This window comes from Ctenopharyngodon idella, chromosome 19, assembly GCF_019924925.1.
Source record: "Ctenopharyngodon idella isolate HZGC_01 chromosome 19, HZGC01, whole genome shotgun sequence".
Lineage (NCBI taxonomy): Eukaryota > Metazoa > Chordata > Actinopteri > Cypriniformes > Xenocyprididae > Ctenopharyngodon > Ctenopharyngodon idella.
Window position 1 is genome coordinate 17,477,879 of NC_067238.1, and position 269,622 is coordinate 17,747,500.

Below are 269,622 nucleotides of genomic sequence, written 5' to 3' on the forward strand. Positions count from 1 at the left end.
GTGCCTTTCCAAATCATGTCCAATCAACTGAATTTACCACAGGTGGACTCCAAGCAAGTTGTAGAAACATCTCAAGGATGATCAGTGGAAACAGGATGCACCTGAGCTCAATTTTGAGTGTCATGGCAAAGGCTGTGAATACTTATGTACATATGATTTTTTTTGTTTTGTTTTCTATTTTTAATACATTTGCAAAGATTCATTTAATTTTAATTAATTTAATCCATTTTGGAATAAGGTTGTAACATAACAAAATGCAGGAAAAAGTGAAGTGCTGTGAATACTTTCCAGATGCACTGTACAAGAAATTGACCCTTAAATGGTAATTTGTGTTTACTGATATGTTTTTGACAAGTGCTGTTAATTTTTTCAATGTGTTGCTTTGTGGCCTATATAACAGGTAGGCTACTTGCAATGAACAAAATAGTACATAGGCCTAATAATCTATATAATATAATATGCTATGTAACACCTTGTTGTACAGCCTGTTTGCACATTCTTCTCTTGTACATTCCTGTTCATCTAAATATTTACTATGTTTACAGTATACTGTCCTGTACATTTTATTTTATTTTTTTTCCCATACTGCTACTATCTATTTGTCCTTCTCTATATTTATTTATTAATTTTCTTTTGTGTTTGTATTCTTATAATAATTACACTGTCTGTGGAGCGGACCTGATTTACATTTCACTGCTGGTTGTATATTCTCTATATAACTGTGTATGTGACAAATAAAAATCTTGAATCTATAATATTCCCATGAGTTGATTTCTGCAAGCATAAATCCATCATTATTAATGAGCTCTAAGATGTAAAGACGTCTGTCCTGTTCTGCTTTGTGTTTCTGTATTGTCCTTTTCACATAATTTCACAGCTCACAGGTTTCAAAGTCTGCAGCGTGGTTGGAATTCTGTATAGGCCTATACCATTTCTTACTGTATTGTTCACCGATCCCGTGCAGGAATGTGACGTTTTGTATGTTGCACTGAATGGTTGCTGCTGTGGTTACCAGGAAGAAACATGCATAAATGCATTTCGGCTCCGTCTACTGGCATACAGCGACATTTTTTGTTTTGTTTTAAGAGTTATAAAAAATGTCAAAAGTCGTATTAGTGTTGTTGATCTATGATTTTATTCACTGCCCCGCGAAATCCTGGTAACAACAGTGACAAATATCTTGATATAATGTCATATGTAAACTTGATTGGGCATCTATGTATTTATACATCCGATGTACACTCTATTTCCCAATATCCAACGTGAAGAGGACTGATGAGAGAGCGGGAGCAAGAGAGTTTGAACAAGGTTTGCAGCCTTCTTATTTCTGCTTTAACATTTAAACTAGAATGCTGGTTCTAGTTTTTACCTTTTTTATTAGTCATTACTTGACTAAAGCAGACCATTAATGAAATTTTATAATGTAAAATTGTTTCCTATTATTTATTATTATTACAATTTATTATTTAGGCATTAGCTAAATTTAATGTGCTTTACTAATTTGTGGCATTGTTAACACCACTGTATGAAAGAGATGATAATTAACTGATAACTTAAAAATATTCGTTAATCACATGTAGGCATATTCATTGTAATGTAGGCCTAATCACAACGGTTACCTTCATATATCATCTCTGAGTGCAAAACTGCTCTAGAACTAAAAATACTTTACTAAAATAATAAATATGTAAATGATATACACTTGTTAATGTGTGTTTATTCTTGTTTGCAGTTTTTAATAGGCCTATTTAAGCGCCTATTAAAATTAATTAAGCACACTCAAATGTTGATCAATGCTCTTCTCAGTGCCAACAGTGGCAAAACTCTTGAATATGACTCAAATTCATTTACGTTTTGACATTTATAATTGTAATATCTTCGTAACGCCTTCGTCACACTTCCTCAAATTTATTTATCTTTATTATCATATTTTTTCACAATATGGAACCATAATGTTGAATTTTCAAGATTATTACTGTACTTATAAAAATAGGTGAGGTATTAGTATCTTGTGTCTCTCATAGCTGCACTTTGTGTAAACTGGTTGAGCTGGAATGTTCTCTCAAATACACACAGGTTTTTTTCTTGCTGCCAGCAATTAAAAGTGAAAATAGATTGTGTTTTACCTGCAACATTTTACATCTGAGTTCAACATTCTTTAAATCAGTAAAACTAGCCAAAAACTCTTTTTTTTAGCTGTTTATCATGAATTTATTTGCTCTTAGAAGTCTTGAACATTTCAATCAAGGTGAGTTTTCTGAGGTGAGGTGCTTGAAAGTGACTTCAGCATTAACCTAGTAGCTATAAAATACTAACTTAATGAAGTAGACAACAAAACATCATAATCTTATTATCTTAATTGTATTTTTGTTAGTGTTTTGTTGTTGTTGGTTTGTGTCAAAATGTGATCAAAATGTTATGTGTAAGCTGTTGTTACAAACTTGTTCACCAAACATACTTTATATGACACATTTTCACAGCGTTGCAGAAACCGAATCTCGTTTTTATCACACGCCCTTAGTTTTACAAAACCTTATCACATCTGACGTGCCCTAACCATAAAATTTCTATCACATATATTATATGTGACAGAAATTTATAACTTATATAACTTTTCTTGAAGTTGCAGTTTGGTAATGATAATTAAAACTGTTTGTCATGTTTTGGTTATATGGTTAGGCCTATGATTTCTATAAATGGTAAAGTTGCACTGTTCTGTAAAGAATTTTAAATTCTTTTCATATGTCAGTGTGACTCATCAGTCTTACTCATGCAGCTTAATGAAGAATAAATGAATCATGGAGGACACACAAACATTCAGCGATGGAGATTTTTCTCCAGGATGCAGGTATATCAAAATCCTTGCGATCATGATGTTATAGAAAATGCATTGTATGTCACATAATGGGGCATTCTGGGTGTTTGCAATGGATGTTAAGGTGTTCTAAATGTTTTCTCATATTCTTGTGCTGAGATATATTTAGGACTCTGAGGGTGTCTATACACTGGGTGACATTTTCCTTATGCAATGTCAACAATCTTCAAAGTTTATCTACTTTTAAAATCTCTATTCTGCTATCACTGTTCTATTAATGTCAATGTCACAGATCAAACCCACCGGAGTCTAGCTGTGTGTCCATGAAGAGTGACCGGTCTATGGACAACATAATAAAATTTAAGGGAAAATACACAACTGATCTGAGGTACAACATTACTGTCTTGATAGACAGATAGATAGACAATCAGAGTCTCCATTGGAGTTTTTTTTATTTTTTTTTTTATACATAAAATCAATTGTATACATTCTTAACTCTATTCTGTTATCTCTATTCTAATGTTTATATTCTATTGCAGTCGATTCCACAGGGAGAGATCAAACTCACCAGAGCCCAGCTGTGTGTCCATGAAGAGTGACCAGTCTATGGTCAACATAATAAAATTTAAGGGAAAACACACATCAACTGATCTGAGGTACAACATTTCTGTCTATCTAGATAGATAGATAGATAGATAGATACTCTATGTGAGGTTCCCTTTCAGTCGGTCACGTTCGACGTACGTCAGTAGTGACCGACGAATTGGGATATCGCTAGAGAGCCCTATCAGCTTCGAGTGAACTACAACAGGCCAATGGAGTTGGCGTGCGATATTTGCATAATGCGCACCGCCCCCGCCAGGTGGTATAAATAGGGGAGCAGATGCAATCGCACTCTGTCTTTCGCTTCGGAGCCATCTAGTGTGTTTCCAGCTTTCAGACTTCAGTGAATTCTTCAAGCCAAAAAAAAAAGGAAAATTTCTTTTTCTTGTGTTGGTGCAACGGCACTCCAGCGAGGTCGCGAGCTTCCGAGGAGCCTGAGCTTAAAGCTCTCAACTGCTGTTTTTACAGCATTCAATTTCCATTTCCCAGCATTGTGGTCTGTTGCGATTTGGGCCGGTTCCTCCGTTGTGTTCGGGGAGTGGTGTACCCGAACACATCGTGACACTCCCTGTGTGCTTCAGCACAAGAGAGCTGAATTTTTCCCCTCCTAAAAGAGCTTCACAGACGAACCCTGCGTCTTTTTCAAGATGTCATTTCGTCTGTGCGTTACTGGATGCGGTCGTTCATTGGTCCCCGCTGACGGCCACAATCGCTGCATCACGTGCCTGGGCGTTCAGCACGCTGAAGCAGCTTTTGTGGATAGTTCATGTTCTCACTGTGGGAACATGACTATTGCAGTGTTGAGATCGAGACTCTCGTTCCTTGGTTCTCAGGGAGCGGGGGTCCCCTCCCCTATGCCCCGTGCCGCCGTTTTCTCTGGCTTCGGCCGGGGTGACGGTGCGCCGGCGTGTAGGCAGGGTGATCTGAGGATCACGGTCAGGGCTTCCCCGCCGAGCTCCGCTCCGCGGGCCCCTGTCCCCTCTACCTCACTGCAACCGGTGGTGTTACCGATTGAGCGTGCTGGTCCCTCTACGGAGCGACCAGCCGTTTCTTTCGGAGCACCGGCGGATGACTGCATGTCGATCGCGGCATCGGAAGGTGAGCCAGAGTCCTCGGGAGATGAAGACTCGGCTGCGTTACCTCCCTCCGGGACCGTAGCGTTGTCCGAGCCTGATCCTGAGTTGACGGCTATGCTTTCCCGGGCTGCCGAGAAGGTCGGGCTCGTCTGGAACCCTCCACCGTGTCCCGAACCTTCTCGGCTCGATGATTGGTACCTCGGGGCGGCCCGCGCTGGTCCCCAGCGCCCCGCCCCGATGCCATTCTTCCCGGAGGTGCATGATGAGGTGACCAGGTCCTGGCGGACGCCCTATAGCGTTCGTGCGAGACCTGGTCCCTCGTCCGCCTTCACCAACCTGGATGGCGGGGAGGCTAGGGGATATACGCGGATTCCCCCAGTCGAGAGGTCTGTTGCGATGCAACTGTGTCCAACGGCCTCTGGCTGGCGCGGTGAGCCGCGTCTCCCATCCCGGGCCTGTAAATTCTCGTCAGGCTTGACAGAGAAAGCTTACAGAGCCTGCGGACAGGCTGCCTCTGCCTTGCATGCCATGGCCCTTTTGCAAGTTCATCAGGCAAAAGCGTTGATGGAAATGCCCCAGGGAGGTCTTGACCAGCAGCTGCTTGGGGAGCTGCGTGCCGCCACGGACCTCGCCCTCCGGGCGACTAAGGTGACGGCACGTTCTGTTGGTCAGGCGATGGCCACGCTTGTGGTCCAGCAACGCCACCTTTGGCTGACCCTTGCTGATATGAGGGATACCGACAAATATCGGTTCCTGGACTCCCCCATATCACAGGTCGGCCTTTTCGGCGACGCGGTAGAGAGCTTCGCCCAGCAGTTCTCTGCCGCCCAGAAGCAGGCTGAGGCTATCAAACACGTCCTGCCCCGGCGGTCCGCTGCTGCCTCCACCCCGCCGCCGGCAGCACAGCCTCAGCCCGCTCGTCGCCGAGGGCGCCCGCCTGCGTCGTCCTCCGCCCCTGCTAAGTTGGCAAAGCAGCAGCCTACACCAGCCAAACAGCAGGGTGCCGGTCGCGGACGCGGCGCCCAGCCCGCTCAGGCCAAGCCAGGTGGCAAGAGGTCGAGGAAGACGCGACCCTGAGACGGGCGACCTGGAGGGGAAGGTTCCTGCTCTTCGGGAGAGGACTCCATCGTCTCTCCCACCCCCGGAGGAGGGCCGGGGGGAATTTGTGAAATTGTCTGTCCTGCCGCTGGCTCTCCGGAGTCCAGCGGTACCCACTTCATCACAAAAAGAGCAGTTTCCCAATCCTCCAGGTCACAAGAGACTGTGGCTGTCAGCGCGCGAGGCTCCGCCTTGCCACTCGCAGCCCACTCTCACTTCGCCAGCAGGTCCCAGTGTGATGGTCGAGGCCGCCCCCCAGCCGTCTCCCATTCACACTGTCACCTCGCAGAGTCTGACCCCACTTCGGGCCGCTGCGCCGTCCGAGTCGGGTTCCAGCACTCTGCTTCGCTGCCCCACCCCCGGTGCGTCTGTGGTGCCTTTGGTCCCGCTGGCTCGGTGTCTGGAAGCCTGGATAGCGCTCCCCAGCCCGTCCCGCTGGCTCATTCGCACTATCAGACTCGGCTATGCGATTCAGTTCGCCCGGCGTCCCCCGGTCTTCAGGGGTGTCCACTACACTCAGGTGTCCCTGGACAATGCACCTGTTCTCCGGGCGGAGATTGCTGTCCTCCTGGCGAAGGATGCAATCGAGCCGGTCCCTCCAGCCGATATGAAGTCAGGGTTCTACAGCCCCTACTTCATTGTACCAAAGAAGGGCGGTGGGCTACGGCCAATCCTGGATCTGCGTGTCCTGAACCGGTCCCTTCACAGGCTGCCGTTCAAGATGCTTACGCAGAAGCGCATTTTCGAATGCGTCCGTCCCCAGGATTGGTTTGCAGCGATCGACCTGAAGGACGCGTACTTTCATGTCTCGATTCTGCCTCGTCACAGACCCTTCCTACGGTTTGCGTTCGAGGGTCGGGCATATCAGTACAAAGTCCTACCCTTCGGGCTGGCCCTGTCGCCCCGCGTCTTCACGAAGGTTGCGGAGGCGGCCATTGTTCCGCTCAAGGAACAGGGCGTTCGCATCCTCAACTACCTCGACGACTGGCTCATCCTGGCCAGCTCGCGGGAGCAGTTGTGCGAACACAGGGACATGGTGTTAGCTCACCTCAGTCGGTTGGGTCTTCGGGTCAACTGGGACAAGAGCAAACTCTCCCCCGGGCAGAGGATCTCTTATCTCGGTATGGAACTGGATTCGGTCGCCCGGACTGCGCGCCTCACCGAGGAGCGCGTCCAGTCAGTGTTGACCTGCCTGAGTACGCTCAAGCGCAGGACAGCGGCCCCACTGAAACTCTTTCAGAGGCTCCTGGGGCATATGGCATCCGCAGCCGCAGTCACGCCGCTCGGATTGCTTCATATGAGGCAGCTTCAACACTGGCTCCGCGGCCGGATCCCGAGATGGGCGTGGCAGCGCGGTACGTTCCGTGTTCCCGTGACACCGAACTGCCGTCGCACCCTCACCAAGTGGTGGGACCCTTCGTTCCTGCGGGCTGGAGTTCCCCTCGAACAAGTGTCCAGGCATGCTGTGGTCCACACAGATGCCTCTGCCACAGGGTGGGGGGCCACGTACAACGGGCATGCAGCGTCGGGTCTGTGGACGGGGCCCCAACTGCATTGGCATATCAATTGCCTCGAGTTGCTAGCAGTACGTCTTGCACTGGGCCGCTTCCAGGAGCTGTTGACAGACAAGCACGTACTGGTCCGCTCGGACAGCACTGCGGCCGTTGCGTACATCAACCATCAGGGTGGTCTACGCTCCCGCCGTATGTCGCAACTCGCCCGCCATCTCTTGCTATGGAGTCAGAAGCATCTGAGGTCGCTTCGTGCCATTCACGTCCCAGGCGTGCTCAACCGTGCAGCCGACGAGCTCTCACGGCAGCCTCCGCTTCCGGGCGAATGGCGGCTCCATCCCCAGGTGGTCCAGCTGATCTGGCAGCGCTTCGGCGAGGCACAGATAGATCTGTTCGCCTCCCCGGAGACTGCCCACTGCCAGTTGTTCTATTCCCTGACCGGCGGCACGCTCGGCACGGATGCCCTGGCAATCAGCTGGCCCCAGGGCCTACGCAAATATGCGTTTCCCCCAGTGAGCCTTCTCGCACAGCTCCTGTGCAAAGTCAGGGAGGACGAGGAGCAGGTCTTGTTAGTGGCTCCATATTGGCCCACTCGGACCTGGTTCTCGGACCTCACGCTCCTCGCGACAGCACCTCCCTGGCCCATTCCTCTGAGGAAGGACCTCCTGACTCAGAGACGGGGCACCCTCTGGCACCCGCGTCCCGACCTGTGGAAACTCCATGTGTGGTCCCTGGACGGGACGCGGAGGTTCTGAGTGATCTCCCGCAAGCGGTCGCAGACACCATCACTTCCGCTAGAGCTCCTTCTACGAGGAACCTCTATGCGCTGAAGTGGAACCTATTCGTCGAATGGTGTTCCTCTCAACCAGAGCGAGAGGACCCCCGATCATGTTCGGTCAGAACCGTGCTTTCCTTTCTGCAAGAGGGCCTGGAGCGAAGGCTGTCTCCCTCCACCCTCAAGGTGTATGTTGCCGCTATCGCCGCACATCACTATGCAGTTGATGGTAAATCGCTAGGGAAGCACGATCTGATCGTCAGGTTCTTGAGGGGGGCGAGGAGACTGAATCCTCCCCAGCCCCCCTCTGTACCCTCTTGGGATCTGACCCTGGTTCTTACATCTCTCCGGGGTCGTCCCTTCGAGCCTTTGCAATCAGTCGAGTTAAAAGTACTGTCCCTAAAGACCGTCCTCCTGGTTGCATTGGCCTCGCTCAAGAGGGTAGGGGACCTGCACGCATTTTCGGTTGACGAATCGTGCCTGGAATTCGGGCCCGGTGACTCTCACGTTATCCTGAGACCCCGGCCTGGATATGTGCCCAAGGTTCCTACCACTCCCTTTCGAGATCAGGTAGTGAACCTGCAAGCGCTGCCTTCGGAGGAGGCAGACCCAGCCCTAGCTTTGCTCTGTCCCGTCCGCGCGCTGCGCCTGTACGTGGACAGAACGCGAAGCTTCAGGACCTCAGATCAGCTCTTTGTCTGTTACGGAGGCCAGCAGAAGGGAAAGGCTGTCTCCAAGCAGAGGATGGCCCACTGGATAGTGGACGCCATCGCCCTGGCGTACGAGTCCCAGGGCGTGCCTTGCCCGTTCAGGTTGAGAGCCCACTCCACCAGAGGAGTGGCCTCTTCCTGGGCGCTGGCGCACGGCGCCTCGCTGACAGATATCTGTAGAGCTGCGGGCTGGGCGACACCTAACACGTTCGCTAGATTCTATAGCCTTCGTGTAGAACCGGTATCTTCCCGTGTACTCGCTTCCACCAGCCGGTAGACGCGAAGAGCCCGTTCTAGTGTCGGCTTGCAATGCCACTCCCGCCCCCTGGGCCGGATACGTGCATCCTTTTTACTCCAGTCGAGTTCCCCGCTTGGCGAACCCTGTCGAGTTCCTCCGCCTCCCCCTTCGGCTCGGACATTGCGGAGTGTCTGATGCCAGGCCAAACCTCCGTCACCGACGTTGACGTTTGGCTGGGTTCCACATGTCGTGACCCCTCCACGTGAGCGGTCCCATGTGTGTATTTGTCCACGGTCAACTCCCTACGGCGAGCCCGTGTCTTTCCCTAGCAGAGCCAGCTCTGCTGTCACCTGTCAGATGAGTCTCCCCCCTACCCAGGTGGAGCCATCCCAGGGACTCCATATGCGTACTGCCCACGGCCAGTCCATATGTGTACTCTCCACGTAAATTCCTCCCCTACGGGTGGGTAGTGGTCTCCGCAGCGTCCCCTACGGGTTCGCTTCCCCAGTGTAGTCTAGTTTACTTAGTGGGTATATCGGAACAGCAGTAGACTCTCTCGGCGTAAGCTCGCCCCCTTCCCCGTCCCACTGGTGCGCCGGGTGGCTAGAGCTTGCGCTGGGCACTGGAAGGGGTTCATACTGTGGCGCTTTATTTGGGATCCCAATTCGTCGGTCACTACTGACGTACGTCGAACGTGACCGACTGAAAGGGAACGTCTCGGTTACGTATGTAACCCTCGTTCCCTGAAGGAGGGAACGGAGACGTACGTCCCGTCGCCACAGTTGCTGTACCCTCGCTGTAGTGCGGACTAGATTGTCTCCTCAGCGAAAAACAGAGTGCGATTGCATCTGCTCCCCTATTTATACCACCTGGCGGGGGCGGTGCGCATTATGCAAATATCGCACGCCAACTCCATTGGCCTGTTGTAGTTCACTCGAAGCTGATAGGGCTCTCTAGCGATATCCCAATTCGTCGGTCACTACTGACGTACGTCTCCGTTCCCTCCTTCAGGGAACGAGGGTTACATACGTAACCGAGACGTTTGTCTACGTGCCAAATCAACCAAATTAATTCTTGTCTGTATTCTGTTCTCTATTCAAATGTGTCTGTTAATGTGAATACCACAGGGAGAGATCAAGCTCACCAGAGCCCAGCTGTGTGTCCATGAAGAGTGACCAGTCTATAGACAACCTAATAACATTTAAGGGAAAACACACATCAACTGATCTGAGGTACAACATTTCTGTCTAGATAGATAGATAGACAATCAAAGTCTCCATGGGAGTTTTTTTTTAACGTAAAATCAGTTGTATACATTCTTAACTCTAATCTGTTATCTCTATTTTAATGTTTATATTCTATTTCAATCGATTCCACAGGAAGAGATCAAACTCACCAGAGCCCAGCTGTGTGTCCATGAAGAGTGACCAGTCTATGGTCAACATAATAAAATTTAAGGGAAAACACACATCAATTGATCTGAGGTACAACATTTCTGTCTATCTAGATAGATAGATAGATAGATAGATACTCTATGTGAGGTTTGTCTACGTGCCAAATCAACCAAATTAATTCTTGTCTGTATTCTGTTCTCTATTCAAATGTGTCTGTTAATGTGAATACCACAGGGAGAGATCAAGCTCACCAGAGCCCAGCTGTGTGTCCATGAAGAGTGACCAGTCTATTGACAACATAATAACATTTAAGGGAAAACACACATCAACTGATCTGAGGTACAACATTTCTGTCTAGATAGATAGATAGACAATCAGAGTCTCCATGGGAGTTTTTTTTTAACGTAAAATCAGTTGTATACATTCTTAACTCTAATCTGTTATCTCTATTTTAATGTTTATATTCTATTTCAATCGATTCCACAGGAAGAGATCAAACTCACCAGAGCCCAGCTGTGTGTCCATGAAGAGTGACCAGTCTATGGTCAACATAATAAAATTTAAAGGAAAACACACATCAACTAACCTGAGGTACAACATTTCTGTTTATAATAGGTGTGTTCGACTTCATGTAGTGCTGCAAAGACTGATTGGGGTCTGACTTTAAGCAGTGCCTCTTGGTTAGATATTTTGACATGAGACGCTGCAGACGGCATGTCACTAAGACGAATGCCTTCAAAGTACAACGAGAGCGATTAGAGGGCAGATAGTAGGGTCAGCCATCAGAGCTTTTTCCAGAGCTTCTGCACAAGCTCTGATTACAGCACAGTTGTTTCATGCATGAAATCAATCATGAAACAATCATAAAATAGCTGTGTTGTAAACACTTAGCGTTTTCCCTTAAGGCATCTTTACACAGCAAAGGCGGCACAGAAACCAAATCTGAAGCGGGAAAAAAACACACGAAAATTTACACAGACTGTTTAATGCTGCTCTGATGCAGCATAAATGCATTTACACAGAAACTGAAATCTTTTAGCTGGAACAATCACTACAAAGAAATTATGAATTATTACACCGGGTACATCACCACAGGATTAAAAGAGGGTGAAAGTTTTTTCAAAGAGCCAGAAGGTCACTTTGGAGCAGGCACAACAAACAAACATTGATGCTAGCCTTAGCATTTCAGGCAGGACAGCAGATATCACCAGTCCATCTTGTGTGGGTGAAATAGAAATGTAGCAGCGCGTTGATCTGCCTGTCTATTCAAAAGAAGATTACAAATGGAGACTTCACAATGTGAGTACAAGACTCTTTTACTTCACTGTCTTTTGTTGGTAGACACTTTTTGATGTGCCTAAAACAATATTAAGCGAGGTCTATATGTTTTGCTTCCCGCTTCTTGATTCACACGCGGCCTGAGCTGACAGGCGTGCTTTTGGTTGTCATGACAATGTGCGGCACAAGCTTGCATTCATTTACACTGAACCAAAACCATATTGGAATCGCCTTTGATACTAGGGGCTGAGGTAGGTCAGATCTGGCATACTTTAGGAATGCTTTCATGCAGCATTGCGTCTTTACACAGAACAGGTTTGGGAAGCAGTGGATAGACAAACTACATGGATAGACAATTCACATAGAAAATCATACTATCCTTGTAAAATCAACTAAATTAATTCTTGTCTCTCTTTTGTTGTCTCTGTTTGGTTATAGTCAATTGCGCAGGCAGAGCTTAAACCCACTGGAGCCCAGCTGTGTGTCCATGAAGAGCGACTTGTCTATGGACTACATAATAACAGAGGGAAGACACACATCAACTAATCTGAGGTACAGTGTTTCTATCTTGACAATCAAAATTTGAATTTTAGATTCATGCTTTGGGCCACTGATACTGAAACTTGTTCAAAAGTAACTTCTTGTTTCTTAAAGCACTTTCTTAAAGCACTCTCAAACTCAACATTCCGAATCTCACTGTCAGTATGGCTTGTAGAGGTGGTTAAAAAAAAATTATGTGGTAAAAAAGATTTTTCAATGCATCATGATCTTCATTTTAACAATCTTATATCAATATCAATTCTAAAATCATGAGACTGTTTTAGTCTTAGCTTTTTTCAGTTGATGCATGAGTAAAACCACCAAACAGTGATTAGTGTTTCCATTATTAAATGCTGTTTTGATAAAAGTGTCAGCTTTCAAATTCTGTGAACTTTTTATCAAAATTCAGACAATAAATGTAGTTTTGATGCTTTGATGTGGCATGAGAGATTGCTTTGTCTGATTGAATTAAATGGCAATGTGAACTGATCATCTCTTCCTCTTCTCCACCAGTTTTAGCACCAAAACATGTTAATTAATATAAATGAAGATTAGAAAGTATGGGTTTAAGCTCTGCCTATGAAATCTGTAACAATGCTAGTAGATAGAGCTCTAATGGCTTGTGTAAATGGCCAAATAACAGCCGTGCTGATATTAACACCAACACCACTGTTGCTTGTATGATTTTGTATAATTATTTATTTAACCATTGTTAATTTATTTTACAATATTTTTTCTCTCTTTAATTAATGCTGTATTCTATTATTTTATTCTTTCAGTCATTACTCTCAATTGATCAAAAGCGGATTCAAATCAAATCTATTGAAGAAGTTTCAGTGTCTGTATGAAGGAACAGTGAAGCAGGGAAACCCAACACTCCTAAATGAGATCTACACAGAGCTCTACATCACAGAGAGTGAAAGTGGAGAGATCAATAATGAGCATGAGGTGAGACAGATTGAGACACAATCCAGGAAACCAGCAATAGAGGACACACCAATTAAATGCAATGACATCTTTAGACCTTTACCTGGACAAGACAAACCCATCAGAACTGTGCTGACAAAGGGAGTCGCTGGCATTGGAAAAACAGTTTCTGTGCAGAAGTTCATTGTGGACTGGGCTGAAGAGAAAGAGAATCAGGACATCCAGCTCATATTTCCACTTCCTTTCAGAGAGCTCAACTTGATGAAGGACAAAACACTCAGTCTTTCAGATCTTCTTCATGTCTTTTTCCCTGAAATCAAAGAAATGAAACCATTAAGTGATGAATATAAAGTGTTGTTCATCTTTGATGGTCTGGATGAGTGTCGTCTGTCTCTGAACTTTAAGAGAAAAGTAAAACTGTGTAATGTATCTAAATCAGCCTCAGTGGATGTGCTGCTGACGAACCTCATTGAGGGGAGTTTTCTTCCCTCTGCTCTCATCTGGATCACCTCCAGACCAGCAGCAGCTGATCTCGTCCCCTCCGAGTGTGTCCATCGAGTGACAGAGGTAAGAGGCTTCAATGAGCCACAGAAGGAGGAATACTTCAGGAAGAGAATCAGTGCTCAGAGTCTGGCCAATACAATCATCACACACCTGAAGTCATCAAGGAGCCTCTACATCATGTGCCACATCCCAGTGTTCTGCTGGATCTCAGCCACTGTTCTAGAGAAGATTTTGAGTGAAGCAGAGAGTGGAGAGATTCCCAAGACTCTCACTCAAATGTACACACACTTCCTGATCATTCAGACCAACATCAAACATGAAAAGGACTATGAGAAGAAAGTGAAAGATGAAAACATGATTGTTAAACTGGGAAAACTTGCTTTTCAGCAGATAGTGAAAGGCAACCTGATCTTCTATGAAGAAGACCTGAGAGAGTGTGGCATTGATGTGACAGAAGCATCAGTGTACTCAGGATTGTGCACTCAGATCTTCAAGGAGGAGTTTGGCTTGTATCAAGGGAAAGTCTTCTGCTTTGTTCATCTGAGCATTCAGGAACATCTAGCAGCTTTATATGCTCATCTCTCTTTTAAAATCAAGAACAGAAATGTGTTTGACCAAACCAAACATTTTTTCTCTAAATATTTTAACCGGAAGAAATATGCGTCATTATCTGAGCTGCATCAGAGAGCTGTGACTGGGGCTTTCCAGAGTAAGAATGGACATCTGGACCTTTTCCTGCGTTTTCTTCTGGGTCTCTCATTGGAGTCCAATCAGACTCTCTTACAAGAACTACTGACACAGACAGGAAGCTGCTCCTACAACAAAGAGGAAACAGTTGAGTACATCAAACAGAAGATCAGGGAGAATCACTCTCCAGAGAGATCCATCAATCTGTTCCACTGTCTGAATGAACTGGGTGATGATTCATTGATGCAGGAAATCCAATATTATATGAAATCTGGGAAAATAGGAGAAACCAAACTTGCCTCTTCACAGTGGTCAGCTCTGGTTTATGTGTTGCTGACATCAGAGCAGAAGATGGATGTTTTTGATCTAAATCAGTTTACTGGAGCACAAAATACAGCAAATGAAGTTCTTCAGAAGCTGCTGCCTGTGGTTAAAGAATCCAGATCAGTTCAGTAAGTCACACTGAAAATAATTACTACTCTGATAAAACATGATCACATGTATGATTTTAGCATGTGCTTTTTTACTAAAGCAACAATAGGGGGTATTTCCATTACTGGCAGCAGGTGCGGATTATCTCTGGCAAAGACCTCGGGGCCAACAAAGCACCTAGAAGGTTTTTCTTAACATTTTGCGTTTTCAGGCCATGTGAGTTCCTGAACATGATGGATGATGGGATACATTTAGCTTCAAATACTGCTCTGAAACAGTATTAGAGTCATTGTGGATTTAGTGCATTAAGGGCACTGAGCTTTGGCATTGATCAGACCTCGGACAGCGCTCTCAAGTGGCCAAGACCACAAGTGCAATATTGGGACAGGCCCTTATTTTATTCGAGGACCCCAGATTGTTTTGTCAAGGTAATGACATCTTTATGTCATGGTCACATGATGTGAAGTTGAGGCCTTGAGATTCTATGTTGAAGGAACAACATCCCTGTCTCGTGCATGAGTTTAATGCATAAACAATCCTACGTGACCTGGGATAATCAGAAATTAAGATTATTAATAAATTATAATTTTTTTATTTTAAATTAAGAATGACATAGACACTGCAGCATTAATACATTGCTATATTATTTTATATTACAATATATTGTATTATATTCTGTATAGTTAGGCTGACTCTGGCCCTTGTTTAAATGATTTTCTTCACATATTTTCTAAACAGTTTTCTGCCTAAATAAAAACTCTTGCAAGTGAAGAAATTAAGTAGTAAAATTATAATACATATAAAATATATTTTTTATTGTAAAGTGCAGCTGCAATACAATAGTAATATATTTATGTCTTAGAAATATCATTATTATATAATAAGAACTGTCGGGCTTGAGGAATCTCAGAGTTTCATTTGAAAAAGCTTTGAATATGGTTAAAAATAAATGAACTTAGATATTCAAATTTTAAACCTCTAATGTGGCAAATCAAAGTTAGAAATTACAGTATCATGACAACACTAGTGTATCATCTGCAAACTGATGAAACAGGATAGATATGTATATAGAGAGAGATAGTTTTATTCATTAAATATGGCAAATAATGACCCCGGACACTGATGCAAAGTGGAGACCGACTGTACATTATCCTGCTTATTACACAAATACTTACTGAATAAATGATAAATGCACATGATACATTGATTTAGATATAAATTATCTCATTAAATGAGAAAAAAATATAAGATAAACTGGTAAAACTTTACAAGGTTTCATGGTAACACTATTTTACAGTGTCCTTGTTACACGTTACATGTAGTTACTGTAGTAATAACTATAAATGATGCATAATTTCATGCAACTGACACTAAACCAAACCCCAACCCTAAACCTAACTCTATAATGTGTACATGTGGTTAATTATTATTACACAGTACTTAAATTCATATTTACACTGTAACACGGACAGCTTTAAATAAAGTGCAACCGGTTTCATTTGTGAACAGTAAATGTATTAACTAACATGAACTGTTACAGTATTTATTAATCTTTGTTAATGTTAGGTAATAAAAATAAAGTCATTCATTGTTTGTTCATGTTAGTTCACAGTGCATGAACTAATGTTACCAAGTACAACTTTTGATTTTAATAATCTATTAGTAAATGTTGAAATTAACTTTAATGAAGATTAATAAATGTTGTAGTATTGTTCATTCTTAGTTCATGTTAACTAAATTAGTTAACTAATGTTAACTAATGAAACCTTATTGTAAAGTGTTACCGATAAATTTAGCACAGCTATGTGGGAAATCTGTAGCCTGGATCAACTGTCAATAAAAAAATATATATTAATAATATACAAATACTAATCAACATTTACAATATATGCTGAATCATACCTTACAGAAGTTTTTCAATACATGTCTTTTCCCTGTATTTTTTATATACAGATGTGTTGAAGATTTTTGGGGTACTCACAAAAAAATTAAAAGATTCTGATATTTTAATTATATTGAAATGAACCTCCTCAAGCACCATGTAGAAGCAGGTTTCACCATAGACTGGACCTGTTAATCGTGTCATGGATTGTCTCTCTTTCAGATTGTAAGTTCCTGCTTATCTGAGGTGTCGATCCTGAACTGAGAGAATGAAGAGTGTCCTTTTTCTCTACAGGTTGATTAATTGTGGTGTGACAGATGAAGGTTGTGCTGGTCTGGTGTCAGCTCTGAGATCAAACCCCTCACACCTGAGAGAACTGGATCTGTCATTAAATAATCTAGGAGACACCAGAGTGAATCTGCTTTCTGATGGACTGAAGGATGCACACTGTAAACTGGAGATACTGAGGTAAATTATCTCCCTGAGAGTCACAAACACTGGAGCTCACAAAGAAACAGTTTATAGTTGTAGCAGTTCTAACATGGATGTAGGATCCATCATTAGTTTTTTATCCATCTGTAGAGAGAAAGCATTATTACAGATAAAGTATATATTATACAATTTATTTACAATTTACAATTAATATTTAAATGATATTGAATAATATTGAACCCACTCAAGCCAATACTATAATCCTGCAATACCATAGTTTGTGACAGCACCAGCTAGAAAACCTTAATCCACCAGAAGAGACGGATTAAAACCTGAAACAAGCAGGTGCAAAAACTAGACCATCAGAAATTATTCAATTTTATTATCTTTTCATTAAACGTACGAGGGCCCATGGCCATTTTAAACTTGAATTTGCCCTCCTCTCATCCAGGTCAGCCTGTGCCAGCCCGTGCCACCCCCTCCGCCCCCTGGCTATCTGATGTTCTCCATGAGCATCGTTCAAAACTCAGGGCTACAGAGAGGGTGTGGCACAAATCTAAAGACCCTACTGACCTTAGATTTCATCAGTCACTCCTCTCTTCTTTCTCTGCTAATGTCTTCACTGCTAAAATGACATGCAGCCACAACAAAATTAACAATTCTTCTGACTCTTCTGACTCACTCTAAACCCAGCATTTCTTTAAAAAAAAAAAAAAAAAACTATAGGCCGATATCCCTTACAAAATAGTTTATCTCTGCACTGAAAAATAAGGTATTTTGTTGTCCTGCAAGATGTAAGCAGTGTCCTGGGTTTCAATTTTGTCAATATCATTATTCCTTCCCTGAAATAACAGTACCACAATAAGAATATAATAAAACAACTGTGATTGGCATTTGAAAAATACATTTGTGCACCCATCATGTTCTAGCTAGAGTGGGTAAAATAACCAACTATCGCATTCTTAAGGCACACCAGATGAGCAGCATCACGCCGTATACATTCTCTTGTCACTTTGTGGTTCACAATATTGTTAAGTTTAAAGACATTATGAAATTAAGATATTGTTTGTACTGTACATTGTTTTGATTGTGTTGTACAATTAAATACAATCATTGCTAACCTCAGTCACTGAACATTTGGGCTTACATTAACTGAATTAATTGAGAATCTCATTTGAAAATCCAATATTATCAGCAATAAATGTTAATATTCAAATAATACTTAACATGTACAATATTTTCTGATTCATATCTCACAGAAGTTTTTCAGTATTTGTTTTTTTTTCTTTGTTTTCATATATAGATGTGTTAAGGATTTTTTTGTAGTCACATAAAAAATTAAGATTTTGATATTTTAATTATATCGAAATAAAGGCCCTCAAGCACCATGTAGACGTTGGTCTGCACATTAGACTGGACCTGTTAATCATGCAGTGGATTAAGTCTTTCTTTCTGATAATGAAGTCCGTGCTTATCTGAGCTTCTGAACTGAGAGACTGAAGAGTGTCATTGTTCTCTACAGATTGAGTGATTGTGGAGTCACAGATCAATGTTGTTTTGCTCTGGCTTCAGCTCTGAGATCAAACCCCTCACACCTGAGACAACTGGATCTGTCATGGAATAAAGTAGGAGATTCAGGAGTGAATCTGCTCTGTGATGAACTGAAGGATCCTCGCTGTAAACTGGAGATACTGAGGTAAATCATCTCTCTGAAGGTCTTGCACACTGGTACTCACAAAGAAATACATATAATTCATAATTATAGCTGTTCTGACATGGATGTAGGATCATATGTAGAGTTTTATCTACGTATTAGGCAGTGTTAATTTCGTTGAAAATTTTGTTTTGAATGACTAAAACTATGACTAAAATCTACTCTAATTTTCGTCAACGAATAAAAACAAGATGAAAATGATAGAGAGGGACGATTTGGGAAGATATCCAGTCAGGACTGCTGTCCTGCGTAGAAGATGCTCACATTTGAAGTGCAATTAACACAGAATCTGTTTTACCCTTCATAATTTGGCTAGTGTTACATTATATTATCACGGTCTTATTCAGAAGAAAAATCAGAATCAGAAAGAGCTTTATTGCCAGGTATGTTTACACATACTAGGAATTTGTTTTAGTGACAGAAGCTCCACAGTGCAACAGAGTGACAGCGACAAGACAAGACACAGATAATAAAAGAATAGAAGAATAATATACAAATATACAAGATAGACAAAGTGCAAAAAAGCAAAAAACAATATATAATATAGACAATTTGTATGTACAGTTATGGTGTGTGCAAATTTGAAATATAAATAAGTATGTGTAAATAATGTATAATAGTGTTGTGTGTTCCGTGTTTGTCAAGTGTTCATGAGATGGATTGCCTGAGGGAAGAAACTAACTCCTGTGTCTGGTCGTTCTGGTGCTCAGAGCTCTGTAGCATCGACCAGATGGCAACAGTTCAAAGAAGGAGTGTGCTGGATGTGAGGGGTCCAGAGTGATTTTCTTTTCCCTTTTTCTCACTCTGGATAAGTACAGTTCTTGGAGAGTGGGGAGGGTTGTACCAATGATTCGCTCAGCAGACTGGACTACCCTCTGTAGTCTTCTGAGGTCAGATTTGGTAGCTGAGCTGAACCAGACAGATATAGAAGTGCAGAGGATGGATTCAATGATGGCAGAGTAAAACTGTTTCAGCAGCTCCTGTGGTAGGTTGAACTTCCTCAGCTGGTGAAGGAAGTACAACCTCTGCTGTGGTTGTCCCACTTCAGGTCCTGGAAGATTGTGGTGCCCAGGAACCTGAATGACTCCACTGCAGTCACAGTGCTGTTCATGATGGTGAGTGGGGGGAGAGCAGGGGAGTTTCTCCTGAAGTCCACAATCATCTCCACTGTCTTGAGCGTGTTGAGCTCCAGGTTGTTAAGACTGCACCAGACAGCCAGCTGTTCAACCTCCAGTCTGTAAGCAGATTTGTCACCATCCTGGATGAGGCCGATCAGTGTGGTGTCATCTGCAAACTTCAGGAGCTTGACAGAGGGGTCTTTAGAGATGTAGTCAATGGTGTATAGGGAGAAGAGCAGTGGGGAGAGAACACAGCCCTGAGGGGCGCCGGTGCTGATGGTGCGGGTGCTGGATGAGAATTTTCCCAGCCTCACTAGCTGCTGCCTGTCTGTCAGGAAGCTGGTGATCCACTGACAGACAGAGGTGGGCACGGAGAGCTAAGTTAATTTGGGCTGGAGGAGTGATGGGATGATGGTGTTAAAAGCAGAGCTGAAGTCCACAAACAGGATCCTCACATAAGTCCCTGGTCTGTCCAGATGCTGCAGAACATAATGCAGTCCCATATTGACTGTATCATTCACAGACCTGTTTGCTTGGTACAAACTGCAGGGGGTCCAGTAAGGGTCCAGTGATGTCCTTCAGATGTCTTTCAAATGATTTCATGGCCACAGACGTTAGAGCCACAGGTCTGTAGTCATTAAGTCCAGTAATTTGGGGTTTCTTTGGGATGGGGATGATGGTGGAGCGTCAGTGCAGGTTTTCAGACAGGCTGGTGAAATGCTCTTCTCTTGTTCTTTCTGAAGACCTGGTGCACGTCATCTTCACTGAACTGAATTGCAGGTGTGGGGGAGACAGGGGTTACAGGAGGTGTGAATAGTGTTTTTTCAAACCTGCAATAAAACTTGTTCAGATCGTCTGCCAGTTGTTGATTCTCCACAGAGTTGGGGGATGGTGTCTTGTAATTGGTGATGCACACAAATGCTTTTAAACCATTCAAGCACCATAAAACAAACAAAAAAGCGCTGTCTCTGAATGTTATGTCTGTATGACACACACACACACAACTCATGTGCACAGAAAGACGCGTGCCAGTATCAGGTTCTTTTTCGCACCTGAACAAACAATAACACACAGAATTATGCTAAAATGCCAGTTTTGTCAAATATACTCATAAGAGCAGTCTTAAATGAGTTAAATAATGTCTCAAATGAACTTAGAGTTGTGAGAAAATGAGGTGCACATCAGATCTGCATCATGTTCGGCAGCGGTAAGTCTTAAAGTCACAGTAGCCTAATAAACCAGTTGCTTTGATGTCTGTCATTAATGTTAATCAAAGAACAAAGGTAACAGAAAATTGTAGCTTTTTTATTTATTATAATGGGTTTATGTGAGGATTGTTTTAAGTTTACTTAAATTAAAAGTTGTTTTTTAAAGCATAATAAATGTTGGAATTGATAGCTTTCAGTAATGTTGTAGTCAAGACCACCTAAACTGAGACCAAGTCGAGACCGAGTCAAGACCAAGACCATACCAGCACTCCTCAAATTCATCTAAAAGATGAATAATTACAATTAGAATAATAAGACACTATATAGAGCTGTTACCATTCAATTAAAATCACTAATAACAAAATTCATCTTTACACTGCAGAGATCTGAATTGGTATAATTACAAATGCATAAATAATGTTGAGACGAATGTTTTAAAAATAAAACTTTGTTCATTGAACATTTGTAAAAAATCAATATTATAAAACGTTTGCAATTGTGCTCATATTTGTGAAAACAACCCTCTTTCTTGTCATATTGCTTAATTATATCATATGTTATAATATGAATATCAAGATCTTATACAAGTACTTTTTTTGCAATCATATCTTGAATTTTGTGGGCATTTGTATGAATTTTGGTGACATTTTTGACACAATCCCTTGTTGATTTCTGACCCAGCACAACAGTAACAAAATGAAATTAGAAATAAGTTATTGATTGCATTTGAAGCAGGAAGTTTTACATTCAATCAAATTATTGATGTTAACAAATAAATCAGACAATGCAACAGCAATTTAGCAATATCCCCGCAGTTGTGGTCTTGACCGGTCTTAAAAAATAAAATCCAGAGTCCTTTTAGTTTGAGACCAAGACAAGACCGAGACCAAAAGCGGCCGAGACCAAGACAAGACCAAGACCTTCAAACAACACCAAAAGACAAGACCGAGACCAGTCTCGAGTACTACAACATTAGCTTTCAGTTATACTGTAATGTTGAATTTCAATAATTAATGTTTAAAAAAATCAATTTCATAGAGACATCAATATCAGTACATCAGTGATACTGGCCTTCATTTATAAAAAGATACCATTAAACAAATATTTAAAATAAACTGTCTTTAAGTTGTTTCAACATTAATTAGAAGAGTAACTGTGAATTTATTACAGTATAAAAATATTAAAACGTTTTTATTGCGGTTATTCGCGATTAACTACAGAAAAAAATTGATTAATTAGTTGTTGTTTTTTTTAAAAAATCAATTAACAGCACTAATATATGTATATGTTTCGTTCACATTAAAGGTACATTAAAGGTGCAGCAGGTGATCTGGGAAATGCTAATGTTAGCCTGCTAGCATTGAACACATATGATCCCACCCTCCCTGTAAATCGCTGTTCAAAGCCACGCCTCCTCCAAAACACATGAACGCGCAAACACACACACAGCTGCTCTTGGCAAAGCATCACAAGAGACGGTAGTTATGGTAGTTTTGGCGTGAACGCAGCATAAACTTGTTTCTTTGATTCGGTAGGAACCATAAAAGGCGGCTGCTGTTTGTTTGCAGTGCTCTGTGACTGAGGTCTGTCTGTATAAACTCTGCATAGCATGAAATCTGAGGAAATCATTGCATGTCTGTGTCAACATGGTGCACGAGGGTATGTAAAAACATACGTTGGCAGGCAGGTAGGACATCCTACTGTTTCATTCGGACCGAAAATAATGATTGGTTTTACAATTTTAGGGTCCTACGACTTCCACAGATGATATTTATTTATAAAAAATACATTTAGAGCTTTTAACATAGTCATTGCTATCAGGATATGAGGATACTTTCTACCAGTATAACAAAAATATTTCTGTAGAGAGTCACCTATTGCACCTTTAATTCTCAGGCTACACAAAATGAGGAGGAAATATGACAATCAAACTCAAAGTGCAATGAAATGAGAAATATGAGATAAAACTAGCACAGCTGTATAGGAAATATGTAGCCTGAATCAATGGTAAAGTTACTACACAATGAATGATTAACGTACAATGTTTTCTGATTCATATCTTACAGAAGTTTTTCAATACATGTTTTTTTCATATTAATCAGATATGCTGAGAATTTTGCAGTACTCATAAAAATATTAAAGGATTACTTAAAAAAAAAAAAAAAAAGATTTTGAAATGAAGCCCCTCACAAGCCCCTAGAAGTGGGTCTCACCTTAGACTGGACCTGTTAATTATCCCGTGGATTAAGGGTGCGTTCAGACTTGTAGTTCGGTTCGTTTGGTTCATTTGGTCTGGACCAAAAAAGAAAAAGAAAAAATTTTGTCCTGTTCCGATTAGTGTTCAGATTGGCAATTTTATCACTAAACCAAAAGATACCGAACCTAAAGGCATAGGGATACATTCACAATCTGATTGGTAGGATTTTGTGACGTATTGCCTATTTTGAGACGGAACTTGTCGAACATCCGAAACAATGCTGTGTGCTGAGGTAAATGCGCTGGTTGTGTGTGCGTAGTCTGCATATGATGGTATTTTGGCCAGCTGGGAACTCGTGAAGAGCTTATAAAATGTGAAAACAGCGGCAGGAATCCATCCATCACACACACAAATAATCTGCTGCGTGGAGACGCGTGTCTGATGCCTGTGATGGGCAAACTCGCGACTATGACGAGAGAAAACCGATATGCGTGAGGATTCTGTCTTTTTTAGGGTCTCATCTTCCTGTTTTTGGTTCGTTTACATGTCTTTGGTCCGTGTTGCATTCATATATCATTTGAACCGCACCAGAGTTTGTTGGAAGCGGACCGAGACCCATCTTTTCAGCGGTCTCGGTCCGCTTGTTTGGTGTGCACCAGGGTTCGGATGGCAGCGTTCACACATGCTCAAATGAATAATCTAACAGAGCAATCGCACCAGGGTTCGTTTTAATCGAACCAAACATGACAAGTGTGAATGCACCCTAAGTCTCTCTTTCTGATTGTGAAGTTCCTGCTTATCTGTGCTGGAGATCCTGAAGTGAGACACTGAAGAGTGTCATTGTTCTCTACAGGTTGAGTGATTGTGGTGTCAGAGATGCTGGTTGTGCTGCTCTGGCTTCAGCTCTGAGATCAAACCCCTCACACCTGAAAGAACTGAATCTGACTGACAATAAACTAGGAGACTCAGGAGTGAATCTGCTCTCTGATGGACTGAAGGATCCCCACTGTAAACTGGAGATACTGTGGTAAATCTTCTCTCTGAGAGTCACACACACACTGGTCATCACAAATAAATATTCACAAATAGTTATTGCAGTTCTGACATGGATGTAGGATAATCTGAAGAGATTTATCCACATGTCAGGAAATGAATCAAGTGTAAAAAGGAGAACAAAACACAACACAGGTGAGTCTCGTTATTCCTTAAAGATCTTGTGAAGGTGATCATAAGCTGTTTTGCAAACACTTGTGGTTTGTGAGTTTGCTGTTGAACATGGTTCCTCAGTTCCAGATGGTTACTGGCCTTCAGAGACGAGGAGTCTCTGTATGGGTGAATAGCATTATCTCTGTTTTATCTAAAAATTTGAGTTGTGTATCATTTGCAAACCAAATTGTAAAATTGGAGACTAACTGTACATTATCCTGCTTGTTACACGGCTGCTCATCAAATAAATGAGTATCACACCCAATTTCTGCCGGTTCACATCAGTGCTGTGTTTGCACAGGCCGACTGAAAATGTAACAACAATTTCATTGGTCGTTATTTTCAGCAGTGCCTCTGTTTTAGACTACTACTGATTTTATTCATACATTTCTGCTCTGAAAGCAATATTACAGATATATTACACATTACACAATATATACATACATTCAATTCTTTATGCGGGATGCACATTTTCCAAACATAGGAGGACGGTAAAACACTCATTAATACACATATTAACTTGGCTGTAGATCCTGAACTGTAAAAAAACTATTGTAGTTTTAACTGTAAAAAAAAAAAAAAAAAAAAAAAATTTAAATTACATTTAAAACTTATGCATGTTTAACTAAATTAATAACTAAATTAAACTTAATTAATTAAGTAACTAAATAAATGTTTATTCCATTATTTTAGTGTCATATAGTTGTCATGATGGTGTTTTGTATTTGTGTGCATGACACTGTGCACCTTCTACATATTTCTATATATTTATCTCAACTTGTGGAAAAGCTACTTGTGATTAACTTTGATTCATCACATGTTTTCATATGCTAAATTGCAATTATAAATTGTAAAATGTACAGGTCGTTCTGTAAATGTTTATATTTTAACTGTATTTTTTACAGAATTATTTTGGCAACCACAGCTGAGATTTTCTGGATTTTTTTTACACTGCTGAACTGAGAGACTAGAAAGTGTCATTGTTCTCTACAGGTTGTTTAATTGTGGTGTCACAGATGAAGGTTGTGCTGCTCTGGCTTTAGCTTTGAGATCAAACCCCTCACACCTGAGACAAATGGATCTGTCTAGAAATAAAGTAGGAGCTTCAGGAGTGAATCTGCTGTCTGATGGACTGAAGGATCATCACTGTAAATTGGAAATACTGAGGTAAATCATCTCTCTGAGAGTCACAAACACACTAATACTCACAAAAATATTCACAAATAAATGTAGTTCCAAACGTAGGTTCGGGAGGAGCCTAAACATTCAGTCCTGTCAATCATCATTATGAGCGTATGTAAGCAGCAGTCACTGTGTCATCCCAGTGACAATTCTTCCAGCATCGCTCCTCCTCCCCATCTCCTCTTATATTTCTCTTATTCTCCCTCTGCACAGTACTGTTATAGGTGGGTTTAGCTCAGAGCTCGAGCCTAGCCGAGCCTCGTGTTCGAGCCTCCTCGGAGTTCCAGGTGGTGGTTATTGGCCTTCAGAGACAAGGAGTCTAGATATGGCTGAATAGAGTTTCTCTGTCATTTCTGTAAATCGTACCATGGATTAAGTCTCTCTTTCTAATTGTGAAGTCCCTGCTTATCTTAGCTGTAGATCTTGAACTAAGAGACTGAAGAGTGTCATTTTTCTCTACAGGTTGAGTTATTGTGGAGTCACAGAGGAAAGTTGTGCTTCTCTGGCTTCAGCTCTGAGATCAAACCCCTCACATCTGAGAGAACTAAATCTGTCCGGAAATAATCTAAAATACTCCGATGTGAAGCTGCTCTCTAATCTTAATGATGATCCACATTATAAACTGGAGATGCTTCTGTGAGTAGTGATTAAAAATCATTGTATTTGAATCGGTTGATACTAATTGTTATTAAGCAGAGTTTTATAATGAAGACCATATTTAAGTTTTAACCAACTGGTGCATTAATTATTAATATGCAAAAAGGAGGGGAAAATATATATATATATATGTATTATTTCAAAACAAGAATATAATAATTCCTAATCTTTTTTCTCCTAAAAGTATGCTTTTAAGAGAATTCTGCATTTGCCATTTTTAACAGAAGATAAACAGGTATCACCATTTTTGTGTCATGAAAATGGATAAGAATCAAAGGTCAAACCCTGAATGGTTAAAAGGGCTTTTACAGGTTTAGTTGACTCCATGTTAGGGATGGTAAGATTCACAGATTCGCATCGGTGCATCTTCATAAAAGTTAACGATGCGACGCATCGATTTAAAAAAGTGTGCATCGGATACAAGAGAGTCCTGAGAGTCACATAGAATATAGATTAACATGGCACTACAAAGGCCTGTTTTTGAAAGGGCCATGCATTAGAAGTCAGAAGGCACTTAAGTGAATTTATGATTTGCTGTCTGTCTGAACCAAAGAAATAAAAGCGAAATATCTGTAACACGTTTAGAGCCCTATGATAACCACGATGCAGAAAACATGGACAGAATCGCGGAATCCATTCTTAAAAATGGAATTTATTGTATAATGCACAATGTCATGTAATTTGTCAAATTTGGGATGAATAAATTAAAAGTAGGTGGGTACACTTAAATCAAATTGCGATATGGATTAGTGTCTGTGAATATTAAACCACAAGAAGACTATTGGAATATAAATCCTGCATGTTTCTGTGTAAATGAATGGTGCAGGTGCTGGAATACGTTTACTACACATACTGAAGCACGATATGAACACCAACTTCATCTCCAGAGCTGCTCTGAGAGTCACCTCATGAGCATTTTACCGTTTAATTTGAAAAAAATAAATAAATAAATAAAATACACAGCACAGAATTTCTGGGGAAAAAAAATCATAGGGCCCTATTATTGTAAACAAATAAAAAAAATTAAACCGAATTTGAGAAAAAATTAAATGATTTCATAGGACCCTACATATTGAATAGCTTGTTTGCAATCACGTGATTCTGATGATGCATATCTCATTAAAAGACTTGGATTGAACCTGCTCGCTCTGTGTAACACTTAAGGTGAATGTTTCCAAAACTTATACTAAGGAAAATTACACTTATGGTGCTTTATGCAACCAGGCACAGACATCATTCTACTCCAGAAAACAAATGAAAGCAGGATCTGGTTCTAAACCTGGTAAACACACCTGATTCAAATAATCAGCTCATTAGTAGAGACTTAAAGACCTGAAATGGGTGTGTCAGACAAAGGAGGCATGCAAAATGTAAGACATGCAAAATAGCATCATATTTTTTTCCATTGCATCGTATTGCATTGAATCGCATTCGCACAAATCAGATCGTACTGCATCGTTATAGGGGTGAATCGCATTGCATCGGTAGCTGCTTCATATGTATCTTTAGTGTATCGTTTCGCTGGCTATGCATCTAGATTTGTATTGCATCGGCCTCAGTTATAGAGATGCACATCCTTACTCCATGTATTACTGGGTTATTTTAATATCTCTCACTATAGTGCAAATAGTTTGTTCTTTTAATGTGGAACATGTATTAAAGTTGCACACATTTGACTATCTGTTTTACTTTCAGGTTTTAGATGTTAGTCTGACTTCTCTGGATTAGCTGATGGTCTTCTGCACAGACCCCTATGGCTAGCTTTGGCTCCATACTGGCATTATGAATCCGATCTTCAAGCAAAAGGAACTGGATGAATATTTGAATGCTACCGATCCCGATCTTAATTGTGATGCAGCCTGAATCATACTGACACAGTGTTTATTTGTTGGCCAGAGGAGAACTGGTCCCACAACTGAGCCTGGTTTCTCCCAAGGTTTTTTCTCCATTCAGTCACCTGATGGAGTTTGGGTTCCTTGCCACTGTCACCTCTGGCCTGCTTAGTTGGGGACACTTAATATTCCACAATGTTATTGATTTGACTGCATTGACACCGTTGGATGAGAACTGAGCTAAGCTGGTCGATGACATCATTTACATTTTTTTCACCTTTTTTTATAGGTGAAATTAACTAATTTAATAATTGCCAATCTTTACAACAGAACTGAATCAACACTGAATTGACTTCAGCTAAACAACAGTTGAAATGTATAATTTTCCTGTTATCACTCTAAAGTAGTGATGGGAAGTTCAGATCATTTTACAGACTCTGATCTTTGAATCTTGTTCATCAAAATTAGTAAATCTTTTTTCAAGTCATTTCGTTCATCTCAGCAGAATATAATTAAAATATTACATGTTAAAAGCCAAATTCCCCAGCGCATCTACATATGCAACGTCATTCACATTTCGAATAAGAAAACACAGAAATCACCTAAACATACACACAATAGCAATCAAAACCCCTTCATAAAAGCTCCCAGTTAGTATTTAAAAGATGTGATTTTAACATGACACCATTGCTCAACTGATCAAAAAAGACATAAACGCACTCCGTCCGAGGTGCAGGTCAAGAGAGATAAATCTAAATATACATAAAATTTGACTGCACACTCACTTGCAGAAAGTTTTTATTGACCAACGTTTCGGCACAAAGCCTTTGTCAAGGTAACTGGCCTGTCTCTGCATGTGTCTACCACAAAGACTTTAAGAAACATTCACTAACACATACCTGCTGTCATCTGTGTCTGTGGAAATCATCTCATCTTCTGCTCCTGCAGGTATATTGATGAATGGTTTGAGGTCAACAGGTTGTGTCCAGAACACAGAATAACATTAAAACAGGTCAGATGTTAGATCTTTACGCTAATAGAGTGGTTTCACATTACTTACAAATCACTTGTATTTGTTGTAAAAAAAAAAAAAAAAAAAAAAAAAATTATATGACATATAAACTAAAAGTTTCAGGGGTTATTTTACACAGTACCATATTCATACCCTATTCCACACAAAACTTTTTTTTTAACTTGCAGATATTTCCAGTAAAGAAGAGGAAGAGCGGCATAAGGGCACAGCACATATTTTCTTCAGGATCGGACTATCTTGTACACAGTAGACCATGAATCCATCACCATCTGAAACCCATATGTACCTAAAGCCTGCTGTACCAAATCTAAATGAAAGCATCTGTATACTTTCTGTTAACAGACCCTCATGTCCGGAAACATCGAGGATTCGTGATCAATAACCACAAGATGGAATACATTTTCTCCAACAGGACTTTCTGTTGACCTGAAGGAAAAGTTTTGGTTTATAGGAAAGACATACATAAAAAAAAAAATCACTGACAGTGTTAGCAAAAAGAAGAACATGGGAAAAAAAGTGCTAATGTTCTATAAACTTTTTAAAATGGCATTTAAAAGAGACACACCTCTGATTATTTGTTTATTGACAGAAGGTTTTTCCAGATTATTCTGACAGGTGGTGTTATTTTTTTTCTCCCAATGTTCTGCTGTGTGTACTGTATATGAGATACAACTGACAAACAAAATAATGGACACTACAGTACTCTAGAGTAAATCCATCTATATGAGTTAAAAGGCCACAAGTGGTTCTCAACCTTTTTGACTTGAAGGCCGCCCATTGTTTAACAATATTCTAAGTCCCCCCATATTTCCACTTGTACTTTTGCTGTAATTATGAAAATGCTGCTTGTTTTCAAACTTTTTAGTAACAGAAACTGGGATATATTTATCCACAATTCACATTGTGACTCCAGAATATTCAAGATTCTGATTAGGCATGTTCTTAAATAAAAATTCATTTGTATTTTGTGCATCTAAATAATTTTTTTTTTAGTATAGTTACAGAATATTAAGTCATCCTTTGGCAGTTTCCTGAGGCCCCAGGCAGAAATCAGGCAGTTTCCTGATTATTGATCAAAACTAGTGAGGTACTAGTCTCTTTTAACAGTTCATTGTGTTTGGACTTTGTTTTCTGTTTTCACCAGCACCCTACCTGAGTTAGCTCATTAATTTGTCACCATGGTTTCTAATTTGATTAGTTAATGTTTATATTTTCATCAGTTGCCTAAATAGTTCTCTTTGTTTTCTCCCAGTATATATCTGCCTGAATTTCAGTCTTCTGTTGTTGGTTCTCTTAAATGCTAACTCTAAGTTTGGTTATGTAAGTCTTCTGGAAAAATGTAATTTTATGTCAAATGTCAATCTTCTTCATCGCGCTTTTCACACACCACGCTTAGCAAAGCGTGATATCTTTTGCTCTCATAACCAAACTGTTTATGAACTGGATGTGCTGGATATTTGTCTTCAAACGGGTTTGGCAACTTTGCTAGCAGAAGTGAAAACATTTTCAGAGTTTTATTGTGTGTCGTTTTACACCAGGATGTAATAAGATTCTTTAAATAATAATAATAATATTAATGAAGTTTTTTTATAGTACATATTATAGAATCTTTCTAGCTGCCAATGCAGGAATTTAGGTGGTTAAAAACAATGGGAAACCTTGAACATGGAACCTGTTGTAAACTACAGTAACATTTTGATCAAGGTGAGTAAGCATTAGTCAGGTGAGCCGCATTTGAGTGACTTCCTCATTAACTTAGGTAACTATTATATACTTTCTTGAAGTATGAAAAATAAAAAATAAACATGAAGTACTTAAAGAAACATACATTTCTTGATCTTATATCTTTTTGTTCGACACATAAATAATTTTTGTCTATGCATAAATTACAATTTTAATAATTGTTTGGGTAAGACCCTTTTAATTTCCCCGATGTTCTGAAAACCACAACTAAAAATGAATGTAATATGTAACAAACAAACAAAAAATGATGTTTACATATTTAGATTACAAAAAAAAAAGTCTGGGAGACAATGTGTTGTAATATTTTTTACTTTAAAGAGTCTGGTATGTTGTTGTTGTTTTTTTTGTTTTTTGTTTTCATTTTCTTTTTTTGCCTTATGTCTCAAACTTATAAATGATGTAATTTTTGTTTCAATTATATATCCATTTACTGTATATTTATATTCATTCATATATTCAGTTATATATACATTGTCAAGTACACACGTCAGGATCCTTTCATGTACTGCATGTTATGGAATGACAATAAACTACTACTACTACTACTACTACTAATAGAAACCAAAAACATAAACATGAGTTTTAATTTTGTACATACATTTATTTTGTTTATCATATTTACTGAAATATGATTTTAGAAAATCACTTATAAGAAAAAAACACCCCCATTTAACATTTATTAATTTCATTTTAAGCATTTTGATTAAACGTTTAAATAAAAGGTTTACCAAATAATTTTCTTTTCTTTTATTAACCAGCAAACAAGTTGGGAAAATATTCAAGTAAATTGTTATTACAAAAAATATTTTAATACTTTTGTATGTTGTCTGAATCAGTGTTTCTGACTCATCAGACTTACCCGTGCAGCTCCATGAAGACTGAATAAAGAATGGAGACCACACAAACATTCAGCGATGGAGATTTTTCTCCAGGATGCAGGTACGTCAAAGTCTTCATAAGGAAATGTGAGTTGTTGTCACACATATTCTTGTGCTGAGATATAATTAAGACCATGAGTGTTTTACAATAGCCGCTTTTCCACTATCGGGCCAGTGCGAGCCAGCGACTTGTAGCACCGAACCCAAAATCACGCTGCATTACCACCGTCGGGCCAGAAGCTCTGCAGCGCTTCACTAAAACCCGCCCGTAACACGCCTCTCTGGAACAACGTCACACAAACCCGTCATTTCACAAACAAATGGAAGTTTTATCAGAAAAATAATCAGAAAGAAATCACTGGAAACTAGCGAGATCGTAAAGTGAACATGATAAAAGCAGGCGTTTGTTGGCATTTTGTTGTTTACTTAAAGATTTAAAAACCCAAGCATCGATGTTTTACCAAACAAATTGATCATAATGAATTAATTTGTGTCAAGATTAAACATTAGTCACAAAAATAAAGTGGTATTTACTGTTATTTCACAAAAGAAAGAGGACACACGCACTTATTCAGTCGCGTCTGTTTCTGTTTACTTGTAGTCATGAGACAGTATGTTTACATTACATTTACAAAGAATGATCATTTCTACAAATTTTCCACCAAAAATATGACCTGAGGAGCTTTAGCACTCTCTCCAGTGACAGTCCCAACAGTTATATTTTCAGTCTGAGAAACAGAGGAATCCCAAAAAACTGGAGTTGCTTTATTTTATGAAATATGCGGAGCTAAATATGGATATCAGACAGTCCGTTAAGAGATGAGACGTGCTAACAGATAAAATAAATACATGATTGTGATAGCCTACATATATGGCCCTGGCACGCACTAGCACACCCGCTTTAGGCCCGACAGTGGAAACGCGGCTATTGGATCTATTTACACTGCCTTATTAAAAGAGCCCAGATCTATCAATAAATAAATGGACAGATGCTTGACATGATTCTTGTGCAATGTCATCACTCTTCAACATTTCTGAAGCTCTTCTCCATGTACATGTAAAATTCATTATACTGTGCATGGTATGAATTCTTGTCTCTATTGTATTAAACTAAATTTCCCAGTCAGAGATCGAACCCACCGGAGCCCAGCTGTGTGTCCATGAAGAGTGACAAGTCTATAAAAAAGCCAGTAAAATTTAAGAAAACACACAAATCAACTGATCTGAGGTACAACAGACAGATAAAGTCTCTATGTCAGGTTTATGTACATGTAAAATATAATATATTAATTCTTGTCTCTATTTTGTTGTCTCTATTCTATTCAATTTAAAGTCACAGTCAGAGATCAAACTCACCGGAGCCCAGCTGTGTGTCCATTAAGAGTGAAAACTCTATAAAAGTGCCACTAAAATTTGAGGGAAGACACACATCCACTAATCTGAGGTACAACATTTTTGTTAGACAGAAAGACAACTGGTACAAAATGCATGCAGGGCTGAATTTGGCAAATATCCACTTATCAAAATGCTGAAATGGCCATTTAAAAAATTCAGTGACCCCCACTTATACTATTATAAAGTCTTGCAATAGAAAGGGCCCAATCATACACCCAACCCAATGCAACGCCAGGTACAACGCAAGTGTTTTTTGCTAGTTTCAGCCCGATGCAGTTATCATTTTCACATCCAGTGGCCACGCTGTTATATAGCAAATGCACTCGCTCCCATCTGTTCACCAATGGGCGTGCTGATCTGAAAATGAGGTGTGTTCAGGCGCATTGTTGGCGTGTTGCTATTTTAAGGCAACTGAAAACGACTGCGCCATTGACCAACTGAAACCTGGTCTAAAGTCTACTTTTTGTTGTTATTTAAAGGGTGCGTTAGTAATATGCACATATAGGCGGGTGCACAACACTCGTACATTCTGCTTGTCACACACACAGGGATGCGCAGCAGCACACAAACATACCAAATATTAAAAATAAAAGGATTACAATGTAAAAGATTATTATTGTGTACATAAAGATAAAAATGCCTACATGTCATAATGAATAGTCATTGCATGTATCAGAATTACTTATTTGCAGTATAGACAAATGAAATTGGCTAATTATTTGACCACTACATACACACATGTATTTAAACTAGTGCTGTCAATCGATTAAAAAAATTAACTAAAAATTAATTAATCGTGATTAATCGCAATTAAAAACACTTAAGTTTTTATATGTTTTTAATATATTTTATAATGTAATAATTTCACAGTTAATCTCTAAATTAAAACAACATAAAGAAACAACATAAAGGCACTATATTTTAAATACTTGTTTAATGGCATCTTTTTATGAATGAAGGCCAGTATCACTGATACTAATACAGCTAATAAACCCCCAATTTTAAACATGAATTATAGCCATTCAACATTACAGTTTAATTGAAAGCTATACCTTTTATTTTTTTTTATTTTTTATTTTTTAACATTTATTAGGCTTCAAAAATATAACAACTTTAATTTAAGAACAATCCTCACATGAACCCATAATAAATGTCATATTTACCTTTGCCCTTCCTACCTGTCTAACAGATAGAAAATATACAGAAATGGAATAAAGTTATCAAACAGTCTGCACTGCATGATTTATAGCCTAAATTTAATATAGATTAATCATTATTAAAGCTACAAAAGTTCTTTAGTCAAGAGCAGTGAGTAATTTCCTCTGTTACCTTTGTTCTTTCATTATCTTCAATGACTTTGGTTGCTGTAATTTTAAGAGCTGCCGCTGCTGCACATGACGTGGATCTCACACACGTCCCACTTTCTCACATCTCTTTACTTTCGTTTAAGACTTTAACTCATTTAAGGCTGCTCTTATGAGGATACTCAACAAAACGGACATTTTGGCATTATTGTGTGTGTTATTGTTAGTTCAAGTGTGACAGAGAACTCGATTCTGGCACGCCGTCCTTCTGTGTGTCGTGTGTGTGACAAGACATTCACAGACAGCGCGTTCTCTTTTTCTCTTTTGGCGCGCTTAAATGGTTTAAAAGCATTTGCATGAATAAGAGCATGATCATATATTGTAAAGCTAGCCAAAGGATGACAGAAAAAATGGATGCCACGTTAATTGCGTTAAATATTTTTAATGCGTTAAACTGGAAAAAATTAATCGTATGCGTTTAAGCGTTAACGTTGACAGCACTAATTTAAACTGAATCGTCAGGTTGAGGATGTCTGTATTCCGCCATGTAAATAGCAATCCGCCATGGTGCAAGCACACCTGGCTTTTAAAGGGAATGGGAGATGAGACTCTGATTGGTTTATTCCATGTTACGCTTAAAACACACCCATGACTCATTAAGAGACTAAGTACAACCCTTTTGGACCATGCGCCGACCATTTTTTCCATCGTTAAACTAGCTAAAGTGGATTTGGACATGCCCTAAGTGCACCTGTGCCATACACTTCAGACCATGCACTTAGATCAGGTTCCTTCTCACAGCTGATCCAGAGCTTCAGTCCTGACGTTTCACTGATGTTTAACTAACATACACTGACCTTTATCATACTGATAATCTGGACCAGAACAATACTGTCAAACTGAATAGATTCAACCAAAGACAACAACAGATTAAAGATCAATGGTAAAAAAGACATGGATTGATTCTCTGTTAGAGGTTTATCTACAGGTAAATAAAACAAAAAAAATATATTTTTTAAATCTCTTTACAATTAAATTAAATTCCACAGGCAGAGATCAAACCCACCGGAGTCCAGCTGTGTGTCTATGAAGAGAGCCTGGTCTATGGAAGAGCCAACTGATCTCAGGTACAACTTTTCAGTCTAGACGGACTCACTCAAATTCTGAATGTGAATGAGGTTCAATCATTTGTTGTTTATTTAACTTTTGTATAAAAGCGACATCACGCTCTCATTATATAATTCTGTAGGTCTGAATATCAGCACAGCTCATGTAAATGAATCACAGCCATGCTAATATTCCAACCAACAGCATGATTAAAGTGTGATATTATTTATGCATTTTATCACAAACCACTATAATTTGTTGTAATCTATTGTTTTAATCTTTCATTTGTGACTCTCAACTGATCCAAAGTAGATTGAAATCAAATCTTCTGAAGAAGTTTCAGTGTCTGTATGAAGGAACAGCAAAGCAGGGAAACCCAACACTCCTGAATGAGATCTACACAGAGCTCTACATCACAGAGAGTGAAAGTGGAGAGATCAATAAAGAGCATGAGGTGAAACAGATTGAATCACAATCCAGGAGAGCAGCAACACAGGACATGCCAATCAAATGCAATGACATCTTTAGACCTTTACCTGGACAAGGCAAACCCATCAGAACTGTGCTGACAAAGGGAGTCGCTGGCATTGGAAAAACAGTCTCTGTGCAGAAGTTTGTTGTGGACTGGGCTGAAGGGAAAGAGAATCAGGACATCCAGCTCATATTTCCACTTCCTTTCAGAGAGCTCAACTTGATAAAGGACAAAACACTCAGTCTTTCAAATCTTCTTTCTGTCTTTTTCCCTAAAATCAAAGAAATGGAAATATCCAGTAATGAACATAAAGTCTTGTTCATCTTTGATGGTCTGGATGAGTGTCATCTATCTCTGAATTTTAATGTGAAACTGTGTAATATATCTGAAACAGCCTCAGTAGATGTGCTGCTGACGAATCTCATTGCAGGGAATCTGCTTCCCTCTGCTCTCATCTGGATCACCTCCAGACCAGCAGCAGCTGATCTCATCCCCTCTGAGTGTGTCCATCGAGTGACAGAGGTAAGAGGCTTCAATGAGCCACAGAAGGAGGAATACTTCAGAAAGAGAATCATTGATCAGAGTCTGGCCAATACAATCATCACACACCTGAAGTCATCAAGGAGCCTCTACATCATGTGCCACATCCCAGTGTTCTGCTGGATCTCAGCCACTGTTCTAGAGAAGATGTTGAGTGAAGCAGAGAGTGGAGAGATTCCCAAGACTCTCACTCAAATGTACACACACTTCCTGATCATTCAGACCAATATCAAACATGAGAAGGACTATGAGAAGACAGTGAAGGATGAAGACATGATTCTCAAACTAGGGAAACTGGCTTTTAAGCAGCTTTTAAAAGGCAACCTGATCTTCTATGAAGAAGACCTGAGAGAGTGTGACATTGATGTGACAGAAGCATCAGTGTACTCAGGATTGTGCACTCAGATCTTCAGAGAGGAATTTGGCTTGTATCAGTGGAAAGTCTACTGCTTTGTTCATCTGAGCATCCAGGAACATCTAGCAGCTCTATACACACATCTCTCCCTTACAAACAACTGCATAAATGTGTACTGGGTGTCATTTAATCCATTATCTGGCCTGCATCAGAGAGCTGTGGATGAGGCTTTACAGAGTAAGAATGGACATCTAGATCTTTTCCTGCGTTTCCTTCTGGGTCTCTCATTGGAGTCCAATCAGACTCTTTTACAAGAACTACTGACACAAACAGAAAGCTACTCCTACAGCAAAGAGGAAACAGTTGAATACATCAAACAGAAGATCAGGGAGAATCCCTCTCCAGAGAGATCCATCAATCTGTTCCACTGTCTGAATGAACTGGGTGATGATTCACTGATGCAGGAGATCCAAGATTATCTGAGATCTGGAGAAATAGGAAAAACCAAACTCTCCTCTTCACAGTGGTCAGCTCTGGTTTATGTGTTGCTGACACCAGAAAAGGGTATGGATGATTTTCATCTAAAAAAGTTTATTGGAGCACAAAATACAGCAGATGAAGTTCTTCAGAAGTTGCTGCCTGTGGTTAAAGAATCCAAATCACTTCAGTAAGTCTCACTGACAACAATCACTACACTGACAAAACGTGATCACATTTATGATTTTAGCATGTGCTTCCTAAATCAACAAAAGGGGGATATTTTCACCAATTTCCATTATTGGCAACAGGGGCAGATTATCACTGGCAAAAGCCCCTGGGCCAATAAAGCACCTGGAAGGTCTTTTTTAACATTTTCCGATTTCAGGCCATGTAAGTTCCTGAATGTGATGAATGATGAGATACGCTTAGCCACAAATACTGCACTGAAGCAGTATTAGAGTCATTGTGGATCTAGGGCCCTATTTTAACGATCTAAGCGCATGGTCTGAAGCGTATGGCGCAAGTGCACTTAAGGTATGTCCGAATCCTCTTTTGCTAGTTTAACAATGGGGAAAATGGTCCAAAAGGGTTGTACCTAGTCTCTTAATGAGTCATCGGTGTGTTTTGGGCGTAACATGCAATAAACCAATCAGAGTCTCATCTCCCATTCCCTTTAAAAGCCAGTTGCACTTGCATCATGGCGGATTTGCTATTTACATCATGGAATTTGCAAGCGGAAAGACTCAACGCTTCTCCAGAGAGGAATCCTTTTATTTTTAATATTTAAAAATGTTTTTGTGCTGTAGGGCTGGAATATTCGAATAATCGAATATTCGTTCGGTGGGTTGGTATTCGATTTTCAATTGTGGGATTTGATTATTCATTTTTTGTTTTTGTTTTTCCCGCACAACTGGCGCCCCCCTTGCAAAACGGTTCTCATTTGTGCCTGAATATTACACTATAAAATCTGGCGAAATACAATACTCTTTTTTACAATTATCTTATATAGCCTAGCCATTTTTAATAGGATGGACAGTTAAAGGAACCCAACCTTGTTATACTTAAATATATTTGCTTCTTCTTATCCTACTAATGTGTTCACTGCAACTGGAGTATTCTCTGTCTGAAGCGCACAACTGCATGAGCTTGTATTTTGGGTTAAGCTGCGTTGCTTTGACATTGTGGAAAACAGTACATAGGAAACAAAATGTATTAGCCTTTTTACCCGTTATTATCAATCTAAACGAATCTACTGTGAAATATAGGAGCTTGTTAAAACTCAAACGTGAGATTTTACTGGGGCGGCGTGTTCTTTATTTATTACAGTTTGTTCATTTATTCTTCGTTCTTCTATTATTTAAATAGCCTACTCTTAACTGTGTCAGAAATTACTGTGCTGCTAATTTCTGATTTGGGAGTGATTTGTTTGTTAGAAAAATGTTAGGCTATCTTATTATAAGTATTTCTCTTAACAGACATGTGTTTTGTATCACTAGTGCAGTGTCCGTTCTAAGAACATATAAGCCCTGCTCACGTGAGGCGCCACTTTCAGCTAGTTTATTTCGCTGTTCTGTAGTTTATTAAAAGTTTATTAATCCTGAATGTGTTGCTTGTCCATATTGCGCCAAACGCGATACTGCTCTCCCTTGGGTCCACAGCAACACACCCGCCACGTGTGAAGTTGATTGGATGAATGGTTCTCGACATAATCAAAATGCAAACAGACAGACAGACACACAGAGATTCCTGCTGTAACGTGTTGTGTACAGAGCAAATAGGGATAGCTCACTTGACTTAAGTTATTGATACCAGACAGACTTCATGGAGGCAATTGACATTTCACAACTGGCGCATTATTCCCCATGAAACTCATGTAACTGTCCGTCGCAAATGTTATGCCGTCCACAGCGTTACTTAATACAGAAAATAACTTTAAATGAACAACAGAAAAACAGAAATAACCCGCATACACACAGTGCTCGAGTCACACATACAATGCAGACAGTTCAACAGGGAGCACGCAACTCTTAAAGAGGCCACACCATATTTCTACTCGTTGCACTGCCTTTATTAGAGAGAAGAATATGTTCAGCCCCCTCCCTCCAAAGCTTTGAATATTCTGTGTTGATTACTACCGAAGGTTCGAAGCTCAAAAAATGGTATTCGGACCAGCCCTGATGTGCTGCTGCGCATCCCCTGTGTGTGTAACAAGCAGAGTGACTCAGACAGTGGCACAGTCATTTTCAGTTGCCTCAAAATAGCAACGTGCCAACAATGCACCTGAACACACCTCATTTTCAGACCAGCACGCCCATAAGCGAACAGATGGGCACGAGTGCATTTGCTATTTAAACAACATGGCACTGTATGATAAGGCCCTTAGTGTGCATTATGAGCACTGAGCTTTGCTATTTTTTCAGACCTGGGACAGTCTTCCCGCTCACTTCATGTTTTGTTCATGTACTCTCAAGTGGCCACACTGATAGTCTCTGAAGAGAGACTGATAAAGTCATACAGAAAATGATTACTTCAAGTTATTGCTGCTAAAGGTGGATCTACAGGCATTTGAATCATTTTATTTTCCAAATTAAGACTTGCCAAGCACTAGATGATTTTTTTATTATGTCCCAATATGGAAAACCATGGAATTCAATAGGATGTCCTAACTTTTTCACATGACTGTATAAGGTAAGTCTAGCACATCTATGTGGGAAATCTGTAGTCTGGATCAACTGTGAATAAAAAATATATAATATTCCAATGTGAATCAAAATTTACAATATACAAAAATGCTGAATCATATCTTACAGAAGTTTTTCAGTACATGTTTTTTCTCTGTATGTTTTCATATACAGATGTGTCACTTAGTCACTTTCTGATATTTTAATTATATTGAAATGAAACTCCTCAAGCAACATGTAGAAGCGTGTCTCACCTTAGACTGGAACTGTTAATCAAGTGTCGTGCATTGTCTCTATTTCTGATTGTGAAGTTTCTGCTTATCTGAGCTGTATATCCTCAAATAAGAGACTGAAGAGTGTCATTGTTCTCTACAGGTTGAGTGATTGTGGTGTCACAGATGAAGGTTGTACTGCTCTGGCTTCAGCTCTGAGATCAAACCCTTCACACCTGCGAGAACTGGATCTGTCTGGAAATAAACTAGGAGACTCAGGAGTGAAGCTGCTCTCTGATGGACTGAAAGATCCTCACTGTAAACTGGAAAGACTGAGGTAAATCATTACTCTGAGAGTCACACACACTGGTACATGATGTAAAAGATTCTGACATTTATTGTGGTTTATTTTGAAATGAACCTCCTTAAGCCAATAGTACAATCCTGCAGTAGTGGAGGCTGCAATTCTAGGTCCACATTTCTAGCACCCTATTTTTCACCTAGACAATTATACTCCATCAGAGGAGACCTGATTAAAAACCTGAAACAAACAGGTGGAAAGACTAGACCCTCTTTCCATCTAATGTAAATCAATATTTACATAGTCTAATAGTAGTAAATTTGTCTCTCTTCCACTGAAATTTGTCTCAAAATCACATCTGCTGTCCTGCAACAAAACAATAATAAGATGGTCACTCTATTCCTTAGTTCCAGATAGTTATTGGCCTTCAGAGAAGTCTAGATATGGCTGAATAGCATTTCTCTGTCCATCCAGATATCAAATATCTGTGTTTTATTTGAAAAATCGATTTGTGGATCACTTGCAAACTAATGTGGAAAAGTGGAGTCTGACTGTACATTATCGTGATTGTTACACAGCTGCTTATCAAATAAATCAAGAGTGTCAAACCCAATTTCTACTGGCTCACATCAGTGCTGTGTTTACACTTTAAAATGCAATCAGACCCTGAACTGTAAATAATGATTGTAATTTTAACTGTAAAAGACTGTAAAAATGCTACTGTTAAAACCTATTTATGTTATGTTTTTGGAAGTAAAAATGATAAACCATCTTATAATTTACAGTAAAAAGCAATTAACTGACATTTCCAGAATTCTCTGTGTGGTTCTTTACATTGATGGTTTTTAATTTTAATACTGTTTCATCTTAGTCATATCAGTTATCTACATTAGGGTGTTATGTTACATCTTATGTTGGTAAATTAATGTTTATTGCAATATTTTACTGTCTTAGTTACCATGATTTGTATTTGTGTTCATGACACTGTGCACCTTCTATATATACAGTATATTAGTATTTATCTCAACTTGTGGAAAAGCTACTTGTGATGAACTTTGATTCATCATATGCTTTCTCTTCACCCGAGTGTTATTATTGTGCTTGTCAATACATGTTAAAGGTACAAAACAGAATTTAGTAGCAGTGCCTTTTTTGTAAATTACAATTTTAAAATTTACAGTTTGTTCTGTAAATTGTTACTTCAACAGAATTATTCTGGCAACCGCAGCTGACAGTTTTCTCTGTAAAAACGAAAGGATTTTTACAGTGCTGAACTGAGAGACTGAACAGTGTCATTGTTCTCTACAGGTTGAGTGATTGTGGTGTCAGAGATGAAGCAGCCGTGCTGCTCTGGCTTCAGCTCTGAGATCAAACCCCTCACACCTGAAAGAACTGGATCTATCATGGAATAAACTAGGAGTGTCAGGAGCCACTAAAAAGGGTAAAACATGATGATCTTGCAAGCTTTTTAAACTTCTCATGACCATCTTTCCTAGAATTGATCACGTTCTATTGTATTTATTGTGGTACATTTTAACTATCTTGTTAAAGAATTTATAATCTATTAAGGGAATAGATTTAAAAAAAGAGAGAAAAAGTTAACATTGCTCTAAGCATGCAATGAGGAGCCATCAATGGTCTAGCTTTAATTATTTCCTTATTGTAACAAATACTATGGTTAAACAATTACAAGAACTACTTTTTCATAAGGCCAAGTACAAGTTAGAATCATGGATCTTCTTGAATTATTGACTAAACATTAGTTTTCCTCATGTGTAAAATGTGTTCTGCTAATATGACAGATATGCCCATTAGGAAACACCTGGCTGTATTCCAAGAATTAACATGTTCAGTTGTATAAGAAGTTATTTCAGCGAATATTAAAATAGAACTGCATGTTCAGGTATCAATGTTTTAAAAAAACTCCATGTCTATGGTAACATCCTCAAAACAAAAAGTTTTTTAACCCTTTTAACCATTAAGAAAAGGGATGAGTGAATATTATTATAATTTCTAGGTAGCCATCCAAAACATTCAGGGGACAAATGTATTTAAAATGTTTGTGACCTGTTCAATTCAGTATGCACCACATATGCAAATTCCTAGACAATGTGTCTTTAATTTGGCCAAAATCAAACTGGTAATTTTCTCCAAGCAAAGATTCTGTTGAATGAACATGTTTGTGCCACACACGCAATTCATAAATGTTGTTCACTGACCTTTCATGTGTCTGCCTGATAATTAAGAAAATATTGTTTGGAGGAAACATGAAATAGGCCTGTTTAATGTTAGCATATTATGTAATTATATAATATTTTATATTTAAATACATCTGAAAAGTCATTGAAAGTTTAAAAAAAAAAAAAAATCCTTCCCATATAGAGTCCCCCCAGTGAATCTCAGCCATTTCCAGCCCTGCTTACAGGCTACACAAAATGTGGTGGAAATATGACAGAATCAAACTCAAATTGCAATAAAATGATCTCACTGGAATATCTTATTAAATGAGAAGAAATATGAGATAAAACTAGCACAGCTATATAGAAAATCTGTAGCCTGAGTCAATTGTCAACAAAAAAATGTTAATATACAATAAATTATTAACATGTACAATATTTTCTGATTCATATCTTACAAAAGTTTTTCAGTATGTTTTTTTTAGTATTTTTCTCATTCAGATGTGTTGAAGGTTTTGCGGGATTTCATATAAAAATCTAAAGATTACCATTCTTTTAATGATATTGAAATGAACCCCCTGAAGCACAATGTAAAAGCGGGTCTCACCGTAAACTGGACTTGTTAATCGTGCCATTGATTAAGTCTCTCTTTCTGATTGTGAAGTTTATGCTTATCTGAGCTGTAGATCCTGAACTGAGAGACTGAAGTCATGGAATGAACTAGGAGCATCAGGAGTGAATCTGCTCTCTGATGGACTAAAGGATCCTCACTGTAAACTGGAGATACTGAGGTAAATCATCTCTCTGAAAATCACACACACACTTGTACTCACAAAGAAATTCAAACAAAGAAGGACGAAGAAGTCTGGAGTCTCTCTCCCTGTCCCAGGTCTGTGGGACGCTTATATCCCATCTCTCCTCCAATCGCTAGAAACAGAAACAGGTGTTCATTTTTTTCTTTTAAGATTTATTTTTGGCATTTTTGCCTTTATTAAATATAGGATAGTAGGCAAAGTAGGTGAGAGAGGGGTGGGGGGGATTAAGAAAGGTCCACGAGCCAGGACTCGAACTCGGGTCACCTGAAGCACAACGGCGCTATTTGTTGGTGCTGCCCACGAGGCTATTGGCGCTGACAGAAACAGGTGTTAGTTTTCATGTACTTGTCCTCCTTATCCCCGCTCGTCTCCAGACCCGTTCTCCTGCGCATTACCACGCCCCCCTTGCCACAGAAGTATTCACAGATAGTTTATAGTTATAGCAGTTCTGACATGGATGTAGGATCATCTGTAGAGTTTTAGCCGTTTGTCAGGAAATTTACCAAGTGCAAAAAGGAGAGACAAATCACTGTTATAAAAACACCACACACACAATACAGGTGAGTCTCATTATTCCTTTGAGATGTTGTGAAAGTGATAATAAGCTGTTTTGCAAACATGTGGTTTGCTGTTGAACATGGTTCATCGGTTCCAGACCATTCCAGATACAATGAATTATTAACATGTACAATATTTTCTGATTCATATCTTACAAAAGTTTTTCAGTATTTTTTCTCATTTAGATTTTGTGTAACTCGCATAAAAAATCTAAAGATTAACATTTTTTAAAGATATCGAAATTAACCCCCTGAAGCACCATGTAGAATTAGTCTCTCTTTCTGATTGTGAAGTTCCTGTTTATCTGAGCTGTAGATCCTGAACTGAGAGACTGAAGAGTGTCATTGTTCTCTACAGATTGAGGGACTGTGGTGTCACAGATGAAGGTTGTGCTGCTCTGGCTTCAGCTCTGAGATCAAACCCCTCACACCTGAGAGAACTGGATCTGTCATTGAATAAACTAGGAGTGTCAGGAGTGAATCTGCTCTCTGATGGACTGAAGGATCCTCACTGTAAACTGGAGATACTGTGGTAAATCATCTCTCTGAGAGTCACACACACACACACACACACACACACAGATACTCACAAAGAAATATTCACAAATAGTTTATAGCTGTAGCAGTTCTGACATGGATGTAGGATCATCTGTAGTTTTATCCATGTCAGGAAATGTACCAAGTATAAATGGAGAGCCAAATCTCTAAAAAAAAGTCTCACACACAACACAGGTGAGTCTCATTTCTTAGAGATGTTGTGAAGCTGATAAGCTGGACCTGTTAATCATGTTGTGGATTAAGTCTCTTTCTGATTGTGAAGTCCCTGTTTATCTGAGCTATAGATCTTGAACTGAGAGACTGAAGAATGTCATTGTTCTCTACAGGTTGAGTGATTGTCGTGTCACAGATGCAGGTTGTGCTGCTCTGGCTTCAGCTCTGAGATCAAACCCCTCACACCTGAGACATCTGAATCTGTCATGGAATAAACTAGGAGAACCAGCTCTGAATCAGCTCTCCGATCTGCAGGGTGATCCACATTATGAACTGAAGACGTTTCTGTGAGTAGGGATGATTAAAAATGGTCACATTTTAATTGGTTGCTAATTATTGATATTAAGCAGAGTTTTATGATGAAAAACATGTTTGAGTTTTAACCCAGTAGTGCATTATTGATGTGCCAAATGTTTAGTTTTATTTCAAAACAAGAATATAATAATTTCCTATAATTTCCTCCTTTTCTCCCAAAGTGATGTATTTTGGGAGAATTCAGCACTTTAGTTATCATAAAAAACAATCCGACACAAAGAGTATTATTATGGATAAGAGTCAAAGGTCAAAACCTGAATAGTTAAAATGGCTTTTTCAGATATATCTACTGTAGTTGACACCATGTATCACAGGGTATCTCTCACTAATAGTGCATATAGTTTGTTTTAGTTGTTCTAAAGTGGATGATGCGGTAATTTTACACACATTTGACTGTCTGTGTTTTACCTACATGTTTTAGATATTAGCCTGACCTTCTCTGGATCAGCTGATGGTGAATAAAGAGCCACTACAGACACATCACAATCAACAGACACAAACTCATAGTGATCCTCACACATGGATGTGTTTGTGTAACTTTAATGATCCAATCCTTGATCCAAAGTCAAACAAAGAAACCTTTTGTTTCTTTTGACATTTGTACTGGTACCACATTTTACATAATAATATCATTTGTAACAATCTGTGTATCTTCTGTTCAAACCATATTACAATAGAGTTCAACCTAACACAAAGGTTAAAAACGTGTATTTATTCTTAATGTACTTGATCAGTAAGGTAAAAAATACACAATTTCCTGCAGGTCATTTCTTGATGTCTGTAATCTGATCCAATATGGAAGTGCCGCTGTAGTTGTTTGTCTCCAGAGCCAGAAGCTTCTGTATGTAGTTTTGAGGCAAGCTGTTCTGTTGAGCCCCTAAACACACAACCTAGATGAAGAATGAGATGAGATAAACAGTCAGTGTGAATAAGAGACTCTTCATTGACACTTTTCGTGATACAGTATGCAACTAGACAGTCATCAATTAAAAGACAACTATATTGAGAACATCTGAAGCACTTGTTAATATTTGATCAAAGATGTGGGTTGTTCACTTTGCGCTCTTTAATTAAACTTTATGCTTTGGTTTGGTCATTCAGGCTCACGATATGCAATAAAATGTACCTTTTTATACTGTGGTGAAGGTGGACAGGGTCTGAAATTGTTCATCTTGTACGTCCGACAGAGAAGCGGCTCCTCTTTTGTTTCCACTTTGACCTCTAATGGGCTGTACACACCTTCATGAACCTGTTCCTGTCTGAAACATGTGAAGATACGAAATACATGCCTAAATGCAGATATTTTAGTTCCTGTGTTCCTGTGTAAAATCTGCATTTGCCTATATGTGTTCATCTGATTAAGCAGACGATGGAAGCAGATATCATGGCTTTTTTAACCAGTGTACCAGGGCCGTCGCCAGAACAAACAGAATGGGGGGGCATTTCACTTTCATAGAGGGGCACACATTTTTATGATCCGAGAAACAGACTCACCAAAACAATATTTATTATTAATGAAATACACTATATTAACACCAAAACACAAGATAGTCCATCCAAATTTGACCAAACTACACCTAAAACTAGAGAATGACTCTGATTTTAATACATTTGGTGTAAATGGGGATCGATAGTGGATAATAATGTAGGCCTTGCGCTGTTGAGGCTCGTGCAGCTCATCTCGAGCAGAAATCGAAACAAATGAGAACAGCACACACAAAGAAACTCAGTTAACATGTGGTAAAAATTCAAAATGTGGAGTTTTTATATTTATAACATATGATACAGTTAAGCAACATCACACGACCGAGAGTGCTGTCCTCCCGATTACGTTACCAAATGCGACACTGATTTCACGTTAAATAAACAAATAGTTAATATTAAGTCACTTACATAAGACGAAATGTTGACTGTTTTTGTTCTATTTCAGCAGCGAAAACAGTTCCAAACAAAGATCACAACAGAACCACAGCACACGTACCTCACAGCAACACTCAGCCATCTTTCTTCACTGAATGATTCAGCGTTTTGAACGAATCGGCTGAATCAAAGATTCAATGACCCATTCATAAACAACTGCCTCATTCTTGAATGAATCGGCCATTTGAACGTATCGTTTGAATGAATGACTCAATGACTCAATCATTAAGGTGGTCAAATGCCGCCACCTACTGGCATTTTAGTTTCATGTTTAAAAGTCATTTTCTCCCCAAAATTTCTTAATTGTATTTTTAAAAAAAATATTTAAAACAATCTCTTATTTAAAGCAGCTGTCATTTATTAGTGTCACTGATTTGATTTGATTGATAATAGCCCTGTGTGTCTAATTATTCTAATTGAATTTAATGATCAAATAAAAAAATTAAAATGAAAGATGCAGCACACATTTAATAAGGTTAGGGGGGAAATACCCTTTATAAAGGTTAAAAAAAAAAGTCTTTGGGGTAAATATCACAAAAATGCAGATTTAAATGAGATGAGATACTGCTTCAGAATAAGTTATATTTACACCACACACAAAAAAACGTCCTGCATTTGTAGCATATTGATGTGCAACAAAGACTTGTAGGCTACTCACCATTAAAATAGTTGGAGGTGATGGGTCTCAAGCGATAGTCAATTATAAATATAGCCTAATTATGTTTCAAGTTCCGTTTTGTGTAATAATGCGTTAACTATGAATTTTCTAATCATAGGCGGAGGGTGAACCAACTCCAGGGTAAAGAGATGCGATTCCCATTTAAAAACACATTTAAATAGATTTCCTTGAAATAGTTTTAAGTTACTTGCCACTGCACAACCTACATATCCAAACATAAACACTGCTGATAATTTATTTGTTAATAAAGCGTCTACGTTCACAAACCACTGTTAATTTTAACAGATGCGGGATTTGGCAGAAAGCGCACAAAGGGCGCTCCCTAAATCTCACTCATTTTAGTTCATCGCAATCTCAGATAATGTGTTATTTAACCGTTGTAGAGATAGTGTTCCTGTGAGATAAATGCTGCTGAAGACATTTCGTTATGGAATACGTGAATGGCCAAATCCACAGAAATAAGGTTTTTGCTCTCAATCGTAAATTTGCTGAATGACCATAAGATTAGGGTGGCACGTTGTGTCATCTGGGGGGGTACTGCCCCCTAATGCCCCCCCTTGGCGACGGACCTGCAGTGTACTACAGTAGTCAACATTTGAAGTGGATCAAAACCTTTCATCAAAGTTGTCCTAAAACCTTTTTCTTAGGACAACTTAGTTCTTAGGACAACTTTGATGAACTTCGATTTTTTTGATCCACTTCAAATGTTGACTACTGTATTTTATCATAACAAAAGTACTAAACAGTTATCTTTTCTACTATATGTTTATAGGACATAATGTACAGTAAACCAGCATGATGCACAGCTACTTACAAAATAAATAAATGGACATGAAATACTGATCTGAATTTTTTTTTTTTTTTTCTGTGGAAAGGGTGCAGTATCCAATACAATACTGATCATAATACGAAAAGTTATGATCTTTAAAGATGAAAGAGTGGTTTTGGGAGACATCACAATCCTAGGTGATCTCACCGGTCTAAACTGGGCAGGTTTTGGTTGTCTATCCTCCACACGACCCCCCACACCTCGTCTCCTTCACTCTCCTGTATCGTGGCGACTCCACCGTGCCAAGCACAGTCAGTGCAGTCACCCCAAAGACCGAAATTCAGCCTGTAGTCCTGAAAAACAGTACATGCCTTATCAGACAATGATATATACCACAATACTGTATGATTAACATGTGTGGGTACCATGTTATGTGTACAATGTATTTCAAGGTACTTCAAACATCATGATGTATTATGATACTTTTTTGTTTGTGATTACAACACACGTTATTTACAGTATGTTTAAAGAGCCATTCGTTTTTAAAGACAAAAATACTTCAAATAAAATTTAATATGTAATAAATTAAAATTAGATTAAAATAAAGAAAAAACTAGATGTAAATAAATAATATATCTAACAGTACAGTGCTATGACGGATAGAAAAATGTAATTAATGTAACAGAAACTAAATAATTTCCAAATAATATATACACAACTTTTTTTACAGTAAAAAATTTGATCTTTGTACAAGAAACTATATAGATTCCTTTAAAGCAAAAAAAAAAAAAGCCCACAAATTTACCATGGTAAAGATTGTTTCAGAATGCCATTTTCTTACAAAACCTTTCTTTTTTATTTTAGTTATTTTTATGACAGTGGTGGCAATGCAATTTCTCCACAAATTTTACCGCAGTTAACTCACTAGTAACCTGGTACCATGGTAAATTTAAGGTAGACCAGACTTCTAACATCTATAAGTTTGTCGTTCTATGTGCTTATGTCCATTCATTAACTGAATATTATGGTAATTATTCATCAAATAATGTGTTTGTTTACCTGTATCCTGCCGACGGAGTGAAAGACAGCTGATGGGTTTTTCAGTTGCAGTCTCTCTTTCAGTAAATTACTGCCATAAGCAAAATACAGAAAACAACCTCTGGATGCCATTTTCACCAGCGCCGTGCTTTAAGAAAACACGTCAGGTTGAAACACAGAATCGCTTTCAAAAACAAACCCTGAGGGTTTTTATAACCTTCGCTCTGGAATCGTTCTCGTGAGTCGACTCTTTAGAATGAATGACTCGGCAACTTTCACAAGAAAACGGTGAGGTAGGAACGATTTAGTTCACAACATTTGAAAAGAAAAAAATACAATTAATGATAGTTAACAAATAATTAGCATTTTGATCAACACGCAAAAAGATCTTAATCGACCTCGATTTCCTAGCCAGGAGAACTGACCCCTGCGGCGTCACGACCACAACTTTCAAAATAGAAGTCCCGCTCACTAGCGCGCTGAAATTAGTGTAAAAGTGACGTTTAGGCAATGTTGGGGTACTTTAACATTTCTTTGTCTTAAAATTATCGTCACTTTTGACTTTTTGTTCCCACAAATTTTTATTATAATAAAGTTTCAGGACGTTTCCAGTCATTTTGGGTCAACAATAATAAACGCAACAATAATAAACGACACTGCATTTTTGATACCCAGAAGTGTCTTAGCTATAGAAATTATATTATTAAAATTCCATTGTATTTCCAGTAAATACACTGAATAAACCAAAGAGAAAACTCAATTAGGTATTGTTCAAACTCACTTTTTTTTATATAATAATAATAATAATAATAATAATAATAAGGCCAACACTATTACATGTTAATACTGAACATTCTTCAGCACACAACTAGACAAGTTCAATAGAGCAGTTTATTGATATGTAGAAAAATAACCAGAAACATCACTGCCTTATATTATCACAAACAGTTCAGCAGCATTTAAACAAAAGACTCAAAACAGCTTTCAAAAGAAATGAATTTAATGTACAAAATGCAAACAAGTCAGAATCAAAATATTCTCAAAATAAAGAACAAAAAAATGCTGTACAAAGCCCACTAATGTACTTAAGAGATTCATCTCCTCGGCCCGCCGCGGCCACGTCCTCTTCCTCTGCCACGACCCCGTCCTCTTCCTCGACCGCGGCCAGCAACTGCAAGAAAGGCAAGGAAAACAATTATACATTTTCACAGACAATCAGTCAATGCCCAAGTTTCATAGTCATCAGTTTAGATGATATTTTCCGTAACTCACCAGCCTCTCTCTTCTTTGACTTGACTTTAGGCTCGATGTCGACCAGCAGCGTGTCCAGAGGAAGACTGTCGGGCAGGATGAAATAGCGGATGTTGTTGCCACGGATACTGAGAGACTCCAGCTGAGTGGGTTCTCTGTTTTTGAGGGTCATCTTCACAGCTTTGAGGTGAGTGTTCATACTGACATCCACACCTGTTCATAGGATTCAAAGAAAAAGTATAAAGCCATCGTTCAACTTAAAGTGTTCACACAAAAATGAAAATTACTCGTCCTCAAGCCATCCTAGGTGTATATGACTATCTTCTTTCAGACGAACACAATCAGAGTTATATTAAATAATATTCACGCTCTTCCCAGCTTTTTAATGGCATTGAATAGTGTCCGAGTTTTTGAAGCTCCAAAAAGTGCATCCATCCATCATAAAAGTAATCCATATGACTTCAGGGGTTAATAAAGGACTTCTGACGGCTTGTTTACACTGCACACGTCTGCGGCGCATTACATCTCCGGCGAGGTTTTGTTCTGTCCTCTACACGGCGTCAACTCACACCAGGAGCATTTCAGAAGCGAAGCGGCTGGATTCGTAAGACCACGAGATTTGCCTGTCTGATGTTGTTTTCCTTGGTTTTTTTGTGTTTTTAATGGCTAAATGGTTATATTTTGTCTAGTTTAATTGTGTTTATTGCCATGCCATACTTTATTTTGCTGTAGCCTACAAACAAAGTTAATACACTTAAAAGTCCAGTTATGGACAACAAGAACAAAAAAATTTCAAGTTTTTAAACTTCGAATCTCTTGTCGTCAGTTTCTGGCCTCCTAGTGATGTGAAATATGAGCAGGAGTTTACACAGGGTGATTATTATGACTTTATTTTGTGTTTGAACTGCACGGCTGGTGTAAACAAGCATCGACTAGAGTGGCCGCGATCTACTCCGTTGGCCACGTCGGAGCCGTAACACGCCGCAGACGTGTGCAGTGTAAATCCAGCTTGAAGCGCGTCGAGTTTTGGCAGAAGAGTGACCTCTGACCTAACGTATGACGTAGCTCCTCTTCTCTTATATCGAAATCCTCAATTTTTCTTTAAAACTTCTCATTTTAGACTTCTAATTCTTGACCGGTGTTTTGTTTTGCTCTATCCTGCGTTTCCACGTTCGTCAATTCTCACCTAAGCTCACGCTATGCCTACGTCAGAGGTCTCCAAACTCGGTTCTGGAGGGCCACTTTCCTGCAGAGTTTAGCTCCAACACACCTGTTTGAAAGTTTCTTGTATGCCAAGTGAGACGTTGATTAGCTGGTTCAGGTGTGCTTAATTGGGGTTGGAGCTAAACTTTGCAGGACAGCGGCCCTCCAGGGCCGAGTTTGGAGATCTCTGGCCTACATCGGTTCGGAGTTCACTCCAGAACTTGACTCGTGTACAGCAGTTGTCGGAAGCCAGTGATTATAGTTTATAAGGTTTCAATATGGATACTTTTCTTACAACAATGCATTGCTTCAGAAGGCCTTTATTAACCCCATGGAGCCGTATGGATTATTTTTATGATGAATGGACATGCTTTTTGGATTTTCAAAAACTCTGGCTCTATTCAATGCCAATACAAAGCTTGGAAAAGCCAGAATATTTTCTTTTAATATAATTTGTGTTCGGCTGAAAGAAGATAGTCATTTACACCAAGGATGAGTAAATTATGGGATAATTTTAATTTTTGGGTGAACTATCCATTTAAGAATTCCACTTAAACTTGAAGCAGATACACCAGTGTAAAAATTCATACTTCTCTCACTTATTAGCACTACTTTGAATCATATTTACCTGTAATGGTGCCATGGACCTGTGTGCCATTCTTCAGCTCAATGGTGACTGTTTCATGGCTCAGTTTCATCAAAAACCTGCAGGATCAATCATAAACAATGACTAAAATACTCATCACAACAACAAACAGACCTTACAACTGTACAGATCACATTTAAAGCATTTTCAGACTTGTTTTTGTTGTAGTGAATTTGATTGCTAGAAATAGAAATATGAAATTGTACTTTAAACCTCTCCACTTTGTCTTAATTATATAATATTTGCCTAATAACATAAAATATGTATTTTGCATATTGCATCTCTAGCAACAATAAAGTTACTGGCATTTAAAAGTGGTTGCTTCTGTTGCTGCATTTGTTAGATTTAAGGCCCAGCATCTACAAACTAATCTTCCAAATGCATAATTTCATAAATCTAAGGATAATCCCACGAACTATTAATTAATCAAACAGCTGCATTTAAAACACGGCAGTAATAAGATAGAAACTCAAACAAACAAACACACATTCATTCATTCCCGCCCGTTGAAGCTAACAGCTAACCAACTGCTACATCAAATCTGACTCCATCCATTAAATTATATTACATGTCGCTGCAGATACTTTGTGCATATTGATTATATGAGACCTATAGAGGTTTATTACCTGACGAGTTTCATGCTGGCGGTGGACTTTGAGAGTAAATCCTCCACCAAAGTGAGAAAAAATTGTAGCGCAAAACGACAGAAAAGCGTCGGAAGCTACTGGAGCTATGAGAGGAATCACTTCCTGTGCGAAACGGAAGCAGAATCATCGACGCAAGTGTTGCCACTACACACCCAAAATCATTCACATAATAGAAGATACAAATAAAATATTTAGTTATATGTATCTTTAATCTTAAATAAAACTTATGCGAATAACATTAATTTAAACTGTGTCTTTTATATATTTTTATTTTTATAACACATTTAAAAGTCTTTATATGAACGGCTGGATTATGGACCTACAAATACGTGTCACAATAAATGGCTTTTAAAGGTTTTAAAGAACTTGCTTTTTTTTTAAAATTTGGCCAAAACATTTAATATTCAAATCTGGCAACCCTGTAACAGGAAGTGAATCCCGGAAGTGAGCACTCATTGAAACATCACGTCAAAAGTGAATCGAGGGATAAATTAAAGAAATTAAACGCGCGCGCTTTATCATGAGGAATCACCGATGACTTTACACGGGATTTCTGAGGATGCTGGAGTGGAAACCGGATCAAATATCAGAATAACACACTGAAGATGTTATAAACGATACTGATGTGTAGATTTAGAGTGACGTGTGTTAGTGGCTGTGCATCAGGACTGATTGACAGCTGATCTCATCCTGTTCTTCATCTTTATCTTCCGCATCAAGCGTCCAAACAGCATGTTGAACAGCAGCATTTGCTCTCGTCTGTCCGCTGAAGCTGTGTGCTGTCATTGATGCACTCATGATGTTTCCTAAAACCTCGTTCACGAGCCTCATCGTCGGGGTCTTCCTCCTGTATGTGCTGCACACATGTTGGGTCATGTATGGGATAGTTTACACTAAACCTTGTGAAAAACCCAAAACCGACAACTGTATCTCACCTTACCTGGCCGGAAATCCTCGACTGCAGGTAAGACTGTCAAGTGCTGCTGTCATATTTGAGTGTTTACAACTTCTCTTTTAAAAAATTCACGTGAAACCAGGCCTGAGCAGGTCTTTATGGATGGACACATTGGCACATAAAAAAGAAGATTATTAATAATTAATTTAAATATAAATAATATTAAATGTGAGGAAGGGATTTTGAATCTTTTAGATGCCACACAGACCCCCAAAGATGATCATCTTCATTGCGAGGGCCCCTTTTTAAAAATTTTATTTATATAGTTTCTTGTATAAAAACTAAATTTATACTATGAAAAACTAATATTATAAATATGTCTAAAATATTATTTGGAAAATATTTAGTTTCTATTAAGTTACTTATTAATTTTTTTTCTGCTCATTATAGCACTGCACTGTTAGATGTTCTTTGTTTAATTATTTATTTATTTATTTATTATCAATTTCAATAATCAATACAATAATGCAATTTTTATTTGATTTATTTCTTTTCATCTCATTTTTATCTAATTTGTACTTATTTACCTGTTTATATATTTCAATATAATTTTTATTCAACTATTTATTTTTAAATGTATTTATATATTATATAATGTTTTATTTGATTTTAATCCAATTTTTATTTGTTTATCTATTTATTTTAATCTAATTCTTATTTATTTTATTTTAACCCTATTTTTTTATTAATTTATTTATTTTAATCAATTTTATTTTTCTTACTCAAATTTTTCTTTATTTTAATCTTTTTATTTCTTTTTTAGATTTTGTAAACTGTTTTTCTCTAAACATGTCCTGGACCCCAGTTAGAAATCCCCAGGATTAGCAGACATGTACAATCAACATTATACAGTACAAAATATATTTCAGTAAACAATGGGAATATATAAGAACATGTGCAATAACAGTGATATTTTGGATGTGTTTTATCAGCTCAGCATCTACACTGCATTGAGACCGAATGCTGATGGAGGACACAGTCTGATCCACAGAGAGGAAGAGTTTGATGTGAACACCAGGTTTGAGAGGTAAAGGCGACGGGGTCTAGTAGACATAATAACTCATCATATCACTGTTTCTCTGCATTCTTGTCCTGTAGGACTTCATTAGTGTGTGTTTTAGTCAACTACTGCATACCAAAGTTTCTTTCTCACAGTTGTACTTCTGTCTTTTTAAGGTTAATTAATGTGTCTTTGCCGAAAAAGACACGCAAAAATGGAACACTGTACGCTATGGTGTTTCTGCACCAGGCTGGAGTCACGCCATGGCAGGATCCGCACCAGGTCCATTTAGTCACGCAACTGACCACATACATGCTGCCAAAACCTCCGGAGATCAGCCTGATCACGGGACAGGATGACCCGCAGGTGAGCTGATGCCCATTTCCTGCACCTGAACAAAGAGTTTTGTTTCCATGCGTCTGTTTACATTATATAAATGAATCCAATTGCTATACAGAAACCGGATCAGCAAAAGCAGAGCAGCGACTCCGAGCTGGACCGGCCCGTTTCTCACTGGCGTTCCCGTCTGACCCTGAACGTGGTGTCCGAGAACTTCCAGTTTGACAGAGAGGCCCTGCCTGGAGACGTGCACCGCTACATGAGAGTGTGAGTCTGTCATGGTCCTTTGTGTTATGACTTAAAGATAAAACAATCAGAGTATCCATTTACATTTAGTGCAAAGAGCCCGTCTTGTTGGCAGAGGCTATTTACACTAACTCCGCCCACTGACGTCTGTTTGGGCCAGACAAAATTACTGAAGACGGTGGATTATCAACAGTAGCAATAGTGTAGGGGTAAGGCACGTGACAGAATTTTTTGACACAATTTGACCTGAGTTCGAATAAGCTTTTTCCATAACGTATCAGATTGGAAAGGCATTTATTTTCAATAAAAATTAAGAAAATATTCAAAAAGTGTAAATAAAGTGTCTAATGTGTGTTTAATAATAAAGTGTTTATCAGGTAGGGTTAGGTGTAGGGAGGGCTTTATTGTCCCAATAAGGCAGCATCCATTTAATAATTTTAATAAATATAATCATTTACACTCTGTTATTATTGCATACCTGCAAATAGTATCTGCCACTACTTACAAGTAGAAATAGCATAACTACTATTTACACTTATTCCAAAGAAAATATTGCTATTTTTACATAGTGTAAATATAATCTATTTCTATTTTCACTTAGTGTAAATAGCCGCTGCCAAAAACAATATGCACTGAGATGAGTTGGCATGTGTTACAGTGATTTTATCACATTAAAAACATATAAAGTAATTAATGTCAAGTCAAATTTATTGGTATAGCACTTTTTACAATACACATTGTTCTAAAACTGTCATGATGTCAATGTTTATAATATCCTAATACCTTCATGCCTTATAGTCGCATTGAGCAGATTAGAGCTGGGTTATATATTTAAATTTTGCGACTATACAAGCAATTTTTATATAGTATATTGCACTCTATATGAGTAATATACTGTATTAATGTGAATAAAGTTGGACATACTATAATATATATTCAACACTATATAGAGAGCTGGGTGATATTATAGCGACCAAATAAAAAAAAAAACAGGAGTTAGAGATTTGCTGTATAGTATATTGTTAAATGTAAGTGCACTGTATGTATGTGGATAAAGTTTAATATTATATATATCGAACTTTGTATACAGAACTGTGCGATAATACTGTTTTTCAGACGATGTAAACATTCACACAGCTATCTTATACTGTGATATAAGAATTTGGTCATCTTGTTCGCCTCTAATTCACAATTACCTTTTTGTCCTGCAGTTATCAGAACGGCAAGAAGATGATTTACCTGCCGCTGCTGTTTGTAGATGAGCTCAGTAACAGAGTGAAGGATTTAATGGTACCGCACCTTTAATTCTCTACATTCCAGCTGTTTTCTTGCCGCTCCTGTAGTGAAGGTGCACACTGAGTGATGATGTGTTTACTGCAGGAAATCAACAGCAGCACCACCGAACTGCCTCTGACCATCTCGTACGACTCCATCGCTCTGGGGAAACTGCGCTTCTGGATCCATATGCAGGACGCCGTTTATTCACTTCAACAGTTTGGTAAGAATCTGCTGACTCGTGGGTAATTAAAGCAATAAGCCATTTGAGGCTGTGTTAAAGCGAATTTATCACGGTTAAGGTTTTGATGTGAAATTGAGTGCCTCGATGATTTAAGAAAATGTATTTTAATAAATGTTTTCAAACATAAAAATAAAAAATATTACCTGATTGATTGCATGGCCTTAAGTTTATTACTTAAAGATCTGAAACAGGAATATCGAATGTAATAAATCAAATGTATTAATAATTATTATACATTTAGATAAATTATATGACCATCAAGTCATATAGTTTATTTATCTGACTGATAAACACTTTTCCACATTAATATTGAAAATAAAAGTAACATGGATATATTTCTTTGGACTTTAGGCTTCACTGAAAAGGATGCGGATGAAATCAAGGGAATATTTGTGGACACAAACTTGTATTTCCTCGCTCTCACCTTCTTTGTAGCCGCCTTTCATGTAAGTTGATGTGTTTTACACTGAGATGCATCATATTGTCTGAATCATGTTCATACTGCTGAGTCTGAGCGGGTTTATGTTTCACCGCATTCAAACATTGCTGTGTTTTTGTCCAGCTTTTGTTTGACTTTCTGGCGTTCAAAAATGACATCAGTTTCTGGAAACACAAGAAGAGCATGGTTGGGATGTCGAGCAAAGCAGGTCTGTGAACAATAACCCTCCTTCACACCACTGATTTACATGCCTGTAATACATGCAAAGTATTGTTGAGGAAGTGAAAGTTTTTGTGGTATTGAAAATGTTCAAATGAGCGACCATTTCATAAACGAAACAAAATGCAATAACATTTTACAAGATATTTAAATTTGTACAAAATTCTTTTATATTTCTGTTATCGTAAAATATAAATTTAAGTGGTTAAATTGTCCTGAAGTATGTATTTTATACATAACTATAAATAAATTGTATATATATATATATATACAATATTAATAAAAAAATAAACATTATGTAATATTTCTATTATTTTATTAATATAATAATATATATTAAATTGTCCTCAAAGTATATTTATAAAATAAAAATATATATTTATAAAAATAAAAATATAAATTAAATAATTGTTAAACATATATTAATATAAAATGATGTAATATTAATATGTATTAATTTATCTTCAAAGTATATACAGTTTCATAATTTTTTTTAATTGTTCCATTTTATTTTTATGTATAAATGTGTGTGGTAATCACTTATCACCCGATCACTCAGTGAATTTGTTTCTTTATATCGTATAGTTGGATGTGGTTTAGTGTGAGTTTTGATGTTGATGTGTGTGTGTCTCAGTGCTGTGGAGATGTTTCAGCACCATCGTGATCTTCCTGTATCTGCTGGATGAGCAGACGAGTCTCCTGGTTCTGATTCCCGCTGGAATTGGCTCTCTGATCGAGGTACAGTCAGATCGCACTCGTGTTTTTTGTTCTTTCTGTGCAGATTCTTTCTGGACATAATGGACATACACATACAGCTCTTGTGTTTGTATATTTTAAGGTCTTTGTGCTTGTTTTATTTCAGGTGTGGAAAGTGAAAAAGGCTTTTAAAATCCACGTCATATGGAGAGGCTTGACTCCCACATTCCTGGTAAACCTTTATTGTTTCTTTTCTTTAGTGCTCTGAATCAAAGTTAACACTGATTATTCTCTAACTGTGAATTGTTCCCTGATCTATCCTTCAGTTTGGGAAATTGGACGAATCTGAGAAACGAACAGAACATTATGACACACTGGTGAGAACAAGCTTCATCCAGAATTCAGCCGTATGACTATGTTTTGATATATCTGAATATCGCAGTTGTTACATTTCAATATTGTTTCTCCGAGCAGGCGATGAAGTATCTGTCCTATCTGCTGTATCCTCTGTGTGTCGGCGGGGCGGTTTACGCTCTCGTGTTTGTCAAGTACAAAAGGTGACGAGTCACATGAACATATTCATGGCCTGATTTGCTGAAAATGTTATTTCAGGTGTTTAACATGCACAAATGATTAATATTTGATGTGTTTCCACAGCTGGTACTCATGGATTATAAACAGTTTAGTCAATGGTAAGTGTCATTTTGTATTTTTTTCTGACTGATTTAATCATTTAGAAACATTATTGATGGAAATGTAATTGATCATTGTTGTCATTCAGGAGTGTACGCCTTTGGATTCCTCTTCATGCTGCCTCAACTCTTTGTAAATTACAAGGTTTGTTGAGTGTATTCAGAAACATGATATGATGTTTGATGCATGTTTGAGTTTGTAATCAATGCATTTGTTTTCACAGCTGAAATCAGTCGCTCATCTGCCCTGGAAAGCCTTTATGTACAAGGTGAGAGACAATCATTCATCGTTTTATGATGCCGTTTGCATTAATAATGCATGATATATCAGAGACAGTATTTGTTTTGACAGATATTAGTGCTTTTAAAGTTTTAAACCCCCTCAAAATATATATATATATTTATTTATTTTGTTATTTTAATTATTTATCATTTTTAACAATGAACTCTTTTTCTAAGCAACCAGTATAAAAACTGCCGGTGTGAAAACTGACAGAAAAAATATAACAATGTAACAACTCTCCATATTTTTATGTTATTGTACATTATTTTAAAGTATTTTATTTTTTAATAAAACAACATAAAAACAGCTGAACAAAATGCAATTTTATAATTAATCATAATTTATAAAAAAAAAATCATGATACTGAGTTCACATTGCTTTCATTGTTTTTCTGTTATCTTGTGAAATTTAAATTTAAGTGGTTAAATTGTCCTCATACATTTATAAATTATGTATGTGTGTGTATATATATATATATATATAATTCAAATACAGTTTCAGATAAAATCTATCAATTTAATAAAACAATTTATATTAGTTTTCAGGATTAATACATTAATTATTGACTAAAAATTGAAGATCATTGCTTGTCTGAAGGTTTGTGTTTCATTAATTGAGGCCTAGTTTTCTTATAATTTTTACACTTGTTTTTCTCACCAGGCTTTCAATACGTTTATCGACGACGTGTTTGCGTTCATCATCACCATGCCCACGTCACATCGGCTGGCGTGTTTCAGAGATGACGTGGTGTTCCTCGTATACCTGTATCAGAGATGGTGAGGACCCTCTTCCTCAGTCTGACCTTGATGTTGAACTGATTTTAAACTCGATGTTGATGTTTTTCAGGCTCTATCCAGTGGACAAAACCAGAGTGAACGAGTACGGCGTGTCTTACGATGAAAAGCCCAAAGGAAAATCCCATAAAGACTGACATCGACACGACAGAACAGCTCAGCACTATCATGAGATCAGCCATCGGATTCAGAAACAAAGGACATCACTGCACTTGTCTATTTGGGCTCAGTTTGCTCCGCTAAACAGAGGATTTTGACCTTCTACTCACTGTCGGAGCATCTGTCACAGTTCAAATGGTTGCTGTATGTTGAGTTATAGGATAAGAAGAAAAACCATGAAAAGCTTGGTGTAAATTTACAGAATGTATTTTGATGGGACCTTTAATTCAGTCTCAAATAGTGTTTTGAAATTAAGACCATATCACAAGGGTGCCAAAAGACCAGAGTTTCAGATTAATTATCTGTTTTGTTCTGAATATGAATTCATTTTAGTAACATGACTGTTATTTGTGTGTTTGGAGAGAATGATGGATGTTTGATTTGTGTTGCATTCCATTAAAAGTGTTTCTGTGGTTAAAACTGTTTAATTACAGAGACTTTATTAAACATTCTATGCCTTCCACTGTCTTCATACTTGCATGTCGTTTTTTTATGCTAATTTTTGACAGTGCAGCAGTTGCTGACCTATTATTACCTACTGAACCACCATTGATATGTTTATGAAATTAAGTTTATTTATAAATATAAACAGATACATGAAATCTACAAAAAACAAAACAAAACAAAACATGATTTTACCATGTTTCTAGATGGTATACTTTGAAGTACCATGTTTATTTAGAAATATAAATATATTAATACATTTAATGTAATATATATATTTTTTATTTAATATATTATGTTTATTTATGAATATTATTAGGTTTATTTATAAATATAAAGAGATACATTAAAAAAAATCTAACGTAAAAGTATTATGTCTTTCTAGATGGTATACTTTGAATAACCATGTACATTTTATTTACATGTAAATAAATTAAAAAAAAAAAACATTTTTATTTAATGTTTAACTTTTTATATTTCCCCTGTTATATTTACTTTAATTTTATAACTAATAAATACAACGCTCTCATTACCACGCAGATGTCAAAAATAACTGACAAAACAGACAGGCCAATCACATTCTGTTCTCTGCGCTTGTCCCGCCCACTGAAGTGACGCATAAGGCTATATAAGTCATCGCCCCGCCCCTTTTCGGCCCTTTCCGTTCACTGACATCGCTGTGTTTGAGGTGCTCGGTTCTTCGCACGAAGCTAAGGCCTTTGAATCCGGCGACTAGCACCGTCAAATTTAGGCATCCACGTCTGAAACAGTAACCTGCTGAAAGAACAATGGCATCTGTGTCCGAGCTGGCCTGTATTTACTCCGCTCTCATCCTCCACGATGATGAAGTTACAGTCACGGTGAGTGAGGGGTTTGAGCCGGCGGCGCGACACGAACATCCGGGACACTGACACTATGTGTGTACATATGACACTCATAAATGTTAGTGATTTTAAGAGATTTACGTTTCTGTATATGCTGTTTTTTTCTGCACATGTTCAGTGTGTTATTAGAACCTAAATAGTGTGTTTTCATGTTTGAAAACAACAGTTTGAACGCGTTGTGGGAAAGTAGTAACGTACAGAGACGCGCGCGCGTTTTCTGTTTTAATATTTACCACTTTTTAACACTGTTATTCAGGAAAACAAGTGCTTTACTCTTAAAATTTGCGATTGGTAATCATACAATAGAGTATTACCTCTTGATATCATTCCTGTACTTTACCATGCTAATCACAGTTCTACTATAGTAAGTGGTATGACCACTGATCAAATACTTAGTGATTACTAAATTTATATCATGGTATTTACACTTTACTCTAGGAAGAATACCATTGTATCACATCACGGTATCCTGGTACTACCATGTGTTTAGCATTTTGACAGTACCATGGTATTAGCATCTCACGCCATCACTGTACCCTTATACTGCATCCAAATCAAACTGATGTTAATGTTCTCTGGTTGTGTTTTGCAGGAGGACAAGCTCATCGCTCTGATCAAAGCCGCCGGTGTGACCATTGAGCCCTTCTGGCCTGGTCTCTTCGCTAAGGTGGGTTATTTCCCAGCCATTGCATCCCTAAGATCCTTTCTGATGGTGATGGAAACGGTTACATGTGGATGTTTGGGAAACATTGTCTACCATTATGTAGAAGTCAAATTCAAGTACAGAAGATCTTAGTGTCTTAATTCAAGTATTGCAACTTGATTGAGCGTTAATGTTTAAGTACTGCCTCTGTTGGAATGTAAGTCTGATGTCATTTCCTGTGCTCAGGCTCTGGCCAGCATTGACATCGGCAGTCTGATCTGTAACGTTGGTGCTGGTGGTGGAGCCGCTCCGGCCGCCGCCGTTGCTGCTGCTCCTGCAGGTGGAGACGCTCCAGGTAACGACACGGTTCAGATGCTTCAACACGTGCATTTGATTTCATTCAGACTCTCACCTTGTCTTCTGTTTGCATTACAGCCAAGGAGGAAGAGAAGAAAGAGGAGAAGAAAGAAGAGTCCGAGGAGTCTGATGACGACATGGGCTTCGGTCTTTTCGACTAAAGCAGTTCTTTTAATAAAAAAAATTGAAACTGTCAGTGCTGTTTGTCATTGCTGGTCTGGGGTTTAGTTCTAGTTAATCGAAGTATTCACTAATTTAAGTCACTTAGTTTTGTTCATGAAACAGTAAAAGCTGTGGTGTTTTTAATATAAAGTTAAGGCATTTTTTGGGTGAAAATGGAAAATATGCTTTTTTTTTTGTTGTGTGAAGTACTTTATAGGGGACAAATGTGCTTACATTAGCCTGAAGTCTAAAAGTTTTTACATATGATTGTGCAACATTTTCAGTATTTTTTTTTTTTTTAAAGTTTGGTGTTTTAGATGTTATGCAAGTAATACCACTTAAAAAGATTTAGAATTTAAAGTAAGTAATCTCAATTATACACTAGTGATAGTCAGAAATCAAGAGACTAATTATGATTATAGTGTCCAGCACCTTACCATTTTTCTTACATAGTGCAAATGGGTGGTTGATTATTTCACTTTTTTTACTCCGTGTGTAATGTTGCTGTTTAAGCTTAACATCTGCAAAGTTACGACGCTCAAAGTTCAGCGCAAAGGGAGATATTTTCTTTTACATAAATCTGTTTAAGGACTACAACGAGCTTCTTACCAGATTGGTGACATCACAAACCCTAAAATTTACATAAACCCCGCCCCCAAGAACACAAAAAATGTTGGTGAGGCCATGTTGGGCTGCTTTAGAGAAGAGGAAGAGTTGTAGAGTATTGTTGACATGCCGTCATTTTACACCGGACTGCTTCACAAACGAGGGTCAATTCAATGCTGGATTTGCCCAAAAGATTAACATGACGGCACATGCTAGTCGATGAGTTGAATCAGCTCCACAGCAACTACATAAATTTATCCACTAACCATTCAGAAACGTCCAGTTTCATTCTAAAAGTTGTAACTTCTTCCTGAGTCTCTCCATCAGTGTCGACTCCAGGTTTGAACAATGTAAGGCTGTGTGAGATCGTCCAGCGTTGTTGTTGTTGTTCCTCTTCTGGAAAGGGGGCTGGGAGCAGCAGCTCATTTGCATTTAAAGGGACACACACAAAAACGGCGTGTTTTTGCTCACACCCAAATAGGGGCAAATTTGACAAGCTATAATAAATGATCTGTGGGGTATTTTGAGCTGAAACTTCACAGACACATTCTGGGGACACCAGAGACTTACATTACATCTTGTAAAAGGGGCATTATAGGTCCCCTTTAAAAAATCTAAAAAAAATTTTTTAGTTCTTTAATAAGCCCATATTTCATAATATTTCATTTGCATCAAAAAGTTCTCTAATTTACCAGATGATTTTATTTAAAGCATGTTCAAGATTTTTTGGTTTCAGACAATCATTTTCATTTTCAAACATGACTCAAATTTTTCTTTAATTTTCTCATTTATATAGTAAATTCAACAACTATGAACTGAAATAAACTGAATTTTAAAAACCCAATCATTACCAGCTCAAACTTTTATTACGAAACCAAAAAAGTGAACTCAAAAGGAATAATAAGAGTCCAGCAGAAATAAGACCAAGACACATACAGCTAAAGATAATGATAACATTTTATTAGTTAAAAGATCTGTACAGTTGCTTCTTCCTGAGAATAATTTATATCAATGACAAAATGGATTTCACGATTGTTCTGTACACAAAAGTAACTAGTTCAAACTCAAAGGGGTCGTTTCAACCCTAGTGTGTGGTAAAAAACAACAACATGATTTTACAGAATAAAAGTTTCTTGAAATGAAATCAGAAGGCAGCTTTGATTATATCATTTTACCAATATGTGCTTCAAGTGACTGATATGTGACTATATTCGCTTCGGCCCCTGACGTAATATTATGCTCAGGTCAGGGTGACTTGATTTTCCCTCTTTGTCAAGCAGTTTCATACAATAGCTGTGATTTCTTTAAAAATCTGTTAAAAATGACTGTGGTTTGGCTTTAGAGTCGTGGCGAGTTCTGTACATGAGAGCGTTTCAGCCGTCGAACCCCTGAGTTTCTCAGAGGATGTTGTTGAAGCACAAGCCCTCGATGCAACTCGATCACTGAAGTTTGAGATCAGCATATCCATAATACAAAATCACGTGTTGATAAGCCTTTGGATTATTGGAGAAGCTCGAGCGTGACCTCAGCTCAGAGTTCAACGGGTTCCAGTTGCAGGTTTGAGTAAGACGACAAAGACGAACTTCATTTCTGGATACAAAATAAAATAAACATGACGCTTATAAAACAAAATATGTTTGAAATATCCTCTCCTGGTGAAGAATCTCTCTTAAAAAGGTTTACGTAGCATCTGTTTTGTAATGTTTAAAGTTGTTTTTTGGCCTCCTGTGGTGACGCGTCCCTCCGTAATGATCCAGCCATCCTGGAGAAACTAGTGCGGCCGGTTGTGAGCCAGCATCTTCAGCCGCGCCTGGTCGATGACGTCCAGCAGGTTCTTGGCGTCGACGGCGAGCGCGTGAGCCGCGGTCAGCATCTGCTTCTTGTAGTCCTGCTGCAGGCTGGTCAACATGTACTGCTGCGCCAGACGCATCTTACTGATGAGCTCCGCCAGGTCAGAGTTCAGCAGCTTCTGAGCCATCTCGATCTGACAGGACAGAGAGAGGTGTGTTCAGTGCAATAATAGTTTAGTGCTTCGTATCAGTGCTCTGACGAAACTGTGCTCCTAATCGAATTGTTGTCAGCAAAAGAGAAGCTTTAAGGGCTCTCTGTGGTTTTCTGCCAAAATAAAAGCTTCGTGGTTTAATATTTGAAAATTAACTAATTAAAGGGATAGTTCACCCAAAAATTTAGTATATATTTTTTTTCCATACAATGGAAGTCAATGGGGCCCATAAACTGTTAATGATGATTATTATTATTATTTTTATTTGTTTTTTTTATTTTATAGTCATTTTGGATGTATAATCAGACAATTTTTGAACAAAATTTGCAGACCTTCAAACAAGTGCAGCAAACCATTTTTTTAGTCGCACTTTAAATGACACACACACACACACACACACACAAAAACCAGAAACATCACAAGTAGTTTATTTTGAGTATTGAGATTATATTAGTATATATATATATATATATATATATATATATATATATATATATATATATAGACACAAACATATATATAATTAATTAGGTTTAAACTGAAAATTATTTTAAATTTTATTTATTATTATTAATATTTTAAATAGCATGCTAAAATGTATCTTTTTTAGTAAATTTGAGACTTTTAAAATGTTTTAATTGACATGTTTATGATTTAATTAATTATAAGTAATATAATTATAAATTATATATAAATGAAATGATCAGAATAAAATTGGAATCATTATTATAATTGATAATTCACAATAAATATATACTGCAAAAATAGTATGTATTGCTGCAACCAATGAATATTTTTATAACAATAATGACAGAATTTTCAGCTGATTAATGAAAAGCAAATAATTCAATGGTTATTGCAACAAAAATAAATAAATTATAGTTGGCCCTATTAGTACAGTAAAACACTATTCTGTAAAAAGATTTATTAGAATAAAATAATAATAATAAAAACTGTATGATCTAAATAAAAACTGGCCAATCAAGAGAGGTTATGTAAAGCAGTGTGCTGATGTGGTCTCACCTCTCTGTGTGTGCTGGCCGGTAACACTGGGATCGTCTCGTCCACCGTCGCTAGTAACGTCCTGAGGGCCAGTCCAACATCCTGTGAGGAAACACCAGAGGAACTCGTCAAACACACTTCAGACAAGCTGTCATGTGATTATCCCAGCATTCCCATGTTCCTGACCTTCACCATAGGGACGTACTCCTCCGGGGGAGCCGGCTGGATCCGACTGGACATCTCAATGACGGCCTTCACCAGCCCCGTCACGTTCTCGTACACTTTATCGTTGGAGCGGTCCAGGTTTGCTGTAGGAGGTGGACTGATCTCCTGAGGCTGGATCTGAGAATAAACACACAACACTGGATTATGACATGGAAAATCAGAGTCTGTGTGCTGCAGCACTTGATTTAAACAGCAGGGGGCAGTAGCTGCTCGACATGATCTACTGAACCACAGAAGAAACAAGGGCTGTGTCCGAAATCACCCCTATACCCCTTAAATAAGGCACTATTTGAGGGGACAGCCATTTGTAGTGGTGTCCGAAACCATAGTGGATGTTTTCGAGTGCACTCAAAGCACCACAATAACGAGTGTACAACTGATGTGCACGGCTAGAGAAAACCCATAATGCACTGAGAGTCATGCTGAATGAATTCCCTCTTCTCGTCAGAAAATGGCGCCTGCAGCTGAATCAACCATCCAAATATATATTTCCAAAATTTGGGTTCAGCGTAATATCATACAGGTATAAATTTCATTTTTAATTGATTATTATATGGTTTAATTAAGGTTTACACAAGCTAGTTCCCATGACAGAGTTCAAGATAAATCTTTTCATTACTACTGGAGCTGCCAGTTTGCTAAGTTTCAAATGATTATTAAACAGCAAGCACTAACTATGCAAAAGCAGCAGCCCTTCTGACACACTCAGTGTCTGATTTCACTCACTCATGTTCATTCACTGCTTCAAGTGAACTACATTAGAGGGCTAATGTAGGGAATAGTGAATGAGGGTATAGGGGGCGATTTCAAACACAGCTCTGGTTTCCCAAACATTTAGACCAGTGAATTTCCTTGACTTTTTCAAGATTTCCCCTAAAATTTTATAAAGACAGTCAATGTGATTTATAAATGAAATGATCAAAATAAAATTGGAATTTTATGAAGACATTATTATAATTAATAAATTTTATCATTGTCATTGTGAACAATTAAAACAGATTTTTCAACAGAAACATATATATTTACATTACTGTATATAAAAACAACCACTGTTGACTTTAAACAGATGAGTGTGAGAACAGCGGCCACTAGTGGTCATACAGTGAATAACACACACACACACACACACACACACACACACACACACACACACACACACACACACACACACGCTGCGTCTCATTTTGGAGGCTGCGTCCTCCGAGGCTGCATACATCATCAAGGGTGTCTTATTTAAGAAAAGTAACCAGAATAAAATTAACAGTTATTCCTTGTGAGGTGTAAAATCCTGTCATTTCTTTCTTACTTTGCAATCAAACAGTTAATAAATGAGACCTTGATGACATATGCAGCCTTTGGAGGATGAAGCCTTCGAAATAAGATGCAGTTACACACACAGACACACACAGATGTGACACTGACACACACACACACACACAGACACACACACACACACACACACACACAGGTCTTACCCTCCAGGGCTACATGCAACAGTGCATCATAAAGCAGGTGAGCGGGTGTGGGGGGGAGGAAGCGGGATGCAGGAAAACAGAACAAATCGTTATTAATGTGAAACAAACAAACAAATCAAAACAAATAAAGTCATGCAGCTTCAAGTACAGAGGAGGTGTCACGACTGAGGTGTGTGATGGGAAACGGCCGTTTGACTACAGATGTTTCCAATGTTAAATTACATCCAAAAGAAACATGAACGGAGGTCTCGGGATTTGTTAGTTCAGCTTCTCTGTGGACTTTTGATACTGTTGAATTTTCAAAGCATTAGGATTCGCACAAGAATCTGCCTCAAAGAAAAAAAGCACAAAAATACTTCTTACAAAAAAATTAAATAAATAAACATGGATATATCCCAGCTAGCAGGGAACACACTTTAGAAAATGTTTTTGCAAGGTTCTCTCAAAGTTGAGCAAACGTTCTTCCAGTAACATTAACAGAACGTTCATTCAGAGTTATCTGGTCTTTGATAATGTTCTCAAAACTTTGGCACAAACATGTTATTCATACAGCGTTCATGGAACGTTTTTTTCCTGAAACATTTTAATTGCATGTTCATCTAATGTTTTTGGATTGTTACTATGTGTTTCAGAAAATAACGTTCCAATAATGTTTGCAAAATGGAATGTTCCCTTAATGTTCCATTAGCCAAAACATATATTTTAAAAAAGTTTAATAAACTGGACGTTTTGAACATTTAGAATGGGAACTCAATGGAAACATTAGCAAAACATTCTTAGAACACATCTCTGTTTGCTGGATTGATGGAACTTTATATGGGTGGAAGATCAACTAGGAATATTTCATGATATTTAAACTGTTCAGTAAAGGTTTGCAGACAGGTGTGTGAAACACACTAAATGATCTTCTCTCTTGATCATCTGAAAAATATATTCTTCAGTGTTTTCTGGAACATTTAACCCAGCTGAATATTCAAAGGCTTCTCATGAGAATCCAGTGGAAGCTTAAGAAAACAGGAAAACCAAAAAATAGAAGCAAAGCTGACCTCTTATATAAGAGCCACGAGAAAAATAAATACGTTACCCAAAAAATTCTTGCCGCAATTGAGTGTGTGTGTGTGGCGTGTTGTGACCCCTGTGTGTGTGTGTGTATGTGTGTGAGATAGAGAGAGAGATAGAGTGTGAATAAATGTTAAAAATATATTTTCATTTAGTTAAACTTGATGAACCAAAACTTTAACTAAAATGAAAACAGAAAATATAAAAATAAATTTAATTGAAAATATGAATAAAACTATATTAGTATATATAATACAATACTAAATGAAGCCAGCTGTGACGTGCAGGAGAGGGTCAGAAAACAGGATGGATGTGGATTTTTCCTACAAGCGATAGTTTTATTCGCTGAACTTCTGGTGCACTACTGAGTGAGTGTTTGTGCCCTTTTCTTTGAGGTTTGGCTGTAATATCATCTATGTTTTGCAGCTCAGATCCACTCGACCGTGTTCTGCTGACGCAGATCAACTCTATGCGAACTCTGTCTGGGTGTCTGTGCGGGAAACTCAAGCGTTTGTGGAGTTTAATGTTCGTGAGAGCGACATGCAAAACAAAACAGCCAATCAGCATGCCGCACACATCTCAGCATTCACCTCTGATAGATGTTAATGCAATATCATGCCTGGTTAATTTAAGTTCACTTTGTAGGAAGTACCTTGACGCCCTCGTTGTAACTGTCCACTGGGTTCAGGTTGGTCAGGTGACTCGGAGCGCCGGGACGGGGCGGTTTCTTTGGAGGAGCCACATGATCTGTTGGACACAGAATTGATCAGCGTTATAATATGCAAATAATATTCTGGGCTACAATTTGCATATTAGTAAATTAAAAACAATTCTGATTGGATGAGACACAATCAAAGCCGATGATGAATGCACAGCATTCAGTATTAATGCAGCTAAATAAAATATTGCCTGACAATTGCAAACCTCTTAAGAACTATAATTCTATAGACTCATTAAAAATAATTATGGAAATTTAATAAAAAAATTTAATTAAAAGTCTTAAAAGAGCCAATTGCTTTCTTTCTTTCAGGACAGTTTTAGCGTTTTTATTTTGACATTAACAGACACCGTAAACAAATACCTAAATGTAAGTACTGTGATTTTAATCACTCTATTAAAGTTTTTTTGCTTTATTTTATAAGTTTTAAATGTATCAAATTTACATAAATATTAAATTGATTATTTATCACAAACTTACCACAAAAACATTACCGTTAAGCGTAAAAAGTACCTTGTAGCACTGTTTTGCAAACTGTGCTACAAGATTTTCCATTATAATGTAATAAAAATATAAATAATAATAATTATTATTATTAATTAAAACAAATAAAAATGAATAATAATAAAAATATTTTTACATTATTTTTTTATATTTATAATATATTTATGGAAATGGTGGAAATGGCAAATGAGCTAATGAGTGGTCCCCTGCTGCCATCTACTGGTTATAGTGGTAATTTCATGTAATTTTCATGTTAAAAGTGTTTGTTTTCCACCAGGTGACAGAAATCCTCCACTAAAGTATGATACATTTTCCATGTTATCTCCATGAATGAAAATGATAAATGTAGATCTTCTTTAAAGTTAATTTTACTGAAAAAATGTGGTTAAAAAATTAGTTTAAAACGTTACATGTGTTGAAAAAATATTTAAAAAAATATATTTTACCTACATGTTGCCAATCTAGACAATTACAGTAATATAAAGTTTGTCTATATTCTTAATGAATATTAGCTGGTTATTTAAAATTACTTCAATATTCAGGGTTTTACTTGATAGGTAGTGTAGAACCTACTGTGTTGTTCATGCCTACCCTAGTATACAAACAATATTACATTTTTTTTTTTCTTTTTAAATCATACCCTTATTGGGGGCTGAGCGCCCCTAATACTGAAATCCTAGAATCGCCCCTGGGACTCAGTAAATCTAAAAGGGAATTTCATTGGCTGTGTTCATACCTGCTTTACCAACTGGCTGGTAAACGTGTTGCTTCCCCATCTGAAAGAAAACACAATCACAGACAAGCGTTTAAAAACGCACATTGGTTTTCCTGCTGCCCACCGGGGCCCTGTGGAATTGTGGGTAGTTTGTGGGAAAGCCAGGCATATTTCAGGACCTTAGAGGCCAAATCCAAAAATGAGTTTAACCCAACTAATCTGAGCAAACACATCATCTCCACAGCCTCTCGTCTGCATCTGTTCGGATCTTCTGTAATTATGGCCAATAAACGAGGCTTGTTTGTGGCGCTCTTACGAGATGACGCCTGTTTTTCACTCATTAAATGTCAGAGATGATGATGGCACTGGGATTCCCGCCTGTGACCACAGAAAAGCACCCATGATACCCCTTTAATTTACCCTCCTTCTGTTATTTCTCCTCCCAGGGTTTCAGATTCCTCTGTTTCAGCTCCCCGGTAAATTAATTCCTTTCAAATGTGTTCAGGAACGAGTTCAGGAATTGCACTTTTCATCTGTTTGGAAGATTTTGGCTGAGTGTGATCGGTATTACTGGCTGCGATTTTTAACAGGAAGTGAGAAACAGATTGTGTCCTCACTACGCCACTGTAAACGTCTACGTCCCTCTGGGAAGAAACAAAAACAAGCAGGAAATTATGGGAACTCACCGGGGTCTGGAGAGCGCCATCCTCCCGGTCGATACTGCCCCTCGAGTTCCTTGACTCCGGCTTCTAGACAAACACAATCCATTATTCAAAGACATGGAAAATCATGCTTCACACTCAAGAAAAGAATTTATCAAGTATTTATGAGATAAACTTCCATCTGATTATGTCATCATCAGGTTCCCACATCACATGACTGATTTTCAGTGACTTTTCCAGTCATTTGTGATTATTAGATTTAAAATCATACATAAAACAACAATAACAACAATTAAAATACAATTGGAAATAGTGCTGTCAAGACGATTAATCAAGATTAATCGCTTCTAACATCAAAGTTGGTAAATATATTTGTGCATACACATACACACACGTACAAACGTTTATGTTAGATTAAATTAATCACGATTAATCGATTTGACAGCACTAATTTAAATATTTACATTTGTTAAAAGTTTTAAAATTAATTGACAATTATTTACATTATTTTTTATTTTAAAAAAGTAAAATAATAAATAAATAAATAAATAATTAATTAAAAATATTTAATAAGATCACTTTATTTCTTATTATCATGCTTGTATTAAGATTATATTAATTTCCATGACTTTCCATGAATTTTTAAATATTTAATGTTCTTAATTTAAAAACTTCTTTCTTATTTTCAGTTCTGACAGATCTCAAAAGAACAACAAACTTCACAACTTGTTAAAGCACAAACTAAAGATTTCACCAAATGATGCAGTGAGTTTCTGCTCCATCTAGAAAAGCTCAACAGCTGGAAGAACACAAAGAACCTCTCAACCCAATAACATCCCTCACTATGGAAGTTTAGTTACCGGCTTTCCGAAACAGAACTTGAAGAGATGCATCCTCTGAGCGGAGCGTCCGAGGGATCGTGAGTGTGCTACGGCAAGGAAAGAGCGCTTCGTGTGCGTTTCCATGTGAGATGCCTTCAGTTTCCTTCTGAGGACTGACTGCACAAAACTCTCTGCTCTCTTTCTCTCTCTCTCTCTCTCTGGTTTTTCTCTCTCAGACACACGTCTTTTCTTCTCGCTCTGTCCTCTCTTTCACATCCCACGCTTTCCTTTCCCCCCACTGCTTTTACACAAACAGAAAAAGCTTGAGGTATGTGCTGCTGAATATTGATAAACACTCGACCGAGGGTCTGATCTCAATGACTATTTTTAAATGAAAGTAATATGCAGTATGCAAATGCGTATGGATGGAAAACCCAGATGACCTTCTAACTGCACTGAATACTGTATCCTACAATGCATTGCGCTTGGCTTGACTTTCCATTTCTGGTGCAGTGAATGAACCGTGAATGAACCATGAATACTATCAGTCACATTTTATTTTTGCTTCTGGCTTTTTAACTTTCTTTTGCTGTTATTTAATCAGGCTGCTAGGGAGGGGGATAGGACTTTTCATGCAAAATTCAAGTAAAAATGCACTGTATTTTACTTATTTATTTCCTCAGATGATAATTGGACATTAACTTACTCAAAACAGGGATGAACTTGCATGAGGTGGATAATATCAACTACTTTGAAACAGCTTCGAATGTGACTTTAGAGTCTGAACTGTTTTAAAATATGTATTACATTGGTTTGAACTTTCACTAATTTCAGACAGATTCATTCATTTGTTATGAATCACCTGATCTTTTGATTTGCGTCCATCAAGTTCCCAATTAAAGAGGAAATAATCAAATGAGATAAAGCACCTTTCATCTGTACAGTATTTCATTGACAACTGGAGGATTAAAAACATTTATATTCAGTAAAATGCATTGATTCAGCTGTACTTGAAATTATCAAATAAGGTCACAGAATAATTGAACAGAATTGACTTAATAATGCCACCATATAACCATATAATCACTGAAATTATAACAGAAATGACTGAATTCGTGACTGATCAATTTTATGATGCAGATGCTGTTTTTCTCTTTATTACTGTAAAGCTGTTTTGAAGCAATTTGTATTGTAAAAAGCTCTATATACATAAACTTGTACTATCAAAAATAGGCATTAGTACATGATTATTTTAATATATTTAAATTAAATAACCAGTAAAAATAATTATATTGTAATATAATGCAGTGAACTAGAGTTCATTCCAGACACTCTCTGATTCTTTCCTTATGAGAAAAGTTTTTAATTTTTTCCTTAAAGAATGAGAAGATGCCAGCGCTCAGAGAGCTTTACGATTCTCAGGAAGGCATGAACCACACGGGTTTCCACCGATTCACCACAATCCTCTGCTGCCAAATGAAACGATCACTTATGACACGCGTGACACTGCCGCCCAAGTTTCCACTGGACGGAGAGCGATATTACAGTTAAATCTCTCCTGACAACAATCTTCAAATCTAAAGTTTCAGCCTGCGGCGAAAGTCATTTGTGTGTCAAATCTGGAAACTGCCAATTAAACGCCTCTCGCGGCACACGGGAATCTGCTCTCAGCAACACTGCAACCCAAGCCCCCACAAACGACTACTGAAAATATCATCTGGAGACAAACAGCTTGAGAAAGACACATCTGAGGGGCACATCGAGTGTTTGGCCGGGATGAAAATGTAATGAAATCGTTTCATGGCCGTCTTCCTCTGTGCTGCAGGTCTCTGGCGAAGGGAAGACAGTTTCATTCGCAGGTGCGCACAGATTTACAACTTTGTTTTCAGGACAGGACATCTTCATTTTGTTCCATCTCTTTCTCAGAGTAATAACAACCACAACAGATGCGATGGATGCCAAACTCACTCAAACTGACCAACAAGCCAAAGAAAATGCAGGACGTAAAGGAGAACAGCTGATCCGCTATGAGTCATTTCATGAAAAACAGCATTTTTCCTACTTATTTGATGTGATATACTGACTTGCCAAACACAAAACCTCCTTTCCAGTCCATCAAGACCATTTATGAAACTAAACTGCAAACGTGACATATGTCATCACTACCACAAGTTCATTAACATATGGCCGCTCCTTTTCAGTATTCAGCAATGATGAATGATGTAAACATCTATACGCAGAGTTTAGCCAATCATAACAGAGCTCGTTTACATTTAGCAGTCTTAAAGGTACAGTAGCAAAAAGATCAGAGAGAGTTAATTTATTATTATATTTATTGTATACATTATTATTATATTTATTATATACATTAAGATGTAAGTTTTCTAAAATTATAAATGGACTAGAGAGAAAAATAAATTTCAAGGTTTTCACACATAATAATAATTCATAATAATAATATCTGTATTATTATGTATATTATTCTATATATCTGTAATATTTTATAAATATTTAGAATTTTTTTTTATATTTAATTATTATAATTAAATATTTAATGCTTTTTTATTCTTTATTTTCATTCCAGAAATTTCCATGACTTTTAAGATTAAATTAATTGTTTGTTTCAATTTGAAATTCGACAAATATTTGAAATTCGAATTTGACAGCCCTGAACAGTCAGGTGTATGAGAGAGACAGATATAGGTAGACTTCATTGAGTGTGTCAGTACCAAGAAACTCTCCTCCTGCTCCAGCCACCGCTGGTCTTCCTCCATCTGCTGCTGCTGCTTCATCAGCGTTTCCTCCATCAGGTGGGCAGTGGGCATCGCCTGACTCCTCCCTAGAGCGCCCCCATCCTGACACACAGGAAACACAGCAGGGTTTATGACAGCGTTGCACTGAATGATCATTCACAGGACAAGCGCCCTCTTCTGCTCACTCACCTCCATGTTTGGAGACCACACAGGAACTTCCTGTCTGTGATGGTTCCACGTCTCATGTGGGTCTAGGACGGAGGCTTGCGGCGGGAATCCAGCTCCGGGCACATGTGCACTGGGATATCCAGACCCCTGGATAGATGATAAGACATTTGATTTCATGCATATTTACATTTACATTTACTTATATATATAAAAAAAAAAAAAGTAAAAGTTTTCAAAAATACTAAAAATAATACTATAGCAATCAATGTTATTTTAAGCATTATTTACATACTATTATAGTTGAATTAGCTTTAGCTTATTTTATATTTTCAGTTAGTAACTTTAGTACGTACAACTAAAACTTATTTCAGTTATTTTTTAATATTTATATTTTATTTCAGCTTTGAAATACCTTTATTTTTACATTTTTAATTTTAATTTTAGCTTATTTCTTTTTATGAATTTTGTTATGTGCTTTCATCATTTTTATTAGTAATTTCTATTTAGTTTTAATTTATTTTTTATTTCAATTTTAGTTTTTTTAATTACAACTTATTTTAGTTAGTTGTTCATCCAATATTTATATTTTATTTCAGCTTAAAAAATAAATAGAATTTTTAAAAATAGATTTAGTTTTAGATAACGATAAAAACTGGTAGCATTTTTCCAGATTACCATTTGATACTGTACCATGGTATTTATATCCTTGTTAAAAAATCCTTTTACGCTCATAAATGTCACATTACATAACTAAAACATGTTATGAAAGCAGTTTCAGGTTGTCTTTCAGATCCCCGGAGTGTCTCGGACACTCTCACTCCCTCTCAGAACAGCTAATAATCACTCTGATACAAAAACAACCAGCAGATTGAGCACAAAAGCCTTTTAAGGCATGAAAACAGAGCGCTGATAACTGCGTGATGTGTGTGTGTGATGGAATGTATCTGGAGTCAACAATAGCAGGCGTCTTTAAAGAGCCCACAGGAAATGCCTGCTGTCAGAGACGCTCACGGAGGAGCTGCTGTGAAATAACTTCAGCTGCAGATGATCGAACTGAAAGCCAGCGAATCACATGGTCTTTTAAATCAGTACACTAAACATAGATGAGGGTGTTTTGGTAGAGAAAAGTGCTGTGCTATCTGAAGTATGATTGCTGAATATTTCTGCTGGGATGTTTTTGTATTTATTTATTATTATATGGTATATGGAGAATTTTTGGGTATTTGTGGAGTGTTAAAGAAGAAAGTATAATTGCACAACTCAGATTCTTAGCTTTATTATTTACTGAACCAATGTTTTGGCCATCAGCCTTTCTGAAGTTATAATCGACAGCAGGTTCATGAATAACAGGCTTTCCATTGTAGTGACATTATGTAAGCAGCAGGACAAAAAAAGAACTTGCACCTTAACATTGTGGTGTGCATTTATATATATTTTTTAATTATTATTTATTAAATGTGTCTGCATGAAGATGCAAGATGGGGGCGGAAGTAATGTTACCTGGTAATGATTGTGCTGGCCAGCATGTTGTGGACTAGGGAAATATCCGTCACTGGATCGAGGACTCGGGTATCCGGGTCGACTGGGCTGTGAAAACCAAAACCACTGATTAAAACAGACCCACTACTCAAACTAATAAATACATACACACTTACTGTAGATCTGATCAGGGTATTACAGATCTCTGGTATTTTTGTATGTGTCACTGTACATGAGCATGCTGGGTTGAGGAGATTCACCTTAGGAGGCGCCTCGTCTGAATTGCCAGTGTCCCAGGACACGGTGACCTGTCTCCTCATCTCCATACGGAAACGCTCCTCCTGTTGGGCCTTCTCCTCATCCAGGATAGTGCTGCAGGGAGAGACAGAGAGGAATGAGCAAAAACCAGCATTTTATTTTTGGCCATTCTTTACATTTATTTAGCTAGAGCTGTGATTAGATTGACTTTTGGCTAAGATTATCCAGGCTATTTGCTCAAATGGGATTTATTTATTTATTTTTAAATATAATATCACACGTTTTATTTTTCATATATTGTTCTGTAGTAATTATTATTTTATATTTTATATTGAGTAAACTTTCATCTGACCAAACGCAGCCCACCAGTGAAGAACAACAAAATAAAATGCAAATGATACACATTAGGTGTGTAACTTCATTGTTATTCTTTATCAAAGGTATACAAAATTAGCACAAACTGAATTGTACCACTAAATTCACAGAGTTGGCTTATAACAATTAATTATTTGTTAATAATGAATCATTATAAATGATAAATGATTAATTTGTTGCACATTAGTGCTAAACAGTACAATAAAATGTACATTATATTGGTGATCATACTGGAGTGACTGTAACTTTCTAGTTAAACAGAGACCTCTAGTGTCAGAACCCAAGAAAAGCATAAAACCATCAGATCATCTGTGCAAACGCTGCAAAACAGCTGCTTTACTACCACCACTTCATGTGCATTAAGTCATCTAAATAAATAGCTTCATGAGTAAAGCGGTCCACACACACACTGACCTGAGCTGTGTCTTGAGTTCAGTGAACCGCGGGCGTTTGCTGGGGTCGTACGCCCAGCATTTGGTCATCAGGCTGTAGAGGGTCGGGGGGCAGTTTGGGGGCATTGCTAACCTCTCGCCGTTCTCTATCCGGCCGATGACGTCATTATTCTTCACCCCCTGGAAGGGCTTGATGCCGAACATGAGGATTTCCCACATACACACACCTGAGAGAAGAGACAAGGGTCAGAAATCTGCCTCATGTCACAAAGAGACTAAAAAAAGACTGCATTTGGTGAAATAAAAATTCAATAAAACAATTATTACAGAACAATATATGAAAAATAACTGATATTATATTTAAAATATTTTTTTTTTTTCATCAGAGCTGATAGCCTGTCTATTCTAATTATTGTCATATCTGAATAGAGGCAAAAAATGGATAAAATAAAAATTGAAATATGAAAATATAGTGCCTCGCACACCTGAATCACTCATAGATGCACAGGATAAGTCCAATATAATATTCTAATATTAAACTAATTATAATTTTATATTAAAATATTATATATATATATATATATGTGTGTGTGTGTGTGTGTGTGTATATATATAATTATTTTAATATAAAATTATAATATATATATAAACATTCACATATATATATATATATATATATATATATATATATATAAATCCCGCACATTTTTTGTGATGATGCAAGTTTGAGTAGTGTGAGGGATTTATATATTTTTTCCACAATAAAAATCTAAAATATTTTATACTTCATTATTAAGAGTAAAATGATCAAATAATAATAATAATAATTAATAATAATTCAAAAATGTATATATTACCCTATTGTATTAATAACAGAAAGATGGTGTTCAAGGGGTATGTTTATGGTGTTCAAGAACAGTCAAACTGTAAGAAACAGTGTAATGAAATATTCATTTACATATTTCTCAGAATAGAACTTACCAAACATCCAGACGTCGCTGGCTGAGGTAAACCGACGGAAGTTTATGGATTCTGGAGCCATCCATTTAATCGGCAGTTTCCCTTTAGAAGCTGGAAAACACACACTACTGTTTACAGACTGTATTTAAATTTTTGCCATATCAGCTTCACAGGCTATTGCAGATACAGACTCAACACTCAGCAAACAATATACTAAATATAAACTTTTCTATTTCTATTCTCTCTCTAAATGTACTTTCTGAGTCCATCTTACAAAATGTTGCATGACATTAACAATTGGGCAGACCAAAAACATGTTTTACGGAAGTTCTTTACGGACTGTAAACAAATCAAATATGCCTTCACTATCCACCAGAGGCCGCTATTTCCTTATTCTGGGCGCATTTCAGAATGGATGCCTATTACTTGCATTAATTATGACTTTTTGAGGGGTTAAAATCATTTTTTTCAGCCTCTGAGGTAAATGGGAACTCAAATATAAAGTTTAGTTTTTTAACCTGTAGCTGTTGTACCTTTAAATCCTCACCTGGTATAATGAAAACTTCTTGTAGTGTTTATTGCACATACGTATTACGTACATTATGTTGTGTTGTGGTTAATTACTTGTTAAAAGGCAGTCTGAGTTACCTTTGTAATAGGAACTGTCCTCCATGTACCTGGAGAGACCAAAGTCACCAAGTTTCACACAATCCGTGGAAGACACCAACACATTCCTGGCAGCAATGTCCCTGTGGAAAACACATTTATCTTAGTGCATTATGATCAGAAAAGAGTTTTGTGCTTGTGAAGATCTTCAGACTGCAGTGGTCATGGTGATGCTCACCGGTGCACAAAGCGTTTGCTCTCCAGGTACGCCAGCGCTGTGCTCAGCTGGTAGGCGAACAGAATCAGCGTGGACAGGTCCAGGTTGTACTTCCTTACTTGCAAGAACGACCTCAACTAAAAATAAACACAATGGTGATTTTCAGATGGTTTTCTGGTGAGTCTAAAAGGTGGTCAACCAAAAGAGGAGTTTAAAATGCCCCTATTATTGTCAGATATAACCTTTCATGTAGTGTGTAATAAAGCTGTTTGTCAATGTAAAAGGTCTGTAAAGTTTCACAGATCAAAATACACAATAAATGAAGTTATTGTCTCATAAAGAAGGAAGCGATCCTAACGACTGCCTGAAACGAGGTTTGTAACAAATCTGCACAATGCCAGCCGATGGTCTTCATTGGCTGCTCGTGAACAACATCTACTTTGACCCTCAAACACTGTTGCTGTAGCTGGAAGAGTTTGGTTCGTGTTGTCGAGATGCAGTTTTCTGTGCTGCGAAAACAAATCCACTTTGCTGCACTTCCAAAGAATGAGACTTGGGATCGAATTGATAAGGTAAACCCGATGCCATCGTTACTGTTCTTATCACTGTGTATCAAGTGCTGAGAAAGAGATGAAATTCAGATATGCTAATGGCCGTTTGGTTTCAGACACGCACTGTAAGCAGTCGACCATTCACAACAGACTGGGCCGTCTGACCAATCAGAGCAGAGCAGGCTCTCAGAAAGGCTGGGTTTAGAGAGCCTGGATCCTTTATTGAATATTTTCAGACACTGTAAGAAAAGAGCTGATGCTGCAATGTATATTACGAGAAAAACCTCTTGTAGGAGACTAAACAGAATTAGGAACCTTTAAAGTAGCATAATAGGGGCACTTTAAAAAGACAGCAAGTCTCACCTCTCCAAGCGTGCACAACTCCATGATGATCCAGACAGGATTTTCAGTTATTATTCCAATCAACTTCACGATGTGCGGATGGTCGAACTGCCGCATTGTCACTGTCAAATGTAAAAAAACATTCTCATGCAAAACACTTCACAATCACACTGTTTTTGTGGGATTCGGACTTCTCTGAAAATGTACAAATGTGGTAGAAGTGACTTCCTCATATTCAACTTCAAATAAAATATTTTTAAATTACTCTACTATGCATCATGTGTTTAGATTGAATAACCATGGTGAAATAGAAACTTCTCAAAGCAGAACTGCATCAGCTAAAATTAATTCAGAAATGTAGGTGACAAGTGTGAAGTTAATTAAAATACTTACGTGCTTCCTGTAGAAATTTCTCACGCACGCTGTCAGAGGTGCAGTTCTTACACGTCTTAATGGCCACTGATAATGATGGATTCTCCTGTCAGGTAGAGCACATAATGATGATGAACACATGCAACTCAAAAACTGTGTGAATGAATTCAAGAATATTACAAAATAAAAGTATATAATATTGAAACAGTATTTAAACAGTGACATTTTAGTTCATTTTAACAGCTTCAGAACACAGTGAAGAGCAGGTGACAAAAGAAACAGGTTATAAAATCCATTTGGGACATTATGAAAAATTGTATAATAAATATAAATACAGTTTAAAACAATAACAAACAGTCTAACAATAAACATAACAAAATAATATATATATATATATATATATATATATATATATATATATATATATATATATATATATATATATATACACACACACTACCGGTCAAAAGTTTGGAAACATTACTATTTTTAATGTTTTTAAACGAAGTCTCTTATGCTCATTAAGGCTGCATTTATTTCATAATAAATACAGAAAAAAACAATAATATTGTGAAATATTATTGCAATTTAAAATTATGGTTTTCTATTTTAATATAATTTAAAATATAATTTATTCCTGTGATCAAAGCTGAATTTTCAGCATCATTACTCCAGTCTTCAGTGTCACATGATCCTTCAGCAATCATTGTAATACGATGATTTGATACTCAGTTATTATCAATGTTGAAAACAGTTGTGTTGCTTAATATTTTTTTGGAACCTGTGATATTTTTTTCAGGATTCATTGATGAATAAAAGGTTAAAAAGAACAGCATTTATTCAAAATATAAATCTTTTCTAACAATATAAATCTTTACTATCACTTTTTATCAATTTAACACATCCGTGCTGAATAAAAGTATTTATTTCTTTCAAAAAAAAGAAAGAAAAAAAATTACTGACCCCAAACTTTTGAACAGTAGTGTATATTGTTACAAAAGATTTCTATTTTTAATAAATGCTGATATTTTTTAACTTTTTATTCATCAAAGAATCCTGAAAAAGTATCACAGGTTATAAAATAATATTAAGCAGCACAACTGTTTCCAACATTGATAATAAATCAGCATATTACAATGATTTCTGAAGGATCATATGACACTGAAGACTGGAGTAATGATGCTGACAATTCAGCTTTGCATCACAGAAATAAAATATATTTTAAAGTATATTAAAATAGAAAACCATAATTTTAAATTGTAATAATATTTCACAATATCATTGTTTTTTTCTGTATTTATTATTAAATAAATGCAGCCTTAATGAGCATAAGAGACTTCGTTCAAAAACATTAAAAATAGTAATGCTTCCAAACTTTTGACCGGTAGTGTATATATAAAAAATAAACAATTCTGATAAATAAAAAAAAATAAAAAAACTACAGTTAATGTGTTTAAAACTAGCTACTTTTAATGCTAAATAATAGTTCATCTAACATTTCTAACAATCTGCACTCCTAACATTTTTGGCATGAATAGAGTGGTGCAGGGATGACGTCTGAACACCAGTGGTTCCTTCGAGATTTTGCTGTGGGTTTTTATAATGGGGTTTTTCAATTTATGAGTAAAATAAAGCCTGTGGTCAACATAACTTGGCGATATGTTGACATTTTGTCCTACAATGTAAACCACACAATGGACAAACCCAGCGAGTGGGTTGAAAATGACTGTATTGCTTGCTTAAGATGAACCCAAAATAGGTTGGAAATGAACATTTATTAATAAGTTTAATCAATAATAATTAAATAATAAACATTTATTTAATCGATTATTAATAAATGTTCACCTTTTGATTATTATTGTTGCCTCTAGTAATTATGTTTAATTTCCAACCTATTTTGGGTTCATTGTAAGCCAGACATAAAGTAATTTTTAAACAATAGTTGAGTTAAAACTGCCCAGCACGTTGGGCAAACATTTAACCCAACCACTGGGTTTGTCCATATTTAACCCAACTTGGGTTGTTTTTAACCCAGCATTTTTTAGAGTGTAGTTACTTATTAGAAACATGCATTTTAAAAAATAAACATAAATGCTTCAAGATTTACATTTTCGGTATGGGTGTGTGCAGTTTATGTTGTAGGACAAAACATCAAAGTATTGTCAAGTTATGTTTATCCCTGGCCTTATTTTACTCATAAATTACTCCTACATAAAAACCCCATTATAAAAACCCATATTAAAATCTCAAAGGAAACACTAGTGAATTAGTCTTCCGGGTTCTGACAGTGTTTGTTTAGTATGGACTGTTGTTTGGACTGTGTGGATGATGAATATGCAGTTTACCGGACTGATGTAAACCCCTTGGTGGACGTCACCGAACTGTCCCTCGCCGATACACCGTCCCAGCTCGATTCTGTCCCGCTGGATCTCATAGTCCTGAGCTACGGATGAAAGACACAAGGAACCAAACGTCACAAACCTGAAGCTCAACATCAGAGGAACCAAACATCACAAACCCTGACCGTCGCGTATGTTCAGAGGAACGACATACTGCAGCTCTGACTGAGCACAACAACTTTTAGCACAATATTTACTGAATGCAGAGCTCAGCGATTCATCAAACCATCTGAAAGTTACCAATTGCAAGTTTAGAAACACTGAGGTCATGAACAAAAGATCTTAGTCAGGGTGGACGCCATATTTAATAGTACACAAATGACGATGAGGCTGTGAGGGACAGAAAGACATACATTTAATGCGCTGTATTGTTGTGTTTCCAAAAAATAAATAAATAAAATCTAGATGAAAAAATTGCTTATGAAAATTAAAGGTAACATAACATATTAAGATGAAAGATGATGAAAATTAAGATGAAATAATAAGCAAACCGCACAAATTTGGTAGACATTTTCATTTGTCATATTAAATACGGAGTTCACCCTTACTAATGTACATAACCAATATTAAAATAAATATCCAAAAATGTCTTAAATGTTCTGTAAAAATCATGATAAAGCAGAATAAAAAAACATACAAATGCATAAATAAATCTTTTGTAACATTTTTGATTTTTGATCAATTTAATGCTGAATATCATAGTAAAAAAAATTAAAATCAGTCATTCTAAAAAAAATATTCAAAGAAATAAAAATGAGCAAAACAAAAACAAATCTATTCATTGTCTACATATCAATGACTTCTGCAGGTTTTCAGTTATAATTTTTTTAAATCTCAAATATATAAATGGGTTATTATTAATAATAATAATATAAAGATGCTTAATAATAATAATAATAATAATATAAAGCCTTAATGATGCTGTGTGACAAGGTTTACTTCTTTCTATCCCAGACTGACTGTTAAATCATAAGGTCAAGGGTTCGAATCCCATAAGACACAATTTTGCACATTTTATGAAAACCTGCATTTGCCAATGATACAAGAAGGAACCTGCTACTAAAACAAAAACAAGTACACGGCAAAACTGAGACAGCGAGAGAAAAAGAAAAGAAAGAGGAAACACACAGACAGAGGGATGGCGTTACCTGCGTCTAATCCATAGCATTCGGCTGGTTGTTAAAGAGAAGAGTGAGAGATTGGGTGTTTAGATCAGAATTAAAGCTCAGGATGAAAGAGAGAAACAGAGGGATGAGATGATAGACATGTCAAACACTCAGGAAAGAGCCGTTATAAATTGTCAGACTGATGTATGCGTGATTGTATTCAGCATATTATAAAAATGAACTACAAGACAACATAACAATTACTTGGAAAATGAGCAATAAATGTAAAACAATTTCAGTGAAACTGAGCAGTCAAACTTCTGTTAACAGCAGGTCTCATTAGGGTTAGATGTTTTTCTTGTTTTAAGAATAAACTTGCTTAAAATTGATACATTTCTCATATCATTTTTGCATTTCAATTAAATGTATCTTTATTTAAGAATGTTTAGATATTTTTAAACAACTCTTTGCACTTTTTTAAGTGAATGAGCAAAAGCACCATAAAAGTAGTTCATACAAATAATGCAGCCTTCTGAGGCCAACTATTAGCACTAAGTGATGATGAACAAAACTTGAAAGGGCACCTATTATGCCCCTTTACAAGATGTAATATAAGTCTCTGGTGTCCCAGAATGTGTCTGTGAAGTTTCAGCTCAAAATACCCCACAGATCATTTATTATAGCTTGTCAAATTTGCCCCTATTTGGGTGTGAGCAAAAACACGCCGTTTTTGTGTGTGTCCCTTTAAATGCAAATGAGCTGCTGCTCCCGGCCCCCTTTCCAGAAGAGGGCGGAGCTTTAACAGCTCACGCTTCAGTTGCTCAACAACAACAAAGCTGGAGAATCTTACGCAGCCAAAATGAGGATTGTCAGTAACGGTGTTCAGCCTTACATTGTTCAAACCGGAGTCGACACTGATGGAGAGACTCAGGAAGAAGTTACAACTTTTAGAATGAAACTGGACGTTTCTGAATGGTTAGTGGATAAATTTATGTAGTTGCTGTGGAGTTGATTCAACTCATCGACTAGCATGTGCCGTCATGTTCATCTTTTGTGCAAAACCCGTATGGACGCCCACTATACATAGCATACCTGTTTGCCAAACAGAGCCATACACTCCAGGCTAACATTTATGATTGCTATCAAATGCTGTGAATGGTCTAATATTTTTTCCAAAATATCGCTCGGACTGAAACTCTCCTTTTTTAGCAATCGAGCTCGCCAGGGTCAACTTGCAGGCTATCCAAGCTAACGAGACTCTAAATAGTGTTCTGTGCTCGTCTGTGCAGCCAACGAAAGGACAGTTAGCATGCTTTGCTCAAACTTTTGCCATGCCTTAAAACTGGTACACCATGTACACTTGTGAAAACAAAATGGCGGCGCCGTGGGTGGAAACGTGCAGATTAAGGGACAGTAATATTATAAGAAGATCCTCCTCCTACGTCACTAGGGGAGTGAAATCTGAGCGGCTCGTTTCTTCACATGCTTGCAGAGAAAGGCTTACCAAAACAAAGTTACTTGGTTGTCCTTTTTCATGTTTTCTGTGTTAGTAGATGCACCGGGACCAGATTATAGTACTTAAACACAGAAAAAGTCATATTTTCGTCCCCTTGAAGTTTAAAATATTTAGCATCAGAGCTCTTGGAATATAGTGCATAAGTCATATGTACTACATTTATGATGCTTCTTACATTTATGACCTTTGACTTTCACTTTATGCAAAAGAGCAGCATGAACATGCTAAACATCTGCTTTTGTCTGCTTTTGTGTTGAACGGTAGAAATCATGCAGGTTAGCGATGGCATGATGGTGCACTGTAAAAAAAAAAAAAAAAAAAAAAAGATTTTTCAAAGTTTTGAAGGATAAAACAGATTATTGGAGTATGTTTTACAAGAAAATCCTATTTCAGTCTTTCTACTTCAAATTTTTACATTTAATTCAATGTGTTATTTGACGTTTCTTTCTAATTATTTGTGAAACTTACTAGCAATTTCTGAGTGAAAACTGTTTCACTAATTGTTTCATGGCAATTTTTCATTCATCGTACTTTAAGACACTCAGAACACACATTCAGTCGGCATGTGTTCCTGAATCCTGTGATTGTACAGGTCGTATGTAAAGTCACACACTCGTGAATGTTAGTGTGCATGCAGTCTGCAGTCACTGACTCATCACTGACTTCTACACTCTTACAAATAAAGCTTTATTGGCATTGATTGTTCCATGAAGAACTTTTAACAGCCACAGAACCTTTTCATTCCACAAAATGGAATTTATAGTGGAAAAATGTTCTTTAGATTTTTTAAATTGTTCGTCACACTAAGAAAAATAGCTATTTTAGGAACTGATCACTGAAAGGTTCTTTTGGAAACCAAAAATTGTTGTTCTACGGCATTGCTGAGAAAATCCCCTTCTGGGACTTGCATAACTTTTTTTTACAGTAGATTAATAAGAAAATAGTTTTGAGGATGTCCCCGAAGCGAATTGTGTCTGATTTAGCCCAACCCAAACACGTACACTCTTAATATTCTCTTGCAGAGTTGCATCTGAATTATGCCCTGCTTTAATTTCAGATTTGATTAATCAAATCTAATAAATCTCGGCACAAACCCTCGAATGAATCCTGCATGAGTTTCCAGAGAGAATTTTCTGGAATGTCAGAGCTGGATACTTTAAATTGCATTTGCCGCCACATCAACAAACCAAAGAGCCAGACAGGGAAAAAAAAAAAGGTCAGGATTTGGCTCAGAAACTGTACGGATCTGGACAGAAACATCTGGATCCCAGGAGACAGCAGTTATACAATACACACTTCACAGACAGCACGAGTGAAGGTACTTACTAGAGGGCATGGTGTAGGTGTCTTCCTCATCTATGATCTCTGCGTAGTCGTCTGTTTCTGCAGGGAGACAGAAGCAGTGGTCAGTATCTCACACACACACATACTGGCCAAAATAACGCCCACTCGGGCACTACACTACCCGAAACACACATAACCTTCCACTACAGAAACTAGAGCCGGCCGAAAACAAGCCAAGAAACTCCTCCATGAAGGCACATACACACAAACTCAAGTGCACTTCTCTCTTTTAAACCCTCTGAACTCAATCTGTGTGGCTCTGAGTGTCTGTCTGTCCAACCGGCCAATCAGAGAGCAGCTCTGTCTATCCAACCGGCCAATCGGAGAGCAGCTCTGTGGTTGTGCTCGAGAAAGCGAGGGGAAGGAAGTGACTCTTTCGTCTTCATGCAAAACAGATTTAGTCCAGCATTTTTGTTTTTGGGAGAGGTCACTCGCTTCTCTAAATAATTACACCTTTAAAGTCTGTCTCATGAGGAATGCAGGGAGCAAAAGAGCAAGTATGCGCTTCAAGTGAAGGAGATTGCAATAAAGACTCGCATCTAAACTAAAACCTATGCAAGATTGTCTAAGTAACTTTCCAAATGCACACAGAGTTAGTTAGAGATCACAGGAAAGAAAACATTACCATCTCCACTACCATCTTCTGCAGGTCCGAGGAGAGCATGCAAAGAACGGAGAGGATCAGAGAGGAGAAAGGTTAATTCATCAGCAGGCATGAAAACACACATTCATCATGAATTTGAAGTCCTCGCTGGTTTGTGTGAGCAGCTCCTGCAGTAAATGTGTTTTGTTCATGCTGTTCTGGGAGTCATTAGTGCGGTTATATTGGGTTAGACGTGCTGCAGGAATGTGTGGGATGAGATTCAATTGGGACGTGGACACACTTCTTCCTGTATTGTTCTGCCGCGGGTCTAATTCAGGGTAGTTCACGGTAAAAAAAAATATGTTTTGTACATATTTGTATTTATATACTTTATTTATATAATAAATAATATTAGTTGGAGGCAGGTTTACACATTTTAACATTATTGGCAAAATTGGGTGACTTTCACATTGCTGGCATTGCTATTTCATCACTAAACAAAAAGAGAAAGAATACCCAAGAAATTATATTTTGCTAGTGTAATGGGTTGGGTTGGGTGACGGAAGAGGAAGTTATGGGGGTAATAGTGGACAAATTTCATTGCAACATTTTCTGTATGATTTCTCAAAATAAAAAAACACCAAATTACATTAAAAAAAAAAAAAAAAAAAGATATTATATTTTTTGCATAAAGAAATTGAACACTACTTTTAGAAAATTGTCTGTAAAATGTATTCTCATAACTGTATTGTACTGTTCCAGGTCTAATTCGGTGCTTTTCATATAGAAAAATATTTGTATAAATTCATATATATATATATATATATATATATTAGTATAATAAATAATATTGTATTGTAAAATATTGTATTTGTATTATTATTATTATTACACACACACACACACACACACACACACACACACACACACACATACACACACACATACACACACACATACACACACACACACACACACACACACTTTTACTCTCATACACACTTACATTCTCCTTTCACATACATGTGTATATTTTGGGTTGTTTTTAGCCCAAGGGCTGGGTAAACATAGGACAGAACACAGGTTGGGCTAATTTTACTCAGCAAATTGGGTTGTTTATTTACCCAGCATAAAGGGTTGATTTTATTTATTATTATTTTTTTCTATGATATAGCTTATTTAGTATTTACAGATTAAATAATCTAAACCAGTGGTTCCCAACCCTTTTAGCCTTAAGTACCCCCACAACTCCATCAATAAGGCTCAAGTACCCCTTTATCGACACTAAACCAAAGTAAATGCGGCGTTTATATTTTAATGCAGTTGTTACAATTACCTAATTTACCAATGAACCACTTTTATTGATTACAACTCAGACTTGAAGATATTGGGAACATCTAAATAAGAAACACAATGTAATTGTAAATGTAAATGGACATTCCAGCACTTCAAATGTTATTTTGAATATGATGACAAAAATCATTATTTATTTATCCTTCAGAGATTGTCCCCATTTGTAAAACTGAAAGTTTTAAGATGTAGGAAATCCAACATTTGATTGAAAACAAACACTTTTATTATAAAAAAAAAACATGAAAAATATCACTATAACCAGTAGATGGTGGCAGATAAGCACTTATTGGCTTATATTAGCCATTTATTATGAAAATGTGAAATGTGGCCTGCATGTTTCTTCATGAAATTCATCCTTTAATCAATGTCAGACAAAAGAGACTGAAGCAGATTGACGCCTCAGCATCTGATGAACATTAAAATAAATGAACATTTTGTGCAGTTTACAGAAGATCTGCAACACATATGTGTGCTGGGGGCAGAGTCACGGAGGAGGTGTGGCCAGTAATCAATCAGGCGTGAGGCAGAATGTGATTTGATTGGTCAGGGAGGTAGAAACTAAATCCTCATAAGAGACATGAGAACTTTGAATACTTTAATCGATATGGAAACTGAAAAAGATCTACATTTCCTACTAGATGACAATGATCAGTAGAATCAGGAATCAGTGGTATGAATATATGAGAAACAGATTGACATGATATTCCAGAATATGTGTTTAGGGTAGAGAGCAGGTGAGGGTTAGTATAAAAACACACACAGGAACAGCATGTACCCTTAGGAGGAGAATCATGGGAACAGAGGACAAACGGAAGGAGAAAACGTCGAGCTTTAGCAGCTTTGGTGGGCGTCTGAACCACTGAGTCTTCAGTGAAGAACGACAGATGGAGAGAGAAAGAGAGTCAAGCAAAGCGAAAGAATATGGAGGGAGGAATGGAGACAGAACAAACATATTTATCTTCCAGCTCCGTGACAAAACACTCAACATTTCAGCCTGACTTTCACTATCAGGTCGCTTCACACCAAAAACGATAGCATTTTATTCACTAAATGAATAATGAAAATCAGGTAATGGTGCAAACACACCCAGAAATTAGTGCTGAACATATGCACAGTGCAAAATCAAAAATGAAGCATGTTTTCATTAAAAAGAATGAGAATGACTTCATTCACTTCATAAATATGCAAGGTGCCTTTAGAGAGCAACTTCAGGCTCGATTATGCTGAAAATCTCCCATGTAAACAGCTTATAAACAGCAGACACATTCATGAGCTAAAGATACCAAACATCTGGAACACAAGTGATGATGATCTTTAATTGTGTGCAGATGTTTCAGAAACCAGCCCAACATCTTGAAGACATCAGATATCTGAGAAACGCTTTAAAGACTAATGTGAAACAGCATTTGTGATCTGATGGACAATAAAACAGGTGAAAATCCCACAGACCTCCACTGAATGAGGGGCTCGAGCCATTAAGTAGCAAATTTTGATATGAACATATTGTATTGTTGTCTAGCAGATGTGATCTATCTGTGAACTCTTCTTTGGAGAGTCAGTACCCAGAATGCTCAGCAGGACATTAATCCAATAAACCCGATGAATCAAATAAATGGGAGATGCGTCTTACCTGAAACAGAGATGGCACGAACTCCTGCCCGAATCCCCTCGAGCCGCTTCTCATTGTTGGCAAGTCTGTGGAGAAACAATTTCATTAATAAACAATATGGTGATTATTGTTGTTTCCATGAATACTATAACAAAACACATTTATCCATCCATAATGATGACATTCAGGGGTTCACGTGAGCGTTATTTTGTACCAGGTGAAAATATGCATGCTAACTTAATCCAAATAACATTGAAATGCTTTTTAAGTAACATACTACATGCAACATGCAGAATTAAAACTCTTTAGTATAGGTATTTTGTAAGATATAGTATTTAATATTATATATATTACATTATGAATTATATTTCTGTATTATGCCTGGGAAAATGTTAAAATATAATACAATAATATAAAACATATAAATACAATACAACATTATATATTATATATATTATTATATATTAATTATATCATGTGTTAAAATATATGTCCGTATGTCCGAATTCATAGTATTCGAAAAACAGTAGGCGAAAAGTACCCGGATGACTTTCTACTTCCGGCGAGATTCTGAAGTTCTGAAGATTCTGAAGATTCTGAAGGACTTGTGAATGGAGTTGAAGGGACGTAACTGACGCTGGTAGGTCATGTGACAGTAACAACATAGCGGATGTAGTACGTCTGAATTCAGAACATACTTTTTCAATGGTCATGAAGTAAATTTAAATTTAAATGTAGTACCTACTCAACAGTACGCGATTTCGGACGCAGCTCATGTTTCTAGCATGTTGCTAACATGATTTAGCACATTGCTAGCATGTATTAACACATTGTTAACATGATTTAACATAAATATACATGTAAATATATTTAAATTATTAAAATCATCATGACATTTTACACAAATTATCACAAATGTATTGTGATAATATTATATAATATATACAATTCTCAAACTTTAGTTCTGTCTTGGTTTGGTGGTGTTTAGGCTTTAATTTTGTGTCAAACTAAATGAATATCCTGCCTGACGTCAGTTTATAAAAACAGCTCAGGAACGGCAGTGAAGTGAATTTATGACTTACTTTGGAATGGATGGAAGAGCTCTCTCACCCTCTGCAGGACAGAAAAACACACAACATCAGCTGATAAATCAAACTAGAAGAACAAGACCCACCCAAACACAAAGAACTGCACTTCATATTTTACTAAAAGTGTTCTTGTAGACCACTGGACTTATTTTCTATTTATACCCTTTTTATTTGTGTCCTGCAGATCTTATTGAAATGGACAGCTGTGATTTTCCACTCAATACGTCCCATTCATAGTTTACTGCCTCTATACTACAAACATGCCACAATGCAGCAGTGTGAGGAAGATGTACCTTTCTGAGGTCTGACGATGAAGGACTGGCTGACGGCATTGAGCAGTCGACAGTAGCCGTCGATGAGGTCGGCCATGTTCTCAGCAGTGGCGAAGGATGGCGTGCTGATCGTGAGAGGCTACGAGAAAGAGACTCACAATGAGCCATTATCAACAACACCAGACACATGATGACGTCAAGCTACAGCAGAGACCAGCTGCAGTGACCAAAAACACACACACTGCTCAAGACACACCCACAAATGATCTCAGACACGCCCACAACAGTGTTTGCTTTTACTGTGATTCTGCTGTCGAAATTGAACGTGATGAGATAATAATAATAATAATGATAATAACAGACAACAAATACACAACACGCCTTTATATTTTGTTGTCTTTGCTTTCTGCATGCAAAAACGAAGTGTAGTCTAGTCCGAATCCCAAACAAATGACTCTTATGAGCTGAATCTTTAATGAATTTGTTAAAAAGGCTCACAAACTCACAAGTTTAAATCATTATTATTTTGGTACTATTCATATAATATTAAAGTATTTATTAATATTTTGAATTAGAATGATATTTTTCAATGTTTTAATAATTTTGTTATGTGATTTTGTCATTTTTATTAAATATTTTTTTATATTTCTATTTAGCTTTGATTTATTTTATTTCAGTTTTAGCTTTAGTTATTTAAGTACTTCAACTTAAAAATTGGAAATGTTGGCAAATAACTGAATTAAATTTTACTTAATTTTTTTTATTTTACTTAAAAATTTTAGTAATTTTGTTATGTGCTTTGTCATTTTTATTATTATTTTTTAACTCTATTTAGCTTCATTTTTATTTCAATTTTAGTTTTACTAAATTAAGTGTTTCTTTCTTTCTTTCTTTTGAACAAAAAATAATAAAATAAAATAAAATACAAAAATACAATAAGTGTGTTGCAACATACCGAAGGAAAAACAATATCTATAAAATGCTATAAACAATAATTACAATATGTCCGAAAAGGAGCGGGATGAAGCAGAAGCTTCAAAAGTTTCAACTCAAACTTTTCAGTTAGTTACCAAGGAAGGGAAAAAAAAATTGAATCTAATATTTATATTTTGTTATATTTTAGCTATATTTTAATTGCCAAAAATTATTTTTAGTTTTAGTTACCGGTTTAAATCAGTCTAACGAATCCGCCACAGCGTCTAAATCTGTGCAAAAATGCTGTCCAAAAGACAGACGGCCAGAAAGAGAGAGAAACAGACTGAGGAAAAGTGCAGACAAAGAAACCAAAATAACAGTGACGGTCTGAAATGAGCAGGGTTGAGCTGGATTTACACCCTTCTGAGTCACAGATCTCAATCTAAACACTTCCAACAGTAGATCCTACAGTTAAATCATCAACTTCATCTCATCTGCTTTTGAGCTGAAACTCCTTCAAAAACACATGCAGGTTTTATTTGAAGGACAGTTTCTGCTTCAGTCTGCTGTCGTTTACCTCGGCGGCTCCTGCCACGTCCAGCTGTAAGATGCCCTTCCTCTCCTTCTCCTCCACGCAGGAGTAATGGATGCTCTGCACCTGGGTGAAGTTGGCCAGATGTGTCGGCTGAAAGAAAAACAGACACAGGTGATGATGATTTACAGACATGTAACAAGAAAGATCTGCTTTGAAATAAGGAAATGCTCATGTTATGAGTTATGATGCTTCATGCACATTCACTGAACTTTCCATCAACTTTGCCTCCAGATAAAATCCTGTGTCCACAAACCACAGATGATTAATCAGCACAATATCTGATTAACATCCCTTCATTAACTCTGTACTTTGTATGAACTAATGTTTTTTTTGCCAGTGAAAATGACAATGCTGCAGACTGTAACAATATGAGCCAATCTATTTAGCATATTGTAATGTGAAGCAGGATTCTGGACCAATGACATTTCACTGTGGGCGGAGCAACTGACAAAACCAACTCAGATTAACATAAAACAGATGGAACTCATTGTTTGTTGCTATGGTGATGTTGATATGTGTTACCGTGGAACCCTTGTCTGTCAGGTAACTGATTCCCTCCTCCGGACCGATAGCAAGATCCACTGATATGACCCAACTCGACTGAGAGAGAGAGAGAGAGAGAGATCAAAGAAAAAATTAATCAGGTGTCACTTGGCTAGCACAAATTAGTGAGTAAACTAGATGTTGGGTATATTATTTTATGAGGAACTGCTATTTTCCTCTAGATATATTCCTCACATTAATCCACCAAAATGAAAACAAACTGTGATATAATATATAATCATATGACAATGTAGTATAATATACACTACTGTTCAAAAGTTTGGGGTTGGCAAGATTTTTTTTTAATGTTTTTGAGTCTTTTCTGCTCACCAAGGCTGCATTTATTTGATGAAAAATACAGTAAAAACAGTGAAATATTATTACAATATTTAAAATAGCTGTTTTCTATGTGAATATATAGTAAAGTGTAATTTATTCCTGTGATCAAAGCTGAATTTTCAGCATCATTACTCCAGTCTTCAGTGTCACATGATCCTTCAGAAATCATTTTAATATGATGATTTGCTGCTCAGGAAACATTTCTGATTATTATCATTGTTGAAAACATTGTGCTGCTTCATATTTTTGTGGAAACCGTGATACGTTTTGTTTTTCAGGATCATTTGATGAACAGAAAGTTTAAAAGAACAGCATTTATTTGAAACTTTTGTAACATTATAAATGTATTTACTATCACCTTTGATCAATTATATGCATCCTTGCTGAATAAAAGTTTAAATTTATTAAAAAAAGGAAGACCCAATCTTTTGAACAGTATAGTATGTATGTAGTATAATGGAAAATATAGTTAAATAACCAGTAATAAATATTTTTGGCCAGTAATTTTTCTCAAATAATTTACCATTGGTTTGGATTTTTTTATTAATATTTTTTTGTAGAAAAAAAGTTCATTTTGGACACAGTGTCAGCAAATATAACTCCTCCAATGACCACTAGGAGGCACTGAAGGCCAGTATTTCACACATGACCTGACGTACCCCCAAAGCACAGCGAAAGCACTCTTTGTCGAATCTGTAGATGGGTGCCAGGATCTCAAAAAACTTCAGCATGCTCTGCTCGTCGTTCAGGTTGGCGAACTGCTTAAATGTTTGCTGGATCTGTTTCCTCAGTGTTTTGGCCTGAAACACAGACAGAAAGATCAGCTCACACGCTGAATGAAAACATTAAAAACTGATTAAAAACAGAACATTAGTCAAGTCCCATACGACCAGTACTAGCTTAGAAATCACTCCAATAACATCATATTGAATTATATTGCTATAAAGTGCAGCAAGCAAAATCTATCTGAAATCTCTTCAAACCTGTATTTTAAATCAGAAATTATAAATAAACTATATTTTGACATGTTCTGAAGAATGAGTTCTGCATCAAAGTTTATTATTTAGGTTTAGGAGGTTGTGCAAATCACTAACATGAGCTATTAGCAAACACAATAAATATTGTATGCTAAAGTAAAATCATGCCTATATGTAACATAACAGAACTACCCAGAATCAAGTTCATAACAACCATCAAATGCAGCTGTCAATCAAATAAAACACTCATAATACACAAAACCAAAAAACACACTCCATCTCATTATTGGTGACCGTCCTGGTCATCTTCTCTGCTACATCAAGTCGACACATGCTCAAATTCTGCTACATGTGCATCTGAATGGATCAGAACTGCTGTTAGAGATCATCAGAGCTCTGAAGGCATTATGGGTATCTTAACAACATTGTAGACAAAGATCATATCAGACAAACATGTGCGCAGTCACTTCAGAAGGATGGTCCACCCTTCCTGAGAGGACGTCCGGCCTGGTATCTGGTCTTACATCTGTGGAGGAATTATGGGAAAGATCCGACGGACCAAACAAGAGGGTGGAATGCAGGATTTCTTCATCTTGGGCATCAGAAATGTGCCTCTTCTAATCTTTTATCATGACACGCCATTTCAAATATTTATTTTACGTTTTAAAGCGACAGAAATGAGTCTCCGATCCACAATCCATGAGAAAACTGACAATACAAAAATCATACATGTCGTGAGATCTAGTGACATCTATGAGAATATAGTTAATAATGAATATTATTAAAGTAATAAAGATTTCAATGCAGACAGACACTGCTTTGAAGTTAAAAGAAAAAGATAAAATAATAATCATAAATAAATAAACAAAATAAAAAATAACTAATACTGCACAACACTTCAAAAAAGTCTGAATATTAATCTCTGTCATCTATTAACTATCCTGGTTTCTCCTCATTGGTCTTTAAGGAATATTTCTGCCATCATTTACTTGCTATAATGTCATTCCAAACCCATGAAACATGGAGAAATTTTTAGGACAATCCACAATTCTCTTTTTCTAACAATGAAACTGCATAGTAGATGGAGGCTGAGCTCTAAGAAAATGACAAAAATAACAATAATAATCATATTTCACATTATCACTGTATTTTTTATCAAATAAATGCAGCCTTGTTGAGCAGAAGAGACTTCTATCAAATCTAACAGGCCTCAAACTTTTGATACAGTGATCATATGGACTGCTTTTATAGTGCTTCAATGTTGCTTTTTCCTCATTCACTTTCACTGTATGGAACACAGCAGCTCATCAAAACATTTCCTTTTATTCTCCACAGCAAAACAGAAAGTCATAGAGGTTTGGAGCGACATAGAGATGAATAAATGATGACAGGATTTTCACTATCCCTTTAATAAGCCCAGTGAAAAGCAAACAATAGCATTATTAAAGAGATGACACGAGCTCAACTCGATGGCTGAATTTGATTTATGCGGTCAGGGTGACAGATGGCTGCGCTGATAAATGAACCCCATTTCTAACAGGATCAAATGAGGACTGCTCTCCACACTGACACTGAAAACTCTTTTCTGGGAAGCAAACTGATTAAACGTTATAATCCGCCTAAATGAACAGCTCTCGAACAACATAAACGCACAGTTGATGGGAACAGTGTGAGAGGCAGTGGAGGATGGGTAAATATCTGGGGCAGTAAAATAACACCTCTGTCCTGACTACGTGCAAACACACACGAGCGTGCGCGCGCATACGCATTTAATGGTGACCCCAGGGTCAGAGGACAACCCCACTATTTTACCGAGCATCTGTCTGCAGGGGTGTGTGGGATTGTCTAAATAACAGCGGTCAGTCAACACTATTCTTATGCCAGCTGCACACACCGAAATGAAAATTCTGTCTTCAATTACTCACTCTCATATCGTTCCAAACCCATAAGACTCTCATAAGAGGTATTTTTAATGAAATCTGAGAGATTTCTGTCCCTACTTTGAAAGTCTATTCACCAAAAACTCTGACGTTTAAAAATGTTCATAAAGAGATTGTAAAAGAAATCCTTATGAATTGAGTGGTTTAAGAGACATGATCACTTTATATGATGAACAGATTTAATTTAGGTTTTTATTCACATGTAGCAAAAAAACGTGGACAAAACAGTCACTCTTTGTAAACTTAGTTCAATGCGGGTGCCGTATGCTCGAATATTAGCAGTCATTTACCCCGTCAGGTGAGACCTGAACAGCACACGTTACTATTTGTGTTTAAACTAAACTCATTTAAGCCTCGCCAACTTAAACATTCAAGAGGAAGAATACGCAAAAGAGAACTCGCCAATATTGAGTTCTCTTTCAGATCTTGCACTTGAACGGACAAATTCACACCAAAATTATGTCAACATGCCCATCTTGGTGAGTATCCTAACAAACATAGTCGGTTACGCCTTAAGTGAACGTAAACAGTCAATAAAGACAATGCATGTGATAAGGGTCAGTGCATTATGTCTTAAAGTGACAGCAAACCTGCTGTCTGTATTTTCAATGTTCATCAAACAACAAAGGAAATCACTTGCTGCTCTTGACTGAATAGCTTTTGTAACTTTAATAATGATTAATCTTTATTTAATTTATACAGTGAAGATTATTTGCAGTGTTATTTTACATTTGATTACTTTATTCAATTTCTGTACCTGAAAACTACTGTTAGATACCTGAAAAACCTGAAAAGCACTGTTTATTTTATTTGTCTCTTTGCTCTATGTATTTGTGCTGTTGCTTTTAGTTTGATTATTTGTTCTTATGTTCTTTATTTTTATTTGACAGTAGTCTTAAAACAGTGACCATAAAACCGTGATAAAAACTGAACCGTGAGTAATTTGAACCATTACACCCCATATATATATATATATATATATATATATACACACACATACATTGGGACTGATTCATCTGTGCAAAAATAACATGCATCCATTTGATTTCAAGCCAGCTTTAATGGCAAGTACTCAACTCAAGCCAGAAACATACTGCACACAAATGCATGAAAATGTAAAACTCTATAACCAATGTGTTGTAACAGAAAGCGTCCACTCACCTTAACAGACTCCATTAAACTTTTGGGGAAGAAGCGTTTGAGTCCAACGTCCTTTCTGTAAAACAGACCAGAAATCTCAGCACAGATGCAATGATGTCATCGCAGTCTCAAAGACGGCCAAGTGTTTTTTAATATAGACATCTATGCTCATCTGGTGAACTGATCTCACTCAAACTCTCCACCAACATGTAAAGAGCTAAAAACATCATGATGAAGCTCTTGAACGGGCTGAATGACGTGTGGAGTTCGTGAAGCAGTTTTTCCAAACATCATGAAAACATCTTTGAAAACACAAGCATCACTCTACAAAATGGGAGTCATTTGTTGCCCTCATATACATGTGTAAAAATTATTAGAACAATGAAAATCTCATGTCAATGTCTAATATGTTTTTATAGACATGCTTTAAACCCAAACAAATTAATTCAACTTTTTTCTCCTTTTGTCATGGTAATGCATTTTTGGCCTGTATTTCTAACCTCTTATTCCTGCGTTAACTAATTATGCATATTTTGATGAAAACAAAATATATGGAAGTTAAGTAAAAGCTAGCATTTTTTCTTTAGTCTTCCTATAAATATTTTTAGATTTTATTTGACGCCATTTATATTGAAAAGTCTTGAGTTTGGGTCCCCAGGTTATGCATCAACCTGTTACATCATATTCTTTCTTTTAAAATAATGAACAATTAATCCAAACCTTCATCATCATAATACTTTCTAATTAAAATCTCCATTTTATCACTGTACCTTTTGTTTTGTTACATTTCTACCTTTTTACCACAATTTTGTAAACATCTGAAATTGAAATTGTAGAAATAATAATATTTAAAAAGTGGAGATTTGGCATTATCATATCCAATATGCCAGACATAAAGTCTATTCTTTTTTTCTTTTCTTTTTTAAATGTGTTTTTTGGACCCTATCAGACTGGAGAAGTCACCTGACCTGTATCTTTCAGTGCACAGAACCAATGTTTTTCTCTCAGGCTCTGTGAGTGAGCGAGCCGGTGGATTTAAAGCCCAATAAAACCCAACAGTCCCTGATGATTGTTTCATCGTTTAATCTAAATGAAAAGCACTCCGGTTCAGCTTTGCTCAGCTTTAACCGTATGGCGCCTCGCCAAAAACAACTCACCCATGTTTATGGGCCTCGAGAGCGACACATCAGTCGATACTTTAAACTGCTGTGCTAAACTTTTAGTCCAGAGAGGTTAACGGCACACGCTCTGCCAGACAAGACACACCTACTCACTCGTTATCATGACTAACTCACACATTTTAGAATAAAAGTGCTAAATAACACGAATGTAAGTATGGGAAGGATGTTACACATGCTGCGTCCCAATTCGCATACTACCTGTCCTAAATAGTATTCAAAATTAGAATTAGTGTGTCCCAAATCATAGTATGTTGAAATGAACATTCCAAAGATACCCGGATGGTCTACTTTTTCCAGTGTCATGAGAAATCGAGTATCTAATATAATATACCTAATATAATATAAGCTAAGCTAGCAGACTAATCGGGTCGATGTATGCTATGCTAGTACATAAGCTAACTAAAAAAACCAGTAAGAATGAGAAATGCTTGATTTCACAACCTATAGCTTCAGTTATATACTAGTATATGAACCATGTAATTTAAAAGACATTAATGGTCATTATAACGCATTTTAAACAATATAAATAAAGTGATTTTGCAGGAATTATAGTCCGGCGCTAAAAGTACTACCCATTAAAAGTCCATTGAGTCCTAAAGGAGACCCGATTCCTGGGGGGACTCAATTTCTCACCACACCGGTTAGAATCCAAAGTGCAGATCCATGGACACTCTAATATTTGCCCACAACCCATTGTGCGCTGGACGAGGATTCGATTAGAACTACAAACACGAACGAAAAAAAAACTACAAACATGGCGGTTAAAAAACAAACATGGCGGATGTTCTTAAAGGTAGGTAAAGGGGTTTGAGTGATTAATAATCAGTATCTAATGTTATTCACATTATATTTCATCTGCAACAACACTGTTAACCTTTATAAAGATAAGTTTGGTCATAAACTTTTAAATGCACCATTGCAAACACATGAGGAGTCTCCACATGAAAGACCCACAACTGGCAGATCAATGTGCTGCTACATTTCTCTGCGATACGGCAAGAAATTAAATTCAATTAAACGTGGGAGATTTTAACCTACTAACCTATTTGCCTGCTCTTCTGCTGCACACTCAAAAGTATGGACTTTTTCTTCACAAAAACAGTAAAATAACAGTGGTTCAGAGGTTAACCAGGTGATGACTTCCTTCCCTCCAGCTGCTGTCAGAGCAGCTGTCACTCAAATCAAACTGGCGCAGTGATTGGTGTGCACTCTTTGCCCTGTCGCGCCCCCTGAGGGGCCAGAACACTGCTGTGTGACTGCGGGCAATCAGACGGAATGACCCGGAACTAATGCACACGTGCGTGTGTGTGTGTCAGTCTCGCTGAGGTGGAAGAGTGACTTTGTGCGTGTGTGGCAGTGTAATTATAGTTAACAAAAACTAAAACTATAAAAAACAGGTTCATTACTTGAAATAATATAAACATTAACTGAAATAAGATGAAATATTTAAAAAGTATCTTATTTCATCAAGTTGCCATGTCAACTTTTCAGATTTTTATTTATTTTGGCATCTTGAGATCATATTGGCCACTAACTGTGCCATTTTGGCCATTAGACTCTATTAGATATGATATTCAGCATCATCTGCCATCATGAAACTCATATCGATTAGCCGTCAACACTTACTCTAAGAGTTCATAGTTGGATTTTTTATCCAGAGCGTTTCCTCTCATCTCTCTGTAGAATCTCCTGAAAAAGACAAAAGCACAAATCAAATCAACACGAGCTTCTCAAAGTTCTGCTGCAACTCAGAGTCTGACCAGAGGAGGAACGGACCTGATCTCAAGACATCCCAGCTTTAGGGCAATTTCCTGCTCCACCTGATCTGCCATCTCCAGCATGTAGTCATTCTTCACCTGTGGACAAAAATATGTTCTATTGAGATTTCACACAAACATTCATCCCAGAAAAATGCTGTACTCCACACAGGAAATTTGACTATAGAGTGCTTTCGCATTTTACATGGATATATGGATGGATGGAAACAGGAAGAGGAAAAAGGGAAGACGATGGATGGATGGATGGATGGATGGATGGATGGATGGATGGATGGATGGATTTTGTAAGTTGCTTTGGATAAAAGTGTCTGTTAAATAAATACATATATATGTAAATGAAAGGAAGAATTAAACTAAAACTTATTTTCAGTAAGCAGTGTTTTTAACAGATCAATATATAGTATCATAATCATTATATTTAAATATAATTTATATATAATACATTTATATAATAATTTTAGATATAACTTTATTTAAAAATATTGTTATACTTAATATAGTATAAAAATAAATACATAAATTAATATGATATAATGATAAAATATACTATGTATTTTTCTTTCATAATACTACATTTTTATTGATTGATCAGAATAATATGATGAATTAATATTTATGATATCAATGACAGTTATATTATCATTTTTAGATGTAATTTTTATATTTTGATGTAATTTTTATATTAAACTTATTAGTTTTATATTAAATTATGAATTTAATATAAACATGAATAAAAATAATAAATATGTTTTTTTCTATAAAAATACATCATAATATGAAGTACATGATAAATGTCATAATATAATGCAATTATTTTTAATAGTTCATATAATAGAATTTTGTATAATAAATCTTTGAAAATGTATATTAAAATATTATTTGTATATTAATTATAAAATATAATTAATATAATTAATATAAATATGAATAAATAATTAGGGTTGTCAAAAGTACCAAGTCGGTTCTGAAATTAAAAAATCTGACGATACCAGCATTTCCTCCTAGCTATTTAAGCACTGTTGAGTGGATTCTTAAACACCTCTGATTGGCCATTGAGTTCACATGCTCAACAGATACATCTGTGATTGGCTACAATGATCAACGCTTCAAAAACATGTTGTAAATAGACATCTTTGACGCTCTTCACTGAGCACTTACACAGATAACAGGGGAGCGTTTGAAAGCAGGCGTCTATGACTTATAAATTTCAGTACAGACTTGGTACTGAAGTCGGTACTTTTGACAACCCTAAATATAATATAATAAAAATACTATGTACTTTTTCAAATAATAAATATTACATTACTATTATTTGTTCTGGTTCTGATAGTATTTTATGTCATTACTGTAGCAGAGTGCAGGAGTGTGACTCTGAGACTGTATCTGTGATTGATGATGTCTCTGAGAGCTCAAGCTGTTTTATACAGTGACGCCGCAGCAGGTGTTCTGCTCCAAACACAAACACTAAATCACTCATCACGGCCCGCAAAATAATACGACTTCATCACAGACGGCCTTTACAGAATCTGCCGTAACGTCCTTCTATTGTCCGGATGATAAACAGCCTTAATAAAACGGATCCATGATTCTTCCTGTCAGCGGGAAAACTGCTGAAGGATTGTGGGATATCACGGTTGATGCTCTGATGTTGTTAACTACCGAGGCTTCTTGAATGACGGCGAACGGAACAGACATGCGCCACAAACTCGTTGACCTACTTTGACCACACACATGCACGCACATGCGCACGCGCACACACACACACACACACACACTCAGAGCCTGTGGCCATCACACACACACTGACTCCATCTGATGAAGCTGTTCAGACACCAGCGGGATGGGCAAGTGCTGAGATGCTGCGAGGGCACCTTGACCCACCTGCTGATAAAAGTAGTTCAGTGTCGGCTTGTCTTCAGCAAACTGATTCAGGAAGCCCTTGGGCAGGTAACGGATCCGCAGTTCATACCTGAGGAAGAGGGGGAAAAACACGGTAAATAAAAGAGTCATGACAGGAGTCACCATGTACCTAAATCACACACACACACACACACACACACACACACACACACACACACACACACACACAATGTATGCAGCAAACACATTACCAACACAGTTATTGAAGGATAACACAATGAAATCCTGAAAATGCCCAGACCTCCCACCCACAGCACACACATGATCCCTGCATGATCTAAACACTCAAAACAATCAATACTGGAGGATTTATCATTCAAAACATGCAGCTGATCACTGCAGCAGAATGAAACACTCAATACTGATATGAGCCATGAAAAACCCATCATGAGCACAACACATAAATCACTGTCGAGTGCAGCAGTCCGATCATTATTGTTCTTTCCAGCGTCTACTCTGATCTTTTCCACAGTCTTTTACAGCATGGCTTCATTTGAAGAGTTCCCTGCTGTACCACTCCAGAGGAAATGATCTTTCATGGCTTTTCATGACTTCCTGGAACTTGCTCAGGAAATGATCGAATCTCAGTTCCTGAGAAGTGAAGAAAGCAGGAGCTCAATCGCAATTCATACACCAAAAATCCCGTCTGCTGGGAAAGGTGGTTTCTCTGGTGTTAAACCGTAAAATTTGTTCTTGGCTTTTAGGATCATAAATTAAATAAACAATAAAGGTTGGGAACCTATATGGCAAAAAACTATGCTTTTGTCTGACCAAAATATATGTACAGTATATGCTAAATATGTTGAAAACGCACAAATTAATAAAACATGTTTTTTTAATATAAAATAAAACATATTTTGCCTTAAAAATATTGTTTAAATTTCAAATTATACCACATTATATTAGAAAATGTACTTCAAGGAGCAAGAAAACACATGTTCAATCTTAAAATACATATTAAGTGAATGCAAAATGTATTTTGGATGATATAAACATATAACTAATAAATAAAAATAAATGAAAATATAATATAATATAAATTTTAATATTAAATATATTTAATTACAAAGAAAATATATTTAAAAATTGGCCAAAAAATACGAGGAAATTTAACTATACACACATTATACATTTTTATAATGTTAATTTAAATATTATATATACAGTTATTTACGATGAAATTATATGCCAAAACTGAATTTTAACATCTATATGAGATATATACATACACACACACACACACACACACACACACTCACATTTTAAAATATTTGTAAAAATATATCTAAAAAAAGTAATATATATATATATATTTTAATAATAATTTATAATATTTATATTTTACTGTATGTGAAATGTGTAGCACTTTGGGAATGGGTATTCCAATCCTGCAAGGCTTTCCGCGGGTCATTTTGTGTGCAGATGATTGGTTGTAGCCGAGTACGCGATCGCTTGTGTTACTCTGTTGAGGAAATCAAAGCGGTGAGAGTCGTCTGCCCAGAGCCAAAGAACTAGATCCTCTTCCAGCTCCATCCTAACATGAGCTCATCTGCCTCACAGCGCAAATGATGACCGAGAGATCCGTCAACACCCCCGTAACATCAAAACAACACTGACAGCCGTGTAGGCGCAGGATGACATCAGCGCTGCCTGACGTTTCATCCAGAGCACCATGTGACAGCATCCTCTCCCTTATCTGATTACAGCTTCTGAGATTTACAAAAACGCACAGAAGTCAGTCTGGGAGTGACATATGAAAACCGCACTCACATCAGAGGATCAAGAACAGACATAACTCTCTGTAAAATGTCAAAATGGGAGTAAATTGTTGGGAAGGAATGCAGGATGGAATCTGGCTGGGATTTCCCACCCATTCATACAGGCTCTGAAAAGAGAAAATGAAGATACTGAGGGAAGAAATTAGTACAAGTAGAAAATTTGATTATTCAGGATTGAAGATTTTTTAATTGTTTTTGAAAAAAGTCTCTTATGCTAATCCAGCCCAATTCTGCATTTATTTGATCAAAAATACTGTAAAAACAGCAATATTGTGAAATTTTAAAGAAATCTCAGAAATCCTCACATACTTTAAGCAAATTGTTCTTGTACAAAAGTTTGCAGAAACTACTGGTTTCACATGAACCTGGCCCTAAACCTTTCATTTGTCACATTGAGTCAATCTTGACCAGAACAAGCTGCAAAGTAAACCAGATTTCATTCTGGCTATATGAGACTACCCTTACGAAAAAGAAGTATACTTCAAGTTCATTTTATTAAGTATACTTAAGTAATGTTCAAGTATATTTTTAAGTATACTTTATGTAGTAAGTATACTAATATCAATGTACTAATAGTAAACTTGTAAGTGTATTATTTCAATACTGCTTGGGACTAAATTGGCCCACTTTTTAGTATATAAAAGTATACTTTTAAGTGTACTATAAGTGTAAAAGTAGTGAACTTAAATGTTTCTCGTTTGTACTGCATCTGTACTACAAGTGAACTTATAAGTATACTAGTAGTTTATTATTTTAATACTAGTAGTACATTTTTTAGTTTATGAAAGTACACTTTGAAGTATACTCTCGGTAAACTACTAGTTTAGTAGTTTTATACTGCAAGTATACTTGTAATTTTTCTTTAAGTAAACATAACACATATCTATGAATGTCGCATAAACCTATGTGACAAAATGTGCTTTAATAGGCAACTACAAGCCAAGTATACTTAGAATACTTATTTATACTTTTAAGTATCGATCAAAAGAGTACAAGTATAGTCCAAATAAATAGACTTTAAGCAATTTTAAGTATATTTCTGAGAAGTACATAAAAAGTAGACTGAAAGTATACTTTCTTATTTTTAGTTTAAAAGAAGTATACTAATAGCACACTTGAATAAACTTCTTTTTAGTAAGGGTAGTCTACATCTGTCAAGACCTGGACTGAATTCATTGAGCAGGTTTTACAGTAGTCTAGATCCCCATCAAGAGCACAAATACGAGCGGATCAGATCCCTCAAAACCTACCAATAGTTTGAGATAATCAAGCGTTTCTAGCGTAAAAATTACAATAACAGCCTACACGAACAGCAGCTTGCAAACGGGGCAGGAGAAAGGCGGGATTTTAAATCACCGACACTCTTTTCTCTGCTGAGTGACAGAACAAAAGCAGGTTGGAGTGAATTAGAGGCCGGTGAATGGACGGCGCAGCTGCTTCATGGGGCACAAGAGACTGACGGGTCCACTGCTGCATTGTGGGTAGAGACGAGGTGACATAAAAATACCATCTGTGAGGGAATAACTCACATCTCAAAGACTCAAGCCCCTTATAAAATAAAACAGACACACACGGACACTAACAAAGAAAGGCGCAGCAGCAGGCACACAAATTTAGAGGTCGATGAATTCAAACACTCGTCCTGCCGCAATGACAATCACATGAGCATCACCATGGCAAAGACCGGCCCTCCAACCACACACACACACACCTCAAAAAACTTTTTAACAGCCTAAAAAACAATGGTACATGTAAACAATCTGGTTCCTTAGCTGGTTTCCCAACCTGATCAGCTGAAAAATCCCCAAAACCCCATTAAAATCAGCCAATAGATCAACGTGACCAGGCTTGATGACCAGCAAACCAGCTTAGATTTGTCTATAATGTTTTTTCAGCAGGGATCAAAGCTGAAATCGACGTAATACTAATAAAGATCTCTTAACGTTTACCTCCATTCGTCCTGTGGGCGGTTCTGTTCGTACTTCTCCCTCACGTGGGACACGCCCATATCGGGGTGGAGCCAATGGATGTCGCCCGATGGGACGTGAGTGAGCCGCAGCCCGAAACAAGCCACGTGTTTGACTTTATGGATGTCCACGATCTTCTGTATGATTCCCTGCAGACACAAAACACACACGGTTCATGGTCATAAAAATCCCATAATACACGGCATACTGCGATACATAAACTGATTTATAGAAGCGTAAAAATCTTGCGGCTGTTATTAGATGATTAGAGAGCATAATGGAGCCGACCCCGATCCTGATGTGTAAATCCACCTCAACCTTCATGACACCAAATATTCCCGTCACACACTATAACTGCAGCACGGCTTTTACTGCATTTGATTTTTAACGATGTAACTTCCTCTAGTATTCCTGTCACATGACTTGATCTTATTGACAAGCGTTATTCCATATACTAATATTTAAATCAGAACTGCTCATATTTTTTACTTTGTACCCAACAAATATATCAAAACAAAAAAGAGATTTTCAATTTTCATCACAGAGGAAATGCATATTTAATGTATTTTTGAATAAATTAAAAATGAGCATCATTGACCCACACATGACACAGGCTCAGATGACATCGCTGATGCTGGGGTAATGCGGTCATAATCTAATAAACAGGATGTGAAAGTGATACGGTTGTCACGGAAGCTGGGTGGTTGCCATGGCACTGCCGTGGTCCTCAGTGATTGGATTATGGAGCTGCCAAGGGCTCTGAGGACACACACACTGAAACGGGCTCACGACAGTGTTTCTGTGACTCATTCAGGTTACACACTCAATGGATTACATAATTACATAAGAGCAGAATAATATACTGATTCTGTGAGGTGTTTTACTGCTGATGCTAAATTAATGATAAAATCAGATGCAATGTAGTTAAATAAATAAGATCTAATAGCAGTGTAATGTACACCACAATAACTTATAACTTACTCCAACTATAACAACTCTCATATTAGTTATGAGTAATTTTCACAAAAAATTTCATGATAATATTTTTAATTTTTTTTTTTATATGGTAATGGTATAGTTATTTTTTTTATTTACTATAAATGTATATAAAAATAAATATATAAATACAATAAATCAAATATAAATAAATAAAAGTAACTGAAAATTCAATTGAATTTTATTGAAAATGTAAAATTTTCAATAACCAAATGACTGAAATCAGTGTTGTTATTGTTCACTAAAACTAAAACTATTAAAGTAAAAGTACTAGTAACTGAAATAAAGCTGAAGGAAATCATGTAGTACAAATTTTACCTGAAAAATGTTGCTTTGGCAACTAACTGAAAAAAGTTAAAAGTTGAATTGCTGAAATTACTAAAACTAAAACATAAAGAAAAATACATTTTAGCTTTATAGAAATTTAAAAAACAAAAACTAATAAAATTGACAAAAGCACATAACAAAATTACTAAAACTTAAACTAAAATTAAAATAAAATCTGAAAATATATATAAAAAAAGCTATTTCAAAATATTAATAATTAATACTAAAATAACTGAAATACTTTACAAAATAATTTTTATCTCAAATTCATTTTTTCATTTCATTTTTCAATTTAATTTTTTTGGAGGCAAACAAAAATATGTATATATAAAATATTAATATTATTAAATAATAATTATTTTATTAGTAACCAATGAAATGTGGGATCAGTGCAAAACAAATTAATATGTTACAGCGCCATTAAAAATGAATAAACCAATAAACGCAGACCAATAAACGCAGACTTGTGACATTAGATAAATTCTACATAAATGCCCAATCTTGTGTCATATGTAAGCAATGAGGTACCTTATTGCTTATTACCTTATTCCCGGAGTACCTTATTGCTTTTATAAAACAGTTACCACACAATACAAATATTAAATCCAAAAATAATGCAACTTTCATGAACTTTCACTAAGAGCCTTCCGCCGGAAAAAATAGTCCCTGACCGTGAACAGCAACAGAAGTTACATTATTACACCATTAGATGGCGGCAAAGACTGTCTTTATGAGTGTGTCAGTCAGTAGCGAAGACGGAACAAGACGCAACTGACAAATGCTTTGACTAATGTTAGCGCTGTCAGTCACGGGAAAACCCCTTAACTGTTAAAAGGACAAGATAATACATCGGGCATTTCGGACCTGAAGGAAAATGCTATGCAGGTAATAAACTCGCTCACTCGATCTCTTTCTCACAATACTCTTCTACATAATACAGTAAGCTTCAATGAACAATATCAATTGAGAACAAACAGTTTACGTTGCTAAGAGTGGTTGCTAAGGGTGTTGACAGAACCGTTGGGTGAAGCAGTCATAGCCGTGTTTTATCGTGAATAAAACACAGCTATTGACCAATCAGAATCAAGGACAGGAACTAAATAAATATATTTAAATTTACCTTCAACTTCTGGTGTCTCTGTACAGACTAAATAACTTCAAAAAAAAAAAAAAAGCCAGACGAAACAGTAAGGCATCTCTCTCAGCATCAGACGGTGATCTGACAGACATACAGTAACGACACTACAGAGCTTCTCATGCGTTTCATCAGGCCTAAAAACTCACGCTGACACTCCAGCCAAAACACTGCATATTTATGATGGCACGCTCAGGTGACCCAGATTCAGGCCTGATAGGAAGGAGAGATTGCTGGGTTTGACCAGCATATAAACAGCGCACAGGCCAGCTGGAACGGCCGTCTACACGTGGCCTTCACATTACGACTGTGGGTTTGGCAGACCTGTGCTGTGTGTGCGGGAATAACAGAGCTGGATTTCCCACTGCATACTGGCACTGGGAGCGCTTTTCCGGCTTTAACATGCGCTTTCTGTAAGATCTTGGCCTTTAAAAATAAACCATGTACCAGGAAAACAGACTCATTAACCATAAAAATTAACTCAAGCATTCAGATTTAAAAACTATTGGTAAAAAAAAAAAAAACCAAAATAAAAATAATGTAGCATTAATAAAAAAATGTAGCATCAAACTATTTATTAATGCATATCGCATATCTCAAAAACAATGCATGTGAATTTTAAGCAAACATCCATTAGTCGACCCCTCAAATATATAAAAGACGTGAGTAAAATGGAGGACAAGCTTGTTGCTATGGGCTGGTTAATCCAAGAGCGAAACAACAGCAAATCTATCATGAGAATAATTAAAGTGCTTCATTTAGCAGAGTTTAATGAGATAATCACTGCATCTCAAATTAACCTGCAAAAGTTCAACTATATGATACGTTAACATGCTTTACAGCTTAAAACTGACTTAAACATTAATTATAAAATGGATAAATCAGTCTGAATTCATTACAGACTGAATGCAACAGCTGAAATAAAAGATTTTAAAACACCGCATTGTATTTCTTAGCATAATTAAAACAACATGAACGAATTCACATGCATTAATCATAAACATTGCAAAAAACATCTGCGAATGTACATGCGAATTTCTCTAAAATGATGTTCTGTTCATTTATAAAACAAATTTCTGCATTTAATTTTGGAGTTATCAGCAATGGTTTAAAATGTCATTTGTTGCTCAGCATCATTAGTATCACAAATAATTTGCATGCAAATTGTCAATTAGAAGTTGCCATTCAGATCCTGCTTTGTTATTTTATATTTAGGTGTGAATGCTAATGCATTCAATTTATATTTACATATTCATTTATTCATTAAGCAGATGCCCAAAGCGACTGACAAATAATGAATGCTAATACAAAACATACAAAAAAGTTTTTCCTTCTCATTTTCAGCAGAAATGACGTTTGCACAATTTAGTTAAATTTTTATTAAATAGCTTCTCCATTCTTTCACCGTCATATGAATCGACCGCTTTCCTCATGCCACAAAATATTCCTCATGTTAATCTTCTCCTGTCTGTATGAAGCTCAGGAGAAATAAAATCCCTGCTGCTGGAAATCTGAACATCTGTGATAAAGCTTGAAAAGATAAGAGACACAACTGACCCGGAGCCTGTAAGAGCCCTGCATTAGAAATGCCTGATTAAACCACAGAAAGAGTTTCTGAGCTTCAGGCTTGTTTAATCTGGACCTCGGCCAGAACTCCACATGTTCTCAGTGATCAGAAGACAAACACTTTGCTCTTTGGATTAAGGCAAGACACCACAGATGAACAGTAAAAAAACTTGCACAGTTGATTAATTACAGTACATCAAGACAAATGTTTTGTATTACTACAGACAAGTTTTGTCTGTAGTATCTTGCCTTAACACTGATGTTAATGTCTTCTTGTTGACTTTAAATGATCACACATTCAGTTTGTGTCCAGACAGAGTGGGTCAGTGAGAAACGTGAGAGGTCACCAGAGACCATCCCATCAAGAGGACCAGCATGTTTAATCTTCCTGTGGATTTGAACACAAATATCCGCTTAACACAGACACTGATCAATACAACTGCTGCGTCTCTAACAGAGCCGTCCGTCTCGACTCCTTCCCCTCGGAGTCTGTAATGAATTCAATTTCAGGAGGGAAATTAAGCCTTTCGGTGAAGGCTGAGCTTCAGAAGGGCTCGTATGTTTCCTGAGGAGATGCACGGTGATGGAAACCTGACATTTGTAAACTTTGAAGCTTCCTTTGTTTGTCACCAAACCCATCCTGCACTTATAAATAAAAAAAAAATTACATGGTATAAATCACATGGTAGGAAGTTTGTTGCTGGTTCGAGGTGGTCTACTTGCTCTAAAAACCTTGACCAAGCTGGTCTAACTGATTAAAACCAAACAAAAGTTCAACCAAACAATCATCAAGACCTGCTCAGACCAGCTAATGACTAAAATGACCAACTCAAACCATCTGGAAACCACAGGAACCAGTTTTATCTGGATTTGTTAGTATGAAAAACAAATTCTAACAGCTATAAACGTTTTTACAGCTACAAAAATTATAATAATATTATATAATATAAAATAGAATTGCGAGTTATAAAGTCAGAATTGCGAGTTATAGTCAGAATTGCGAATTATAAACAATTCTGAGAAAAAAAAGTCTGAATTGTGAGTTTATATCTCGCAATTCTGACTTTATAACTCACAATTGCGAATGTAAATCTCGCAATTCTGAGAAATAAGTGATTCTTATTGCATTGTTACAGTAATGAGAAAGTAACTAAAATCATAAATGAGAATAAGCCAACTATCTAGACCTGCTCAGACCAGATGGCCAGCCTGGACCACCTAGAAACCATGTAAAACCCTCAGAAACTGGTTCTAAAACAGGCATCTAAAATCTATAGATACTGATACACAAAACCATGAGACTAAACAGAACTTGTGTGACCTTGTGACCTTTTTCTTACCCTGACGTCAGTTGCATCTCCATGTCGGATGTTGCTGGACCAGGTGCTGTGTTCACTGTTGTTCTCAAAGTGATGGAAGATCTTCAAGACCCTGTCAGGGGCCCCAGGGGCCCGCTCCGTCCCCGCACTCAGACGGGCCTTGGCCCCGCCGCCCAGGGTGTAGTTCGGGTTGGGCTCCAGGTATGCCGTCGCCATGCCTTTGTTGTGCGCTAAGTGTCTGTCATATTCTGTACAGAAACAAGAGGGAGGAGGAACCGGTTAGGGTCATTGTCATTAAAATCAACTCAAAAATGCAACTTGGCTTACTGCAATTATCAATGCAATTATTTTTCTGAAATACTTGATTTATTATTACTGAATATTGGTAATGTTAGATATATTTTTTATTTTTTAATATTTATATTTAATGATAATATTTTATCTTATCTTATCTTTTCTTATCTTATCTTACCACACAATTTTAGCCAAACTGAGCTGCCCTACAAACCAGGGTTTATTATAGTAAAACTAAAATCAACGCTTCAAGTAACATTTTCAAGTAACAAAAAATATTTTAAAAAATGAAATGTATCTAGTTTCCCAGGAAACGTTTCTTATTTTCATTTAGTTCAACTTGATGTACTAAAACTTCATCTAAAACTGAAATAAAAATTAATAACAACTATATGGACATATTAAAATAAAATTAAAATGACAAAATACACCACAAAATTCCTAAATCTTTAACTAAAATAAAAATGAAAAGAGAAAATATATAAAAAAAACCAGAAACTAATTCAAACTATAAAAAAAATATAAAAATTATATATATATATATATATATAAAAACTATAATAGTATCTTAATGATATCTTAACGCTGTTACAAACAAGCACCGCAAACCTGAAAAAAATGCATTCTATTTTGTTCTTCTACTAATTACACAGACAATGAAAATGGACATAGTTTTCGTAATAAAACACACTAGAGTAGAACTTTCTAACAGCATCTAATCGTTCCTCACACCCCTGATTTAATCTGAGGACATTTCTCATCCTATCTCTGTGTGTGAAGCGGTTTGAGAGCCAGACGGCGAAATACGGCGAAGCGCGAACTACATGATAAATTTACTCATGAAATGAAGAGGCGTAATACAGGAGCAGATGAATCTCCAGACACCTCGCAGATGGAGGGCAAATCACTTTCCATTTATCTACTCATGGTTACATCAGGGTTAAGAGACGAGGCTCATTCATGCTTTCACACATCGGGCTAATAAAAATAAACGTCTTTCTAGCTGATTAAAACTGCTGGAAATCCATCCATACATTAGACTCCATGACACAGGCAAGACAGATGGATGCTGGGAAGGACTGATATGATATTTCAGCAGATCACTTTCCCAACAGCAGCATTCCAACAATCCCAGACGTCCACTTATCTGCCGCTTATCACCATCGCAAATATGATACACACACCCACGACAAGGATAAACAAACGTGCAAGAACAAATACGCACACACATCAGGACAGTTACGCAAGACAGTGTGTTTCCATTAGTTGAACATGAAAAGTGATAAATGATAAACTACGAGTCCTGCAGGTAAACCTTCTAATACTGGTAATGGCTGTCATTTACCATAGGAAATAATTCATATTCATCCTTCAGTTCTTCAATTGATTAGAAAACACATTTACAATGGAAGTGCAGCAGGAGAGCAGACAAGAAGATTTAAAGGGATAGTTCACCCAAAAATGAAAAGCACAAATGTAGAGGTCTGCATTCCCGCTTCTCTCCTGCGGGACCCGATAAGATTTCTTGCTGCGCGGGATTAAATTTTGAATGAAAGGCGGATTGCGGTCGGTAACTTTAGTGTACTTTAGGCAGGAGCGGGCGGTCTGACAATAACCCGGTCGCTCCCGAGATGCTTTGACATCAGCGCATCTGTGCTTGAACTTGAAGTGAACAAAACATTCTGCAGTGGTGGCGTTCACACAGTCACCAGTTCCCTGTCCTGAGAAACCTGGCAAGATATGTTATTTGCATTAGAGGTCTACGCGAGTGCACCTTCAGAGAACATTCAACCTTTGTGATCCGATTTTGAAGGAGAGACGTTCTGAAACGGTCGTCAGTCAGCGTCATTCTGTTCTTGTGTGGATGTTAAAAAAGATTTCATTTTGAAGTATAGCTAGTAAGCCAACAGTTTTCCTTTATGTAATTTTGGCATAGCCTATAGTTTTGAGGGACATGTTGTAGGCTATTTAATTTATTAAATTATATTTGTTATCCCCAATCACTCTCTTTCTTTAGGGGAAGTTTAAACGCGAGATTCTGGAAACGATCTTTAGCGGGACCCGTTGGGTCGGGAAGAAAAATCACTATATGCGGATAGCGGGTGAACACAGAGTGAATTTTAGGCGAGAGCGGGTGCGTGCGGAATAGAACCATTGCGGGAGCGGGGCGAAAAACACAGTCCCGCGCAGACCTCTACACAAATGTTGCCAAAGCCTTGAATTATTGAGTAAAACACGCTTTTAAAGGGTCTAAGCGGTCTATTTACTGTTTTAGATAGATGAACTTATTCCTGTTCCATGTTACGGATATCATTTGGAAATGCATTTATATTTTTATGCAGATTTTTACAAAAAATTCCTTAAGTCTGGACAGGATGATGATTATTTCAGTGTTACAGTAGTCAATTCAGTGATTTATTTAGTGATAAACTAATGACAATCATCAGTGAGAAACTAACGAGAATCACAAACCATCTGGACACATTACAGTAATGAGAACTGTCATGAAAATAATGTCACAATGCTATAAAATCATAACGGCTGTCATGAGATTCACCCTACTGGTGAAAGGAGGCTCTTATTATTGGCTTCATTTCCTTATTAATACAACATACCATGGCTTTCTTTTAGTTTTGGGGTGAAATATGAGCCAGACATGTTCTTGAAAGGCACACACACACAAACACAGTCACACACACACATCAAAGTGTCAGTGAATGAGCAGTTACACCCTCAGAGTCACGTATGGCACAGAGATCTGAAACACACACACACACACACACACACACACACACACACACACAGCTGCAGACACTGACACATTCAAAAACACCACAGTCTGTCTGCTTCATACATCATCAACAAACACCAAAATATCACACTCATTCACAAGATGCTTTTAGATGTCAAAGAAACTTACTAAACTCTTACTACAAGCTGAAACAGATAGATCAATGTATTAAAAATGTCACAGTGTTAGACTCAGTAGTCAAACTAACAAATGACTGCCTTAATGTAAACCTAATTTAATATAAAAACATATATACACTATAGACATTTGTAGTATATATATATGTTTCAAAACTAAGATTTTGAATGTTTTTGAAAGAAGTGAAAACAGACATCTCTCTAAAGCCAAATTACAAAGCGGTCGTGGACATGACAATCCTACCTGCGAGTAGAAACGGCCAGCAAACACACGGTACAGCAAAGTCGTGCGACAAACATCCATCTCTGTCGGGGAACATGAGGGTAGTCTTGCGGTGTACAGAAATCCCCGGCACACGTCTGTGCCTGTAACGGCTTTGGAATATCTGACACGACACGCTCTACCGCCACACACACACGGGGCAAGCCTCTTTCCTCTTACATACAGCGTCATCGCTCCAGTCACAGACATGTGTGACTCATGTTTACCTGTTCACCACTGATGTCTCATTTCCCTCACACTCACCTGGATCCAGGTGTGCGGGGGCGTGGCTTAAGACGGGACACACACCTACATCCATTTAAACTATGAACACTAATACTGAAGGGCCCATTCAGGACAAAGAGACATGCTGTACAAGATCTGCTTCAAAACCTAGTGCGCTCGCTTGTTGTATACTGTCTACATAGGCAGCTCCCTTCTTAGCCTCCTGGAATGGAACATTCTGAGTGATTTGGAACACTCTACATAGGCAGAAACAGACCACTGACAAGACCATGGCGGAGGATTCGTTGCACAACAGAGCCTAAGTGTCTGACAAATGTTTTATCTTGTAGAATTCGCGCTCAGCACCACCACTCCCAATTCACAAGAGTATGTGCGATTGCGAAAGCGAAAGCGAAAGTAAAACGCGAACGCGTATTTCGTTTCGTGAGCTAACTGTCTTGTCACACCCCTAGTATCGCACAAAATGCTAAATAAACAAAAAAATAATAAAAAAAATACTAGATCTGCTACGCTGCTGTAGCTGCAGAGTGAGTATGGACTTGGACTAATTTCCCATAATAAAGATAATAAAATAAAAGGGAGCACAGAAATGGCCATGTCATTGTGAATAAAATGGGCAACGCTGAAGGAAATTTCTTCACATTGCGAGCAAATCTGACTGCAGTGACCGCAGCCGAATCTGAATATAGCATCTCTAATGACTTCACAATCTTAAATGTCACGGTTCGGCTCTGCAGCCAAAGACCACATCGACACTGTCTGCCCTGTGAAAATGAGTCATTTCAGGCGATTGCATGAAGATTTCACTGAATTTCCGTCATCTAGGAGTAATGAGTCATTCCTGACAGCATGAAACTAGTCTGAGCGGAAGAAAATGCTGAGTTTGCTGTAGGACAACATGAGGAGCTGTCCGTTAACAAGCTGAAACCATCCGGCGGAACAAAGATGATAGGGTCACGTCATGCTGTCACTCATAAAGACCCACAGATATCCCAGCATGCACCCGCAGTAAACACAAATGGAGCCACAGTTGACTTCACGTTCAGGGACACAGTGACCTAAAAATGAGGACAGGAGAGACTAGATGAGAGCAAAAGAAGAGAGTACAGGAGGTGAGATAAAAGCAAAGGAGACGAGATGAGACGAGAAGAGGAGACTAGACTGTAAGAGAGCAAAGAAGGGATGAGGGCAATGAAGAAGAAAAGAGATAAGATAAGATGAGAAGAGAAGAGAGCAGGACAAAAGACTCCAGACTAGAAGAGTTGAGAGCAAAAAGAGAAGAGAGAAGAGACGAGACAAGACAAGAAGTGAGAAAAGAAGAGAAGAGACGAGACAAAACTTAACGAGACAAGGAGACAAGAATAGATGAGAAAAGAAGAGACAAGATTAGAAGAGAGAAGCAGAAACAAGAATAGATAAGAGACGAGACAAGACAAGAAGAAACGAGATGAGACGAGACCAGAAGAGATGAAATGAGAAGAGACGAGACAAGAAGAGATGAGAAAAGACTAGACAAGAGAGAAGAGACCAGAAGAGAAGAGACGAAATGAGATGAGAAGAGACAAGACAAGAAGAGATGAGACTAGTCAAGAAGAGACGAGAAGAGAAAAGTAGAGACGAGACAAGAAGAGAAGAGATTGGTGAGAAAAGAAGAGACGAGACAAGAAAAGAATAGACGAGAAAAGAAGAGACAAGAAGAGAAAAGACTAGAAGAGATGAGACTAGAGAAGAAGAGACTAGACAATAAGAGACGAGAAGAAAAGAGACAAGAAGAGACAAGACAGAAAGAGATGAGACAAGACGAGACGAGAAGAGATGAGAAGAAAAGAGACGAGAAGAGAAGAGACGAGAAGAGAAGAGATGGGACGAGACGAGAAGATACGAGATAAGAAGATAAGAGACAAGAAGAGATGAGAAGAGACGAGAAGAGACGAGAATAGAGAAGAAGAGATGAGAAGAAACGAGACGAGACAGAAAGAGATGAGACAAGACGAGACAAGAAGAGATGAGAAGAAAAGAGACTAGACAAGTAGAGATGAAAAGAAAAGAGATGAGAAGAGATGAGATGAGACGAGAAGAGACGATACAAGAGACAAGAGGCTAGAAGAGATGAAACTAGAAGAGGCAAGAAGAAACGAGACAAGACTAGACAATAAGAGACGAGAAGAAATGAGACTAGACTAGACAAGAAGAGATGAGAAGAGAAGAAAAGAGACGAGACAGGAAGAGACGAGATGAGAAGATACAAGACAAGAAGAGACGAGACAAGAAGAGATGAAACAAGACAAGAAGAGATGAGACAAGATGAGAAGAGGGGAGTGTCCATATGACCTCGTGTGACCTCTGAACACAGCTGCTCTCAGCACGCTGAATGCATCACCCGCATATTAACATGCATCGCACATGCAAATGTATTTAAATTGAGTGGAAGGGATCAGAACAACACCAGCTCAAAACATCTCATGTTACAGGACTGAAGATACAGCAGGAACACAAATCAGTCTGAAAACACAACATCCATCCAGAGAAACACGACATGAGCTGAACACATTAAACCACACTATATCTGCTGACCCTCAGTGACTCCAGCATTAGATCTGCCATTACTGTGTCTGAAGCATGTGACCTGCTCTTCAAGGGTCACAGATTATCTGTATGTTTGAGCTACAATATGTGTTTTTGTGCATTCTGGGTTTCATGCTAGTCCATCTATGGATATAATCCATATTTCCTAGAAACTGCTGGTTTAATCTTACTAAAGCATGGCTGACTGACAGTCTGATGCGTACTGCACACAAAAACTGCAAGATCTTTCTCAAAACAGCATGCTGATCTGATTTCAGTGTTACAGGCTTACATCAGTCTGCTGGGAAACATTGTTTACAACTCCTACAACGACACTTCTGAGGAAGAACTCGTCACTGGAGTTGACAAGGACGTTTTTGTGTGTGTTTGAGGCACTCAGCAATATTTCCCCTGTATATTTCCCCATGGCCTCTGATGCAATGATACTAAGCTTTCTCTTTTAAGTTATCTCTGAAACAGTGAACTAAAGCATGAAAGAACTCAAAATGAATGAATAGTTTGAACATAATGAGCATATTTGCTAGAGGATCATTTGATCTGTTCACTGCAATGAGGCGCAGCAGAAGAATCAACACTGAGTGATGAAATGTTGGCTTACAATTAATTTAACCAGGAACTGAAGAAGGTAAATTCAATCAACCAATTAAAATTAACTGGCATATTTTTCATTTTCAAATCAAATTTTCTCTCTTTATGATTCCTTGGATGAACACACACACTAAAACACTAAAGACAAACACACACACACACACACAGTCATTGAGACGGTTTATCTTGTCAGTCACACAAGAGTCAATAAGATTAAGACTGAATGAGTTTGACTGATGGACAGCATCAAGAGCAGGTGCACACACACGCACGCACACCAACACACAGAGAGAGAGAGAGAGAGAGAGAGAGAGAGAGAGAGAGAGAGCAAGGGAAAATAAAATATCCTTGACGGAAAAAAAAATCATGAAAAAAAAAATCACAATGAATTGTTTTATGATGAATTATTAATGTTGTATGATTCCTTTTTTGTAAAACGAGGAAAGCATTTGCTAAACATATTAATGTAAAATTAATGTTTTATGTTTTTAAGAATGCGTTTTTAGTGTGTATTTACATCACAGTGTCATGTATGGTATGTGAAGTAAAATAAAATAAAATAAAACAATAAGATATAAAATGAAATAAAATGAAGAAAAAATAAAATAAGATAAAACAAAGAAAAAAATAAAATAAAAAAATAAAATAATAAGATATAAAATAAAATAAGATACATATAAATATAATATAAAATAAAATAAGATACAACAAAAAATAAATAAATAAATAAATAAAACAATAAAATACAATAAAATAAGATATAAAATAAAATAAAATGATAAAACAAAATAATAAAATAAAATAAAATAAAATAAAATAAAATAAATAATAAAAAATAAAATAAAATAAAATAAAATAATGGTTGTGTCTAAAAGCTTTCAACTACCAAAACATGACTGATTACATGGCACTACAATCTTATCCGTACAATCAACCAAACAAACACCAACGCTGATGCACAAACACTATCAAGCTTTAGACATCAGTAAACAGACGGACAAGTACCTGCGGCCCAGCATAAGGGGAATGGACTGCAGCGTCTTTTCTCCATGTAAGCGGCTGACTGTCTGTCTGAGCCCGTGGTGAGGGTCAGCCAGCACCCGCCGCTCTCAAACACCCTCATGGGAACCTGCGCAACGTCCTGCCACACACCCAGACACCGGCCTCCTCCAAGACACACGACACGACTGCATGCACTGGATAATCCACGTCCTGACACACAGATCCGTTCGGATCTATCCACTCCACACAGAGGCCAGAAGACGCTCTCGATGGGAATACAAATCCCGTCCTGATGCTTGCGGTTCACAGGAAAAGGCTGAAGTTATCTGGGAGGAGACAGATGGTGCCTGTGTCGCTCTGCCTCACCGAGGCGACTGAGCCGATTGAGTCCGGAAAGGCCAGTGCAGAGGCTAGAGTGGGAGGAGCCACTGCAACCTAATTAATATGCAAATCCCAGACTCATTTCCTTCAACAGTGGCTGTTTACCAAGTCAACCACAACTGCAAATCATTGCTGATCTGCGTCACCTCTGCTAGTGCCTTTTTACTGCCTCTGTCCCCAATACGCCCATTTTTGTTTCCCAGCATGCACACTCATTGTTTTCTTTACACTATAGCTCTGTGCCAAAACCTAGTGAGCTGCCATGCTGTTTACTGCCTACATAGGCAGCTGCCTTCTAAGGGGCCGTTCACACAGTTCTTGTTTTCTACCGCACTATATTTTTATTAGTCTCCTTACACAGAGAGTTGTTTTATTATAAGAATAAATAAATAATACTTATAATAATAATACAATGAATTTGCATTTATAATAATAATAATAATAATATTATTATAAGTATTATTTATTCATGTATTATTATAATAAAATACCTTTGGGAATAATAATAATAAAATGCTAAATTAATTTTAAAATTAATATACAAATATACATTATTATTATTATTATTATTTATATAGCACCTTTTCAAAACTCCAGGACCATTTACCATCATTCTGATTAATAGATTAATACAAAAAGAAAAAAAAAAATAGAAAAGATACATTTAAAATGATAGCATTAGGGTGCAGCAAAACTAATATTTATATTAAAATATGAACGCTTATTTAAATTAGTATTGATATTAATGCTATTAATAATATTAATATTAATAATATTACCATATTACCATATTACATCATATTGATATTACTACCATCAATACTATTTGCTATTGAATAAAATACAATTATAAGCAACATTTCTGGGATTGATTTTATAAGCTGGATGCTGTCTTACTATTTGGTCCAAATCAAATATCTTGCCTTTTGGAGCAGCCTTCATGAACGCACTTCTACATGTCTAAAGATGTCGTCTATGTGTAGGCAGCTCACTAGGTTTTGGAGCAGAGCTGATGTGTCGTGGTCTCTGTAGAGAAGCGATGCCCTGCAGCTACTGCTGCTCCTCAGAGGCACAATGAAGGAACAGAGGCAGTTAAACACTTCTGTTACCTCAGCCTTAGGCAGTCGGCAAAATCAATCAATTACCAGCAGCACAGAGCCACTATACCCACACTAACAGTCAACTAGTGCTGTCAACATGTTTTGTTTTCAATCGATCGATCGATAGATCGATAGATAGATAGGGTGTGTGTGTTTGTGTGTGTGTGTGCGCGTGTTAAGCCAATCACTGGCTTTATCGGCAGGAGATCTCTCAAGCTCTCGTTCATTCAGGACCGTCACAGATGGACCCGAACAGATTTTTCAACCCAAATCCCTGAAAGTCAGAGATTGTCTTGGGCATGAACAGAAGATCTCTGAGGATCTGACAGGAATGGTCCGCAATGAGAGGAAATACCAGGATGATTGCATTCACAGTCCAAAATCCACTTAGAACAACTGCTATTAAAACAAACACACTGGAGTGTCTAGAAACGGGACATCTGACACGGTTTACATTTGAAAATAAGTTCCCTTTTCCTTGGTTACTACCATACTGTTGCACTATTTCTATAGTATGTACACTATGAATAGTATGCAGTAAATGAATAGTAAATAATACTTAAATACTAATAATAATCTATAAAATTTAATATAAAAAATAAACATGAATAAGTAAAATTATAATATATTTCTGATTATATTAAAATGTATATAAAATATAATTCATATATACAGTAATATAATATTATTTAATATAATATAATAATACATAAATATTAATACATACATAAATATATTAATTACATAAAATATAATACAATTAAATTAAAAAAATAAACAAATAAACAATGCAATTTAAATATTTTATACTAATATATAATTTATAAAAATATAACAAAATATTTTATACTAATATATGATTTATTATATACATATATATAAATGTTATAATAATATATTGTATACTATATACTATTGTATATAAAATTTCCATAAAATAAAAAAATAAAATATAAAAAATTAAATTAAAATATATTTATATTAATATATAAAACCTAAAATAAATAAATGTATATATATATATGCAAAATAAAAATATATAAATATTAATTACATAAAATATAATACATTAAAATTTATATAAAATATAATTCATACGATATAAAAAATGAAATAAAAAAACAGATACAATATAATATATTTTATATTAATCAATTAATCATCTGTAGTTTGTACACTATGAATAGTATACATATAACTATAAAGCTCTGTAAAGTTAAAATGTGCAGTATATACAAAGCACACTTCGTACTGTATCCCACAATGCATTGCTAGGACTTTGCCTATTTCCATTGTGTGAATGAACCAATCATATATCCCGGCCACAATCTTATTTCAATCATTGTTTAATCGGACTGCCATTTTTAATCCAGTTTTCTTAAAAACATCTGAACATTTTCAGACATTTTTAAACAAAACTAGATTAAAAAGGCAAAAGAAGTGTTGTCATTCAAAGTTGATAACTGGATGTCACTTCAAAAAAGACGCACGGGTGGTTCAATGACCCAGCACTAACCGTGACAACACACAATCTGATCCAGTGACGGTCGTTCATGCAGGCACTAACATGTGCTGTGGATCTACACCCCCTACTTAAAAAACCCAAATAAAGAGAGAGTTAGACAAAGGGGCTCCTGGGAAGGGAGGGGGTGCGGTGCTCTTCCTATACAAACCCTTCACATCCGGCCCGCTGCTCCTGACAAAAGCCTTTACAAACCGGCTCTGACTCCCCCAGCGGGACGCAGCGCCGCACTGAGACACGCTCCACGCTCGGACACACGCTTCACTCGCACATGACCACAGCGCAGAAATATGTGTGTGATGCACGGTATGGGACTGAGGAGGGGTCGGGACAAAAGGACACTGAGTGTTTCCTTTGTGACTGAAAATCCCAAAGAGGTCAAGCTTCAGTAGACAATATATTATCAAGAGACTGTACAAAACATCAGAGTATAGATGCACCACTTAAAAAAAAAAGTACCATGGTATTCCCATCTGTTATGATAAAAATAAAAACTAATATATACTACTATATACTAACTATATATATTCTTTTAATAAATTATATTCAATAAATAAATATATAAAACATAAGAAGAACAAAATAAATTTTGTATATATATATAGTACATTGTGTGTTATATGTATATTATAATATATTTTATATTAATACATACATAAATATATTATATACATAAAATGTAATACAAATAAATACAAAATAAACAAATAATACAATTTAAATATTTTATACTAATATATAATTTATAAAAAATATAAAAATTAAAAATGCTATAAAATAGTCTTAATATATTGTATATTATATATATATATAATGTACATAAAATTATATATATATATATATATATATATATATATATATATATATATAAATAAATAATGACAATATATTTATATTAATATATAATTTATATAAAACAATATATAGAATCTAAAAATAATAAAATTATAAATATATTACATAAAATATAATACAATTAAATTAAAAAATTAAAAATAAATTAAAAATAAATAAAAATTACAATTTAAATATTTAATACTAATATATAATTTATATAAAAATATATATAAATAAAAATGTTATATAAAAAATAAAGTCTTAATAAATTGTATATTATATATATAATTTACATATTAATTTATATATATATATAAATATATATATATATAATTAAATGATAAGATATTTATATTAATATATAATTTATATAAAATAAAATAATATATTTATTTATTTACATTAATATTTATTTAATTTCATATTAACATTTAATTTAAATAAAATAATATATAGAGAGAGAAAATAAAATGCATAAATTTATTAATTACATAAAATATAATACAATTAAAATTGAAAAATAAAAAACAAACAATACAATTTAAATATTAAAAATTAATAAAAAATTAATAAAGTCGTAATATATAAGTCGTAATATATTGTATATTATATATATATATATATATATTATTTATATAAATAAAAAAAAATTCTAAAAACTAAAATGACTATATTATTATATATATTTTTATTTTTAGATTTATATATATATATATATATATATATATATATATATATATATATATATAAAATCTAAAAATAAAAATTATATATTTATATCAATATGTAATTTTTATATATATATATGTATATATGTGTGTGTGTGTGTGTAAAATAAAAATAAGTAAATAATAAAATGAAATAAAATAAAATAGTAGTGTGCAGTATGCAGTGAACAGTACACTAGTACTGCATTCCCAACACAGACACTGTGTAGACTACAGATGCATTAAAGCACATCTGTGGAGTAATTAAACACAGCATGTTCATAAATGAGGAACGGCCTGTAACAATTGCATCTTTAATGTGACACCTGCTGGTAAATCAGGTACTGTACGCCATCAATACTGCAGCAGCACAAAGCTTCTTCTGCATTTCTGCCATGATGATCAAACTTCACCCTGCTAACAGAGACTTTCGCTTCAACAAAAATCAATCGTTAATTCTATACCATTTGATCTTGCAGTTCTGTACTGGATTGATCCTTTCTGGCCAACTCTCAAACTCTGTCTGTATTACAGCACGTCTAACACTATTGATCGCTTAGGATTAATTGCTTGTGCTGTAGTATTCATAACGTCTGCTAAATGAATAAATGCTCATCTCTGACATCAGAAAATCTGCAGAATAGATTTTGACATGTAAAGCGTAGTAAAGTCTGATTAAAATTAGCCAAAACATGCTTTGACTTTCCAAGAGAACAGATTTCATATGAGCCTGAACATTCCTCACATAATATCTCAGGCCAGACCTCTTAACAAATTACGCCCCTCATATTAAACACTTTCTGCTTCATGCGTTAATTATATTCCATATCCAGTAGATTCCCGCAGTGAAACACTGACAAAAACAACAGAGACTGTTCATTTGAGGACGCAGCATGAACTGGCCTCCGTCAGTGACGTGAATGTGAATCTGCCGTTTCTATGGCAGCGGAGACCGAGAGCCCCAGACGGCCGGGTCTGTCCCGCACGGCGCCCGCAGGACAGTGAAGAACGCAGTGATGAATATTAATGTCGGCCGGCTGCTGAGACACTGACAGAGGAAGCGTTAATGACTCATCGGTTCATTTCCTCTCGTTACCACGTCAAACGAACCTCAGCGAGACCCCAAACTAATGAATCCAAACCTCAACACCCCACCAAATATGAAACACACAGACAAATACATGCCAATGGACACATTCACACACACGCAAGCACGCGCATTTAAAAAAAGCACATAAATAAATAAATACAATAAATAAAATAAATATATATTATAGAAAACAAATTAAAAAAATCATGTTTAATTCCCAGTGGAGTAAAAAAATAAACATGTTTAACAAAAAAGTTGAATTAAAATTTTATAAAAAAAATAAAATAAAAATAAATAATTTAATTAAAAAAAATGTTAAATTAAATTACATTAAATATTGCTTGTCAAGAGAAAGATATTTATATTTTGTATAAATTGCCAAAAAAAAGTACTGATAAAGAAAATGAGTAACTTGTTAACATTATTTAACAATGAATTAACAATGAGCAATACATTTTGCAGCATTTATTAATGTAGGTTACTGTTAGCTAATAAAAATGTGGTTGTTTATGTTTGTTTACAGTGCATTAACTAGTTAACACACATCTTTTGATTTAAAAATGTATTATATGTTGAATTTAACATTAAGATTAATAAATGCTGTATTGTTCATTGTAGTTCATGTTACCTAAAGATAACAAATGAAACCTTACTGTAAAGTGTTACCAGAAAAGTATTATTTGCAGTGAACAACACAAATTTAATTAAAAAAAATGCCAGTAAGAGATATTCATAGCCATTAATTTCATTATTTTTTTTTTAAGTCTTCTGACTCACTGAACCACAATGAGCTCAACAGAACAGACAAAACGCCCTCGTCTCCTCCTCTGAAGACACATGATGTAGACTTCACATATCTCAGAGGATTCAGCCTGTGTTACTTGGCTTGAAATATAACATGTAGAGATAGTTTATGATAATTCACTCACCTGTGTAAAATGAAATTCTGGAAATGTCTGTGGAAAGAGAGAGAGAGAGAAGGAAGATCAGGTCAGGTCACTTTATTTTGTCATCTCAGCACATTGAGAAGAGCATGTGGTTTTATAGGTCAGCTGTAATCTCTGGGGACGGACAGAGGATCCACAGCGCCACCTGTCTGCGGTGCAGAGCGCTGCTTATCTGGGACAAAACTGCAGCCAAGACCCCCAGCAAAATGAGACACATGAGAAACCAGCACATATTCATAACTCACTTAGAATATGTTGAGAAAACAAAATCTAAATGTGCTCAGCTGATATTCAATTGTTGATTTATGTATCAACTTTGTCTTAGATGTTTCTATTAAAGATCCTCAGGAGAGATAAAAATAAGACTCAAATGAGTCAATAGTCATCATACAGTAAGAGTATAGAGATGTGGAGCTGCTCAGATCATTTTATCAGTTTATATTGAGATCTTTGACTTTGTAGACTTTAGTGTCTTGACAAATCATTAAAGGGGACCTATAATGCCCCTTTTACAAGATGTAATATAAGTCTCTGGTGTCCCCAGAATGTGTCTGTGAAGTTTCAGCTCAAAATACCCCACAGATCATTTATTTATTATCGGACATTAATGGAGAGACTCAGGAAGAAGTTACAACTTTTAGAATGAAACGGGACGTTTCTGAATGGTTAGTGGATAAATTTATGTAGTTGCTGTGGAGTTGATTCAACTCATCGACTAGCATGTGCCGTCATGTTAATCTTTTTTAGTTGAATTGACCCTCGTTTGTGAAGCAGTCCGGCGGAAAATGACGACATGGCAACAACACTCTGCTACAACAACTCTTCCTCTTCTCTAAAGCAGCCCAACATGGCCTCGTCCCCTTTGTTGTGTGTTCTCGGGGGCGGGGTTTATGTAAATTTTAGGGTTTGTGATGTCACTAACCCAGGAAGAAGCTTGTTGTAGTCACTACCAGCCATTTGTTGTAGTCCTTAAAAAGCGATTTCTGTAAAAGAAAATATCTCCCTTTGCATTGAACTTTGAGCGTCGTAACTTTGCAGATGTTGTTTATGTTCAAACAGCAACATTACACACTAATTGAAGTTAAAAAAGTGAAATGATAATCAATGACCCCATTAAGATCTCTTCTGAAACTCTAGAGTCGTCACATGCAAGATAACTGTTATTTTTTCTCAGGAGAAACATTTGAGAAGCAGAAGATTTGATCTAACTCTCTCTTTATTTGGGACTTGATCACACTGCTGTCTAGGAGAAAACAACTGAGATATTAAAGAGATCAGTTTCTGGGGGCCAATAAAAACTGATTGCATACAAGACAAACATGTCTAAAAGAGGATGCGTTTGATGAATGGCGAGGACATGAGGACAGACAGGACATCTGAAACTGGACTCAGCGCTGCTGAGATTGAAGCGAGACACATGAGCAGGAAGGAAATGACCCATTTACTGGACTTCAGTTACAAGGAAAAGCTTTATCAACTGTCAGCCGCATGAACAGATCAATAAGCAGAGAGATGATTCACCACCTCCTGTGTGTGTGTGTGTGTGTGTGTGTGTGTGTGTGTGTGTGTGTGTGTGTGTGTGTGTGTGTGTGTAAGGCGATTTAAAGATATTGCATCCAGATGACTAGTTTCTCATAAACACTGAGTAATCAACTCAACATGTTTTTTGTAATTCTGATCTTGCGTTAAAGGTTCTGCTTTAGTGCTGCACTGATTCACATCGTCACCAAAATGTCGCATTTCAACCTTTGCATGGCAAAGAATGCAATACAATACATACTACAAGATATAAATCTATTTATAGAAAATCTATTTAAAAATCTATTTATTTATTAGCAATACACCAATATCACTGAATCGGCACAGTGTTATTTTTCAGCATTTATTTCCCCTAAAAGAATTACAAAACAAATAATGATAGAATGAGTGAGCAGGAAATGCACAAATAAAAAAAATTAAAAAAAAAAAAGTACTGTAAATGACTCAGAATCAAAGATGCGTAGCGGGTTCATCAAAACTGGGTCATTTTTTTCCAGAGCGTTACACAAGACAAGGCTGTTTGTTTGTCCACATTAGTTGATAACCGTTTACATCTGTCAGAGACGCACACAAACACAACCACACACACATACAAAACTAACACATGTGAACTGACTCGTGTGACTGGACAGACCCGACACACACACACACACACACACACACACACACACAAACACACATACAAACACACATACAAACACACATACAAACACACATACAAACACACATACAAACACACATACAAACACACACACAAACACACACACAGAGAAAGAGAGAGAGAGAGATCACAGAGCGGAAAGAAACCGCAACTTCAAACACAGAGCAAACAAAAATACAGCTACACAGACTTAGATGCACATTTACATCTGTTTAAACTCAATTCAACACCGATTAGTACATGTTCATTTACAAATAAACATCTTGTATGACTGGAGATGAGCGAAATATAGCACAATTATGATATATTCTATATATATATATATATATATATATATATATATATATATATATATATACGAATATATATATATATATATATATATATATACACATATATACACACACACACACATATCATATATATATATATATATATATACAATATCATTATTATATATAATGTAATTTAAATCATTTTACTTATGCATTTCACAAATAAACAGCCTTATATATGTACGTGTATATATATATATATATATATATATATATATATTTTAATCCCATTAATGAGCCCAATCAGACTTCCTCATTATGACAGCTTAATTAGACACTATCAGATCCTTTTTTCCACTATACGAGTCAGAGAATCCCGTACACTGCTGTCTACCCTCACTTACACTCATTTGTACTCTGAGATGTCACACACTGTCAGTGTAAAGTTGTCGTCACAATGCTGCTGATGAAGAGTGTGAATGAGGTGAACAGATGGAGGGAAATGAGAGAGAGAGAGACGGGCATCAGCTGTACGTTGGCCCAGAATGAGATCCGGGTCACGGCACCAGATTCACAGATGGGCTCCTTGAACATCTCCCATAAACCCTGGCAGTAATAACTCCACCGTTATGGGGTTTCTTTGATGTGGATGAACTATAACAACCAAGAACAGGCTGCCGCGATCCTTTATGAGCTCTGACATCGGACCCTAATGGATGACAGACTCATCTACGGAAACGCCAAACCTCATGGATTCCCTCGCGTCCTTTCGCTACAGCTCTCAGCGGACAGCAATTATACACACACTCCAAATAATCAATATTGTTAGTGGATAATCAAATCTACATGTGAATGACATCGCGTAGCCGCTCTATTGACCGTGTGTCCAGAGATTAAAGGATCAGCGTGATTTTAACACACTTCTGTCACACTTCATATATGTTGGTGAGACAGCCGGCAATTTTTAATAGACTGTTCACACTTTCATATGCACCAGTCTTGATGCTGCCGGCTCCATATGTCACACATTACAAACCAGGACGCAATGCAAAGGTCAACTTAATGCAGACGTGCAAGACTACGCAAACCCAAACACCTGCTTATCAAGCTGTTAGCCTTTGAGCTCGGCTGGTTATGTGAGAATGGAGTGAACACAAATGGCTCTGTGTTTCAGCTCAGTTGCGCTGACAATGCACAAACTGATCCAACCGCAGCATTATCACAGTCAGATTTGGATCAGAACTTCATTAAACTATGCTTGTTCACTGGCAAAATGCTCCAGTGACCGCAAAAGTCCTGGCCAAAAACGGCACCAAAAGGAGTCTGCTCTGATTAGCATCTGATTTGAATATAAACTATCATTCAAAAGGTTGGGGTCAGTATTCAGAAATGAATACTTTTATTCAGCAAGGATGCATTAAATTGATCAAAAGTAGCATTAAAGACATTTATAATGAAACAAAAGATTTTGATTTCAAATAAATGCTGTTCTTTTGAACTTTCCATTCATTAAAGTATCAGAAATGTTTCTTGAGCAGCAAATCATCATATTAGAATGATTTCTGAAGGATCATGTGACACTGAAGACTGGAGTAATGATGCTGAAAATTCAGCTTTGATCACAGGAATAAATTACATTTTACATAGAAAACAGTTATTTTAAATTGTAATATTTCACTGTTTTTACTATTTTTGATGAGCATAAGAGACTTTCAAAAACAATAAAGGGGACCTATAATGCCCCTTTCACAAGATGTAATATAAGTCTCTGGTGTCCCCAGAATGTGTCTGTGAAGTTTTAGCTCAAAATACCCCACAGATCATTTATTATAGCTTGTCAAATTTGCCCCTATTTGGGTGTGAGCAAAAACACGCCGTTTTTGTGTGTGTCCCTTTAAATGCAAATGAGCTGCTGCTCCCGGCCCCCTTTCCAGAAGAGGGCGGAGCTTTAACAGCTCACGCTTCTGTTGATCAACAACAACAAAGCTGGAGAATCTCACGCAGCCAAAATGAGGATTGTCAGTAACGGTGTTCAGCCTTACATTGTTCAAACCGGAGTCGACACTGATGGAGAGACTCAGGAAGAAGTTACAACTTTTAGAATGAAACTGGACGTTTCTGAATGGTTAGTGGATAAATTTATGTAGTTGCTGTGGAGTTGATTCAACTCATCGACTAGCATGTGTCGTCATGTTAATCTTTTGGGCAAATCCAGTATTGAATTGACCCTCGTTTGTGAAGCAGTCCGGCGTAAAATGACGGCATGACAACAACCGTCTACAACAACAACTCTTCCTCTTCTCTAAAGCAGCCCAACATGGCCTCACCCCCTTTGTTGCATGTTCTCAGGGGCGGGGTTTATGTAAATATTAAGGTTAGTGATGTCACCAACCTGGGAAGAAGTATTTGTTGTCCCTACCAGCCATTTGTTGTAGTCCTTAAAAAGTAATTTCTGTAAAAGCAAAATTTGAACTTTGAGCGTTGTAACTTTGCAGATGTTGTTTATGCTCAAACAGCAACATTACACACTAACTAAAGTTTAAAAAAGTCAAATCGTAATCAAGGACCCCTTTAAAAAATCTTGCCGACTGCAAACTTTTGAACGGCAGTGTACAAATTGCTGATTTCCACAGAACAAAACACCTTTTCTAGGTCAAAACCATTTTAAAGAGATTTATCAAAAGTACATTTCACTTATTATAAGCACAAAACTTAAAAACTAGAAAAAGCACCTGGCTAATAAACATGAGATCCTGCATTCAAATCTCAGTAGAACCTTATTAAACTGCACTTACCCTTGAGGATCTATAAATAATACCCAACCATCTGTATCCTAACGTAGCGAAACCGCCCCAGCTGTGATTTATTTACCTTCAAACCCGACCGCAGCGAGAGGTTCTGCTACAGAGGACAGACGACGGCTTTGTCTCACAGCCGTAATTACTGAGCGATAGAATGACGGAGTGAAGATGGAAGGATGTCATCCACGGCAACGTGAATATAAACCTGTGCGTCTCTCTGTGCTGTGTTGAAGCGGTCAGAGCACGTATGCTGACCAAGGACAAAATGTTGGGTGACATATCAATTTACATGCACAACAATGCACTGATAACTATCAAAAATCTGCTCATTTAATGTTGTTGCAACAAGCTTATCGGTCAGTGAATGTTGTGGATGGACTCTGAATCCATAATAATCCCGAAGACGCCCTGACTGTCTGAAAGCTTTAGGTTCATTTCACTCAGTCACCTGATTTACTCTTTCCTGTATTACAGATCGGCTCGAAGTCTTTCAGAATTAGATGCACCATATCTAAGATGATATCTGTGAAGGGCTCTGAGGGTCAGACATCAAACCAGCTCTGCTCTTACTACCCATAATGCACTGTGGCACCAGTGGGGGTTGCTTTCCCATACTCCTCAGCGTGACAGAGAGCAGCCAGGAGCTGATGCAGCAGGAATCATACAAGGTCAAAGAGAGAGAGTGAGAGAGAGCAGAAACCTTTGAAAATTGCCTGTTTTTTTTTTGTTTTTTTTCTCTCAGGAGTTTAACGTTGGATTTTTTTTAACAATACTGGGAGGGTATAATTAATATTATTCATTAATATTAAGAACACTATTGTTAATGATGTTCTTATAATAATCAACATTTGATGTGATCTATATAACCACAAATTGTGGTGGTGAGTTTTGCACAGGCAAGCCACATAAAATTTCTTCATAAAATGTAAAAAAAAAAAAAAAAAAAAAAATATATATATAAATGTAAAAGTAAATAAAAATAATGACAAATAATAAAGTTATATAAAAAAAAAATACAATAAAAAAGTATAAAATAAATAAAATATATACCCTAAACCAATTGTGGTGAAATTGCACAGGCAATTTCTTCAGAAAATGTACAAAAATTAATAAAATAAAATAAAATAAAACTAATGAAATTAAAATGTACAAAAATGTAAAATAAATAAAATTAATTAATAATAACAACAAATAAATGTAAACAAAATAATAAATAATGAAATAGTAATACATAAAAAAAAAAAATGGATTAAAAATAATTTAAAATAATAATTTTCTTTTACTCAAGGCAACCAATTTCCCAGAATCAAGTCTGTCAAAAGGATTGCATCATCTCATTCATCCTAAAATGGATCACACTGCATGAATAGTGCTAAAAATATGAGGCGCACATAATCAAAAAATAATAATATATTAAAAAATACAAACTAGCACAGGGAAATATTTGGAAAACAGTTTTTTGTTTTTCTTTTTTTAATTTAATTTGAAATTCATACTTTTCAATGTTTTAAATGAAATCTCTTTTTTATGAATCAGCATTTCTCTCATCTTGAAATAATTTCTCTGGAATTTGTCACTGTTCAATGCATTCAGGCATTGCTTAATAAAAATGAGCTAAATGAGGTTATGAAACCTTTTGGAATGAGAGTGAATCTATGATGGCTCATAATGCTGTCTAGTTAGGCAGCTCACTAGGTTTTGGAAAAGAGCTTAAATGATGCAAAATGATAGTAAATTCAGATTTATTACTTTCATAGTTGCAGACGAACACAAAAGGACAGATAATAGTGGAGTCTCACTGTTGCACACGAGTGAACTGAACTCAACTGAGTCTGCAAATGATGGACACACACACACACACACACACACACACACACACACACACACACACACACAGCTCTTTCCTCCCTGTAACTCACTGTGATTGTGTGGTCACTGTGAAGGGTGAGAGGAACACGCCTCATTTAAGGGCCCAGGGCAAAACAAGCACACACACACACACACACACACACACACACACACACACACCCTACAGGCTCTAACACCTGCTAAACACACTCAGGCCAGCATTCATGACCTCACACACACACACACACACACACACACACAACACACACAAACACACACAAACACACACGGCACACTTCCAAGCACAGGAAAGCACTCAGTCAAAAGTAATCCAAATATCAGGTCATGGAGTTCAGCGCATGTACAAACACACATGAATAGAAGCAATAACCACACAAATATCAATCTGCATTTGACCTTAATATCACTATGCCAACAACAAAAACAACTCCAGACAGTTACAAAAGATACTTATCATTAATTATCATACATATGCATATCTGACCTATATTTTGCTGTTACAGTTACCAAACATGTACGTTCATGCAGTCTTCCTGATGTAAAATCACACCGCAACAGATCATTTTACAGAAGAATTAATACTTCAGAAGGGTGCAAACACCTATACTAGTGTTAAATGTCAACTAGCATTGATAATCGAGCTGTTTATGTAATCTAATATTATTCTATGACAAACAGACAAAAAAAAACTCTTAGCGGTTCTGCATCACATACGGTTAAATTTACGCTTATGATCAAAGTCAGACACAAACAATAATCATTAGTGATGCATAATATATCAGTGATCGCATCGGTATCATCCTACACAAAATCAGTTTAATAAGGCCGATATCAGAAGCAAATAATATTTTTTCAAATTCAAACAGTAAACTCTTTTTCTATGCCAGATTACAAAAGTGTTATCCATCTTTAAATTATATCGTTTCAATGTCAACTTTAAGTGTTTATCATTTTAAAATAGATTTAGGTGAGAATAATTAAACACTAAGTAAATAATTAAGTAAATAAATACATACAAATATGCAAGAGTGTATAGATTTATAATATTGGCAATCACATCAGTTATCAGCCATAAAAAAAATAAAAAATAAAAACTAGTTATTGGTATTGGTCAATAATCTGCACCAGGAAACATTTCTATATCGGCGTATCCCAAAATAAGCAAAAACAATTAGAGATCCACAATATACATCATGTGACCATATTAGTATTGGCTGAAATATGAATTTTACATGTTCAGTTTAATTAGGCCATTTTGAGTATAACATTTTATTGCAAATGAAGTATATTGGTTATTCATACAAGATGGCATTTCTGTTTAATAACCATAAATATCATATATGCACTTCACATCATATTTCTATCAAGAGCTTCATGAAGATCTCACTATCATGATGAGCTCAAATGATCAACTCTGTGTATATTTTAGTAAAAGTAAAACACTGCAGTGTAAATATGCAATATTTTCCTTCGGCTGCAAATATTCAAACACAAATCTTTGTAAATTCAATTTTCCCATTGAGGCACGAGCAGAACTCATTACAGTGTGTGGAAACGGAAGCCTCTCTCTCCGTCACTCCTGCACACACACACACACATACACACACACACACACACACGTTCAGATGTGGCTGCTCTGAGCAGCAGGAAAAGCTCTTACCGTGGTACAATCCTTCCATTAAAGACGAGGAATCCTAATCCACCACCAGCGTTTTGTAGTATCCGTAAAATACACCTCCACACACACACACACGTACGCGCTAGGTAAAAAATGCAGCGGTCCGGCACACAGTCATAGTAGCACTGCAAGAAAAACTCAATGGTGCATGCAGAGGAGCGTTGCCGGTCTGAGCGTGTGCAGTACGGACGGCCTCCGAGGGGGCGGGGGGGTCTTTGTCTCTCACTCTGAGCTCAAGAGAAAAGATGAGAGGAGAGAGCTGGAGGGGGAGGGAAAGAGAGAGAGAGGAACGTAGATCTGGTAACCGACGGTAACGGTGAGATCAGCACATCTCCACCCCCCTCCATCCCCTCTGAGACAACGAAAAAAAAAACAGAGTAAAGCAAAACACTGCAGCTACAGATGAGACGCTGTGGTGAATTTTCTCCGCTTTCACACACACAAACGCAGGGGGCTTCATGAACTTTCTGAAGCTCGTTCATTAAAGGGACAGTCCACTCAAAAATTCTGTCATGATTTTCCGCATATTGTATTTCTTTCTTGAAACCCAAAATGAAATCCACTAAAAGCAGGTGGTGATTTAAATAGTCAAACTTCAAAAAGGAAAAAAAATACTAAAAAAAAAAAAAACCTCACAGACACATTTTGCACTTGGGTTTAGTTCAAAAACAGCATCTTTACATGCACCAGGTTAAATGTCACTGACGTCAATAAAAAAAATAATAATTTAGTAATTATATATATATAAAATTCATAAATTTTTTACTGGAATTCCTAAAAAATCCACTAAAAAAAAAAATAAATTGAAATGAAATTATAATTTTTTTATTGGATTTTTTTATTTTTAACTTAATTTTTGAATTTTTAAATTTAAAATTTTTATCCAAAAAATTATGAAATAAAACTATTTTAAATATGTAAAATATTTAATTCGCTGGATAATGAAACATAATAATTTTTGCATATCTATTTAAAATATATATAATAAAAAAGACATTTTTTGCAGTACATTTACAGTGAAAAATAAATTATAAATAAAGTGTATCTTTAATGTCATTTGTTCATACAGTGTCTTCAGTTAAAGTGTGATAAAACACATTTTGCTTTATGATATTTTAGAAAATCTCTTTAGCTGCCCCTGGGCTGACTGTTATTAACTATTTGGACATATTACAGTATATCTGTCAGATGATATTTTATCTTGTTATCGTGGATGAGTAATGCTGGATAATGCTGATATGTTATACTTGTACATCAATCATTTTGCGGTGGATTGAAAGATTATGATCAAATTGTGTTGGCGAGGGTAGCGGATGATTAAACTGTTTCACAACGAAAGCGCAGGCAGGATGCTCAGAGCCGTGATTGTAGTAGTTTCCTGTGGAGCTGATAAACCCGTAGCAGCTGTGAAACAGTTTCTGCTCCCGATGACTTTCGTACGACATGGTTTTGATGAGTCTTCAGTGAGTGGATCTAATATGAGTAAAGGCTCATCTTGATGACAGATGTCAGAATATCAAAAGACACCCAGACGGAGAGAAAGAGGGGAAAATGGGAGCGTACTGATGTTTTACATTTGTTTTCAATATGTTTGAAGGTGTGTGCTGCTACAACCTGCAGGAGAGGGAAACAAACACATGGATCTGATTTCATAGGTTGTATTTGCGGTGCTCTTGAAACTGATTCAGAATATTAGTCAGTTGTATTTGTAGAATCAAACAGACTCGGTGAAAAGAAACAGAAGGTGGACAACCACATTTCACTCCTGTTTTATCATCAGTATAATGTCTTGTTCATTAACATTAGCCTGTGTGACTATAATGAGCCGTATTTCCCTCGATTCTCTCATAAACTCCAGACAAGCACAGACATTCATTTGTCTGATTTGGCCTTGGTTGGTCTTGTGAGACAGACAAGACTGATTCACGTACTCAAGGTCGTATGAGCGTCTCCTCTTTGTAACGTCAAAACAGCTCAGAATTTCTATCACAAAACCTGCAATGAGCTGAAAATTCCTGACCCAAAGCCGCTTAACTGACACACACGCACACACACACAGCTTCTTTCATTCTTAACCTTCCTGACACACACTTTCAACCTCCTATCAGCTCCTTCACTTCAAGATAGACGACTCCAGATGCATGAAAAAGACTGAGAGAGACAGAAGAAGCTTATCTGTTTAGGGAAAGCAGCCTAACTGTCCTTGTGAGCGACACATCTCTGATAGCGTCAGTCCTGTCACGTGACAGTTACCCACAGGCCTTCATCGCCCACTAGTGGTGGAGGTAATAGTGTTTATGGGAGGTCAGACGGTTCCTTCTGTGTCTGATCAGACACACTAGAGTAAGAAGAGCAGCCAAATACTTCACTCTGGTGTTTCTGGACAATAATATTTAAACAAAATATTAAAATTATACACTGTCGTCAGCGCCAATAGCCTAGTGGGCAGCGCGCCGACATATAGCGCAGTTGCGCTTCGGGCGTCCCAAGTTCGAGTTCCAGCTCGTGGACCTTTCCCACTCCCGTGCCCCTCTCTCTGTCCAACTTCACTTCCTGTCAACTTCCTGTCCTGTCGTTATAAAGGCAGAAACAAAAAAAAATCTTTTAAAAATTATACACTGTCTAAAAACACTAAAAAACTTTTATGAACATGACAAAAATATAAAAAATAAGATACAGCTCTAAACTAACACAGAATGAGGCGTACAACTAGCCATGTTTCTGTACATATGTGATGTGAAACACTCTTGCCAACTGGAACGAGTCCCTGCGAGCTGCTAAAGAGGCTATAATTACTGTATCTGTGCTGTATTTACAGATGGACGTTTGCAGCCTGTGACTCAAATGTGTGTCATTCTGATAATAAACGACTCCAGAGTTCAGGACTCGATACCAAACCTTCCTCCCGGCCATTACAGAGCAGTAAAGCAGCGTCACATTTCTGCACACAATGTCTGACGTTGTTCACCATAGTCCATCTTGCAGTGCGTTTTATCCACTTCTCTTTCTTTCTCTCTGACTCACACTTCACACTATTGCAACCCAATTACAGGCCATTACATGCCCTCACCGTTCACCCCCGGGGCAGAAGATGAGCAAAGAGTGGGTGGGCAGGAGGTCAGGGTTCACAAGACTGACCCTGGAAGTCATTTCAGCTCAGAGAGAGACGCGAGAAAGTGTTACTATAGATATACAGGATAGTAACTAGCTTAGTGGAAATGGTGAAAATAAATGAAATGAGGCCAGATTGTTAAGGAACTCTTCAGCAGAATAAACACTAAAACATTCACATGTGTGGTTCACAGTTTTGAGGTTTGGACTGATGTAAAATGACATTTTGCAATGTCAAAATCTCAAAAGTATGGCATCAATCATTTCAGACATGTTTGTCTCTTTCTGTCAGAGGTGCATTTTGAGGACACAATCTTCCCGAGGACATGGGTGGATGGGGAGTGATGTCACTTCTGTGTGTGTGTGTATGTGTCCCAACACCCCAGTCGAAGCCCTGAGGACACAGTGATAAACTATGAGGTCATTTCCCTCCATTGTGAGGAGACGCAACCACCAGCTAGAAGGAGCATGGCTAATACTTCAGCTAGTTTATAACTACAACAGGTTAAACAAACAAACACAACCACAAACTCACTGTTAGACACACGCAAATACTCAAGAGAAACTGATCTGATTGGATAAGAGCTTCAAAAGCCAACAGCTCCAAGCAGGAGAATCCAAACAGGATCCAAATCCTGCTGGGGAAAATCAAAGCAGTCCAAATATGTCATCAAGAGACCACAGCATGTATTTCAACCTGACTTTCAAATTGCTTTGATGTTGAAAATGAATTATATATAATAAATAAATTCAGAAAATAACCAATATATATATATATATATATATATATATATATATATATATATATATATATATATATATATGTACGCACACATACATTAGGGGTGTAACGGTACATGTAATCATTCCAAACCGTACGGTACGGACGTCACGATTCGGTGCATACAGTCAGGCGACGAATACAGTCAGTCACAAGTGATCCACACTCCAATCCAGAAGGGGGTGCGTGGAGTAATTCAGCACTGTTTGCAAACTGCCACAAAAGGAAAAAGCACTGAAGAGAAGAAGAGACGATCTAGATATGCGTGTAATCTCTCAACCAGTGTTTCAACCACGGAAAAACATCAATAAATCAGCTTGAGAATAATATCTCACGTAGCATTACATTTACCTCAGGCAAGTCATTCAGTGTCCACAGCATGTTATTTCACTAGAGAAATGAACTCTAGAGTGGAGCATTTCACTAAATATATGCACTACATTAGCTTATATATTCATTATATTTACTTTGCTCTACTTTGTCTTTGCTTCAATTATTTAATATATGTTTAGATAAATTTGTCATGAAAACAAGTTATGACAGTAACTGTGTAAATGAGTATATTTCAAAAGTGAATTGGAGTAATAATTTTATAATTAGATTTAGAAGTTAAAGACGTACGTATTGTACCGAACCGTCATGTTTGTGTACTGTTACACCCCTAATATATATATATATATATTATATATATATATCTCTCAGGGGTGTAGTGGTTACTTTATTACTCTTTATTACTATATTACTCAATATACTGAAAGAAACCCAACAGCTTGAAGACCAAGAGTCAGAAGATCTTCACTTTATACATGAAAACGCAGGACAGCAAATAAAGAACAGATGAGTGAATAAAGAGGAATCATAAATGAAGGACAGAGTCGTCCAGACAGAGGAACACTCCTTATCTCCCAAAACACCTGCTGTAATTTCACAGACGGTCGGACGAGAAGCCGGAGCAAAGGTTTCCCCACCAATGGCTTGGAAAAGAGACTTTTACAATCAAGACACTCACTGAGAGACAGGAGAAATAAAACCCTGTCATTCACACCATAGAAGAGGGATGGAAATATTTTTAAACAATTTCAGACGAAAAGGATAATGAATCACTGTGGCATTGTGATTTGCATTTTATTCTATTAGTATAACAGTGTGCTGAGCAAGCAGATCAAATGAAATTGTGTTCATTTAAAATAGGTTTTGTGGCTTTTAGTCCTTATCTGATAGCTTTGAGGTCATCTACATATATGCTAGTGTACTCTTAAAGGGCACCTATAATGCCTCTTTTCACAAGATGTAATATAAGTCTCTGGTGTCCCCAGAATGTGTCGGTGAAGTTTTAGCTCAAAATACCCCACAGATCATTTATTATAGCTTGTCAAATTTGCCCCTACTTGGGTGTGAGCAAAAACACATTAAATGCAAATGAGCTGCTGCTCCCGGACCCCTTTCCAGAAGAGGGCGGAGCTTTAACAGCTCACACTTCAGTTGCTCAACAACAACAAAGCTGGAGAATCTCACGCAGCCAAAATGAGGATTGTCAGTAACGGTGTTCAGCCATACATTGTTCAAACCGGCGTCGACACTGATGGAGAGACTCAGGAAGAAGTTACAACTTTTAGAATGAAACTGGATGCAGATGTTGTTTATGCTCAAATGGCAACATTACACACTAACTAAAGTTAAAAAAGTGAAATCATAATCAAGGGCCCCTTTAAAAACTGATCAAATTAACTTTTAGCAGATATACACATTTCACATTTAAATATAGTCTTTTTCTTTTTGAATAGACCAAAAAAGAGACCAAAAATATTGGTAAAGTTTAAAAAAAAAAAAAAAAAAAAGTAAAAAAATTACATATAGCATTTTCATAAATATAATAATTAACAGGCACAAGTAAATGTGTATTTAAAAAAATAGCATCTTTTTTATGTTGACTTTAAAGCAGACGGCCTACATAAACCAACCACTACTCACTAAAATTCCTGCCAGTGCATCAAAAATGTGCATATGATGTTTTGCACTGTAAGAATGGTGGCTTTTGGGTAAATTCAAGGCAGTCCCCTGACATCAGCGTTTATTGAACGCCGTCAGGATGCGAGTGCCATCCTCGCCTCTCAAAGCCCTTCACTGCTGACAGTGTCGGTTTAAGCCTCTTAAGAGCTGCTGGGAAACTCAAAAGCAGAGCTAGAGAAACATCAGGGACGTGTCACCACGAGACAACACCGCTTTCAGACGCGAGCGTATCAGGCAGATACACGCAAAGAGCGCTCTGAGAAAACAAGAACCGGCTTTAGTTTCAGACAGGCTGAAAGTCTCGCTGGAACAACATGACAACTTGAGAAGAGCACGCTTTTAGAGGAGATGAGAGAAAGTGTTATTCAGAACCTGTAAAGATACTGGAACTCTGGAAAAGTGTTTCTTCATGTGCTTAAAAGCAGAGTTTACCCACAAATGAAAATTGTGTTATCATTTATGCATGAATGTATAAATGGGGAACAAAAAAGAAGATATAGTCACTTTTGATCAATTGAATGTGTAATGAATGTGAATAAAAGTACTACTTTCTTCCAAAAAAACTGAACCTAAACTTAGATTATACAAAATTATAAATGCAAAATAAATGCATTTATTTTTGAGATCATAACTACACACCATTAAGATCAAGATCATGTGACAGCAATGTAGCACACTACTCTACTGAAACACTTCACGTACTCCTTTTTTGAAAAACGGTATACTGTGCAGTATGCAATAAGCAGTATGCAATATGAATGTATTTCATTCCAAATGTAACCTGTGTTGTCTGAGGCTTCCTGTAGCACAACATCACTTCCTGTCAGCATCATACTAAAGACAAGAGCCAAAGGAGGCAGATTCCCACAGGACGGAGAGACTGAACAGTAGCCATTGTGTTCATGCAGCTTTTTAAAACATAAACATACTTCCCACACGGAAAAAGCCCACCTTCCACCAGCAGGGATCTGGCTTGGAGAGTGGAAAGAACTGAACTAAACCGAACAGAACTAATCTCATACAGAGAATGATTTTTTGTATGTCAATTCCATTCTCGCCCCTCCCCTAGGGTGATTTCCATGATGCAGAAAATGTGGATAGAATCACGGAATTCAGTCATAAAAATGGAATTTACTGTATAACACAGAATGTCACGGAATTTGACAAATTCTGGATAAATAAGCCCAAAGGTAGGGCTGTACACTTAATCAAATCACAATAAGGACTAGTGTCTGTGTATTATTAAGTTCAGAAAGACTGCTAATGAAATCTGAAGTCATATTCTGCGTGGAAAGAAAAAAAAAAACATTTCATAGGGCCCTATTATTGTAAAAATAAATAAATAAATAAATAAATAAATATTTATTGAACTGTTAAAGTTTTATAAATGCAATTCATTAGACATACTTTTTGATTATTAAAAAGTAATTAAACCATTAAAACAGAATCCAGAAAAACAGAGGACACAGAATTTGGGGGAAAATAAAATGGATATCATAGGGCCCTATTATTGTAAAAAATAAAAATAATAATAATAATTAATTATTGAACTGGTAAAGTTTTATAAAAGCAATTCATTAGACATGCTTTTTGATTATTAAAAAGTAAAACAATTAAAACGGAATCCAGAAAAACTGAAAACACAGAATTTGGGGAAAAATAAATGGAATTTGAGAAAAATAAAACAGATTTTTATAGAGCCGTAAAAATTACATTTTTGTTAAGCTTTTAATCAATTGTTGTTAAATTGAACATGATTTAGATTAATGACACATGAAATTTTAATTTAACCAGTACAACAGATTACAGATAAATTTATATGGAAAAATGGAATTTGGGAAAAACTACAAGGGATTTCACAGTGCCCTACGAGTCTCTGAGCCACTAATGATGGTCTCTCAGGAGCGGCAGGTAAAACCGCAGGTCACAGCATGTGAGATAAAGCCTGAGGGCTCAGGAACTGGAAGCAGCTCGAACCCATTTCATGCGGTGTGGTCTTTATGTCCGACCAGGCCAACTTAAAACACCGCTCTCCAACGGTTTAACGGGAAACTTGAGTCCCTGCACAAAGAACCCAGTTATACAAGCATTTCAAGAGCAGGCTGAAGTACAGGTGGTTTATTTGGACCGGTCCAGACCGGATTAACATCCAGCGTGGACCCACACAGAAACTTTATTCTGCTGAACGCCAGAAAACAAACACACTAAGAAGCACCAAACACTCCAGAAAACACAGTCCAGATGAGTTTTATAAAGCAACATTTGTGTGCGATGTGAGTGGCGTTACCTCCGCGGGTCAGTCGAACGCTGCTGAATGGGCCTTTGAGATGCTGGAAACTGTAAGTACAGTGGTGCCATCGCTCGCTCTCAATGGAGGCTCTGTTCACACGATCTCAGCAAGAAACACTGACACAAACATGCCAGATACACATATACAGGTTCAGATTTGAAACAATCAACTAACCGCTTTAGTCGTCGACTGATATGGGTTTTTTAATAACCGATATCTAGATATCTAGAGAGCAATATATATGGATAATAGGCTTGCTGCGATAGTCGGTGTTACCGTTGTTCAGCCTCAACACTAGTTACGTCACTTGCCCATCACGGCACCGCCCCCCACGGTCTTTTGATTTTTTTTTTATAGTAATAAAAATCATTTAGTTCAGTTAGAGAACAGACACTTCAACTGAAAACTGAACGCGTCTGCGCAATGCAGCATGAGCCATACGAGAGTCGCAGCACAGATCAGCAGCAGGAGTCAGATTTCATTTATCACGAGAGTGAGGAGCTGACTGACAAGACGATGGCAGAAGATTTGGTTTCAAAGCAAAATGTAAAAGCCCTATTTGGGAATTCCCTATTTGGGAATATTTTGGATTTAAACCCAATGCTAACCTGCAAAGGATTAGTTCTAGTTGTTGTGTTTTTCATTAAGAATAATAATGAACCCACCATTCAAGCAATTGCCACCCCCGAATTGGCGCAAATTCGAAACGGTGCGTGTCCACTGGCGCGGATCGAGTGGAGAAGAGTGAGCATTTTCTGTTCATTCCTATAGGACTTCATTGAAAATGCTCGAATTAGCGATTTAAAAGCGAGGTGCAAAAGAGGGAAAAACTCCCAACGTCCCACCCTACGGTGAAGTTAAAAAAAAAAAACATAAAAAAACAGGAATAAAATGGCATATAATGCACATCTATTGGTGTGGCCAAGAACTGGCAGAGCACCCATAGTTTGTAGGGGTCTTCCTCATCTACTTACTTCCTCTTCGTCGTCTTGGTATCAATGTGTGCTCAGCAAGACTGTTTTGTACTTGAGCGCCACCAAGTCGTGTTTTACTGTAACTTCAGCAGCTCCAGGCATGAACAAAAGCGCCAATCTCATTGGTCGGCCACGGACAGTTTTTAACGCAGCGCATCAAACCAAAAAAATGAACCCGAGGTGTTTTTTAAAATATGACGCTTTTACGCCTGGCGTTTTCCACGTCAGTGTGCACACTCACATTGGCACCCTTTGTTTAGTCACGAGGCGTTAAAACTTCGGCGATAATCGTGCACGATATTCATCCCAGTGTGTACAGGCCTTTAATCTCCAATGCATGTTCATGAGAGCAGCACGACGCATGCGTGTTGTGCTGACACGAACAGATGTTGTTGCGTGAACATGCATCAGATTAATATTTTGCAAATAAATTGGTAAATTATGTTTTTTTGCGCAAACAAAGTGCTTGCGTCGCTTCATAAAATTGAGGTTAAACCACTGGAGTCACATGGATTACTTTAATGATGTCTTTACTAGCTTTATGGGGCTTGAAAGTGGTAGTTGCTGGTAGTTGCTGTCAATGAAGGGACAAATCTCTTAGATTTCACCAAAAAGATCTTAATTTGTGTTCTGAAGATGAACGAAAGACTTACAGGTTTGGAACGACATGAGGGTGAGTAATAAATGACAGGGTGAACTTTTGGGTGAACTAACCCTTTAAAAAAAAAACAAGCCTTGATACCTGCTACCTTCAAATTCAGAGAGCCGCTGGTGGAGAATTTATCGCTACTTATATATAATAAAGTCAATTATAATTGATGGAAATATAAAGGTCAGATAAACTCTATTCTTTTAACTTATCATTTACAAAAACAAACAAAGAAAAAAAAAACCTGGCGGAACGTGCAAGTACTAATTTTTCTAAACCTGATAATAATGTGTATACAGTATGTGTCCCATGTGATCTGCTGAGCTAAAACACAACTAAAAGTTGCATTGATCGACATCGATACCAATATCTGGAGAAAAGCAGTGAATTACATAATACTGATATATACATACAATTTCAAAACAAAAAAACTGTAATGCAACATGTTCATTTTAGTCAAAAATAACTTAAAAAACACAACTGGTCAAGTCAAGAGTGCACCGCTATTGATGCGGATAGTCTAAATTGCCAAATATCATCCTGCCTGATATCTATCCATCACTAGTTAAGACAATGTTGCCCTTAACACTACAGACGACTGTTCCTGCCCAGAGGAAAAAGGCATTTTCCTCCTAAACCCCGAGGGACGTTACAAGGTAGCTACATCCTGCTAAACCAATCTCAGTTAAACGCCATGCCATCACACACAAACACACATACGCTTGAGCTTCCTGTCATAGCCAGTGAAATCACAGGCTCTCTTCCTGTGCAGCTAAAACAACAGGATTACACGCTGTCAGAAAGATGCATTCAGTCTTTATGAAGAGAAGTCTGGTGGCTTTACATTACAGAATGATTTATAATCATAATCACATAGTTCAAGTTAAGCCAAGCTATCAGGTTCATCACTATTTTTCATTGCATGTGCTTGATCTGTGCCAGATTATATATGAGGTACTGTATGCAATGCAATCCTTGAATTCACATGGGTAAACCTCTCATGATGACAATGCAGCGGTCACAAACGAAAGATAATGACGAGTCGCGTCAGCCGTAATTCACTCAAACGCTGTGATCTCAGAGTCTGGCATTACATGACTGGAGGCAGGCGGCTGTCGCCCCAGCACCGGCTCTAAAAATACCCCAGCCCATTTCCACCGCCTCAGGACACATAAAATACAGTATCGCTCTTGCACAGCGCTGCCAGAACACATCAGCAAATAACTGAGATTCCCCAGAACAATCAAGAGCTCTGTTTGTCCTGCTATCAAATTCAAGAATGAGGATGTAGACTGATTGATCAAATTGGTCTAATCACTATAGTCCATGGTACAGTTATGGTTTCAGATAGCAATATTATACAAATATATTATGATGATGGTATCAGATATATATATATATATATATCACATACACACAAATGTTGAAAGAAGGCAATCAATACCTAAAATATGATATACATCCACATATATTTTAGGATAAACACATTTTTTCTTTTTTTTTTTATATTATATTCATGAGTGATTATATTATATTCACATTGTATCAATGTGTTTTTTATTTATTTAAATGTGAATTCATATAATTTTCAATTGGGCCAAAATCAGTCTGAATCATAACCAACTTGTGACATAGATGTACTTCACAATTTATTGTCCAACTTATGTGATTAAGTGGAACCCAAAAGTATGGAAATACAAGGTCAATTAACCAAAAGGTTGCAAATAAAATATCATGACGATGCAAGTTTGAGTAATGCGCAGGATTTATACATTATGATTAATGTAAACATACATAAAAAATATTTTTCTATCAATAGTGGATCAATAATCTGGGTGCAAAAAATATGATATATGTACTAAAAACCATGGCACATCACACTTCTGTAGAAAAAAATAAACACTATTACTATGGTACATGCCAATAAAACATGGTAAATATTTTGTAAATTTGATAAAACATGCTGAATAATGTTTCTACCATCTTACTCACACCGAATACTTCGAATGTATTATTCCTTGTTATTTATATGCCTATAGTTTGCATAACACTTTATTCTTTAATACCATTTTTATTATTTATTCATATATAAAATACTTTGTTTTGTATAACTTTTGTTAATTAAAATAGCTGCGCTTGCAGAATAACTGTCATCAAATCCTGCTGTTGTACATTTGACAAACATAACCTTTGTGTACAACCCAAAACAATGGGTTTGTATTGAAGTATTATGGCATAAACTTTTGAAAGTGCCGTTAATATAAACACCCAATGTTTGGTTTGATCCAATGAATCTGAGGCGTGAACGCGCGTCACAATCAACGCGCAATCCCGCACAAATATCGGATCCAAATCCATCAGATTTGGAGCAGTATTCCCCATGAACGCATGGCAGGGTTGATCCAGTACAGGAATCCTCATATTTACTGTTTGAGTGACAGTTTTTCCTTTCTAACAAATTTCTCAAGGCGTTAATGAGCGCTACTCACTCGTTTATTGTGTGATCCGTCGCTCGCGCGTTATGATCGTCTGTGGTGATATTCCAGAACCCGCTTTTCCTGTCTTCTCCAGTCGATCCTCTCTCATTCCAGCTTTTCATTCCCTCTCATTCCAACATGGCTGACGGGCAGAACCCAGCCCACTCCAGCCCCATCCAGCTCCACACACACACACTCCTCCCAGTCCCGAGTGAATGAAAGCCGCTGAAGTCGCGCGCCTGACTTTGGCAACTGGAGCCGGGGTAGTCCGAATCGTATAGCGAATCGATTCGTTCGAACGGTTAAATAAACCGTTACTCCGAGTTCAAAGGTGTTTATGAAGTCCATTTCCGCCACATAAGAAAAACAAATCATACTTCTGTAAATCATAACTATGACATACAAAGTCGAAATTATGACATTCAAAGTCATACTTAAAAATAAAATATAAATAAAAATTCGAAAATATAACAAAGTCAATCTTTTTATCTCATAATTTCGACTTCTTAAGCTCATAATTATGACTTAGTATGTCATAATTATTTTGACTTTTTATATCATAATTATGACAAGTAGGCTATCTGTCATAATATCGACTTTTTACGTCATAATTATGATTTACCAGAGCGAACAGAAATCGCCTTTGCTTTGGAGGTAACCATAGCAACAACTCAATCGCGGTACAGTACATCAACATTAATGTTAATTTATTACTAATGTTAATTAGGCCTATTATTCCAATATTATTATTCATATTTTTCCCGCCCATTTCCCTTGCTTCTAAACAACATCTATCAGTAGGCTAGTTACAAGACCGTTTTCCGAAACAGTTCATTCAGATGAATCGACAACAGTGTTAATTAGGCTAATTAAAATTATTAACATATTAGCATTAATTTTTCCCAATGTTGTTGACAATATTGTTCCAATCTCCACTTAAATGATGTGACTGACAAACGTTTTCCGAAATGGTTCGAAGGAATCGGTTCAAAAGAATGATTCGCTCACTTCGCAAACACGCTCGGATAATGGAGTAACTATGAATGAGTTCAACAGTGGACATTTGTGTTTGTGGTCTCTATAGTTTCTCAGTGTCCATCTGAGGGAACACATTGCTCAAGAAGTGACTGTTTACCGTGTTTAAACAGAGCGGCGGAATATTATGAACTATGGAAATTTAATGATACCAAATCACTAAATCACTTTGGTAATACACTTATACCAAATGAACACACCTGTGGTTTATTTTAATTAATAATGCATGGTTGGGTTGCTTTGGGTTTTAATAAGCTCTTTATTCAGCAATTTCACTTGAAACCCCAAGGAGGTGTCTCATTCTTGTGTGGTTATTGTACTGATATCAGCAGGTTTTCATAATCATGTGAGTGTTGCTCCTTTGAGCTGATCTGGAAACAGCTCCTCATGCTTAAACCATAAACATAACCATCATAAGTGAAACCACACATTTGATCTCAGATCAGCAAAACTTCTGAATTTCATAATCATGTACATAAAATAAAACAAGTGGACCCACCTAAATGAGTCATGTCTAGGCAGAAGCAAATTCTCTGAAAATCCCCTTAATGATCAGCTGAAGGAGAATTTCTTGTAATGAATGTGATTTCTCACTTTTACTGCTCATGTCACCAGCACCTTTTCCAGAAATCTGACTCCTGTCCTCCTCCTGCCCTTAATTCTGTTCAACCTGGAAAAGAAGCTTTAACAAAAAGGCCGTTCTTCACACAACACAAATATTACATCTAATTTCACTCAAAGTGTTAATCAAACACCAGGTTGCAAAAATGTGATGGAACAGAAAATAGTGTCTTATGTCTTATATACTGTATACATATTTATTTATTAATGATTCCCAATATTGTTAATAAAGTTGTCCCAGAGCCCACATTTGGAATTTCCTTGCAGTTGATTTACAAATTAAATCATTAAAAAGAATAAATGAAGAAAACATTACAAAAAGGTACTATGGGATTTTAATTCTCAATTTTGGCAATCTTGGACACTATAAGCTGTCATCTACAAAACACCTGCATGAAGATTTGTCAAAAAATTGTGTGTTTTATGGAACAAATACAGTATATGTGTTTGAGGGTGAGTAAATGATTACAGAATTACATTTTTAATGCGATTCATATCTTTTTATGCATCTCTGTTTTTAAAACACAAATTCTGCATATGATCAGTACACTGCTGCTCTTTAGGTCAGTGTTTGGTCTGGACTCTGTGCTCCTGTTTATTCACCAGATGAATGAACACAGCTGCCCATAATTCACTTTGAGCGGCTACAGACGGGATTAGACGACATGACTCCTGATCTCTGGAGATTATGATTAGAAACCGTAATCTCCACTCTACAGATGGACTTTACAGCCTTCAACGACACTCAATGAAGCAAAATGTGTCGTTTGTCTCCTGGGATGACAACATGGAAAATAACACTATGAAAAAGTCAAGATGTCAAACTGAATCAAGACTTTTCTTGTTTTCACATATATCTGTGTAACTAAAAACACCTGGATATAATATAAAATGCTATTAGACATTATAACATGACATATAAAGACTATTTTCAGTATAGCAAACTATCATAATGCTCTTACTAGTATGTATACTGTTCACAGTATGCTATTTTTCTGGATGACCAGCTTCATTTTCCGAAAAAAATAAAGATTCTTAGAATTTTTTTTTGCCTCACTATTTGATCACACTGTCAAAAGTGCACAGAACTAAATTAAAAATGCACAATAATCATATTTTTTTCATTTCTGATAAATATATTAACAGCAATTCTCCTCTTTCTTAAGTAAACATGCATTGTGTTTAGGTCATGTGACAACTGTGGCATACTATTGTTTGAAAGTTTGTCATTGCATACTGTTTCACATTTATTGTTTTTAAATAGTAGGCAGAATTAGCAGGGTTTTTTTTTGTAATAGTAGGCAACAGCAATTCATGTACTAGTATTCGATCCTGAACAGAATGAGAGAATGAAGCATCATGAATGACAAGAAACTGTAAAGAGATTGACTCTGCTGCCCTCTAGTGCTTTACAATGGGGAAGTTTCTGACTCTCAATGGATCAAAGAAAAAGTAAAGATCAAGTTTAATCAATTTTATAATGACTATGTACAATAAATACAAAAGTCTAATCTAAAATGATGAACTAAACCCCATCTTAAAAATTACATTTATGAACAAATGCAGAAGTAAAATGCTTCAATATAAAACCATTATGGCCATTAAAAATGGATTTTGTATAGTTAAATACAGATACAATATACCACAAACTGTATTTACAAAAGTCCTTCATATGAAATATATGCATAATAACACAGTAACTCCATTATGTTCTATGGCTTTGAATATTCAGATTTTTCAATGAGGCTTAATCTTCTTTTACTCAAACGTTTAAAATGAACAAAGGACAAATCCTAAACAATTATTGGTAAATAAGATAACTAGTGTTGGTAAAGTGCATTTTCACATGTCTAAAATGCAACCAGTTGTTCATTATAAAAAAAAAAATTATAAAATTATCCCTTTACAAATTCACTTTATGTATAAAATACATCTTTCATAGAGCGCTAATGTTTTACTGACCCAAGCAAATGGCCTATGATACAGTTAAAACATCTTAAAACAAGCCTCTCTTTCTCTGCCCGTGTGTATGTGCACTAATAAACATTTACACTGGCACATTTTATCTCCCTTAGTTTGCTGTTTTTGGACTTCCAGAGCAGAGGAAATCCTCCGTCATAAATCACATTCAGACATGAATGAGGTACATAAATATTGATATAACACTGAGGAATTCATTATAAAAGTAGTGTCTTTCCCTTCAATTTTGAGACTTTATATTCATGTAACAAGCAAATTAACACTCAATGTGACTTTGAGTATTAATCGCAATGTTTTAGCCAAAAATATTCACTGTTTAGTAATACGGCACATTTCTCATCAGGCAGTGTTTTGCTCTTCATTTAATACTGGGCATTTATGCACGCAACTACTCCAAAATGCATTTTTCCTCTTATTTTTGGAGACTGTGCATTCTGCTCCACTTGTCAATAAATGTTCATATCTTAAGGAGGATCTATGGATCATACATTCCTGCTGGATTCTACTCAACTTTCCAGATGCCGATTTTGCCGTCCTCCTGCGCGGCTCCACTGAGCACGTAGCGATCTTCAGCCGAGCACAGAGTCTGAACGCTGTCGGCGTGTGCGACCAGCTCCTTCTCCACCGTGTAACGGTCCGTGTTCACCACGTAGATCTTCCCGCGGGCTTTTCCTGCGGCGCTGCGACCGTGACAACCCACCCAGATCTGAGAGATTTTAATGCCATTATTAAGCTTTTACTTGATAAGAAAACTTGATAAGACAGATAGATGTGTGGCGTGTCTCACCTGATTCTTGACTTTGATCATGCAGACGACACCGGCGCAGTCTTTGAGCTGGATTCTGATGAAGGGTTTGTTCAGTTCTCTGCAGTGCCACACACACAGCTCACCTGCGTCCGCGAAACCGGCCCACAGTTGCTCCGACTGCAATTATATTCGCATTACAAACTCATTAATACTCCAGTTTTCATATAGAGTGCTGCAGTGATGACATATTTTAGAAGTCAAAGGGATAGTTCACCCCAAAATGAAAATTACCCCATGATTCACTCTCCCTCAAGCCATTTTAAGTGTATATGACTATCTTCTTTCAGATGAACACAATCAGAGTTATACTAAAAAAATATTCTTGGGCTTACAAGCTTTATAATGGTAGTGAATGGGGGGCGAGATTTTAAATCCCAAAAAAGTGCATCCATCCATCATAAAAGTAATCCATACGGCTCCGGGGGGTCAAAAGGCCTTCTGAAGTGAAGCGATGCGTTTTTTTAAGAAAAATATATACATTTAAAACTTTGTAAAATATAATAACTAGCTTCCGGCAGACAGCCATACGCATCGAGTTGTAGTAAAAGAGTGACCTTTGATGTGATGAATGATGTACTGATGAACGCGGAAGCTCAAAGGATAGAGCAAAAAAAAAACACCTAAAACGAGAATTAACTCAATACGTCTGGCCGTTTACCGGAAGCTAGTTATTATAGTTTATAAAGTTTCAAATATGGATATTTTCCAACAAAAATGCATCGCTTCGCTTTAAAAGGCCTTTATTAATCCCCTTGAGCCGTATGGATTACTTTTATGATGGATGGATGCATTTTTTTGGGCTTCAAAATCTCACCCCCCATTCACTACCATTATAAAGCTTGGAAAAGTCAAGGAAAAGTTATATTTTTTAATATAACTCAGATTGCATTCGTCTGAAAGAAAATAGTCATGTGTCTTATATGGCTTGAGGGTGAGTAAATCATGTTATAATTTTCATTTTTGGGTGAACCAACCCTTTAACATCACTTTGGTTCCCTTAACAAAAACCCAAAGGATTTTTCTTGGCTTTTGGATTATTTAAAAAAAATTAAACTATGACTAACAAAATTTTGTTCATCATGCTAATTTTCATAAAATAATTTTGAACCTTAAATACAATTACCAGAAGAAAGCTAAACTTAGGCTATAAACAAACCACACCAGTCACATGACTTCCAGCCACATGCAACAACTATTTCAGTCTTTATTTAAAAACATTTTCCCTGGAAGCTTGAGTTAGAATAGTTTACAAGAGCGTGATTATAAACACAAGGAGGATGAGAAAGCGACTAATGGTGAGTAGATGATTTTTCCTGTTCAGTGTGATGATGTTTAATGTCCCCGACAGCCTTTCTAGTCCCAGTGAGACATTTGTTAGCAGACGCCTTTTTCAAGACATATAAAAGCTTCAAAATTCCCGAGTGGGGTATTACTGATGTATTTCATGTCATAGAATAAAATGTAAAACTATCTTGAGCTTGTGTTCACCTTATTTCAGGCATTTACCCACAAACCCATTAAAAAAAAAACACTGACGATGAAACCGAAAAAGCTAAAACGATAAGTTTCATAAGTTTCATTTCATAAGGGAGAGATTGCCATAAATGTTCACTGTCTGGTGAAAAATCACAGACTTTCATTTCATACTAGGGCTGCACGATATATCGTTTTAGCATTGAAATCGCAATGTGCGATCGCAAAGTATAGGGATCGTAGTTGATCCGTACAGACCAAGCACCACAGTTCGAAACACACACGTTTCTCAGAGTGGAAGTTTATCATTTGCACGTGTTTTAGGACGTGTCAGTTTAAACATTCAAGCGATCTTAAACCATCTGAGTGCAAGAAGACGTGGAAGAGAACTGAATTTGGTAGCATGCTGTTTACCTCCACATCTTTTTGTGCTTACATGGCCACATATTTGCAAAATTATGTCAAAATGACTTATTCGACGAGTATCTTCGTAAACACAGTTGCTTATGGCTTATGTGAACATAAACAATTGAGAAAGAAAATGCATGTGTATCATTATATTGGATCTGTGCATTCAGTCTTAAAGTGACAGCAGCCTAATAAACCTGCTGCTGTCTGAGTCATGTTAATCAAACAACAAAATACAAAGAGAAAATCACTTTTTAACTGGAATAAAGATTAAATTATATTTAAATTATACAGTAAAGACTATGCAGTGTTATTTTAAATTTGATTATTCAAATTTTGTACCTGAATACTGTTAGACTTACCTGAAAAACAAAAAGCAATGTTTATTTAATTTGTATCTTTGTTCTATTGTATCTATGCTTGTAATTTGTTTGTTTTATGTGTAGATTCACTCCCCTACAAAATCACCCCAGTTGTTTTAGAATGATTAATTCTTTCCAAATTGAGCTATTCAAGCTATATTTTTGGTCATATTGCAATATATATAGCAGAAAAACATCACAATGTAAGTTTTTTCCAATATCATGCAGCCCTATTAGATACCACCTAGCAACCACTCAAAACACCATAGCAACTTTTTGAGAATCTCTTTTCCTGGAAATCATCAAAGCTTGTCCCATCACAGCTCCTCAGAGAGGCCGAGGGACCCAATAAAAGAGCTCGTAAATGACCTCACACGTGTGATCCATTAACCTAATGAGTCCTGAAGCCCAGCTGGGTGGACACAGAGAGCCGGACGAGCTCACAGCCTCATTCTGAATCGAGCTGGAACAGGGTCTAGCCGTGGGGAATTGTCAAACCGGTGATTTTTACCTCATTAAAGAGCAGGAAACTGCTGAAACCCCTCGGCGAACTCAGCAGGTGATCTGGAAGAGACATCTTACGATGCACCGTGCCGTTCCTGCGCACTTCCATCACGCAATCACGGCCACCTTTAACACAAAAAAAGTTTGTAATGCAATGTTTGTAATAAAACTGGGTTGCAATGTAATGCAACCCAATGTAATGCAACCCAGTTGTATTACATTGTAATGTAATGTTTGTAATAAATAAATGTTTGTAATAAAACTGGGTTGCATTTAAACATTTTTACATCAACATTTTAATGATAAATTGAAATTGACACAATGAAAATGGTACAATGAAATTGTTTCTACTCTAATTTGTTATTGAAATATAAACTTTTAAACTGTTTCGACAGAAATTTCACCGCGTCTCTACAAAAAAAATGTCCTTATAATATAATAATAGGTGAGGCAGACTTACAGCACCACAGCATGCCATTCTGGATCTGGATGGACTGCAGTCTGTCACAGGAGACTCTGAAGTGTCGTCTGACCTGCAGCGAGGACACGTCCCACACGATCACACAGCCATCTTCACTGCACGAGTATGCCACCGTCTGACTGTAACGGACATCGGGTAAAAAAAAAAAAAAATCAACTCAACTAGCACTGGGTGTTTGTTAAAGACTGTTGCAGATTTGTCTACGTTACCTGAATTTGTCGACTCTCTCCTCCAGGGTGAGTCCGGTGACCTCGCAGCGATGCTCCGTCAGTTGTTTATTGCACGACACGCTCCGCGGGTTTATGATGTAAATGAACGAATCTTTTGAGCCGATCCACAGCTGCTGCTGGTTCACTGCCAGCATGCAATTCTGACAGGAGTGAAAGAAGTGTGTGTTAATACAATAAACAGCAGGGGGAGCACTACTATGAGAACTATGAAGAGCAGAATCACAATAATGTGATGGAATCAAATAAAATGCTAAAAAATATGTCATAGACTTGACCTGGAGGGTAATGCACATGCTCCAATATGTGCAGGAGACATGAGTTTGAATTCCTAACTGGCAGCAACAGCAATATGAAAGACATCAATGCTCAATAAATTTAAAAAATTACATTCTATATATAAAATATAATATTCACATATTATATATACAGAATTGTCTTATGATATATATATATATATATATATATATATATATATATATAAAACATACATAAATATATCATATGTATCATATCACATATATAGTAATAAAATGTTTAGTCTGTTTTATATATAGTCAAACCAAAATTTATTCAGACACCTTGAACATTTCAGTCATTATTACAGTTGATTCACTATAGTTTAAAAAAATGGTAAGAAAATATGACAAGATCTCAGAGTTAAACTGTCAGAAAAAAAATAATTTTAATTATGTCAGATAACACTTAAGCAAAACATGGTCAGGTCAAAGTGCCTGAATAATTTTTGGTGCCAAATGTTTATCAGTTTTACTGGTAGTCCACTGTATGAAGATTTTTTGGGTATATTATGTCACAGTTTACTTTATTTTGCTATCCTCACTTACATTAATGAACTATAATGTCCTGCACCCACTAGTAAAATATATATAAAAAATTATATCTAGTGTCTGAATAATTTTTGGTTTGGTTTGACTGTATACTTTTGCTAGATGTGATTAATCGCGATTAATAGATTTGACAGATTTTGAGATTTGACACGTGTGTGTGTGTGTGTATATATATATATATATATATATATAAAAATATATGTATGTATATATGTATCATTTTTATATAAATACATACATAAATATAGTATATACATATATAAATGTTATAAAAACTTAAAAACTGACTGTTTATATATATATTGTCTCGTAAAAAAAATTAGTCTGCTATCCAATATTTCTGAATTCCTCCTGAAACTCACAATCAGCGTCTAAAGGCTGATATGGAGATGATAAGGGGTAATGGAGTAATGGCAAGGCATTTCATACGTCATCCATCAAGGTAATTTAATCTATCTAGAATTCCTCACCAGACGGGACGTTCCCACTTGAACAGAGTTCTGCTGCATGGACCAGCTGGCCGCGTCGAACACCAGCACCTTCCCATCACTCAGTGCGCACCAGAGCTTTGGGTTCCCGCTGCCGTCCAGCTCCGACACACCCAGCTGACCTACAAACACACAACACACACTTCAGCATGCTGGAAATCATTACAGGATGAGTATCTGGCTTTCATAACTGAGCACTAGTAAAACCCTCCCTGCTGTGTTACTACAGAACTCACAGGGCATTATGGGTGTTTCTGCATACACAGAGGAGTACATACACATCTGTGCTCAATGTTTCTAAACGTTGCATTACTGTGTGGATCTCACAAAAACACATCTAAGTCATATTCAATCAAAATTAAAATAAAGTAAGATCAAATTAATAATATAAAATAGAAATAGAATTAGAATTAGAATAGAAAAGATTTAGCATAAAGAAAATAAAGCTTACTTTTAGGACCAGTACTGTTTTTTTGACATTGTGGCATTATTTGCATGTCTATCGACCACAATTTCCCCCGATTCTCAAAACCAATGTTTTTTTTTCCCCTTTTAAATCAGTATGAATTAAAGGCAGAAATACATTATGTATAAACAATATAAATATCTTTTTTTTTTTGTATTACAGTAAAGACAATTTAACCCTAACCCTAACCTTAAGGAGGAAATCTGTTTAACTGTCACAAAGCAAAAAATCTGAATGCTCCTAAAAGCTTTCTTTATGCAAAACGTCTTATTGGTTTTTCTTGTTTTTGTGGAGGAATGTGACCTGTAAATGTTCTCTGCAGGTTTTATGAGATCTTTTACAGTTTGTCACTGCAATGGAAAGAAAACATGTGATTTTTGCCATTACAATCAGCTGAACCAACAGGAGTTGGACAGTGTTTTTATGATACGCAACAGAAAGACCGAAGTATTCTGCTTCTTATCAGAATTATATGACGAGTCCTGATATCGGTGCTCTTGTGGGAAGCTTCAAATCAAATACTGCCTTAGCAACCACCTAGAACACCCTAGGAACGACTCACAACACCTTAGAATTGTGGCGGCAAGTTTTGCTTTGTTTTGAATTGCATTATCCAGAAAATATAAAAATGTATTTTATTCTTGATCTGATAATAACAACAAAAGTACATAATAATAAAATAATTTCAAATGCAACTGTAAAAAAAATTGTTGAAAAATACAAAACAAGGATAAAAGTGTACTCAAAAGCAAAACTATATGTCTTCAGATGCTTCTAAAAATTGTGAATTCTTGGATTTGTCTAATTTGAAGTAGCAAAAGGATTATAGATGTTTGTGACATAAAAGCAGCTTTCTCTGATCTCTTGTGGTTCTGAATGCATGTTGACACAGTCAGTATTCCCTGTAAACAACCTTGTACCCTGACGTGGACTCATGTTTGTTTAGCTGGTTTTACACCTTTAACAAACAGACAAGAATGAAGCTCTGCAAGGCTTCAGATCCTTGAATGAGGAGTCAATCGAGAGCAAAGGTTTGTCGTGACTTACAGTAAGTCAATCTGAGGAAATCTTAATGACATTAATGTACTGAGTCATGGAAATTTGTCGTAATCACACACTGGAAAGACGGAGGAAACAACTGCCCGTGAACTCTGCCCAAAGTAGTTTCCGCACAACTGATTTGGAAACCAGTTCTTCTCCACGAACGCAGGAGCAGTACCACAACATGAATCTACAAACACCAGTGAGACACTTGTGGAATTACCAGGTCAAACTGGTTTATCTGTGAGACACTCGAAAGTAAAATCCACTTTTTATGAAACCAAAATATGTTTGCTCTTTGTCTTGGAGTTAAAAATAAACACTGTGCACAAGCCACATGACTTTCTTTATTCTGATGTTTAGCAGACTCACCAGGCGTGTAGAGCAGGACGTCCACCGCTTGAGGAGACGTCTGGTCCAGAGAAGGGTTAATCTTGTGTTTTAGGGTCTCAGATGTAGTTTTGGGGACCATCATGGGCACTATAACAAACCCAGAGACATACAGTCACTAAACTTACATTTAATCATTTAGCAGAAGCTTTTAACCAAAGCGACTTACAATTGAGGACTAAATACAGTCACTAAATACTAAAATGGTTATTTATCAGATGTAACACACACTGTAGGTGACACATACACTGCAGTTTTTACAACTTGCTGGTTTTAGATTACAGGGCTGCTCATTTATGGCAAAAATCATAAACATGAACAAGATTACAATGATTTAACACTATCACTCATTGACTTTTGAATCCTGAATGGAAAATGTATGACAGTTTCCACAGAAATATGAAGCATTTCAACATTTTCAACATTGATAATAATCATAAATGTTTCTTGAGCAGCAAATCATCATATTAGAATGATTTCTGAAGGATCATGTGACACTGAAGACTAGAGTAATGATGCTGAAAATTCAGCTTTAATCACAGGAATAAATTACATTTTACTATATATTCACATAGAAAATAGTTATTTTAAATTGTAATAATATTGTAATAATATTTTTGATCAAATAAATGCAGCCTTGGTGAGCAGGAAAGAGCTTTACCGAGCCCAAGCTTTTTAACAGCCGTGTAGAACTATATTTATATTTCAATAAATATTAAAAAATAATGAACAAAAATAAATCAGATAACAATGAATAAGATCAACTTATGTTAAGTGCACTTCCATAATCTATTGAAAACTACTACTTTTATCTTGATTATTTTGTTCATAATCGTAATTGAAAATAAAATTCAATTAAGCACCCAGCTCTACTTCAGACTAACATATAGACTAATATATAACAGACTAATAGAGTGATACACACCCTCAAGCTTCATCTTGTCAAAGTAGGCCAGTTTGGTAGCAGCGTAGATGGCTTTCTGCGACTGCAGGCTCCCGACCACGGCGTCCATCAGCAGGACGTTTGTCAAGGCCTGCTCCATGAACTGAGGGTCCTGTAGCAGAGATATCACAGCACACATTCACACGATCAGGACAGACACTCCTGACCCTCAGGCCAAGAGACTCTGAGGAACAGCAATTTGAGAAAGTGAGAACAACTCCGGATGAAACCAAAACCAACACTGCTGCACTGAACTCTGACGCCTCACATCGAAACCTGCATTCAGTCTGGTATCTACTCAGAACTACAAAATTGTGCGGGACTGTGTTATTTTACACTGTATTCAGTGTTTTCAGTGTCTCAGATTCGGTTTGCAGATAATGTTGCTCCTCAAGAACTCCATCTTTGCATGCATGTCGCGTATAACTTGCATTTGGGAACATTTAGGTGGACGTTTTCAGCAGTTTCAGACAGATTTATAAGAGTTTATAAATTTGTTGTCAACTAAACACAGACTTAAAGGTCTCCCTGTAGTTTTCTGCCAAAATAAAAGCTCAAAAGGTTTAATGTTTGAAAGTGAAGAATTTAAGACAGTGAGTAGTATTGTAAAATAAAATTATCATTAATATACTTATGAAATTATTCAGTTTTTTTTTTTTTAAATATTATTGTATTTTTTTCATCATCATTGTCATACATTATTGCAGACTCAAGATCCAAATGTAAAACAAACAAACAAACAAGCAACAGATTAAAAAAGAAAAAAGAAAAAAAAAAATCAATGCATTGCAAAAATACAATAAATAAATCATATAAATAAAATACAAATATTAATATAAATATAAATAAAATACAAAATACATAATATAAAAATACAATGCATTATTTCAATAGTAATCGTCTTTGTCTTCATTTTGTATAATTAGAGTTAAAATAATAATAATAATAATAATAATAACAACAATAAATAATATTGAAATAATAACATTTTTCAGCAGCAGCTGTGAGATGTTTTCTTATGACATGAAATGTTTATCATATCGCAGTTCAAATCGCAATATGACAAAATAATCACAACAGGCCTATAATTTTTTTTATCATGCAGTCCTATACTTTAAATAAGTTATTATAATTATTTGTTATAATTAGGGTTAAAACTAAAACTAAAATTCCAATAAAGAATAGTTTAAAGGCAATAAAATAAGTTGCATGACCATCTGACATCAGAAAGCTGTGAACATGCCAACTTGTAGTTAAATTATTGAAATATTAATTTCAAATCTCTTTTATGTCAAATTGATATTTTATGTCAAATGGGTTCGGCTGAATCCCTGAGCTAGAAAATTATTTCGGCAAAAAGAAAAAACAATGCAATCATCAAACCTTATGATCGTCCGCCATCTTCCTCCCGGCCCACATCTCTTTGATCATCAGGTGCCAAAGGTCACACTCCGACTTCAGATTAGCCTCGAACGACTCCTTCCTGAAGGCCGTTTTGATCTTTAGAGACGGGATCCTCAGCAGAAGGAAAGGAGCAGAAGATATCTTCACGTCCTGGATGAGAAGAATAACATGTTTCAAGGTTACGTGAGGAAACGGTTAAACATGGGTGCTTGGGTAGATGTAAGTGATCCTCACCTCAATATCTCTGAACTTGGTGATTTCGACGTATCCCGGCCGGCCCTCCGTCAGCAGGAAGAGCCTGCGCTGGGTCATGGCGATCTTGCCCACACCGTGGCTGGTCTTGACGGATGACGAGAGCTTGTAGACACATTCGTCGGTCTCCAGGTGTTCCAGCACGACGGCCGGTAGGTCCACGTCCTGAGCCGCCGCTTCAGTCTCCTTCCAGAAGCTGTAGAAGAAGCGGAAGGTCTCTGGATCCACCTGCTTCTGCTGACCTGCGTGGAGGAGATATCGCAAACACCAGCGTTTTATTCTAGAACAAGGCTTTTCAATCTTTTAGATGCCACAGACACCCAAATATGATCATCCTAGTGCGTGGGACCCCCACCCTAAAAAATATAAAGTTTTTGTATATTGTATAAAGACCCAATTTATACTGTGAAAATTGTATATTATAAATATGTGTATTTAGAAAATATTTAGTTTCTATTACATTACATTATCAAGTTTTTTTTTCCCCTACTCACTATAGTAATGTACTGTTAGATGTATTAATTATTTTTTTCATTTATTTTAATAAAATTTTGATTTTAGATTTATTTATTTCAATTTATTTTTTATTTATTTATTTTTTACAATTCATTTTTTTATACTGGTTTTCTCTAAACTTTTCCACAGACCCCCTAACAATCCCTTTATTTATTTAAATATTTATTTATATCTAATTTATTATTATTTATACATTTAATTAATTTAATCTTTTTTTTTTTTTCAGTTATTCTCCAAACTTTTCAGTGGACCATCTGACATTCCCTTTATTTCATTATTTAAAGAATTTTTTATTACTATTTATTTATTTTAATATATTTGTATTTTTATTTATTTTAAAGTATTTTTATTCATTCATTAAATTTAATCCTATTTTTTATTATTTATATTTTTATTATTATATTTGTATTTTTTATTTATTTATTTAATTAATTTAATCTTTTTAAATTATTTTTTAATTTAGTTTTTTTTTTTTTTTACACTGGTTTTCTCTAAACTTTTCCACAGACCCCCTAACACTCCCTTTATTTATTTAAATATTTATTTATAATTTATTATTTTAATCTATTTTCTATTTATTTATTTAATTAATTAATAATTGTTATTTTTATTATTTTTTATTTTTCAATGAACCACCTGACACTCCATTTATTTATTTAATTATTTAAATATGGTTTTATTACTATTTATTTATTTTAATATATTTTTATTTATTTATTTAATTTAATCCTATTTTTTATTATTTAATTATTTTTACATTTTTTACACCATTTTCCCTTAAACTTTTCCATGGATCTCCTAACATTTTCCATGGATCTCCTAACACTCCCTTTCCGATCTTAGTTGGAACATCCTTGTTCTAGGGAATAATCAAAACCAAAACATTGATTATAATGGCAAATGGCAGGGGAATGAAGCTTTAAAGGGACAGTTCACCCAAAACTGAGGATTCTTTCATCATTACTCACTCTTAAGTTGTTCCAAACCTGTATGACTTGATTTTTTCCATGGAACACAAATGCACAAATACAAACTTCGTGAAATGGGACCAAAGCATACACCAAATGCATAAAATTAGTCACATGACTCATGCACTATATATGCTCCTCCAGGTCTTCTGAAGTCATATGATGCTTTGTGTGAAGAACACACTCAAATGTAATCATTATTTGGTAATAATCTATTCAAATATGACTTCAGAAGACCAGAACATCATCTTCTGTATTACATGAAAGAAGGAACCTCATATAGAACATGAGGGTGAGTAAATGATGACAGAATTATTGGAGATCTCATGACGTCTGAGATAAGGATGGTTCTTTACTTTATGGCTTGAAGCAATAAATCAACATGGTAAATCCCGGTAAGTGAGATATAAACGGCACACAAAAATATTTCCTTTAAACCTGACTGTCAACTAAAGAGTTGTGCCTTGCGTTCTTTCCAATTTTTTTCAAACATAAGAATGATGAGTCATGCCACGTATGAGTAAGAAATGCATCTCGGGTATCTGACACACATTGATCTACTAACACCGTCCAGGAACTGTGATGTGTCACACAGCTGTGAACGTTACATGACTTTTAACAGACAGGAAATGATTAACCAGCGTTATACTGCTCAAGCATCGAGTGCAGCTGAGTGTGAAGAACGGAGGACTAAAGCTAGAGGTTAAACACAAACAGAGTTGGAGAACACAGGGCTGAATATGGCCTACCTGAAGAGCATTCCTTCACGCACACATTCATGCACATGCACGTACGAGTCATGTGTGCTGAAGTGCCATGCCATGATCGTATTAGTACAGAAGGCACACTGCACAAGCACACTACGCTTACCGTCCACGGCAAGGTAAAATACGGACTTGGAAGTGGCCTCCACACCTGACAAACCAAAGCCATTTTTACTAAAAACACTAGAGACGCATGATACAGTACATCAGTGACCATATCAGCCAATACTAGCATATTTATATCATTTTTATCCGTTTGATTGGGCCGATATTGGAAGCAGATATTTTCAGTATATTTTTACAAAAATATATTCTATCTGTCTATCTGTCCATCCATCCACACGTCCATTCGTCCATCCATCCATCTATCCGTAAACCCATCCATCCATCTGTTTGTCTATTCAGCCATCTAACTGTACATCCATTTATCTAACCATCCATCCGTTCATCCATCAGTCCATCCATCCATCCATACGTCTACCCATCCATCATCCATCCATCCGTCCATCCTTCCATCCATCTACCATCCGTCCATCTGTCCAGCGTCCATCCATCCACCCATCCATCTGTCCATTCATCCATCCACCCATCTGTCCATCCATCCATCTGTCTACCCATCCATCCATCCATCTTTCTATCGATCTGTCTGTCTATCCGTCATCTATCTATCTGTACATCCGTTTATCTAACATCCATCTGTCTATCCATCCAACTATCTGTCCATCAGTTTATCCATCCATCTATCTGTTTATCCATCCATCCATCCATCCGTCTATCCGTCCATCCATTCATCCATCTCTCTGTCTATCTATCAGTCTGTCTGTCTATCTACCCATCCATCCATCCATCCATCTGTCTGTCCATTCATCTGACCATTTGTCTATCTGTCCATAAGTTTATCTATCCATCTATCTATCTGTTCATCCATCCATCCATCCATCCATCTGTCTGTCTACCCATCCATCCATCTATTTGTCCATCAGTTCATCTATCCATTCATCTATCTGTCTGTCCATCCATCCATCCATCCATCCATCTGTCTATCCATCCATCCATCTGTCTATCTATCTGTCCATCCGTCTATCTATCCACCCATCCGTCTGTCTACCCATCCATCCATCTATCTGTCCATCAGTTTATCTATCCATCCATCTATCTGTCCATCCGTCTATCTATCCACCCATCCATCCATCCATCCATCCATTCATCCATCGTCTGATGTTGCATTCATGTCTGAAGCAGGTTTATTGGAGCAGATAAATTTTCAGCAGGTGATCTGGAGAAGGGTTTTGTTGGGTCACGCAGCATTGGTATGGAATCGACCTCAGTATACTTGGATTGCAAGAGCAGGAAAGGTTGTCAGATTTGATCTCTAAGTTTCTCTAGCCAATTAGCTTGCTTGTCAGTTTGGCCCAGTCATGCGACAGCTCAATTCTGATTGGTCGTGCTTTGTACCCACCCACAGTGAGCGCCTCAAACAGCCGCTGGATGGTGCCCAAATCCTTGACGATGCCTGACTCCTGAACGCGCCGCACAAAGTCCTCCACGTGCAGGTGTTTTTTGGGCAGTTCAAATCTCTTCACCGTCCCGCCATCCATCGGTTGCGCCCGCTCCCACTCATTTTCTCTTTTCACCCGGCTGATCAGACGCTTCAAATCGGTACGTTGCTCAGGCCACCTTCCTCTCCTCCGGTGGCAGAGAATCAACCAGCGCGGTCAACAGCTCCGCAGGAAAGATGTCCATATCTGTCTTATACAAGCTCTGGAAGTCTCCGAGGGCGTCCACGCGTCTGCCGGCAACAGAGTTCACCAGGCCTCGTAGGTAATAGTAACGAGCCAGGAGGGCGGAGTCATCTGGGGTCGCTGTGATGGCTCTGCTCAACTGGCCAATGAGATCATAGTAGTACTTCTGAACGTAGTGGTAGGCCAGCGGAGGAGGGAATTCTGGGAGTTTAAAGATTCTGATTGGCCTTGAGGGACCCCAGGAACCTGTTAACATAAAATGAAGATAAGTGACATGTACTATGATTTTTTCCATCATTTAAAGATTACAAAAAAAAATCAAAACTGATTATATTTACTTTCTTTCTTAAATAAAAAATTTGCGAAATAAGCATATAGCAAATAAACACATTTTTGTTCCAGGACAATGAACAAAAATTATTAATGACATCACCTGCTCAGGGCATATGCAATTTTTTTTTTTGACCAAGGGGGCTGCAGAATGACTTAAAATTATTTAAATTAATATTAATTAATTAATAAAATTAAAAAATAAAATTTAATATTAATTTAAAATTATGTCAACACAGAAAAAAAATGCATTCTTTAAACCACACCAAGGGTCCCTGGTTAAACCTGTTTCTAATTTGTTTGTGATTTTCAGAATAATGTGTTCTTAAAAGTTTCCTCACCGCTCTGTAAAGGCATCGTCCTTACTGATATCCGTTGGACCGGGATGGTGAGCAATCTGTAGTCTGCCAGGTTTGGCATACTCTTCCCCAGCCTGCTGTTCAGGCCGTTCTCTGGTCTGCAGGTCTTGCGGTTGATCTCCTCTATTGTGGGTCTGCGTGGAGACTCCGTTATGGTTTTCAACCTGAGGAAAAGACACGTTATCATGGAGAACTCATGGAGAAAATGTATTTTAATTCAGCTCAATCATGTCAGATGATGATTTTTATCACCTAAACTGAACCTTAAAGAAATATTCTGTTGTTTTTTAACATAATGTCTGTTACTGAAGAAATTAAATAAATGAATGGGAAATTCATGGGAAATGGGACGCATATGGAAGCACAGGAGGAAAACTCACAGGACCATGAAATCTATGCCTCACTGTTTCAAAAGTAAAAACACTGACCAAACCTGTCAAGTTACATGCAATCTATTGCCATGACCAGCTAAAAAACAAAACTGGGTTACTTTTCCTTGTTCTGCTACCAGGAAGGGAGTAGTCAAAATGATTACCTTCTTATCATGCCAAACATGCAGTACATTTTATGCCCTTTTTACACTCTCTGTCTCTGATGCTTTAAAATTAAACGGGACATTTTTGACTGCAGTGCCTTTAAACTCCTTCACATGTGAACTGAGCACAGTGTTTTCTCTGGTCTGCACACAATGGCATGTGGGTTTGTTATAGTGTTACATTTAGTTTTTAACTTCCCCTTTTTTCAGTAACAGAATCACACTGAGACAGATTCATGCTTCATCCTCATTACTTGAGACTGAAGGAATGTTGCCTATTTCTTTTCCTGTGGCATTTGATTGTTTCCTGTAATTGTTTGATTGTTTCTTTGTTTGCCCCATTATGGTATTTTCTTCATTTAGTTTTGAAGGTCTCTCATAATAGATTTACGTGCATTCAAGGTCAAAAAAAAAAAAAAAAACTTTAATTTTCTCCTAACATACACTACAGCATCATCTCTTTTCTCTCAGTGTCTGAAATGGTTTGATCAAGGATTTGGTCTCTCTAAACCCGCCTTTCCGAGATCCTACTCTGCTCTGATTGGTCAGATGGCTCAGTCTGTAGTGATTAGTCGACCGTGTGTCAGAAACAAAACGACCATTACTACTTCTGGATTTCAGCTCTTCTTCAACACTTGATACAAAGTGATACGAACAGTTCATGCACGTAATTTAATGAAGTTTGCATACTGGTTTTTAAAACATCTGGCCTGTTTTCCTGATTGTTATTTACTGTAAACACACTTCATTTGTATGCATTGACATGGAAATTGAAGGCATGGCAAACAGGCAATACATATGAAAATAACTTATGAATATTCCTTTACTGAATGGAAACTGGACACAGAGAGAGAGGTAGATGGAAACAATCCATTACTGTTGACATTTATTTACCTCCGGGTCTCTGACCGGATGTTCAGCTGCATGCGAGTAAATGCGTCATTCTTCCTGTTCAAACGGTCCCGTAGAAACGAGTGGAATATATGAGTGTCTAAAACCTGCAAACACACACGCATGAGTTTGGTACAGAAGAACATGCTGAGTGTAGACCTGAATATGAGCATCTACTTACCCGTTTGTAAAACGTGTGATCTGTCGTATCTCTGGACCGGAGGAACTCCTCGCTGTTGAAAACACGATGCTCATAGTTCAGGAAGTCACAAACTTCACTACAAAAAGCAGAAAAAAGAAAGTAGATGTATTTCAGATCAATCACAGAGCATAAAACAGCATCACTGTGTTCAGATATAGGCAGGAAAAACTGCAGGATGCTTCCGTTAGAGAAGAAAAACTTAATAAAAGAACTTTTGACAAAGTCCCTTTAAGACAAGTCATTTCACTCGGCGGCCATCTTTGAAACGCCTCTTGGGCATGCAGGTGCAGCTCCTATCTCTTTGAATGGGGAAACATAAAATTCTCCAAAGCTGTTCGTCAAGCTTTCGATTAAATTTCATATTTGAAATCACCAATGAAATCTGACAACTGTCTCATAAATTTTGTTTCTAAATGCTCGAATCATGACAAAAAACTGCATTTTTTTCAGACTGGATTAAGCTAATGCGCATGCGCAGTCCTAAGTGCGCTTCTCTATGGGAAACGCACGTCTGACTGTTTCTACAGGAACCGGAGCTTCTAACGGCAACTGCAGTGATGCAATGACTTTACCAATCAGTGATTGGCTCTTATTTAGAAGGCGGGACTTATTCCACCATATGCACTTTCTCCCATTCATAAAAATACGAGTGCACCGTCTTACTATATATCAAGTCTGCATTTGATCTAGAGTAAATTACAACATTCTGTAATGAGAAGAGCTTAGCTAATCATAACTGAGGTCATTTGCATATGTAAGTTTTAACATTGTGTCTTAACAAGGGAATCTCACAAGGTCACATTTCATCTCAAAATTAATATAATATAATATAATATAATATAATAATTAGATTCTCATTACCCTATCTTTTTTTTTTTTTTTTTTTTGTACTTTTTGGCACGTTGCTTTTCGCAGTCGTGGATTTTTAGAAGAAAAACATTTACATTTACAAGAATTTATTGTATTTATTGTATGTTATTTTAGTATTATTTATATACTATTATAGTATTTATTCATATTTTTAATTAGCTTTTATTTTAAAATTTTCAGTTTTTATTTTAATTTTAGTTTTTTTAATAATTTTGGTATGAGCATTTGCCATTTTTATTAGTCTAAATATTTCTATTTAGCTTAAATTTATTTTTATTTCAGTTTTAGTTTTAGTAATTTTAGTACTGCAACTTAAATTTATTTTAATTAGCTGCCAAGGCAATATTTCTGATTCTCAGTTTAGTTTGAGTTTCTTAAAGTGTAAGTTTTAATTTATTTCTATATTATATTATATTATATTATATTATATTATATTATATTTTTTTAATTTTTATCTAATCTTTATTTTTTAAATTATTGCTATTGTGTCTTGTCAGGTTAGAACACAACATATAGGGTCAGAAAGAGAATAAAACACGATCGCGCAAAATATAAAATTAAGACTTTGGTGCAAAAAAACTGACAAAGATTTAATCTAAATGACACAAAAATCATCCGATATGAGCTCTTCATAACTGCTGATCTCCAGACCTGAAGATGTTGACGATGAGCTCCATGGTGACGTTGAGGATGAAGCTGTTGACTCTGTGCTGCCACTGTCTCCTGTGAGCACGCAGCTCGTTGATGTCCGTGCGGCTGCCGGCGTGACACAGATCTAGGTCATAGTGAAGATGAAGCCCTCTGGCTCTACAGAAACACACACAAAACACGCTAATCACTGCAGCATGACAGCGCTCACACTCACACAACAACCTCAAACTGAAGAAACAGCACACGATCTGAACCCTGAAGCTTATGTTTTGGATGACACTGTTTATTTGCTGCAATTATGATCATTATTAGCGATTAACTTAATCGTGTCTCTGGGCTCCTTTGAGTTTGATGCTTTGTACACAGCAGGATCATGTTCAACAGTGAGCGTAAAATCCAGTGAATCACCTCAAACTAAATATGAGGAATGACATGTGTTGGATTACAAAGACACCCTGTGTGAAGTGTGTCATGTTTTCAATGTTAAAATACTTTCTTCTAATTCTGTTTGATGCTTCCAGTGGTTTCACTAGATCTACTAAATATCTGCATGTTAAAGAGGAGAATTTCTGAAGGATCATGTGACACTGAAGACTGGAGTAATGATGCTGAAAATTCAGCTTTGATCACAGGAATAAATTACAGTTTACAATATATTCACATAGAAAACAGTTATTTTGAGTTGTAATGATATATCACAATATTACTGTTTTTACTGTATCTTTGATCAAATAAATTCAGCCTTACTGAGCCCAAACTTCTCAACAATATTGTACATGGTATGAACAATGAAACAGTAATTTTGAGTCTCTTACCGGGATATAAAACATTCTCCGGCTTCCAGTGGCACATCTGGAAGATCAAGTCTGCCTAAACTTGAACACATCACTGTTCCTTGGTCAATGTCTATAAGAACTAGATCATCCAACTCCTGCAGAAAAGACACAGGAATCTGTCATCAACTGAGAAATGAGCCAGACGTCAATAATGGCACTAGATCAGTGGCTCATCAAACGTCCAATGGGGTCTGAAGATGACTTAAAATGATTTAAAATGAGACAAAACAAGGATTAAAAAGCTAAAACAACTAAAAATCCAGATATTTCTTATTTGAATTCACCTTAACCCCCTTAACAACAGTTTTTTCCTATAAAGAACCAGGGTTCCCAACTGTCCCAAGGTCTTGTAAATGAATAATTTATGGAGTAAAAATATTTTTTTTATTGTGTTATACTGTCATATTTTGTTATATCTCAAAAAAAACAAACTGTTCATATACGGTAGTGGCCAAAAGTGATGTCCTGAGGGAATATTTGTTTTTAATGACCCTACAAGTTCAATTAAACCATCAAAATATGAGGAAAATATTTCATATTTTTAAATATTTTTAAAATATGAGGGAAGAACAAAACATTAAACTTGGTTAAAGTATTTATCTGATAAAATTATTTGGCAAAAAAGGGGTAAACTACAACTATAGGTTTCATTTTTCTATGCATTTTTTTTTTTTATAGAAAAATAAAAACCTGTAAAACCTGTAGTTGTCGTTTACAAGTATATCTTTTTTAGTTTACAAATATAAAAAATGAGATATATATATATATATATATATATATATCTTTTTTATAATTTATTATCACTTATCCTTAATCCTTATCTAGTAAATCAAGAACAACTGAAACAGCCATAAAAATATCAAGCAAAACATTTACTAAGCGGTTTAATCAAACTCAAGTTTGGACGATGCAGTCAAACCAAGTATGATATGAAGCTGGTCCGTACCTCTGTGACCTCCTCGAAGTGGTATGTATGGCAGCCCATCAGGTAGGCCGTGGGCGCCATGATGAAGTCCAGCATTTGGCGCGACAGGACGGGTACGAACGGATGCTGCCAGCGCAGCGGGTGAATGAAGATCATGAAACATTCGGCAATGAGCGTGAGTTTGGCCCAGTTGGTGGACAGAAACACCACCCTCTGCTCCATCAGGATACAGCTGATGATCTAAGAGGAACAAAACCATCGAGAAGTGAATATATGAGCATCTCCTTAGAATAATAAGTGCTCTGCAGAAATGAGTTCACATTCTGATCCAGGTTAAACCGGTTTATACTGGTTTGGTGCCGGCCAAATGCTTCTAAAATGACTTGCAATGTTGCAAAATTTGATATACTTTTATAGTTTTTATTAATGTTTAATATTTTCAGTTTTCATTTTCATTTTAGTTTAATTATTAGTATTTTGTGCTTTTGCCTTTTTTATATATTACTATTTAGGTTTAATTTATATTTTATTACAGCTTTATTTTAATTAACAAAAATTTTTTAATAGTTTTTAGGTTTGGTTAAAGATGATAACCTTGCTAAACCAACTGACCTGCAGGATCTGTTTGGGTTTGAAACACAGAAACGGCAGGTGAAGATCGAGGTCCAACACGGGCCGATCCACATCCAGTCTGGAGGGAAGTTCAATCCGAAGGGGTCTGAGGTTAAACACCTAGAGACACGTCCACAAAAACCAACAATAAAGTAGCTGACCTGAAAGAGCTTGTCAGAAACGTAATTAAATTTATAGTGCTGGTTCATGTGAACGGTCAGGGAATAAAGACGCTCACCACATGCAGTGGTCCAGGAGGCGGGATGGGAACCAGTGCCAGTTTGGCAGAAAACTCCTTCACATGCTCTTCAAACTCGGTCATGCGGGAGGTCTTCAGCTGGAGCAAGAAACTATGATGATGGCAGAGAAAGGAAACGATTACAGCTAATACTCCATTTCATGTTATAGCTAAATCATAATATGGATTCGGGTCTTACCAGGACAGACAGTCTCTGAGGGCATTATAATATGGATATTTGGAGATGACACATATGCTGTATGTGGTGTAGAGACGCTGGAGTTTGGTCAACTGGTGGCCGTTTTGAGGCATCACATTATCTTGTTGGAACTATAATAACACAACAAGCATGACAAATTAATTAGATACTGCATTTTAGAACCTTTTTATATAATAATACATATTTTTCATTATATTATACAGTATGTAATATATTTTATTTATACATACATTAACATTCCAAGGTTTAGGGTCAGTAAGATTTTTATTTATTTTTAAGAAATTAATACTTCTATTCAGCGAGGATGCATCGAATTGATCAAAAGTGACAGTAAAGACATTTATAATGTGTTTTCAGATTTCTTTTTTTTAAATAAATGCTGTTCTTTTAAACTTTCTATTCATCAAAGAATCCTAAAAAACAAACAAAAGTATCACAGTTTCCACAGAAATATGAAGCAGCACAATGTTTTCAACATTGATAATAATCAGAAATGTTTCTTGAGCAGCAAATCATCACATTAGAATGATTTCTGAAGGATCATGTGACACTGAAGACTAATGATGCTAAAAATTCAGCTTTGATCACAGGAATAAATTACATTTTACTATATATTCACATAGAAAACAGCCATTTTAAATTGTAATAATATTTCACAATTTTACTGTTTTTATTGTATTTTTGATCAAATAAATGCAGCTTTGATGAGCAGAAGAGACTTATCTCAAAAACATTTAAAAAATCTTATTGATCCTAAACTTTTAAATATATATATATTCAAAAGTTTAGGATCAATAAGATTTTTTAAATGTTACAAATATAAATTATATATTTGATATAGTAGTTATCAATAAGAGTATGTTTATGAAACCTCACATGAATAGGCTTGCAGTACTGAGCCACCACACCATGAGTCTGGGTCCCGAACACATCCGTGAACACCAGGAAATGATAGGAGTCTTCTCTGCACTCATTGGTTATTCTCAAACCATCTGAACGATGACAAACCAAACTCTGTTAGAGTTACCGTTAGATACAGAATTCCAGGCTGAGGCGTTTGTGAATGTTACCTGGGAAACAGAGCTGCGGCAGGGCTATGAGGTCAATGTTTTGCGGTACGCTGAGGTCATCTGAGACGACGACTGCTGATTCATTGATTTTGCCTGAATCGCTGATGGTTGAAACAGGTCGGTCCCTCTTCTTAAACGAGCGTCTCCGCTGGGCTCTGCTGAAGGCCGGAGCGTGATCCTGAACAACACCGTTACTGGAACTCTCCTTCGTCACAAACGGTGGAGCGTGAACCTGCAGCACCTCCGCCTCCACCAGAAGCTCTTTGTCTTTACCCTGCAGCCAAACAACATGAACAAAGATAACATTTTGCATATATATGCTTTTATTATTATTATTGATGATGATTGTTAATAAAATACAATTTTATTTTATTTTTAATTATTGAAATTTCATGCATAAATACAGGATATTATCTAGATAAAACTTTTTACATTTTATGATTTTTTACGAAAACTACTATAAAACTATACATAAAAAATAAAGAATATATTATATAAATATTATTTATAATATATATTTATATTATAGAAAATGTATATATTTGATATTAATAATGAAATCACATTTTATTTTTTTTTATTTTTTTTTACATTTTATGAATGATTATGAAATATATTTTAAATATATATATAATTTATAATAATATATGTTATATATATAAATTACAGAAAATGTATTATGCATATTATTGATATTAATAATGAAATCACATTTTATTTGTATTTTTTTTTTAAATTTTATGAATTATTATGAATAATATATATCTTTTTTAAATAAAGAAACAATATATATTATATATTATTTATAATATATGTTATATAAATGATAGAAAATGTATAATACATATTATTGATATTAATATATTAATAATGAAATAATGAATGTCTATTATTTTTTACATTTGATGAATTATTATAATATATATATATATATATATATTAAAAGAACAATATAAAATAATACATATATTTTTAAGGAAATATATATATATATATATATACACACACACACACACACATATATATATTATAGAAAATGTATTATACATATTATTGATATTAATAATGAAACCACATTTTATTTTTAATTATATATATATTAATAATTAATAATAATTATAATTAAAAAATTATGATATATATATATATCATAATTTTTTAATTATAATTATTATTATTAATTATTAATACAATTTAATACAGATTTTCATTGTTTTTTGCTCAACATTTTGCACAGAATGAACATGAATATTGAAATGAACAGTTTGAGATGTCTCACCAGGCATAGTTCTTTCAGACGTTCATTTGATACTCCGACCACCAAACACGCCTCCAACAGACCAGACGGGCCGTTATCCGCCATCAGAACCGCTTCTGTTCAGCTCTGGCCGTCAACGATCATCCAGACACTCACAGGCAGTCTTCAGTCTTCAGTCTTCAGCTCCATTGCAGTTCTTCAACTTCCTCTAGGTCTGTTAAGTGGTCACAATGACTTCATCTGATGCTTCACCAGACATTTTTAGCAGTACTGACTGAGGCAAGCATCACTATTACTATTGCTTATGGTTAGTGATGTAATATCTAGAGACCTTGTCACAGAGCCCTTGTGGGGGATTCTTTTCAAACGGGAAAAAAACACCTATCAACCACAAAGTATTATATTTAAAGATTCATGCAGATGAAAGGGAAGTCTGCTCATTATGTGGTGCAGAATTTCAGCCATAAACCATCACTATGTACGACGTATAATGTCAGCTGATGTTTACCTGAGCTAAAGCTCCAACATCTCTTATCTGAGTCAAGGGATGAAGTGATTGATTCACATTTTATCACTGTGATCACAAAACTTAAGACATAAAATCTGACTGACCTTCCCTGCCAAATCAAAAAAGAGAAAAAACTGAAATGCCAATGAGTTTTAGCTACATAATTTGATGTATTTCTGAGTGATTTTCTCCATTGGATGGCGTCAAGTACAACTACTTAAGAGAGTGTTTTAACATGAAAACATTAGCCTCATCTTTAATTAGATATCTCTATCATAACAGTCTGATAGTCTGGCAGTCCTTGCATGCCCTGCTGTTTTTCCATCCGAATAACTACATGCAATGGATCACTCCCAGTGTCAACATCTGCTTCTAGACAGAATCTGGATCAAGATCAAACTAAGACTAGAACTGAATATGAAACTATGGCATTTTTACAGTTCTGTTCACTCAGAGAGACCAAAGCATCTACTGTACGACTGTAAGTGCGTTCTGTTTACATGACATATACAATAGACGCTTTGGTCACTCTGATGCAACACAGACCCTGAGCCAGTGATTCTTGAGCCAGACCGGCGGGTGAAGTCACACAGTGACAGCATTCATACCGCCGGAGTGAAGCTTGACAAAGACGTCAGACCAGTTGGGAAAAACCAAGAAAAGTGAGGTCTGTCATTCCTGAGCACATACCTCCTTCTGCTGAGCTAAACTTCATCTAAAACTACTTCAAACAACAGTGCTATAATTTTTCTATTATATATGACCCCCTTTTTATGAATTAAAAATTCATAAAACACATTAGTAGATGTTCTACTTATCAAAAGTTTTAATTAAAGGTTTTTTTTTAATGTTTTTAAAAAAAGTCTCTTATGCTCACCTAGGCTGTATTTATTGCATGAAAAATACAGTAAAAACAGTAATATTGTGAAATATTATTACAATTTAAAATAGCTGTTTTCTATGTGAATATATTGTAAAATGTAATTTATTCCTGTGATTAAAGCTGCATTTTTAGCATAATTACTCTAGTCTTCAGTGTCACGTGATCCTTAAGAAATCATATACTGAATATGAACTTTATATACTGCTTATATATAACTATATATATATATATATATATATATATATATAAAGCAAAAATCTTGATATTGACAAAAGTTATCCTTGTTAACATCCAACTAACAACACAGTAAACAAATTTAATAAATAAAGGCATAAATTAATCTGTCTATTTTGTTACTAATTTTAGCTGGTTTTGTGAGATTTCATGCACTACTTCACATCTGCTCTCACTTTCTATGAGCCACATGCGCGTTCACAACCGAAACTAGAGAAAAACACCGAACAGATCGATTGTTACAATGATTAAACACACATAAATGCTTCATATGATGCATGTATAATATAATCAAAGTTACATTATTGATCGTGTGTACAAATATTCAGTGTAACGAGCAAAAAAATAAAATCATTAAGATTCAATAAAGATTATTAGTAAACAAACCTTCAGTGTCCACTGCGGGTTCTAGTGAGAAAGTGCGCTGTCAGTCACTTGTTGTGAGTTAAAAGTGAAAGAATAAAGCGAAACTGTTGATGTAGTGCAGATTTAGTTACAGAACACGACTCGTTATGAACACGAGGCGGGATGAAGCTGCGAACTGACCCGTCAAACTCTTTCTGAAAAGATCTCCGATCCAAATGACCAAACCATACTATTGGCAAGGCTTAGCTCATGAATATGAATTAGATATTTCTGGCGTTGCTTGGTAACCTTTTAAAGCGTCCATTCAGATGACCTAATTAATATTCTTAAGTCTCGCCGTCACTGAAACAGGATTTGCTAATTCGCCGACTGACTTAGCGCCCGGCTTTTCGGCCAATCAGGTAGGACTACAAGCCGAACGTCACTTTACGTAATTAATATTAATATGAATTCGTAAAAAACTGACCAAGAGCAGAAATAAACATTTGTTGGACTAAAAATCCAAATCCTCTCCACAATATCTCACGAACATTATAAAGTATATCTAAAATATGATTTTTAATTGGAGTAAGACGAATGAAGATCCATTGATAGAGACTAACATTGTATTTGTACATACTCTTGACCAGAGCCGTTAAATATGTTTATAAATATAAATATGTTTAAATATGTTTTACAACGGCTCTGCTCTTGACTAGACACGTATTCAAACTCTAGTCAAGTCAATTTTAAAGCTAAAGCGCCACCTAGTGTCTATTTTTGTGTCTAAAGACCATCTTACTGCTATAAAATAAAAAAAGATTTTACTCTTACAACCATAATGATTAATAATTATATTCTTTTGATTTTCTTACAGCACCATGGTATTATGACTATGGGAATAAAACATTACCATGGTATATTTTATAATATATATTTGAGTATATATAATATTAATATCTGATGTTATCCATAATTTTTGTAAGTGAAAGCTGAATTAATGTAATTAATTAAAATCTTCAAAAATAAGATTTCATTGCAGGCAAAAGTAGAAACACTAAACGAAGCAGTAAACAAGTAATAAAAGTTCAGAAAGCTTTATCTATTCATATTACAAGAAAAAATTTAAAAAATATTATCAGTGAATAACAGATCATTTTATTTGGATTCTCAACAATGAATAGTTAAATTATTCTCTTACAAAAACGGTTCATTCAAACTTTCCAGCTTGTTTTCTTGTAGGTCTACAACATCAAAATGATAAAACAATCATTATTAAAAAAATAAAAGTCACGAGTTTGTTTATACATAATATAAACACATCAAAATACCAATTCTTAAAACATAAAACCAACATAAAATACATATTAGGCTCCCAAAAGGGAAAATCACCAAAATGCAGAAGGTAAAGCTATTTCCTAAAAATGGAAGTTCTTCTGCGACGTGGATATCTGATCTGAGATCAGGGAACATCAGCCGCCCTGGAAGCTGTAAGGAGTGTGTTACAGCTCACAAGATCTAAATAATTTGGCAAAAAAGCTGAGCGTAAAGACAAAAGCAGCCTCATCTCAACAAAAAATGTTTAAACCTGATCGGTCTGATTTGAGCGACACAAACTCTTGACCTCTGTATCTGCACTAAAGACACAAAGCATAATCAGTTCAACATGTAATGCAACTAACGTCTCTGTACAATAACGACTGGTTTCCAGTGGTTCTATATGTCACATCCTTCCATCGGCCGAGGATGAGGATGAAGACGCTGAATTCATGTCCTCCTCGTTGGCGCCACACGTGTCCACCAGACAGATCAGGCAGCTGGTGACAGGAAAAGCGCGGACTTTACTAGACACCACCCATTTGTCCGTCTCTGTGTAATACTCCATGATGTGGCCCAGACGGCCGACCCCCTGAAACCCGGCCAGCACGTAGATGACAGAGCCCACGGCCGCACACTTAACCGTCACGCCCCTCCACGGCATCGGAGACGCCATCTTCCACTCATTACTGCCGATCTCGTAGTACTCCACCGAGTCCAGACCACCTGAGAGGAAACACGGCCATTACAGATCACAAACATACTGCGCTGACCTCTGCTGGCAGCCTCATAATGCCATTATACTTCACCAGATTGATGTGATTAAGCTCATAATCGTGGCAATCATAATCGTAGTATAACGTGGTGATTTTAATACCAATAAACAGGCATGTAAACACTTTATTTCACTTGTGCATTTGTGGGGTGCTGAAGAAACTGAGCTTGTGTTGATAATGTTGCACTAATGCTGTCAAACGATTAATTGCGATTAATCGCATCCAAAAAAAAAGTTTGTGTTGACATAATGTGTGTGTACTGTGTATTTTTATTATGTATACATAAATACACACACAGGCATGTATAAATTTAACAAAAATGTATTATATGTATATATAAAATATTTATATATATATATATATATATATATATAAAATATATCGCATATTTCACATATTTTCGGATGCGATTAATCGCAATTAATCGTTTGACAGCATGTTGCACAACACAAATATAATTCAGTATATTGATGGTTGAAAAATAATCGTGTCACCCCAAAAAATTACTGAATATACAATTATATGTTTTATTATATTATTATAATATTTATATAATTATATATTAGTGCTTATATATTTATATATTATATTATATTATATATAATTATATGCTAGTGCTGTCAAAATGATTAATTGTGATTAATTGCATCTAACAGAGGTCTGTAAATATATATATATATATATATATATATATATATATATATATAAACTTTTATATTAGTCATGATTAATCGTTTTTACAGCACTAATATATATACAAAGACTACATTAATTCACTTTAAAATAATAGATTAAAAAATTCAAATAAAGTGAAAAGTCAAATAAAAATATTACTACTTACTTATATTACTAATATTACTATTACTACTAAAATAAAAAATAAAATAAAATAAAATAAACAGTGGTTTAGGTAAAAAAAAAAAAAAAGTACGGAATTGTAAATATAAAATATTATACAATTAAATTTAAATAAATTTTTTTCTACTTATTATGTACTCAAGGTTTCTTGGTTTCTGTAATTTAGGTAACTCTGTTACTCTGTAACATCTGTAACTCTAGATTACCTTTTTACTAATCTAGTATTTTAAAATGAAAATACTAATAATGGCATTGTATTCTATGAATATCGTTGGATAAATTCTCTAGGGAAAAAGTCACTTTGAATAAAAGCAAATGCTGAATGAATCCATGTAAATTGTAAATCAAATGTAAAATGATAATGTCATTGTAATATTTGCATATTGAATTCTGATTGGTCTTTCTTGTAATCATTTATTCCACTGAAGACAGAGTCGTAAAACAGACCCGTGCTACACATCATGGCAACGGCAAAGACCTAAACATGTCTAAACCAGCACTGCTACTTCCTTCAAGAAATCAAAATCTTGTAGAAAACAATGTGTTATTTTGTCTGTCACAGCAGATGCTTGTGCCTGATTAGAAATCATCATCATCCCAGGACTAGCAGGAAGATTAATACATTAAAATAAACCAAATGCTGGCAGGAGAAGTAAACTTATGAACATAAAGACATACCCAGTGTGTTCTGCCCACCGACGGCGTATATTCTTGAGTTCACCACCACCAGGCCGTGATTCTTCCGGGCCTCACGCATCCCACAGAGAACCCTCCACCTGAAACCACACAACACACACTCTTAAAGAGACAGACACCTGAATCTGGGTCGTTTCTTCAGAAGACGCAGATCAGGGGATTCACCAACTCTTCTGTGAGCTGATCCCCTTTAACCCTCCTACTGCATCAAATCGATACATAAAAAATTATTTAAAAATAGATTTTAGTACAGGAAAATTTTTTTGGCAAATGGATAAAGACTAATAAAATACACATCATTTTTTCAGATTTTTTAAAATTATTTTTTAAGAGATATAACCATTTAAACTAAATTGTTACACATTTTGCATTCAAAATATTTCCATCCGAGATTTTAAGTTAATATTTCAATAACTTAACAACACATTTGCATGTTCACGGATCACATGGCATGCATTTAAACAAATAAAATATTTCATCTTTTTAAAAAAAGATTGTTTTTATTTTACAATTATTTATTTATTTAAATAGTACATTTCTATGATTTAATTATTAGCTTTTTATCAACTCACGAACCTCAGTTTGGGAAACCCTGACTTAGAATATACTTTTATTATACTTTTATATACTTTAAAAGCACTTTCTTAGTTCTTGACAGCCCATTTATAGAAAAGAATAAAAAAGAGCAAAAGTACATCATGACATGATGGTGACTAAATGATGCAGTGTTGTTTTTGTTAACTTAAAATGATTAAAAATCGTTTTTAATTAATTAAAATAAATTTGAAATTAAATTAAATATAAATATTAAATGAAAAACATACATTTAAAAACTTTTAACTGCAATAAATAAGTTTAAAGAAAGTGCTAAAATAACTTAATCTTACTAAACAAACTAAAAATAATATAAATGAATGCTAAATAGAAATATAAAAAACAAAATGACAAAAGCGCATAACAAAACTACTAAAACTTACAATTAAAATGAAAACTGAAAATATAAACATAAAAGCGACTTCAAAATATTCATAAATACTTTAATAGTACATAAATAACACAAAAATAACGCAGTAGAGTTGAGAATTCACATTTTTAGGTGAACTATCCCTTTAAAACTGTCATTAAAAGGTTATTTCACCCAAAAATTCAGTCATTAATTACTCACCCTCGTGTCGTTCCACACCCGTAAGACCTTTGTTTATCTTCAGAACACAAATTAAGATCTTTTTGATGAAATCCAAGACCTTTTTGTTTTGTTTTTGCGCACAAAAAGTATTCTCGTCTCTTCATAACATTAAGTTTGAACCACTGCAGTCACGTCGACTGTTTTAATGATGTCTTTAGTACTTTTCTGGACCTTGAAAGTGTTGATTATATTGCTGTCTATGGACGAGTCATATACCTCTCAGATTTCATCAAAAATTTGTGTTCTGAATATGAACGAAGGTCTTACGGGTGTGGAACAACATGAGGGTGAGTAATTAATGACAGAATTTTCATTTTTGGGTGAACTAACCCTTTAACACTCTCATTAAGGTGAGGTGTCATAAATCCCAGCATACGCACTCTTCAGTGTTGGGGTCGTAGACCTCGCAGTCGTTGAGGACCCTGCCGGATACGTTGTTTCCCAGACTCCCTCCGCAGACGTAAATGAGCCCGTTGGCCTCGACTGAACCGTGACTGCAGCGCGGCATCAGCATGTTGGGCTTCGTCTGCCATGTCTCTGTGCGCGTGTCATAGCACTCAAACAGATTCAGAGCTGAACTTCCTGTCAACATGATAAAGATTCACTTTTCATTTTCTCTTCATAAAACCCTCAAATCCAAACCCATGGGACAGTCTGGATGAACTCACCCACTTCCGAGCCTCCGGAGGTGTAGATCTTTCCTTTAGAGGCGCAGGCGGCCAGGCTGTCCCGTGGATTTGGCGGCCCGAGTTTGGAGTACCAGCTGTCCTTCACCACGTTGTAGCAGTCCATCCGTTTGATGGGGAAAAGCTGAGAGCCACCCAGGATGTACACCACATTGTCCCAGAACACGGATGTGGCATCCCGCCGCTTCTCAAAGGGGCAGCGAATGTCCGTCCAACTGTGATCCTGAAACACAGACAACACTCAGTGACGCAGGATAAGGATTTTTAAAAATAACTTTATAGAGACTCTGATTATATGAACCAAAACATTTATATTCTTTACAATTTTCATGACTTTATGATTTTTATTTTATTATTTTAATACTTTTATTGGGGAAGAAAAACCCTCCATAGTCATTGATCTCAGTCCCAGTGGTTTGTGATTGCAGGATAAGGTTTTTTTAAGGATCTTTTTGTAGAGGCTTTGTTTACATAAAATGAAAAAAAATTATTTATTTATTTATTATTTTCATGACTATGGTTTTATTTATTTTATTATTTTAACATTTTATTGCAAAAACACTAATTATAAAACAATAATTATATAAATAAAATATTTTTAAAAATAATTTTATAGAGACATAAATTACATAAAATGGAAAATTGGTTTTATTTATCAAAGATTTTTTTTATTTTATTTCACCATTTTAACATATTTATTGAAAAAACAAACAGGTTCATGGTTGTGGATGTATTATTCTATTATTTTATTGTAAAAAAAAAAAAAAAAAAAAATTATTAAAAAAATATATATTTAATAAATAATTCTAGTATTTCCATGGCTGTGGATTTCAATCCCAGTGGTTTATGTTGCAGGATAAGGATTTTGTAAAATCATTTTATAGACATTTAAAAATATATATATTTATTAAAGACTTTTACATTTTCATGTCTTAATGATTTTATTAACAATTTATGATTTTATTAACAAAATAATTAATTTTATTATTGTATTCCTAATTGCAAAATAAAAAACTTAGAATAAAAAATAAAATTTCTAAATAAAATATTTCCAGTTTTCCGTGGCTGTGGCTCTCAATCCCAGTGGTGTATAATTTCAGGATAAGGATTTTTTTTTTCTTAAATAATTTGATAGAGGCTTAGACTGCATGAAGTGTAACCTTTTTACATTTTCATGATTTTACGATTTTATTTAGTTTTTTTTTTTAATCATTTTATAGAGACTTGGATTACAAAAAGTGAAAAATGTATATTTATTAAATATTATATTAATGTTTTTTAATTCATTTAGTTTTTATTGCAAAAAAAAAAAAAAAAAAAATTACATAAAATATTTCCTGTTTTTCTACGATCTGCCAGTCTTGTTGGCATGATAAAGCAGTTCCTCTGATTATTGTGAGCGTTACCTTCGGGTTAAAGTAACGGCAGGACTGCGGCTGCGAGCCTCCGAACAGAGCGATGCGGTAGTCGTGTTTCTTGCGACGGGGTCGACTGCTCTCGCCCAGCTCCTCGCGGTCCTCTGGAGACAGCAGATGATAACGCATCCCACCTGAGAACACACACACACACACACACACACACACACACCATCAACTCGAATCTGAAGAATTACTTGTGAGAGAAGATCATCTAGGACTACATTTAGATGATGAAAACAAGGAATAATTACACATAAATATTTATACAAAAATATTAAAGATTATATGAAATTATTTTAATATGATCATTGAATATAATATTATTATTTTAATTTTTGTAATCAAAAATTTTATATAATTACATTTTTAGATGAAATCCACAGAAATCAAGTAAAAACTTAATAAAAATAATAATACGTCAAAATAAACTAAAAAACAGATAAAACAAAAAAAGAACATTTCAATAATTAATATTAATAATTAATATATAATAAAGTGTTGGTAACTCACAGATGACCATTTTCAGGCACTCTGGGTTGTCCTGGATCAGCGGTTCGGCTTGAACGGTCTTACTGAGGAAGTTTTTGGAGACGAGGGGGAATCGCACCTTCCCCAGAATGTCTACGATGTACTGCTGTCGATTCAACACGTCGTACTTCAGCCACCGCACCGCTGCGTCGTATATCTGTACGATCACACATCAACATGTAACTCATGCCAGTAAACACGGCTCATTTCCCAGCCGTCCCGCGTGCTCTGACCTGATCTTCGGCTCGGACGGTCAGCGTGTCCTGCTGGAGCAGGTGTGTCACCTGTTTAACGTCCAGCTGCAGAAACTCGTCCATCTTATAGACGTCTGTGAAGTGCTGGTGGATGAAATCATCTGCCGACACCTTCAGCTCGGGACAGTTCAGACACTCGGCCAATGCGCTGATGCCTTAAGGAAAACAACCAATCACAACAGCAGTTATATCTGCTGTATGAAGAGGCACAATACTTCACTGACCATTTCATTTTCTACCATTGTTAGCATTTTTAAATGTAAGTTATAATGTGTCCAATTCTGTTTCACCTGAAGCTTGTCAAATTTTAGATTAAAGCTTTAATGTGAACACTGATTTTAAAACACACATGTACAACATTTTTTATAATATCAGATTTATAATATCAGCAATAATAACCTACAGAAATATATAAATTACCTTTATATATAAAGGTAGGGTTATACAAATAATATATAAATTACCTGCAAATAAACGAAATTAAATACACATGAAAATAAAAATAGAAATTAAATAGTAATATATGTAAAAAGTTTTACAATTAAATGAAGCAGACATAAATTTACCTATTATATATTTTTTGTAAGTTTATTGTAAGATTAAGAAATTATTTGTATCAATTTCTATGTAAATTATGTAAACATTTATAATTAATAGATATAAATATTTAAAATATTTTATTATTTAAATATGTAAAAAAAAAATATTCTTTTTTAACTAAAGTACATTTAAATGGACCTATTTTTTTAATAATTACAAGAAATTATCTTGTAATTAATACAAATAAAATAGAAAAAAAGGAAATAGAAATTAAATAAACATGAAAATAAAATTTCAAGACATAATGTCTGATATAATATCAGATTTATAATATATAATAAATTTCAACACAAATTAATAAAAAATAATTAATAAATATAAATATTTAAAATATTTTAAAAATATGTAAAAAGTTTATTTCATTAAATAAAGTAAACATAAATTTACCTTACCTTAAATAAACATAAATTTACCTTAATTTATCTTTTTTCAGTTTTTATAATTACAAGTAATTATCTTGTAATTAATACAAATAAAATAGAAAAAAAGGAAATAGAAATTAAATAAACATGAAAATAAAAATAATTTCAAGACAAACGTAAAACAAATGTATAAATATAAATATTTAAAAAAATATTTTATTATTTAAAAATATGTAAAAAGTTGTTTAAAATTATACAATACAATACAATACAATTGAAGTAAACATAAATGTACCTTATGTACTTATGTACATTATTTTTAGTAAATTTTATGCATTTTATAAACATTTTAAGTATGTAAAGATATCGCAGACGACGCATATGTTAGATATGCCATATTTGATTATATGATGCATATGTCAGATCTCATAATATATGACGCATATATCAGGTATGTCAGATATAATTGCAGATTTATAATATCAGCAATAATAACTCACAGAAACATATAATTATCTTGTGATTAATTAAATAGACATGAGAATAAAAATAAACTTGAAGACAGTGACTGGCAGAAGTTTTCCACAGAAAAGATGGTGGCATCTCACCCAGACAGTTGGTGGCGTCCACCTGCTCCTTCAGGAAGTCCACACACATCTTCTTCACCGGTTCAATCTGGTACTGGTTAGCAGCGTTCAGCAGAGACTGAACATTATTACTGTTCACTGAGATTCTGAGATCACATCACAACACAAACAGCATGTTTAGAGAGCAGTTGCTCATATAAATGCGTGTGTAAGATATGCGTTAGGAACTGCTACTGTCTCACCGTGCCGTGTAGACAAACTCCACCAGCAGCTCGATGATCTCTGGTTCTGCTCCTCCAAGCTCCACCTCATGATTCGTGGCCTCCATCATACTAGCTGCACATGCAAAAGCATCAGGATTACATGCTTCTGTGAGCAACTGGAAACATCTGTTTGATAAGCTAAACCAGCTGGTTCTCCAGTCATATCTGTGATTGCAGCGGTGTGTCGTAACGGGTCATAAAGTGTTTCTTACATGTGAACATGAGGTTGAAGAAGTGGCTCGCGGCCGCCAGCACTACTCTGTGTGCCAGGATGTGCTTCCCATCCACCACCAGGATGACATCACAGAGGATCCCCTAAACACAGGTCAAAGGTCACACAGTGCATTAGAGACAATAAACGCACAGGCATGCGTAGATATTGCTTTAAATTATGATTTTGATTTTTTTTTTTTAAATTGTCCAAACAATTTATCTTATTACCACAATCATTCTGTACTGATTCTATGTTCTCGTTATTACACTAAAAATTAATAAAAAGAATAAATGAATATGTAAAATATTTTAGCATTTAAAAATGTATAAGAAGTAAACATAACATATTTATATGTATGTGTGTATATATAATATAAATGAATAGGTATGTAAAATAATTTATCATTTAAAAATATGTAAAAAAGTAAACATTATATATTTATATGTATGTGTGTGTGTGTATATATATATATATGAATATATCAGACATATCAGATTTATAATATCAGCAATGACCCACAGAAAATAGAAGAAAAAAAAATAGAAAGGCAAGAAAATAAAAATTAACTTCAAGACAAATGAATAAAAAGAAATAAAAAATATTTAAAATATTCCATTATTTTAAAAAAATATATATGATAAAAATTAAATAAAGTAAAAATAAATGTAGCTATTATCTATTTTCAGTTTATGGTAAGACATTACTTTTAAATTGTATGTAAAGTATGTAAAGATATCGCAGATGATGCGCTTGTTAGATATATCAGATTACATGATGCATATGTAAGATCTTATAATATATGACGCATTTATATGATGAACATATCACATACGTCAGTTTATGTCATGCACATGTCAGAAACTTCGATGAAAATCCGATGATATTTACCTGTTTCCTCAAGTTATTCATCACTCCCATGATATTGGACAATAATCTGTACTCCTCTTTGGATGCAATCTTCTTCTCGTTTTTCTTTTTGGGTCCTAGTGTCTTCTCGCATGATGTGGAGGCCATGCTCAACATGCTTATGTATATGATTAAAACGTTTATCTAATAAACACACAAAGCCTTTCCGTACGTCTCTGTATGTAAATATGAAAGATAGGAATGACGTGAAGGAAGTGACAGGATTTCACGATGGCCGCCTTCGAAAGGATGTAATAAAAGTCCCTTTCAATTTTAAAGTCAAAAAATGACTATAAATAAATGGCTCTTTTAATCTCCAAACAGAAGTTTTTCAAGAGTATTTTAAGTACACTATTAGTTTTTTGAGAAAAGTTTATTTAATAAGGGGGATACTGTTGGAGATTCTCAGTGACTTGAATGATGGGAAGAGTATGTCAATATGGCTGCGTGTCAAAATAAAAGTCCCACTTTAGGTTCGACCTCAACAGCAAATATATAAACTGATCTTTCAGTGATCAACAGTTTTTTTGTTTGTTGGTTTGTTTGTTTGTTATTTTTGAGTACATATGTATTGATCTTTTGGAAAATGGGTTATTATATGAATAGTGATTACAGATCTGATCTAAATACATGTTATTTTTATTATATAAATTGTTTTGTTTTCTTTTAATAGTTTTTAAACACTTTTTACACAGGTTTAAATTTAATAAGAGCAAGATGTGTTTTTTAAAGTATTAAAAGCACCAGTTCACTATATAATTCTGGATTTTCTATTCTAAGAACAAAATGTGATTTCAAAAAAATAAACAGTTAATGAAATAAATCAATTCATAAAGCATTAAGTCATTATCTACTGCACTACAAACATGTAAATTATGAGAATATTAGCCTACCTGTATTATAATGTCATGCTATGTACACTAGATGTCAGTGTTAAAACAAGTACTAAAATCTGTGCATTAGTCAGTATTAAAAGGAAGACAAACGGGATGTTTAAATTAATAAGCAAAGGTGCTAATAAGAAAAAGGACATTCATGGCTCTCGTTTGACAAACAAATTGGACGTTTTTTCATTTGTAGCTACCTTGTGAAAATAATTTAATTATCATAAAACAAGAGGAAAATTTCATAACATGAAGGAGGACCATGCAAAAACATTCTTTAATTACATTTTAATTTATGCATGATTACAATCTCTTTTCTTTCCCTCCAGCACAAGTGTTTTGGTGTGTAGTTATTTGATGGGTTGAGGTGAAAGTGTCACGGCCATTCAGGGCCAATTACATGAAACCCAATACTTCTGAGGCTTAACGCCTGGAGTGCGGACGGATACAGCGTTTGCATTTATCTTTTGACTCGACATGGAGAGTTTTACATAAGAGAAGACATGCCAGGCTCTTGTCTGTGTTTAATGAGGTAGAGGAGCCTGTCTTTGGGTCTTAACAACAAGACCTCTCTGAGGTGGCCTTATTACGCCAACCAAAGAGAGCAGAACGCTCCGGCCCGGCTTAATTTCTGAAAGCTTTAATTTGAACACCCTGCCGTCAGATGTCTGAGAAGCGATTAGTTCTGTCTTCTCATCCACCTGTACAGAGAAGGAGGTCTGAACATGTCTGGAGGTTGTTCTTGCTGTCTGGATCATCTGAAAACTGCCAAAGGTTGAATTGATCAGATTTTTCTTCTGATAAACAAAGAATCATTCAAACAGCCCTGGACTGTGTTCAATTAAACCCAAAATGCTCTTTCTTTGAGTAGACAGATACATGTGAATGTATAGTTTCAACCTTTTTGCCAGGAAAAAAATCATGCACTGTTGCACAAAATTTGTTGAGATAACATTTCGGTCATGCGGCCTTCGTCAGGCATTTAAACCTGACAGGATTTAAAAATTGTTGATTACATTCAAGAGAATTTGCTTTTCTTCTACAGGTTTTTGTCTCTTGAATTTATGCAAATGTATTCAGATTAAATCCAATCCACTGTAAAAACATTTGCACCTTTTGGCAGCCAAATACTGTGTTGATATTCAATGGCTCACATGGTCTCTCAAAAAGGCATTGAAAGAGAAAGAGATGGAGAAGAGGACAAAGCAATTGAAACGACCTCTCGTTGCATTTTTGGATCCTGAAGAGGAAAGCATAACACATACACATATTTTCAGTGTTTTTCCCATCTGTGGGAGAATCTGTTTCTGCAGTTTTATTGCGGCTGAAGGCAACAGCAGCTCGAGGAGAAGCGCTCGCTTTGAACCCTCTGAGCTGGACGTGAAAAACGCCCCGTTGTCCTATTGATTCCCATCTGTGGGAGTTTTTGTTGTCATCTGCTCTTTAAAGGGGTTTTTCCTCCTTATCTTTTTATAACGTCGATTCCCATTAGGCAGCGAATCATTCCTCAAAAACTGAGATTTTCAGGCTTAAGTTCTAAAGAGCCAAAAAAAAAAAAGGATGAGGATGGTTGCATAACCTGCAGAAACAGATGGAGGAAGACAGACAGACAGACGGAGAGTCAGACGGAGAGACAGACGGGTGGGTGGATGGATAGATAGATAGATAGATAGATAGATAGATAGACAGTGAGACAGACGGATAGATAGATAGATAGATAGATAGATAGATAGATAGATAGATAGATAGATAGATAGATAGACAGTGAGACAAACGGATAGATAGATAGATAGATAGATAGATAGATAGATTCAAATCTCCCATTAAGCTCATTGTAAGGCAGTAGTTTAGAGCTGTAGTTCAGTGTATGTATGAGGAGTGTTCAGTCATGGCGTTCTGCCCTTCTATACCATAATTAAGCAAATACAGACACGAGGCCAAATCCGCCCTCAATGAGGCGTGCAGGCCTCCGTCGGCAGAAATTAATTACCAAAAGACTTCTGCAATTGTTGGAAAGCAAAGGGGCGAGTTATTGTGTTCATGAGCGGCGTCGGTCTGGGAGTCGCTGTGAGCTGGATGTTATTTCTGTGTTTTCCACACATCACCTCTCCAGTGCCACAGCCGTCACTGCGCTCGGCGCCAACTCACACGCCCGGGAAACTGTGAAAGCCTTTCTCTAACAAGCTGCCTGGATTCCACATGAAAGCAAACAGAAGGACTGCTCCGCAAACTACAACCGCTCCATTTACATATCTCCATTCCCAAAGAGACCGCTGGCTCATTATGAAGGGAGAAATAACAGAAGATAATAATAATAAAGTGGAATATTTTTCCACAGGCAAAATGATGCAACAGTATGTTGGTCGAGCCGCTGTCACAACAAGTTTCACATTTCAGAGCCACATGTGAGACTGCAGTGGACTGTCTGCAGCTAATGCAGCTCCTCCTGGAAGGGAACGGCACCGGCCCTCTGGGGAAAACACAGTTTACCATCATTTAAAGTCAACAAGAAATCAAAATTTACCATTTACTTTCTCAATACATGTTCCTTGGATGATTCATAAGTGCACGATTTACCAAATCTACTTCTGAAATAACTATTCTTTTCGGCAGATGTCAAAATAATGTCATCATTATCAAGATTTTGGTCCTCATACACAATTCCATAACAATTATTCATAATTTTACATATTGACTGAAAAAGGTGTAGGCCGAAGCCTTATTTTATCTATCCTTTTTTTAATGTCTTTTTTTTATTACTTACACTACTAAATTCAATCTATACAAAAAAATTTCTCAAGAGCTTTATACATGACATAATACAATTGTATCAAGTATTTTCATATATATATATATATATATATAATATTTTTTTGTTGACTTTTAAATGATACTTTGACAGATATCTTTATATTTTAAACATCTACTATTATATATTTTTTCTTTGCCCTTATTTTTTTTAAAAACGGATTTTATATGGACCACTTTATGTCACGTCAAATTCAAACTCGAAATGGCCTGAAAACATGATGACTGTGGGGGGTTTTAGCGAGCCAATCAGCTTGGGGAAATTAAAGGTGCATCTTCGTGTCTGTGAAAAGTGTGTTACAAGCTTGATTACTACTGAAAATAAGCTGACTACTAAAAACAAAAAACTGAACATTAGTTCACAAATAATATATACTGTTTAAATTGTTACTGCCTTTAGTTATTATTTTGAAATAAACGTAAAAACGCTTACTTTCAAACACCCTTTCTATTCCTTCATCATTATCGTAATTTTAGCATTCATTTGCTGATTGCTAAATACCAACAGTCAAATATCTAGCTGGTCACTGTTTTAGGCTGCTGTTGTAAAGTCTTTTTCTTTAGTAATTTAATGCCACTCAACATTAAATTGCTTACATCAATAATTAAAAAATAATGATAGATGTGAAAGATAAACATGCTCATTCTCCACAGCCTGCTCTTAAAGCTTCCTCAGAATTGAGTGCCGGTGGTGTTTCAGGACGGAAGCACATAATGCACTGCAAACTACACTCAGATCTGACTCCATTCTGACACACACACACATTACACCATCACTTCACTTCAGGAGGAGAAAATTAAGTCTTGTCCTTGACGGTTTTTCCTTTTTTTCACTCTGAAATCAGTAAAATGGGTTGTGAATGCCACTTCATGACTGCTTGCTTTGGATAAGACACCATTCAGAATCACATTTACATCTCAAAAGCTTCAGTGATTCACATGAAAACACAATGATAGTGAGTCATTTTTTTCCCCATAAAACTATTATTGATGACAAACTCATGCAAGTTGTTGTTCATGCAATGACTCAGTTGTAGTTTTGTGAGGTCTCCTTCTATTTTCTCATTTTCTTCTGTTACGTAACGTGACATTTTATGTCTTGTCTGTATTTTACCTCACAGTATCATCTTCCTGCCTTTGACATTTCGCTCTAAAGTCTTTGATATCATGATGTAATGGTGTCATGGGCAGTTTAGATGGATATGTTATTTTTAGTGGTGTTTGCTTAGGTAAGTGTGATTATTACTATGTATGTGATCAAGCCTCTAACAATAAGTAATAAATCTGAGTGTGTGCATCACCTAGCAACCCCCTAGAACACCTTAGAAACCCGCTTGCAACCACCCAAATCACCTTTGCAACCACCTAGCAACCACCCAAACATTGTAGCAACTACCTAACAACTACCCAAGCATTGTAGCAACTACCTAACAACCACTTCAAACACCTTAGCAATCACTCAGAACACCTTTAGCAATTACCTTGCAGACCCCCAGAATGAAAAAATTAACTTGCAACCACCCAAATACCTCAGCAACCTAACAAAGATCCAAACACCTTAGCAGCCATCTAACAACTACCCAAAACACCTTGGCAACCCCCTAACAACCAATCAAAACACCCTAGCAAACATCCAAACACCTCAGCAACCTAACAATCACCCAAGCCAAAACACCTTAGCAACCCCTAGCAACCACTCAAAACACCTTAGCAACCATCTAAACAGCTTAACAGCCATCTAACAATCACCCAAAACAGCTCAGCAACCCCCTAACAACCACCCAAACACCTCAGCAACCTAACAATCACCCAACCCAAAACACCTTGGCACCCCCCTAACAACCAACCAAAACACCCTAGCAAACATCCAAACACCTTAGCAGCCATCTTGCAACCACCCAAAACACCTTAGCAACCCTCTAACAACCACCCAAAACACCTTAGCAACCCTCTAACAACCACCCAAAACACATTAGCAACCATCCAAACACCTTAGCAGCCACCTAACAATCACCCAACCCAAAACACCTTGGCAACCCCCTAACAACCAACCAAAACACCCTAGCAAACATCCAAACACTTTAGCAGCCATCTAACAACCACCCAAAACACCATAGAAACCCCCTAACAACCATCCAATACCTTAGCAGCCACCTAACAATCACCCTACCCAAAACACCTTGGCAACTCCCTAACAACCAACCAAAACACCCTAGCAAACATCCAAACACCTTAGCAGCCACCTAACAATCAACCAACCCAAAACACTTTGGCAACCCCCTAATAATCACCCAAAACACCTTAGCAAACATCCAAACACCTTAGCAGCCACCTATCAATCACCCAAAATACCTTAGCAGCCATCTAACAACCACCCAAAACACCTTGGCAACCCCCTAACAACCAACCAAGACACCCTAACAAATATCCAAACACCTTAGCAGCCATCTAACAACCACAAAACTAGCAACCATCCAAACACCTTAGCAGCCATCTAACAATCACCCAAAACAACTTAGCAACCATCCAAACACTTTAGCAGCCACCTATCACCCAAAAAACTTTGGCAACCCCTTAACAACCACACAAAACACCTTAACACTCATCTAACAACCACCCAGAAACCAGTAACCACTTAACAATCAACTAAAACACCTTAGCAACCCCCTAACAACCACCCAAAACACCTTAACACTCATCTAACAACCACCCAGAAACCAGTAACCACTTAACAATCAACTAAAACACCTTAGCAACCCCATAACAACCACCCAAAACACCTTAGCAACCATTAATTGTCTTGGTAACCCCCAGCAACATCCTCACATTGTGGTGGCTGGTTTTGCACAGGTAAACACACCTCAAATGAATATGTCTTGTCAGCAGTTTACAGCACAGTTTTAACTTGTCTTCGACAGTCTTTGATGGCATAATTTAACAGTGTCTCAGCCAGTTAATCCATATATAGTCTTCTTAGATTGTTCTTGTCAAACTACAGGTATGTAACATTTTGCAAACACATGCCGAATGTGTGGAGAAACAGAGTTGTTTTTTTTTTTTTCACTCTTTGCTCACACCTCAAGTTTTCTACAAGCAGAAGGAAGACAAGAAACAAAGCGAGAGCCGGAGAGAAACAGAAGAGACAGGAAATGAGGAGAGAAAGGCAGAAAGCAGGCAGAAGGTGCCAAATGGCATGTTTGCTTGCTATAAACAGACACATTCAGGCGTGCTGGGTTTGAGTAAACATGAGCGCACCAAAGGCTTTTCCATCAGAAAAACACTCCCGATAAGCGCTGAGAGGAATTAGACACATGCACTGAAGAGCTGAACGCTTTCACAGAGGTCAAACACTGTTCATCAGATTAACAACAACTGAGAAACTGAATCAAATGACACCAGCCTCACTGAACACACGGGCTGTGTGCAGAATAAAACACTAGCATACTAAATACTGTGCACTGTTAAACATTGGTATGTGAAACTGCTGTCACATGACCTCAATACGTGCTGCATTCAGTGAGTGTCCAGTCATCATCACAGAAAAAATGTCATTCTATAGCAGGCATCGTAAAAGACGTCTCTTTCATATCTTTAAAGACTTTTAGGAGTCAATATTAAAAAGATCTCAGCAATGTTTCCAACTGTGCTCAGATTTGCCAAGATACCAAAGTCTGCAAAAGTCAGTGACCTCAATATGAACTCAAACATTTCTCATCAAATAACCTAAGCCGCTGTCCACATTAATTCATTACTGTATGACAATTTGTGTTTATTTTAAAATAATAAAAAAAAAAACATAAACTTAAGTTTATATCAGCTAGTTCCAAAGGCAACATTTCTCATTTTTATTTAGTTTATCTTGATGCACTAAAATAACTAAAACTGAAATAAAAATGAATAAAAACAATATAGACATTTTTTACAACAAAAAAAAAACCCTAATAAAAATGGCAACAAAATTACTAAAAATCTAACAAAATTTAGAATGAAACCAGAAAATAGAAAAATAAAAACTAATTCAAAATATTAATACAATTAATATAATAAAAACAGTAATAACATCTTAATGATTGTAAAATAACACTGAGTTTTATTGAGTTAATTGAATTTGGAGATACAATATACAGTATTGTTATTGTTAATTAAAATTAAAACTATTTTTAAAAAAAACATTAATTGAAATAAATATAAATAAAAATGAATAAAATAACGCAAATGTTAAATAAAAAACTTGAATGTTGCCTTAAGTGAAAGTTGAATTACAAAATGACTGAAACTAAAACTGAAATAAAAATAAATTAGGCTAAGCTAAATAGAAATATTTAAAAAAAAACTAATAAAATTACTAAAACAAAATAAAGCTAAATAAAAAAAAAAAAATGACAAAAAAAAAAAAAAAAAAACCTGAAAATATAAAAACAAAAGATAAATCAAAATAGTAATGAATACTATAAAAGTATATAAATAAAACTGGTAACACTTTAGATTAGGGAACATTATTCACTATTAACTAGATGCTTATAAGTATGCTTATTACTAGGATACTGGCTGTGTATTAGTACTTATAAAGCACATATTAATGCCATATTCTTGATCCCGTAACAGTTAATAGTGAATATATGTTCCCTATAAGTGTACCATAAGACTAAAATAACACTGCAGGACACTATTATTCACATTCTGAGGAAACTCAGTATACATCAAAAATAGTACAAATGTGCACTGAAGAGATGCAGTATTTCAGTACCTTCATCACGGTTTCATATGGTGTCATTTCTCCAGTTATTTGGATAATAAATACAGAGGTTATTGAGTTGTGTTGTGCATTTGGGAAAAGCTCTTTTGCTCAAAACAGACAAAGCCTCTAGATTTAGCCGTCAACCTAAAATAGGTTCTGTGTGTGTGTGTGCGGTCTGAACGTGGAGTTTACACACTCCAGCAGCTCCATCAAAATGCTTCAAACGCTCGCTGTGATTTTCCAGCCTGTCAAGCTCCTCAAGATCACTAATTGCAGAGATCACTTAAAAATTTGAGACAGCATATTTTAGCATGCAGAGGGTTTGAAGTCCTGTGAGATTTTATGCCCATGAGATTCACAGATTCGTGCTGTTAAAACACGAGTGTGTTGCCATGGAGGACTCGCACAACCTCTGTGTGTCATAGCTGTTCCAGTGTTAAAAATACATTAATAACACACTCACAAACAGTTAACAACAGGCGATTCATTCTCTACAGCATTCACATTTCACATATAACAAAGAATATCTTACAAAACAAACAAAACCATAGAATATTAACACTTAAAATATGCTGGAAATATGAAATAAAAGCAAACTTACTGACAGGAAAGAACAGATAAAGAGGAAAACTACCAAAACGTTCTCCGAGCCACTGAGTTTAAGTCATTTAAGCACCAAATTTGTGAAGTTTCTCCTACAATTCTTTAGGAGAAAAAAAAAATAGATACAAATGAGACATTTGTTGTCAGTGTACGAGGCATAAAATGAGTAATAATTTGGTCTTGGGAGGATCTGATGAGAAACGCTTGAGTTCATATTGAGATCTTTAGTTGCAGACTTTGGTATCTTGGCAAATCTGACAACATCTGGAAGCTGGAGCCTTCAGCACAAGTCTCGATTTACTCTCCATTTAGTCTCTTTGCTGAAACAACTGAAAGATTAGTGTACTCATATGTGATCTTTGACTTGTGTGAGAGCATTAAAACAGTCTGTTGTAACTGAGAGCGGTATATCGAGGCTGTAGAGGAGGAAAACTTCCACACGCTGGCCATCGTTTTAACTGGGCAATTCCTGATGGAGGCGGAAGGTGGATGTAGGTGTGTAAAACTATTCCGGTGTGTGAATTTAAACATCCGCCCACTGAAAGGTGAGGCGTACAGATCTTGCGTAACATAGTAGGAAGGACAAAACAGGCCAGTTTCACTTTGTTTAACTTTATCCATGGTTGGGAGATACTGTTTACACACACACACACACACATATATATATATACATACACACACAATAGTAGCCAAAAGTTATGCCCGGCCTTAAAAAAAAAAAGTACCTTTATTTAAATATAAAAAAATGTGTTAGATTTTGTAAGAATATGCATAGTTGTGCATGTATTTTGTAAAATAAAACCTGTAGCTGTCTGCCTTTTTTTTTTTTTTTTTTTTTTTTTTGACAATTTTATCAGATAAATCCCTTAACCAAGTTTAGTGATTTGTTCTTCCCTCATATTAAAAATATTTTAAAAAATATAAAATATTTTCCTCATATTTTGATGGTTTAATTGAACCATTTCCTCTGGACATCACTTTTTGCCACTACTATATATTACCCAAAACCGCTCTATGAACCAGAACAAAATAATAAATGACAAACATCACACAGAAAGCCAAATTAAATGAATCACTGAATCAGAGTTTTGAATCAGTGAGTCAATTCACCACACAAAGACTAATGCAAAAGAATCTTTGAATCAGAGTTTTGAAACGATTCACTGAAATGAACTGATTCACAAAAATGAAACAAATTGACCAAAAAAGACAATATTTTTAAAAAAAGTTATAATAAAGACACTATTTAAATGTTTAAAGACATCTCTTACTTAACGCTCTCAAATTAAAATAATTTTAGGAAACTTACTAAAAAATTAAAAAGCAAATTAATATATAATATTCTTAATGTTGCAAAATTTTATATAATGGGCAAACTTATTGTGAATACATACTGAAAGTTCTGGCAGATATTTTTATCCTAATTCAAGCTCAGATTAAACTGCTCAGTGATGAGGAATGAGATCAGATATCTGTTCATTAAAGTCAGACTGATTTCTATCAGACTTCTCTTTGAACACCGTGAGTCTTCAGTCATACAATCGAGGAAGATTCTGCTTTCATTAATGCAAATTCACACATTTCTCAAAGACCCTCCTTGTCGCCACACTTCTGAGAAATAACAGTCTGTGCGACGGCTTCGTTATGTGCACATACAGTTAACAGGACACGATCCTCTCTGTGCAATCACTTAAAATGCAACTTCCCACATACAGACGTGAATATCCTGTCATTGTTTACTTCAAAAATCATTATATTATGACACACAGTAAAAAGTACAACATTTGAGTTTGGAAACATGAAGGTGAGTAAATGATTACAGAAGAATTCCAATGCAATGTGATTCTGAATAGGAAATCACATTTTCTTAAAGGAGCACTAGAAGTGTTTTTCACATTTCCTCATGGCCTCAGAGACTTTAATTGGAAAGAGTTTCCTCATTAGTGGAATATTCCGGAAGCTCTGCATGAGAACGAGGCGTCTGGTTTATGCAAACGCATCATTAGCATACACAGACTCTCCACAGAATAAACAGGCTTCATTTCACAAATGAACAATCATTGCCGGAGCGGGACATTGTGCTTTCGCTGTCATTAGATTAATTGTTTAATAAGAGAGTAAATCCTCGCCTCGCCGCGTGATAAATATGAGCTTTTTAAATTGGATTCTATTGTTAACTTGGCACGAGACAGAAAAGCTTCAGCATTAATCCTTCCGTTTTATTCAAACTCTAGTCAATCCCGAGCCGAAGGGGTTCGTTTGGCTCTGAGTGATCAGAGGCCAAGACAGATATAAGAGGCGATTCACCTCGTTGCACCTCAAATTAAAGAAAAATCAGAATTAAGATTTTCTCAGAGAAAGCAATTAGGTTTTGCTCAGGTCTCCTGGCTCTCAGGATCCCAGAAATCTCACATTTGTCTCAAATGAATAAGTTACAGATATAATTAGTTAGGAATCTGAGCACAAAGTCAGATCTCAAACATTTCTCATCAGAGAATCAGAGTTTTGAGTCAATTAATCGATTCACACACAGAGAACACAGTGAAAAATATTGCAAATTAGTCTTTTGAATCAGAATTTTGAAACAATTCACTGAAATGGACAGTTTGAACTGATTCACTAAAAATGAAACACATTGACCAAATAAAAACACTATTAAAAGATAGCAGAAGAAATCTGATCAGACCTGAGCACAGATCAAAAGTTTTTCATTAGATTCTACTAAAGAATTCTCTACAAATCAATGAATCGATTCACCACACAGAGATCTGTGAAAAATAATGCAAATGAATCTTTGAATCAGAGTTTTGAAATGATTCATTGAAATAGAAAACACTATTAAAAAATAAGACACTATTAAAAGATAGCATAAGAAATCTGATCAGATCTGAGCACATATCAAATGTCAGAGATCTCAAACATTTTATCAGATTCTAAAGAATTCTCTATGAATCAGAGTTTCGAATCAATGAATCGATTCACCACACATAGATCTGTGAAAAATAATGCATTTAAAAATTAATCTTTAAATCCATTTTGAAATGATTAATTAAAATAGAGTTTGAACTGATTCACTAAAATGAAACAAATTTACCAAATAATAATTAATAATAATAATTATTAAGTTTACCAAATAAAAACACTATTAAAAAAGAAGACACTATAAAAATATAGCATAAGAAATCTGATCAAATCTGAGCACAGATCAAAACATCTCAAACATTTTTCATTAGATTCTACTAAAGAATTCTCTATGAATCGATTCACCACACAGAGATCTGTGAAAAATAATGCAAATGAATCTTTGAATCCGTTTTAAAACGATTCATGAAAATAGAGGTTGAACTGATTCACTAAAATTAAACAAATTTACCAAATAATTAATTATTATTATTATTATTACTACATTTACCAAATAAACACACTATTAAAAAAGAAGACACTATCAAAAGATAGCATAAGAAATCTGAAAAAGGAATTCTATTTGAACCAGAGTTTTAAATCAATGAATCGATTCACCACACAGAGAACTCAGTGAAAAATAATGCAAATGAATCTTTGAATCACAGTTTTGAAATGGACCGTTTGAACTGATTCATTAAAAGGAAACAAATTGACCAAATAAAAACACTAAAAAATAAAGACACTATTAAAAAGATAGCATAAGAAATCTGATCAGATTTGAGTATATCAAATGTCAGAGATCTTAAACATTTGTCATCAGATTCTCCTAAGGTCTTCGAATCAATGAATCGATTCACCTCAAAGAGATCTCAGTAGACAATAATGCAAATGAAATGAACAGTTTTGAAATGATTCATTGAAATTGACATTTGAACTGATTCACTAAAATGAAACAAATTGACCAAACAAAAACACTAAAAAATTAAGACACTATTCAAATATAGCAAAAGAAATCTGATCAGATTTGAGCACATATAAAAAGTCAGAGATCTTAAACATTTCTGATAAGATTCTCCTAAGGTCTTTAAATCAGAGATTTGAATCAATGAATCTATTCACCTCACAGAGACCTCAGTGAAAAATAGTGGAATGATTCATTGAAATGGACAGTTTGAACTGATTGACTAAAATGAAACAGATTGACCAAACAATTAAAAAATAAAGACAATATTTAGCATAATTAGTCTTAGGAATCTGATCAGATCTGAACACACATCAAAGGAACAAGAAAAGAAACATCTGATATAACTTCATACTTACACAGAAAATGCATGAAGTCTCCTGAGAAACAAAATGTATGCAATAACATTTTCATGGACATCATATGTTCACATCCATCAATTTTTTGTGCACATTTTCATTACAAACACTGCTTGCGAGATGCATTATGGCCTCCAAGAGAAGTTCTGGCCTTACACACCATAAACTAGATTTCTCTGAGGGCATGTATCACATATGAACGGTGGTTTTATTGCATGTAATCACACAATGATCTGTGTCCCGAAACACATGATCAAGGTTACTGTTCCAAGGAGGAAACAACAAAGCATCATCTCAGCGATGGCTCAACCGTCTCTCAGCCTGTTTTAATATTTATAGAACAAGCAAACGTACTTTCAGAATCCGCAGGGACTCCATCTTTGGAACGTTCAAAGACATGTCTGTGCTTCCGGACACACATAAAAATAATTACATTTGAACATGTCCGGGCCTGAGCGCAATACAAACCACATGTGACGCCAAAGCAGATATTCATCTTTTGCACCCCAGACACCAAGAGGATATTAAATATGTCATAATAAATGACCTGAACATATAAGGAGGGGTTACTGGAGGAAGCCATTGCAAAAAGCACATTGTAAAGAAAATACAAAACGCCTGAAAGGAGTCCTTGACTATGATTTGACTTTTAGTTAGTGTGATTTAACTTTAGTTAGTGTGTAATGTTGCTGCTTGAGCATAAACAACATCTACAAAGTTACGGCGCTCAAAGTTCAATGCAAAGGGAGATATTTTCCTTTATCGCTTTTTAAGAACTACAACAAACAGCTGGTAGGGACTACAATGAGCTTCTTCATGGGTTAGTGACATCACTAAACCTAAAATTTACATAAACCCCGCCTCCGAGAATACGCAACAAAGGGGGTGTGGTCATGTTGGGCTGCTTTAGAGAAGAGGAAGAGTTGTTGTAGTAAAGTGTTGTTGCCATGCCGTCATTTTACGCCGGACTGCTTCACAAACAAGGGTTAATTCAACTAAAAATGATTAACATGACGGCACGTGCTAGTCGTTGAGTTGAATCAACTCCACAGCAACTACATAAATTTATCCACTAACCATTCAGAAACGTCCAGTTTCATTCTAAAAGTTGTAACTTCTTCCTGAGTCTCTCCATCAGTGTCGACTCCGGTTTGAACAATGTAAGGCTGAACACCGTTACTGACAATCCTCATTTTGGCTGCGTGAGATTCTCCAGCTTTGTTGTTGTTGAGCAACCGAAGCGTGAGCTGTTAAAGCTCCGCCCTCTTCTGGAAAGGGGGCGGGAGCAGCAGCTCATTTGCATTTAAAACGGCGTGTTTTTGCTCACACCCAAATAGGGGCAAATTTGACAAGCTATAATAAATGATCTGTGGGGTATTTTGAGCTGAAACTTCACAGACACATTCTGGGACACCAGAGACTTATATTACATCTTGTGAAAGAGGCATTATAGGTCCTCTTTAAAACATTACATTTCTTTTTCAAATCTTTAAATAAATCTTGCAGCTGTTTTACACAGGTAACAGTACATAGTATGTCATTCTGACTCACTGTGCACTCTTTAATCATGTTTCTGCATCATTCCTGTAAAGAAAAACAGCAGATAAAAATGCCTTGCTTCACAATTAATTCAAGCCCTCATAATAATAATATCAGAGACATTATAGCAGACATGTATGAACATCGTGCCAATCGTGTGTTTGTTTCCTGCAGAATTCACATGTGCATTAACAAACCTTAGAAGAACAGGTTCTATAGGGTTCTGTCAACCTTTTAGGGGTTCCATCATTTTATGGATTTAGATTTAATTAATTTTCATTTATTTCATTTTTAGTGCTCGTAAACATTAGAAAAAATTGAAATGACCAATTAAACATGAAAGTATTTTGCAATCATTTAAGACATTTTTCCTTATATAGAACCTTTTGGCATAAAGGGTTCTTTAAAATTGACTCAAGAACCTTAGAGTTCTATATAGAATCCCATGTAACATTTTTTTAAAGAGTGCATGCGGCCTGAAAGTGAAAGCTGCACGATTCTGGATAAATTGAGAATCATTTTTTTTTTTTTTTGTTTCAAACAGAGATCACGATTCTCCCATGATGCTGAATAGACAACTAAACAAAAAACATGTAATTTACTAGAGGTTCTGACAAAATGTTAATTGCTGCAGTCTTTTTAAAGGATTAGTTCACTTCAGAATTGAACTTTCTTAATAATTTACTCACCCCCATGTCATCCAAGATGTTTATCTCTTTCTTTCTTCACTCAAAAATAAATTAAGGTTTTTGAGGAAAACATTCCAGGGTTTTTCTCCATATAGTGGACTTCACTGGGGTTCAACGGGTCCAAATGTCAGTTTCAGTGCAGCTTCAAAGAGCTCTACATGATCCCAGACGAGGAATAAGAGTCTTATCTAGAGAAACCATCGGTCATTTTCTAAAAAAAAAAAAAAACAACTATGTCAGACGATTTTGAAATTGGAGGAGAAAATGAGATGGAGTTTTTCGTCCTACCGCGGTACTTCTGCTTACATCACGCGTGACCTTTCCAGCGTGATTACGTAATGCGTGGCTCATCAGTGCAAGACGAGCATTTGTGGTTAAAAAGTATATAATTGTTATTTTTTTAGAAAACAACCGATGGTTTCTCTAGATAAGACTCTTATTCCTCGTCTGGGATCGTGTAGAGCTCTTTGAAGCTGCACTGAAACTGACATTTGGACCTTCAACCCGTTGAACTCCAGTGAAGTCCACTATATGGAGAAAAATCCCAGAATGTTTTCCTCAAAAACCTTCATTTCTTTTCGACTGACGTAAGACATAAACATCTTGGATGACATGGGGGTGAGTAAATTATCAGGGAATTTTAATTCTAAAGTGAACTAATCCTTTAAAATGTTTCATTAATCCGAATTAATTCTTCAAAAATACCGGTTTGAATGAATGATTCAATGACTCACTCGTTTCATTACTGGATGAATTTTTGAACGAATCTCTTGAATGAATGATTCAATGATGCAGTTAGGTGCATTCACACCATGTCGTAATTACAGTAACTACGAGATTTCAACTTGTAAAAAGCGTTCATGTACTCATAGAACTCATAATTACAACTTGTAAGCTAGGAATTTTCTGAGAGCTCCTACTTGTACCACCTGACTGCTTCAGATTCATTTGATAGTTGATAGTTTTGCCATAGAAACACATAATTACGTCACCAAGAATGTCACGATTACGGTAATTACGGCATGGCATGAACTCAGCATTACTCACGATTACTCTTGTTTAAAATTCCTAATTATAAGGCTTGTCTGATTGAACAACAGTAACCAAAGAGGGCGGAGCTTCAACTGAGATTGAATTGAGAATTTTAATTGCCTTTCTGTCTCTGTGTTGGTATGTGGCTTGTATTCTCTGGCTTCATTTAGCAAACGCCCTGATGAAAACAGAGTGTTTCTAATACCAAGGACACAGTGAGGAGCATTAACACTGGAATAATAATTGAGCTCAAAGGTTTGAGTACGAGGTTTGAATACTGGACTAAACCGACTCAAACTCCAAACTGGAGCTGGGAGATTTACCTGCCACTATAACTGACTATGCTTGAGGATTCGCCTGTCCCTGCAAAGACGTGTCGACCTGTCAATGTTTTCACAAAATTGCTCTGAATCACTCAAGTTTTTGAGTGCTTTTGTTTCTTAAATATTCGCCCTTGGGAGTTATTAAAATTTCGAGGTCGTCTCGAATTAGATGCTGTTTGATTTAGCATTTCATTTGAAGAAGGGAACAAAAGCACAGAAGCTCCATACTGAAGACATTTTTCATCATTGTTCTCATAATCCTCAAATATTTACAAGCCTGAAAATGCAATAACATTCAAGGTGATAAATATGCATCAATTGATGAAGAAATTAAATATAAATATATCTATGGAAAACTTTGAAGACGTGGCTTGTAATATGATAATAAATAGTGGGTTTTCTGTTGCAATAAACCAAAAGAAAACATTTTAAAATGAAAACATTTCAAAACAGAGAACATTTTAAATGCAAGTGTCATTTGCATACAAGTAGCTTTGATGCCTTTCTAATCTAATACTAGTTTCAGACTTTTTAAAGCAGAGTTATATATATATATATATATATATCTTAGTCAAGTATATTAACATTGTTTTAAAGCTTTTTTGTAGCTTGATACTGGTATAAATTTTAGACCAAATCATTAAATCCACTTAAAATATTTACAATTATTTCTTAAGCTCAACGTCCCCCGACAGATCCGAATGTGTTCAGAAATGTGAATCATTTTAGCAGCTCACCATAAGGCTCAACTTGTCACAGCTTAAACCGCCTTAAAAATAGACCCAATTTGTGGTCCCGTTTTAGACACGGCGCAATGATAATAGGCGTCCACACTTCAGATGAAAAAGGACAACAGATGTCAGTGTCAGAGATTTGATGGTGCTTTTTCACAGAACCCATGACAAACCACATTTCGTCTCCCTTCAAATGCTTTTGTTTTCATTTCAATCCTCTCAGATTTGGCCTCTTGTCAGAATTCGGCCCTTGTATTTTTATTCATGACTCTCTATACTTTGCATCTCAGTGCCAGAGAATTGCCACTAGATGCAAATTTGACACCCTGCAAGCTTGAAAGAGAAATAAATATTGGACACATGCTTTTGTTGATATTGTTGCCTTGTGTGTTGGTTAAATTTTAATGAAATGTATAACTAATCAAATGTTAAAAGGATAGTTCACCCAAAAATTATCCCATGATTTACTCACCATCAAGCCATCCTAGGTGTACAGGTACTGGTCATATAATTAGAATATCATCAAAAAGTTGATTTATTTCACTAATTCCATTCAAAAAGTGAAACTTGTATATTATATTCATTCATTACACACAGACTGATATATTTCAAATGTTTATTTCTTTTAATTTTGATGATTATAACTGACAACTAAGGAAAATCCCAAATTCAGTATCTCAGAAAATTAGAATATTGTGAAAAGGTTCAACTTTGAAGACACCTGGTGCCACACTCTAATCAGCTAATTAACTCAAAACACCTGCAAAGGCCTTTAAATGGTCTCTCAGTCTAGTTCTGTAGGCTACACAATCATGGGGAAGACTGCTGACTTGACAGTTGTCCAAAAGACGACCATTGACACCTTGCACAAGGAGGGCAAGACACAAAAGGTCATTGCAAAAGAGGCTGGCTGTTCACAGAGCTCTGTGTCCAAGCACATTAATAGAGAGGCGAAGGGAAGGAAAAGATGTGGTAGAAAAAAGTGTACAAGCAATAGGGATAACCGCACCCTGGAGAGGATTGTGAAACAAAACCCATTCAAAAATGTGGGGGAGATTCACAAAGAGTGGACTGCAGCTGGAGTCAGTGCTTCAAGAACCACTACGCACAGACGTATGCAAGACATGGGTTTCAGCTGTCGTGTCAAGCCACTCTTGAACAACAGACAGCGTCAGAAGCGTCTCGCCTGGGCTAAAGACAAAAAGGACTGGACTGCTGCTGAGTGGTCCAAAGTTATGTTCTCTGATGAAAGTAAATTTTGCATTTCCTTTGGAAATCAAGGTCCCAGAGTCTGGAGGAAGAGAGGAGAGGCACACAATCCACATTGCTTGAGGTCCAGTGTAAAGTTTCCACGGTCAGTGATGGTTTGGGGTGCCATGTCATCTGCTGGTGTTGGTCCACTGTGTTTTCTGAGGTCCAAGGTCAACGTAGCCGTATACCAGGAAGTTTTAGAGCACTTCATGCTTCCTGCTGCTGACCAACTTTATGGAGATGCAGATTTCATTTTCCAACAGGACTTGGCACCTGCACACAGTGCCAAAGCTACCAGTACCTGGTTTAAGGACCATGGTATCCCTGTTCTTAATTGGCCAGCAAACTCACCTGACCTAAACCCCATAGAAAATCTATGGGGTATTGTGAAGAGGAAGATGCGATATGCCAGACCCAACAATGCAGAAGAGCTGAAGGCCACTATCAGAGCAACCTGGGCTCTAATAACACCTGAGCAGTGCCACAGACTGATCGACTCCATGCCACACCGCATTGCTGCAGTAATTCAGGCAAAAGGAGCCCCGACTAAGTAATGAGTGCTGTACATGCTCATACTTTTCATGTTCATACTTTTCAGTTGGCCAAGATTTCTAAAAATACTTTCTTTGTATTGGTCATTAGTAATATTCTAATTTTCTGAGATACTGAATTTGGGATTTTCCTTAGTTGTCAGTTATAATCATCAAAATTAAAAGAAATAAACATTTGAAATATATCAGTCTGTGTGTAATGAATGAATATAATATACAAGTTTCACTTTTTGAATGGAATTAGTGAAATAAATCAACTTTTTGATGATATTCTAATTATATGACCAGCACCTGTATATGACTTTCTTCTTTCAGACGAATACAATCGGAAATATATGTAAAAATATACTGGCTCTTCCAAGCTTTATAATGGTTGTGAATTTGGGCGGGGAAGTGCACCAAAAAAGTGCATCCATCCATCATAAAAGTAATCCATACGGCTCCAGGGGGTTAATAAAGGCCTTCCGAAGCCAAGCGATGGGTTTTTGTAAGAAAAATATCCATATTTAAAAATTTACAAAATATAATAACTAGCTTCCGGCAGACAGCCGTACGCATTGATTTATACCAAAAGAGTAACCTCTGACGCATGACGTAGGAGTATTGTAAGCTAAGACGCCTCTTGCGGTTCAAACAAATAGGGCTGTGCAACAAACTCGATATTTCTCTTTAAAAACAATTATCGTTTTAGACTTCTAATTCGTGACTGGTGTTTTGTTTTGCTCTATCCTCTGCACTTCCACGTTCGTCATTGCGTCAGGTCAGATTTCACTCTTCTGTTGTAACTCGATGTGATGCGGTTTGCTAGTTTTATAGTTTATAAAGTTTTAAATATGGATATTTTTCTTACAAAAACCCATCGCTTCACTTCAGAAGGCCTTTATTAACCCCCTGGAGTTGTATGGATTACTTTTATGATGGATGGATGCACTTTTTTGGGCTTCAAAATCTCGCCCCCCATTCACTCCCATTATAAAGCTTGGAAGAGCCAGAATATTTTTTAATATAACTCTGATTGTGTTCGTCTGAAAGAAGATAGTCATATACACAGATGGCTTGAGGGAGAGTGAATCATGGGATAATTTTCATTTTTGGATGAACTATCCCTTTAATAATTCTGTGAAAAACACATGCACCATCCACAGACAAACATAAATGCTTTTCCAAAATCGACTGAGCTGCCTTACTGTCCATCTCTGACATATGCTTTGATATGCCAGTATATCATTCAGAACCTTAAAATACTGCCTATGTAGGCACTACTAGGCAGCTCACTAGGTTTTGGAGCAGAGTCAAAAAAAAAATAGTCCATGTATACAGTGTGAATGAATCTTTTATTTCATTTTCTCTACATCATGCGTTTACAATGTGATGTACCATTGGTCCTCCTCCAGTTGTACGTCTTCAAGGTATGTCACTTTTTTGAGCAGAAGTCAGTTTCATGTATACCAAGCCAAAACATGGTACACAAAGATGAAGAAATTACTTCAAAAAAAAAAAAAAAAAAAAAAAAAACAAATAAACATAACTAACATAGGAAGAAACACTCTCCTCTAATTTTCTTCCAATAAAAGCCCTTTCACACGATTCACGTTCGATTCCCCAATGCATTAAACTCGATGCAGCGTAACATCAGTCTACAGCGTTACACCGTGTCCTGAGCAGGTGCAATACGTTCCCAACAGTAAGTCATTTTTGTGGCCTCAATGAATGCAAAAATGCTTTGCGATGTGACTATCACAGCCAATCAAAATGTATTTGATGTTTAATGCTTGATTTTGAACCAATGAGATTTTACTTTAGCTGTGGGGCAACAGATGACAATGCAGAATCAACTGAACAACAAAATGTCCTGAAACTACCTGATTAAGACAAAACCTCACATTTACATGGTAAAGATGGTTGACTTGGTTAGGACACAGTGTTACTTGTGGCGCCACATTGTGGTCGTCAAACTTAACATGCTTAACTTGTCGCTGGCCTTTAGAAAGAACAGACAGTTGCATGTTATGTGAAAATCAAAAAAAATTGGAAGAGGGACTAATGTGCATATCTGCATCTGGAATGTCATCTAGAAAAAAATGACGAAATGACATTCAGAGTGAAAGTTAGATAAGTCTTTGATTTCTATCTAAGCAAGGACTTCCTGTTCTATTAGATATTTTCATTACTTTCACACCTTGTAATTATTTTGCCACTTAGCAACCTTGTAAAATCGCCCTTCAGCGATGCAATCTGCAACGCTTTTCATGTGGAGGCCAAAGCATCGCACGACGGGACAGAGGTGACATGAATCGTGTGAAAGGGCCCTAAGAAAACATCACGCATCAGTGCCACTCTGAAACACTTGCTAACTTCATTAGTTTTCCCCATATCTTTGTGCAGTAAAGACATATCCCGTTTGAGGGCAAGTAGATTCGAGTTAGGCGAGACCGAACGAAGCGTTTCAAAGCAAAGTTATCGGTAGCTGGAAGAATGAGAGACTTATAGATGAGTATTTCAGGCACTTAGAAAATCTCTCCCCCGTGTCCTTGGCTACAGCGTGCTTCACTGTGGAGTCTGCATTGAGAAACGGCTTTCTTTCCCAGCACAATACAGCGTGTAGAACAACCGCAGTTAGACAAGGCAAAAGACTAGATAAGTACATTCAAAACACGATTCTTTAAAGGGATTTCAGGTACCTTCCTACGCAAACGACAAGCTCATTATCTACAGTGAAGTCGGGTTAGCGTTCTCCTAATGTTCTTCTAAAGTTCTCCTAATGTTTCTGATGAACCGATGTTGAAGCCACGATCAAACGTCATTGTTATAACGGCACCAACCTTGGAATTTAATTACCGTTTAGTTAAAAGAGAACTCCACTGTATACACAACAAAGAAGTTACTTACAATAAAGAAACACTCATTTCACTCACAAAACTACCATAGTATTTCCGATTTGTGGACATGGTACTAATATATTCTGATTGGCAATTCTTTTTCCCAATGATCAATGCTTTACATTTTACATTTGGTTCCCAAATCTTGAATGTACATGGTTGCATCCATCATTATACCATTAAACTATGGAATTAACAACTTTTGGACATGATAATCATGGAAATATCACAGTATCCTTGGATCAAGTGAATGCAATGATATATGAAAGCCATCTGAAACTTACTATACCACGGTTTCATAAGGGCCCTGATTTCCTCCAGTTCCCAATGTCCTGTTTTCCATTTCCTCTTATTTCCCACTGTCTTTCTCTCCTCTAGCTCTCCCCGGGGCTTTGCTTTGCTGGACTCGGCAGTCAGCCGTAAGAATGAGGCCAGTAACAGAGTGACAGCTGTAATTTTCTGCTCACGACCGGCCCAAATTACTGTACACACACAATAAAGAGTGCCGGCGGCCATACCGCCACAGCGCCAGGGGAAGCCGACGTCCCTATACACTTCCTGGACGTCAATAGTTTGGTTTCAGGGATGGAATCTAACGTTTATGAAAACACACTGGCCATCTCGTAGATTACATGATGACTAACACAGGCCTCTTTTTACGCACAGTGAGTTACGACATCGACAAAGAGTCTCACAAGTAACGTTACCGACAAAAGACTCAACGGAGGTATCGACTACGTTTCTCGACTACTTTTCCGAGAATCACGTGACAAGCACCACACCAGCACTGCTGTGCTCTACGACTCAACGAATTAATGTGGACGAGTTTTAACGCAAACAAAACGGAAACCTAAAAATGCACAGGATCACAATAATAGTTTCAAAACGTTGGAAGAAATGTCCCGCGTCGAGCCCGAGGTTCACTAATAAAGGGTACGCCACGCCGTTTTTAAAGGTTTTAAAATGACTCACGATTGTAGCTAATGTTCACATTTGACTTATCATTTGTCTTACAAAACTTGGTAGCATCAAAACATCGTAGGGTTTTTACAAATCAACATTTGCACCTGAGATTTGAGTTCTCAAAATACCTGTACTGATCATTATCGCCTCTTAATGATTGACGATCTGTTCCAACTGACTAGTTAAAATAGAAAATTACTCGTGCCTGAAGACAAGTTCTCGCTCTAAAGGTGGGATTGGACCACATTTAAAGGACAACTTTACGATTGTTTTAATGCCACCTAGACGTTGCTCTCTTTCGTAAGGACACAGAGTTGGAAGTCATTACAAATTGTTCTAAATACATACTCAGAAACAGGAAAGCACATTGGAAAAAGAGAAGACAGGTGTAGTACGCTAGACGACATTTACGATTCGCGTCTGAATAATCAACATCCTGGTTTAAGGCCCGTTCACACGAAGAACGATAACTATTAGCGTGCACACCAACGCTCGATTACACTCTATTTATTATAAGCACGCAATGCAGTTTTGTCGTCTGCCGCTTTAAATGCTCTTTAAAGTCACATGGATTCTCATTGGCTGTCAATGTTTTTATCCTTCATCAGCTGGGGAAAAAAATGTTCTGAAAGTGATTCCAATGATAACTTTCTTGTGTCACTTCACCAGGGCTTGACATTAACTTTTTTGCTCACCAGCCACTGTGGCTAGAGGTTTTCCAAAGTTACTAGCCACTCATTTTCACTGACCACAATTTTGACATCGATACCATACTGAAAAAAAAAAAACGTCATATAGATATTTTTAACATTATCTCATAATTTGGCAGCAGGTATGCTGTCACTTTAAGACCTGATGCACGGATCCATTATACTGTTACACATGGGTTTTCTTTCTCAACTGTTTACGTTCACTTAAAATATAACTGACTGTATTTACGTGAATACTCGCCAAGTCTGGCCTTTTGACATTATTTTGTGTTTATTTGACGGTTTATGCGCAATAAGCAGCGAAAAAGAACTCAATTTAGTACTAAGTGTTGGCTTTATGTGCGCGCACTCTGGGTGTTAGCACAAAATCTGCGGGAAAGAGTAAAATTATGCGCAATATGTGCAATCCCATGCTGAAATTCAAGCCTGGTAACACCAACAGTATTCATCTGGAGTAAATGAAGGGGAGGTGAGTTTATGCGAGAAAGCGCAGCTGGTATTGTGTATCTATTCTGCGGAAAATTATAACAGATATTTCAATATCGATATGTTTCGAAAAATCTATATTTTTGGCAACACTACACTGCATTTAGTTTATTATCTCAGATGCCTTTTTAAAAGACTACAATTGAAAATTGTATATATTATAGGGATGCACGATATATCGGCCACAATATCGGTATCGATAACATTAAAAATGAACATATCGGCTGATACCGATATTGTGGCCGATATATCGTATAAGGCTGATATATTAAAGCCGATAAATAATGGATTATTGCCTTCAGCTGAGACACTTCAGATGTGCACTGCTCTCAATTATGGTTTTGAATTGCTTGAAATATAATTGAAATCACTTTAAAAAGGAAAATACAGTTAGACTTGCACTGTACATGTTGCACTTGTCATATAGGCTACATAAAATTATAATGAGAACATTATAATTTTGTGCTTGGGACATGGGTTTTTAATGGTGAGACTTTCTCAAAAATTATATAAAAATTTGGAATTAGATTTATTGGCCAATATATCAGTTATCGGCTTTCAAATATAAAGTATTATCAGTTATCGGCCAAAATTTTCATATCAGTGCATCCCTAATATTATTAGACTATATATAAATCCGCCAAAGTGGCTAGTAGGAGTGACTGTTACACGCCACTGCTGAAATCCACCTGCATTTGCTGGGTTGTTGGGTGTTAATGTCAAGCCCCGCACTTTACTATTTTCATAGAATTAGATTATTAAAGCTTTATCGTCCTTGGTGTGAACGGGCCTTTAGTCTCTGGGATCACGCAATCTTTGCGACGTCACACGACCGTGCTGATGTCCTCCGGTTCGTCCGGCTTCTTGGGCTTGCTGGGAAGCGATTTTAGGTACTCCAGGTGTCGTCTTGCATCTTCCTGGTTCTGCCGTACATAGTACACAACGTAAGAGATAACCATTGCGAACCAGCCAAACATGGTCACCAACATGGCGTAGTCGGTGGTCCGCTTGGCCAGGTTGCACAAGTCCGCATCCACGGCCAGGAACGGCTGGCCCTCCTGGTCTCTCAGCTCTGAACTACGGCACAGCACGCGCGTGGCGGCCTCGTGGTTGTGCGCCATGCCGCCCAGCGCCTGCTGTAGGGCGCAGTCGCAATGCCAAGGGTTATTGTCCACCATCACACGCGCCTTCAACCGTGCGAATGCGTCCTTGTGCACGCTAGTAATGCGGTTGTGGGACAAGTCCAGCACTTCGAGAGAGCCCTCCAAACCGACAAACGCCCCCTCGCCGAGGGTTTCCACTGCATTGTGGGATAGGTTGAGCCTCCGAAGCATCCTCAAGCCGTGAAATATGCGATCGGGCACCAGAGATATGTGGTTCCTGTCCAGTTGCAGCAGCTGGGTGTCCGGTGGGACGTCGGGCGGGATCTCCTTCAAGCGTGACAGACTACAGGTGACGTTGAGGCCGTGCGGAGGGCTTTCGGAGCGCTGGCAGGTGCAACCCTTGGGACAGGTGCTGGCAGACGGAAAGCACAGGACCATGAGCACCAGGCTCTGCAGCAGCAGACACATGGGGATGGAGCGCGAAAGCCACAGGTCCAACGGCGTCATGCTGACAGGCAGTCAACATACTCGACGCCAGGGCCGTTCACGGGAGCCCCATAGTGGGACCGCGTCGTCACCAAGATCCGTGGGTCTCGTCAACTCTCATCGTCTGTTTGAGCCTGCAGAGGGAGAAGACACAGTGAAGTCGACCAGCTTATTTATGGGTCGGAATGACACCTTCCTCCATCACTTGAAAACACATACAGACCCTCTCTATTTGAGAGGCCTGTCAGAAACCTGACATCAGTGTAACACTAAGTGATATGTGGCTAACTAAAGACTGCGATGTTCGCAGATTAATCTGACCATTTTTAGATTATCAATTAACAGAAGCGGTATTTTGTTCATTTAACTGTTCAAAAATCTAAAATTCAGTCTCTTCTGCTCACCAAGAATGCATTTATTTGATTAAAAATACAGTAATATTGTGAAATATTATTACAATTTAAAATAAAAGTTTTCTATTTGAATATATTTTAATGTGTAATTTATTTCTGTGATGGCAAAGTTGCATTTTCAGCAGCAATTACTCCAGTCTTCAGTGTCACATGATCCTTCAAAACAGTATCAACATTATATTTGCCACCTTGCTCTATAAATATCGCTTTATTGTTTGATCCCTACTATTTACAGTAATTTTTTCATTCAAAATTTATGTTATTTAATGTGTAATTAGACAAATATATTCAGGAAAAAATAAAACAGTGGGCCTTTAACACAGCATACACAATTATTTGTGCATAAAACCTGTGAGTGAATGTTTGCACACAAAAAGCACTAATAATCACTTAACACTTTGTACATTGTACTTAAAACTGAAACTACGTGCATGCAAAATAAGATTTAGACTGTTTTCTAGTTGCATTTAGTGTAAGCTTATCTGTTCAATTTTATTGCTGTCACTCTAATTTAACACCCTTGTTGTTGTGCCTGATAAACACTGCTCTGATTGTACAAATAAATTATCATTTGCTAGTAATATATTAAAGAAATATATGAAATAGCTTAAATGCGCTAAGGGATAGTGCAGCAAATCAGTCATTATCACCAAATAAACCCCACTACTGATCACCCCGTCGGGGTTTATTTATTAAACAAAATATTTTCCTGCTCAATAGACCAATTAGTTGACAACCCTAATTCCAGACAGGCTGACTACAGTTTAACTCATTTAAGAAAGTAGTTTGGCGAACTACAGTTTCATCAACACTGCATGAAGAATCACTCAGTTAAGGTCACCTGACATACAGTAAACCGTTGTATTTCAGGCGGGGAGGGAGAGCTATAATTAACACACGTTAACACGGAGCACACGCCGCTCGCGTGCATACAGTATGTGACGCCAATCCTGGATTGATGTAAACAACTGAAGTGATAAAGTGAGAGATAATTGTGGTTGGAAGTCTGTGTCACCTGACCACATTTCTGAGTGCTCTGCATTTAGCACCGGACTAAATTAGCTGAGCAAAAACACGCTCATTTACAGAGGCATGCACATCTGGACCTTTTGTATGTAAATAAATCAATAGTGATGTAAAAATAAGTATCCCAGGAGTCCTGACGTGACGAGCTCAGTAGTGTAGAGCGTGTGTGTTGCCGGAGGCTCCTGAGAGCCAGTGTGAACTGACTGAATGAATCCCAGGCCCCTGTCCGGCTGATGTAATGTGTGCGAACGCCTGCCACATGGATCTATGACGTCAGATTTCAGCCGTTCTGGTGCAAACTATTACAACTGACAGGTCATTACAGAAAAAAGACGTGTCATTCATATACTGTCCACAACAAACTACTTTTGCAGTAGATGTACTCTAGATTAATGCAAATACAAATACATGATATTATTGCATGGCTCTCTGGAATGATTCTGATTGGTCAATCGTGGCATTCAGAAGTCAAATATTCCTGAAAAATGACTGTTGCCCGTGGCAACAATGTATAAATGACTGCTTATACAGGAAACTGCATGATTCAATAAAGCTGTGCTTGTGTATTTAGTAGTAAGCTAATAATAATGTAATATGATATAATACAATATAATATAATATGATATAATATAATATAATATCCCATGTCTATTTATGTCATAATTACGAGCTGACTGTACGTCATCCCTTACTTATAAAACATTTGGGCTCTCTCATTTGTTCCTCACTGATTGTTATTGGTTTCTTATTGGTTATTCACTGTCACATGGGCAAAGGGGATCACTTCCGTTTTCTTTATTATCTCCTTTGTCGGATTGTTTGAGAGGGTTGGAAGGGGCGAGTAGCGCCCAACTCTCTGTTGACCGTACTGCATTGGTTTAATAATGCTTTATTAAAATCGAAATCAAGTTAAGATCGTCATTCTTCCTTTGATGAAAATGACGAGAGAGTGCGAATGAGTCACAAGCCGTCCCATTTCCTAGCCTCTATGGGGCTACTGGATGCCACTAATAACAAGTAAACTATCAGCAATAAAACAAATAATCAAATTATGAGCAATAGCACAAATACAATAAAACAAACATACAAATAAAATAAATCATGTTTTTCAGGTAAGTAACAGTAATTTCAGGTAGAGAAAATGAATAATCAAATGTAAAATAGCACTGCACAGTCTTCACTGTATAAATTAAATATATATTAATCCTTATTAAAGTTTCAAAAGTTATTCAGTCAAGAGCAGTGAGTGATTTTTTTCTTTGTCCTTTGTTGTTTGATTAACATTAAAACAAAGACAGCAGCAGGTTTATTAGGCTGCTGTCACTTTAAGAGCTGCACGGATCCAATTTACTGTTACACATGCATTTTATTTCTCAACTGTTTATGTTCACTTAAGATATAACAGACTATGTTTACTAGGATACTCACAGAGACCGGCATTTTTTAACGTAATTTTGCGTGAATATGTCCATTCAAGCACAAGAAGACGTGAAAAAGAGCTCAATTCAGCATTCACAAGCTGTCTGAGAAGCAGCATTCTGTGCGCGTGCTTCGGATTACACTTCTCACACTATTGAATTGAGTTCTCTTTCGCATTTTCTTGCACTTGAATATTTAAATCGGAAGGCTTAAAAACACATGCTCCGTCTCGTCTATAAGCAAGGACTAAAATAAAGCAATTTAATATAAATTAATATCAATTCTGGAATAAAGAAATCGATTTTAAAATCGTAAAAAATAATCGTGATAGTTAGGTGTAGAGCTGCACGATTCTTCCATGATTCTGAATATACTACTAAACAAAACAACATGTTACTAGAGGTTCTGACAAAATATTAAAAAACATGTTGAATGATGAAAAAATGGTTTTGAATGAATTCAATGACTCATTAATAAATACTTGTTTCATTACTGAATGAATCAATGTTTTTGAATTAATCTTTTGAATGAATGATTCAATGACAAATACATTTTTTAACAGTAACTTGTCGCCACCTAGTGGCGTAAGATATAATTGATACAACCGTTATTTGAATCGCTAAGTTAGTTTCAAAAGGTGGTTTGCTTTTTGATCGCTATCGTAGACATCAGTGTTTATATATATATATATTTATAATTTGGAATAACTTCAGTAATCAAACAGACCTCGCCCATAGTACTTATTTTTCATACTATGGTAGTAAATAGGTGGGCAAAATCTGTTTGGTTACTGACATTCTTCCAAATATCTTCCTTTGTGTTCAGCAGAACAAAGAAATTCATACAGGTTTGGAACAACTTGAGAGTGAGTAAATGACGACAGAATTTTCATCCCTTTAATAGACACGGGCGAATCGTTGTCATTAATAAAATAAAATCGCCTGGGTGTTTGAATCGAGATTGTGATCTTTTTACGATTAATCATGCAGCTCTAGTTAGGTGAATCGATTTTTTTTACCCCAGTCCTACTTTTTACAACTAAATATGATTATATTCAAATTTAAAATCTATTAAAATATAATATTACAAATTACAAAATTACAAAAATACATTTTTGTATCTTTTAAATAAATGTATTATTATATTATTAAATAGAATTTAAAATATATATATTTTTGCAATTAGGTAAGTTACAACACACCAATTATTAGAGTTTATATTATTAGATAGTATTGTTGTATATTTTTCTGCTATGAAAGGGGCGGGGTTTGAACTGACAAAATGATTGGAGAAGTCCTGCATACATCACCAGAGAGAAGACTGTCATTTCACAATATGATCTAGTTATGACATTTAAATAAAAAAGGTATGAGATAAAAAAAAAACATGCATTGTTGAATCATTCACCATAAGATCAATAACAAGCATTTAGAAAATAGATCGAGTAACATTTCATTTCATGCTGACTTTAAACATTTAAACTTCCATTCTCTTAAAACATGTCTTAACATTTCATGCAATTGTCTTCTAAGGATGTTTAGATATTTTACTACTTGCTTAAGAAGAATTATATTTTTGCTAAATTATTGATGCTGTTGGCATTACAAGAATGAGTACAGACAGACACTGCTCATCATGAATGGAGGAGTCATAATTAGACTGACATCAGGTTTTAATATTAAAACACACTGATCCAGATTATCAGGCAGAGCTTGGCTCTGGGTCACAGCAGCTCTAAGAAAGCCAAACAGATCGTGAAGCTTTTACCACCATTACCATTGCCATCATCATAAGACATTAAAGTTCATAATGTGAAGATTATGGAGCTGGAGAAAGAAATCCTATTAGCTTTTATGCACTTGCTATCATTCCTTTATTCAATATAGCTTTGAATATCTGCAAAAATGATGTCTACTCGACTTCTGAAGCATTTTATGCAGGAAAACATGCACTTTACTTCTCACTGGATCTGACAGAAGCATTAAAAGAGGGAGATCTTGCAGCACAAATAGCAAAAGGGTCAAATATGCTGTTTAAGAGCATCATAATGGACAAATATTGCTCAGAACAAAGAGCAGATCTGAATCTGGCTTTAAAGGCGTCTCATGTCAAATGTGATAATAATCCAATCAGATATGAGCAGCAGCAGAGCTTTGATCCAATGCATTATCCCTGAATTATTCCTAGTGGCTCTGGCATGAAATCTGACCCTTCCGGTGTGATCAAAGGGAACATCACCTTCTTCTAGCAATTTCACAACCAGACAGCATCCAAAGCAAGTCTAAATCAGAAAGCTAAGTGCTGAAAATAACTTTTCTCGACTTGTAAAGCAGTGAAGAGTGATCTAACAGATTACAGCCGAGGGTCTCCTCCACACCCTAGTGAATGTGAAGCATGATTGCATTCAATAAACATGATTATTAGTTCAATTATGAGAGATGAATCAATAAGTTGCTCGTGCCTGCCTGGCTTAAATAAATCAGACATGCCAGTTGCAATGCACTGCAATCAATGATCTGTCAATTGCTATTCAAAAGGTGCATATCATATGAAGCGGCTGCAATAATTCACTCACAAACAAACACCAGCTGACGCATGTACAATTCGCTTATTGTATCCCTAATACGAGCATGTTCAGCGTGCAGTTCTCAGCATGCAAAATGCATATGTGACACAGATGAATGCATGTCAGTCTCTATCATGTGTGTGTTTATGTGTGGCTGAGCAACAGGCGACATGCGTTTGTCTCTTACCTGCGACAGAAACACTCATCGATCGCCGCATCCGTGACTCTCACATCCTCGGGGAATCATTCAAACATATGATGTGACGCTCTCGGTTGTTATTTCATGTGAGCTCGCACATATTTGGAGATTGTTGTCTGATGTTAGTGGCAAGAGCCACGGGAGTAACTGGGAGGGGTTCGATCGCTCCGTGGTAGTGGCGTTCGATTCGCGAACGAATGGTTCTTTTGAGCCTATTCTTTTTAGTGATTCAGTCGAGCCGATTCGCAGAGCGTAACTGTGCTGTGGTGGAAACAAAATTGCTAATATTATAATAATATTAGGAACAATGCTTCAATCTGAACCCTTATAATAATAATCAAGATGATCTAAATCCTAAACCATGTTTTGGACCAGCAGTGAAACACCTGTTTGCACAGGTTTAAGATGGATTTCTGAATCACCAGTTTAAGAAGGATTTTCTATTGTTGTTGTTCATGTTTTGACACAATGACACGCTATGTACCCTAGTGACCGAAAAGTCATCGCAAAATGACAAGAAACATAACACGTAGCCTACAGTGGACTTCTAGGAACCCTTTGAGTGATCAAAACAATCTGAGAATGGCGGTTCATTGAAGCGAGCCATCTGAACGAACCGATTCGATAAAAATGAATCGTACTTCGCAGGCTACTGGATTCTCTCGGTAGCGCGCGCTTGTATGTGAGCGTGCGTGTGCCTCCAGCCCTCTTTTTTTTTAATTTTCGACTTTAATCAGTCAAAATTAGCTCTTCTAAAGGATCCCACGTCGATTTGAGACAGGAAATCCACCCTGAAACACGTTTTGCGACGTGTTTTTGTGCTGAGGTACTCTGATGACTCTTATAAACCCTTACGAAAATTAACCGTTTTACTTCAAAATAAAACCATGGTTAATATAGGCCTAGTTAAACCATGGTGATTACAAATTAATTTGCTACACTAACCATAGTTTAACCCGGGTATTTGTGTTAAAACTGTGGTTATACAAATGGTAATCAATCCACTAAAAACCATGGTTAGCCTACTACACTTTTACTATAATAAAACCATGGTTAATTTTTGAAAGTACTGTGGTGGTACGATGGTAAAGTAATATAATGTGTAAAGCGCGTTAAGCTCTTTATAAATGTAATGAATTATTATTATTATTTAATATAATTCAATTTTACCCTGCCTACCTTAACATTTACCCAGGTTACAGAATGGTTACTGTACCTTGCTACTTTAAATATGGTACAATAATACTAGTTTATTTGTCATATAAGTCAATTTCTGTATAGACAAAAACCTTAAAATGTTGACTACAAAAAAAAAGCTATTGAACATTTTAACCTTTATTGACCAGGACTAAAAATGTAGCTCGTTGAATAGCCTACACAATGACAACTATTGGGGTAAGTTGTCACAACAAAACCTGACATTAAATACCCTATTATAGATGTTTCGGCAACACTTTATTTATTGGAAATCTGATACCATTTCTGCACCATATTATCAATATGGTACTTATTGTAAAAGGTACCTTTAAATTTGGGATGAACAATATATACTGTACAACTCTGAACAAGTGAGTTTGACAGCAGCATAGGGGTTAAAAATCTGAACAACTAAGTGCTTTAAACTCCCGCAAGGACTGACACATGAGCCGTCACACGCCTGTGCCCTTGAAGAGGTTTTTAACCACTCCAAACCAGAGTGACCCTGTGTGTCGGCATCAGCTAAATGACACATTACTAATATGAAACCACTCATGATTAATTATAATCACGTTAACTCCACGGTTCAGTAACTGTTTTGATAGTTTTACTGTAAATACCAGCTAGCAGCATGTTTAATACACAACGAGCTGTCTGAGTACTCATTCAATGTCAGCACGCGGTAGAAAACCAACAATTAGCTGTGCTGTCCTTGACAAACACTGTCTGTCTGTGATAAAGGCAGCTCATCCGTTCGCAGCCGAGCAGAGAAACTTCCACTGCACCAAATATCAATCATTGTAGCTAATTAGTCAGTGTAGAGGTGATCAAATGCCGTTATGACAGAAAAACATCCATCAGCACCAAATGAACTGCTGTTCCAATAACTGGGGCTTGACGGCCATTTAAACCAGCTAAACTTGCAAACCGGTGTCTCAAAAACACAATATATCAAAAACGTCATTTGAAGCACAAAAGATTTTTTCTATCGGTGCAAATATGGCTTACACCTCTTTGTGGAAGCAAAAAGAGTCTGTTTTGTAGCACAGTAAGCGGGTTTGTTCATGACACGCTCACACTGCAGCTGCGGTATTATGGCTTGATATGATTTTCAAGAATCAAATTGGCAGGATGCCTGTGTAGCATGTAATTTAGAGTTTTCCCTCCGTTCCGTGCCGCATTGATACACTGAATTTGATTGGCAAACAAACAAACCAAAACAAAAGAATGGCATACAAACCCAAACTGCTCCTTCATTAATTTGCAAAGGGACTGATTTGGAACAAGACATTTACATTCCTGCTTTTGAAAGGTCATGCTTTGTAACGCTCATTTGCATACTAAGTGGCTAATTATTTTGCAGCCAATAGGCAGGTATGTGATGGTGTGGGAAAGGGGGCGACTGGTCATCAGTCTTTAACTGCATCCAAATACAATCATTGCTGAATCGAGGCCACACACATCAGATAGTCCATGTCAGTAATTTGGCTTTCAGCGAGAGTAAATTAGCCTAATTAAATCTATTAACAACATGCATCTACTATAGACCCATCAAACTAGTATGTATGCACATGTAGTATGCAGTATGTATATGGCATGCACATTTTGTGTATGCATGGTGATTTACTTCATTTGCCAACTTGTGTAGTACAGAAAAGGATCACACTGCATGGAATTCATACATTTATACAAATGCAATGTACTTGACTTTCCTTGTCTTGGCGAATGTGAATGAATGAATGCTTTTTGACTTATAATTTGAAAAGATTTCCAAACAGTTTTGCACAAAATTAGATTAAAATGCAAAATGAATATACATGTATCTTATTTCTGAGATGATAACTAGATTTCTTCTCCATCATATATTCATAAAAACATATATGCCTAAAAGTTTCCACCCTGACTCACATACAAAACTTATTATATGAAATTCAGTGGCAAACATTTTAAACACTAGATAGTTGCTTCATGATGTTGCAAGTTTAATTCGGCAAGTGGGATTGAGTTGTCATATCAGAAATATGTTTATTTTACATTTTAATAATTGTATGTACTAATACGTTCCATTTTGGCAGTACACTGAAGAAAATTGGTGTAGGATTTACTTTAAAGGGGACCTATAATGCCCCTTTTACAAGATGTAATATAAGTCTCTGGTGTCCCAGAATGTGTCTGTGAAGTTTCAGCTCAAAATACCCCACAGATCATTTATTATAGCTTGTCAAATTTGCCCCCATTTGGGTGTGAGCAAAAACATGCCGTTTTTGTGTTTGTCCCTTTAAATGCAAATGAGCTGCTGCTCCCGGCCCCCTTTCCAGAAGAGGGCGGAGCTTTAACAGCTCACGCTTTGGTTGATCAACAACAACGCAGACAAAATGAGGATTGTCAGTAACGGTGTTCAGCCTTACATTGTTCAAACCGGAGTCGGACACTGATGGAGAGACTCATGAAGAAGTGACAACTGGACATTTCTGAATGGTTAGTGGATAAATTTATGTAGTTGTTGTGGAGTTGATTCAACTCATCGACTAGCATGTGCCGTCATGTTAATCATTTGTGCAAATCCAGCGTTGAATTGACCCTCGTTTATGAAGCAGTCCGGTGTAAAATGACAGCATGTCAACAACACTCTACTACAACAACTCTTCCTCTTCTCTAAAGCAGCCCAACATGGCCTCACCCCCTTTGTTGCATGCCTCTGGGGCAGGGTTTATGTAAATTTTAGGGTTAGTGATGTCACCAACGCTGGAAGAAGCTCGTTTAGTCCCTACCAGCAATTAGTTGTAGTCCTTAAACAGAGAATTCTAACCCTAACTTCAAAAAGTCCTTTTTTTTAACAATGAGCCATATTCAGTGCATTGGATTGCAGTTTTATGCTGCACATGTTACTGGATGGCACTAAATTAAACATGTGACACAGTGAGGTCATGTGACTTTTACTTTTTGAAAAAGTACTGCACACTGCTTCACAAAATATTTAAAAAAAACTGACTACAGTCAGAATATGATAGCATGGATCATCATCTCTTAGACCTGCACCTCTGCTGAGTGTTTAATGGCTATATTTCTGATTATTATATTGCTCTAGAGATGTGATATGTGCTTCTCTTCCATCTGATGGTATGCACTCACCTCTGAGAGATGCAATAAAACGATCAGCACTTTTTTCCATTTTACAGCTCTGCATATTGCGTTCCCATTTCCACATGATGTTTTCAACCTCCCCAAACGTGATTTAAATGTTTCAGATCTCATCTGAACCGCTTTTGACCCCTGAATTATTCCGATCATTTACAATAATCCTCTGCGGCTCTGATCTGACCTTTAAACTCAGTAAAAGGTCAAGCTGATCAATGCAGAACATGAGCGGTGTCACAGATCTGACCTCTCGGAAAATATCTACCGCTCGAACCATCAGTGAGGGAGATCGGCTGATAAAAGCCTTGTTTATTCTGCCATCATCCATTCATCAAAAATGGAAGAAGAAAAGGCGGCTGAGACTGTGTTTGGAATGGAATAATGCTACTGCTTATATATACATCACTCTAAGAAAAGAGTAAAAGTACTGAAAATACAAGAAAGAGATCACTTGATTTCTGTTTGGTTCGTTTAGAAATGGAAGGTCAAGTTAAGCGTACTGCATTGTGGAAAATACACATCAATAAACTCGGACCACAGCGTTCAAGTTCAGAACATTCTCATTAATAATTCTTCCTTTGACTGAGCTCTCATAATTGTGTTCGATCTGGTTCAGTGGACCCAATAATAATGTATTATTTATGATGACAGTCTTATGCAGGCTCTTCTTAATGGAGCAGGAAGGTAAATGTCCACCATGGGTCCCAAAGCAACTTTACAAGACTTCAGATTCTTTCAGATGGAAGCACTATAAGTAATGGATGCTGCACTAGGGCTCGCATTAATCTGCAAGCAAAATAAACATGGAATATACTCAAAATACAAGTGCTTCCCAGCTAACGGGATCCAGTAAGCAGCCATGTAGCAATGCCTTCCCAGCTAATAAAAATATGTTCTAAGAACGTTTTGCTAACATTCCCATTAAGTTATAAAAATGTTATTTCTGAACATCCAGTTTTTTTAAATGGTTTAAAAATGTTTTTTGTTTTTTTTTTAATGTTAAGGGAACATTCATTTTTATCACTTTGCAAACAGTATGGAAACGTTACTTTTGAATGTTATCTTAGTAATGTTAATAGTATGTTTGTTCAAAGTTATCTAGTCTTTAAAGGGCACCTATTACACCACTTTTCACAAGATATAATATAAGATGTAAATAAGTTATAGCTTGTCAAATTTGCCCCTATTAGGGTGAGCAAAAACACGTGTGTCACAAAATGCAAATGAGCTGCTGCTCCCGGCCCCCTTTCCAGAAGAGGGCGGAGCTTTAACAGCTCGCGCTTCGGTTGCTCAACAACAACAAAGCTGGAGAATCTCACGCAGCCAAAATGAGGATTATCAGTAACGGTGTTCAGCCTTACATTGTTCAAACCGGAGTCGACACTGATGGAAGACGTTTTAGAATGAAACTAGATGTTTCTGAATGGTTAGTGGATAAATTTATGTAGTTGCTGTGGAGTTGATTCAACTCATCGACTACATGTGCCATCATGTTAATCTTTTGTGCAAATCCAGCATTGAATTGACCCTCGTTTGTGAAGCAGTCCGGCATAAAATGACGGCATGGCAACAACACTCTACTACAACAACTCTTTCTCTTCTCTAATGCAGCCCAGCATGGCCTCACTCCCTTTGTTGTGTGTTCTCGGGGGTGAGTTTATGTAAATTTTGGGGTTTTGTGATGTCTCCAACACGGGAAGAAGCTTGTTGTAGTCCCTACCAGCCGTTTGTTGTAGTCCTTAAAAAGCGATTTCTGTAAAAGAAAATATCTCCCTCTGCATTGAACTCTGAGTGTCGTGACTTTACAGATGTTTATGCTAACAGCAACATTACACACTAACTAAAGTTAAAAAAGTAAAATCATAATCAAGGACCCCTTTAACACCATGTCTTAACCAGACGCAACCATTGACGTGTCGCAACAGCTAGAAGCTGTCTACACTAGACATGACAATGCGACCGTTGCAAATCCATTTGTCCTTCCAATGAAAAGAATCGTGAGTGCTTGGAGTACGTCATAAATAGAACGAGGCATCAGTTTACTGTCGGGGATTTGTCGTGTCACGTCCCATCCAGTGTAGACAGCATCACTGATTAGAATGGGTTCTGTTGTCTTTTGTCATGTCGCATCGCGACACTCGCATCCGGTGTAGACACGGTGTAACTTTTTTCCTCACCGTTGATGGGATTTTCCATTATTTATAACACAACGCTTTTCCGCCATTGACGAGATTTTCTCACAATCCATGTTTTCACTGTTACATAATAGGGGGCGCTATTACACATCTTCTGAAAGAGTACAGAATCTCTGATTTCAAAATCAAGCAAAGAAGAAGCAGAAACAATCAATCGAAGCAATGCTTACGCACATGTACATGATCATCAAACATTCAACAGCATATAATCAAAACTGCCAAACGTTACTGAATGAAATGTTGACCCAGGAAGAGGTTTAGGACTGTGAGGCTTTGGGGGTGTTAATGGACTCGATCTGTGTTTTGATCATCATTCTGAATCAGATCTGGAGAATTCTTTGACAAAAAGTGATTTTCTAAGTTTTCTATCTGTTTTCTATCTATTTTCTATCTATCTAATTTTCTAAGCTTTTTATTCAAAATGTTGCTTTTTTTATTAAACTTACCCACATTCAAGTGTTGATTAAAAAAGAATCCATGAAGCTAGAATAAAATGTTAGCATAAAAACATTATACATCATTCATGGAAATGTTTTTTTTTTTTTTCTGAAATGTTTTAGTTGTTTCAGAATGTTCAGAGAAAATTCAAAAGTAACGTTCCCATGTTTGCAAAATGGAATGTTCCCTTACATTCACGTAACCAAGACATTTAAGGAAAAAAAAGACGTTTAGAGAGCATTCAGAAATAAAATTTTCTTAACTTAATGGGAATGTTTGCAAAACATATTTTTGTTATCTGGGAAGGCATTGCTACATGGTTGCTTACTGGGTCAAAGAGCACTCCATGAATCCCAAAATCCCTAAGGATGAGCAATCATAATGAAGGTTGCCTTAGCAAACTGCCAAATATTCAAGAACATTGAAATATCCATCTGCCTCTGGATAACATTCTTCTCACGACTGTTCCCACTCACAGTTAAAAAGGGAAGTTGTAAAACTAAGATGCTTCATTATAAAGTGCAAAAAATAGTCATGCTTATGTGGCAATTAGAGCTGCTGGATAGCACAATTACCCATCTTTTTCGCATTACGATTTAATTTCTCTCTCTCCTCTGAGCTCGGCGCTGGAGAACCACGGAACATTTAACACTGCTGTCAGATGCAGGAAGTAACGGGAAGCTCCCGTCTCATTGGCTGATTGGCCCCCCGCTGACGCTGATCTTAAAATGGAACTTGGAGCACAAATAATTAATGCTTTTGTTTCACCTGCAGAACATGTGTTGAGACTTTTGTGACACCGTTCAACATTTAAACCACAGAGGTGATGTTAAACTAGTGTAGTATACTGTACACAGCTAATATTGACAGCCTGATCAAATAGAGTCAAGAAAAGATGCTGGAATTTGCAGTTCTGATTCAGTTGTCACACTGGAAAAGGAAACATTTGCTTTGGTGGAGCATTTACAGTATGTATAGTACTGGTCAAAAGTTTGGAAACATTACTATTTTTAATGTTTTGAAAGAAGTCTTTTCTGCTCATCAAGCAAAGATACTGTACATACTGCAAAACTACTATGAGTTGCATGGCGTTCTGAACACTCCCAACAGCTGAAGACTGATCAATTGTTCACGGTTTATCTTTGAATTGTGCAACTGAAGCTTGTTTTCATCCGTCATTCTGGGCGCTCTGTCATCCATTTGTCGGTAGAACACACAGCGTCAGTGTTCAGGGAAAGTGAATGGAGAGATAAACGGGGTTGACAGCGCAGGAGGAGAAAGTGCCCTGGAGAATAAATGAGCCTGATGCATCATTTTCCAGGTCTGTTTGAATTCAATCAGCTGCTTCAGAGCTGCTGGACGGCAGAGTCGCATGATAAAGCAGTTGGTCTGGATGATGTTATAGGTATTGATCATGAAGCTTCCCCACATAACAGATCAATCCAGTCCAGGCCTGAGACTAAATAAGCTTTAGCACCTGCAAAGGGCTTTATGCTGAACGGCACCAGTGTTGGGGAAAGTTACTTTTAAATTTAATGCCTTACAATATTGCATTACTAAAAAAGTAAATAATTGCATCACTTTTGCGTTGCTTTTTCCTCATCTAGGCTGGGCTGTTTGTTTGTTTGTTTGTTTTTATAACAAGAAAGAAGTTGGCAAGTGTAAAGGCCCTTTCACTTTAAAAGTGAAATGAATAAGCCTCAGGCTGAAGGAAATGCAAATTCATGCCAGCACAGTAGAGGGCGCAGCTCAAACAAACCTTTCAGCTGTGCTGCCATTCTGGATCGCAGAAGAATGGAAGCTTGTTTCCTCCACTAACTAAAAAATAAAAAACTGTAATTGTGACTATTTATCTCACAATTCGGACTTTATCTCGCAATATAAAATCGCAAGTGCGAGAAATATAGTCAGAATTGTGAGTTATAATGTCAGAATTGTGAGTTTTAATGTCAGAATTGCGAGAAATAAAGTCAGAATTGTGAGTTATAATGTCAGAATTGCGAGAAATAAAGTCAGAATTGTGAGTTATAATGTCAGAATTGTGAGATATAAAGTCAGAATTGTGAGTTATAATGTCAGAATTGTGAGATATAAACTCACAGTTGCGAGAAATAGAGTCAGAATTGTGAGTTATAATGTCAGAATTGCGAGATATAAACACAATTACAAGAAAAAAAGAATTGCGAGATATAAACTCGCAATTTTGAGAAAAAAGATATAAACTCGCAATTGCGTGTTTTTATCTCACAATTCTGACTTTACAACTCAAAATTACAAGTTCATATCACAAAATTCTGAGAAAGATGTAAACCCGCAATTGCAAGAAAAAAGTCAGATTGTGAGATAAAAAGTCACAATTACCTTTTTTATTTTTTATTCAGTGGCGGAAACAACAATACAGAAGAATAGGATGCAGGAGAAGAAGTAAATGAGTAAATGGATGCTCACATTTAGTCTAGAACTAGCCTAGAATAACCATCATGTTCATACAGCGCACACAACGTACTCCCGAATTCTCTCAACATGGGGAGCTGTCAGTCAGTAAATGGGAAAACAAAGTAACTTGTGTTACTTATTTGAAAAAGTAACTCAGTAATGCGTTACTTGAAAAAAAGTAATCTGATTACATAACTCATGTTACTTGCAATGCGTTACCCCAAATGTCACATGAACGAATAGGAAAACAGGTCTAGAATAGATAGATAGATAGATAGATAGATAGATGTTATTCTCTGAAAATAATTCATATGAACTACTTTTATAAGATTTTTGGACAGTTTTTAAGCTTTTAATGTGCTTATTTGTCCTTTCTGGAGCTTCACAGCTGCTGGTCATTATTTGCCACATGCAGCTCTTAATTGTATTGGATTTAGATGTCTTCATTAAGATGAACCGTCTCTCCTCAGGTGTGTTTTTCCTTCACTAATGTGTGTTAGAGCAGCACAAATGGCCTCTCGTCTTGAGTGTTTTTATAATGAGGTTACAGCCAAAAGCAGCCAGACGGAGCCTCTGAACTCAATGCAGGAGTGTGTTCTTCTTATCTGTTCGTCTGATGCATGATGGGAAGTTTCTCATTGGCACTCCTCTATTATGATGCAACAATAGTCTGTATATTGACGGTGAAGTCCTTGAGTTTTCCTGCTGCAGCTGTGTCTCTGTCCCCGATGTCTCTTATTGAATTTGGCGTGTTTGTGAGCGCCAGCAGCTTCAGACAGGCTCTGGATTCGGTTTAAGGCCTCCAGGAGCCGCGGGTGTTTAACAAGAGCTGGAGATCCGTGTGATGCTAATGCCTGTCAAAGTGGAAAGAGACACACAGGGAGTGAAACTACAAAGTACATATCAGATCAGAATAAAAAGAAGACAAAAGGGAATTAATCTGCTCAGTCCAATAAATAAACAGACAAGCAGTTCATTGACAGTCAAATACAATTCAGGCATCTCTAATATTATTGCTCATATTTGTGACTTTAAATAAAATGAATTGTATAGTATGGATTTGTATGCAGTTTTTGAGTGTTTTTTGAGCATAACAGATCTTAAAACCCAAAGATGGTGCATGTGAGTTTGCAAGTGAGATTATTAATTTGTTTGATCCAGTGGGGTTTGACAGATGGTCCTCGACTGGTTTTGATAAAAGACTGATAAACCTCATCCTCTCCGCAGGAAGAGCATCGTCTGTCAGCGATCCTCTGAGGAGCAGAAGAGGTGAAATATTACTGCTCTTTCAAAGCTCAGGAGACTCATCACAGTTAGGTTAGCCAATAAAATAAACCTATTAATAGTCAATAGCCTTTAGTTTATGTCAAAACCATTATTTATACTTACTAATGCTATAGTCAGGGGCAAGTGGAGCAACAAGCCTAATGTAGTAGAAAGCATTTTATTAGACAAAAATTTGGATACTGATGAGTCATCGATACTTTTAGTATATTTTCCTAGAAAGACTGAAAAATGTATATCTACCATTTAATAAAGTTCATTTAATTAACTTTTAGCACTAACTTAGCATTTCAGTGGCTTTAAAGCTAACAGACATGAACTAAATTACAGACATAAATTATAAATTAACACACACACACACACACACACACACATGACTGTCAATACTGTTACTTTACCTTGGAAACAGAATTTGATGGTAACAGAATTGACAGTCATACACAGAGAAACACTCTCTCTCTCTCTCTCTCTCTCTCTCTCTCACACACACACACACACACACATACATACATGACTGTCAACACTGTTACTTTACCTTGGTAACAGAATTTGACGGCAACAGAATTGATACTGACCGTCAAACTCGGTTCCCAAGGTAGAGTAACAGTGTTGACAGTCATACACAGAGAAACACACACTCTCTCTCACACACACACACACACACATACATGATTGTCAACACTGTTACTCTACTTTGATAACAGAGTTTGATGGTAACAGAATTGACAGTCATACACAGAGAAACACACACACACACACACATACATGACTGTCAACACTGTTACTTTACCTTGGTAACAGAATTTGACGGCAACAGAATTGATACCGACCGTCAAACTCTGTTCCCAAGGTAGAGTAACAGTGTTGAGAGTATGTAACAGAATTGACAGTCATACACAGAGAAACACTCTCTCTTTCTCCCTCTCTCTCTCTCTCACATATATGACTGTCAACACTGTTACTCTACCTTGGTAACAGAGTTTGATGGTAACAGAATTGACACTAACCATAACAGAATTGACAGTCATACAGAGAGAAACACACACTCTCTCACCCTCTCTCTCTCACACTCGCATACATGACTGTCAACACTGTTACTTTACTTTGGTAACAGAGTTTGACTGTAACAGAATTGACTAATTCGGGCAACAAGAAATGATTTTCAGCTATATAATACAGAAGATATTATATTGTTATGGCCTGTAACATCTTGTGGTCCATGACAATGAGTAACAAGTTATTAAAATAATTAAAAATATAACCATCCGAAAAAATCAGAAAAAATATTGACTTTGGGCACGAAATGTACCTGTAATTATAGAATAACTCATAAGCTCAGTCGTGTGACCACTCAAACGAACATATCATTGTTTTAAAATTGCTAAAGAGACACATTGTTCCTCACAGTTTTCTCTCCATATTAAACTGGGAAACGAGAGTATTCTAACCTCCGGAATATTCCAGCTCTAAATGAATCTCATTGGTGATTCTTCATTCCTGTGGGAAGAAGAGCAGAGGATGAGAGGGGAGATCAGATGAGACAGAACCACATATGGAAACGTTCATGTGTGCTTCATTACAGTCCCTGACATCCGTCCCCAGTTTTCACATTCATAAAACATATAAAAAATTCAGACTTCATGGAGCGTGAGGATGGATGTGGCTTCTGACGACTCTGGGTTTCAAATGGAATTATTATTTCCATTCGGTTCCGCCAGAAAGGTGATCCCGTGCCAAATCTCCTTAAAATACGCCTGTCTTTGAACATGCAGTTACTCAAACCTCAAATGTATTAAAATATAATACGCAAATCTGAAAGAATAATAGCGTTAAATGAGACGAGGGAGAGTTCTGGAAAACACCCGAGAGCAAATGAAGCCATGTGTTTGTCGAGGGATGTTTATGATCTAATTACAGTGAGAGAAGCCTTTTTCTTTCCATCTCTTTATCTGTGTTGTAATAGATTTGCTCTTTCTCTTTGTGCTGGTGTTTAATCGTGTCCTGCGGTATCGCGCTCATGATCTCATTTGTTTGAGTTGTGTGGAGAGGGACGTGATGATAATATTTCATGGAAATTACCAATAAGTCCACAGGAGTCATATGATAAAGTAACACATTTACATTTAATAATTCAACAGACATTTGTATCGAAAATGACTTACAGATGAGGAAAAACAAGCAATTTATCATACAAGAGCATCAATATTAACATTAATTGTCCCTGGACAACTATAGAAAATGTGAGTGTTGTTTGCCAGATACTAATGATGATTTAAGGCATTGCAGTGTGGTTACTAGGTCAATAAATATATATACACACACATACACACATATATATTAAAAAAATAAAAATTGAAAAATATATTAAAAATGTAGAAAAATCTTCAAGGTGCAAAAAAATGCATTTCCAATCTTAAACTTTATAACACACATGTATATACAGTATATATATATATATATATATATATATATGGCCTGTATATATAAATTTGAACAATATATAGGCCTTTATAGATACACATCTATATGAAAAATATTTTGCATATAAATATTTTTGTATAGTTAGATATATGTCTGTCTGTATGGGTGTGTGTGTATTAGCTGTATGGGTAAGGTTAACTTTTTTTTTTTTTTTTTTTTTGCTGTATTGTGAAAGTTCAAACCACTAGAGTGAACGTTATTAATGATGCTTGACTTACCAAACACTACTAATTAAAATCTCAAACAAATAACAGCAGGTACATATATGGTACAAATGCAGTATGTCATTGCAACTCATCTGTACAGATATACATGAGAAATTTCCAGAAGCTCCATCGGGAAAAAACAGTTTACCTCTGGGCAACATCACACCTGCAAAACACAGCAAGATCAAAACAACCTTACAGGCATGAGGGCCAAGGCCTAAACTATAATCTGTGTCAGCATTCAGGGCTTTATTTGAGTGTTTACTGTCAGCAGCTGCAGTGCAATTCATGAAGCTACTTATAGTTTTGTGCAGCCAATATCATCTATCAACAGAACATTTTCTGACCGCACATTTAGTATCTGGACTAGTAACCACAACAAGTAATTTAAACTGAAAATGCTTTAAAACTAAAGGCTGTAGACTTTTATCTGTAGCCGAGTGATTAATGTGTCCATTCAGTGAGATCTGCACACTCACCAGAAACAAACCCACAGCCCCAGTGTGATTCTGACAAAGTACAGCCTTGAATCTTAAGAAAACGTGAGCAGGGCCATCTGAGGTGTTATAAACCACAGCGGTTTAGCGTCCACAGGAAATTAATTCCAACGTTCAGTAGTTTGAACTTGACCCTGGCGCTCAGGAGGAGGATAAACCTGCTCTACCTGCGCCGCCATCATGTCTGCTATTTGCTTTATAGGTACTTAAGCCAGAGAAACGGTCATTAATATTCTCGAGTGGGAAGAGGTCATCACAGCATACTGTGGACTTCAGAAAGGTCAAGATGGAAAAGGAGATTCATTCCCATGTTGGGCAGTTTCCTCCCAATAAGCTTCTTACTGTTTTAACATATAGAAACTGCTGAATCAGAAGATATGTAGATGGGTGTTTGACATTTGGAAGTTCACGTCCTGCAGTGGGATAAACTGTAATCCATCTAGAACTACTTTAAACAGCGTTTTGCTAATTCTTTCATAATTATGCATGCAGTTTCCATGAGCTAATATTAATTAAGAGACATGGAAAGTTTTTACCTTTAAAATGAATGGCACACCGTATGGATGGATGGATGGATGGAAGGATGGGCAGAAGAATAAATTAATAGATAGATGGATGGATAGATGGACAGAAGAATAAATGGATGGATGGATGGATGGATGGATAGGCAGAAGAATAAATTAATGGATGGATGGAGGGACGGATGGGCTGACGGACGGACGGAAGAATAAATGGATGGATGGATGGATGGGCAGAAGAATAAATTAATGGATGGATGGACAGATGGATGGATGGAAGAATAAATGGATGGATGGATGGAAGAATAAATGGATGGGCAGAAGAATAAATTAATGGATGGATGGAGGGACGGATGGGCTGATGGACGGACGGAAGAATAAATGGATGGATGGATGGATGGATGGGCATAAGAATAAATTAATGGATGGATGGATGGATGGATGGGCAGAAGAATAAATTAATGGATGGATGGAGGGACGGATGGGCTGACGGACGGACGGAAGAATAAATGGGTGGATGGATGGATGGATGGATGGATGGGCATAAGAATAAATTAATGGATGGATGGATGGATGGGCATAAGAATAAATTAATGGATGGACAGATGGATGGATGGAAGAATAAATGGATGGATGGATGGAAGTATAAATGGATGGGCAGAAGAATAAATGGATGGATGGATGGATGGATGGGCAGAAGAATAAATTAATGGATGGAAGAATAAATGGATGGATGGATGGATGGAAGAATAAATGGATGGATGGATGGATGGATGGGCAGAAGAATAAATTAATGGATGGATGGATGGAAGAATAAATGGATGGATGGGCAGAAGAATAAATTAATGGATGGATGGATGGATGGATGGAAGAATAAATGGATGGATGGGCAGAAGAATAAATTAATGGATGGATAGATGGATAGGCAGAAGAATAAATGGATGAATGGACAAACGGACAGATGGACGGATGGATGGATGGGCACAAGAATAAATTAATGGATCATTGGATGGATGGATGGGCAGAAGAATAAATGGATGGATGGATGGATGGGCAGAAGAATAAATGATAGATAGATAGATAGATAGATAGATAGATAGATAATAGAAACTCCTCTTTCTCTCAGTGAGGCTTCATTAGCGTCAGGCTTCGGCTTGTGTCTGATCTTGATGAATATGTCGCTGTAATTGGTTCATGTTAACAAACCTCTCAGTTTATAAAGGAGCTTTACACATCCCAGTGGTCAATATCACTCCGTCCGCAGACTCTAACAAGACGGAGCGTTAGCCACTTAGCAAAGGTCAAGGATGGGAAGAGCTATAGTCACCTGATCGATACATTAACCCGCTGCTCACCTCCATATGTGAGGCTAATGAAGGCCTTCTTTACCCAAGAGAAACAAACATCACATGAAGGCCCTGAGGTGTGATCCATCTTCCTGCTCCTCTGCAGAAATCCAATAGCAGCTGTTATGAAGGAAACAGTGCGGCTGTTATGATAGGGAAATTCTCTGGAAAACTAAATGTAAACACAACTCAAATTTAGTGACTGACTTAGTGACTACTATACATGCACTATGAACACGACCAACCAGAAATCAATATTTAGGCAACAAACTAGTCAGATTTGTAACAAGAACGATAACACAAATTAAAAGCTCAAATAATAATATAGTAAATATTTAACGAGGGTTGAAGCAGTGTTTTCAGAAGGCATTCACACTCCTGTCATCTTCAGGTCGCTGCCATTATCCTTGACGAGTCACGGAATGGGAATTGAAGAAGGGAGACGGCGTGTGTGAGAAAGAGAGAGAGAGACAGAGAGTGTGAAACAGACAGAAAGTGCTAATTTTAGCACACAGTGATAAACCTCGCTACCCTGTGGGACAGGCTGATATCAAAGGGAACACATGCTGACTCGGTTGCCATGGCAAGCATAATTCAGCTTGGATGTCTCTTAATTGGAAAGCTGGGATATATAGGGAGACAATTAAATATAAAAAGCCTGCATATTTGTAATGACTATCAGGAATCACACATGCAACTATTCCAAGGCCGTGTTCATGACTCGAGAGGAAGGTTTCAAACAGGCTACACTAGATCAATGGATAATTACAGAAAGCACAAGTGCTCATGTTTACAGTGAATGTCAGAGGAATTTCTCTCTGCATGTGTGGGATCTTTCTCTCGCCAAACCTCACATTTGGCTGCATGTAAAATTAGACAATGAAAACAGTTTTATAATTAGCTGATTACATGAAGTAGATGAATAAAATCATGGATGTGCTGTTCCAAAAAAAGGTATATACACCAATCAAGCATAACATTATGACCACCTTCCTAATTTTGTGTTGGTCCCCCTTTTGCTGCCAAAACAGCCCTTGACCCATCGAGGCATGAACTCCACTAGACCCCTGAAGGTGTGCTGTGGTATCTGACACCAAGATGTTAGCAGCAGATCCTTTAAGTCCTGTAAGTTGCGAGGTGGAGCCTCCATGCATCCCACAGATGCTCGATTGGATTGAGATCTGGGGAATTTTGAGGCCAAGTCAACACCTCAAACTCGTTGTTGTGCTCCTCAAACCATTCCTGAACCATTTTTACTTTGTGGCAGAGCGCATTATCCTGCTGAAAGAGGCCACAGCCACCAGGGAATACCGTTTCCATGAAAGGGTGTACATGGTCTACAACAATGCTTAGGTAGTTGGTACGTGTCAAAGTAACATCCACATGGATGGCAGGACCCAAGGTTTCCCAGCAGAACATTGCCCAAAGCATCACACTGAATCCGCCGGTTGCCTTCTTCCCATAGTGCATCCTGGTGCCATGTGTTCCCCAGGTAAGGGACGCACACGGCCATCCACGTGATGTAAAAGAAAATGCGATTCATCAGACCAGGCCACCTTCTTCCATTGCTCCGTGGTCCAGTTCTGATGCCCACGTGTCCACTGTTGGCTCTTTTGGCGGTGGACAGGGGTCAGCATGGGCACCCTGACTGGTCTGCAGCTATGCAGCTCCATACGCAACAAACTGATGCACTGTGTATTCTGACACCTTTCTATCAGAACCAGCATTAACTTCTTGAGCAATTTGAGCTACAGTAGCTTGTCTGTTGGATCGGAAACCTAGTGGCTGTGACCTCTTTCAGCAGGATAATACGCCCGGCCACAAAGCAAAAATGGTTCAGGAATTGAGGAGCACAACAATGATATTGAGGTGTTGATTTGGCCTCCAAACACCCCAGCAATCAATATTACTGATCACTATTTCTGAAAGCATAAAACCAATAGGAGCCATATTGGGTGTTCCACCAGTACGGCGTGACAGGAGGACTGTGCTATTCTTTCAGAACAGGGATGAAAAAATAAAATGTTCATCTATCAGATCAGTATGACGAATTAAAATTATGAAAAAAAAAAAAAAAAGATGAATAATTGATTTGTTCATTACCAGGCAAAGACATCCGCAAAAGTTAATAAAGATTCCCCGTCTCTTAAAATGGCCCTGAGAAGCAGACTATTCCCAGTGATTCATCAAACCTCATTGGCTCCCTCCGAAAACCCCACGACGGCTTCCTTCCCGATCATCCGTCTCTCACTGCATCAGGTGAGACTCCAGCATGAGCATCTTTGGGTTAAAGGAAGATTCTGGGTTCATTTACAAGTTAAGCTTGATTGACAGCAGCTGTAAAAGCTGTACAGTTGTAAAAAAGAACAGAAAAGGCATTGCATTAAAGGGGACCTATAATGCCCTTTTCACAAGTTGTAATATCAGTCTCTGGTGTCCCCAGAATGTGTCTGTGAAGTTTCAGCTCAAAATACCCCACAGATCATTTATTATAGCTTGGCAAATTTGCCCCTATTTGGGTGTGAGCAAAAACACGCTGTTTTTGTGTGTCCCTTTAAATGCAAATGAGCTGCTGCTCCCGGCCCCCTTTCCAGAAGAGGGCGGAGCTTTAACAGCTCACACTTTGGTTGCTCGACAACAACAAAACTTGAGTATCTCACGCAGCCAACATGAGGATTGTCAGTAACGGTGTTCAGCCTTACATTGTTCAAACCGGAGTCGACACTGATGGAGAGACTCAGGAAGAAGAACTGGACGTTTCTGAATGGTTAGTGGATACATTTATGTAGTTGCTGTGGAGTTGATTCAACTCGTCGACTAGCATGTGCCGTCATGTTAATTTTTTGTGCAAAACCCATATGGACGCTCACTATACATAGCATACCTGTTTGCCAAACAGAGCCATACACTCCAGGCTAATGTTTATGATTGCTATCAAATGCTGTGAATGGTCTAATATTTTTTCCAAAATATCGCTCGGACAGAAACACTAATTTTTTAGCAATCAAGCTCGCCAGGGTCAACTTGCAGGCTATCAAAGCTAACGAGACTCTAAATAGTGTTCAGTGCTCGTCTGTGAGCAGTTAGCATGCTTTGCTCAAACTTTTGCCATGGCGTTAGAACCGGTACACCGTTGTTGCTTGCGAAAACAAAATGGCGGCACTGTGGGTGGAAACGTGCAGATTAAGAGGCAGTAATATTATAATAAGATCCTCTTCCTACGTCACAATAGGAGCGAAATCTAAGCGGCTCGTTTCTTCACATGCTTACAGAGAAAGGCTCGCCATAACAAAGTTACTGGGTTGTCCTTTTTCACGTTTTCTGGGTTGATAGATGCACTGGGGATCCAATTACAGCACTTAAACAAGGAAATTTTCATGATATGTCCTCTTTAATACATTTACGGTAGAAACATAGTGGCCAAGCAGCCAGTACTGCAATTAAAGATAGGTAGTTTTAATTACAGCACTAATGTGAAAATATATAAGCATAACATTTAAGTGTGCATGTTAGCATGAGATCGGCGAAGAATTACTTCCCAATGCAAAAAAGTATATACAAAAGCAATACTTCAGCTTAGGTCTGCACATCTGCTTCTTAACACCGTGGCCCGTGTGTCTGCTAGACTTCCATTGTAAGTTAATAATCCACTGCAGCAAACTGACTGATCTTCAGTGCTGATTCAGGTTTATAACCATCTGCCTTACATCACGAGACTGAGATTCACCGCATAACAACTTCCATAGGATCCCGTTATTGGTGTAAAACTTCTCTGCATTTATGGGTGTTTAAATATAATACAAATGTTTATTATTACTGCTGAAATGTAACACTTTTGACCACAATGTTTCTTCAGTCAGAATCTTAGTCTGTAAACCAGTGATGTGTATATGATATATGATTTTAAATATGATTTATAATAATTTACATTTACATATCATTTATATATATATATATTTTGAAATGTCAAAAGGTCATTCGGTTTAACCGTCCAAAGGCCAATACAGCCCTTTCATTTGTGATAAATATCTTAAAATGTAATAAATGATTTTATAACATCATATATCAACATAGTGCAAAATGGTATTAATGAGCTTGCTTTGTTATGAGAAAGAATGTCCGGAAAAATGAATTTCATTGATGTCATTCGGAGTAACTAATATAAATGGACCATTTTGGATCAAGTCATGCGGTCAATATCATGTGACAGGATGTGACATCATTCAGACATATATAAAGGACCACATGGTCGTGAAGCAAAGTAACTAACTAACTCTCAACTATTTAAAAAATTCATATTTTCACTTGCTCATACGCATGTCCCGAAACATCAGGTCATTCGGTACAACCGCTATAAAACATGGAAAATGTAGTAATATTTTAAAAACTTTTACTAAATATAAAATGTTTGATTGTCCTTTACTCAATGGCTAGCTAGATATCAGCCTGTTAGCATTGTTTGAAAATATCGTCATTCGGTAAAACCAAAATTTTGGTTAAACTGAATTACTTTTTTGGTGGCAAATTTTGTCCATCTTATAAAAACTGACAAAAGCAGTGTTAATTCATTATAAAAACCACATATTCTCTTTCTTAACACATAATAAAACTTCCGAATTAATTATATCTCCATTATGTTTTTTTTTACACTTTTAAAATTATTCGTCAATGACCCATAATACATTTCCATCACTTAAAAATTTACATCATTATATATATATACATACACATATTAACATTTCATATATAATATTAATATAATATTGTTATTTAACATTAATCCCAAGAATAAGAAGTGAAATCTCAGTTTTAGTTATTATATATCTAAGTTTTAGCTTTTTTTTTCCTTTTTAAAGCATCATATAGTATTCTTGGAGTATTATATACCATAGTTTACTAGCATTTCACATATGGTTGTCAATAAATACCATGGTATTGTTATAATATACCATGGTACTGTCACAGTAATTTGTTCACAAGTCTTTAAGTGTTTATTTATGGATATTTACTGTCAGTAATTCTAAATAAACCTCCATAACCGCAGCAGTTCATTCATAAAGCATAATTTCCTCTCCTCCAGTAAGTACCTTGGGCTCAAAGTTAAGCGTTTAATGTTCGTCTCAGAGCTCATCATGATCCCTGACCGCAGGAAACTCATTTATAAGACTGTAATGAAGATAAAGGATGGTATACTGTCTGTCGTTGAGGGTGATGTGGATCCAGTAATGTCAGATCTCCTCATTTAAATATGCTCACATGATCCAGGAGCTTCTTATGAACGCTGACAAAGAGCAAATCAGTTTATGATGATCAGGATGAAGAAACAATGAGAGTGGATCGTGATCAAATAACATTAATACAAAATCAATATGTTTCATGGTTAAATGGACAGTCCACCAAAACGGGATGCTGTTCACATTGTTTGGGGTGAATTGGGCAAGTAATGGCACATTAAAATAGCCAAAGCAGTACCGCTACTTGACATTAGAGGGCGCAATTTGTTAACAAATCATCACAATCTCTGAGATCAATGCAGTGTTCGTTTAGTACCATTGAGTTTTTACTTGTTTTTTCATTTGAACTTTTGTTAAAGTTTAATTTTGTTGTGCGTTTTGTCATTTTTAGTTGTACTTAGCCTATTTTAGCACATCAAGTTAAAGTAAATGAAAATGAGAAATGTTTCCTTGGCAACTAGCTGAAATAGATTAAGTTTTTTATAAAATTTTATTTGTTAACATTTTAACAAGTGACTCGCACACACACACACACACACACACACACACACACACACACACATACATATACACAAATATATATGTATATATGTGTATATATATATAAATCAAATATAATTTCCAGATAATAGAGATGACTAATAACACATGTTTATGTTAATGGCAGGAACCTGTTTTGGGCAATTATGCTTTGCATAACTAACTCTATAGAGTCACTAAAGCATTCAAAATGCACAATTTTTGTATTTTAATATTGATTAACATTAACCAACAATTCAACATCAGCTGAAAAAGAATGTGAGGTGAAAAAAGTTGATGAGATTATTAAGATTACAAAGACACACTGTAAAAAATACTTAAAAAAAAAAAATTATATTCAGTTGCTGTCTTAAATCTATCTCAATTTACTCACTCTAATGTTGCTCCAAACCTGTATGACTTTCATATTTGGATGAAGTTTTCATTTAACCACAGATCAGTGTGACTATATGAGAAATACAAGTGTGAAGAATCCAAAAAAACCACAGAGGTCAGACTGTCGTATTTGGTTTAAATTCTTTAAAGGTGCATTCAATACAGTGTTTTTCAGTTCGTCTACATTTGCAGGCATATGTACAGGATTTATATACAGTCCTCATAGAAAATAAAACTAATAAAAAATAATGAGCTTTTGTACAGAAGTAAAAGAAACTATATATACACATATCTTTTAAATGAAAGGCATATAGTACACTGCAGCGAGTTTCTCTCCCGTCATACATATTATACGCTGAAATAACATCCGTCTGGTTTTCATACAGGAAAACATGCCACGATCATCCCGAATGTGAAACACACTCCATGTGACAGTGAGGAGAAGACATCTCCAACTAAAACACAGAAAGAGAAAGACTACGTCGTTTTCAGTATTTTTTGCTGTATGACCTTTTGCTAAAGTGAAACGTGATTTGTAAACTAAAGATGATTATATAGAGTGAATCTCAAGGTCACAAAACATTTCACCCCAAAATCAAAATAAAGAAATAGGGAATTATATTTTGCATTATGAAAAAGTAAACAAATTTGCACTCAAATTCTCATTATTTTAATGGGAAAATAATAATATCAGATATAGATATATCACATACAAACACACATATGATATATACTGCATATGTACGTATGTGTGTGTGTATATATGTATATGTAATATATATATGCGCATACATACATATTGTTTTAATTAACGCTGATTAATATTGTTCTACTGCAGTACTGACAATTTGGGATGAAAAAGGTCATTAAAAATATGCTTTATTTTCTTTATGCAAATCAAATGGGGTTTTTTTTTTCTTCAATTTTAGGGTGAAAGGTGATGTGGACATGTTCTTGAAATCCATCCTATAAAAGAGTGAGATGTGACACACACACACACACACACACACACACACACACACACACACACACACTTCCGTGCACAAACATGCACATGGTGTTCATACAATCATGCAAAAATAGACATGCTTACATACATGTCTCTCTCTCTCTCTCTCTCTCACACACACTACCCATCTCACACTTTTGCACAAGCTGTAAATATATTTTTCTCTGTACTTATAATATCTTTAAATATTTAGGATAAAGCGCTCAAAAAATAAATAACCACAGTTTAGGTTTTTCTATTGCAAGATAGTGATTAATTTTTCTTTTAAAACTCTGTATGTGCAAGTTCGGTGCAACATTGAATCTTCTTGCCCTAAAAAAAACAAACAAACGTTACATTCAATACTGGAAACTTCAATCCCTGACGGAGTCAGAAGCGCTCTCCGAGAGTCCTTTACAATCCCGACATTCCCCAGTCTTTGCTTCGAGGTCTGGAGGAGTCCAACGCATCCCAAAATATCCAAACACAACCAAGATTGCACTTCAAGTATTCAAATGAAAAGTGTTTTTGTGTACCAAACCCCAGTGATTCACCGCCGTTAATGCCAACACTGACCGAGGCTGGTGCAGCTATTGCAATGCGGTTTGATTTGTCAGAAACTTGATGGTTTTTCTTGTTCAAGTTTGGTTTTATATCAATAAACATTCCAGAAAAAAATCATATATATATATATATATATAGCTTATCATAAGATTTTAATACTCTTAAAGCCAGTACAAATGTGCCTCAACAAAATGTCCTTTTCACTGGCCTGGTAAACCATCTAGACAGGAAGTAGAATTGCGTCCAGTAAAGACTTCATCACATCCAGCTTACAGTGATGCTCACATCAGAAACAGAAGTCACCAGACCTTCATCACACACATCAAAAGGTCTGGAAAATCCACTTGGAGTGAAATATAAAACTCAGTCAATCACAGTCTGGCACAATCATCCTCAGTATCAGTAAAACCGTCGAGTGCAGCTGAGGCCCGAAAAAGAGCCACGGAGGAGCCAAGATGGCGGAGATGAGTCCATTCAGATATACGAGAGCGAACGAAGCAGCTTCGCATCTCGCCACCAAACACTAATGTAAACAGACCGCTAGTGCGAGTGTGAACAACCCGATTCCTCTCGTTCAGAGGGAGAAAAACTCAGAGGATATAAACCAAAAGTTCTGCCAAAAAGTGCCATCAACTTCAGAAATCACAAATGCAATTGAAGAAAATCACTATAAAGACATTGCAACTTGGAAGTCTGTCTGTGTAGAAGCGTCATGCTTTTCTTGGTTTGGTATATGAGTGAAAACTCTGATGCAGCATTGAGATTATTATTCGTCCTCAGCATTGCTTATGCCGTCTTAGGAAACACATGAACGAGGGGCGGGAGAAACATGGAAAACTATGAGGGAGACTCACTTCTCGCACTCATTGACCTCAGCAGCTTCGCACAGAATATATTAAAGCACTTCAGTACGTCAATGAAAAGAGGCACTGACGCCCTCATGACTCAAGTCACCTTTATTTGGGTGAATCTCATGAGAACGGACAAGAAATGTCATTTTTCACCTCAAAATCAAAAGAAATTATATTTTGCATGAAGAAAATGAAGCATTTCTTATTTTGGAATTATTTTCATGACATTAAACATTTCTCTACAACTGTAATGTGCGGAGCGCCACACATGACGTGCGGGAAAAATATGTATATCAATGCCACAAATTAACAATTCGTTCCAATGACTTACTAATACGTGATAATACAAAATTTAGTAAATCGTTGCCACATTGTAAATTTGTTCCCTTGTTTTAGTTAAATCAAAAGAAGGGAACGATTTAGTACAATGTGGCCACGATTTACTGAATTGAGGTAACTAATTATTATATCCTGCACACAATTTATTAAAACGAGGGAACTGATTTTTATATTGTGCGCACGATTTAGTGAAAAGAGGAAACAATTTTTGTTATTGTGTGCGCGATTTAGTAAAACTAGGGAATTAATTTTTATATTCTACGTGCGATTTAGTAAAACTAGGGAACGAATTTTTATATCGTGCGTGCGATTTAGTAAAACAAGGGAACGAATTTTTATATCGTACGTGCGATTTAGTAAAACTAGGGAACAAATTTTTATATCTTGCGCGCGATTTAGTAAAACTAGGGAACGAATTTTTATATCATGCGCGCGATTTAGTAAAACTAGGGAACGAATTTTTACATCGTACGTGCGATTTAGTAAAACTAGGGAACGAATCTTTATATCTTGCGCGCGATTTAGTAAAACTAGGGAACGAATTTTTATATTGTACGTGCGATTTAGTAAAACTAGGGAACAAATTTTTATATTGTACGTGCGATTTAGTAGAACTAGGGAACAAATTTTTATATCGTACGTGCGATTTAGTAAAACTAGGGAACGAATTTTTATATCGTACGTGCGATTTAGTAAAACTAGGGAACGAATCTTTATATCTTGCGCGCGATTTAGTAAAACTAGGGAACGAATTTTTATATTGTACGTGCGATTTAGTAAAACTAGGGAACGAATTTTTATATCATGCGCTCAATTTAGTAAAACTAGGGAACGAATTTTTATATAATGCGCACGTTTTAGTAAAACAAGGGAACGAATTGTTAATTTGTGGCCACGATATACATATTTTTTTCCTGAATGCTCTGACTTCGTCGAAATGCAATAAGAGGATTTTTTTTAAAATATTTACATATTAATTCATTAATTAAATGTGTCTGCTGTACTGTTTCAATGTATGCTTATTTAAAAGAAAATGTCCTAGATTCCTAGATGTTTATGATTATTGGATACAGATTTATATTATTTATAAACAACTGCAACTTCAGCTTCTAGCTGATATTTAGCTTTTTGCTTTAAAAAAAAAAAAAAGCAACAAGCAAAAAAAACAACACTTCAGAAATATCTGTATCTTTAAGTTTTCCATGATTTCACTTTTCAGCAATGGATTGTCATGAAAATAGTCAAAGTTACAATAAAAACATGTTGACGGTTCTAAAAACTGCCTTCATTTTCTGCAAATGCAAATAGAATTTCTGGTATTTTTCTCAAGATATGAATATATGACATTTATTCGTGAGATTCACCCTTTCACCTGCATAACACGACTAATATAAAGCCATTATAATGAAACAACTGTTATTATTGCACTGGGCAACTTTTGGTGATCATAATGTCCTCCGCTAGGACATCAGTTACAAAAATAGGAAAAGAAGTTTTGGAGCGATGAACTTCTATTAAAGATTCTTTACATTAGATTTGTTTAGGATGAGCTTAGAATGAAAGTGTGCAAGGGAAGTGCATGTGATGAAGAGCGAGAGAGACCCTCTCGCTCTCCCTCTCTCTCTCTCTTCCCTGAAGAGTTCAGCCCAGAGTCGCCCCCTGGTGGCCCTGAGATGCAGCCCTGAGACCCGCAACACCAGGCCAAATACAGTCAAACGAACAAAACAAGAAGAAAAGCGCGCCTCCCCCCCCCACCCGGGCGAGCTGCTCCAGCTGATGCCCATCCGTCGGGAATGTTAGCCGTTGTCGATCACATTCACAGTGTGGATTCGCACTCCACTTTGCAGGTTGTGGTTGCGGCACCTTTGCGAGTGAGCTTGAGGAAGCTGGGCTTCTCTGTGACGCCGTTGTTACTAGATGACGTCAAGGCCTTCGTCTGCTCGCCCTTCGACCCGTCGCCCTGTCCGCTGGACCCCGGGTAGATGACGAGGAAGCAGGAAGCCAGGAAGCCCAAGAAGGAGCCGCCGGAGGCCACCATGGGAATGACCCGCACGCTGCCGACCGCGTCCACCACCGCGCCCAGCGCCGACGCCACCAGGATCTGAGAGATGTACACTTGGCACGACAGGATGGCGCAGTCGATGCCAAAGCCTCGCTTGGAGTTCCCGGGACTGTGCTGGACGTACTGCAAACAGCAAAAACACATCAGTCGCATCTCAACGTCCCGTGATTCTGCTCTCTGTCCTGCAGCTGTGTGTGTTTTACTGACAGAGATCAGTTCAAGAACTCTCAGAGCATTAAAAACTAAAGCCATTTATTCATGAGAGTCATCCTGCACTGGGCAGCTTTGCTGACAGAAATCTGTTCAGAGAGCTTTAAAAACTAAAACAATCTGACACAGGACAGATTTGGTAATCGATGTTCTCCTCTAGGACATCAAAAATAGGAAGTTTTTGAGCAAATAACTCATAACAGTGGTTTATTTAGATAAATAATGACTCAGGAGGAGAATACAGCAGTTATCAGAGTATTTGCACCTTTAGATTCACCAGTAAAACTTGCACTGCATGAGCTGCTCTAAGGCTGTGATTTAGAAAAAATCCAACAACTAATAATAATACATTTTATATAACCTGTAAAGTAGAATTAAATGCATACATCATGATAGTATTCGTTGTACTTCTTTTAATTTAAGCATATTGAGATGGAAAACTCCTAGACCTTGTGACCAGAGAAGGAATAGCCATGACACAGATTTTTATTGCAATTTAAATTTTTGATTAAATATTTATATTTTTTAAATGTACATTTAAATATTTATAAAAAATATTTTTATTTGTTAAAATAATAATAAAACAAAACAAAACACAATTAGCAGCATTACCCATTCAGTTTGCTTGCTTGCTGGACAGATAAAAAAAAAAAAAAAAAAAAAATTATAGGAGATTGCAATTTCAATTTCTTGCAGATTAAATACTTATATATTTTAAGTAATTTAAATATTTGATTTTTTTTTATTTTATAAAATACATAATAATTTTATAATTTTATAATTATTTATTATAATAATAAATAAAAATAAATTTTAAAATAAAATAAAATAAAATAAATAAAATAAAATAAAACAAAATAAAATAAAATAAAATTTGCAGCATTACCTATTCAGTTTTCTTGTATGCTGGACAGATATTTTTTTATTTATTTTTTTTTAATTTAGAGATTGCAATTTCAATTTCTATCAGATTAAATATTTTTATATATTTTAAAATATATATTTAAATGATATATAAATAAATAATGTGTGTGTGTTTTAAATAATTTATTTTTTATTTAATATTTACAATTGATAGGGATTGCAATTTCTTGCTGATTAAATATTTTAATATTTTAAAATGTATTAAAAAAAATTATAATATATATATATATATATATATATATATATAAAATGGTCACATGACAAAGGAAAACAAATATTTCTATTAAATGTTTGTTATTTGTTTGTTATTTGTTTTTATTTTTCATTAATTTATTTTAATTATATGACATGGAAGAGAAAAATTCTGATTCATTTAAACATTTTTAATTAAAAAAAATAAGTTTATATATATATAATATTTATTTATTTATTTATTTATATATAATGCGGTCATGCTACTGAACAACATAGTCAAGTTAGCTCCTCGGTACACCCAGAAAGTACTCTGATGACACGTAATGCCTGTTACCTGTAGCAGTGTCACCCTCAACACTGGTCACGGCGGTCAGGACAAAGATTAGGTCAAGCGATGGGATTAGCTTTAATACGGCAGGATTACAGTCTCAGAGAGATGAATGTGAGTGCGCGGGCGACTCTGACCTCTTTAATGTCGTGATACTGGCCCAGCAGAGCGTACGGACAGTACGAGATGCTCATGGAGATGATTCCCATGCTGCTGATCATCACCATGGAGACGTAGACGTTTGGGAAGATGGCCATGACGGCCGTACCGACCGCGAAGCACAGAGTGCCCAGGATGTAGATGACCTTTATGCTGAGGTCAAAGTTATCCAGGTACTTCTGCAGTAAAGCTGCATCACAAAAGAAATGAAGAATTAGACGTGATCTGATCAGACGACTGCAGCTGTAGTTTCAGGATACGCACCTGAGCAGATGGCAGCGGTGGTGGCGTAAATCACCAGCCCCCAGCAGCCCATCTGAACCCCTCTGTGGTAGTTATGAAGGGCTGTGGAGTTCAGCGGGGCCTACAGGGAACACAGACATTCATATTCAGGGTGATGTCAGAGAAACCACACCATTTTCCTCTTTTTTTAGCTCTCTAAATCCTTTTTGTCATCAGATTGAAATTTAACTTGAACAATGTCATCTCTTCAAAAACATCTTAGCAAACCCACTGTCATCAATCACAAACAAGCTAAATAATTGGAAAAAAATAATTAAATGTTTGTTATTTGTTTTTATTTTTCATTAATTAATGTATTTTAATTATATATATTTTATGATTGAATTATCAGCTTTTCTTTTCATTAAAAATCAGCTTTTTATTTAAATAAATACATCAATAAATATTTCATTATTATATTATAAACACAATCACACCAAATAAATAATAATAATAATAATAATACATATTTGTATTTTGTTTATTTGTTTTGTTATTAGTTTTTATTTTTAATTAATTAATTTTATATTTTTTATTTACTTTATCAGCTTTTCTTTTTATTAAAATAAATACATCAATAAATATTATTTTATTATGATTATTATTATTATTATAAGCACCTAATAAAAGAAGAGGAAATATTTGTAATAATAATAATAAATATTATGATAAATTTCTCATATCTTTTCTTAAGTGGATTTTATTTGTTTTTATTTTTAATTAATTAATTAATTAATTATACTTTCATACATTTATGAATTAATTATCAGCTTTTCTTTTCATTAAAAATCAGCTTTTTATTAAAAAAATACATCAATAAATATTTATATTATTATTATTATAAACACAAATCACACAAATAATAAATAATTATTATTATTGTTACAAATATTTAATTTTTTAAGTGTTTTTGTATTTGTTTTTATTTTTAATTAATTTATTTTAATTTTATATTTTAATGATTTAATTATCAGATTTTCTTTGAGTTTAAAATCAGCTTAATATTAAAATAAAAACATCAATAAATATTATTTTATTATGATTGTTATTATAAAGACTTAACAAAATAAGATGAAACATTTGTAATAATAATAATTACTATTATTATAACAAATTTTTAATCTTTTCTTAAGTGAATTTTATTTGCTTTTATTTTAATTAATCAATTTTACTTGTACATATTTATGATTTAATTATTAGCTTTTCTTTTAATTAAAAATCAGTTTTTTATTAAAATTAATACATCAATAAATATTATTTATATATTTTAAATATAGTCTTTTATCTCAGACAAAGTTATATATAGTGCTCAAGTTGTATGTACTAGTTTTCTGATATTAAATTACAATAAAATGATCATTTAGTGGTGAACTATTCCTCAAACGTAGACACGTCTTATGAAAACACAGGATCTCACCGTAGGGTCGCCCTCGTAGATGACCTGCCCCATGAAGTCGGTGTAAAACACGGCCTCTGCGATGATGGAGAACCATGTGACCAGGTGACACACGCACAGTCTCAGCAGCTCTTTGGGCATCTTCAGCATGGACATCCAGAGCAGTCGTACGGTGGTCTCGGCCTCGCCCTCCTCGCTCTCCGTGTCTCCGCTGGAGTTGGTGTTCCCGCTCTGATGCCTCGCTCTCTGGCCGTTCCTCTGCTTCTGTCGCTTATCAATCTCGTAGATGTCGTTCATGCTGCGGGACGACTTGATGAGGAACGCCGCGTTGGCGCGCCGGTATCGGTAGCGGTGGGATCCGACCCGGCCGTAGTAGGAGAAGGTGCAGGACGACTGTCGGTAGAAAGTGTGGCGTCTGCGGCGCATGGATGCGCTGGTGCTGGAGGGCTTCAAACCGGGCGGTCCGTGGCCGTTGAGGTCCGTCGGATGTCCGTTGGGCGCTTTGGATTCGTTGAGCTGATTGTTAAGCAGAGCTTCTTCTCCCTCGCTTTCCATCTGCTGCAAAAATGCTGATAAGCGACTGAACCTCCCGCGCAGCAACTCCTGACTCCCTGCGCTGCTGCTGCGGCGCGGCGGCGACCCGTGATAGGAAGAAATGCGATCTTGGAAGATGGACGGCTCGATTTCGCGCAGGAACAGCATATCGTGGTCTAGGTGGTCCAGCGTGGCGTCGGCCATGGCCAGAACGGAGTCGCTTTTACTGCGAACGATGTCCACGTCCAGGAAGTCCATATCCAGCTCGCGCTCCGATCGCCTGTCCGTGTCGTAATAGTCGTAGTGCTCGTCTTCGTGGATCATGTCCAGCTGGGGATGGTGCGTTGCGATTTTAACGCTGGATTCTGTTTCCGCCTCCTCGTCCAGACGGTCTTGTTGGGGACTGAACTGCTGCTCCTCGATACTGAACAGGTGCAGAGCCACGGAGATCGTGAACAGAACCGCGGCGAACAGGAACAGGATTTGCTCTTGAGACTTGAAGGTTCGACCCAAGAAGGTGTGCGTCCAGTCAAGACCGCCCAGAGCGTAACCCACTGCTCCACCGAGCCCTGAAACACACAACACGCACAGTTTAGGAAACGTTTACATGACAACAATGTACTAAAAACGGAAGTTTTTCCTTTGCATTTTTCGTTTACAGACTACAACGTTGTCAAAATGATCCCGTCAAGCTTTTCACGTTGTGATCTATGAGGAGTTTATGTGTGTTGTACCTGCAGAGAAGGCGTGGATGTTGAGGGCCATGTCCTGCTCCTCGGTGTCGGCCACGTCCAGCAGGTACGCTCGTATGGGGCCCTCCGTCGCATCCGCACAGAAATCCAGCACCACCACCCCCAAAACAGTCATCACTATTCCTATCGGCTGGTTATTGGGCACGTCTCCTAGAGCAAGACCTGAGAGACACACACAGAAACACGTTTATGTTACTTATTAGGAGATGGATCATCTGACATTCGAGAGTTTTACACAATTTCCTGGTTGATTTGGAGGGAAAAATCTACGGGATCAGTGTTGCTATGGTTAACTAAAACTAAACCTAGAACTAAACCTAAAAATAGTTTGCGGAAAATTGAAATGAAGCTGAAAAAAAAGTCACTGATGAACTTAAAGTCCCCCTGTGGTGAAAATCAAGTTTTTAATGTTGTTTATATGTCTGTGTGGTGTTTTTGATATGCTTTAAGACAAATCATGTGCAAATTCATGGCAACACCATTGCTGAGGATTTTCTCCTTAAAACTCCAGTGAAAAAAAGACAGTCATGGTTTGAAATCGCTGGTGTTTCTGACGTCACAAACTACCTTGTAACCAATCACGTCAACGAGTAGATCTCTGAACTGGTGTGAGTGAGTGGAGGCGGGGATAATTTGCATATTCATAGAACCGCGTATACTAAATGAGTCAAGGGTGTAGAGTTACATTTAAGCTATTTAAGGCATGAATAAATTTTTTTTTAAGGAGAAAACGTTTAAATATGCCATTTTGGTGATCAAAAAGTGAGTTTTAAGGGATAAAATTATTGACTACAGATTTTAAAAAACCTCAGTTAAAAGCTGAAAAAGTTGAAACTTAAAGTACTCAGATGACTGGAACTAAAACTGACAAAAATTAATTAAAGCTATATAGAAATATTTAAACAAAAACATATGAGACAAAAGCACATAACAAAATAACTAAACTTAAAATTAAACTAAAATTAAAATGAAAACTGAAAACAAAACAATAGAAATATTAACATTTTAATATTTTATAAAATATCATAATAATGCATAAATAATACTAAAATATCACTATTATTAATGTATTTAAATGTGTTAAATAATAGTTGAAAACATTAACAAATTACCAACAAATTAAACCTATAAGGACCAATAACTTTCATTTATAAAGTCATATGGTGTCTATTATATTCAAACCTAGTTTACATTCTTTAAAATACTTTTTTGGCTAAAAAAACAAACAAAGAAGCAAGCAACACCAGCTTCTGAATCATATTGGTGAAAGTCAACACGGTAAACATACATTATAAATGAATTAAATAACAGTTCTTTTCCAACAGTTGTATTTATGTCCTTATGATATTTTGGATTTAAAAAAAAATACATATAATGTGCCTGAAACATATACGTGAAATATATAAATAAAAAGGTTTACAGATTATTTTGACAATAATGCATAAAAATAGGCTTTAAAAGTAACCATTTTATGAATGTTTCTTTCATACTCCATAGTCTTGCATGAATGACATCTTCATAGGTCAAAGCTCAAAAGTCATATCGCAAACATAGAAACTGATCTAGTGATAGTTGAACATATTAGTTACAGTATTTTAAAACACACACACACACACACACACCCACACAAAGCAGTGAATATTTTGAATGATGGCTACCTACAATTACTCTTTCAGCAGACTGTACGTGCACATTTACAGTTCATCAATATTTCACACAGACTTTCATGTACGCCAACACACACACACAGCCCTCTGGGAACACAAACATCCCGGTTCAGACCTCTGTGTCCTGACCTTGATCCGGCACATTGTCGCATCATGCACCATGTTACATGTGTGTGTGCGTGTGAAAACACACAGACATATATTGATTGTTCTGCTTATTTTAGAGCTTTTCCAGGGTTATAATAAAGCATGTGCCGCTACAGCCTGAGGTCACGGGGTCAGTTTGTGCTTTATTTCTGTAATTATTGGTGTTGGCTGCTGCTCGCAATGATCTGAATAATCCTTAACCTAAAGTATGAGACTTTAGTGTGTCGCTCGTCCCACACCGTTTATTCTGCGGAATGAATTTCATTCATGAATGACTCTTCATTGCGCAGAGACGTGCTGTGCTCAATTTTGGATTATGAAACAGAAAAAAAAAAACACATTGAAGAAGGGACCTGAGAGATACTTCGGGTGGACTTTTGATTTGGGCTAGTAATAGAGAATCACCTAGCAACCACCCAGAACACCCTAGCAACAGAAATGCACTAAAAAAAACACCACAGAAACCACTTAGCAACATTATGGCAACATATTATGGTGGTAAAATAAAATAAAATAATGAATTAGCAACACCTTGGTGACATCCACAACATACTAGCATGATGGTGCACAAAAAAAATAAAATAAAAATAAAATAAAAATAACTAAACAAACAAATAAATAAATAAATAAAATAGCAATGCCTGGTGACATTCACAACATACTAGCACGGTGGTGCACAAATAAAAAAAAAAAATGAAATTAAATAAATTAAAATAAAATAAAACTAACTACATTAACAAATAAACAAACAAACTAACAAATAAATAAAATAATAAAATAAAATAAAATAAAGTAAAATAGCAACGCCTTGGTAACATCCACAACATGCTAGCATGATGGTGCACACAAAAAAAAAAAAAAAAAAAAAAAAAACTAACTAAACAAACAAACAAAAACAAACAAATAAATCAAACTAGCAAAGCCTTGGTGACATTCACATCATACTAGCATGGTGGTGCACAAAAAATAAATAAATAAATAAAATAAAACTAACTAAACAAACAAACAAATAAAATAGCAATGCCTGGTGACATTCACAACATACTAGCATGGTGGTGCACACATTTTTTTTTTTTTTTTTAATTAAATTAAATTAAATAAATTAAATAAAATAAAACTAAACTACATAAATAAACAAACAAATAAATAAATAAAATAATTAAATAAAATAAATTAGCAAAGCCTTGGTGACATCCACAACATACTAGCATGATGGTGCACCCAAAAAAAAAAAAAAATTAAATAAAACTAACTCAAACAAACAAACAAATGAATAAATAAATTAAATTAAATTAAATTAAATTAGTAAAGCCTTGGTGACATTCACAACATACTAGCATGATGGTGCACAAATAAATAAATATATAGTAAATAAAATAAAAAGTAAATCTTTCTAATACATTTCTTTCTAGTATTATTTTAAACATCATTGTTATAATATTTAGTGTATGAAACTGCAAAAACATGCATATAGAGGGCGGAAACTAACAAGACTCATAGCTGTGTGTATGTCAGCGGTAGGGTGAGTATTACGCTTTCTTCCTGACAATGGAGTCGGCGCGCAGCAAGCTAGCCGTGGAGACAGGAAGTTGTTCCAGATAGGCAATGAAAGGTAAAAAGGGGCACAACAGGAAACAGTTCCCTGTGAACTGGTTCCTAGTCCTTTCCCATGTCATAGAGACTGACGGAGTTCATGCTGATACACACACAAAGCATGTGACAGATAGTCAAGAGAATATTGTACAAAAACAAGGTATTACCACGGTACATGTCTAAAAAACCTTGGTAGGAAAAAGAGCTTTTAGGAATGATCTCAGGTACGTGAAATATGTATTAAGAATGTAAATAATCATTTTCATGTTGAAGTTTCCTCACCTATCAGTGAGCCGTTGAGAAAGAGAGCCACGCCCAGCAGGACGCCCACACACAGCGCCAGGATGAAGGGCCGTCGTCGGCCCCAGCGCAGCGTACAGCGGTCACTGGCCGAGCCGATCAGAGGGGTGAACATGAGGCCCAGGATGGGGCTCAGGAACCACGTCAGGCTGTAGTATTGCTCTGGAAGACCTGAGAACAGGACAAACACAACATTACCATCACATCACACATCTGATGTCACTTCCTGTGCAGGGCTCATGAAGATCTTGCTGTTCCAGGCAGTTTAGTGTTGCATATTATTATTATGCGTATTGCTTTCAGAAAACAGGCATTAACGGTAATATGATAAAAGACCCATCATTACTCATTATAAACCATTAAAACCCACTTAGAAAAGAAGGTTACTCATTACAATGAAAGAAAAACCCCTGAAATTCAGTCTAACCAGATCGATGCTGATAATACTAATGCTACGGATAACATTATCCAATATTCAACATCCTATCAAGCATCTCCACTTAGACTCAAAAAACTATTTAAGATTAATGTATTTGAATTGCATATAAAATTTCCATCTATTTGGATTACACCATTTTAACATGAACTACTAAATGCATATTTGACAGTCATACATAAATGAAACGCATAAATCATATTTTTTGTGTTTATAATATTTTTTAATATATTTACGGTAACTCATATCATAGGTCACACAGTGTGTCTGACCTCTTTAACCTTGATTCAAGTAGGTTTTGCGGTTAAACCTTCAGGTCAGGACGGCTGCCGTCTGTCGCAGCTGGCACTCAAAGTTATGATCTTATGACCAGATTCAATAAGAAAATAGGATCAGACAATAAAGCAGATTGTTTGTAAGAGTAACAGGCTTTAAACGTTAATCAAATAACTCTCTCTCACGCACACTCACATGATTCGAATCATAAATAATTCCACTGTGGAAATCATTATGGGGTAAACAATCCCCTAAAAGCCTGGCAAACCTCCATCTTACCAATAAAAATACACTTTCATTGTTCCCGGATCAGACAGGAGCTCTGCTGGCCTGTTAGTGCTGAACTACAGACACTTCATCATTCAAGAAGAAACCTGAAAGTCATGAAAACAGCCCACAACAACAAAACACTTCAAATGCAAGGGCCAAAAAATGTTTCTCATAAGATTTTCCTCTGATTTTTACTTGAATCATCTGATTTAGTTATTAATGTTCTATTATATGCCTAGTTAGATGTATATGGAAGCTTGTTTCTGCCACAGAATAAACCGTTTTTTAAAAAATAATTGCAAATTTTTATCTCACATTTGCGAGTTTTCATCTCGTAATTCTGACTTTTTTTGTGTTATAATGTCCAATTGTGAGGGGAAAAAGACTGACTTCTTTCTCAGAATTGTGAGTTTATATCTCGCAATTAAGAATTTATATAAATTAATTTAATCAACTGATGTACTTGACAAAAGGTTATTTTATATAGATAGAAAAACAAATATGTTCTCATAAAAGGGTTAAAAAACATGAAAATGAATTTCACAGAGGAAATACAGTTTCTTAAGGAAAGTTAACTTACATTTATAAAAACATATCGAAAGTATAGAGAAGGATTTAAAAAAAGAAACGTTTCAGACAAGTGCTCATGGAAAAGATGAAAAAAAAGTTCTTAATGAATAAAATAAATCAATAAAATATATAATAAATAATTCAGTCAAGTGCCCAAAGAAAAGATGAGTAAAAGGAAAAATTAATTAGTAAAAAAAAAAATTCAGAATATTATTATACAAAAATATTTTTTAGTCAAGTGCTCACAGAAAATATAAGAAGAAAAAAAGAAGAAAAAATAAATTCTTAAAATAAAATAAAATTCAGAATATTATTATATAAAAATATAATTCAGTCAAGTGTTCAGAAAAAAAATTAGTAAAAGAAAAAATAAATTCTTAAAATAAAATTCAAAATATTTTTATATAAAAATATTTCAGTCAAGTGCTCACAGAAAAGATGAGTAAAAGAAAAAATAAATTCTTAAAATAAAATAAAACTCAGAATATTATTATATAAAAATATTATTAAGAAAAGATGAGTAAAGAAAAAAATAAATTATTCAAAAATAATATAAAATATGAAATAATTTAGTGCTCACAGCAAAGATAAATATAAGAAAAAAGAAATTCTATGACACTTTCAAAGCAAAAAATATGATTATCACATCTGCAAAGCATGATGGACTCGCCACCAAAGAAATACAAACATGAACTGGACCTTCTTTAATCAGTAATATTATTGTCTGCCTTCAGGAGCATCATTTATGTCAGAAATTTAAATGCTTCGTCTGTGTGCTCACTGGGCTTTGGAAAATGACATTTAAGCTCATTGTGTTGTTACAAAACAGATCAGTATTTCCAGAAAGGAAAATAAACCAATCTGTTGGCCATTTGAAGAGTATGTTTGTACATGAAAATGAGATCTTATGTCATAAATCCACCAAACAATCAAAGCACTTCTCATCCAGACGGAGAGCTCAGTGGATCAGAGTCTGTCTGAAGCATGTCTTCATGCGGCTGCTGGAGTGTGTTTGTTCTGTGAGGCTGTTATAATGCCAGAACAAACACCACACACACCAGCTGTCTATCATAAACCTCCATCATCATAACCACGTCAGAATTCTGCTCTGGCCGTTATAACGCTCATAACCACACGCTGCGGATCATGCAGAGATTGGCATAGCAACGATAACTCTCACAGGAATCAACTCTATCTTTAGAGACAGATTTGTGTGTGTGACACAGAGGAGACATTTAAAGCCATAATAGGATTCTCTCTCTCTCTCTCTCACACACACACACACACACACAGTCAGCGTCTCTTCACCTCTGAGAGGCTCGTCCGCGGTCGGAAAGGCTGATAGGTCTGTTACGTGAAACGAGGAGCGCTGAGGAGTCGAGTTCAGTGGAGAACATTCCTGAACTTACGCAAGAGACGCGCAGTATGGTTTCACAGGGGTCAGCAACCGATAGCATCACTGAGACGAATGACTCCAGTGCAAACACAGCACAGGTATTTGTGTACGGCAACACATTCAGTCACATGACTTTGCCAAAAGGATCAGTTTGACATGTTAACTATGTCTTCACCAGGAAAAATTGCATTTTTTAAAATGTAATAATATTATATAATTTAATAAATAATTTAAAAATATTGAAATAATATTTGAGTATTTTAGTTATATATAAGCATATACAGCATATTATTATATATATATATATATATATATAATAATTCATTTAAAAAAATATTGAAATAATATTTGAGTGTATTGTGTATATATATATATATATATATATATATATATATAGCATATAATATTGCAATATTATTAAATATTAAATTTAATAATAAAATACTATATTATCATAAGTGCTATAAATAATATAATATTATTAAATACCATGTATAATATATATATATATTTATATATATACTTATTACTAATATTTTAGTGTGTACTAAAATTGTTTTCAAAAGTATTTCAAAAGCCATTTTGAACCTTCTGATTGGACAAATAATATATATAGTAAAAAAAAAAAATTCTCACAATTGTTAATCCTACAATCCCACAATTCTGTGTGGTTAAAAAAAAAACAGAACGACTATAAAAGTCACAGTTTTTCTCACGGATGCTGTCAGAAATCAGCTGGAATAGTGCCACTGCACCTGCTGGTGAAATGCGTGACATCCCATTCCTGGATCCGCAAAAAAACCCCAAAAAACCTCATGATCCTCTGGGAAAAACGTCTACTGGAGTCCTGAGAAGTTTTCTGAGAGCCTTATCAGAGTCAGGACAGGATCTGTGTTCTCATCGCAGGAGACCCGAGCTTGGGAACGCCGGGCCCAGCTTCACCTCACAGTGCCACCAACGTCTTCCTGCCACCATCGACAGTCAGTCCGCTTCCTCTTCCTCGGTTTTGTTGAGGTGTTTTTTTATATATATTTAGTCTTTGTGCGCAAGCTGCAGTTAAACACACAAACACTGAGACGAGGCACAAACAAAAGATCTGAATCAGCTGGTAAGCAAGTTATTTGTTCCTTGAAAAATATGTGGAATAAACATCCAAACAGGAAGTTTGAGAGATTTCAGTAAATAATCTCAGGAGATTTTTGTTTCCCACCAGGTCAAAAATGGTGAACAATACTGAGAGCAGAACGAGTCGAACCAGAGGAAGTACTTTCTAAAAGAGAGAAACACAAGTCATACTGTAGCTAAAACTCAGCTCTTCTGTCTTATCAGGCAAACTCCCATCAGTACACAAACAAAAAGATGATCTACAGGTCAGCACCAGGTCAGCCAGTCAGAAGCCGTGTGAAACTAGCTACTACCTGCTAGCTGGATTTCCCAGCATGGACCACTGAAAGGCAAAACTCTTCCTTCTTTATTTATTTAGATGCTTTCAGAGCCGGTCACACTAGACTTCATTTCCAATCACTTCCACTCATATGACCTCTGATCTGCAAATTCATACAGCGGAATCATGTTTGAATTTATTACTAATTTAATAATAATTGAAATATTTATTAATTATTCATATTCATTTTAAATGTATTAATATTTATTTAGAAATGTATATTATATTTTATTATACTATATAATAATAAAATGTAATATATATATATATATATATATATATATATACACATACATACATACACACACACTTTATCTGCAGGTACACACACACACACACACACACACACACACACACACATAATGAACAACATAAGGTCACATGGGAAGCACCAATAAACCCAAAGACTGAAAAAAACATGTCATTAGTCAGCCATCACCACTACAACAGCCTGTTCCTATGAAAACAAGAAGCCTTGCCAACACACCAGAGACAAACGAGAGAAATCTGGAGTGAGAGTGACAGGAAGAGGAAGGTCAGGAAGGTCAAACTGTCTAGAAATGGACAAAAGGCAAAGCAATGCCAGGAAACAGGTGCTCTCCTGCTCTCGGTGTGTCAGGTGCACAGCGGACTACAGCAGCCTAGAGTGGACTACAGCGGACTACGGTGGTCTACAGAGGACTACAGCGGTCTAGGGTGGTCTACAGTGGTCTACAGTGGACTACGGTGGTCTACAGAGGACTACAGCAGTCTAGGGTGGTCTACAGTGGTCTACAGCAGACTACGGTGGTCTACAGAGGACTACAGCGGTCTAGGGTGGTCTACAGTGGTCTACAGCAGACTACGGTGGTCTACAGAGGACTACAGCGGTCTAGGGTGGTCTACAGTGGTCTACAGCGGACTACGGTGGTCTACAGAGGACTACAGCAGTCTAGGGTGGTCTACAGTGGTCTACAGCAGACTACGGTGGTCTACAGAGGACTACAGCGGTCTAGGGTGGTCTACAGTGGTCTACAGCGGACTACGGTGGTCTACAGAGGACTACAGCGGTCTAGGGTGGTCTACAGTGGTCTACAGCGGACTACGGTGGTCTACAGAGGACTACAGCAGTCTAGGGTGGTCTACAGTGGTCTACAGCAGACTACGGTGGTCTACAGAGGACTACAGCGGTCTAGGGTGGTCTACAGTGGTCTACAGCGGACTACGGTGGTCTACAGAGGACTACAGCGGTCTAGGGTGGTCTACAGTGGTCTACAGCGGACTACGGTGGTCTACAGAGGACTACAGCGGTCTAGGGTGGTCTACAGTGGTCTACAGCGGACTACGGTGGTCTACAGAGGACTACAGCGGTCTAGGGTGGTCTACAGTGGTCTACAGCAGACTACGGTGGTCTACAGAGGACTACAGCAGTCTAGGGTGGTCTACAGTGGTCTACAGTGGACTACGGTGGTCTACAGAGGACTACAGCGGTCTAGGGTGGTCTACAGTGGTCTACAGTGGACTACGGTGGTCTACAGCGGTCTAGGGTGGTCTACAGCGGACTACGGTGGTCTACAGAGGACTACAGCAGTCTAGGGTGGTCTACAGCGGTCTACAGTGGACTATGGTGGTCTACAGCAGTCTAGGGTGGTCTACAGCGGACTACAGTGGCCTATAGTGGACAACAGCGGAGTACGGCGGACTACAGCAGACTACGGTGGTCTACAGCGGTCTACGGCGATCTACAGCAGCCTACAGTGGTCTACAGCGGACTACAGCGGTCTACAGCAGACTATGGCAGTCTACAGCAGCCTACAGTGGTCTACAGCGGACTACAGTGGTCTACAGCAGACTATGGCAGACTATGGCGGTCTACAGCAGCCTACAGTGGTCTACAGCGGACTACAGCAGCCTACGGCAGACTGCAGCAGTCTACGGCGGTCTACAGTGGACTACGGCGGTCTACAGCAGCCTACGGCGGACTACGGCAGTCTACAGCTGACTATGGCGGTCTACAGCGGCCTATAGCGGACTACAGCAGACTGTGGTGGTCTACAGTGGACTATGGCGGTCTACAGCAGCTTACAGCGGACTACGACAGTCTACGGCAGACTACGGTGGTCTACAGTGGACTATGGGAGAGTACAGTGGACTATGGCAGTCTATAGTGTTCTACAGCATTCTACAGCAGTCTACGGTGGACTACGGTGGTCTATGGCGGTCTACAGCGGACTACAGCGGTCTACAGCGGACTACGGCGGTCTACAGTGGACTACGGTGGACTATGACGCACTACGGCAGTCTACAGCGGACTACAGGGGACTAAAGCATTCTACAGTACAGACTACAGCTGGATTGCGAGTTGTTGTGAACAAATTTCCGCAAGGAAATCATATCTGATTTCAGATTCACCTGCTGCTAAACATCACAAAGTCAAATCATCCCCTATTTACCTTGTACAATGTAAATTATAAGTCATAATTCATAATTTTCTCCTTGATTATCCTGTTTCATTTAGAAATATCACCATTCTTGGCCAGAATCTTCTGCATAGTCAAATTCAAGCTATGTGATGGCCACCATGATCCAGGACCAGAAACTGAATCTCTCCAGCCCTCTGATCCCGATTCGCCAGAAATCAAGCAGATGGCAGAATGAAATATTAACACGGTGGTTTCATATTCTGTTCCATTCCAGCGTGTGTCCGGAATAACCCTGCATCCCTCTCCGATCGTAGCTCATCACCATGAATAATTTAACAGAGTTAGAGAGAGAGAGATGTGCTGTTTGGATCTGGTTAAGATTGGTGATCTGGACAGCTAACAGACAGCTTACTGAGATCACAACCCTGCTCTGAGATCAGCAGATGAGCAGCACTGATCTAAGGGGTTGCCAGTGTGTTACCAAGTGAGAGATTGCTTGTGTTTCAATCATTAGATTGTGAAAACTGACCTCCAATATTGTCCATCTGTTTTTCTCTTGTCAGTGAGCTCCTGTTCCTGAAGGACATTTAAACCACATGGGTTTAAACACACACACACACACACAGCGAGTCATCTCTGTTATGTAACACTGCAGCAGTGCGATACGCAGCACTTTCTCACTCGGCACTTCACTGCACTGCACATACAGGAGATCTAGTCCAATTTTTTCCTTACACACACATACACACACACACACGTCATATTCGTCTCGCTTCTTGGAAACCACACTGGTCACTGTCAGCTCTTGGGCGGCTCTGCTTCCTACTTTTGTGGGCACATAATTCACAGAGGACGCAGTACATTTCAAACAAAATGCTAAATGAGTTTCACTATTGTTTCCGCAAAACCGCTGAAAGTCTGAGTGGTCATGAGAACTCAAGTCTAATCCGCCAGAGACTGACTAAAAACAACCTAAAAGGGCTCATTGTTTTGCTATTTATAAGAGACAATAGAGACCTGCAAAATCACACGCCACAAACATACTTTATGTAGTGCTCATAACATTACAATCCATAGTTTTCTACAGATCAGCCAAAATAATGCATCTATAACAGATCGCAGGGTGACGGGGCTGACAGAGCAGGTGTGCGCTGAATTCTTGTGCCCTGTGTGTGAGATGTGACGTACCCATGAGGCATTGCAGCAAGCGGGACTGACACCAGGTCGCGAGCTGCAACCAGGTTCAGAATGCAAGACTAGCGTAGAGCTTACAGCGTAATTTAAACAATTTCATCATTTACATTTTTTAAAAGAAAAATATAACTGCATAAAAATACATATTTCCTACTTTATATAAACTAAGAAACATTTATTATTATAATTTATTATATATAATAATATAAAAAATAAATAAAACTAAAAATAAATTACATTAATAATAAATTATTTAAATAAAGTATTAATTTATTTAATTTTTTATTAATATGCATTATAATTTATTTTATATAATTATAAATTATAATAATAAATGCATGTTTCTTATTTTATTTTTAATTAATTAATCATTTTCTTATTTATTTATAATTTGTTTTATATACATATATATATATATACATATAAATATACATACATATTATATATATATATATATATATATATATATATATATATATATATATATATATACACACAGTAAACATACAGAAGACATGGTTCAAGAAGCTTAATATGTATCCCGAAGTATTGTGTGTGTTGGAAAAAAAAAATCTAGCAAGATCTACAGCTGCTAGGTAATTTTGTAAAGCATATCAACAGATTTTTGTGGCTTGAGTAGGGCGTTTGTTTATGGCTTGCATGTTTGAGAATGAGGTCTGTTTGCTTAGTGGGAGTTTTTTCCCATCATTGCGGAATGCATGAAATCCACAGGCTGTGAAAAGCAAAATTCCTTCACTATTTCACACATTCACTAGCTCCTGTTTACCCCCAAACCAGCTGAGCATTCTGGGACACGTAAACGCGTGTGCCTCATCCCGAACCTCGGAATCTGCTGAGTAACACATTCCCAACACAGCAACGGGCCACGCATTCCTTCTGCCTTTATGATCCTGTCTTTTCTGTCTCTGCAGGTGGAATGCTCCGCAAATAGGGAATTTCATATGGGCAGATTCATACACACACACACACACACACACACACACACACACACACACACACACACACACACACGTCACAACAACAATTTGTGTGATAAAAAGTCACAATTACCCCTTTTTTATATTTTAATCCATTTAAACACACTTCCCCACTCATACTAGAAGGATTCATTCTTTCCAAATACAGCTATTCAAGTAATCTGGGGAAACATTCCTCCATAATCGCAGAATATAAAAAAAAATAAAAGTAAATATCAGATTTTTCCTATATTGTGGAGCTCTATGATAAGGAGCAGGATGTCCAGGTTGTCAGAATAATTTCCTGCTTCCGGCATATAAACTAACGGTGAGATTTTGCGGCTAATCCACCCAACAGCTATTGTTTTCACTAAATCTCAGGAACAACCTGGCATACGTCACCAGATGCCCCGTCACACAAAGACAGGTCAGTGAGAGCGGATCAACCTCCATAAATCTTCTTATCCTTTGCAACTGTTGTTCGGACACCGAGCGCCTGATCTTTGCAGACACAAAGTCACAGAAGACTCTAAAATTAGCATGTTACATGATAACATTTCATCACTCTACATATCAGCCTCAACCTAATCCTTCAAATCCAGGGAATTCACCATTAGTTTACATAATCACCAATGATATGCAACAGAGAGCAAAGTAGTTAAACAACAGTCAAGATAACCTAGAAGTCACAGACAAAAAATAGCTTACTACAGACAATTTAGATAATTATCAGAAATATGACGGTGAAAAAGCATTTTTCTAGCATGAAACTTAAACACTAAAATAAAATGTACAATAAATACAATTAATATAACTAAAAAAACAACCAAAAATGGTGATAAACAGCAGTTTGTATTTGGATTTATGGTACAATAAGGTTCCATTAGTTGCTACATTAGTTAACATAAACTAAAAATGAAAACTAATAAAGCATTTATTAATCTTAGTTAATGTTAATTTCTACATTTACTAATACAATATTAAAATAAAAAGTTGTATCTTTTACTATTATTTAATGGACAATGAACAGTATTTGTATTTACTAATGTTAATAAGTATTTAAAAATACTGTAACATTGTTAGTTAATGCATAAACTCATGTTAACTAATGGGACCGTAATGTAAAGTGCTGTAAATTACAAAAAAAGCACAAGTAAAATGATGTGCACACATTTTTGAGCCATGACTGAATCAGCGAATCTAGTTTTGAAGGAGCAGTTCATTGAAATGACACAGTTACAGCACAATAAATAATGGATCTTCCCTCCGGGAGAGAAAAATACTGTTAGCAATACTGTGTAAATGTGTCCTCAGTTGGTGTCATGGTGCGATAGCGAGGTCTAGCGAGAAGGGTAGCTAACAGGTGCTGCAGTGTGAATGAGTGAAAGAACAAAAAGTAAGGGAATGAAACGATCTGCATTTACATTTATGCATTTGTTAGATGATTTTATCCAAAGTGAAACTGCATTTAAAGGTGCAGTATGTAATATTGACAGCTAGTGGTTGAAATGGGCACTGCAGTTCAAATTAAAAATATTGGAGAGAGTTGTTTGCCTCGCCCCTTCTTCATCAGACTCATGCGGGTTGCCAGATTGAGGACACGCAACAGGAATGAGCGCAACTGACAATGGAAGGCGATGAGCCGAACACTAAGCTGATCCGTTGATTTATCCACGTTTTAATATCTGAACTTTTTAGATGGATGCCGAGGCTTTTTAGGTCAGGCAGAATCTGCGATCTCTGACCCAGTTCGTTTGCTGGCTTCCATGGATGCGATATGCGGTGTTTTCCGGCAACTGGCAACCCAGGGTGTTGAAATACTATTGGGTAAACTGGCAGTGGGCGGAGTCACACAGACATTCTGACACGGAAAACACATTTCAAAGTAGAATAATTGGCTGTAGCATTGATTTTATGAGAAACAAGTAGTATGTGAACTTAGCATGTTTCCTAAATATCTGACATAACATATTATGGTATTTTTATGCATTAGTAGAGTCAAAAAATTACATAAAGCACCTTTAAGGTATATATTTGATCAGTTCATGCATTCCCAGGGAATTGAACACATGGCATCGCTTGGAACCTAGTTCCTTTTTTGGGGTGCAAACAGGGAGTTTTTAAGAAACAGATACCTACTATTTCAAAACATAATATTCATTGAGATCATTCATGCCTATGATGATCAACTTTAAAGCAAGAGCGCAGATCATGGCAGGTGCTCTGACTGAAGCAAACCACACGCGGCTGAATGACCCACAGACGGAGCATCGGTGTGGTCACAAGCTGACAGCTACAAACACCAACCAGACCCACAAACAACCAGTGCATAAAAAAGAGCACTGGAGAGCAGCACGTCTGAACAATCACACGCTTTACATCTGTGCTGTTTCTGTACATCACATGCGATTAATAAAAACATCTTCTTGAGCAGCAAATCATCATATTAGAATGATTTCTGAAGGATCATGTGACACTGAAGACTGGAGTAATGATGCTGAAAATTCAGCTTTGATCACAGGAATAAATTACATTTTAAAATATATTAAATTGTAATAGTATTTCACAATATTGCTGTTTTTACTGTATTTTTGATTAAGTAAATGCAGCCTTGATGAGCAATAAGAGACTTCTTTCAAAAAACAAAAAATAATAAATTGTACTGACCCCAAACATATACAGTGTATATAAAAAGCAAAAGATTATATATATAATTCAAGTCCTGTTCTAGATTTTTATCCTGCTAAATATCAGAAACATGGCAGAATGTAGAATTAAAATGGGTTGTAAATGCCATTTCATGTTAATTAAGTTCCTGCTTGGAAAAGGCAAAAATAAAGTTTAGCCGAAATCGATTTAACCCTCTGGTGCTGTTCGAGTGTCGGTCAACATTGATCAAATTTTTACAGTTTTAATGAAAAGATTGTACTATATTTTAATTCAATAATGTTTTTTTATTTAATATTTTGTATTTTTAGGGGATTTTATGGCACTAAATTATATTTATGCTGCAGTTATGATCCATTTATTCACTTTTTGAGCATGGACCTGAAAATGAAATTTCCAACTTAAACTATTATAAATCTTGAATGCTTCGGAGCACAGACTTAGCACAGTAGCACAGACTTTCTAAACAAGTTGTGATCCAAATTTGAGCTTGATATCTCAAAAAATGAGCTTTCAGTAAGATTTTGTTTGACCGCAGTACCAAACATTTCCACTAGAGGAAATTTGTCTCCCATTCATTTCCAACGCGCTCATTTTTGATCGAGAACAATACAAGTGTGGCTACTTTTTTCAGGACCATTTAACCTTTTTTGAATCAAGTCCATCCATGATTTTTTTCTTTTTTGTGTGTTTTCACACAGCAAGTGCCAAAACCTTTACCAAGTTTCGTACCATTCTGATGAAGTAAAAAATTCTAAAAAAAAAACAAAACGTAAAATTTTTGGCCAAAAACGACCCAACAGCTCCAATGGGTTAAAAGTGTATGTGTGTGTCACACATATGTAGATAAGTAATCAATATCACACCAATCACTGTTGGGCTTCCTGTTGAGAAAAAGGGACTTCCTATTCAGAATGAGAATATAGGAGTTACTGCTGTTCAATAAAGCATTATGATTATGAAGAACAAAAGCACCGTTGCTCCTCAAGACCCACAGCTGATTGCATGACAAAGTGGCATTTCTTTCAGGGAAATGAAGGCCTGGGGTGTCGTTTGCATAATCTATGAACTGCCAGATGAGTCATGCAGTGCACGTCCCACAGATCCTTTAATTGTTTGCTTTATTGCGCCATTCACACACACACACACACACACACACACACCTATAACAGTATATTTACATATATAAATGAATAATTAAATATAAGTATAAATTGACATTATAACCACCTTCTCAATAGCTATTGCTATCAGCACTGACCACAGAACAACCCATATCAAACCACAACTAATTTTAATGTCAATAAACAGTCTAGTCAGGACAGAGCTCACTCTTTGCTGTGTGCATCAGGCCGTGTTAGATGTTATGATCTGGTTTATTATTATCTAAATGTTTGTGGACAGTCTCACCTATCTGCAGCAGCACAGGCGTGACCAGCGCCGTCTCCATGGCGTAGCAGAACTCTCGTCCGAACATGACGGCGCCATGCATGATCCACTGGCGCAGTGGGATGCGGTCTATAGAACCCTCGCTGACCGACTCCTCTTGAGTCTCCAAGTCCCGCCCTCCAGCCCCGCCCGCTCCATTAGCCCCGCCTCCTCCACTATGTTTCTCCACAGGCGGCACCATGGCGGCCTGCATCTGCACAGCATCTGCCTCGGTGTTCTGCGGGGCCATCCTCGCCGTCGCCGGCATGCACTCGGAGCAGAGGTCACGTGTGGCTCCACGCACAATCAAAAGCAAATAATGCACAAAATAATGCAAAAAAAATCTAGGAAGTATAAAGCCAACAGCAGCACACCGCTTCCTGTGGACGCCTTTCTGTCGAGGAGCTCAGCCGTGGATTGGACTCAGGGAGCGGGATATATCCTGAAACGTGGCGTTTGATAAAGGCCTCTTGCAGGACCCCTGGGACGGGCCGAGTTGGGTGATTTGGGTCAGACAGGGGAGGATATGACTCTATCATGAGGTCACTCCCACTGATGTGATGTATGTCAGCGTATGTGTGTGTGTGTGTGTGTGTGTGTGTGTGTGTGTGGGTGTATGTGCATGTACTTGTGTGTGTGTGTGTGGTGTAAGTGTGTTTACTGTCTACTGGAAATAGTAAAAATCCATATCAATTGCCATTCAGTTAATACCAGTTTCATGATTTGTATGGAGGCGGTGCTGTAGAGGGTGGAGGGCAGGCCGAGGGGTGAAGGGCAGGAGAAACCAGACGGAAAGCACCGGAGAATCCCCATGGAGTGACTGATCAATCTGAAAGAGGGCAGGAGAGAGAGAGTGTTACTTAAATTCACAAAAAAAGGTCTAACAATATGCATGTACTTTCATTAATTTACTTGTATGCATTTACATGTACATTAATGCATTTACATAAATGCATGTACTTTTATGCATTTACATTAATGCACTTACTTTTATCCATTTACGTGTATTTTATGCATATTTAAATGTACTTTTATCCATTTACATTAATGCATTTACTTTTATGCAATTTTATCCAAAGTATCTTGCATTACTTTGAAGGAATACATTTGATAAAATCATGCATTCCCTGGGAATTGAACCCATGACCTTAGTGTTGCTAGCACCATGTTTGGTGGTGTTTACACATGCAAGACTCACTGACTCAATGCTAAGGTTGTTTCCATCATATTAAGCCCCGCCGAACATTATTTCCTGCTCAATATTGTGGTTTCACTTCAAATTGTTAAATAACTGCAGATGAATGCATTGATAATACTGTTGCATGTTGTCCTGAAGCATTTCTCCAGAACATTCCTTATGTTTTGTGTTTTAATTTAATCTGAGGTTCCTGAGTTCGACTCCAAACAAACAGCATTAACATATTTGGCGGGATTATACGGGGAGCTTTCAGAGATTAGCGGCTGTAACTATAGCACGTTTCAGCACAGGGCGGAAATTCACGCTAAAAGCCCAAAGCATTAAAGTGTGCAAAAACAATCAGCTGTGCAGTGGCACTTCATAAACCTCTTAACATGACTGAGATGAGAAATGAATCTGCGTGCGGTCTTGAGGGCTCTTTAAGACCCAACACAATGCGCTTCGCTCAAGGTTCAAACTGGAGCAACAGAGCCGACATTGTGTTTGTGCGGCCCGGGTCTCCTGATTTCACCACGCTGCTATTTACGGATCAGA

General features: G+C 36.6%; 11 protein-coding genes across 21 annotated transcripts in view; 4 read left to right on the forward strand and 7 right to left on the reverse strand.

Moving 5' to 3' along the window:
- The first annotated feature begins 2,747 nt into the window (after positions 1 to 2,747).
- On the forward strand, positions 2,748 to 26,167 carry LOC127500965 (NACHT, LRR and PYD domains-containing protein 3-like). The gene is made up of 9 exons (XM_051872626.1): positions 2,748 to 2,848; positions 3,355 to 3,471; positions 9,954 to 10,058; positions 10,206 to 10,317; positions 12,825 to 14,608; positions 18,425 to 18,598; positions 23,993 to 24,166; positions 25,339 to 25,512; positions 25,990 to 26,167. Exons 1-9 carry the CDS (start codon positions 2,799 to 2,801, stop codon positions 26,165 to 26,167), a joined length of 2,868 nt encoding a protein of 955 aa, XP_051728586.1. The 5' UTR covers positions 2,748 to 2,798.
- Positions 26,168 to 30,318: 4,151 nt separating this feature from the next.
- Positions 30,319 to 45,712, forward strand: LOC127500969 (NACHT, LRR and PYD domains-containing protein 12-like). The gene is given in 13 exon segments (XM_051872630.1): positions 30,319 to 30,753; positions 31,646 to 31,731; positions 32,794 to 32,898; positions 33,004 to 33,114; positions 35,419 to 35,496; positions 35,789 to 37,510; positions 40,380 to 40,553; positions 41,826 to 41,859; positions 41,862 to 41,936; positions 43,403 to 43,485; positions 44,425 to 44,598; positions 44,951 to 45,124; positions 45,574 to 45,712. Coding segments are annotated over 12 exon segments (2,787 nt in total). The 5' UTR covers positions 30,319 to 30,753; positions 31,646 to 31,681; the 3' UTR covers positions 45,581 to 45,712.
- ggcta (gamma-glutamylcyclotransferase a) lies at positions 45,660 to 50,016 on the reverse strand. Its single transcript, XM_051872628.1, has 4 exons — positions 49,580 to 50,016; positions 48,728 to 48,873; positions 46,279 to 46,411; positions 45,660 to 46,042 (listed from the first exon to the last, which is right to left on the reverse strand). The coding sequence occupies exons 1-4, from the start codon at positions 49,688 to 49,690 to the stop codon at positions 45,917 to 45,919; spliced, it is 516 nt and encodes a 171-aa protein (XP_051728588.1). The 5' UTR covers positions 49,691 to 50,016; the 3' UTR covers positions 45,660 to 45,916.
- A 524-nt stretch (positions 50,017 to 50,540) lies between these two features.
- snrpd1 (small nuclear ribonucleoprotein D1 polypeptide) lies at positions 50,541 to 53,451 on the reverse strand. The gene is made up of 4 exons (XM_051872629.1): positions 53,285 to 53,451; positions 52,641 to 52,717; positions 50,831 to 51,022; positions 50,541 to 50,729 (listed from the first exon to the last, which is right to left on the reverse strand). The coding sequence occupies exons 1-4, from the start codon at positions 53,296 to 53,298 to the stop codon at positions 50,653 to 50,655; spliced, it is 360 nt and encodes a 119-aa protein (XP_051728589.1). The 5' UTR covers positions 53,299 to 53,451; the 3' UTR covers positions 50,541 to 50,652.
- Positions 53,452 to 53,724: 273 nt separating this feature from the next.
- Positions 53,725 to 61,114, forward strand: clptm1l (CLPTM1 like). Its single transcript, XM_051872627.1, has 17 exons — positions 53,725 to 54,269; positions 55,193 to 55,287; positions 55,437 to 55,626; positions 55,718 to 55,866; positions 57,057 to 57,135; positions 57,226 to 57,343; positions 57,716 to 57,810; positions 57,927 to 58,011; positions 58,657 to 58,760; positions 58,885 to 58,950; positions 59,045 to 59,095; positions 59,193 to 59,275; positions 59,376 to 59,410; positions 59,500 to 59,555; positions 59,635 to 59,679; positions 60,354 to 60,469; positions 60,540 to 61,114. Exons 1-17 carry the CDS (start codon positions 54,102 to 54,104, stop codon positions 60,622 to 60,624), a joined length of 1,620 nt encoding a protein of 539 aa, XP_051728587.1. The 5' UTR covers positions 53,725 to 54,101; the 3' UTR covers positions 60,625 to 61,114.
- Positions 61,115 to 61,712: 598 nt separating this feature from the next.
- On the forward strand, positions 61,713 to 63,170 carry rplp1 (ribosomal protein, large, P1). The gene is made up of 4 exons (XM_051872193.1): positions 61,713 to 61,950; positions 62,567 to 62,641; positions 62,864 to 62,972; positions 63,053 to 63,170. Exons 1-4 carry the CDS (start codon positions 61,879 to 61,881, stop codon positions 63,133 to 63,135), a joined length of 339 nt encoding a protein of 112 aa, XP_051728153.1. The 5' UTR covers positions 61,713 to 61,878; the 3' UTR covers positions 63,136 to 63,170.
- Positions 63,171 to 64,681: 1,511 nt separating this feature from the next.
- Positions 64,682 to 148,955, reverse strand: ptk2aa (protein tyrosine kinase 2aa). Of its 10 annotated transcripts, none has more exons than XM_051872190.1 (34): positions 148,702 to 148,954; positions 127,557 to 127,583; positions 113,106 to 113,332; positions 107,724 to 107,890; positions 103,958 to 104,045; positions 102,075 to 102,154; positions 101,925 to 101,987; positions 99,139 to 99,193; positions 95,720 to 95,860; positions 94,701 to 94,778; positions 94,161 to 94,268; positions 92,690 to 92,807; positions 92,391 to 92,421; positions 91,330 to 91,394; positions 88,389 to 88,406; positions 87,746 to 87,802; positions 84,946 to 84,969; positions 83,744 to 83,841; positions 81,420 to 81,504; positions 81,048 to 81,148; positions 80,155 to 80,270; positions 79,959 to 80,059; positions 79,332 to 79,421; positions 78,373 to 78,577; positions 77,586 to 77,697; positions 77,347 to 77,433; positions 75,868 to 75,993; positions 75,655 to 75,780; positions 72,129 to 72,191; positions 71,464 to 71,503; positions 70,158 to 70,252; positions 66,933 to 67,088; positions 66,768 to 66,848; positions 64,682 to 65,726 (listed from the first exon to the last, which is right to left on the reverse strand). In XM_051872190.1, exons 3-34 carry the CDS (start codon positions 113,298 to 113,300, stop codon positions 65,514 to 65,516), a joined length of 3,183 nt encoding a protein of 1,060 aa, XP_051728150.1. In that variant the 5' UTR covers positions 113,301 to 113,332; positions 127,557 to 127,583; positions 148,702 to 148,954; the 3' UTR covers positions 64,682 to 65,513. The 10 variants fall into 10 exon arrangements, with proteins under 10 accessions (XP_051728150.1, XP_051728149.1, XP_051728151.1 ...); XM_051872189.1 differs by lacking the exon at positions 148,702 to 148,954 and adding an exon at positions 136,380 to 136,521; XM_051872191.1 differs by lacking the exon at positions 127,557 to 127,583 and having other exon boundaries at positions 148,702 to 148,955.
- Positions 148,956 to 151,786: 2,831 nt separating this feature from the next.
- On the reverse strand, positions 151,787 to 177,660 carry dennd3a (DENN/MADD domain containing 3a). The gene is given in 26 exon segments (XM_051873299.1): positions 151,787 to 153,031; positions 153,113 to 153,250; positions 155,888 to 156,006; positions 156,341 to 156,480; positions 156,571 to 156,731; positions 157,907 to 158,046; positions 159,804 to 159,911; positions 160,747 to 160,876; positions 162,148 to 162,318; positions 162,403 to 162,662; positions 164,775 to 164,819; positions 166,128 to 166,338; positions 166,340 to 166,656; positions 167,082 to 167,263; positions 168,529 to 168,632; positions 168,707 to 168,803; positions 170,249 to 170,404; positions 171,064 to 171,179; positions 172,031 to 172,249; positions 172,622 to 172,741; positions 172,860 to 172,971; positions 173,059 to 173,189; positions 173,956 to 174,071; positions 174,150 to 174,423; positions 175,429 to 175,621; positions 177,420 to 177,660. Coding segments are annotated over 25 exon segments (3,855 nt in total). The 5' UTR covers positions 175,513 to 175,621; positions 177,420 to 177,660; the 3' UTR covers positions 151,787 to 152,827.
- An 852-nt stretch (positions 177,661 to 178,512) lies between these two features.
- klhl7 (kelch-like family member 7) lies at positions 178,513 to 188,262 on the reverse strand. Its single transcript, XM_051873472.1, has 11 exons — positions 188,011 to 188,262; positions 187,121 to 187,223; positions 186,888 to 186,981; positions 186,667 to 186,791; positions 185,076 to 185,251; positions 184,825 to 184,999; positions 184,303 to 184,445; positions 182,879 to 183,119; positions 182,591 to 182,792; positions 181,007 to 181,104; positions 178,513 to 179,420 (listed from the first exon to the last, which is right to left on the reverse strand). The coding sequence occupies exons 1-11, from the start codon at positions 188,143 to 188,145 to the stop codon at positions 179,101 to 179,103; spliced, it is 1,812 nt and encodes a 603-aa protein (XP_051729432.1). The 5' UTR covers positions 188,146 to 188,262; the 3' UTR covers positions 178,513 to 179,100.
- Positions 188,263 to 212,808: 24,546 nt separating this feature from the next.
- On the reverse strand, positions 212,809 to 219,839 carry lrrc3b (leucine rich repeat containing 3B). Its single transcript, XM_051873770.1, has 2 exons — positions 219,643 to 219,839; positions 212,809 to 214,165 (listed from the first exon to the last, which is right to left on the reverse strand). The coding sequence occupies exon 2, from the start codon at positions 214,050 to 214,052 to the stop codon at positions 213,267 to 213,269; it is 786 nt and encodes a 261-aa protein (XP_051729730.1). The 5' UTR covers positions 214,053 to 214,165; positions 219,643 to 219,839; the 3' UTR covers positions 212,809 to 213,266.
- Positions 219,840 to 241,666: 21,827 nt separating this feature from the next.
- Positions 241,667 to 269,622, reverse strand: part of LOC127501349 (solute carrier family 45 member 4) — a 52,849-nt gene continuing 24,893 nt past the window's right edge. For both annotated transcript variants that reach the window (XM_051873293.1, XM_051873294.1), the window contains 7 exons: positions 267,873 to 268,719; positions 254,813 to 255,001; positions 251,106 to 251,285; positions 249,859 to 250,940; positions 248,424 to 248,523; positions 248,138 to 248,349; positions 241,667 to 246,466 (listed from right to left, as the gene is read on the reverse strand). In XM_051873293.1, coding sequence (XP_051729253.1) covers positions 246,098 to 246,466; positions 248,138 to 248,349; positions 248,424 to 248,523; positions 249,859 to 250,940; positions 251,106 to 251,285; positions 254,813 to 255,001; positions 267,873 to 268,158 — 2,418 coding nt within the window. In that variant the 5' untranslated portion in view covers positions 268,159 to 268,719 and the 3' untranslated portion in view covers positions 241,667 to 246,097. The remainder of the gene's footprint in view (positions 246,467 to 248,137; positions 248,350 to 248,423; positions 248,524 to 249,858; positions 250,941 to 251,105; positions 251,286 to 254,812; positions 255,002 to 267,872; positions 268,720 to 269,622) is intronic.

What these genes read in the sequence shown, in the direction of transcription:
- snrpd1 (XM_051872629.1), bottom strand. An exon ending in GGTCCATGGCACCATTACAG is followed by an intron (nt 51,023 to 52,640) that starts GTAAATATGATT and finishes TCCTATGAACAG; the next exon opens with GTGTGGATGTCAGTATGAAC. An exon ending in GTCAAAGAAGAGAGAGGCTG is followed by an intron (nt 50,730 to 50,830) that starts GTGAGTTACGGA and finishes CCTTTCTTGCAG; the next exon opens with TTGCTGGCCGCGGTCGAGGA.
- ptk2aa (XM_051872182.1), bottom strand. Translation starts at nt 121,111, where the DNA reads ATGAGGGTGTTTGAGAGCGGCGGGTGCTGGCTGACCCTCACCACGGGC. An exon ending in CGCCCACAGGACGAATGGAG is followed by an intron (nt 104,046 to 107,723) that starts GTAAACGTTAAG and finishes CCTCTTCCTCAG; the next exon opens with GTATGAACTGCGGATCCGTT. An exon ending in AGCAGGAGGAGAGTTTCTTG is followed by an intron (nt 72,192 to 75,654) that starts GTACTGACACAC and finishes GTGTTTGTCTAG; the next exon opens with AAGCCGGAGTCAAGGAACTC.
- clptm1l (XM_051872627.1), top strand. Translation starts at nt 54,102, where the DNA reads ATGATGTTTCCTAAAACCTCGTTCACGAGCCTCATCGTCGGGGTCTTC. An exon ending in TTATTCACTTCAACAGTTTG is followed by an intron (nt 57,344 to 57,715) that starts GTAAGAATCTGC and finishes TTTGGACTTTAG; the next exon opens with GCTTCACTGAAAAGGATGCG. An exon ending in GAATTGGCTCTCTGATCGAG is followed by an intron (nt 58,761 to 58,884) that starts GTACAGTCAGAT and finishes GTTTTATTTCAG; the next exon opens with GTGTGGAAAGTGAAAAAGGC.
- lrrc3b (XM_051873770.1), bottom strand. Translation starts at nt 214,052, where the DNA reads ATGACGCCGTTGGACCTGTGGCTTTCGCGCTCCATCCCCATGTGTCTG.
- ggcta (XM_051872628.1), bottom strand. Translation starts at nt 49,690, where the DNA reads ATGGCATCCAGAGGTTGTTTTCTGTATTTTGCTTATGGCAGTAATTTA. An exon ending in ACTCCGTCGGCAGGATACAG is followed by an intron (nt 48,874 to 49,579) that starts GTAAACAAACAC and finishes ACTGTTTTTCAG; the next exon opens with GACTACAGGCTGAATTTCGG. An exon ending in AACCTGCCCAGTTTAGACCG is followed by an intron (nt 46,412 to 48,727) that starts GTGAGATCACCT and finishes CACATGTTTCAG; the next exon opens with ACAGGAACAGGTTCATGAAG.
- LOC127500965 (XM_051872626.1), top strand. Translation starts at nt 2,799, where the DNA reads ATGGAGGACACACAAACATTCAGCGATGGAGATTTTTCTCCAGGATGC. An exon ending in CAATTGATCTGAGGTACAAC is followed by an intron (nt 10,318 to 12,824) that starts ATTTCTGTCTAT and finishes TTCAGTCATTAC; the next exon opens with TCTCAATTGATCAAAAGCGG. An exon ending in TGTAAATTGGAAATACTGAG is followed by an intron (nt 25,513 to 25,989) that starts GTAAATCATCTC and finishes TTTTCTCTACAG; the next exon opens with GTTGAGTTATTGTGGAGTCA.
- klhl7 (XM_051873472.1), bottom strand. Translation starts at nt 188,145, where the DNA reads ATGTTGAGCATGGCCTCCACATCATGCGAGAAGACACTAGGACCCAAA. An exon ending in CTCCGGAGGCTCGGAAGTGG is followed by an intron (nt 182,793 to 182,878) that starts GTGAGTTCATCC and finishes TCATGTTGACAG; the next exon opens with GAAGTTCAGCTCTGAATCTG. An exon ending in CGGTGGGCAGAACACACTGG is followed by an intron (nt 179,421 to 181,006) that starts GTATGTCTTTAT and finishes GTTTCCTCTCAG; the next exon opens with GTGGTCTGGACTCGGTGGAG.
- rplp1 (XM_051872193.1), top strand. Translation starts at nt 61,879, where the DNA reads ATGGCATCTGTGTCCGAGCTGGCCTGTATTTACTCCGCTCTCATCCTC. An exon ending in ATGATGAAGTTACAGTCACG is followed by an intron (nt 61,951 to 62,566) that starts GTGAGTGAGGGG and finishes TGTGTTTTGCAG; the next exon opens with GAGGACAAGCTCATCGCTCT. An exon ending in TGCAGGTGGAGACGCTCCAG is followed by an intron (nt 62,973 to 63,052) that starts GTAACGACACGG and finishes TTTGCATTACAG; the next exon opens with CCAAGGAGGAAGAGAAGAAA.